General features: G+C 36.0%; 2 protein-coding genes and 2 pseudogenes across 3 annotated transcripts; 1 reads left to right on the plus strand and 3 right to left on the minus strand.

Annotated features, from left to right (window-relative positions):
• Positions 1-2716: 2716 nt before the first annotated feature.
• On the minus strand, positions 2717-216636 carry LOC129242882 (cysteine-rich motor neuron 1 protein). Of its 2 annotated transcripts, none has more exons than XM_054879781.1 (6): positions 215958-216636; positions 145444-145882; positions 140596-140726; positions 98950-99170; positions 87407-87534; positions 2717-4111 (listed from the first exon to the last, which is right to left on the minus strand). In XM_054879781.1, exons 2-6 carry the CDS (start codon positions 145638-145640, stop codon positions 4093-4095), a joined length of 696 nt encoding a protein of 231 aa, XP_054735756.1. In that variant the 5' UTR covers positions 145641-145882; positions 215958-216636; the 3' UTR covers positions 2717-4092. The 2 variants fall into 2 exon arrangements, with proteins under 2 accessions (XP_054735756.1, XP_054735757.1); XM_054879782.1 differs by lacking the exon at positions 215958-216636 and adding an exon at positions 205133-205189.
• On the minus strand, positions 67454-67592 carry LOC129243265 (U2 spliceosomal RNA; annotated as a pseudogene).
• LOC129243182 (U2 spliceosomal RNA) lies at positions 68305-68490 on the minus strand (annotated as a pseudogene).
• Positions 172030-177437, plus strand: LOC129242162 (peritrophin-1-like). Its single transcript, XM_054878726.1, has 2 exons — positions 172030-172339; positions 177387-177437. Exons 1-2 carry the CDS (start codon positions 172106-172108, stop codon positions 177435-177437), a joined length of 285 nt encoding a protein of 94 aa, XP_054734701.1. The 5' UTR covers positions 172030-172105.
• Positions 216637-288358: the final 71722 nt, after the last annotated feature.

Raw genomic sequence — 288358 nt, forward strand, 5'->3', positions numbered from 1 at the left:
CTAATAAAACTAAATCTTATTTGCATAAATTGCTCTGTCTGTAACCTTCTATGAAGAGGAAATCATTTCGCTAGAATTTAGATTGTACGCGAAGTTCCCATACAGGTTATTTTTGCTGGTCAAATATGGGAAGTGGTTGCGGAAAGTGAAAACCTGACGGAGCCGACTTTTGTTTGCGGGGAAGATTTTAATTTTTAACTTTAATAAAGCTGGGATCACCTCGTTAAATTTTAGTTTGTGGGTAAGGTTACCTTTGGGAAAAAATAGAAGTTTTTTACTATATTAGTAAAATATGAAGAATAAAATAACTAGGGAAAACTTCAAATTTTAATAAAGCGAAAAAGTTTTGTTTGTAAATAGAGTTGCCATACATTGTTTTTTCAAATTCAAGCATCGGAATTGTAAGAAGTTTGGGGGAAAGCCAAATGAACTGAATTTTAAAGAAAGCACTAATCGGTTAGGTAAATTTCGATTTGTAAACACAGTTTTTTAAATACGAAATATGCAATATTTTTGTGGAATCTTCAAATATCAATAAAATGGAAGAGTTTGGTTTGCAAGCAGGGTTGCCATAGTTTTTTTGCCAGTCATTTATGGGAAACGCTAGAATTTTGTAGAAAAGTCAACAGAACCGAATTTAGTTTGCGAATAAATCTTTAATTTTCATCCTTCAAAAACGCTGCGATGAGCTCGTTAAGCTTTGGTTTGTGGGCAGGGTTATCCGTGGGGAAAAAAAATCAAAAGTTTTACTAATAAAATACAGAGAATAAAACCATTTTGGAAAAACTAAAAATTTCAGTAGAACGAGAAAGTAGTTTATAAGCAGGGTTGCCATACTTTTTTTTGGCCCGTAAAATATGAGAAATATTAGAAATTTGGGTCAAAGTCAATAGAACCAAATTTATCTAAATAAATTCACAACATTTGCAGAGAATACAAATATACAAAATTTACATAAAACGGAGAAAGGTCGACTGATGTAGGTAAACGCCGGAAACAAACCGTCGCAACAACAAAACGACATAAAATTGAGACCCAAAAACGCCCCAAACAATAGGCACCCAGGAAATATAATGCAAAAAAGTAGGCACCAAAAATATATTTCATACAAGTTTGCACCAACAAACAAGTGCCAAAAAGTAGGCAGTGTTATTTCTCACTAGAAATTAGCAACCACAAGGAAAAACTCACATAAACCACAAACTTAGATATATATAAGGTATAGCTCTCTCTCTCCTTTTCCTCTACGTTATATCTTTTTTCTCTCTCGCGGAACGAAAATTCCCAAAACGTTGCATGACCTTGAAATTTAACTCTCTATTCTCAATCGTCCATCGACGCCTAAGAAGTTTCATTTCAAAAAATAATTTTGTTAAAAAAAACTAAAGCGGAAGAGTTTGGGTTTGTGAGTAGAGTTGCCAGAGTTTTTTTTTAAGTAAACTAGAGAAAATGTAAGAATCTTTGGGAAAAGCCAACAGAACTGAATTGAAGTACAATAGCATAAAAGACGTATGTGTTAAAACTTTAAAAAAGGCTCGAATCCACTAGGTAAACTTTTATTTATAGCAGAGTTGGCAAAGAAGGATTAAAACACATTTTCCTCACAGTAAATGCCATATATGTATGTAATAAAACAATCTTTGGAAGATATGAGAAAAATGAACTTTTTTCACATAAAAAGCATCAAGGCTTTCGAATACATCCTTCTGTAAGCAAGGTTGCCATTTTTTTTTTGGAAAATATAATAACATTAATAAAAATTTAATATAGACGCGTTCAGTTTGCTTAAGAAGCTATCATTTTCAACTTTCTACAAAGCTGTTATCATTTTAGTTAACTTTGGTTTGCTGGCAGGGTTGCCCTTTACAAAATAGCCCATATTTGTTTCGCTAAAGTATGAAAAATACAACAATTCAGGGAAAAATTCGACAGAACTGGACTTTATTTGCCTTCAATAAAAATATGTAGGCAGGGTTGCCATTGAAAAAAAACATTTTTATATCAGTAAAACATGAAAAGTAAATAAATTTTCAGAAAAGTTTAACGCACCCGAACTTTTTCCGCATAAAAAGCTTCTGCTTTCTGTTTGAAGAAAGTTCAGCCCACTTCGGGATACCTTAGTTTCTAAGCAGGGTTGCCATACAAAGTATGAAAAATACAACAATTTAGGGAAAAATTCGACAGAACTGGATTTTATTTGCCTTCAATAAAAATATGTAGGCAGAGTTGCCATTGAAAAAAAAACATATTTATATCAGTAAAACATGAAAAGTAAATCAATTTTCAGAAAAATTCAACGCACACGAACTTTTTCCGCATAAGAAGCTTCTGCTTTCTATTTTGAACCAAGTACAGCCCACTTCGGTATACCTTAGTTTGTAAGCAGGGTTGCCATAAACAATTTTTTTTTGGGAATATAGCAATATTGATGAAAATCTAGCAGCACAGAGTTTAATTTGCATAAAGGGCTATCTTCCTCAACTTTCCGCAAAGCTGGGATCAATTCGGTTGACTCTGGTTTGAAAGCAGGGTTGCTATTTAGAAAAAAATATTATTACCGCTAAACGGGGAAGTATTTGTATTTTTATTTGTAAACAACTAATAAAATATTAATTTTATTTATCTCCATAAAGATTTATAAAAAGAGTTTTCATTGAAACAAAATATGTATTTTTACTAGATAAGTGAGGAGAATTTTCATATATGGAAAAAATTCTAACAATCCTGAATTTTATTTGCATAAAAAGCCTATACTTTTAAACCAACAGAACAGTGGGACTAATTTCGGTGGACATGGACTTGGATTTGGGTTTGTAGACAGGGTTCCTATCTAAGAAAAAAAATTTTTTAGTCAAATATTTACTATCTATTCTAATAGAATTGAATTTTATTTGCATGAAAAGCTTAAACTTTCAAAACACTGAATCACTTTGGCAGAATTGGGTCCAGAGGCAGGGTTACAATTGAAAAATTGCTCTTTTTCAGTCAATTATTTACCATTTATATTCCATATATCCACACAATTTTTAGAAAGATTTAACAACGAATAATTTTTCTTGCATAAATATCTTCTTTCAATATAACAAAAAAATAAAAAAGTGCGGCAACCTTCGGGAACTCGTTTTAAAAACGAAAAAATATATATCTACCACCCACCTGTGAAAAATATGCACATCCATCTGGGCGAAAATCTACAGGCTTACTGAAATCTAGGTTTTATTTCTTTAAAAATTAAACGTTTTTCTCGAGTCTTCACTAGGAATTGAGTTCAAAGATTTGGGCTTTTAACTGAAAAAAACTCATATACAGTTGGAGTCTGAGGTACTTATACACATTTTTTTTTATAAGCTAAGCCGAGAAGTAATTAGTTACCTCGATCACCAATCTTACATCAAAACTGAAAATTTTATTATTATTTAAATTACAATCGACACAAAAAAGATGTGATGTCGAACGAGCCTTAAACTATGCATAGAAAAAAGTATTAAATATATCCGCATGCAATGAGGCTCGTCATGTTCACCAAAAAGACGGTTCTCAAACGCAAGTTGTGGATCAGTTTGTGATCAATTATGTAACAAGTATACATCCCAATGTCAGGTCTATTCAACAATTCGGTCTACAAACGAGCCCTCTGAGAAGATGGCATGAAAATAATCTACCTAAATACAAAGAACTAAAAGAAAGTTTAAAGCAAAATTTTTTAATTATTTAAAAACAAATTTAATTAAACAAAATCTTATTGCATTTAAAAGAGTTTTATTTAAAATTCTTTCTTCAGCTAGCGATACACCTTCTTTTTCTTTTGCTTACTCTTACATTAACTTCTTTTTACAAACACTTGACTGTTAATATTTATTATAGCTTCGCTTTTCTGTATGTATATGCTGTCTATACCTATGCAATTATATATATGTATGTATATTTATTTCTTATGGCTAAATTGTTATCTTAACTATTCAATATATTTTACTTTATTTCGTTCATTAACTTCTCGTTATTAGTAGTATGCTCTTAGCAGGACTTCTCTAGGGTTTGTTGGTGGTTGTGTGTATGTGGATTTACAGGAACGGTGCTAACTTCGCTGTATCCTTAATGTGTAATGGTCATTCTGAAAAGGAAGAATTTTGGAAAAAAATTAAAGCTTTTTATATTAGAAAGGTACATTTTTTTCTTACATATTAAATAAGTAAAAAAATTAGTTTCTTGAAGTTATTAAACCCAATTTTTATAAAATAATAAGTGTAACTAAAAAAAGGCCATAAGATATATTTCTTCTGAAACTTCAGTATAGCTAAAAAAAAAGCCCATAAGATTCTTCTGAAACTTCAGTGCTTTTTTAAGGGGAAAGATATCTGTAAACAGCCCTTTTTTATTTGATCTTCATTAGAATTATTTAAAATGAAGAAGTCAATATATTTTTTTCAAAATTGGCATACAGTTTATTTATACATTAAAACAATATAATTTTTTTTATTTTAATCATTTAAAAAGGCGGATGTACTGCCAATTCTTCCAGGAAGGTCGCAGCGGGGCTTCTCAATCGGCGGGCATTGCAGCATCGGCGTCAGTGACCTGAATACAAAAAATCAAAAGTTGTTTTGTTTATTAATGTCATAATTTCTATATGCATTAACAATAAATGGAAAAAAATCGCGGAATAAAATGCTTAAAAAAATGAATTTTTGGGCGATTTTTTCTACTATTTTTGCTTCGAAAAAATAATTTTTTCGAAAAAATTTCGAAAACTTGAAAATTCAGCGCTCGAACGCAAAGAATAGAGTCATCACGGTTGACGATCTATAATATAAGAAATACTTACGTTCTAAAATTTTTTTGACATATTTTTAAAGGATTACAGTCTGTTACAGAAGAGCGTGGTCACTGTTAAATAATAACAACAATTGATTTTTCGAAAATTCGCAAATTTATTCATAATTATTGACGACACTCAATGCAAATACCTCAGTAGCAAGTCCAATCTTCTGCATTGTCAATTATGGCCTGGCACCGTCGGGGCATACTTTCCACTAGTTTTTCTGAATATTCTACCGGAAAAGGCCTTCAAATGTTCCGAATTTGGCGAGAAAGTTGACTAAATTACATGGCTTGCGTCTGCGAAGCTGCATTTTCATGAAAGCCAATCTGAAGTGACAACTCTGTTTTGCGCCTTCCACTCGCTACACGCTCGACTCCGATGTTTCGGTTCGTTGTCCTCTTGAAGGATCCAGCTTTCATTTTTCTTGATATACCATTGCTTAGCAGATGGTAACAAAGTATTTTGATATATTTTATTCATTTTTTCGGTATCTAAATTCTCGGTAAATAAGAACAAAGTACCGAAACCTTTGTTTGAGAAGCACCCCCAAACATGGAACTTGACGGGGTGTTTAACAGTCCGTTGAAACATCCTACTGGTGAAGGTTGTCCAGGCGTGTTTGATACTCAGAAATGCCCAGAAGGAGGATTCATCAGAAAAAATTTCATTGCTCCAATCGCGGTTTAAGTTTTCCTTCGCACATTCCACTCGTTTTCCAACGTTTTTTGCACTCAGCATTGGTTTTCGCAAAGTACTGCGATATTTCAGTTTATTGGCAAGCAAGTTCCTGCGAAACGTTCCGTAAGATATGTCAACATCTTTTGCTTTCCATTTCACAGCAGCTCCACGTAAAGTCATAGTTGGATCTTTCGAGAACCGTGCGATAATCTTTTTTTCGTCTTCGAGACTTCGGAAGTGCAACCGCGATCAGGAAAATCATAACGTTACATACCATTTTATAGCAATTTATCCATTTGCTAATGAACTGCTTCGACTTTCTCATATATTTCGCAGCAGCAGTTTGCGTTAATTTGGGCAAACATAGAAAAATTGCCTCAAAGCGAGAGGCGTAAACAGCACTCATTTCGAAAAACTACTCAATTGAAGACTAAATTTGACAGACAGCTGACTTTTTACAAAACGCAAGAAGGACTGAGGTGCCCTCTATGTCATAGAAAAAGAAACAGGACGCTCTGATTTTTTATCTACGTGTAGCAGTGAGCACACTCTTATGTAACAGACTGTATACATATTAACATTTTATGAAAAAAACTAAAATTTTTTTTTTGAAATTTTGCAGGTATCTGTCCGCTTAAGCATTTCGAACAATTGTGAATATCAATTTTTTGTAGAGAAGTTTGGTTTAGGCGACCCCGCTTACTTTCATTCCCAAGACAAGGGATAAAGTTTTCATTACCAAAGAAAGAGAAACCACACATAACAGACCCATTAGTCTGTCGTTCCTCTTGTTAAGCCCCAAGAATGTTTACTGGATGCGCATATCAGAGGAAGAATCTCCCAGAGTGCAATCCGTAAAGGCAAATCTGTGTAGACAGCACTTCACTCGCTGGTTGTCACGATTGTGAAATCACTTCTCTATAAGAAATATCCTCTCACACATTTTTTAGACGTCCAGGGTGCATTCAATAATATATCAGTTGAAGCAATTACAACGTCGGGTACGAAAGTGGAACATAAGGAGAAGTCTCTCACTTGGCATGACAATGCGCTATGGCTCTAAGGGTCTAAGTGTCTGCCATAGTGGGCAACCGCTTCAACCGTATCTAACCTACCCCAGGCGGAACGTTTGATGACGAATTTTCGCTCAGAGCTACACCCCTGGGTGGCGTAATCTGAGCACTGCTATGAAATCTCGGCAGTAACAGCCTACTCGAATAACTTCAGGATATTGGAGGAAAAGTGATATTGTAAAGATCTTCCCACAGATGGGCTCTTTGGGTTTTCGAAAATGGTTAAATACCAGCTACAATCACTCAAATAACTTCAAGATATTGGAGGAAAGGTTATATTGTAACAAGAGTCTCGGGGAAACACCTTTCAGCGCTGTGTATTTTTCTAAAGATCTTCCCACATATTGGCTCTTGAGGTTTTCGAAAGGGGTTAAATACCAGCTACAACCACGGTAGGATTCTGACGTGTATTTCGGAGCTTTTTGGACTATGTACTCCCGCCTAAAGCCACCACCACTTACGCTTACGGCTCTTATGTTCTCAAGAATGGTGACTAAGAGGTCGCAACAAAGCGCGATTCCATCCATGAATACGCAGATGGTCCAAGGCTTGAGGTTATGGGAGTAGAAAATTTATATTCCGAAAAACTGGGCATACTTTTAAATTTAGAACAGTGTTTTTCAAGATGATAATTGTCCGAAGAGGTCCTGCCACAGAAAGATGATATTTACATTTTCACTAACAGCCAGGCGACCATTACATGTCGCTCATCTTTCACCGAGATTACCGAGTCTATTCGTCAAAAAGTGAGACAAGAGTTCCTAGCCATAGCGATATCGATGGGAATGATAAGGTCGATGAATTGGCAAGACACTGCTTCAAACTTCTTATCCTTCAACCTTTGCAAACGTACAAATTTGTACGAATATTGAATGAACTCCGCCAACTCTTAATACTAAACACTCGAAATTCCTTTTTCTTCTAATTGTTCATGGTTGTCGGGATAACTTTTTAAGCAACTTTAACCAGGTTTAACAAAGTGCACCAGTCCTTTCTTTCTCGTGCTAACCGCCGCCTTCTGTCCTTCAGCTGATCTCTCCAAGGCAAGAGATTCCTTCCTTTTAATCTGTTACCTCAACATCGATGCTAAGCTTAAATAAACATAGCCTTAGCACTGAAACACCTTTGGCAGGAATTGACAAACCTCCGGGTGTGTTTGTGCCCTGTAGAAACTCTTCATATAAAGAAAACCATCTGCCGTTCAGAGGCGACGCAAAAACTCTAAATACCTTTATTTGTAAAAAACTCTCAATTCATATGCCATTAATAGAAGGAGAAGTTCGGCCAAACACCCAACAAAAAGTGTAAGCGCCAATTATTATGTTTTATTATTATTAAAAGCCATCTGTATAGGCTCGGGTCAACCGATTCCTGCTGTTTTTGTGATCAGTTCCCGGAAACTTATGTCCACCTTTTCCGCGAGTGCTTAGTAATAGCAATCTCGGCCTGGTGTGGCCAGAAGGAAGGCAAGCCTAGTTTATTTAGGCAACTGGGTTTGGATAAGGTATTGTGAATAGTAGAACGCATAAAAGGCTTTTAGGTCAAAGTGCAAACCTCCAATTATTCCATTTTATTTTGTTTGGATTCAAACAATTTATTTCATGATTAGAACCATATAATTTAAAAGGTGTTCCGTTACAAATCGAAGGTGAGTTTTCGAAAATTCAAAGTGGCGAATCGAATATGGCGTCTAAGAACTTAAAAATGATTTGCTATTTGAAGTTTCTTAGGTTCGCTCATTACAAATTGGAAATTAAAAAAAAAATAAATAATTGGCGCGTACACTTCTGTTAGGTGTTTGAGTGAGATATTTTTATGAGGAGCTTTTTCAAATTGGAAATTAGTTTTTGAAACTTTCATGTCGCAACTTTTAGTAGTCTAAAATCAGTCATCTTATATGCAGCTCCTATATGGGCAAGAGCTATGTCATCGATTGTTAGATCCGTAACTCAAGTGCACTGACGAAATGGACTAAAAGTCGCGTGCGCATACAAGACCGTATCAGACGACGCAGTTTGTGTCATCGCTGTAAAGTTCCCAATAGATATACTTGTGCAGGAAATGGGACAACTTTATGACAGACAAGGAGTAAAGCCGACAACTGAGGCGAAAGCTGCAGAACGTCTGGATTCGTTAGAAAAGTGGCAAAGCAGATGGACTTATATACTTATCCCCAAAATTAGTGAATGAGTGAACAGAAGACACGTTAACGTAGACCACTACTTAACCCAAATATTGAGCGGTCATGGATATTTCTTGGAGTACCTCCATCATTTTCACATGAAGGACGCTCCGTTCTGTCCAAGCTGCAACAATGCAATAGAAAGTGCGGAACACGATTTCTTCTTCTGTGATCGTTTCAACGAAGAAAACCGAACGCTTGAGTTAATCTTGGGTGAACAGCTGATCCCAAGACAGCTTAATCAATAACATGTGTGCATCAATTGACTTTTGGAACGCAGTTAAAAGCTTTGTAAAGACGATAATGCTGCAACTGCAACGCGCGAAGTGGCAGCTTAAAACGCAGAGAAAAACAAATCAGCCCTCCATAGGAGGTTGTCTGTCTACAAATAAGGTGGAGGTGGTCTGAGGACACGCACACGCTCGTGTCATGTGCTCACGACGGCATAATATTATCGCAACATCTTTCGATGTTTCTGTTTTGCTGCATATGCAAAAGAAACCTCGATAGCTTATAACATGCGAGAGGAACCTGGGAGCTAGCCTCACATACCACTGGTATGACGGCACAGAGACATTAGAAGACGAGCCTATAGCATGAAACTGCCTACAAATATGGTGGACCCAGACGCGGGTGAATAGTATTCGTCCATTTAATGGACACCGTTCTAGGCCTTCCCGAAGTAAGGCAAAGTAGTTCTGGGAAGGAAATCTACCCAGAAGAGGAGGAGGGACTGTTTTAGTGGCTACACCATTTGACATAGTTGACGGTGGTCGATGTAAAGTGCGAAGGCACTTGAACCCTACCTCACCCACCAAAAAAAAAAAAGTCCTAAAAACCTTATAAAATCTAATTCATTCAAGAAATTAAACCAAACTCCGTACATTTCAATCAAGCAACTATCGCTAAAACCCACATTCGGCCTTGCGAAAGCGCTTTGTGTTCTTACTGAGAATCCATATAATCAGTCTCCCATCTTAAATTTGCTACTTCTACAAATTAATTGAATTCAACACTCTATCAACTAGACGAGATTCCTCACAAGAATTAATAAACTATTCTTAATGAAATATTCACTTCACCCAATACTCAATAATTGCACCTGGTTTCCTGCTTTTATGTGGGAAGCCTTGATTAGCTACAACATTTTGGACCCCAATATCCATAAGGTAATATGAAGCCAAACTTTCGAATATAGATGTGTATGTGTGTATTTATGTGCATAAGTGAGTCAAACATGCTAATTGGCCATAAATTCTTTGATAGTAAATATGTCATAGAAGCAAAGGCAAATTCACAACAACTAAATTACGCTGGAATGAAAATGAAATATCAAATTACAGTTAGTAAAAGGATGGGTTAAAAGGATACTCAGTTAAGCAAAAATTGAAAGGATGTAATAGGAAAACGACTATCAGCGACAAGTGAGGAGAAAGGAGTGGGTTAAATTTCGAATGTATACTTTGAAGAAGTACGCCAATGAGAGACCGCACACTAGTAAGAACCCTGTAAAATAAGCACAAGAAATGTGAATAGATAAAATTGGCTCGAGCAGAGCATAATTTTTGGGAGTGTTTTCTGTATGAAGGTCAAAATGCTAATAAAGTAGAGAAAAAAAAATTTTTACGACGGTCAGTTAGGCTGCTTTGTGACAAATCAGTGCTGAATGGGAAATAGAAAAAAATACAAAATATTGATGTCATCATTTCTGGCGCAACAAGGATGTGAGATTATGAAAGTTGGCTATGAAAATTTGATATTGAGAAAAAAAGCTTGGAATCAATCTTAGCAGCAAAACCAAATACGAATAGTCGTAATATCGAGGCTGTGATATGCACATTTGTCATGCAAACAAGCCGATTAGACACAGTTTTGGAAAATGGGAATGGAAAATGTGAGTTGCGTCGGTTAACACACACACACTCACATATGCGCATTTACTGCTAAACCCAGTTTTGTTTATGTTTTTCTGTATAACAGCTTGCGTATGCCATTTAACGAAGCTATAAAATGTCAATATCGATTGAGAATTTGAAAAGTTACGGCCCACTTTGAATTTGAACTACTGACCTTGGCTTACTTGGCAAAGGGCGTGGGGCTACACAGACATGCACACGCAAAATAAATAAGCCAACTAATGGCTAAATAAAAGTGCCTGCTTGCTGCATAATGGCCTGCCTTTTTCATTAAATAAACGGTAAATCTATAGAATTTATATAAAAAAAAATGTAAATTTGTATAACTCAGTTGGCAATTTGTGGCTATTTAATGAGCTTTTCAAGTCCCATTAAAAGGATTAAATGGCTGAAAGGAATGAAGCCAAATTTGGTAATAACAAGCGCCATTGCTAAACGCCCAAAAGCATTCGCAACCCCATTCATAGTTACAAATATTTATGACCGCATCTTTTCTTTACCATTCCCTACGTGGTTGGTTAGGTCACTATGATTTCAAGTTTATTGCATTTTGACCGTTTGAGCTCGCCGGCTGCAATTTTGTGGTAGACATTTTCATTTTTTAACCACACCCAAAATCCATTAAATCTCGCTTTGTTGGGCAAAAAGAGAAAAATGTTTTTATTTGCATACTCATGCTAGTTAAGCGTGGCTACATTTCTTTGCTTCTTCTTCCTCTTCTTCTTTTCGCTATTCGCCACTGCACCCTAAAGTGACACATTTGCAGCGGACACACAGCAGCACTGGTTAATATTTAAGTTGTAGATTTGGCATTTAGATTATGGTTAGACGTGCTACTGGTTGATCGTTCTTTTATTGTACGTACTCGCCCCTAAAAATATGCACTGGGTCACACCTCGTTGGCCTTAACATCATTTCTGATTTTCAAATATATGCAAATTGATTTTTAAAGGCGCTGCTATAAATTGTATGATAATATGACAAGCGAGCAGAGTAATTTTGCTAATGGATAAACAAGACAATATAATTGGATGAATACATACACATGCCCCACAAAGTCTACGTTCACCCCACAATAACTTATTAGTGAATGAAACACACAACCTGATTTTATAATTTTTATAAATTTGTATATATTTATATGTTTATTATATGTTTAAGTTTCAAAAACAAAAATAAATTTCAAGATTTTTCACATAAGTTTTTAGATAACGGTGAATAATGGCTGTAACAAGTAAATAAAGCGACCATAAAGTCTGCGTTCAGTCTTAAAGTCTAATACAAAAACATGATATGCTATATGCAAAAATTAAATCTAATATTTAGTTGGATATCCATGTTGCTTCAGGACTTCACTCAACCTATTTGGCAGTGAACTTACTAGTTTCTCTGTTTCCTCTGCTGTTATTTTCCTCCATTCAGCCTGCATGACACTCCGCAAAACCTCTTTACTAGTAATCACTTACTGACGAGTTCTTTTTTACAATAGATTCCACAGATGCTCGATGGGGTTAAGATCTGGGGACTCTGGCGGTGTTTTAAGCTGTTTTGCGGCGTTGTACAAGAGCCAAAGCTTAACGATCTCGGCTGTATGCTTCGGGTCGTTATCTTGTTGAAACCAAAACGTTCTTGATAAGCCGAGATTTTCTGCACTTTGCTTTAAATTCCGTTTTAGTATGTTCAAGTATCCCCATTTATCCATCGTCGAATCAATAAATTCTAACTGACCCACCCCATTTGCCGCCATGCAGCCCCAAACTATAACCCCGCCACCTCCGTGCTTAACCGTGCCAACAAGATTTTGCTTTTCAAGAACAGTTCCAGGTTTTCGCCAAACAATTTGACGGCCTTTTATTCTGAATATACAAAATTTACTTTACTTACTTTACTTTTACTTTACGACTCTACCATGGTATCCAGCTTGACGTAGAACTTTTCTGGCAGTTTCAGCGCAAATACTTTTTTTAAATGATTGATTTATGTTTTCGGGGTCGATAATTTTTTCGGATGCCCTAACCTGGACTTAGATGTAAAAATTCCAGTTTGCCGAAAATTTGTTACAACTCGCTGAATAGAGGAATACGTTCTCCCAATAGATTTTCCAATATTTCGGAAACTTTTTCCGTCTTTCCACATTTTATAATTATTTTCCTCTCAGAAACGCTTATTTCTTTTCCCTTTCCTTCCATGTTCTTCAATTATCTCCAGTTATAAATAAAATGTTCAACAAAGCTTTGTTAACATTCAGTCGAAGTAATGAACAATCAAAAATGAATATAAACAAGGAAAAATATCTTAAAATTAACGGTATCATTAAAATAAACAGGCTGAACGCAGACTTTTTGGTGCCACATTTACATGCTGCTGAAATTATTTTCCCGTTATCGAAAAAGTGAAGTGAGGAATCTTGTTCTTTTTTGCCCTTAAAAGCTGGGAATGTAGTGAATAAACAAATTGTAAAGATTTCAATTTAATCATAATATTCTATTTTGTTTTTAATAAATTTAGGAAGACTATTCGGGTGAACGCAGCCTTTGTGGGGCATGTGTACATATGTACAGGCATTTAGAATATGTATATGAACGCGTATTAACTAGAAATGTGCATTTTTTAGATTTTTATAATTTCGAAATTTTCGTGATCCCGTTATTACAATTCCGGAATATCAGGGTTAGTTCGGCGAATTCAATATTTATTGATTTGCAACAACTTAACAGAAAAAATTTGATCAGTAACGTAATAAATAATAAATAAATAGATTTTAAAAAAAGGATGACAAATTTAGATATATCGGATTGAAATTGAAATAAAACAACGAAAACTTAAATTGATGGGACAATGTTTATTATTTTTGTGTAGAACCATCCATGAAATTTTTTTTTTTAAAGATAATTTCTTTCAAATGTGGGCTACAAATAGGCCGTAATTCAGCCATCCGTAAACACCGATTTCGCATGACTCGCTGCAGGACATCGGTCGGTGAATAACTTTAGTAATGTTGTCTTCCAACATATCAATCGAATTTGGTCTATCCACAAAGCATTTAGATTTTACATACCTGCACAAATAAGAGTCCACAGGTGTGATATGGACAAAAAACGTACAAGGTCTCAGGTGGTGTACCACAAGGATCAGTGCTAGGACCAACTTTGTGGAGCATCATGTACGATGCAGTCCTGAAGGTGAAGCTCCCGCCAAGCGCCGAAATTGTGGGATACGTCGATGATATTGCCCTGGTGGTAGTTTATAGGAAACTTGACCACTTTAAGGAAAAGTGCAGCGAGAGTGAAACGATGGCTTAACGAGGCTAAGTTAGATTTAGCCGGTAACAAAACCGAGGCAGTTCTAATTAGTGCTGGAGGGCGAAAGTCCTTGGAGCTGAACATAGGTACACACCGTATAGTCTCGAAAAAGGCGATCAAATATCTTGGGGTATGGGTCGACACAAGACTTTGTTTCAGGCAGCATTTAATAAATGTAAGTTCCAAGGCGGATTCTATCAATGGTGCCCTAATGCGACTTCTACCTAATATAGGAGGGCCCCAGGGAAATCGCAGACGACTACTGTCATTGGTTGCTAACTCTATAATTCTGTATGCAGCACCTACACGGGGACCAAAAAGTCTAATCTACGGGAAGTCACCGAGACATACAGGCAAGGCGCGCTGCGTGTAGCTTGCGCGTATAGAATGGTGTCTGATGATGCAATCTGCGTAATAGCGAGAAAGATACCCCTAAACCTCTTGGCAGATGAAATGTTTCGGCTCTATAACAGACAGGGAACGCAGCCCACACCTGGAGAAAAAACAGTGGAGCGACTGCTGACAATAGGCCGGTGGCAGCAGCGGTGGGATGAGTCACAAAGCGGACGTTGGACCTACAAACTAATACCACGTTCTGATGAGTGGTTAATGAGAAAACATGGAGACACCGACTATCACCTTTCACAGTTGCTCAGAATGCACCATTTTAAGCTGGCAGACAGCCCTTTCTGTCCAAACTGCCCGAACACAGACGAAAACGCCGAACACGCCATGTTTTATTGCGACCGCTTTAGAGAGGAACGAGCTATGCTGGAGCAAGCCCTGGGTCATCAAATACGAGATTTGTGCGCAACCAGCGGTAAGTGGAGGCAGCGCAAACGTTCGCAAGTAAGATTGTGATGCGACTTCGCCATATTAATTGGGAACGCAAAGCGTTTCAGCAACAGCGAAGGCGGACAGTCTCTAACGAACCGACAACAAGCACAGACGTTTGAGTGAAACACTCAATACAGTATCGTACAGAAGACAAGATGGTAATGAATTAAGATAGCACTACAGCAAGCTTTCCGATGCCTCCTTTACTTTGGACCACCTATAAACACAGTGGGAGTAATTGAGACTATCGACGGTGTATAGCCTTCATACGCCTACAGGAGAGGAACCTGGACGCGGGTACCTGTTGTGTCTTCGGACATAAACGCGGCTCTACCCAGAAGTTATACTTTTGTGGTCCCAGGGTAGAACTAGCCGAGGTGGAGGATTCTTATAGTATTAGTGGGAGGGTGCCCCACATACCATTGGTGTGACGGCACCTTTGAGATGTTTCTGACATTTTGATTTCAACCTCTTTAAAATCAAAAAAAATAAAAAAAACAGGTGTGATATCACACGATCGTGGAGGCCAGTCCACTGGTGCGAGACGAGAGATAAATTGTTCACCGAAACACCGTCGCAGTAAATCCATTGTTTCACGGGCTGTAAGAAAAGTAGCACCATTTTGTTAGAACGGAGAAATGTTGTGGCGATTACGGGCTTAAATTTTCGGCATCGGGCATAAAAAAGTTGTTTATCATGACGCGATAGTTCGCCATTCACTGTTACATTAGCGCCAGCCTCGTTTTTGCAGAAATATGGGTCGATGATTCCTCTAGTCCATAGGTCACTCCAAACGGTTGTTTTCAATGGACGTAATGGCTACTATTGAATAGTTTCGAGTTGCTCTTTAGCCCAGATATGACAGTTTTGCTATTGATTTAGTTAATCCAAAAATAGGGCCTTACCGTTGAACAAAATTCGGGTGCCAAAATGCGGATTTCCGGCGAGTTTTTCAATAGCCCAGCGACTGAAAGTACGGCGCTTCGGAAGATTGGTTGGTTTCAAATCTTGGTCTAGCTGTATTTTATGCGCTTTCAAAACAAAATATTTGCATAAAATTGCCCAAGTAGTGGCATAAGGTAGCCAAGTTTTTCAGATCGGAATTCTCACTTCCAGCCGCAATATTCACTTCACTGTACGTAGTCTAGTCGATAGAGTATCATCCAATAATGTAAAATTATTCTCAATTTTGTCTATGGTTTTCCGAATAGTGCATTCGGTAGGACGGTTAGGTATACCATAAGTTGGCCTGAGCGCGCGATGAATTCTTTTCACAGAGTGTCCAGTGGTGCTACCGCAGCGTGAAATTTGCCACAGATTTCGCGATCATCCGACACCAATAGGACAAACAACGCGGTATTGAACCGCTCGCATTGTGCGAGAACAATACGAGAAGCTACCAGGACTGGCCGGCCTCAGAGCAGTCATTCTGCCGAGAATTTCGCTGCTGTGACTGAAGCTGTTGCAGAAAACTCCGCAGCATCGACTAAGCGACGTGCCACGCAATTGCGCATTATAGATAGTTTTGGCAAAATCTCGGAAGATGCTGCTTAAAAAAAATCAGACATATCGGGTGTTTGCGACAAATCTACGCTCAAGTTATTCTGAATCTCGACTTCGAGTAAGACAACTTTTCATAGAAAATCAGTATGAGCGATGAGGCATATTTCCATCCCTGTCAATAGGTGAATAGGCATAATTATTGTTTCTGTCAATGACACACGAACAATCATTACTTGTGCTCAAAGTTATTGCTCTGGCTTCTAAAAAAATCGCCTGATTTAACCCTTCCAGAAGACCTCTTGAATCCCTCAAAGAGAGTATCCGTCATGAATGCCAGAACCTATCGCTGGCAGCTCTGCCAAGAGTTTTGGAAAATGTCATAAATCGGGCCAGTTTCACTATCAATTCCGGCGGTGACCACTTGACGGATATACATTTTTCCTCTTAACGAAAAAAAATTAAGACTAAAAAAAACTTCGCTACCGGTTGCAAAAAAATACGCATGTCTACAGAAGCTTACAGCTAAAGAACATCGGGTGACAACTTTCGCGCCACCATGAACATCTTCTTCTTAATTTTGTCTGAGTTTAACAAAGCACGTCAGTCGTTTCTTTCTCGTTCTAACCGGCGCCAATTGGACACACCAAGTGAAGCCGAGTTCTTCCCCACCTGATCTTCCCTCTTCCTCTACTACCACCAGCTGGTACCGTATCGAATACTTTCAGGGCGGGAGCATTTGTATCCATTCGGACGACATGACCCAGCCAGCGAAGCCGCCGGATCTTTATTCGCTGCGCTATGTTTCTGTTGCAGTAAAGCTCATACAATTCATTGCTCCATCGCCTAAGATAGTCATCATCCTCAACGTGCAAAGGTCCACAATTTTTCCGCTGAATATTTCTCTTACTGCAGGAGGTACTTCGTTTGGTTTTCGTGCACCACCAGACCCATTCGCTTTGCTTCTTCACCCATTTTGGAAAAGGTATAACTATCATCGTGGTTGCTAAGACTGGTGGGGCCAATATCATCTGTATACGCCAACAATTGTAGGCTCTTATTGAAACTTTGTGTCTAAGCGATTAAGTTTCGAAGCTCGCCCGATATTTTCCAGCATCAGGTTGAAGAAGTCACATGGCAGCGAGTCACATTGTCTTAAAACTCGTTTGGTGTCAAACGGCTCGGAGTGGTACTTCTCAATTCTGACGGCACCGCTGGTATTCAGCAACGTCATTTTGCATAGCCGTATTAGATTCGAGGGAATACCGAATTCAGGAATCGCGGCATATAGGCAACACCTTTTCGTGCTGTTGAATGCAGCTTTAAAATCGGCAAAAAGTTGGTGTGTGTCGCTTCTGCTAAGTCAGTTCTGCTAAGTAAGTAGAAGTACACACAAGTGGGGAAAGTCCCTGGACGATTCTTCTGCATACGGTCTAAGCAGCTCACAATTTCTGGGCTTCAGAACCAGCTCACAGCTTCCAAGTACCTTCTGAGGAGCTTTCAAACATCAGTTCCGTATGAGAAGGTGAAGCAACCCAGGTTATCTGGTTGTGCGGTGAGTTTGGGACCCACCCTTCTTTCAATAAAAGCGAAAACACCTTGAACGTACTCGTATGTTACTGAATTAACCATAATTTTCCTCTTTTGTTCATCTACCGGCCGTTTGAGTTTAGCAAAGTTGTCTATATCTCTTTCGATTACTTTATAATGTTGCATACGACTGTTATGGGAACGAAATTATAATATCTTTGGCATGAGTACACGCGGGTATAAAAGGTCAGCCGTGCTAGTTTATGACTTTGTTCAGCAAAAGCTGTGCTTTCAAGATTATATCAGCGCCTGTTTGTTCTACAAATGTTCCCAGATGGACTATGAGATAAAAACAAATAAAAAAAAAAAAACAAATACAAAAAAAATATAATTAAAAAATAAGTAAAAAAAAAATTTTATAAATAAAATGTTGATTTTGAATAAACCAGAATTTTTTTAAAAAATTATTGTCATTTTTCTTTATTATGATAATACTGGTATAGCTCAATTACGTATGGAACAAAATATCGAACCTCCAAAGCCCTCCAAATGCAAATAGTTCCTTATATTATATATACTTTTGAACAGGTATAGGTTCAAAGTAAGAAAAAACTTCGCGAAACTAAAAAAATCATTCGCAGATTGCTTCGCTCGTCAAAATCTCATAGTTTTGAAAACAAAATTAAAATCTAATTGCGATTACTTAATACGGCTGGTACTTCCACCCAATTAGCCCCATTTCAAAAATAATAGTCAACGCAGTAGCAGTTTGGCTATTAATACAAAATACATATTTTTTGATGGCTGCAATTGTAAGTAAGAATACTTTTTTATGCATCCAAAAAAGTGCTTGTTCTTTAATATTTTCAGCGCCACCCAGATCCTTTGCTGACGAGCGCATAATAACAGTTTTGAAGGTAATTGGCTGTTTGCGATTGACCTGCTAAATGGCCAAAAAATCATTTTCTAAATACACAAGCCAGTAATTTGGCTCACATTTGGAAGAAAATAAACTTAAAAAAAAACTACGCACTAGCCGCATACAATTCCAGAGCATTTTGGCCGCCGGCACTTGCGGTCATTGATTTTTATGTGCAAGCCAAATGTGCCCCAAGGACAATAGAAAAATAGAAATATAACCATTTAGTGGCAGAGTTAGAATAGCTATTTGAATGAGAAGTGAATGCGATTTTGGTGAGGAAACAAAAACAATAAAAAAGCAAATCGGTATCGAATAAAAAGGTACAAATACCAAATGGCTTAAAAAAATAGTATAAAGTAAAATAAAAAAAATACAAAATGCCAACAAACTACCAAAGCATGAAGAAGACAAATGCCAGCAGTAATAGCAAATAGCCGAAGCGTAATAACAATATTGGTTAAAAAGAAAACAGAAAAAAAGAAAAATTGGCTGAAAGCAATAAAAGCACTGCAGTCGAAATTGGTCATGGCAGCGAGTGAAAATCGTTTGCCAGCTACCCTTGGAGTAACGGATAAGCGCATTGCTTGTGTTCAGTTACTTTGCACTTTCTACGCCATTAAGTGTGGCTTAGCGTCTAGCGTGACTGTTTTTGTGTTGTTGCTCTCGTTGCTCGTTTCCCGCTCGCATACGCCATTAGTGCAATGAAGCAAATGCGTCTATCTGACCTCAGTAAGTCGATCGTACGGTGGAATCGACGAAAAGTGGAAAAAAATACTACATAGAACCTCAGCAAGAAAAAAAAAATTGTTATTGGAGAAAGCCAAATAGTTGACTATAAAAAAGCAGGCTGATAGCCATTTCACATGGCAAAAGGGTGATATTTGTGTACAAGTACAAGGTGGCGCAAAATTAATCATTCAATTTTGTTTTTGAATAACATTTCTACTGAATAAAAACAAAAACTTTTTGAGTGATGGAAATCTTTATTTATCCTTCCTCCTAAGTGTCTGTTTGTATACTGCAGCTGGTTAGTGCGCCAGTGTCAATTATGATTGGCGTTATTTGCAAAAATGTATAAATCTTAATTTTGTGTCACCTTGTACCTGCCTGAGTTGGTGTAAACTGACTCTGATGTGTCTTCGTATACAGCCAACAAACAACGGTGTCGACATGTAAATTAATACTGCGAGTATTAGGTGCTGCTCCATCCCTTTCGAGTACCCGTTTTAAGCCTTTTGCTTTTACTTCCCTGATGCTGCTGCTGCTGCTGCACGAGCTTAATTCTTTGTGTTTCTATTCGCTTGACTTTCATCCCGACAGCAAGTTCAAAGTGAAAGCAAATTATCCATCGCAGCACAGGAAATAGCAGCGAAGGCTTGGTGTAGTATTGTTTGTATGTATGTGTGGATATTGGCACTTAATAGCAACGGTGTACATGGCTGGAGTTTTTAGGTATGAATGTACGAACTACAAATGCATTAGGGAGATCGGTGATTCGATATTCTGTATCAATAAATTTTGGAATTTTTACAAAAAATTGTTTGGATAAAAGTCTCTAGCAAATATTTCAGTTTAAAAAAAAAATTTATCGAGTGTTATAGTAGCGATTGTAAATATTTGTGTAACATTTGCATGTACAAATAATTTCTTATGCAGAATAAATTGCCTAACATAGTTAGGGGGAAAAATTATGAAAAATTAAAGACATTTTTCAGCAACATAAAACTTGATAATCTCTAAAACTGTGTATTTTTTTTAAATCTCATTAAAAAATAAGCTATCTGGACATTATTTGCTATTAAGGGGTTAGGGACAGTCAGAGTCCCGAAAAAATGATGATTTTCAATATTTTTTTTTTGCTAGTCAGATGCTTTATTTTACAAAAATAAAAACATAGCATTAGTACATCATATTTCGAATTGACTTTAGCAAAATTTCAAACAAAAAAAATTAATAATTGTGAAAGTTATCGCTGTTTGTGTGGAGCCCGTTTCACCAGAAGTCCTTTGCGGTGATCATCACAAGTCCTTGGAAATTCATCTAAAATCAATCGGACAAGATAAATTAGTTTTATTTATAGATAATTTTAAGCCTAATGGCAGCTTTTTTTTAAATTATTAATATGGAGGCAACAGGAAATATTTTTCAGATTTTCCAACAAAGAACCGACAATTAATTGTTTAAAAAATCGAAATTAAAAAAAACAAGTCCTTCGATCAGGAGCGAATTTTTTATGTTTTTCAAAAGCAGTATACATTTTAGTGAAATCTACCAGGTTTTTAAGTTACAGTGATCACCAGTTCAAAAAAACATAGTTTTGAGAAAAACGCATTTAAAGTTTTGCTATCGATTTATGTAGAGTTATACGAATTATGTAATTACTTACACTGCGTCATCTATTCCTGGGCCATATAATAGTTCTTCAGCAGTCATAGAAGCTTTCAAAGCATCGATTTGCTGTTGTCTATGTAGCGAGTGTGTATTATCGTTAGCGCACTTATCTGCCACTTTCATACGTACAGCATCCAGCTACTTGATCTCGAATGCTCCGGAGCGCCCTTTGTTAATTGTTCAATAACTCGAAAAGTATTTGGCGGATTCACTTCAAATTTTCAAACAATATTTTTAAGATATTATACTTAAAAAAATGTAAAACCAAATCCAATGTTTTGAAAATTCTGACTACTAACCTCTTTATCAAAGTCCATCATGCAATCTCGTCAATAAATCCATTTTTGTCTCTGGCATCAAAAATCAGATTCTCAAGAGCGTAAATGTCATCAGGAGTGGTTGGTCTTACTTTACGTTTGTTTTTAAATAATTCCACCTTAAGCGCTCCCTCCTCCGTATATTTCCATAAAGCCTTTGATACTGTGAATCATAATTTTTACTACTGAAACTATAGCAATATTTTGACTTCGACTAGACCTCAATCAAACAATTGAAAATTTATGTTTTGAATATCTCGAGGTCCAATTTTCGGTCCTATACTATTTTTTCCAGTCGTTTTGGCCAGTCGTTTCATACTCGTGCTAGCCGGCGCCAGTTGGACACGTCAAGTGAAGCCAAGTCCTCTTCCACCTGATCTTTCCAGTGCAAAACAGGCCTTCCTCTTCCTCTGCTACCACCAACTGGTACCGCATCGAATACTTTGAGAGCCGTAGGGTTTGTATCCATTCGACCGATATAACGGAGACAACGAAGCTGCTGAATCTTTATTATTTGCTCTACATGTATGTCTATGTTGTCATAAAGCTTATACAGCTCATTGCTCCATACCTATACCGCATGTGCAAGGTAAGCGAGTCCAAGTGCATATACTGCGTAGCTCCGAGCGATGACGGTCAACACACGTTTTTTAGTTGTGACAGAATAGATAGCGGAGAGAGATGCTCTCAGGAAGCAAATTGACAACGTCGCACCGAGCAACATAAACAGCAAAATGCTTGAATGGGAAGACAGCTGGGACGCGGTTAAGAAATATATCGAGAAAGTACTACGAAAAAAATATAGACCTCGACATAGTGCAACAAAGCGCAGCCGCACAGAGAGAGACACAAGAAGACGAGCCTGTAGCGTGAAAGCTGGCTACAAATGAGCTGGAACCTGACGTGGGTGAATAGAATTGGTCCTATATGGATGCCGTTCTGGGCCCTACCGAAGTAATACAGAAAATAGCCCCGGTAAGGGTGTCCAACCAGAAGGAGAGAAGGAATTGTTTTAGTTGCCACACCACTCGACGCCGTAGACGACGGGCGCTGTAAGTGCGAAGGCATTTTGAACCCTACGTGAGTTAAAATCACTAAAAAAAACACTAGGTTAGTTTAAAAGGGTTAGCTTTAATTATCCTTTAGGGGCACTCAACTCACAGCATATGAAATTTTAACACTTTCAGGTTACAATACACACAATCAAAAGACGTTTTCCTGTGTAAAATTTTTGCGGTCTAAGTATCGCTTCTTCTCCTGTGGGCTTCCACTCTTTTGGTTTACATGTTGGATTAACCTCGTTCCAGGCCTTGATCATTTCTCCTGCTTTCCGATTCGTCTGACGAGCAATTATATCGACTATTTCAGGTGACATTATGTCACGAAAAATAGACACTGGATTTGGCTGAAATCGATGAGCAGGTCCCACTGGTCTGGTGCTGGTACTGGTAAATCGGTTCCAATGGCGTGCTCTAGGTGCTGGCGGTTCCTTTTTCCAAAACATATTGTCAATCTTGCACTCGTAACATTGCTCTTTTTCACCTAGTAATCGATTCACTCCACTGGCAAGATTTGAGACACTAGGCTCTGGCTCGATTACTTCATCCCATTCAATTTCATAAATTTCTTCGTTTTCAGGCAATTCTTCTTCAACCTCAAGCTCATTCTCAATATCAGACGCCTCTCCGTCATCAAAAGGAACATAATCCTCATCATTATCGTCGTCGGTGACAAACGGATCATCTTCCTCATCCGCCGCTGCAATAAATATGCTCAACACTTCCTCGTGATGGCGCATTTGCTCACTTGATAGACGATTACTTCTTCTACCGATAGCTAATAGAGCCCTATCTACTTCGCTTGAAAGTGACATTTCTGTTCCGGCACAAAACACTTTATGAATAACTAGCAAACCCGGCCCCCTTCGCTGGGCACACCAAAATAGAATAGATATGGTTTAGAACAGAAAATATATGGTTTTCATACAACAATATTTTTTGTTTTTCTATTTGTTTTTGAGTAAATATAAAATATAAATTGAAAATCAGGAAAAAAGAAGATTGTTTTTAAATTTCAAATCAACGCATATGAATAAACAATCGTCTTTTTTCCTGATCATCCATGAATTTTTCGTTTCAATTTATATGTTTTATTAAGCATTGGAGCTTTTTTAACCATTATCCATTTATATTTTTCAAAAAAAAAAAAACGAATAAAATTGTTTTTTCCACGAACATATAATTTCATTCGGATTTCACATTAAATTCTCAAATTTCGTAAGAAATTATTCACTGTTCCAAAATCCACTCCAAAAAAATTCACAAACAATTTTTACATGTTGCACTTACGTTTTTTCCTTATGGCATCCAAATCAGAAAGAAATATTGACACATTGTAACTCACACTGTCAATTTGACAGTTCAGTTCCGCCCCAAGCGTTAAAAAAGTAAGCGACATTATGGCTGGCTCAAAAGAACGCTGTACCCATTGCCACTGCTCCGAATTACAACCAAACTTTACGAAACCCATTTTCAATACTTACTTAACAATGTGCATAAGTTTGGTTTAATTCGGTGCAAAGACACGGCGGGTCCACGTTTTGGCATATATTTCGAGACCCTAGTCACCAATAGGTATGAAAATTACCCCGTATTAAAGCACTTATCAACAGCTTACATGTGATATCCATATTGTACATACACAACCAAAGGTTACCCGGGTCCACGTTTTGACCTATATCTCGAGACCCTATCTACCAATAGGTATTCAAACTATACGGAAATCATCTTCAATACTTACTTAACAATGTGCATAAGTTTGGTTTAATTCGGTGCAAAGACACGGCGGGTCCACGTTTTGGCATATATTTCGAGACCCTAGTCATCAATAGGTATGAAAACTACCCCGTATTAAAGCACTTATCAACAGCTTTCATGTGATATCCATATTGTACATACACAACCAAAGGTTACCCGGGTCCACGTTTTGACCTATATCTCGAGACCCCAGTCACGGAGTGGCATGAAAAATACTCTGTACTAAAGCATTCACCAACAGCTTCAATTTGATACCCATATTGTACATACACATCCGAAGGTTACCCGGGTCCACGTTTTGACCTATATCTCAAGCCCGATCCACCAATAGGTATCCAAACTATACGGAAACCATCTTCAATACCTTCTTAACAATGTGTGTAAGTTTGGTTTAATTCGGTGCAGACACGGCCGGTTAGCGAACACACACAAAAAGTTGACTTTATTTTATATTACAATATAAGATTTTTTTCAGTTTGTGTCCGAAAAATCCAAATATCTTACGGAACCCTATTTTTTTCCAAAATAAAATGTAATCCATGTTACTCGTGGATAATGTAGTTTTCGAATGGTGAAAGAATTTTTAAAATCGGTCTAGTAGTTTTTGAGCCTATTCGTTACAAACAAACAAACAAAGTTTTCGTCTTTATAATATTAGTATAGATACAGATCACTATTTCAATTGTTAATAAATACTTACTTTTCTCCACTCAAACAAAAATGATTGCAAAAAGCAAAATCAATCATACACAATAAAATGTGCACCTGTAATAAATAGAACCAAATTCAATTCTAACGGCATATATCTATAAAACTAGTAAAACTGTCGAAAATGCGGTAAGAGCGAGAGAGCGACTAAAGTTTCAACTTCTGAGTGAGACAGAACCGTATATACTCTAATTAGTCAGAAGACCAAGTACGGTGCATGACTATACTAAAATTGCAGTGGTGGCCTGTGCAGGCCATTTAGCCTAACATATGAAGTTTTTGTGTAAAATGTATCTTTTTTTCATAATCACTTCGCTGGAAATGGTTATATTATAAAATTTTCAGAAGATTCATCTAACAGACCTGTATGGTATATTTTCGCCGTTTTTTGAAAACTTAACGAAACAAAAAGATATACCCCTCTAAAATTCGGAATGGCTTGCGTAGGCCACATCACACAACGGACGGTTAAAGAAGTTTTCAAAAACTAAGCTAAGTACCTCAGTTTATGTATGTACATATGTATTAGTGTATAGCTAGAAATTGCAATAAAATCTGCACTTTTGTCAGGGTGCAGTAAAAATTCGTTTAAAAATGTCCAAAACGAGCAAAGGCCAAATGACTTTACAATATTTTCATTTCTATACTTACATATATGTATATGAATATATATAAAGTATATTCATAGCCGCATTCTTGCGCGTACATATTTTTTCTCTTACTTTCCTTTCATCTCCTTCCTTTCCTTTATTTTTTACATACTTGCATATCTTCGATGTATCGTACACTTTTTGCATATTTTTTATGCGCTGCATTTTTCTTCAATTTATTCTGTATCGCACTCATGCTATCTGTTTTTTTCCCCCTATAGTAACAAGCCACTAATGGACATAACATCACTCTTGGCTTGTAGCCAATACGGCTTTTGGCCAGCTTTCAGGTCGTTGGAGACCTTAGCTCTATTGACAGCGAATGAGTGGAGGAAGCAGTGTTTATAAGAGAGGTATTGCTAGTTGGAATTTGAGACGATGACAAATTGATAGCCAAATAGAAAAGCGAATGTTGAAGAAATTATAGTAAATTGGCCTAAAGTATGCTGAGTTAGGTTTCAGTCAAGTTGTATTTTAGGTCAAGAAAATCAAGTCAAAAAGAAATGTATTCAAATATATTATTGACATTCAACAAATTCCACCAAATATATTACTATGTCTCACTATTCTGAAGAATAAAATGTGTTATATTAAATATTTATGAGGCACATCATGACGCTCATCACAAGTTGAAGGAGAATTCTTACAAAGAAGGACTTTCGCGCTAATTTCTTTTTTTATTTATTAAATTAGTTAATATCTATGAACATATTTCTTAAAGACTAAAAAATTATAATCGTTAAAAGTTTTAAATAAAACAATAGAAAATTTGTTCAAATAGGTGTACAAATGATGCAAAAAGCAAAGTTAGAGGAAGATTAGTCAAGAGCCAACGAGGGGTGGGTTGGTTGCTTGAAGTGATTTATGATCGCTACCAACAAATTTGATGGGTTAATCCTTCACGACGTTATCCAGTCTGTGCGATTGAGAAGCCTTATAAGGTTGTTTACGGCTATACCAGCCAGCTCTTCGTGGTCTTCAAAAAGCAGTTTGCAAGGGATAGCATTCTCGCCTTCCATAGGAAGGCAATCACAGAAGAAGTGGAAGATAGTCTCATTTTTCTTCGGTTGATTAGAACTATGACAGTATATATTGTAAGGGTTACCCATTTTGGCTGCTTGCTCTTCTACGGTTAGTAAGTAATAATAAAAATCACGAGTAGCTCACGTAAATTTTTTTGCAAGTTACGCAAATAACGTAAGGCTGTAAGGAAAAGATCAAATCTCTTGGGTGTGTAGATAATATTTTCCTGATCTAGGTTCCAGGACATATGAGTGTAGAGGGAAATGAAATTACTGATAAGCTTGCCAGAGAGTGGACTGAACTGGTCTCGGGGACCTACTACCTGGTCATCGGCATCTCCTAGACTATTGTTAAAGGGTAATTGAACAACTTATTGCGACATTACTTTGAAAATCATGGTAATGTTGCAGAATGTGTACGAAAATTACGTACGGCAATGGGAAGAAGAAAAACACCGAATGAAGCGTATGTGCGTTACTTTGCGAAAAGTATCGGAGCTGCGATTTGACGCCGTTGGATTATTATCTTTGGGGTGCCGGCAAAGAGCAGTGTTATGCCAACAAACCAGCAACAATTGATGCACTGAAGACCAACATACGCGATGTCATAGCTGAAATACAGCCGCATACAGTCGAAAATGTGTTGAAAAATTGGACCGATCGTATGGGATGGGGCATGGCTAGCCGAGGCAGCCATATGAATGAAGTTGTGTTCCATCATTAACCGGAAGGTTTTTACTTCAAAATAAAAAAAACAGTTTGCGCTTCCAAATCCAACAATCGTCTCCAGGTGCTCGATGCCGTTCCTTGTCTACGGCTACACTTAATAGCGGCTCTTGTTAAGTCATCACGTTGACTACGAAGGACGTGGCCAATCCAACCCCATTTTCTTCTGCAAACCTCATGGAGTATTGGAGTTTGCTGAGTTATTCTCTACAGAACAGCATTCGAGATTATGTTTGGCCAGAAGAAAATTATTGAAACTTATTATCAAAATGGTTGCTATTTAAGAAAAAAAAAAAACGAATTCGCGAAAGTTTTGATATTTTTGGTGAAAATAATCGTCAGAATGAATAGGCAGTTCAAAGATTGGTGAAAAAAATTTGAAGAAACTGATTCTGTTGAGGATAAAACAGGACTAGGTAGGTAGGTAGGTGGGGTGGCTGTCATAATGACACATTTATACCTCTCATAGGTCCATTGTGATACCACTGGAACTTATTCTTACCCTATGGGTTCCTCTTTAAACCATGCGGTAGCTTTAATAAACGCGCAAAGCATCGTTTGTTTTAGATGCGCTATGTCCGCTAAATCAGTTAAAAAAGCCATATCAAAAGTGTGGAGCCTGCTTGTAGCTAAGCTTTAACACTCACATAAAAGTTGTCTGACTGTTTCCTCTTCTACCGTATTAACACAGTTTCTACAGAAATCGAAGTATGGCACGTCTAAACTTCTAGCGTGGCTGCCTATAAGACAATGACCAGTGAATACCCCTATCAGTTTTCTTATAGCTTCTCTGTTAAATCTTAACAAGCTTTTCGATCGACCGCTGTTCCATTTCGGCCATGTCTGTTTGCTTAGTTCGCATGCTGTGAGGTTTTGGCAACGTGTATTTACCTTATTGGTGGTTTCTCTGTCTATAAGTAGTTTACTAGTGGCTATAGGCATAGGTATCATCGTCTTATCTACTTAGAGGTCGAGCGTTGTGCCGGCCCGAGCAAGTTCATCTGCCTTGCAGTTCCCTGCTATATTCCTGTGGTCTGGTACCCAAATAAGGTGTACTTTGTTGTATTTTGATACGTCCTTTAGAAGTTTGAAAGATTCTATTACTGTTTTTGATGAATGTGTTTTAGATTCTAGCGCTTTTATTGCTGCTTGACTGTCCGAGTATATGAGGACTTCATTTGTGGATAATACTCTCGCTTTTATAACCGTTAGTCCCCCTTTTATGGCAGTGACTTCCGTCTGAAATACACTGCAATGATTAGGTAGGAGAAATGTAGAGATGTTTATATAATATTCTCTAACAATAATCCCGTTATCCCATTCCTCTTTGGAAGAAAGTACTGTGACGAAGGATTTATCTAAGTTGATACCCTTGGCATTGCAGAAATCCGCTGTAACAGGAATGCAGCGGAATTTTTCTAAAATTGAACAGGCGCGTCTCTGCTTCGTTCTAAGTAGACCGATTTCTCCTAATCTGAGAGCTGCCTTGGCAGGACTAAGAGGAAAAAACTGGGCATTCTGGCTGTTCGCAGCAATTAGGCACTCGTGAATCGACTGTTTGGCGGATTTTAGCTGAAGCTGTGCTCATGGTGGGCATTTAAATGATTTGATTTTTCACGTATAATTCCTAAGAACCGTATTTTGAATAAAAATAGTGTAACATAAAAGAGTCTAAATTTTTATATGATTTATTTCAAAACCAGCTCTAGTCTCGTCTTTTTAATGAACTTCAAGAGGCTAAGCCAACTTTAGTTCACCAAATAGAAATAAATAATTGTGAAAATATTTTTTATGGCAGAAAATCAATTCGAGGTCATTCTTACGACAGACAATCAGCATTTGCAATTATTATGTCTTTTTTGATTATTTATGTGAGCATTGAAATCAAAACCTTCCAATAAACAATCCTACATACATCCATACGCACATTCGCCTATGGCGGCAGATAGCAGTACACATCAAATACAGCCAAAAGTATAATAACTACCACGCGCCCTGCACCACTGAGTGAACAACCTGCTGAGACGTTGAAAGCGTTTATTTCGCATTTATTTGTCTGCCGAGTTTTCCACTTGAACAGGATGAACAAAAAACAAAAAAAAAAAGAAGCAAAATGCAAAATGAAAATCAGCAATAAGGAACAAAAATATGAAAAGCTGTGTTTGCGCCTGTGTCTGTGTCTGGGGCATAAGTTTTATTTGTCTGTGCTCATTTTGATTGAGCATCTCAACATACCAGCTTGCTTTAGCTGGTGAATTGTGCGAATTTGTTGAAGAAAATAGATAAGCAAATATTTGTGTGAGTAAATATAGACAGCATTACATGGAAATCGATGGAGGCATGAAGTTTTAGCGAAGCAAATTTATAAATAAAAAATGCGCACCAGCTGCGCTTCTTTTATATTAGAACTAAGATAATATTGACTCTTCCAGCGAATATCTGGAGGGATGTAAATTCTTCTTAAATGGATTTATAAAAATTCACGCTTTAAGTTTTCAAAAGTGGCTTAATTTTAATACGTGGCCGCAAAAAAAAAAAAAATGTATTCAAGCCAACTTTGTGTTTAATTTTTACTTTGCGTAACTTTACGACAGCAAACATTCGCTTTTGTGGTTGGCTTATTTTAGTTTCATATATCTACATATGCACATACATATTTCTTATTTCCTTATGCACTTTTTTACGCCTGCTGATTCGTTTATTGTGTGCACCCTAAGTAGCTGCTGAAAGTTGAAGCTAAAAACTTTTCCCCACATATTTCGGCGGTTCACTTAATACTTTCTCATGGGCAATTAACTGAGCTGAGTTTTCGTGGAAATGTGTCACTGACAAGAAATTTCAAACAATGTCTTAATTTACTCGCAATTTCATGGAAAAGTGGTGAACACAGAAGTGCATTAGAGACTCACACACACACACACGCACCCATTCGTATTAAGGTGACTTACGAGAAAGAAGTGGCTGTTTTTTCAAGCGAATCACAAAATTTGGTATAGTAAGTGACTTTTACCTAAAAGCTTGTGCTCAACTAAAAATTGTATGTGTAATTTAGACCTGGTGCAAGCGCTGAGAAAAATTAGTGCTGAAAATTAAAAAAAAAAACAAAAAAAAAATCATTGGGAGAAGCATTTTGAATATTATAGAGTCATAAATAAATAATATTAAGAGGTAACACCACTGTAGAAATTTCAAAAAATTGATTTTTTTTTATAAGCTTAAAAAATTCTTTGAACCCTTTAAAATACAGAACAAAAAGTTTTATACGTTACCGAAGTCTATTTCATAAATATTTTAAGCTTTTAACCAAGCGTTAGTGACTGCTACCTAACGACTTCTCCAAATTTCCAAACTTTAAACGCGTTTTTCTCAAAACACGTTTTCTGAAATTGGCACGCAGCATAACTCAAACAATTTTAAATATTTTTAATCAGGTTTTTCACTACGTCTGTATAATAACCTTCTTAAGAGAAGAGCGTAGGGGATTTTCGATAGATTAATTTAAACGATTGTTATAATTATTTAAGTGCCGTTTTTTAGTGCAAAATAGAGTTTTTTCTTTCAAATGCTTGTTAATTCCACAAAAATAAATATTTTTTAAATCCCCTACGTGTTTCTCTAGCTATTCTTATCTAGATTAAGAAAAAAATGTTTCTTTGTTCCAGATTAAAATTTGCACCCTCTGTGCTGCGTGCCGCGGAGCTCCTTCAAGAGAAACCACATTACAAAAATGTCTCCAATGCCGTCATTTTGTAAAATATTTCGATCAAACTTTGTAGTTTTGTATTTTAGTATATAAGTAATAACTTATCAAATCAGAGTGATTCCGTTTCCTTTCCTTCTGTTCAAAAAAATTCTTTAAAAATCGTGTTTATTTTACGCGTGTACAGTTACCCCTTAAGCAAAACCGCTGTGGTGTGCCACATAACTGCCATGAAATGCGAAAAGTGCAACATTTGATTTGCACCAAAAAAGTGCTCCTTACGTACAGAGAAAATTAAAATTTTTTATCCCTATGAATGAATTTCACTTCTTGTGCAAGTTTGCAAGTTGCGCGTAGAACTGACCCGTGTTGAAAACGATATTTAAGACGATTATTGAAAAAAGTGATGCACAACAAAGTTATCGTCAATCGTTGCAGATGTTATCTCATCGACTCTTCTCTACAGAATTTGCGCCGTCCGAAAATTATTTCCCTCGAACGATGGCACATAGTCTGGCTAATTAATTTTTAATTTTTACAAAGAAGACAAAACTGTAGTCGATTCATTCATCGCCTTAAAAAACAAGTATTTCTTCTTGATTAAAATTCGTGCTCTACCTTACCAAGATGGAAAAAAGTAGCACGGCAAAGACGGCGACCAGGTGACTGACATCCAGAGCATACTTAAAGTATGGAGAAAACCCTTCTCGAACCTGTTAAACAGTGACAGCTGCGCATGTCACAGAGAATGTGAAGATCCCGATACCCCAATCGTTGACGACGGAATTGTCGTTCCGCTACTCGATCATGACGAGGTGAGAATAGCGATAACGCGGCTAAAGAACAACAAAGCCGCGGGCGCCAACGAACTGCCGGCTGAGCTATTCGAACATGGCGGCGAGTAGCTGGTAAGGTGCATGCACCAGCTCCTATGCAAAATATGGTCAGATAAAAGCATGCCTACCGATTGGAATTTAAATGTGCTCTGCCCAATCCATAAGAAGGGCGATCCTGCAATTTGTGCCAATTACGGCGGGATTAGTCTTCTAAATATCGCCTATAAGGTTGTAGCGAGCGTATTGTGTGAAAGGCTGAAGCCCACCGTCAACCAACTAATTGGACCTTATCAGTGTGGTTTTAGACCTGGAAAGTCTACCATTGACCAACTATTCACAATACGCTAAATCTTTGAAAATACCCATCGGCCCACACCATCTTTTCGTCGACTTCAAAGCTGCATTCGACAGTACGGAAAGGAGTTACCTGTATGCCCCGATGTCTGAATTTGGTATCCCCACAAAACTAATGCGGCTATGTAAGATGACGTTGCTCAATACCAGCAGCGCGGTCAGAATTGTGAAGGACCTCTCCGAGCCGTTTGATACCAAACCAGGTTTTAGGCAAGGTGACTCGCTGTCGTGTGACTTCTTTCACCTGATGTTGGAGAGGATCGTACGAGCCGCAGAACTTAATCGCTCAGGCACAATATTTTATAAGAGCGTACAATTGCTGGCGTATGCCGATGATATCGACATCATCGACCTTAACAACCGCGCTGTTAGTTCTGCCTTTTTCAAACTGGATAAAGAAGCAAAGCGAATGGGTCTGATGGTGACCAAGGACTAGACGAAGTACCTCCTGCTATTAAACAAACAGTCGCCGTATTCACTTATCGGCAACCACGTCACTGCTGACAGTTATGATGGCGAGGTTATAAGAAACTTCGTTTTTCTGGGAACCAGCAATAACACCGATAACAATGTCACCTTTGAAATCCAACGTAGAATCTCTCTTGCCAACAAGTGCTACTTTGAACTAAGTAGGAAACTGAGCAGTAAAGTCCTCTCTCGACGAACAAAACTAACACTCTTCAAGGCGCTCATCATGCCCGTCCTAACTTATGGCGCAGAAGCTTGGACGATGACAACATCCGATGAAGCGACGCTTGGAGTGTTCGAGAGAAAGATTCTGCGTAAGATTTTTGGACCTTTGCACGTTGGCAACGGCGAATATCGCAGACGATGGAACGATGAGCTGTATGAGCTTTACGACGACATAGTCATAGCGCAGCGAATAAAGATCCAGCGGCTTCGTTGGCTGGGTCATGTCGTCCGAATGGATACAAACGCTCCGGCTATGAAAGTATTCGATGCGTTACCAGCTGGTGGTAGTAGAGGAAGTGGAAGGCGTCCTCTGCGTTGGAAAGATCAGGTGGAGAAGGACTTGGCTTCACTTGGTGTGTTCAACTGGCGCCGGTTAGCACGAGAAAGAAACGACTGGCGCGCTTTGTTAAACTCGGCCAAAATTGCGTAAGCGGTTATCGCGCCTATTAAGAAGAAGAGAAGTATACGACGGACAGTATTTGAGACAAAAAAATGCAACCACTTTTTGAAGTGGCATCATAAGTTGATTGAGAACTTTCAAAGTTTTGATATTAAATAATTATTTCTTCTGAGATGATGCACTCGGTATTTAAATGGCTAAGGAATTTGTATCAATCGCGCCAGCTAATAAAAGTCTATTCTATATAAAAAGCGGTTAGTCAGATGAATATAGCAAAATATTGTCTAACCCTGAACAATGAGGGATCAATTACAAGCCACTTTGCCTGTAATAAAGGTTTTTAATACAATAGGACTCTCTAGTTTTTTGGACTACCTAGTAGTAGGACTTGGTCTCGCCGGTTCTGCTGTGATGAAGAGGAGTCTATGGAACACTTAATCACTATTTGTGAAGCATAAGGACACTGGAGATACAGAATTCTGAGCTCGTACCTACTAGAAGATGAGTACCTACAAATGCTTCCTCCAAAGGAGCTGGTTCGATTCGTCGTAATATTAAATGAACAAAATTCAGCAGTTAGGAGCGCACAATAGAGCAATCTGGTCACAGTGCATAAAGGACTGAGCCTAACTCGTACAACAACTCGTCAATTTCTGACACATCGCCGATTCTAGCTATCAAAGAAAAAAAAAATCGATTATTCGAATTGGAAATGCTAGAGGCACAGATACCCCCTCAGAATATAGCAAATTATAGATTATATTTCTATATTTTATTGATATATATTTTTTCTTTTTTCGCTTAATTTATTTGCCGAAAATACCGCAAGGCAGACAAAAATACGAAATAAAGAAAACTAATAGCAAAAAAAAGCTGCGTATTAAATTTTCATAAACGAGCATTAAACAAAATTGCAATTTCAATACAAATTTTCGCCTTCGATCACTCTTCCCAGTGAAATATTAGATATGTATTTTTGCTCCGCAGACAACCAGCAGAATTATGGCTAATATTTGGTGCACACAAGTTTCGTAAAATACCTACAATTTGGCGAAATAACAATAAACAGTTAAAGAAAATTACCCCAATTGTGGTTGAAGCACCTGTTTGGTGGCTATAATTTACGTCAAACGCTTGAAGAGACCCACAAACCCACATATTTAGTATATCAGAGCACTAACATCGCACAAATCTGGGGTACTTTCTAACCAAGAAATAGCTGTCTGCCAGCTTGTTGGCTTATATTTCTAAGAAAATTCAATTTTTCACAAATTTGCAACAACAAAATTGAAGATATATATGCATATATTATATGTGGGTCGTAAGTACTTAGGAGTGCACTGTATAATTTACTTGTATACGTTCATATTTTCTGCTGTCCACCTTTGTTACATTAGGCGAGAATAATGCTGGCACAGGGTCTCCCAAGTACTAGTATATTTCTAGAATTAAAATTAAACACATATTTGAAGTGTGAGTGTATGAGTTGTTTATGGAAATGGGTATATGAAGTTGAGGGTCTACAATTTGCGAATAAACACATCTCGAGAAAAATTGCAAAAAATTTATCTGGTAGAGCAATCATCAGCCGACAATATCAGAATTGTTTGAGAAGCTACTTTTTGACCGCTTAGAACCCAACATAGCAAGAATGAAGCTGTTTCCTCAATGTCAGTTTGGATTTAGACGAAAACATTCAACAATACAACAGGTGCACAAAGTCTTTCACAAAATTAGTAATGCCCTCAAGGGTTAGGGGTAGCAGAACTTTCAAAAAAAAAAGGATTGTTTTGCTTTTTGCATTTTCTTAAAGTTTAATATCTTAAAACTATTGTGTGAAAATTTGAAGTAAATCCGACAAACACTTTTCGAGTTATTCAAGAAGTAACAAAGGGCGCTCGGGCGCTCCGAAGCCAATAGCAAAACTTTAAATGTATTTTTCTCAAAACTGTGTTTGCTATACCACTTGGTAGATTTCAATAAAATTTACACTGCTTTTGATAGACATAAAAAACTCGTGCTTGATCGAAGGATTTTTTTTTTTCAAAATTTCGATTTTTTTAAACAACAAAAAAACCGACAATAAATCTGAAGAGTATTTCCTGAAGCCGCCATATTCTCTATTTTTAAAAAAAAGCTTCGATCAGGCAGAAAATTATCTATTAACTAAATTCTCTTGTCCGATTGATTTTAGATGAATCTCTAAGGATTTGTGATGATCACCGCAAGGGACTTATGGAGAAACGGGCTCCACACAAACAGCAATAACTTCTACAATTATTATTTTTTTTTTTCAAATATTGCTAAAGTCAAGTCGAAACATGATGTACTAATGCTATGTTTTAGTTTTTTAAAATAAAGGAAATGACTAGAAAAAAAAATTATTGGAAATCATCATTTTTTCCTTTGTCTACCCGTAGCCCCTTCCGCAACAATCAAATATATGTGGCTGTATATCTCGACGTATCTAAAGCAATTGACAGAGTATGGCACAACAAAATTTACAATTCAAACTATAGACAAAAGACTGGATTGGTGCAAAAAGTAGAATATAGCAATTATTGGCGACGAAACAATTCAAGTCAATTACATGGACAGAAATGTAACCACAGACTCATTTAAGATTGGAAACTTTGATACGAGTATTGATACAGGAGCTAAATAAATTGAAGGAATCATATAATAAAAAAAACGAAAAAATGACAAACGCACCAATTTTGAGGTAAGGTATAGAAAGTTTTAGCTTCTCAATCCAATTTCAAGATACTGAAACGTGGCCAGTCAAATGAACCTAGAAGAAAATCCACAATGTATAGGATATACCAAACGCTTACATTCACGGCGATTTAAACATCGACTCAGTAGACAAAGCAATACAAACTGCGAGCAGAAGGCACATAAGCAGACATCTGCCCCATATAACTCCGATGATGCGAGAGCTTCCTGCTGAAGAAAAATTCAATAAGAAGAAACCCAAATGAAAAACACTAACTGGCCTTTTGTAATGTAATAATAAGAAACATATTTATAAAACTATAACACTATACACTCAGTTTTCCACTTTCTCCTATCTTCTCATGCATTTAATTTTTTGAAGGACTTTAAAGCTTAAAAAGGCAAAATTTTCATTACTTTAAATATTTATTGTATATTATATTCATTCTACGATATTGATAAGGATAACAGACGAAAGAGGGATTATCCAGCTATTAAACAGTTTTTGTTTTTATAATTTTCGCCAGGACAAATACGGTACAATACTCTCCTTGGAAAGATGTATGCTTAAATATATTTGAAATTTTCTAATGAATTATTTTGAAAGTACAAAAAAAAAAAAATTACAAGTACATAATACTTGTATATATAGTATTACATACCTCAATTTCGTTCTTGCTTTTTTATAAAAACGTAAAAATAGTAGCCGTAGCCGAATGAGTTGGTGCGTGAATACCATTCGGAATTCACAGAGAGAACGTTGGTTCGAATGTCGGTGAAACACCAAAATTAAGAAAAACATTTTTCTAATAGCGGTCGCCCCTCGGAAGACAATGGTAAGCCTCCCAGTGTATTTCTGCCATGAAAAAGCTCCTCATAAAATATCTGCCGTTCGGAGTCGGCTTGAAACTGTAGGTCCCTCCATTTGAGGAACAACATCTAGACGCATACCACAAATAGGAGGACGAGCTCGGCCAAACACCCGAAAAGGGTGTACGTGCCAATTATATATATACATGTGTAAATAATAGTTGAACTTTTCTTCTATGAAAATAAGTATACGCAAAGGATTTCATGAAAAATTTATATTTTTTCCTGGCGAGAAGTAAGCGAAGATTCGAGCCACGTACATTCTCTTCCGTTTGACATAAATGGAATATCTTAGAGTGAGTACAGGTATTTAAAATAGTTTTTTGAAAATTTAGTCCTTTGATATTTTAAAGTTCAATTTAAAGTTTATTTTAAAGTTCATTTTAAAGTCCATTAGAATTGTTGAGAATGGAATGGGATATGAATTGGAAATGCAGCATTACTTTATAGAATACATGGTTTCATCTGCATTGCAATTTTTCCAATATAATAAAAATTAAATTGATTTTTTTGGTACGCTTTTTGTTATATTTTATAAATTTACCGAATGCTAATAATATTTTTCAAAGATTCAATTGTTTCTAATTTATTTACACTCCCTTTAGCTTTGATAAGGTATGCATTACACAAAATAGTCCAAAGGCGTTAAATCCAGTGATGTTGTCGTCAAAATTGAAACAAAATATCGTTAAGTTACACTAGTCTATAAAATTCATTTTGCTTTTGCAGTTGAACTTGTGCACGTCCTCTGTCGTCATTTCAGTTCGGTAAGGTTTGGCAAGTCATCATGAATCGTTTAACGCCAAAACAATGTTGATAAATTGTGGAAATTTACTTGGAAAGAAAGAGTTAGGAATTAAGAATTCATCCATTTTACGTGAGGTTTACCCGCTGGTAGCTTCATCGGTCCTAATTTTTGTTTTTTGGAAATGAGTAAGAAGATGCTGCTACGGTAAATGACTAGTCCTATTGAGCCATGCTGACTGAATTTTTTGAAACAAAAATTGTCGCTGCATATCGTCAGTATCCATACCATCCATAAGAAACAAAAAAAAAAGTAACACAAAAAGCCGTTGAGAAGAAAGCATTTACAGCTGCATTTTCGAAGAACAAATACTCAGTGACAAAGCATTCACTTGACCATAACTTACATAACCAGACATACAAGAGCAATATGAAGCCTGTTCAACAATTTCGGTGGGGTTTCCTATGCCCAATTATGATCATTTAGGGCCCATTTAAATGAAAGTGACCTTCGTCGTCTGGGAAGCAGATTTGTTCAATAAATCCACCAAAAATGGATTTTACTCAAACAAAATCGAACTTATTTGAGCAACAAGCAAATTCTTAGCTTATTATTTGTCGAAAGAAATGCCAAAAAGCTGCTAAAAACGAAACTTGTACTTGAGAAACCCTGTTTATACCTTCTAGCTGCTTCTGGCGTTCGGTTATTTATGTTTGCGCGCTAAATTATACGAATTTTCATGTTAATGCATTTTTAATTCAAAATATATATGTAATTTACATCAAAAAGGGCGACGGCGAAGTAGTGAAGTAAAGAAACTCAGGAATGCCCAACACAAAAGTGCCTGGAGATTAAAATACATTTCGGAACACACACTTACACATACATATCTACCATGGCTGAGCTCCGGTCCGTCCGTGTTTTCCGGGACCGGTAAAGCGAAGAACAGGCCTCAGGGAACTGGGGTAGGGGCACTGTCCCCAAGGGTATACCCGTTCCTGTTTATTTCGGCCCGCCCCCCTACACACGATGCGCTGGTAAACAAAAAAAAGAATGGAAAACAAAATGAGAAATATAATTACAACCAACAACAGCAGTAACATATATGGAGCCATTATGGGCAGTGAAAAGGAAAGCCTGGAAGAGGCTAACAGAAAGGTACCAGGAGCAAGTGGATCGAGTGATCTACTAGTGGACCTAACCGAGGAGTACAAGACCCCCAAAGGCCGTATAATCACGGGGGCTGATCCGTTTAAGCGCGCACCAAAGCTGAGACGGAGTCCTATCAAGACGCTCAGTGTAGAAAGGCCTGAGAGAGCAAAATCGTCGCCACCTGCGTTGCAAGAAAGCAATGAAAAAGCAGCACAACCGGGTAATGATACCTTAACGCTTCTTGGTGAGATGATTGGGAAGCTGACTGAAGCAATGCGTCTACCGCAACGCTCAATTAACAACAACATAAGGGAACTCCTTGAAACGATCACCAAGCTGCACTCGAAAGCTCAGGAAGAAGCAAAAAGCAGGGAAGCCAAGCGAAACGTTCTTGGAAGTGTAATGGCGGAAGGAACACCAAAAAGACCACGCGACGATAAACAGCCGGGCAGAAAAACGCCACCTAAGAAAAGTAAAACCACACGCGAAGAAGAACACAAAGTGTCAGCAAGTGCAGAGAAGAAAGGCAAAGGAGAGGGAAATGCTAAGAGGACAAACGGGGTTGTGGAAAATGGCTGGATTAGTGTCAAGCGCAAACCAGCCAAGAAAAAAGTGACAAATAAACCACCCCCGAGGCCGGATGCGATTGTCATTGCGCGTGCCGGAACAATGACGTACAGTGACATTCTCAGGGTGGTTAAAAAAGATGATGCCCTGCAAGAACTCGGCGAAAACGTTACGCGCATCAGAAAGACGGCCAAAGGCAAAATCCTGCTTCAACTGAAAAAAGAGCAGATGCCCAATACAGGAGTATATCAGAAGAAGATTGGCAAGGTGCTAGGTGACCAGGCGCAAATCAAGGTCCTAACCCACGAGATGTTGGTTGAGATCCGTGACCTAGATGAAATCACAACCAAAGAGGACATAGGTGAGGCTATACGAACGCAAGTAAATGAGCTTAACCTATTTAGTGAAAACGCAATAAAAAGCGTTAGAACGGCGTATGCAGGCACGCAAACAGCAGTGATAAGCCTACCAGCACTGGACGCAAGGCGACTGCTTGAGAAGCAAAAATTGAAAATCGGCTGGGCAGTATGCCGAATAAGAGAAAAGCCTGACTTGAGGAGATGCTACAGATGCCTCGAGTATGGACACCTAGCGAGGGCATGCAAAAACGAAGACGACAGAAGCCAGAACTGTCTCAAATGTGGAGAAAAGGGACACCAAGCGAAAGTATGCGAGAAAAAGCCCTTCTGCGGAGCTTGTAAAAGAAATGGACGAGAAGACACAAGCCATCAGATTGGAAGCAGAAAATGCCCCCTGTATCAAGCGGCGTATATTAAAACCAAAAAATGAGGATTGAGCAGATCAATCTAAACCATTGCGAGGCTGCACAAGAGCTCTTAAAGCAAAGGGTATATGAAAATAAGGTGGATGTTGTGCTAGTCAGCGACCAGCATAAAAATCTAAACGCCGGAACGTGGGTCTCGGACAGGAAAAGTAAAGCTGCTATTTGGGCCTGTGGAGGAAATACCCTGCAGGACAAACCGCACACCCACAGTGATTACTATACCCGAGCAAAAATACGTGGCATATATTTCTACAGTTGCTACGCGCCACCGAAACTGACGCAAGCAGAGTTCGAAAACTTACTGGATGAACTTGTCCAAAACGCTCGTGGTACCACACCAAACGTGATCGCGGGTGATTTCAATGCGTGGGCCCTGGAATGGGGTAGCAGATATACCAATAAAAGGGGAGATGCCTTGATTAAGGCATTCTCACTGCTTGATGCGGTTCTGCTAAACACTGGGGGAAAAAACACCTTCGAAGTGAATGGTCGTGCATCAATAATCGACATCACCTACGCCAGCAGGGCTCTAATACGATCAGCAAGCTGGAAAGTGAATGATTTTTACACAGGCAGTGACCACCTTGCCATTACGGTGGACTTTTCGCATGGAAAAGAAACTGTACAGAAAAAACAGAATAAGGGCTGGAGGGTGGAGACACTTGATGAAGAAATGTTCCAAATCATGCTAGAAAAGAACCCAACTAGCACCAACGATGTGGAACTACAGGCGGAACTGCTAGTAAAATATGTTAGCAGAGCTTGCGATGCCGCTATGAGCAGGAAAATACAGAGCGCTCCCAGAAAGCCTGTATACTGGTGGAACGAGGAGATCAGCACCCTAAGAAGCGAATGCAAAAAAGCAAGGCGCCTTTCCCAAAGGAGCTATGGGTTGGCAGAACACTACAGGCTCCGCGAGAACTATAAAAAGAAGCGGAAGCAATTAAAGAAAGCCATTAAAAGCAGCAAGGCAGCTAGCTTTAAAGAACTGTGCCAGAATGTGGACGAAAACCCGTGGGGTGATGGCTACAAACTCGTTATGGCCAAGGTCAAAGGAGGTAGAGGACAGGCGCCAACTTGCCCCATTCTTTTGGAAAAGATTGTACAGACACTCTTTCCAAAACAAGACATGCAACCAAGCCGGTCCCAGTGCCACGCAGCAGAAAACAGTGTCACAATCAGTGAAGCAGAGGTGATTTTGGCAACGGAAAGTTTCGGCAATGCTAAGGCTCCAGGACCTGACGGAATTCCGAACAAGGCGCTGAAGATCGCTATCAGGCGCAACACAAAGCCATTTGCAGAACACTTCACCAAGTGTATAAATGAAGGCACGTTTCCGAAAGTATGGAAGAAACAACAACTGGTCCTACTACAGAAACCAAATAAGCCAGCGGGTGACCCAAGTTCTTATCGGCCACTCTGCATGATAGATACCATGGGTAAAATCTTGGAGAAACTAATCTGCACACGCCTGGAACAGCACCTGGAGAAAGCGCCGGCTGAACTATCCGAACATCAGTTTGGTTTCCGAAAAGGTCGTTCAACCATCGACGCCGTCAGGAGGGTGACAAACATTGCAAGTAAGGCTATTGAGGGTGACAGGTGGATGCATGGCGATAAAGAATACTGTGCAGTTGTCACTCTGGATGTCAAGAACGCCTTCAACTCGGCATACTGGCCACATATTATAAAGGCCCTTGAAGGAAAAAAAACCCCAGCATACTTAGTACGGGTTATAAACAGCTACCTGTCGGAAAGAGTACTTCTGTACAATACAGATGAAGGCCCTAAGAGATATGCAGTGACGGGCGGAGTACCGCAGGGATCTGTGCTGGGCCCGATCCTATGGAATGTACTATATGATGGGGTACTGCAACTCCCAATGCCGAGGGAAGTGCAAATAATAGGATACGCAGACGACATTGCGTTAACCATAGTTGCCAAAACAATCCCTCAGATTCAGAGTATCTGCAGCGAGGCCACAACGAAGGTCAAACAATGGCTAACGGCGGTTAAACTACAGCTAGCAGGGCAAAAAACAGAAGAAGTTCTCATTACGAGTAGAAAAAAGTTAGAAACGACCACACTAAACATTGATGGGTTTAACGTCACAACACAAGCGGCACTACGATATTTGGGTGTAATGATCGATGCTCGACTAAGCTTCAAGGAGCACATTAAAAAAGCATGCGGAAAGGCAGCCATGGTGACGGCGGCACTGTCAAGAATCATGGCCAACATCGGTGGTCCCACTCAGAGTAGAAGAGCGCTCCTGGCTAAAGTCACCCAGTCTACACTCATGTATGCAGCACCCATATGGGGTAAAGCCCTGATACAGAAAACATACGCGAAGAAGGCGGAAATAGTTTTTAGACTTATTTCCCTTAGAGTTGCCTGTGCTTTCAGGACAGTGTCGTTTGAAGCAGTATGTGTCATATCGGGTATCATGCCACCAGATATAATGGCCTCTGAACTGGGTAGAGTGTACGACAAAGCCAAAAGCCTAAACAGGAGGTTAACGGCGGAAGAGCGTAAAGAAGAAAGACTGGGGAGCATAACTGAGTGGCAAAATCGCTGGGACCTAGCGACAAAAGGAAGATGGACGCATAAGCTTATCAGAAGCGTACAGGCTTGGGTTGAGAGAGGACATGGTGACACAGATTACTACCTCACACAGTTCCTGACGGGGCATGGATGCTATAGAGAGTATCTCCAAAGACTCGGCCACGAGGACGCAGCTGACTGCTCGCTCTGCGGCAACGGTAGTGAGAACGTGGAACATGTGTTCTTCTCCTGCCCGAGATACGCATCTGAAAGAATGTGCATTGAAGAAATTATAAAAGAAAAAATAACCCCAGGCAACATTGTAGATCACATGCTGCGGTCGAAGTTGGTGTGGGCCAAGATGAAAGAATGGTCCGCAAATGCGTTACAGGAACTGCGAAAAAAGGAATGGGAACGCAGTAAAGAAAGAAGACAAAGAAGTAATGAGAGAGAGATATAAGTGAAGAGCCATAATGGCTAGCTTGGCCCTGCGATGCAATGCTTAAACGGCGGTACCCCAGGGCAAACTAAAGCTACAGAAGTCGGAGTTAGGGTTTAGTACGTAGGTGTACTGTTTTCGCAAGTCCAGTTTAGTAGTAATACTGACTGTGCGTGGTCCCGAATGAGGTGCACCCTTAGCGATCAGTATGAATCGTGCATGCCATCTATATTGACGGTATCTATGTAAGATTCCCCCTTCGGATAAAAAAAAAAAAAAAAAAAAAAAAAAAAAAAAAAAAAAAAAAAAATATCTACCATGGCTCTTACACCAATATGATTGTGTGTAGGTACACACATTTACAAATTATACCCACAGGTATATATACATAAATATATATCGCAATTCACGCCGGTGAACTTTTGTGTCGGCGTTTTTTGGTTCGCTGCAAATGTTACTCATACGCCCACGCGTTCGTACGTTCAACCAATAAACCTGGTTGAGTGCGGACATACGTTATTCTTGCTTTTGCATAACAATACTGCATATTTTCGATATATTTTGTATTTTTGTTTCTCCAGTTCACACAGTTATATTTGTGCATGTATGTTTGTTTGATATTTTGTGCATTTTTTTTTTACTTTTTTGGCAGATTGAATGTTGAAAACACATTTTGGTGTTTTATATTTTTTTCTTCGATTTCTACTGACAGAATACATTTTTCAGTATTATTATTTTCAGTTCGCGTACTTGTCAACAATTTATTGCTTCTCATTTGATATGCAAATGTATGAGCTATCGTTATAATGGCGTTCACTCACTTCTTGTAGATGTCGCTTTTGTGTGCTATTGGAGGAAATTTGTTTTTGTAATGGACATTTTACAAAAATATTCTTTCGATTACTGAGCCTCTAAAGCGGTTTTCTTTTGATCATTGCAAGTATTAAAAAAAAATAAGTATTAAAAAAATTTCTATTTTCATTGATATCCATGCCTTTTGCCGTCAAGGCCGTATGCATTTCCAAAAAGATGATTTTTTATATGGATAGATGTTACGTGAATTTGAAAATTAGGCATGGAGATGGATTTGAAAAACAAAAAAAAAAAATAAATGTATTTGCCTACCACTTGGCACAACCTCAAAGTTTCCAAGTATACATACCCTGTGATCAAAAAGTACCGAGAATGTTTAATTGAATGTTTTCTTCTATTGCCAAGGCGTAATAAACCAATTAGTACCTTCCATCGGATCAGACAGTCATTAAGGAGTATTATTTATCCATTTTGAAGCATTTGAGAGATGATGTATGACAATCGCCCGGGAATATGGGAAAACAATTCTTGGATTTTGTATGATGATAACGCGACATCGCACCGAACCCAAATTGTGCTGCATTATTTGACCAAACACCAGGTAAATACCATCGTGCAAGCACCGTATTCACCTGATATGGCCCCGTGCGACTTCTTTTTGTTTTCCAAGTTGAAGTTACCACTTCGTGGAAGGGGATTTCAGTCGATAGAGGAGATCAAAGAGAATGCGACCGAGGAGTTGAAGGCTATCTCTTCGTCGGCCTACCAGAGGTGCTTGGAGGACTGGGTTAAATGTTGGCACATGTGTGTTGCTTTAGACGGATCATATTTTGAAGAAGATAAAATAAACTTGCCTGAAATTTAACTCTGTTTTGTTTTATTTAAACATTTCCGACATTTTCCGATTATGGGTATAGGTATAACTAGAAAATACCAGATATTCTGCGGTTAAGGTAACAATTCAATCGAATTTTTTTTTTTAATTTGCTGCTGCGACATAGAACGGATCAGGTGATCACTGAACTGAACACGAATTTTCGTTATTTAATCTACAAAGTTTTGGTGATGATGCCCTTGGGATTTCTTTATTGTTATATAGAAAGCTAGGCGGAGAAGAATCTATAAACGTTCCTAGGACAGTCGGTTCTACATTATCGGAATCATCAGGATTTATATTTAGCCAAGGACTGTTACTCTAGCAGAATTTTCTAAATATTTAAAGGGAATGTTGATATAAATCCAACAACTACAACAACTTGAAAATATAAGCAATAATATCCAGACGATGATGGGGTTAATTTTTTTTTGGAAAATTTTTGGAACTAAGATATCTTTTCCTTGCCATTTACTATTGATAATTGTTTCTTCGATAATGCTGCCGAGCAGTTCTTCATAGCAGGTCTAGTTCCATAACTTAATCAAGGTGGATTAATGTTGTGTATAAGAATTATAAGCGCGCCAGATTTGAGTGAAAGCTTAGGGAGTAGTGCTCCCGGTAAGTGGTTGGAATGAAAAATTTCGATAGCACTGTTAATGAGTTCATCCACGCTCATCAATTATGGTTGAGTTGTATGAGGGTTGTCTTCTGACAGGGTTGCCCTTTAATGCTATGTGAGATGTGTTATAATTCGATATTTTTGTGGAAAATTTGGTAATTGTTAGCATAAACTTACATACAACGTTTTCACTTATAAGCTTTCTTTTTGCTCTTTTCTCAGTGAGTTGAAATTAAATTTTTGTGCGAATTTGTTAAGATTGTTGACGTAGATTATCGAAACGGACTGCACAGATCAATTCATCCGTCCGTTGTTGCGGAATGTCTTTCATGAATGCATCCAAAAGTAATACCTAATTGTTATCTTTGTACTAACTCATCTGCTACCATTAGATTTACATATAAAAACAATCAGCGCCTGCAGCGCGGTGAGACCCAGAGACATAGGAAGCTGGGCAACAAGGTCGTACGGTCACAGCAAAAACAAATCAGGCTACATAGTCCTCGACCTTAACTTCAAGAAAGCCTTTACGGTATGTTTTCCACCGAGAGCCGAATGGAACAAGAGGAAGGTGATTGGAAGGTACGACATTAAAATATACACTGCCGGTTCTAAGATGAACTGGGGTGTGGGAGCTGGTTTCCATTCGGAGCTACTCAATCTATCTCAGTCAATTAGACTTCCTGACTATGTCAGCGTGTTCCAGGCAGAACTTTTAGCGATCAGAGAAGCATGCAAATAACTAAAACTCTACAAGGAAGTGGGTGCAAGAGTAGCTATCTTTTCAGACGGTCAAGCAGCTATAAAAGCATTGGACTCCAACTCCATTTCATCCAAACTAGTTTTACAGTGTAGAGAGGAACTAGAATTACTTAATCATCAGCTGGAGATTACTCTGCTATGGATTCCCGGTCACATGAATATACACGGAATGAGATAGCAGATGAGCTAGCAAGAAAAGGTTCGACACTAGAAATAGCAAAGGCAATGGCAGTCTCCACCCCACTCAACACATTAAAAGCATCCATTGCTTCACACTAGCATGATTTAGCCGAAAGAAGATGGAAGCAATTAACTACATGTATAACAACAAAAAACACATGGCCATCGTACAAAATCCAAACGACGAATGATCTGACTCAGGCATCACTGCCACCCTTACAGGCCATTGGAAAGTAGGGGATCATGCAGCTAGACTCAACCTACCCTTCAATCCTATCTGCAGAAGCTGTCAAGCGCAAGGGGTGAAGGAATTAATGAGATCTCAGACATCGAGATAAAGAATTTGCTGCTATACTTGGACCTCACTAAAAGGATCTGAGTTAGAACAAAAAACATTATTACACGAGGACAGTGGTAGTAATACGGTGCTGGTCATTAATTAGGAGTATTTCAGTGGAAATATTCAACCACTTCAACAACAACAACAATCGTTTTGCCAGAAACAGTTGATACTTGCGTCAATTTAAAACACAAGATCATCATGTGACATGCGCGTATCGCGAGATATTTTTTTTTCATTAAGCTTTCAGTGCGACTAATTACGAAATATTTGAAAATAACGAGAAATCTTTACTGAGTTAGTATACAACAACTAGTATTGCGATACTCTGCTTATATATTATAGAAATAAATAAAATAAATGAATTGCTTTTTATAATTAACCAGGTTTTGTGGCATATCGCATGATTTGACAATTACCAAAAAAAAGACTCGTATTAATAGGCGTAAAGAAATGTTGAAGAAATTCATCCGGGGCTACTCAAAGTAGAAACCAATCGCCAAAGACGAATCATCCTTGACTAAGCCAACGCGACCTTTCACATGTCGGCTCAGACAAGAGAGTTTTTGAAAACTCAAAAGATCTAATTAATGGGCTCTGATTTGGCACGAAATTATTTTTTTTTGCGAATATCAAAATAAAAAAAATGCTAGTCAATATTTTTCAATGCCTGAGGAAGCAATTGCAGTCTTTAAGCAGCGTGTTTTTAGAGTATCCACTTCTGAGTGACGAAAGTGCATTGAAAATTGGTTCAAGCGAGTATCATATTTTGAAAAAAAATTAAGTAATTTTCAAACATTTTTTACTGTGTATTCATTATTGGGTGCAAAAAAAAATCCCCCCTCAAACGAATGTTATTACAGTACGCTTTGCAAATACGAAAGGGATATAAAAACATTTTCTCCTGCGCCTTTTGTTTATTGTTGAATAACTCGAAAAGTATTTGTCGGATTCATTTCACACTTTCACACATTATTTTTAAGATATTGTACTTTAGGAAAATGCAAAACAAAAATCAAATGTTTTGATAACTACTACCCCCAACTGACTACCCCCAACCTTTTAACGAACTATTTATCGAGAAATTTCCGACTTCACTTTTAAGGTGCATATCTCAATCGCGGTGCGGTTGGCTGAAGTTAGAAACGTAAATATGTATTTATTTTAATATAATATTTGGACTCCAATGCCACTTCGTGGGCTAATTGTCGGCAAAAACATTTTTTCCGAGGCATTCAACTCAAATCCCGGATGAAATCAGACCATAAATATGAGTTACGACTTATATGAATATTTAGACTCGAGCACTACCTTGGGGATCTATTCGTTGTGGAAATATTTGCTTTCATAGAAATTTTATGCGTTTTGAAAGTGAGTCTCATCGGTCCCTAAATATAATTTTTCTAAATATTTCGACTTCAGCGCCATCTCGCTGGTTAAAATAAACTTGTGAAGTAGCCCTGTAAAGTAATCAGTTCAGTAGTTTTGGAGTCGTAGGAATCACACAAACACGCAAATCCACAAACATATGCCTTCAACAAGGTGGCGCAAAATTAATCATCCAATTTTGTTTTAAGTAACTTTTTTACTAAATAAAAAAAATGATTTTGAGTGACGAAAACCTTTATTTTCAGCTTTACATTGAATGCTTTTCCGCATGTATGCAGCAGGTGATAGGGTGATTAATTTTGTGCCAAATTGTATAAAACTGCATACCAAAATTTTTTCTAGAAGTTCGTTAAAATCCGTAGAATTAAAGTGAAAAGTTTGTGTAGCGTTTCTATTTTTTTCCTTTTATTTCAAAATAAAATTTGTATAGATTTCTGGATTTTGTTTTGCAATGCACTTTATTTTTATAAGGGATGGTTAAATTTCAAGGGCCGATATTGAATGGGAACCACACCTAAACTTCAAGTTTTTTTCTGCATTTTATTTAACATGTTTCAATCTCAAACTAATTAAATTTGAACCATGGAAAGATATGCAATCGTGCAATGGGTTAAAGTTATTTAGGCTTATTATGAAAACGGGCGTTCAAATCAAAATGCAAATGCGGCACTTCGTCATATTTTTGGTCAATTTAATGTGCGTACAATCGGAAAAATTGTGCAAAAGTTTGAGCAAACCGGGTCTGTAGGAAATGCGAAAACACCGGTGCATGCTCGTACTGCAGAAAATATTGCTGCTGTTCGCGATAGTGGGGTTAAAAAGCTGTTCACCTCAACTCGTCGTCGTGTCCAACAATTGCACCTCTCTCGCTCGTTGTTGATGAAAATTATGCATAAAGACTTGCATTTACACGCTTACAAGGTGCAATTGACTCAAGAAGTAAAGCCTCTTGACCATTTCAAGCGTCGTCAGTGGTCAGAATGGTGGCAGGATATGGCAACAGTGAATGACCAATTTTGAAGAAAATCATCTTCAGTGATGAGGCACATTTTCACCTCAGTGGATTCGTCAATAAGCAGAATTGCCTCATTTGGGTGAATGATAATCCAAGAGTGATTGCCGAAAAACCAATGCACCCACAAAGAGTGACTGTTTGGTGCGGTTTATGGGCCGGCGGCATCATTGGGCCGTATTTTTTCCAGGCAGTTACTGTAATAGTGTTCGCTTACGTGAGATGATAACGAACTTTTTATGACCCGAATTGGAAGGTATTGATGTGAACGATATGTGGTTTCAACAAGACGGTGCTACTTGTCACACATCTAACGAAACAATTGCTCTTTTGCGCGAAAAAAATGATGGCAGAAAAATTCTATTGGCCGCCAAGATCATGTGATTTGACACCGTTTGGGGTTATTTGAAAGAAAAGGTGTATAGTACGTCAATAAGCCAGTAACAATTCAAGAGCTAAAGGATGAGATAATTCGGCACATTTACGGTATAGAACCTCAATTATGCCTCAGCGTCATTGAAAACTTGGACCATTGGATGGAGGTGTTTGTTCCAATACTTTATTCCGTACATAATTGAGCTATACCAGTATTATTTTAATAAAGAGAAATGACAATAATTTCCTAAAAGGTTGTATTTTATTCTAAATGAACACCGGCCTTGAAACTTAACCACCAAAAAAATAAAAAAATATAAACAAAAATTGTTAAAACTGTTAGAAATTTTAATGCGTTACCATTTGTTATGAGCTATACCATGCTGAGATATCCCACCATGCTCTTTTTGGAACACCTGCCGATGATCGGCCATGGAAGCTGTAAAATAAATTTTTTGTTAAGAAGTAATAAAACCTTTCCAGAAAGGCGATTTTTCTTGGTCTCCGGATGGCGCATAGCACTTTAGCGGATGTTTCACCACAAAATAAAGTTCTCAGTTAGTGTTTACCAAGGCCACTAAGTAAATTATTGCACAATAAAATGTACAATGACAAAAATTAAAATTAATTTGTGACTTACATTCCTAAAGTCTAGTAAAAATCATAAAATTTTACGCACGTAAAACCCACAAAATATTTTGGGATGTAAATCTGGCGTAATAACTAAAAACCCACCTACTGGGAAATTAATCTTATAAATCACACTATAATTAAAATTTAATCGCACAACAACTATGTGCGCACATAGTCGCACAACAATCAAAGAATCAACATCCCACAAATTATGATATACATAAAAAAAAACTATAGTCGAAATCACTCACTAACTTAAGGGCAACGTCAAATGGTAGTCAAGAAATTTTCCTGTTCGACGATTAAGTCCACAGCGAATGCCCCTAAACAATAACAAATGCCTCAATAAACACGCCAATGCATGCCGATTAATGCAAATGTCACATTTATTCACAAGCGAGATCAAAGCAGCCCGCAAATGGGCGACGGACGGAAAGGCAAACAGGCGAAATAAAAGCCGGACATCCGTATGAACAGCCTTGAATTCTATTGTAATTCGTATTTGTATTTGTGTGTATGTATAAGTAAGTATTTACAATTTGAAGAGTCCAGGTGCCCATTGCAAACATTGGAAATGCGTCGCACAATTCAATTTCACGCAGCTCAGCGGTGGCTTATAACCATTTACAATTGCACACGCACACACACCCGCACCCGCACATGCATACACTCCCACTGCCACAATTAGGGCCTTAATAATATGGCTAAACAAAGCTATGCACATTAATTGCGGCCGGATGGGTGAAAGTAACGCGAAACGCAAATTATTATCATATTTTAGTCGTTATACTTTTTCACTTATTTATGAAGCTATAATTGGGGCTGTGCAGGAATTGTCGAAAAAATATGAAGTGCGTAATTATTTTATGAACGGTAATAATGCTTTGGGGCGTTCTAGCACCTTAATTGTGGGTATGTGTGTAATAATATGAGGCAGCAAACGTTATCGTAAATTAATATTTCACATGAATAGGTTTTCGTTAATATTTTATAATGCATAAATACTAGTAAATTAAAAAAGAATGATTAGATTAGACTCCAGTAAAGCCAGAAACAGTGGCGCAAAAGTGGAGGCGCATTTTGATACCACAGTTTGCGTTAGAAGGCGGTACTCGCTGAATGCGTTGCTCTTAAATTTGATCATACATTTCAAGCCGGGAAAGCAAGGATTATTTTTTATATAGTATGTAAGGGCTATTGATATGTCGGCCGCCGTAGTCGAATGGGTTGATGCGGGATACCATTACCCTCGGCAGGCAATGGCAAACCTCCGAGTGTATTTCTGGCATGAAAAAGCTCCTCATAAAAATATCTGCCGTTCGGAGTCGGTTTGAAACTGTAGGTCCCTCTATTTGTGGAACAACATTGGTTTTGTGAAAATGTCTGATTTTGTGCCGAATAATCGTAATTTGCTGATTTTCTTCGAGTTTATGGACATGCTGCTTTAGGTGAAACAACGTGCCGAGATTGGTTCCGTCGCTTCAAAGACGCTGGTTCTAATATGTTCGACCGTTCGCGTTAAGGAAGGCCAAAAACTTTCGAAGACACTGAATTGGAGGCATTGCTCAATGAGAATCCATGTCAAACGCAAGAAGAGCTTGCTTCAGTACTACGAGTTACCCGCCAATCCATTTCCAAGCGATTGCATGCTTAAGGAATGATTCAGAAACAGGGGACTCGGGTTCTTTATGAGTTAAAACCAAGGTATGTTGAACGTTGTTGCCTGTGAACAACTGCTCCAGCGGCAAAAAAGGAAGGGTTTTCTTCATCGCACCGTGACGGGTGATGAAAAATGTATTCATTACGGCAATCCAATGAAAAGGAAGTCACGGTTGAATATTCACGCTGCGAAGGTTATGGTATGTATTTGGTGGGACCAAGTTGCTGTTATTTATTATGAAATGTTAGAACCAAGCGAAACCATCACTGGGGATCCTAATCGACTTCAATTGATGCGATTGAGCCGAGCACTGCGGGAGAAGCGATCGCAATACGCGGAGAGGCATAAAAAGTTATTCCACAACATGACAACACTCGGCCTCACGTTGCCAAACACGTTAAAACGTACCAGGAAACACTGAAGTGGGAAATCCTACCCCATCCGCCATATTCTCCAGATATTGCGTCGTCCGATTATCAACTGTTCCGATCGATGGCACATGGTATAGCTGACCAACAGTTCCATTCATATGAAGACATACAAAATGGCTTGATCCGTGGATAGCCTCAAAAGATGAACAGTTTTACCACGACGGTAAACGAGATCTACCAGAAAGATGGGAAAAAGTAGTAGCCAACGATGGGTAGTACTTCCAATGATTCACTTGTAATCATTGTTTTTTTCAGAATAAAGTTGTGTTTTCATCAAAAAAACAGCGAGAACTTAGTTGTGCATCTAATCATTTTTGCACAAAATGTCAGGCATTAATTCCGAAGAATTTCGTTTGGCAATGCGCTTTACTTGTATATAAAAATAATAACCATTTAAAAGAATAAAAAAAGTTAAATTAACATTTGTCAAAATTAATGCTTTTAATTTATTTACAGAACAAAAAACGTTTTTAAGGCCCTCGTCTCGTTTGAAATGGTGTTTTTTGGGTGTTCCTTTAAAAAGTTCTAAAATAGAACCGAAAACAAATTTTTTAGTTTAAATATTTTATTTTTTGATCCGTTGTTAAAAAATAAACATTTTTTTTGGCCATACGAACTTCTTCAAAAAGTTATCAGCCTTCAAAAAGAGCTTCATATGGACAATGGAAACCAATATAGCCAGTTCTACTAAACCGATTTTGATGAAATAAAATTTAAATGTCGCAGAATTGATGTCGTTATCGCGTGAAATACGGTCATTAGAAAAATAAAAATGTAGTACTTTTATGGACTTTTAAAGTAAAAAAAGAAGGTCAGAAAACAGTTTTTCATCTTTGAACGTCCACCATTTTATCAAAATTTTTTTCTAAGATCATTGATCATACGATCATAAACATTCATACTGAACCAGAACCTTTTTGTCTTTTCTATTTCAGTCACCTGTGAGTGTAAATAAAATATTGCCTACCGAGGCCACTAGAGCTATATTATTTTTCATTGTTGTCAGTCGATATGATAGCTCAGAGGTTAAATTCATCGCATGGAACAATTCAAAGGCTCCTGGTTCAGCTGGGAAAGGTTTCAAAGCTGGGAAAATGGATTCCACATAGACTTTCGGTCGCCTACCTTCAGCAGAGATTGAATTTGTGTTCTCAGCTGCTGCAACGGCTGGAAAATGAAAGTTTTTTGAACCGTATCGTTACTGGTGATAAAAAATAGGTCCTTAACAATAATCCTGTTCGCAAACGCCAATGGTGAGATAAAGATGAAACACCAGAACCGACCCCTAAAGTTGGCCTTCCCCCCAAGAAGATTCTTCTGTCTATTTGGTGGGATATGGCCGGTATTGTTTATTATGAACTTCTGAAACCAAACCAGACGATAACTTCTGATTATTAATCCCATCAGCTATCAGGCCTGAATGAGTCACTTAAAAAAAATCAACCGTCTTTAGTGAATAGCCGCTAAGTTTTGTTTCACCTCACAACGCAAACATTAGGCCAGCTGAACGAGCTCGGCTGGGAGCTAATGCCGCATCCACCATACTCTCCGGATATTGCACCTTGTGCTTATCACCTTTTCCGTGGACTTCAATCCCATATGAGTAACAAGAACTACTCCTCAAAAGAAGCTATAAAAAGGGATATCGAAGCGTATTTTGGCTTCAAGGACAAAAAACTTATTGAGCAGGGAATTAAAAATTTGCCTAAACGTTGGGAAGACATTGTAAATAATGAAGGAAAATATATTATTGATTAATAAATACTTTAAACATCTTTTTTATTAATTTTAAAACCACCTTTAAAAAACGAAAACTTATGGACTGACCTGATAAAAGACGAAATACATTTTTTTTGAATAATTTAGATTCTTTTGAGATTAATTCCATAATGAAAGTTACGATACAGATATGCTTGAAGCGAAGGCTTTTTTTAATGTTTAAATTTTGTTATTGTACTTTTTCAGAGAAAATATGGGATTTTAATGAAATTATTTCATCAAACAATTTGTTTCTTAAAAAAGTCTTAAACTGTAAAACAGCAGCGGAGAACTAAAAAAAAAATTAAAAGCTCTGAGAATTTTTCTTAAACTGTAAAACAGCAGCCAATAATTAAAAACCTAAAAATTGAAGTTCTAAAAGTTTTCTTAAATTGTACATCAGCAGCCAAGAATTAAAAAAAATATTTATGAACTTTTGATCCGGGCGAACTTCACGCAAACGAAATCTAAATATTTATCCAGCGAAAATAAAATAAAAACAAAAAAACGCAGAGTCAGCCGGTAGGTAAATAAATGATTATCTTTGAAAAAGAGCGAAAGGGGAGAGGGGTTACTTGAATAAGTAATTTCAAGCATACTTCCAACAGCTAGCTAACTTCAATTGTATCAGAATGCCTTCCCAACCATGGGCCATGAAAAAATACCTACCAACGCCATACCTGCCAGTGCACGTAGTAGCAAATTTATCTACTCACACACAAACAGCGGATGCTGAAATTCACATGATAAATGATTCACCGTGACACCTTCAAATGTCTGCATATTTTTCAAATGACCAACAGCTAAGTGAAGAAACCGGCGAACACCATGCCAGTGAGAGCGCGAAACAGGCATTAAGTCAAAGGAAAGCAATAACAAGGACAATAACAAAAATGGCTCTGCAGACAAAGGAAAGAAAAAATAGTCACTTGCCAAAGTCAGGAGGGTATGAGTAGCAAGAGTTTAAGACATGCGCTAAGATGCTTGGTTGGGTTTACACAATTCCAAAAAAAAAAATTATATAAAATAAAAACGACCGACTGACAGAGACCGAAGTTTTCGAAATTATAAAAATGAGAAAAAATAAAATAAAAAATGATGTATGTAAGTAGCAAGGCCGAAGTTCAGCAGTGCATAAAGTTGGTTCGCACGCTATTTGCTTCGGCGATTGGGCGGCATTTAGTTAGCTTTAGAAGCGACGTGTCATTCACGCGGTCAAATGCTTGCTCCGTCACTCAGTCACCCAGTCAGTTGGTTTTGCGCTCAGTCGCGCTTACTCAGCCGTCGTGAACACTTAATTCGTCGGCCGTGACAATTGTTTTCAATTATTTTCCTTAACTTTATTATTCTTGCTCTTCTTCTTGCTGGCGACATTGTTCCTACAAATTCTTACAAAATTCTACAAATTCTTATTACCGTTGTTGATATTGTCATGCCTAGTATTATAGTCATTTTTATGTTTGTTCTTTGAATTGTTATGCTCAAATGTTATTATTGTCGTCGTCTTTATTTTTGTTATCACCTTTTATTGTTATTTTTTGCCCAGTGTTGCATGATTATTAATGCTGTGCTTTTTGTGTTCTATTCAGTTGTGTTGAATGGTGTTATCGCACCCACCCCATGCCAAAATGTCACTGTTAATTCAACAAAACAAATTTTAGGGCATAAATGCTTTTACTGTCTGTGTGCGCCTGTGTCTATGCTACGTTGGAACATTATTTCATTAATTTGGCCAATGTTTTTTTTTTGTTCTTTTTTTGCTAACTTTTTCCCTTGCTGTTTTGCAGACTTGCTTTGTACGCCGGTCATTTGTTTTGGCTTTCCGCAGCCGCTTAGTATTCTCTGTTGTGGCCTCCCTCATTGCTAGCCGGAAATGTAGTCGATCTGCTTAGTTGCAAGTAACACACACACACATATAAAAAAATAAATGTGTAGCTATGGTGCAGCATAATAAATATGTATTTTCTATGTAATAGTGGCTGTTGGTGTGAAATTATTCACCCCGCTTTTTGGCTAATCTCATTTGAACGTTTATTCTATTGCGACGCGTCAACTGGTCAGTTAAGATTCAAATGGGGTAAAATGCTTCTTTAAAATTTAATATTCGAGTGCCTTTTTGGTGGATAATGAAGCTCTTTGTAGCTGCCGCACTCTTGTCTTCTTTGAAATCTTGGCAATTAGCCAATATTTTCAGGCCAAATTTGTGGTTGTTGCTGTTTTTACAACTACGTGAAAAATTATTTTTAAATTTTTGTGAAATTTATCTAAAGTCGCAGTCCTTGCCTCTGTTGAAGCCACGACCAACCAAGTAAATACACTTATAAATCGGGGCTGTTAAGATAGACCCATAAATCAAGGGAACTTGTAGATCTGATTAAAAAAAAATTGTCAACCACTTTTTTGGACTACGCGACGCACAGATACAAGGAAAATGTGCATTATAATTTTTTTTCAAGCAATTCTATGCCTAGTTATACAAGTATTTTGGACATTATCGACAATTCGTCTAAAATTGGTTTATCTGTAGGCTTCAGTTTAACGAAAAGAAGTAATCTGAAAGGTTACGCAAAAATTTTATAATTTTGAGATTTATGTATCCAACGTTGAAGATTTTGGTATATACGCTGAACGATATGAAGTATTACCTGTTCAAAACACCATCACTTTTTTGTGTGAAATTAGTTTTTTATTGATTTCAAAGCCAAACTGTTCAAACATGACTACAATTTTAACATAGGTATATTCACTTTAGCTCGGTATGACCACCTTTTGCCTTGACTATAGCCTTCAAACGGTCAAAAAATGAGTTGCATGCTGCCCGAATGTGACCTTGAGGTATTTTGGCCCATTCTCGTATAATCGCTTTTTTCAGCGCATCCATACTGGCATATTTTTTAGTCCTCGCCTTGCTCGCCAAAATGGACCCGATGGAATAGTTCATCGGGTTTGCGTCTGGCGAATTCGAAAGCCATTGTGTGGACAAAATGAAGTGTGGAACATGATTTTTTAACCATTCTTGGTTCACTCGAACTTTATGAGACGGTGCCGAGTTCTGTTGTAACGTCTCTTGACTACGTCCGAAATGTTTGCGTGTCCACGGCTCTAAAGCAGCTTCTAAAATATTTTCCCGATAATAAGTCGCATTCACTTTGACACTAGGATCGATAAAAATGATTGGAGAGCATCCATCAGCGGTCACTGCGGCCCAAACCATTACTTGCGATGGGAAATTGCTTTGAGTGGCCATTCGTAGGCTCAAATTCTCGTATGAGCGTTCGGTCAAGTAAACACGTTTTGAGTGTTTATGAACTGTTCAATTGGGAAATTCTTTTCATCAGAAAACACAATGTTAGGAAACTCGCCACGTTCATGCAAGCGCAACAACTCCTTTGCTCTTTCGCACCGAAATTTATTTTTCTGTGGTGAAAGATCGTGTACTTTTTGTAACTTGTAAGCCTTGACCTTGAGCTCATTTTTCAATATGCGTCGAATGCTGTTTTGCGATATTTTCAGTTCTTTGGCCATTTTTCTTCCACTTCGACGTGGATTTCGTTCAAGTCGAGCTTTCACTTTCCGAACCATTTTTGGCGTTTTTGCGGTTTGTTTTGGTCCACCTCCATAGCGTTTTGCAATACTACCAGTATCTTTGTAACGTTTTATAGTGCGATACACAAACATTTTATTCACTTTGAGGTGACTGAGCTCACGAACAATGGCTGGTTGTGATTTTCCAGCCAAATATAACGCAATCAAACTATTATGTTTGAATTCCATCACAGAAAAAACAATATATTGAACTGTCATTAATACTAGCAACTGTAGTACTTTAAAGAGAAAAAAACTTAACAAAGTATTTATAATAAAATATGCAATTAATAAAAAATGTTTTTAGGCAAAACATAAAGGATATTTTTGAGTAAAAATTTTTGGGGAAGCACTTGATTTTGGCCTCTTCTGAAAATTTTAAAAATTAAGTAAAAAAAAATTGTAAAAAAAATGCATTTAAAAAAAAAAAATTTTTAGGAAAAAAATTATATAAATTTATTAGTTTAAAATGTCCGGGGAAAAATTATCTTTTTGCCCGTTTTGAAATATCAAAAATTTTTAACAATTGAAAAAATTGTTTTGCAATGAAATATGCATTTTTTTAATAAAAAATACATTTAAAAAAATGTTTTTAAGAAAAATATTTTGTATATTTTTGAGTACAAAATTGTCTGTGAACATTTGATTTTTGCCTCGTTTGCAAATTTTAAAAATTAAATCAAGCCAATCCCGACAATTTGTAATGAAGGTTGAACGGAAGTCAAAGCTCCAAACACATAGAGACCGGTGAAAATCGCTATGAGTTTGGAAATTGACTAGCAGAAGATTCCCAGCATTTTAAGCGTCCTACTTCTGTCGTACTGAGGCCAAAGTTTTATTGAGATAGCACACGATAAAATAGAAATGCATTTATCTTATGCTTTCTAAGAAAAAAATTGTGCAGTTTCCCTTTAAAAGCGATCTAGAAGACACAAATGTCTGAGATGACACAACTGAAGCCCCTTTCTGGCAACTTAATCGGCAATTTCATTTCCCTCTATGTGCCTATGCGTTGAAACCCAGATAAGGGAAATGTTTTCTTCACACTCGAGACGTTTGATCTCCTCCTTACAGAAGGAGAGAGAGAGAAGAGATCTAACACAGCAGCGACAGGGCCTGGGTCGCAGCTTGACTATCGGAAAGCGATCCCTAAGTAAAGGGTTTTCCAATAACAGGTGTTAGGTGTTAAAAAGGAGAGATGATTAACCATTTTTTATGGCCGGAACTGGATGGTATAGATATGGACAAAGTTTATTTTCAACAAGAGGGTGCTACGTGCCACACAAACAACGAAACCATTGATATTTTATAGGAAAAGTTTCCGGACCCTGTTATCTCTCGAAGAGGTGATCACAATTGGCCACCGAGATCTTGTGATTTAACACCTTGTGACTTTTTTCTTTGGGGTCACGTGAAAGAGAAGGTCTACGCCAATAGCTTAGGGTCGATTCAAGACCTCAAAGATGGAGTTCGTGAGGCTATCGAGGATATAGGGCAGCGACTTTGCAATTCGGTTATGGAAAATTTCATGTAAACGATATTGTCCTGTAAGCGTGATCGTGGTGGTCATTTGCCTGATGTTATTTTCCACTATTAATGGCATACCTTCTTCTTTATAATAAAATAAGTATCCGATCATTTATATTAAAAAATAGCTTTTTTCTTTGAATATCAAAATAACACATTTTTTGCATGCCTAACGGATTGCGAAGACCTTTGCTTAAAAGCGCTACTTTTCGGCAGTTTAAAGGAGATTGAAATATTGGCAGATGAAGAAGTAATTTGCAAATTTTCTAAACGATTCGTCCAATAAGTGTGTCTAGTGGTTATGGCATACGTGAAGTTTAAAAATATGACGCTTAGTATTCATAACTTCTTCAATTTTCAAACAAACCAAATAAAATCTGGGAACCTCTCTCTTAAAAACAAAAATAAAAAAAGACTGGATTGAAGCTATATAATATTTACATTATACTATTTACACTATTCATTATTTATTTTATTTTCATATTTTAAAATTTTATTTAAAGCCTCAATAAATTACACAATAAACTCCCAGGCTTTGATCTAAAAAAAGAAAAATAAATAAGTCATTACAAAAAATATATATTTATATGTACATAAAAAAGACTATTATATAATAAAAGTCAAACTAAAAACCACAAAATCCATTCAAAGCAAATGTTTTCGTTGTTGTTGAAAAATGAGTTTAATCTCAGATTTTCGGATATTCCTGCTGTAAAATTTTTCTCCACAAATTCGCTCGAATTTACAAAAGCCAGATTAAGTTGGCGAATTAGTTGTTGGTTTTTTTCCCACTCAAATCACTTCAGGAAATTGCATCGAGTTATAAAGAAAAACAAGCAAAATAGAAAAATAAATTAAAATTAAATCTGGAAATAAGAAAAAGAGCTTAGGCCGTTAAAAATGTGGAGTGTTGCTTTGTAGAACTCTTTGTTTGCAAGTAATTGGAACGGCTTCCTGAATGCATTGTAGGTTAGTGTGCGCGTGACTACTTTTATACACATATAATATTTTGCATTATATGTATGTATGTGTGTGGGTATGTATATATATATATATATATGTGTGTATATGTGTGTATATATGTATGGATAAATGTATATGTGTATGTATGTATGTATGTTTATATATATATATGCACGTACTTATGAATTCGTTTGGCCACGACTTGGCATGTCGCAGCCGCTTATGCAAATACCATAAATATGTAAATAATGAATGCAAAGCAGCAAAGACCAAAGTACTATAAATACAAAATAAAACGAAAACACACAAAAAAGGATCAAAAGATGTCGGAAGCAAAAGGTCAAAAAAGAAGGTGAAAAAGAAGACTACACAGGAATAGCGCAACAAGGCGTTTCAAAGGACTTCAACACTCTGACAAAGACAAACGAAAGTAGAAAAAGGTGGTTCAAAAGCTACGTTGCAGACAATTTGGGTGAATGAATTATGGAGCGGAGGGTGGTGTGAACGCTCAAGCATTCTTGCAGGTGTCAAGAGGAAAACGTAATAAATTTTATAGCAAACTTTGTTTAAGCTAAACAAAGGCAAATCCGTATGAAATTGCAGGAAAAGCTGCAAAATATGTTGGGCTTTAAATTATAAAAAATAGAAGATTTAAAAAACAAAAAAACGAGAAAAAAACTAAAAGCAAGTCAGATTATAGAAAGTTGTAGGTGAACAAAGTGAAGTTTAAAAAAAAAAGGGAAACAAAAGGACTTTGCTTTGAATTTATATTACCTCGTCAGCTTGCGAAAGGCTAGAAAAATCACAATCACTCTCAACTGAACTTTTAAGGAAATTTCCCATGTATGACCTGGCTGACCTTTGTCAGGTTTCCCAAAATTACTCTTTTTATATACAGAAATTTGATGAAAGGCGGGTACTGACGAGCTTAGGTGAGATAACTAACTGGGATACATTGGAGAGTATTGACGAGGGTCATGAGATATGTAAAATTACAACTGGAAATCAGCGAATTTATTGATTTATTTAAATATTCAAAATAGTCAATGGCTGATATTTGTTTATGTTAATTTTTTCGCCTTTGTAATGCCAGAAGGAGCTTAATAGAAGTACCTTATTTTAGATTAAAAAAACGTATTTCACACTCTGCCTTCAAGCATTCATTATTTTATGGATTAATACAGATTGCATATCCCTCTAAACGGGGTCGGAATAGCAAACAAAAATATTGTTTTTATTAAACTACTGAAGGTAAAAAATTTCTGAGGCATGCCTGGTTCTCAAATTCTTTACTTAGTTTCATTTAAAATTATTATTTTTTACTCAAGAGCCAGGCATACATGCAGTCAAAAAATATTGGGAATTGTTCATTTTAAAAGCGCGTGTTAAAATTATGTCTATACATTTTTTGCTGGAATGTTGGTACAACTGTCCTCTATAGTTTCGCAGAGTTTGAATGTGATCTGTCAATTAGGTTGTTTTTGGTATTTAATCATATCAATCAACCGCAGGTGTGCTTTGCGATTTTTACTATGGATAAAAATATCGAAAAAAGAACTTTTCTTAAATTTTGTGGTTTTAACGGGATTTCGTGTGCCGAATCGTTGAAAATGTTGCGGGAGCCTATGGCGAGTGTGCTTTACCAAAAACACGGATTGATATAAGGCTTTTGGAGAGGGCCGCGATGTCGTGGAAGATTTGCCTCGATCTGGTCACCCACAAAGTCACGAAAATGGTGCTGGAAAACCATCATTTAAGTTTGAGTGAGGTAGCTTGTGACCTAAGCGTATCTCACAAATCAATACGCAACATTTTACACCATCAATTGGGCATGAGACGCGTAACTGGTCGACTCGTTACAAGAGAGTTGGATTTTTTTTCAAATTTATTGGAAAAAGGTGGCTGAAGAGATGACTGAACAAGTCAATTCGGACCCAACCACAACCCAATTACAGCGCATCATAAGAGGTGATGAGACGTGGGTATATGAGTTTGACATGCAAACCAGTCAACAGGCAGCTCAATGGCGCTATCCACATGAACCGAAATCCAAAAGGCCACGTCAAAGTCGGTCAAAAGTGAAAGTCAGGCTACTCGATTTCTTTTATTATTATGAAGTTGTGAACTCGGAATTTGTCCCAAATGGTTCTACGGTAAATAAAGAATATTACTAAATATTATTTGGAAGTTATGCGACGTTTGAGTGAGAATGTGAGGAGGAAACGGCCCATTTTGAGAAAAGAAAAGTCATGGATCTGGCACCAGGAGAGCGCACCGTCTCATAAGGCTCATATTGTGAACACTTTTTTGACCAAAAACTCGACAAATAAAGTCGAACAACCACCATATTCACCGGATTTAGCCCCTGTGACTTTTTCCTTTTCCCAGAACTTAAATTGCCATTCCGCGGACGCCGCTTTGGAGGAGCTTATATTTGTAGCGAACCTTCGAATGGATGAAGGATGTTTTTGAATAACTTTTCCATAGCTGAAACACATTTGGAGGTTTGCCATTGTCTGTCAAAAGATGAACGCCTTTCTTGCATCTTTTGGTACTTATTGACTAGTTTCGAAGGCGTGATCAACCAAACGGTAGTGACGCACAAGCAGCATTGATTAGGGGAGTGGCGGTTCCGACTTTAGTGACCTGCTTAAATTGAGTTGTACTCGTAGAGGGTGAGAGAAACATTCGCACTTGGCACGGATTGCTTCAGGAAACGACTTATGTGGCATTTATTGTTTCAATTTTTCATAAAAACTTAATACTGAGTTGGTTTCAGTATATAAATATGCTTTTGTATTCTATTCCAAAGTCCTTTTTTCCACTAGGTTGGTAGATAGACACCTACTGAAATAAAAAAAAGATTGAAACATATTTCCAAAACACTGAGCGCCTCTCAGCAGGCAGTAGTAAATATACGAGAACATTATTATTATAAAATGGCTACTTAGATAGCCCTTTTTCATAACAAAATCACAACCAAAAGCTGTTGAAAAGTTCAGGAGGTCACAATATTAATAATAATAGCAATTCGTATAAAGCTTTTCAAAATTTTTCGAAACTCCAACAAAACTTTCAGCGGTTTGACCAGAATTTTCAGAATTTTTCTGAGTACACAATTTTCAATAAAATAAAAAATTTAGTGAGATATAAAATTGGATAATCGAAATGTTTCTGAAAATTCTTTTTAAAACTGCGTGGACTGTAACGAAATTTTTAAAAAATTTTGATTCAAAAAATTTTAGTTCTGATGAAAATAGTTTACTTTTTTTTCGATTTGCACGCAGTTTGACACCTCAATTTATGTGATTTTGTTGTAGAATTATTTTTATTTTCATAAGAAAAAAAGTTAAATAATAAGTAAGAAACAAATAAAATGCGAAAACTTAGCGAGATGGAAATGGAAATGTAAAGGGTTTTCCAATAACAGATGTTATTTTGAATAGCCCGCTATTTCGGTAGATGTCACTTTTGAAGCTGTCATTTTATAATATTTGACAAGTAGAAACTACGCCATTAATAAAAATGGAACGATACATGCTTAAAAGACGCATTGAAATTATTAAAATTCACTATAAAAATGGTGAAAATTTGAACTCGAACATTTTTGGGTTCTCGTGAAGCACCTTGTCGGGCCGCAATACAGAAATTAGTAAAAAAAATTCGAGCTGGTGGGACAAGTTAGTGATGTGACGTCGCTCAAGAACAGCCGAAAATATTGCTGTTGTAGCCGAAAGTGTTGAAGAAAACTCAGGTTTGTCCATTCCTCGTCGTTCTTTGGAATTAGGCATTCCACAAATGTCATTACACCGTATTTCGCATAAAGACTTGAGTCTTATGGCTTATAAAGTCCTGTTAACTCAAGAACAATGTCGTGTCTTTGCTGATTGGGTCGTTGAAGTGCATGAAGATGATCCGGAATTCCATCGAAAAATCAACTTGAATGATGAGGGCCATTTCCAGGGTGGCTTCGTCAACAAGCAAAACTGTTGGATTTGGGGCCCAGAAAATCCAAGATTTATTGTTCAAAAGCCTTCCTATCCTCAACGTGTGACTGTTTGGTGCAGTTTATGGTCCGGCGGAGTCATTGGACCTTTCTTTTTCGAAAATGAAGCCAGAGCAACAGTTAAGGTGAATGGATTGCGCTATCGAGAGTTGATAAACGATTTTTTATGGCCGGAATTGGATGGTATTGATCTGGACAACGTTTATTTTCAACAAGACGATGCTACGTGCCACAGAAGCAACGAAACCATACTTTGAATATCAAAATAACACCACTTATAGGAAAACCCTTTTTATAAAAGTAAGACTGATCCAAAGACAACTACCAGAGTCCTGCTTTCCATTTTTTATTTAACATTATTAGTGTATAAGTAAAGTAAAGTGACTATGGATTCTTAAAAATGCAAAATAGTTTTTTGTAACAAAAATCCTGCGGTACCCATAAAATTAACGAAGCAAGAAAAGGAATTTAAATTTTAAAATTAAGTATTAAAAAATAAAAAAGAAACAATTGAAATTAAAGCATATTATGTTTCTCATTTTTGTTATCTGTTCCCTTTTTGCTATGCCTTTTGTCTACTTTTTCACTGCTCTGAAACAACGCAACTGAAAGCTGCTGGCGACTTTGTTTACTCAGCTTTTGCTTTGTTGCTTCATTATTGTATCTTGGGCCATATGGGTTGCTTCTGAATAAATTGTGCGCACTTCACTTCAAGTTTAATTTCTTATTTATCATTTTTTTGCTTGCTTTTCTTTCCTTTTCACTTTTGCAAGCAGTTTTAAATTTTAACTTTCCACATAAGAAAGGCTCTGACTTTAAATGGCTGGGAATGATTTTCATTCTTTCGAGTATTTAAAAGGTTTTGCTGCTGGCATATAATTGAACTCAAGTCAAGCTTGTGAAAAAGATCTGGCTAAGTTATTAACCAATATGGAAGAGAACTTTTTCAGTGTGTGGAATTTAACCCAAAAATGCAGGTCTCACAATGAGTCTTAGGGCTAGATAAGTAACCTGGCTAACCTACCTTGGCCTCACTAAACTACGACGGCCCTTTTTACAACATGGACGAGGAAGTTGGAACTCCGATGCTAAACCGATTCCCATATTAGTGGGTGTTACTTTGCGCGGTATGCCCCGCTTCTCGTCAACAAGGCCTTCAAGTCGCTAGCTGATTGCTTTTGAGTCAAGGACAAATAATCGCACCAAGTAGCTGCTTTCCAGGTACTTCAGCAGACATCTCTTCTAAATCACCAACGGGATTCAAAAACATATAAAATGGTCACTGGATTAGATAGAATATATCGCATGTTTAGTTTGATTGTGAAAGGCATGAAAAACTGAAGTGTTTTGTGTGTTCGACGATTTTCTGCTATCGAAAAAAATGGATCAAAGAAGTTGCGTCAAATTTTGTGTTAAAAATGGATTTAGATGTTCAAAACACTCGAAATATTGACAGTGGTATACAGTGAAATACTCTGAGTCAAAATGTGTACAAGTGGTACAAGCTTATCACAAAAGGCCGAGAAGCTGTGAATGACGACGCCCCATCTGTGATACTCTCTGGACGTCCTAACACAGCAATAACCGATGAAAATATTTAGAAAGTGAGGAAAATTACAATTAGAGAAGTTGACTCATGCCATGCAATCTTTTCGGAAATTTTGGGCATGAAGCGTGTGGCAGCGAAGTTCGTTCCAAATTTGCTGTATTTTGACCAAAAACAACGTCGCGTGAGCATAGCTCAGAAATTGTTGAATGACGTCAACGATGATCCAGATTTGCTTTAAAAGGGACATACCTGGTGACGTATCATAGGTATATGGTTATGACATCGAAACCAAAGCCCAATCGTCCCAATGGATGAGTCTAGGAGAGCCAAGACCAAACAAATGCTGCCATGTTCGACCAAATGTCAAGGATTTGCTCACTGTTTTCTTCGATTACGTAGTGCACCAGGAGTTCTTACCACAACGTAGTACCGTAAATAAGTATTACCTTGAAGTTAAGTGCCGTTTGCGTGAAGCAATACGAAAAAAGCGCTCGGAATTGTGGAAAAAATGACTGGTTTTTGCATCATGATCATGCACCTGCTCACTCATCTTTGCTTGTGAGATATTATTTGGCTAAAGCCAGCACCGTTATCATGCCTCAGCCGCCGTATTCAGCAGATTTGGCCCCCAGCGACTTTTTCGTGTTAATAAGATTGAAGAGACCCATAAAAGGACGGCGTTTTGCGACGATGGAGGGGATAAAAACCGAATCGCTGGGAGAGCTCAAGGACATACCAAAAAGTGCATATCAGAACTGCTTCGAGGATTAGAAAGAAAGCGGGCGGTGTATTATAATATATCTGAGAGGGACAACTTTGAAGGGGATAAAATAGAAATCGATGAATAAATAATACTTTTTGAGAAAGATAACCATTCACCTTATTTTTTGAGCACACGTCGTACATAGAAGGTGAAGAACTTTAGCTGCCTCGTGAGACAAGCATTAATTTGGTTTAATTAATTTCTGATAAAGTGGTAGGATTTCTCAGAATTGACTCTGATATAATCAAGCATATGTTCGCCATGCGAAGGTATCGCGCGTGTGCAGTAATCAGCTCTTCAAACACCCAACTAAATGAGAGTCATCGAATCCTCGCCTTCCTTTGACTACAGGGCTCGCACGACCGATGGCTTCACCGCTCTTAGCTGGAATTACTAAACTGTTACACCAACAAAACTTCTTCAATCTCGGAACTATGCCATTGCCTTTAAATGTACAAAAGTTATTAAACAAAACAAATCGTTTTAATTTTCATTTTATCTACTTGTAAATCGAATAATCCCAACTACATTTCTTTAATCGACAAAATAAAGCAAAGAAATGCTAAGGCATTTTTAGTTCAACTAATACTTATATGCATTCAGTTGCCAAGCAATCTTATCACTGGAAAGCTTTCTAAGAAAAAAAAATACGTGTCTAACGGTTAGACGCGATAGAAGTGAAACCTTCCGTAAAACAAACTGAGAGAGAATGAGACGAAAGCAGCATTAGGAGCGGGATAATTATAGGTTCATTATAATATTGCTATAAAGTTCATATTTTATTTTCTTCATTTTATTATTATTCATCCTCAATGTTTTCAATTTCAACAAATGATACGAGTGGCTTATGATAGATAAAATATGATACAAATGCTTTGGTTTCGATATTGTCAAAAAAAAATACCCAAACGGACCGAAGAAACAGACTTACAAATTTCTTCCATTTTCGTCTACTTGTATTCATATAAAAATTTATGTCTCTTCCCACCAAAGCTAAATGTATTTGTATATTTCTTCTTGTATTTATTCAAGGCCGAAATCCCGGCGGTACTGCAATACCGGGCCAACCCGTGGCAGAGGTAGATAAAGCCCCTAAAACACTCCGCCCATTTCCAAAAATTAGTTTAACACTTCGATCTTAGCCATAAGGCCGAGAAGCGATAACCATACACAACCAACAAACTACCTTGTCATTACATTTTCTAATAAACCTTTTGAGAATTACACGCTCACAAAAATTAATGTACGAAATATTTATACCGATTCACTTAAACACGGCGAGCTGTTTGATTTCATGTTCGTGCCTGTGTATGTGCATTTGTGCGTTCATATCGCCACAGGCACAGTAAGAAAATGTATTCGAGCGTATATATGTATGTATGTACGTTAGTGTGTTTGTACGATTGTGCTCTGCGCTCAGCTTTGTGTCGATTTTACTGTGCGCTGCGCAGGTTGGGGTATTCTTGCAGAATTTAAAGATGATTCACACACTGTCGACCGACTGGGTACAGTTGTCACAAGTGATGATATGTATAATTTTTATATGAAAAATCAAGGCGAATCTTTTGAAGGTGGTAGCAATAACACAGCTGATTTGTTATTTTTTTCTTCCGCCGTGTACATTTGGTTGTCAACACAAAATTGAATTACGAAACGTTTTACTTAGCTTAGTGTATGAATTCACCTTGGAAAAAATTCAATTTTCTTCTATAATCAATTTTAATAAAAAGAACTGTTTTCAATAAATAATCAGAAATGTCCTACAATGCAAATTTCACTTCAAAAAAAAATTCCATTTTCGTCTACATGTATTCATATAAAAATTTATGGCTCTCCCACCAAAGCTAAATGTATTAGTATATTTCTTCTTGTATTTATTCAAGGCCGAAATCCCGGCGGTACTGTAATACCGGGCCAACCCGTGGCAGAGGTGGAGCAAACCCTTAAAACACTCCGCCCATTTCCAAAAATCAGTTTAACATTTGTTGTCCTCCGACGGAGGATCTATCAGAAGTTAAGCTGATACGAACAGATACCACACTACCTACTTCAATAGATTTTCTAATAAACCTTTTGAGAATTACACGCTCACAAAAATTATTTATATCAACATATAATATAACGCTTCGTAACTAAATAACTTTTAGGCCAGCGATGACAGCATGGCGCGGTAGCCGAGCGACTAGCAATGTGAGCTTCCGATCCAAAATTCTTGGTTCGAATCACAAGAAAAAATAAAAGTTATTTTTATTTAGTTCGTCGCTACGTTTATATCAACATATAATATAACGCTTCGTAGCCAAGAGGGTCGCTTTTTCGTTTCACTTTTGCTCAAATCACTCCCAACGATTCTAAAGAAGTTTTCACTTCAAAAATCATTAAAAATTCCTTATAAGAACCGGCAAAATTTCTACTTATACCCATACAAGTAGGAGTACAAACAGAAACATTTGTTTAAATTGAGCAGCAGCTTACAGTTTTCAAAGAAAAAGTACTCTTATAAACACTTGAGGATTTTGCTAATGTGTGTGTGTGTCAACGAAATACGAGTATGTGTAGTTCCACGTGTAGAGCAAAATATTTTTCTTTCATTTCTTCCTGCACTGGAATTCCAAGTAATTTCATCATATTTGTATGCTTCCTCTAGTTTCCTGCATTTTGTTCCTTACACTGCTTCTCATCATAGTTCCCTTTTTCCCCTTTTAATAGAATTTATTTTCTACCTCGATTTCATATGCATTATTGTTGTATGAACTACTGCATACCTGCACGATTTATGATTGCCGCATTAAAATAAAATAATGCCGCCACGTATGTAAACGCCAGTGGAGGGGTGTTGGTGGTGGTGTAGCGTTTGGAACTGTTTTTTGCCTGTGCTTAGCTGCTGTGTTCATTCTAAAATATTACCATTTGCAACTACTCGACTGCGCGTTTTCCACGTTGTGTTATAGCCAAGTGCTTGGTTGGCTTAAACTATTTTTAGGGAAAAATTATAACATAAAATAAACGACTTCAAAACGGATTGAGAAGTTTTTATGCGCAAAAAAGCTAAAAATTATTTTACTTCTGGTTGACGTAACAAAAAAAAAACAAAAAAGTAATGAAAAAACGTGTTGAACGTTGATATACCTGAAGAAGTGCTGATGTATGCAGATGTGTATATGCATGTACAGGGTGGGCCATATAGTGTTTGCATTTTGAACCACCTATTTTTTTGAGAATGGTAACACAAATGACTTGTCAAATGTGTTCATAAAATAATTAAAGGTTTGACATTTACGAAACGGGACGCTATATGCTTGAACAAAATTGGGGAATATTGAAAACCTATTTCCAAAGTCGTGAGTCTTCTTCTTCTTTTCTGATTTTCACATCGGTGGCTACAACAATAAGCAAAATTGTCAGATTTGAAGGTAAAAAAATCCACACATTACTGTAGAGAAGCAAATGCATCCACAACAAGTCACTGTTTCGTGCGGTTTTTGGTCTGGCGGCATTATCGGTCCATTTTTTTTCGAAAATGAGCGAGTATCCGCGGTTACAGTAAATGGAGAACGTTATCGTGACATGCTCAACGAGTTGTTTCCAAAAATTGAAGAGGATGACATGAATGACATTTGGTTTCAACAGGACGGTGCAACTTGTCACACTGCCAAAGCTACACTCGAACTTTTGGCTACCGCTTTTGAAAACCGAATAATCAGCCGAAATTCCGATATCAATTGATCGCCTCGGAGCTGTGATTAAAGCCCTTTGGACTACTTTTTGTGGGAAGCCGTTAAGGACAAATGCTATGCAAACCATCCGGAGACGATTGATGCTTTAAAACACGAAATCGAAGTTGCCATTCATAAAATTGGAGCCAAAAAAATCGAAAGTGTGCTTAAAATTGGGTTGATCGATTGGCCTACTGTAAAGCCAATCGCGGCAGTCATTTGAACGATATTATTTTTCATTCATAAAAGACAATATTTAATCTTCAAAATAAAATAAAAATTTTGAAAAAATATCGATTAGTTTTTTTTTATAGCCGATTCAAAAAGCAAATTTTACATGGTTTACCCTATATTTATTTCTGCAGTGACTCAAAAGCTCACTTTCAATAGTACTTTGATAGCCGAACTAAGAAATAAACAAATAAAAAAGATTCAGTTGGGCCAACAATATTCAGATTTTGATGAAGCAAAGTAGCGTTGGATTAAGCATCCAATTTTATTTTTGAATAAATTTTTGCCTACTAAATAAACAAAATAATAATAAAGGGAATTAAAGTAGTGGCGTACGCGGACGACACAGTTTTTATGGTTTCAGGAATGTTTCCAAGCATAATCAGAGAGATGGAGAGAAAAGCTCTGGTATTACTCAGCAATTGGGCCACGGACTGTGGTTTAAGTGTGAACCCGAGAAGAACTGAACTGCTGCTATTCACTAAGAAAACCAAGGTAACAAACTTTAATCTCCCAAAACTAATCGGTGTCAGTCTCACGCTAACCCAACAGGCAAAATACCTAGATGTTATCCTAGACCTCAAACTCAGCTGGAAGTCCAACGTAGAGTACAGGGTAAAGAAAGCAAATATAGCTCTTTACACGGGTAAGAGAATGTTGGGTAAAAAATGGGGTCTCCAACCAAAACTATCCAACTGGTCCTACACAGCCATAGTAAGGCCAATACTAACATATGCGGCACTAGTTTGGTGGCCTGCAACAGAAAAGAACTACAACAAAACTAAGCTGAACAGGATACTACAGGAGCGCTTAGCACCAGTCCTACTGAAGCGCTCAATGTACTAACTCATCTGCTACCACTAGATTTACACACTAAAACAATCGCTCTTTTCAGCGCGGAGAGACTAAGATACATAGGAAGCTGGACAACAAGGTCGTACGGTCACAGTAAGACCCTCCTATAGGGACCCTCGGCGCTCAAAAACGGATCAAACTACACAGTCCACCCCACTTTCTTGAAGTTAAAATGACTTTACGGTACCGAGAGTCGAATGGAGCAAAGGGGAGGTGATTGGAAGATACGATATCGAAATCTATACCGAGGGTTCTAAGATGAACTGTGGTGTGGGAGCTGGTTGGCTGGCCGCTCAACCTATCTCAGCCAATTGGTCTTCCTGACTATGCCAGCGTGTTCCAGGCAGAACTGTTGGCGATCAGAGAAGCATGAAAATCACTAAAACTCTACAAGGAAGTTGGTGCAAGAGTAGCTATCTTCTCAGACAGTCTAGCAGCTATCAAGGCCTTAGACTCCAACTCCATTTCATCCAAGCTAGTGTAGAGAGGAACTAGAATTACTTAATCATCGGTTGTTGTTGTAGTAGCATACACATTCCCCATATAAATCCGGGTCGTTTTGGTAACTGTTGTGGAAACGACTGCTACTACTTAACCATCAGCTTGAGATTACTCTGCTATGGATTCCCGGTCACATGAACATACGGGGAATGAGATAGCAGATGAGCTAGCAAGAAAAGGCTCGACACTAAAAATAGTAGAGGCGGTGGCAGTTTCCACCCCACTCAATGCATTAAAAGTATCCATTACTTGACACTATCATGCTTTAGCCGAAAGAAGATGGAAGCAATTAACTACATGTATAACAACAAAAAAACACATGACCGTCGAACAAAATCCAAAGGGCAAATGATCTGTCTCACTCATCACTACAACCCTTACAGGCCATTTGAAAGTAGGGGATCATGCAGCTAGACTCAAGCTGTCTGTCAAGCGGAGGGGGTGAAGGAATTAATGAGATCTCAGACATCGAGATAAAGAATTTGCTGCTATACTTGGACCTCACTAAAAGGATCTGACTTAGAACAAAAAACATCATTACACCAGGACACTGGTAGTAAAACGGTGCTGGTCACTAATTAGGATTATTTTAGTGAAAATATTCAACCACTTCAACAACAACAACAACAAACAAATAATAAAAAAATAAATGATATTGAGTAATGGAAATATGTATTTATTTCGGCTGATGACCTTGCAAAACTAGGAGCAAATATGCAATTTACTGGTCCTAAGCCTTTCTGTGGACTCACAAAAGGCCACATTAATGAATTCCTTAGGAAATGGGAAGAAAGAAAACTTGCCGCACTCTGGCTAAACTGTGCCGGTCAGCGTCAAGCCAAACTATTCCTAAGTCCCAACAAAGGAATATCTGACAAACTTCTCTCACTAAACAGAGTAGATCTGCGTCTTTTAACAAGATATCTTACAGATCACTGCAGCCAGAGGTATCATCTAAATAATATTGGTCTATCTGAGACCAATGTCTGCGAAATGGACATAGAAAGCTCAGAACACGTGCTTTGTGAATGTCCTGCGTTGGGCAGACAGAGACTTCATCACCTTGGTGGTATCGTAGTATCTCCATGCAATCTTTGGAACAACAAACCCAAAATTGTGCTAAAATTTTTAAAAAGCCTAAAATTCTAGTGTTACAAAATAGGCCTTTCACAATAGATCAGCTCTGGTCGCAGTGCGTAGTGGCCTTCTAATAATAATAATAATAATGCGCAAAATTTTAAGACTAAATTTGCGAGTAATGCACCTACTTGTCGTGCACTCAGAGTCGATAATTCATTATACAATACCAGTCTGCTTTATAATTCCGGTTGAAAAATCGCACCTTTCTTTGGTGACCCACCTTAATGGTTGGGCTAAGGCCTTGCACTGCAACCAGATAGATTTATTTTGCGCCCCTTATTACTTAATTATAGTTATTTAGTGTACCGAGGAATCGAACCAGCTCTTTACGACGGAGCAATTGTAGGCCTTTCTAGTAGGTATGAGCCCAGGATTCTGTCTCCTGTGGCCTAAAGCCTCTCAGTTAGTGATTAAATGTTCCATAGACTTCTCTTCATCACAGCAGAACCTTCATGATCTTGTACTAGACAATCCTATTGTGTTATTACAGACAAAGTGACCTGTAAGTGCCCCACATAGTAGTCCTTTTTATCTATAGTTAGAGCAGATTTCGCTCTGTTGGCATTGAAGTTCAAAAACTTTTTGGAGTGATAAGGCCGCTTGTGCCATTCCAGTGCTCCCTGAGTTTTGTTTGGATCCATTTTTTAGATTCCTATTTTATATTATTTTTGTTAAAGCCGAAAAATGCGATTGGTCCAATAAATAGCCCTTCTGCCTTTTCTTTTTTGGCATAAAATCCTGCCTTCTCGTTTCTTTCGTGTCCCTCATGTAATGGTACCCAACTCAGTGAGACGTGAGAGGCCAGTTTATTGAGTGCATTGTTACACTCTATTAGGACTTTTGACTTGAATGTGAAGCTATTTAAGGCTTTGGAAAACCGGTTGACTGTCCGAAAGTATTTTAATTTTTACTCTCTCGAACCTCCTTTTGAACATGATTTCCACTGTTTCCATTATGACGAAGAGCTCCGCATGCAAAATTGTGGGATCTGTACTTAGTGTTAGGGATTTGTGTGCTCTAAGCTCCACTATTTCTGCTTCTACTCCTTGGAGCGTTTGAGAATCTCTGCTCGATTTTTGTGAGTCCTCATTTAGCCATGTTGGGTTAGCGTTGCCTAGACGGGAAGATAACCTTGCATCTTTTTACAAATTTTGAGTACAGGTTCCGTGTGGTCATTGGGCGTGCGGTCAAAAGGTAAGAGAGCAAAATAATTCTCATGAAATTCTTCTATAGAATACTGACAATAACAATTCTGCTAGAAACCTACTTCTAGCCCTTTTTACACATTTATATTTCATAATCATAAGGCACTTTTGGTATACACTTTTTGCACTACCAGCTCGCTTTTTTTCGGAGTAGCTTTTATTTGGTGTCATTTTAGCAGTTATAGACTTAATTGCTTCTGGTGCGAAAGTTCACTCTATTTTGTAGAGTCGTTATCTTTTTCCACTTTTGCTAGTCTTTTCGGCGTTTCATAATGATAAGACACTAGTCGGAAATAAACTTCTGTAGAGATAGAAGGTGCTGATTCTAATTTTGGATGACTTTAATTATAATTTTATTCAATTTAACCAAAAATGACGAGGTGCCCAATTTCATACAATTTTTTAAAAAGGTTATATTTTTGGATGAAAAAAAAAATGGAACCTTGATGGAGCCGATGGTTTTTTAAATTATTGGAGAGATTTGCGCATGAGCCCCCTTTTATTTTCCAAGCGCAACTTCGGTGGAGGTTATGTTATAGTTTGGAGTGCATTTACATTGAAAGCAACTCTTGATATACAGTTTACATCATCGCGAATGAATAGTGGGGACTTCGTTTTTTAGCAAGACAACGCCCGAATCCACGTAAGCAGGGAAACAAGTCAGTATATGACCGATTGTTTCATAGAAACTATGGACTGGCCGGCGTGTTCTGCGGATCTAAACCCAATCGAAAACATTTGGGTCAGAAGAGTTTACGTCAACAATCGCCGATTTGACAACACCAACGAGCTTAAAGCGGCAATTAAGGCAGAATGGGCTTTTTTAGATGCAAATTTCCTTAAAATGTTAGCAGAATCGATGAAAAAAAGGTTATTTTGTGTATCTAAAGCAAATGGTGCTTCCATAGAATACTAATAAAATATTCGAGACGACAGAAAAAAAAATTCGAAAAAAGTATACTTTTTTTAACCGGTCACTTTAATTAAACAGTGTCTTAACATTTGAAACGCCTGGAAATACGATTTTGCTAAACATTTTCTTTATTTATTAAAAAAAGTTCTAAATTCTGTAATGAAACAGATAACTTTTGTTACTTTAATCGATGAGTACAATTTTTATTTTCCTCTGAAATCTACAAATTAAAATACTTTGAAAAATTAGGGGTGTCTTATGATTATGAAACGCACTTTATTAAATACCCATAATTTTTTTTTCTATTTTTAAATGAAAGCTGAAGTTTTAAGAAAGTCGTAGTGGTGTAGAGAAAATTCTGAAATCGATCCAAAAAGTAAAAAAAGAATTATTATAGAAAAAACAAATGTATGAAAATGTTGAAATATTTTTAGCAAGTGCTTATAATAATATTTTAAAATTTTATTCAAATCTGTTGTTTAAAAAATGATTAGTAAGTGGTCCAATATGGTGGCACACACAATTTATTTTTTAAATTTAATTCTATGGTTTCAAAATTTTTTTCAGCCAACTCTATAATTTTAACAGGCTACAGAAATTTCTAGTTTAAAATATTTTTACTGTTACTCATTAATAAGCTTGAGATAAAGAATTGGAAAAGAGTCGCAAGCGATCGAGATGTATGCCAAAGCTCACAGAGAGTTGTAGTGCCAAAAGAGGATGATGATGAAATATTCTTACCCATTGGGCATCTTCCAAGCGCAAACTTATACTATGTTTAATGATTATGTGCAGAGATCAATTTGGGCAGACACCTCCTCCATGAGCAAATTGCTATTTTGGGCGACAGTCAGACAGCACTCAAAGTTCTCTCATTCATTGAAGTTAAGTGCTCATTGGCCTTTTAGTGTATCAAGAAATTAAACTTAGTAGGAATGCACCTTCGATTTTGGCTCATATCGATCCCAGGACACAGGGCTGTAACTAGGAGCAAAGTAGCAGATGCATTGGCTAGAGAAGCTGTGGCCTCATATTAATAAAACTCTAGGAAAGGCCTTGCTATGGAACAACGCACCAATAAGAAGAGGCTTACAGTTGAATAGCTGAAACTAAGAGACATGAGCGGGCATCAAGTAATAGGGCGAAATCAAACGAAATCCTTACTGGAGGGGTATAATCAAAGGAGGGTCAGGCAACTCAAAACCTTCCTTAAGGATAAATCGAGAATGTCTACAGGCATCTGCGCAGCCTGGTGGGAAGGTCGGCTGACTCCTGTCATTTCTCCGATTAGTCCTCAAAGACACCATCACACCTTCGGAATGGCACCATCTGAGGCTCAGTGAAAAAGCGAAGAAGTGCAAGAGGTACTTATTTGGTTTGGTTATTTACAATTTATTATAACTATTTTTTGAATACAATATCAATCAAGTGTCCACCTTTATTAGCAATCACAAACTGTGATCTTTTTTCTGCTATTGCAATCACCTTGTCCAGAATTTCGAGTTTTATAGCGTCATTTTCTGCACGAATGTTTGCATAAAGCTGTTCTGCGGCTTGTTGGCGTAAACTTTACTTTTTAGAAAACCCCACAAAAAGAAGTGCGGGCGCGTTAAGTCAGGTGCTCTCTCAGGGGGCCAGTCGATGCAACTTCTTTTTGACACTAGACGTCCCGGGAATTTTCGTTGCAGAAATTTAATTGTTGCATTCGCAGTGTGGCATGGCGCACCGTCTTGTTGAAACCAGTAACCGTCTAAATCTTTCTCACGTATTTGAGGGCAGACATAATGATCCAACGTCCAGCGATATCGGTTTCCATCGACCGTTTCGTTTTCTCGGTAAAAAATATGGCACAATTATGGATTCTCAGTTCCCCATTGTTTATTCACTCTGCCAGAGAGGTTAAAATGTGCCTCGTCAGTCATTAAAATTCGCTTCCAAAAATTCGGTTCAGTGTGAACCATTTGAGTGTCTGTTTGGCCGTATTCCAAGCGATGTGAATGGTCTGTCGGCAATATGCTTTGTGTCAATTGCACTTTATACGGAAACAAATTTAAATCATCCTTTAAAATGCATCGCATTGTGGTTTTACTCTGTATTGGAATATTTTTGGCCTACCAGTGAAAGTGCAGTGAATTATACTCACCATTAAGCCTCCATAAAAGCGAAAGTGGCCTCGGTAGTCTAGTGCAAGTGCACTAGCCTGCCATCCCAGAAGTTGCAGGTTCGAGTCCCACGTAAAGCAGATCCTCGAACTTAAACCTTATCCATTTCAGCCTTACTAGTCAGCGCATTATTTGCATTGTGGCTGCTAGGACAAGCAAAAACAAAAAAAAAACAGTTACACATTGCATCATTGGCGCCAGCATGAGGAAGCGGGCAACTGCGGTAACAGCGCAGACACACCAAATTTAGCGAAGTCCTTAACCATCTGTGCGATCTTTCTGCCAGAAAAATATGAAACACAGATGGCGCTTTAAGCAGTAAAAAAGGTGTTGTTTCTAAGCAACGACTGGTGGGCATTCCTACTACTTAGGACTGGTAGTGGCAGGGCCTAAGCGAAATAATGATATTAAATTGAGAGTGTGCTGGGTATTGCAACAAACATATTTAACTTTTCTTATCTACCTGAGCTTATAAAAGTAACATTTTATTCAATACGTAAAAAATTTCTTTTTCCTTTAAATTTTTAATTCTTTTGCGGCTTCTTAGACTTATCCATAAATTTGCGCTTCAATAAAATGAAAAATAATAATTTGCTATTTTTACACACGCAACCGCCTTTTTTGCTTTTATCATCTTTGCTTAGTACTTTTATGGATTTTGTTGGCTTCTTATGCATATCCCTCTCGTAACACTTGCATCTCTCTCGCATTTTTCTCTCACTTTCAACAAGACTTTTGAGATAGCGTAATTTTCCTCACCCTTTCAGAGTTTATTGCCCAACACCTTTCACTAATTTTTCATGCTTTCTGTTCTCAGTGGCTGATGTGTTGTTTTCCCAGTTTTCAATAGTCAACTGGATTTTTCGCTCACTTACTCATATTGGAGAAACCTTTCAGATGATTTTCTATCTTTTTTTTTTTTGTGTTCCAGCTACTCTAGTTGTTTTAACATTATTCTTTCTTTACCCATTTGTCTTTCTTTATTCATTTTATTTATCTTTTCCATTTCCATCCTTGCATATTTTTATTTTCACTATCTGTTTTGTATTATTTCAGTTTACTGAAGGCGTTCTCTTAATCTTTTTTGTTTGCGATTCCATTTTCATATTTCAAATTTATGCATTCAAATGTCTCTCTTTGAGTGGTGCCATACAATTTTTTTCTTCGCTCCCTACAAATTTGTATATCTGATAAAAAAGAAAAGAATTGAAATAAAAACAAAGCATACCGAGAAAAATGTTTTTAGTAGCATATTTTATGGCGCACGTAGATTGTATTGTGAAGTGCTTGCAGTTTTTTACTTATAATGTTATGACGACATGTATCAGTTTTGCGTGTATGCGTGTTTGTATGTAAATATGTATGTATGTAAATTCTTTCCCCTCCGTGTTTTCGTTTTTTGTTAAATTTCGTGGCGAAATGTGTTGCGTTATAAAAACTGGCAATTTTTTTGCTTAAATTTTTATTCATTTTTCCTGCTTTTATTCGTTATAAATCGTTTAAGTGCATGTACATAATTTTGTAGTTGCAGATTACATATTTATTATTATTTTTGCAAATTTTCTTTTCCAATAAAATGTTTAAATTTTTGTTGAAAACATTGAGAGATATGCGAAATGATATTTTTATAGTGAATTTTTATGCGTGTTTCGGAAATTTTTCCACCACATAAAGAACACAGAAGGTTATGATAACATAAAATGTTATGTACCAAACAAAAACAAAACCAAAAAATTACAGAACAAAAAAAAATATATACGAAACAAAATATGATCGCTTCATTTCATCAGTGTTTCCTTTATTGCGCTCGTCGCTTTATTCGCTGGACATATAGCACAGGGGGTATCAAATTTAAATAGAACAGTATTGAAGTACTCACATTTTTTTTATGTTTATGATTTCCCAATGGCGCTGAGCTGCCTTGTAAAGACTTCGGACGCTCTATCCACATAGCTGCTGGTAGAAATTGTTGTGTTGGTTGGTATGATGCGGATAATTGAAATAAGCGATTGCGTATAAAAAATTCCTTTCAATTAATTCCGGCCGTAACCGGGCACCACTCGGTAGGTTTCGTGTACGAAGACCATTCTGGGTACGAATCGCCAAATAATGGTAATAAAAAGGTTTTTATATGAGCGTTCGGCACTCGACATGCAATGACAAACTTCTGAGCGTATTTTCTGTTATGAAGAAGGTTCCACTCTGAAGCAACTTAAGCATTGCAACATATGTAATAAATTCAGGCCCTTAATTTTTAAAATTTATTTTAATTAGTTTTTATTAATAAAGCAGTTAACGCTTTAGCAAAATACAAGTGAAACAAAATTCTAAACGAAAATTCATGAGAATTTTTTTTTATTTATTTTTTATTTATATACTAATATCCAACATAACAACTTTTGGCTATACGATTTCTCAGCATTGAACATAAGGAAGATAGTAAATATTTTGCGAATTTAGAAAACATTTTCGTACGCAGTCTTATAGCGCATTCAATTTTAGTACAGTAAAGTGAAATTTCGAAGTGTCGAGAAATGGGCGTTGATTTTGGAGAATTTTTTCCAAATTTTCTCAAAATTCTATTTCAATAAAGTGAACGATTTTGAAATTTTTATGATAATTTTAAGAATTTTTTTCCATTTTGTATAAAGTTCGGAAATATAATTCATGCGGATTTTGTTAAAGAATTATTTTAGTAATGAATTTGTTATTTTTATAGAACATTAGTTAAAAAGGAAACGAAGTACTTCCTGCCATTAAACAAACAGTCGGAGTATTTGCGCATCAGCACCCAAGTCACTGCTGACAGTTATGATGGCGAGGTTATAAGAAACTTCGTTTATCTAGGAACCAATGTTAACACCGATAACAATGTCAGCCTGGAAATCCAACGTAGAATCTCTCCTGCCAATAAGTACCCTTTTGGACTAACAAAGTTGACACTTTATAAGGCTCTTTCTTACCGTAACAACGACTTGTTCATTATGCTCTGAAAGTAGTTAAATTCTAGAAAGACCTTCTGGCTATTAAAATAGGCACACACCTATTCAAAAGTCAAGAATAGCTCACTATTGTTTTAGCTGCTCCATCACTGGTCACCTAATTTGGGACCACTTTCAGTCGGGGACTGCAATGCTATATTAGTATTGTAGGACGCAACTTAAGCAAATGTTCACACAAAGCCTTAAACAATAAGAACGACATGAAGTCTATTACCATAGAAGTAACCCAAAATGGATAAAGAAGATTGTTCTCATGCATGTTGTCGTTTCAGGTAGCGGCTAGAGCAGTGATGTGATATTTTTACTCCCAAAATGCGTGTAAATGGAGTCTTGAGTTTTATTTTTTAGTTTCAATATTTCAGACTATCTCAATTATTTTTTAGTTTTTCCGATATATACGTTAAGAGAAAGCTGATATTTTTCTGCGTGTACAGATTAAAAATATGTATTAACCACGACTATATTGTATTAACCACCCTCTGTTTCTCCTCGAGGGTTGTCATCTGGTCGTGATAAGGAGACTCAGCAAGTGCAATGATTTCGAGAGCGATGCCGGTGGTAGCGTAGTTAATGGTAGGGCCTCCCAATTCGGTAAGGTCGATGGTTGAGTACCGAAGCTAAGAACGAGCAACATAACCAATTCTGCTATAGCGGCCGTCTATCTTGTATCAAGCGGCTGTCTATTTAATTGAGCAGCAATGGCTTGTCCATAGACCAAGCAGTAGCTATAAGCAATCAAAGGTAGCAACCCTACTATTGGACTAGAAAACCTGGCTAATTCCTCATCCTTGCGGAAAGTTTTTTCTTTTACCAGCTTGATAAGTGGTAGCCTTTGAACTGAGTATTGGTGAGTACAAGTTGTCGCTAAATTCATAATCCAATTTTGGTTTAAAATAACTTTTTTACTAAACAAAAGCAGAAAAATATTTTGAGTGATGGAAGTCTTTATTTTGACATTACCGCGCTCTTTTGCTTATTTGTTTGTATACTGCAGCTGTTTAGCTTGATAGTATCAAATATGATTGACAGTTGCAAAAATTACAAGTTTTCCGATAGGGTGACTAATTTTGCGCTACCCTGTAAAATATTACTCCAAGTGATTGACAAAAGTTACACCAAAGTAGAAATTCTAAGAAAAAATAGTTTAGCGACAGATAATAATTTGTACAAATTATCAAAACCTAGTAGCAATTCGACTTATCACTTCTCTCAACTGTGTATTAATTTCACCATTGATTTGATAATATTTATTCAGTTAAAATTAAAAACTACTTAACGCGTGATTCGATATTATATTGACAGAAAAAAAACATTGATTCGAAGCATAAAATTTATTGAAGAGGAAAATGCAAGTATTTGCTTTCCCTTGAGAAATGCTCATAATTTCAGTTTAGAAGATATACAGTCTGTGTTAGAAAAAGGGTAACGCGATTACTCATGAAGTATAAAAGATATATATTTAAAAAAATTTTACATGAAAGAATGTACAAAACTACGAGACGCAATTACTCAATAAGCCGTGTAGTCTGCATCGCTGTCGAGTATAGCCTGGCATCTTCTTGGCACGCTTTGAACCAGCTTCTTTCCGTAGCTCGTAGCACCCTTTTTAACAAAAACTGATCGTGGTTAGCGCAGTCACAGAGAAAGGTTCCGCCGATCACTTTATCTTGCTTTTTTGTCGTCACTTGTTTCAAGCTGCGCTCGGAAAAGTCATCAACGTTTGTGTACACTTTATACCGCCGATTCCACATCACAACAAACTTTTTTTGATTTTTAATTTCGAATGCGTGGAAAAAAATACCGCCTCAAAACGCTTCGCGAGCTTCTCACACATTTTTGTTTGGTTGCGTTTTCGCTTGTAGTTTCGACCGATACTAACCTGAGTTAGCACTGGCGTCGTAGCCCTTGAGTGGGAGTATTACGCAGCAAAAAGCAGAACGAAATATATCTTGAGGTTACGAGAAAATAACCACTTCTTTTCTTCTGAGTAAAAGTATAATTGGCGCTTACTCCCTTTATTTGGTGTTGACCGAGCTCCTCCTCCTATTTGTTGTGTGCATCTTGATGCTGTTCCACAAATGGAGGGATCTACAGTTTTAAACCGACTCGCAACGGCAGATGGTTTTTTATGTGGAGCTTTTTTATGGTAGAAATACACTCGGAAGCTTGCGATTGTCTGCCCAAGGGCGACCGCTCTTAGAAAAAGCCATTCCCTCTGCGAGGTTCGAATCCGGGCACTACTGGAGCGAAAAGTTCTCTATTTGCAAAATAAAATAAATTGTTGATGCGGTGCTAATCAAATTCATTTATCTAAAATGTTTGTCAACTACACATTTTTTGAGAAGTTCATAAGTTTTTTCGAAAAAAGGCTTATCCCGAAATTGTAAAGTGATTTTTGGTTGCTATAACTCGGCCCAGCTATTGCAGTCAACATCAGCAACCGAAAGTATGGCAAAAAGTATGTTTGGAATAAACATCACACCGCACACCAGAAGGTGAGAAGCAGAAGAATATGGAGCTTAGCCAGAACACCCAACAAAGTGTACTTAAATAATATGTATGAATGTATACGAGAAGTGAGTGAAAAATACAGCTCCCCTACAAACCGATTCATATTACCATGCGTCACATTATTAGCACACATTTAAGTACTTGTTTTGTGATTGAATGTTATTACTGGCGTTTATGTATTTTAATTCAATAAATAAATTCAACATAATAAATCGAAGCTGCATAAAATATTTCCATGACGATTCCATAGTAACTGCTTTGATTGGAAAGAAGATGAACGATTATTATTTTTTTCACTTTTCATCGATTCTCTCTCATCTTGAGTACATTTACAAGATATGCGGCGAGTAACTTATGACTTTAAGCTACGAAGACATGCACAGTAGTACACTTATTTGTAGATATGTGTGTGTGTGTAAGCTTACCTATATTTATTCTTAATTAGGTAAAGTAAATATGTCTCACGAGAGGCGTCAAGTTCATCAAAGTGCTGAATTCAAATTAGTTATGCATATACACAAGCACTTAAATTAATGCCTTAAATAGAGATAATTCTCACAGGATGTCAATTTATAGTACGATTGTATATTAAGTCTTAGTTATACAATTATGAGTAATCACTGCAAAATAGCTGGCTGTTAAAAGGAATTAGTAAATATTTTGTTTGCAGTAATGCTCCTAATGCTCCAGTCTATTACTGAGACAAACCCAGTATACTTCGGAGAGGACTGATTATATCATCCCGTCAGTAACGTTCGATAAAAACTTTGCCACTCTCATTCCGTCTCGGGTCGAATGGAGTAAGGGATTCTCACTTAATAACTTCGACCCCAAAGTCTATAAAAATGGCTCCAAAAGGGATTGTGGTGTTGGAGCTGGTATATATTCTCATATACTTAAAATTTAAAAGTCTGTACGTCTTCATAATGCCTGCAGTATCTTTAAGGCGAAAATACTGGCCATTGAGGAGGCTTGTAGGTTACTAATCGCAGATTTCTATTTTAAGGGCAATATGGCTTTTCTTTCTGATAGTCAAACTGCAGTCCAGGCACTGAATTCAGCTATAACAACCTCAAAACTGGCGGGACAGAGTAGGAGTAGCCTTACCACCTTGAGAGAAAACCTTGAAGTTACCTTAATCTGGTTCCCAGGACATCGAGGCATTGAAGGTGACGAAAACGCAAATGAACTGGGAAGAGCGGGATCTGCCATGAATAACGATCTGGCAGAATCGCTATTCACACCATTAGAAATATTCAAGATCTCAATTTCATTAAAATACCTCCGAATCACGTATTGTACATAGATAGAGAGACCAGACTAACAAGGCTACTATCACATTACACAATTTTCAAGTACAACAACAAATTAGGCCATTTTTTACGGTTTCAAATGAAGAGAAATACACTCCAGATAGGCTTTTCTACATATACTTTATTAAGTGGTGGATAGGAAGTTAAGGTCTGCGTAATATTTTGTAGTTGATTTTAGTTCCTTCGGTCATTTCTTGGCTGGTAAAAGTTTAGACTAAACTGCTGTTATATCATTCACTTAAATCATATCAACGTGGAAGAGTGGAAGAGCAGTTCTCAAATGTGAAGAATTATATTGGATTGCACTGTATGACAAAATCAGACTTTTTCCTAAATAACAAAGACACGCAAAGATTCTTGTTCAAATCACTTTTGATGAAGAGAGGTGGCCAGTCGGTGGAAAGAAAGAACTGCGATAATAAAACAATTCTCAATGTCAATCATTCAATAGGATTTACCGAAAAATTGGGAGCCTGGGTGTCTGAGTGTCTCACGAGCTCAATAAAACAACCAAAGATAGTCGCCTTCAAATTGCCTCTTAGCATCTCGTCCGCCATCGAGCAGCATGCACTCATAAACAACGCTTTTTGTACCGAATCGTCACAGGAGATGAGAAATGGTGCCTATAAAACAATGTGAAGTAAACAAAGGCGGGGCGGATCTAGGAGATACGCCAAAGCCGAGAATCAAGCCGGATCTTCACCCAAAGAAGGGCCGGAGGACTGGGAGGGCATGATGCACTGGAAATGCTCGAAAAGAATGCCACGGTCAAGAAGGAGCTCTGCATTCCCAAGCGGTGTGATTGAGGCTATTCGACTGAAAAGACTTGGTCGGCATGGTCAACCCATACTCTTTCACGACAACGCCCGGCCTCATGTAGCAAAAGTCGTCAAAGCCGAACTCCAAGAGCTCGAATGTTAATTGATTAACTCCCTGATATAATTAATGGTTTTTGTTTAAATAAAATTCTTCCGTAAAAACACTACGAACTTATTTCCCGACCCAATATTTAAGAGCTGTTCAAAGTTTTCACTATTTCGCACATTTTGAAAGTAAACCAACAAAGAAAACTATGCGATATTTCCATTTCAGGTCTATAATATTATATGTATAGCAGTTCTATGTAAAAAATGACGGTTAATATTTTTGTAGAGCATTTGAACCCTGTAATTTCTCAACAGATGGGTCTTTTTTGTCCTTTTTGTGGGAATGGCAAAAAATACGTATTGGGAGGTTGAATTAGTTTTAAAGGTGATACACAGATGGCGCTATTTATCACTTTATCGCGTTGGCAATACTGAATATATATTCATGACAAAGCCTCATCCCTAGGCTTTGTTTATCAGTATCTGTCATTTCGCTGAAGTATAAACAACGCAGTGTTTTCGTGCTCCGAGTATGTCAACTTTCGTGCCGTCGAAACGCAATTTGCGGGAAGCTTTGCTTTTCTGCTTCAATTTGAAAAAAAAATACAGCCCAAGCCCGTGAATTGCTGCAGGAGGCCTACCCAGACCATACTCCGTCGATTTCAACATGTGAGTACTGGTTTCGACGATTCAAAAGTGGTGATTTTCACACCGAAGACAAGGAGCGTCTTGGCCAGCCCAAAAAGTTCGAGGACGCGGAATTGGGGGAATTGGTAAACGAGGACTCGTGCCAAACCCAAGAAGAGCTTGCTGAATCATTGGGCGTTGATAAATCAACCTTTGCAAGCGTCTAAAAGCGATGGGAATGATCCAAAAGCAAGGACATTGGGTCCCGTACGAGTTGAAGCTGCGCGACGTCGAACGGCGATTTTTTACGTGCGAATTGCTGATCGAGCGACAAAATCGGAAGGGTTTTTTGCATCGGGTGGTGACTGGCGACGAAAAATGGATCCACTACGATAACCCAAAACGCAAAAAATCATGGGGTTTGCCCGGCCACGCATCAACGTCGACGGCCAAGCAGAATATTCACGGCAAGAAAATCATGCTCTGCATTTGGTGGGATCAGGTCGGCGTCGTATATTTTGAGCTGATCCAACCGGGCGAAACAATCACGGGGGATCGTTACCGATTGCAATTGATGTGTTTAAGCCGGCCATTGAAAGAAAAACGGCCGGAAACGGTAAAAAGGCACGACAAGGTTATTTTGCAACATGACAACGCTCGGCCGCATGTTGCTCAACCTGTCAAAAAATACCTTGGAACGCTTGGCTGGGAAGTGTTACCCCACCCGCCGTATAGTCCAGACATAGCTCCCTCCGATTATCATTTGTTCCGGCATATGAGTCTCGATTTGGCGGACCAGCGGTTCTCCTCGTACGAGGCTACCAAAATATGGGTTGAGTCATGGATAGCCAAGCAGCGGCCAGAATTTAGGAGAAACGGCATCCGGAAATTGCCCGAAAGATGGGCGAAAGTTGTAGCTAGCGATGGCCAATACTTCGAATAAAATATTTTGTACCGTTTTTTCACAATAAAGCCCCAAATCTTCAAAAAAAACCTTTAAAACTAATTCAACCTCCCAATATAATAACGGGATATAACGGGTTAAAATGAACTACAAAAATATTCAACATACAATTCTACCAGAAGCCTCTGAACACAGCAAAAGAAGTAGTTAAGCGCCAGAAATAAGTAGAAACAAAAAATGTTTACGGTTCTAGTACGGTCTGTAATAGTAATTCTGACACTTCCGTGGCAACAAATGACCGAGTAAAAGCGGCAAATAAAGCATTCTTGCACACATAAAATTATTCAAGTCTCAATTGCTATCAAAAGCTCAAGAGATGGCAATGTATAAATGGACACACCATACGCTTTATAAAAAGTGAACGAATCAGATGATTGGGGCACATTACAGAATGCCCAAATGGAGAGTTGCCAGTATACTGTTCCATAGGCAAGTGGTTGGATGGGTAGGCCGAGGAAGACCAAACAACGCTGAATTGATGAAGTCACAGCCGACTTGCGGAAAATGGGGATCGCAAACTGGAAAGGTGTAGCAGAGTATCGGTCGGACTGGAGAACCGTAGTTGTGGAAGCAAATGCCTGTAGTACTATTGATTGATGATGATGATGATAAGATACAGCCCACGATAAGTGATGGAACATTTTTACCAGTTTTAACCCAGGGACCCATTTTCTTTATTCACCTTAAATTAAAAATCGCAGGTTCAGTTGGTATGACCCTTCAACAAAAAAAAAAACTAGGGTGAGAAATTTGTATCATAATCAAGTCAAACTTTTCTTGTAACAGATGAAAAGTGCAATTTTGTTGATCCGTGCAACTGATTTAGCCCTTCCGGTGCCACTCTTTGTTATTTCACAGCATGCGCTAGGAACGTTATTCGCTTTTGTAGGACCAAAATTGATTTAAATTTAATAAAAAAAAATGTATTCGAGCTGAAAAGGTTTTGAAAAAAAAAAAAATTCACACTCACCTACGTTTCGTTAACGCTCTGCGCTTCCTTCGCAATTTTTTATACGTAAATGTGCTCGGTGAAATTGTGTAATCTTCGTCGAATTCCATTTCGATTTTGATTAAATTTTGTAAATTTAATTGGCAGTCCTGCAATTGGATATAGAAAATAATAAGTTTAATTATTTGTAATAGCTAATAAAACAAATTGGTTTATACAGTCCGCACTAATTTCGATTATCGGGCATTGAATTTAAACTAAGCAAAAATATTTCCAGTAATAAAATAATCCTATACAAGATTAAAAACTCATTATGTTGCCAAGTCGTCCATTTGACAGCTGTCCAACCAGACCAATAAATGTTGTCAAAATTATAAAGCGTTTTTTGACAGTTGAAATTTTTTGCCAAATAATTTTTTCGTTTTGTCATTGGCAAACATTAAGTCTCCTTCGCTGAAAATCAATGAAATTTGTAGCTGACATGGGATAACGTTTCCTGCTCACAGCGCTGCACACACTTAATAATCTTTCAATTGAAAACGGGATTTTATTGTATAAAACTGCGGTGGATTTACTAAGGATGTTCTTATTTGTGTTTTTGAAATTTCTGTTTATATACTCTTTCGTGAAATTTCAGCGGCGGCCAGTGTGGAATACGTCGGCCACGTATTGAGAGACAAAAGAGGAAAGTTTAGAAAAGAAATTAAAATTCTTAAAAAAGTTTTGGAGAATAAATTTTAAGCATTTTAAAAAAATATAAAATATTTAATAAAAGCATGTTTTTAAATAAATAAATAAATTTTAATAGTGGAACAAATTTGGAAAATAAAATGGCAATTTTTAATAAAATTATTAAATATAAAAGTTAACAAAATCTTAAATAAATTTTTAGTAAAAAAAAATTGGGAAAAAATTTAAATAAAAAACAAAATTTGAAAATATTAAATATTTCACATCTTGAGAAAAGATAAATTTTAAAGATAAACAAAATTTAGATTAATTTTAATTGGAAAGGAAAATAAATTTTAATGTAAAAAAAGTAGAAAATATATTTCACACTAAATTAATAAATTAAAAAGTTAAGAGAATTATCAAATAAATTTTGATTGAAAAGAAAGATGCAAATTAAATTTGAATTAAAAAAAAACAAAGATCGACAGGAAAAAATAAAATTGAAATATTGAAAAAATACATCCAAAATTAAAAAAAAAATGTTAAATAAATTTAAATTAAAAAGAAAATTGGAAAATAAATTTAAATTAAAAAGAAAATTGGAAAATAAATTTAAATTAAAAGCAAAGTGGAAAATAAAATTGACACGTTGAGAAAAAGAAATAAATTGAAAAGTTTAATTTAGTTAAAACGAACGTGGGAAAATCAATTGGAATTACAAAAAAAAAACAAAATTAGAGGAAAATAAAATGAGACTGATGTATTGAAAAAATGAATGCCAAAGTTAAAAAAAACTTCTAAATAAATATAAATTTAAAAAAAAATTGATTCTTTTTAGAAATAAAAATTAATGGTAAGGCAAAAAAAAAATAAACACTAATTTTTATTAAAAAGGAAACTGGAAAATGAATTTTAATTTAAAAAATGCGGAAAATATATTTGACACTAAATTAATAAATTAATGAATTAAAAAGCTAAAAGTATTAATTAATAAATTTTGATTAAAAAGAAAGTTGGAAAGTAAATTTGAATTAAAAGAAAGATTGAAAAAACAGATAAAATGAAATTGAAATATTGAAAAACTACATGCAAAAGTTAAAAAAATATTCTAAACAAATATAAATTAAAAAAAAATTGATATATTGAAAAAAAGTTTAAAGCTAAAAAATGATATAAATTAATTTTAATTAAAAAGGAATTTGGAAAATAAATTTTAATTTAAAAAAAGTGGCAAATATATTTCACACTAAATTAATAAATTAAAAAGTTAAAAAAAAAATGATTAAATAAATTTTGATTAAAAGGAAAGTTGGAAAGTAAATTTGAATTAAAAAAATAAGATTGGAAAAAAATAAAATCAAATTGAAAAATTGAAAAAATACATTCAAAAGTTAAAAAAATACAAAATAATTTTAAATTTAAAACAAAGTGAAAAATATATTTGACATTTTGAAAGAAAAAATAAATAAATACATTTAAAGGTTAAAAAAAAATGTTTAAATTAAATTTGATTAAAATGTAATTTTTAAAATAAATTTGAATTAAAAACAAAAGATTGGGAAAAAACAAAAAGAAATTGAAATTTTAAAAAAATACGTGCACAAGCTAAAAAAAAAAATAAATATAAATTAAAAAAATTTTATTTGATATTTTGAGGTAAAAAAAAGAATTTTAAAATTTGAAAATAAAATTTTAACTAACATCAATTGTTCTCTTCAATAGGAAACAACAATCTCCTCCACTGCAGACAATAACTTTAAAAGCGGAATCATTACTTCTATCTGATTCAGCTAAATATCTAGGAGTTATTCTTGATAGGAAGTTGAGTTGGAAATTGAACATCGAAAACAGATGTAAAAAAGCTTTCATAGCTCTCTATACTTGTAAGAAAGCTATAGGCAAAACCTGGGGTTTTTCACCTCGGATCATTTATTGGATATATACCTCGATCATCAAACCTATACTCTTCTACGGTGTGGTTGTATGGTGGACAGCACTCGAAAAACGGTGTAGAGTAGCCAAAATTGATCGAGTCCAAAGAACAGCCTGCCTCCTGATAACAGGATGCTTGAGTAAAACACCTACTAAATACGTTGCTTCACTTGTTCCCTATCGATCTAGCTGGCAAAGCGATTGCAGCGAAAGCAGCGACACGCATGAATGCTATATCGAAATGGAATAAGTATCTTGGCCATTCGGCCATACTGAACAGGAACACTGTTATCTCTTCCGACATAGACTATCATGTAAGTCTTCCATCACCACCCTTGCTATTCTCCTGTTTAGTCCCAACTAGAAAAGAATGGAAGACAAATCTTACCGAAATCGATGGCCCTCTGATTATATATACAGATGGTTCAAAACAAGACGGTAAAGTGGGATTTGGAATCTTTTTCAATTCCCCTCACATCAATCTATCATTTAGATTACCCGACTACTGTAGCGTATTCCAAGCGGAAGTATTCGCTATCTGGTATGCTGCGAAAACTCTTTTAGAAAATAGAATATCACTAGAGGATATCCGCTTTTTCACCGACAGTCAAGCGGCCGTTCGAGCACTCAGCTCCTCTTATACCCACTCAGATGTGGTTCGATCCTGTCTCTTATCTCTTAACGAGATAAGTGTTCAGAATTCCGTCCAAGTTATCTGGATACCGGGTCACAGTGGATTCGAAGGTAACTGCAAAGCTGATGAGCTCGCAAGAGCTGGAGCTGCGCAATCAAATGTTAGTAACTTACCCACAATTCACATTCCGCTCTCAACATGTAAATTGCTCATTGATCGAGAATTTCACAGCATTGCTGATCGGAGGTGGCGAGTGAAAACTTTTTGCGTTACGACCAGACAAATCTGGCCATCCTACAATCTGAAACAGACAAAAACCCTTATAAGTCTTTCGAAACACGAACTAAGGCATATAATATCTCTTATCACCGGCCACTGCCTTTTGGGCACTCACGCACGTCGGCTCGGGGTTCCTCAAAACGACCTGTGCAGATACTGCGAGGACGAAGATGAGGAAGTATCGAGCAGACATTTGCTGTGCAGTTGTCCCGGTCTAGCCAGAAGTCGACTCGCTCTTCTAGGCTCTCCAACAATTGACAATCTTTCAGTACTCTCGGACCTGAAAGTCGAATCTCTCATCAAATTTTCGAAACGAATTAATATCTTTGACCAAAATCTACAATAAAAATCTCGGTTAGGTGGGGAAATCATTTAAAATAATGAGCTCTAGGGCAACACAACGGACCCAACTTGCGGTCTATGTGGCACTCCGATGCGGGGTCACCCTTAAACCAACCAAATAAAAAAAAATAGACATATTGAAAAAAAAAGTTTAAAGCTAAAAAAAAATATAAAATAATTTAATTAAAAAGGAATTTGCAAAATAAATTTTAATTTAAAAAAGTGGAAAATATATTTCACACTAAATTAATAAATTAAAAAGTTAAAAAAAAAATGATTAAATAAATTTTGATTGAAAAGAAAGTTGGAAAGTAAATTTGAAATAAATTTAAATTAAAAACAAAGTGGAAAATAAAATTGACACGTTGAGAAAAATAAATAAATTGAAAAGTTTAATTTAATTAAAATGAACGTGGGAAAATAAATTGGAATTAAAAATAAAACAAGATTAGAGGAAAATAAAATGAAATTGAAATATTGAAAAAATACATTCAAAAGTTAAAAAAATACAAAATAATTTTAAATTTAAAACAAAGTGAAAAATATATTAGACATTTTGAAAAAAAAAAAATAAGTACATTTAAAGGTTAAAAGAAATGTTTAAATTAAATTTGATTAAAAAGTAAGTTTTAAAATAAATTTGAATTAAAAACAAAAGATTGGAAAAAAAAGAAATTGAAATATTGAAAAATACATGCACAAGCTGAAAAAAAAATAAATAGGTATAAATTAAAAAAAAAATTATTTGATATTTTGAGGTAACAAAAAGAATTTTAAAATTTGAAAAAAAAATTTTAATTAAGATCAATTAAAAACATAGTTAGGAAACAGGTTTGAAATTTTGAGAAAAAAGTTGGTAAATAAATTTATATTAAAATATACAATTAAATGCGTATTAAAAAAATTGAAATTTGGAAAAGAAATTTCAGTTTGAAAAAAAAAACTCCAAAGTTTAAAAAAATTTGGGATAACAAAGTCAAGTTAAAAAAAGAGGTTGTCTGTAAAGTCGGTAGAAGATAGTTGAACGTGACAACGTCATAAGAAAATACTAATGGAATGATTGCATTTTTCAAAAGAAATTTTTTTTTTATTTGTTTGATAGATATTTTGTATGGATATAGAGAAGGAGGTAAATGGAATCGCAATGGAATTGATCAGGTTACTTTTATTTGTACACATAATCTATTATGTAATTTTTTTTTTACAATGTACATAGGGTTCTGCAAAATGAATCGTAGTTCGAAACAATTTAGAAAAATTTTTCATAAAATTTTTCGTTCAGAAAATCATTTTAAATGTACCAAATACTTTAATAAAATTTATTGTTTCAATTTCTACTCAACTGTTAGAATTTAATTTTTGATTTTATTATTTTATAATAGAACGTTTTGTATTGACATTATGTCTTTCAGTACAATAAATAAACTGAATAAAAGTTGCTGTTCAAATTAGTTGCTTAATTATTTTTGCAAATTTAATTATAATGTGTTGTAAAAAGAGTTGCGTACATGAAATTCAGTTATTCTCTCTGTTTCTTTTAATAAAACTTTGCGCGCTTCTTAACCTGTTGCCGATTCTCGTTCAACTACTGAACACTACATATACAATTTGAAATGTGCCAGTCAATGAGTGGAATGACGTTGGTTCGAATCTCGGTGAAAACCCAAAATGCAGGAAAAATTTTTTCTAATAGCGGTCGCCCCTCGGTAAGCAATGGCAAACCTCCGAGTGTATTTCTGCTATGAAAAAGCTCCTCATAAACATATCTGCCGTTCGAAGTCGGCTTGAAACTGTAGGTCCCTCCATTTGTGGAACAACATCAAGACGCACACCACAAATAGGAGGAGGAGCTCGGCCAAGCACCCAAAAAGGGTGTATGCGCTAATTATATATATATATATATATATATATATTCTCTCTATCTACCAAATTGATGCGAAAATGAATGAAGGCTCAAAAATTAATGCATCAGAATACTATTTCAAAATTGATCAGTTCACTGTCGGAGTAAGGAATTAAGGCAGTGGTAAAGCTAATAAAGCAATTATTGTGCGAATACTCCACTCATCGAAGAATGCCTTTGAAAATTTGGGAGAGTGCGTGAGGAATACGCTTCCTTCTTCGAAGACCCAGATAGTTCAGACGCCATCTCACTGGAAGGTAAGATTGAATGAAAAAATATCTGTACGGAATATGGGAATCGGTCTAAGAAATTATCTACTGTACATTAAAATGTGAGTGGACTTGTTTCAAGTGCAGTGTGCCTCATCCGACTTAATCTAATTTTATATAATGAAAAAAAAAAATGTCTCTAAATTTGTTTTCTTTAATCTTGGGTGGCATTTTTTCAACGAGTGGGCGGCATATGAATATAAAAAACAATTATTTTTGAAAAAAAGTGTATACAAAAAATTTTGAACAACCCTTATACGAGTCTATGCATGTGTGTTGGAAAATGAAATGTGTATAATGCAATCGATTTTATGTCAGCATGAAAGTGCTAAAATAACGAACTGAACAAATGTCACAACAAAAACTACAACATACAAACCGGAGACCACGCAAAACCTGCTTTGATGATGCTGCTGTTGATTTTGCTGATTTATAAGCATAGATATGTGTACTATATACACATACATGCATATATGCACACTTATTCGCGGGCACAAGCACACATACATAAACCGATTGCCTTCCAATTCAAGTGTGTGCACACTAGGCTGGGTCGATTTGTGGGGAGGCAAAAAAATCGCCCATTGCTCTGTGAAAATCATATTCTAGGGATCAAAATAAGAAACTTTGCCGAAGGAACCATACCTCTAAAACGAATTCTGATGTCCCCCAATTTGGGTCGACCTTTTTAGTTAATTTCTATAACTCACTTAAATTAATTTTTTCATTTACATATGTTCTGACTAAATAAATTTCTTAAGAGAAAAAATAGATATTATTATAAATAAGTAATAAATATTATTATAAATAAATAAAAATAAAAAAAACATAGCCATTTAGCTGATTTTTTCATGTAAAGGACAAAAATGGTGATATTTTTAAATTGGAGGGCATCAGAAATCGTTTGGTCGGTATGGTTCCTTCGGCAAAGTTGCTTATTTTGATCCCTGGAATACGATTTTCACAGAGCAATGAGCGATTTTTAAATCGACCCGCCCTAGTGCACACCTACCAGTCAACCAAACCATCAAACCTACCAGCTCTGAACCACTTTGCCACGAGTTTGCTTTGTATCTAAAAAAATACGTTTGTTATCTTGTACAATCTATTCATTAGTGGGATACCATCAGCATCATACGAATTATTGAACTAGTTATTATTAGACCCAATAAATTTGTGGGAAAATCATTAGGTTTGACCGAGTTGAAAAGTTAACTAAATTAAAATGAACAAAAACAAAAAAAAAAAAGGTTGAAATACTACATTGAAATGGACGATTCATAAATATCTATACTAATATTATAAAGAGGAAAACTTTGTTTGTTTGGTTGTAATGAATAGGCTCAAAAACTACTGGACCGATTTTAAAAATTCTTTGACCATTCGAACACTACATTATCCAAGAGTAACATGGATTACATTTTATTTTGGAAAAAAATAGGGTTCCGTAAGATATTTGGATTTTTCGGACACAAACTGAAAAAAGTCTTATATATAAAATAAAGTCAACTTTTTGTGTGTGTTCGCTAAACGGCCGTGTCTGCACCGAATTAAACCAAACTTACACACATTGCTAAGAAGGTATTGAAGATGGTTTCCATATAGTTTGGATACCTATTGGTGGATAGGGCTCGAGATATAGGTCAAAACGTGAACCCGGGTAACCTTCGGATGTGTATGTACAATATGGATATCAAATTGAAGCTGTTGGTGAATGCTTTAGTACAGAGTATTTTTCATGCCGCTCCGTGACTGGGGTCTCGAGATATAGGTCAAAACGTGGACCCGGGTAACCTTTGGTTGTGTATGTACAATATGGGTATCAAATGAAAGCTGTTGATAAGTGCTTTAATACGGGTTAATTTTCATACCTATTGATGACTAGGGTCTGGAAATATATGCCAAAACGTGGACCCGCTGTGTCTTTGCACCGAATTAAACCAAACTTACACACATTGTTAAGGAGGTATTGAAGATGGTTTCCGTATAGTTTTGATACCTATTGGTAGATAGGGTCTCGAGATATAGGTCAAAACGTGGACCCTGGTAACCTTCGGATGTGTATGTACAATATGGGTATCAAATGGAAGCTGTTGGTGAATGCTTTAGTTCAGAGTATTTCCATCCGCTCCGTGACTAGGGTGAGATAGAGACCAAAACGTGGACCCTAGAATGTGTTTGTACAATATGGATATCAAGTGAAAGCTGTTGATAAGGGCTTTAATACGGGGTAATTTTCATACCTATTGATGACTGGGTTTCATGAAGTTTGATTGTAATTCGGAGCACTGGCAACGGGTACAGCGTTCTTTTGAACCAGCCATAATGTCGCTTACTTTTTTAACTGTCAAATTGACAGTGTGAGTTCCAATGTGTCAATATTTCTTTCTGATTTGGATGCCATAAGGAAAAAACGTAAGTGCAACATGTAAAAATTGTTTGTGAATTTTTTTGGAGTGGATTTTGGAACAGTGAATAATTTCTTACGAAATTTGAGAATTTAATGTGAAATCCGAATGAAATTATGTGTTCGTGGAAAAAAAATTTTTTTCTTTTTTTTTTTTTTTTGAAAAATATAAATGGATAATGGTTAAAAAAGCTCCAATGCTTAATAAAACATATAAATTGAAACGAAAAATTCATGGATAATCAGGAAAAAAGACGATTGTTTATTCATATGCGTTGATTTGAAATTTAAAAACAATCTTCTTTTTTCCTGATTTTCAATTTATATTTTATATTTACTCAAAAACAAATAGAAAAACAAAAAATATTGTTTATGCCAAAGCGCTTGAATAAAGAATAAAGAAATAAATAATATGAAAACCATATATTTTCTGTTCTAAACCATATCTATTCTATTTTAGTGTGCCCAGCGAAGGGGGCCGGGTTTGCTAGTTATCTATAAATTAAAATTTTAGATAGCATTTTTTCTTTAAATTTGTAGTCCGGCTTAATATAAATAAAAATCAATTAATTGGTAAATTTTTAAATATATTATAAAAATGAATAAAAATTTCCAAATATTCCAAGTAAAACATCAATAAAAAACAATAAACGTAGCTGAAAAATATTTCTTTTGCATACACCTGTAACTGGTCGTTTTGTAACTAGTGCAGAACCAGTCCCTCTCGAACTAGTGCGATAGGTGTTTTTGGTTACAAATGTCCATTAACATTTATATGCACTCGTAACTGATAATTTTGTAACTAGTGCAATACTAGTTACTCTCGAACCAGTATGACAGGTGCTTGAGTCCATTAACATTTGTATCCGTCTAATTCTCATTACTTGGATTTGTAACATTCGAAGCATTCTTGGAAAAGAATAAAATAACATATGTTTTACATACTCTTCTAAGCAGCCAGTTTGCACTTAGTACAATACTAGTCACACTCGAACTATTTTGACTTGTTTAAAATTTATGTTCGTCTACTTTGCCTTACAAACATCTTTAACATTTGAAGTGTTCTAAGAAAAACATAGAAAAATATTTGCATTACATCCTGCTATAATTAGTCATTTTGCAACGAATATGCTTCTAGTTACTCCTGAACTAGTATAGATTCTTCCACAAATACCAGATAATGAACCAGAGTGCTTGCTGAGCAGTTTCGTTTTTCACTGCCTGGATGACCACGTATGTTAGTTAGTTGTTGTTGTTGCGTTTATTCACCGACCTGTATATTATTGCGTTTCTAATTTTACTTCACACGTGTACGGCGCAGCCTTTGAAATCAGATTTTTGAAAATTTAGAAACGAAAATGTAATTTCAGCGAACTGAGAGTGTTTGTGGGAGCAGCTTCATCAAAAACTTGTGCCAGAAACAGTCATTGAATAGAGCACATGAGTGTGTGGTGTAGCGTTAACGCGATGAGTTTTTGATCCCATTTGATTCCTCATTTTAATTTACTAATAAATACTGAAAGTACTTTTACGAGAGTAAATATTGTGGGGCTTAAATGGCTTTCGACTGATGTATGTAGCATAAAATTTGATGCAGGTTTGCTCTAACAGGTGAGATACTCGTTTATCAATAGCCGGAGTTGAATAATATCTGAAGGGATGAATTTTGAAGTTATGAAATTAAGCATTTACTTTCGAATTTGTTGTTTGTGATTTTTGATGTTGCCCTATAAATGGAAGGATCTACAATTATATGCTACCACCAAAGGACGAATTTTTTTTATGGTAGAAATACACTTTGAGATTTTATGTAGCCTGCTAAATGGCGACCGTTATTCTAAAAAAACTTCCTCTATGATTTCATAATTCATGCCCGCAGAAGACTAAGAGTCGAGCCGATAAAGATTTGTCGAATTTTTTGAATCTTGAGTACCAGCTAAACTTTCGAACTCACTTAACTAAAAATTGTTATAAAATTAGTTTTATTGCGTAAAGCCTCTTTTTAATAGTGACAAGTAAACCCGTGCATCTTTCGTAGGACCTCAATCAGATGTGTGATAAGATATTTTATTTATTTACTTCCAATGAATTTTGAAGAACATTTTCCCTTCGTGAGACAAATATATGTTTCGAACGTGAGTTCAGTCGGACCATAAATACGATTTTTAGAGCTATGTGGACCCCAGCGCCACCTAGCGAGTAAATCTTTAAGAAAATGAAATGAATGAATGAAAAAAGTTTGCCTTCATGTAACAAATATGTGCCTCGAATTTGAGATTAATCGGACCATAAATGAGATTTTTAGAGCTATGATGACACCAGTGCCACCTAGCGAGTCAATTTTGAAGAAAATTTTCCCTTCGTGTAACAAATATATGTTTCGAACGTGAGTTTAATCGCACCATGAATACATTTTTTAGAGCTATGTTGACCCCAGCGCCACCTAACGTTAAATTTTGAATGAAACTTTCCCTTCATGTAACAAATATATGTTTCGGATGTAAGTTTAATCGGACTATAACTTCAATTTTTAGAGCTATGTTGACCCCAGCGCCACCTAGCCAGTAAATTTTTAAGAAAGATTTCTCTTCATGTAACAAATATATGTTTCGAACGTGAGTTTAATTAATATAATTCGATTCGATTTTTTGAGATATCTCGATCACTGCGCTACCCACGGGGAAATTCTTTCTATCTAAATGGCCCAATGACAATATTATCTTGTTAGTTTGAGCTCAGTACCATATACGTTAAAGAAAAAGCAATAATTTGATTTTTTTTCAAAATTACGCTGGAAAAACTTTCACGAACAAATTTGCACACCACTTTTTGTGATTAAAATTCAAGCACTAAGATTAATGCATATTTTTCCTATAAAAAAATATATGTATATTAGACAAAAAGACCAGAGAAGGTATGTCCAAGCAATGTCTATGCTACTCTGAAATCCCTTTGTATTAAAAAATATTTTATTTTTTCAACACTTGTCACCTGGTTGAGATTGACTGCGTAGTTTTAACACAAATCAGCTTTAGCATTGCCCGTGCATCGATTTTTTCAAGTTCATTATACTAGTTGAAATTTGCAACACTGGGTAACATTCTAAAATTCTTTCCATTTACTCACCTCTAATGTTTTGAAGTGCCATCGTATATCTGTCGTCGCCGGTGCGTCCGTATCGTCGATGGCGTTTGAGCGACACAGTCGTAATGTTGGCCAGCATTGGCAACGTTTATTGGTGATTTCGCAACCAGGCTCTATCACTATTGTCTCATCGTTTGTACAATTTTTATTGTATTTACTGCTGTGATATGTGGAATGCAGGGAGGACGATGTAGAGGGTAAGTCTGCAAGAAGATAGAAAAGGTGAAAATTGTTTATAAAATTATAAATAAGAAATTCAGTATTTTTTGAAGAAATTCAGCATCTTGCAAGCATGAGAGACATAAAGGCATGACACAATAGCGAATCACTGTGTATCAAACAGTTCAAGCAATCAGTATTGATATTAATACTAACTAATTTCTAATGGAGTTGATGGTAGTACGCAACATTAATTTTCATATTGGCTTTAATTTTCTAAGTTTTGTCATCGCGTTAAGTACTCGTATGCGAGTTTCATGTGGTCGAAAGCGGCTGTGAAGTCCAGAAAAGAGTTGGTGTGTGACGATTTCTTCTTCTCATATATTTGTTCAAATTTCCTGCACTAACTTTTACTACATAGTTTCATATAATTCCACTTTTTTTTCTTAGAATTTGTGTGAGCCAGTGCATTCATAGTTTACAGTCAAATGCTTCCTCATGAAATGTGAATCTCTCATTCGAAATATAAACAATATTCCTTTGAGACCATCCTTTAGTATCACTGAGATTATTTCCATTGCAAGTGCTATTAATTCTATTTCAAGAATTTTAGAAAGCTTCTTTATGACGCCTTCAAGTGCCTATCATTGAACAAAAACAAAAGTTTGTTGCAGCAAACCACAAATCTGCTACTAACCAGCAGCATAGCAACAGCTAACAAAGTTGTAAAAAATATAAAGTGCTTAGCAAGTGAGTGAGTAAAAAGTAAGATTGGTGAAAAAAGTTTGAAGGTAGTAAAAAAAACAAAGTGCGTTAAGAGAGGGAAGATAGAGAAGTTGTAAAAAGTGATGTAAAACAATAACTGCCTAAGTGTTTAAGAGAACTTTACAAAAGTCTATTAATATGAAGTCTTTGAGTGCTGGCAGGAGAAGTAATATGAAAAACCGCAAAATTGAAAAAAGTTCGCAAATAAAAATCTTAAAATTATAAATAAAAATGGGAATGAACAAAAGGTAAAAAGATGAAGTTTAAGTAAATACTTTTCTACATTTGCTAAAAAAATGCAAATATCCGCTTATTGGACGATTGTTTGGTATGCCCGAATAATCTAGAAGAATTTAATTAACTCTGGGTAGCATTGCTTTGTAGCACCTTGCGACAAAAATAAACTTTTTTAATTTATTTTTGTTTTACTTTAATCTGATTATCTAAGATATATGGCAGTAATTTAAAACTTTTAGTCTTTTATAATACATCCGAAAGAAAGTTACAATTGTAAAAACTTAATTCGAGTATTATAAAGGGTGGGTAAATTTTAAAGGCCGATGTTGAATGTGAACCACACCTAAACGTCAAGCTTTTTTCTGTATTTTGACATTTTTCAATCTCAGACTAACTCAATTTGAACCATGGAAAGAAATGCAATCGAGCAACAAGTTAAAGTTATTCAGAAAATGGCAACAGTGAATGACCAATTTTCGAAGAAAATCATCTTCAGTGATGAGGCACATTTTCACCTCAGAGGATTCGTCAATAAGCAGAATTTCCGCATTTGGGCGAATGATAATCCAAGAGTGATTACCGAAAAACCAATGCACCCACAAAGAGTGACTGTTTAGTGTGGTTTATGGGCCAGCGGCATCATTGGGCCGTATTTTTTCCAAAATGAGGTCGGTCAGGCAGTTACTGTAAATAGTGTTCGCTATTGTGAGATGATAACGAACTTTTTTTGGCCTAAATTGGAAGATATGGATGTGAGCGATATGTGGTTTCAACAGGACGGTGCCACTTGTCACACAGCTAACGAAGCAAGGGCTCTTTGGCGCGAAAAATTTGATGGCCGAATAATCTCACGTCGCGGCGATGTCAATTGGCCGCCAAGATCATGTGATTTGACAACGTTGGACTTCTTTCTTTGGGGCCATTTGAAAGAAAAGGTATACGTCGATAAGTCAGCAACTCACAATTATAAATTTTCTTTAAAATTTGTTTGTTTCAAAATCATAGTTTACTTTTTTTCATACTCAAGCTTACAAGTAAACCAATTTTTGAAGGAATTGATGACAATGTTCAAAATACTTTGATCATTTGGCATGAAATCACTCGACGGACATGTTGGAAGAATTTTAGGTGTTTTTGCACAAAGAGACCAAACTGAATTGCGCCAAATTAAAAAAAAAACTAGGTCTGAATATGCCTTGCATTAACTAAAAAAGATTCTATATTTGATAGGACTTTGATTATTAAAATTTGTATAAATGTTCGTTGCAGATTCTCTCTTTATGCATATCAATTTCCAATAAGGCAGAGCAAGCAAGTCATTAGGACAAGTTTCTCTCGCTTAAAGTAGCCATTGATTCTAATGCGGAGTAAAAATTATAGTTTCCGTCGCAAATGCATACGAAATTGCAATGAAGAAACCAAACTTCCTCACTCATAAATGCAGTTAAAGTGCACCACTTGCTTTATCTTCAAATTTTTTATTTATTCGTATGCTTTTCAGCTTCCAACTCAGCAACTTTTTCTACAGCTTTTGTTATTAATTGCCCGGCTCTCATAACAACAATAAATGAACTGCTTTTTATGTATGCTGTTCATTAGCTATTTTTGTGCTCATTCAATTCTAGAGAGCAAAAAATACTTAGAAATAAACCCGCTTATTTTTTCTAGTAATATCCTTTAGCAATGCCGGCAATAAAAAAGCTTTTACAACTTTGGCAAAACAAAGGTACGAGAACAAATAATATGAAATGCTTGAAATATTTAAACAATAAAGTTTTACTGCAAATGCATTAAAAAACCAGAACAAAAGGCAGCCTAAGCAAATGTTAACTTTGTACTGGTCAATTGTGGTGTTAATGCGGTAGGCCCGCTGGGCGTATAAGTGATTTTTAATTACCTTAATTTGCTTTGCTTGTGGATATGCAAGCGGAAGTGGAGAATTGAGTGAAAAGAAAACTTTGATTTATGTTTACAGAAAAACATAATTAGATTAAGAGGGAAATATTTGCTTGAAACGTAATTAGGATGGAATTCAAAGGAGTGATTTTTTTTTTCATGGTGCAGAGGCATTTTAGTGCAAAATTTTCCAGACTTAGCGAATTCTTATTTAGGAATGGGACTGAAAGTCTTCTTAAAAACAGTCATGAAAATTACTATTAGGACTACTTGAGGACACTGATAACAAATCTGATAACAGTTTTTCTAAATTTATGTTAGCGATTCAAAATGGCCAGGGAAAGTAGGTATTAGTTTACAGCTATCATCCAGAGAAGGGGATTCTATCTTTATATCTTTACATCTCAAATCTCTTTTATATCTCAAATTCCCACGGTACAAATAATTTTAGAAAAATTAGGTGAAAGTTGAAATCAAATTATTTATAATAATTCATGCGAATTTGTTCTATTCGGATTTCGTTTTAATTTTTGTTTTTTTTAATAATAAAATAATATAAATACAAAATTTTTGCTGTGTGCATGCTTAAAAAACGTATAAGCCTTTGTAATAGGAGTATAATAAATTGTAACCGAAAATTAATGAGAAAATAAAATTTAAACATGACAAAAAATTAACACTACTGCGTTTATTTGGTTGTCGCATTTCAAAATATAAAATAAAATAAAAAGCTGCCAAAAAGAAAATGGTTTTCTCTGTCAAAATATATTTTACTATTTCTGGCTTCTGAAGCTTAGAAGGCCACCTCTCGTGGGTACAGCGATACAGTGCATAAAATCACCAAACAACTGATCAACAGTAACCTTGCCGTTGAATATCCTTGCGCGGACGTATGCGTGTGGTCGTCTGTTGGCTCCAGAGGAAGATCGACTTGCTAGATGAAAGGGATACTTTACATCGGTATTAAATCATATCTTGGCCGACGACGCCACCCGACATTTGCTGACGGTTCACGTCCGCTTAACAACACCACTCAAATAAGAGCCGATGCTCCCAGTGTCAACAGAGTAAAAGCCGGTTTCAAATCATTACCAAACTACAAAGCTGATGGCATTCCTGCTGAGTTCTTAACGGCACATCCCCCCGATTTTGCTGCAGAATAGCTGCACCCTCTCATCAGCAAAGCCTGGGATAACGAAAGCGTACCGATTGAATGCACTGATGGTATTATTACCAAAATACCAAAAAAGGGACTTGAGAGACTGGGTAATTAGCCAGATATTTGCGCGCTGCCCGCAGTTTCCAACATTGTGGCAAAATCATCCTGATCGGCTAAGAGATCACTTCTATTTCATAATCGACGGCGCCCAAGCTGCTTTTCGAACAATGCACAGACTTCAGAGTTCAGTTGATGCCCTTCGATTTTGGAAAAGTTTTTGACAGCATGCACAGAACCTGTCTGTGGGTTGCTCAGCGTCGTCGTGGTTTTCCCAATAAAATGCTGCCCAAGGGTAAGCTATCGGACCCATTCGAAGTCTGATTAGGAACTGAGTTTCGCGCTTCATAGGAAAGCTAGATCTGCCGCCCTTAAAATCAATTTTGACAAGACGAAGGTGATGAGTCGGGCAAATATTGTCAGATGGGTGGGTGTGTGGAGTTGGGGCGCACCGCTATCGAAGCAGTGAAGAAATTTACTTAATTAAAAATCAGAGGGGCATTCGGGATGCTGTACTCTGTATGTTGAAATAATAACCCGAGTTCCAGTTTAAAGGTTCGGCCATTCAAGTCGAATGTGCTGTCGGTACTGCTGTACGGTTGCTCTATCTGGAAAATCACCACTGCTATAACCAGTTCCTTAAAAATGTTTGTTCACCGCTGTCTAAAGATTATGTTCCGAATTTCCTGACCAAAAATAATGCCGAACAAGGAATGCTCGAAAAAGGTATCATGAAGCCGCTAGAAATTTGGATTAAAAGGCACACACAGAATGGGCACACTTTATGAATCACTAGACGGCTCAAGCCGGGTTAAGCTGGAGGCAGGTAAAGACGTTATCCAGCAATCGAACGAGAAGGCGCGTAGGTGTTCCCATGTCCGCTAGGTATTCAAGGAAACATTGATGATGATTTCTGTGAAGACCTGAAGGATATTATGCCAAATAGCAGTAATAAATTAAAAAAAAAATGTTTGTCAGTTTTTAGATATTTACGCTAAAAGTCAGCTATAAATGTTTTTTTACACTTCTTTTTTCGTATTTGTTTGTTTTTTGTCACTCAGCTTGAGTTAATCTTAACAATATAGCAGTCAATTTCAAAGGAAACGCGCACTTGACAACTATCCTAAAATTTTTATTAAAAGCAGAAAAATATAAAAATTAAATTTCAACAATCCAAAGTGACATTTTTATTTAATTTCGTGCATGAAAGCGTGCGCACATAAAATAAAATACCTAAAAACATGAAAAGACTCATTAGAGCCACTCATGCTTAACTGCATTGCTTTGGGTACTACTAAAGAAGAATTTAGCTACAAAAACAAAAAACAACATTAGCTTCTCTTTTTAAATATAATAAGCCAAGTGGCGCACAAAGTAAACAAGCACGACAAAATTTATGCATGCATGTACGTGTGTGTGTGCGTGTATGTGAATTCGCTTAAGTTACCTGCGATGCTTGCTAACGCATTTGCCAAAATACATACATTTCAACTTATATGTATGTGTGCATGAGTGTGTGAATGGCTTCATGCAGTGTATAACGTGTGGCATGCAACGTGCTGCTTACACAACCTTGACACACTTTTCGCCGTCCCCAAAGTATGCGCGAGTAGCAAATCTAGGATTAACTATGCATAATCGTCGCTGTTGTTTTTGGTTACTCTAACAGTGGTTGCATGCTACTGTTGTTGTTGTTGTTGTTGTTCTTGTTCTTGTTCTTGTTCTTCTTCTATTTTGCTGCTAATTCCCTTCATGATCGTTTTGCATGGATGCTGTTGAGAATGCTTAGGGGGACGTGCGTAAGTATCTATGTGTGTATGTATGCGTGCTTGTGTGTGTAGCTGGACAATTTAGTTTATTCAAAATGTAATTTTACTGTCCTTTTATTTTCCTCTTTCTGCTTTGAGATAAAAGAGAAGGTTTGGGCCCGAGTTGACTTGATTGCTGTTTAGAAAATTCAGCTCATAATTATCATTAAATATTTTTATAAAAATTTATAGTGGCACATAAGGAATTTCTGTGAGAAAATTTTAAAACTTAACTAGATAAGAAAAGGTGAGATGATACATTAAAAGGGTGGATCCATTGCTAACTTCTTGTTGCCACTGCATCTTTTGAATACTTCGCCTCCAAAAGTTATATTCAAACAAAAATATATTTGAGCTATGAAAAAATTAAAAAAAAAAAAAAAACTATTTCCAAAATTAGCAAATATCTGGTGAATAGAGAAAAATGTGTTTAACTAAATAATTAAAAAAAGCATGAAAATATAATAAATTAAAACAGTTGGTTTAAACAGCTGACGCAAGTTTCGTGTTTTGTTTCACTGTACAACCTCTTCAGCGCTTGCAAATCATTGAATTTTATTATAAAAATGCGCGTTCTGTTAAGAAAGTTTAAAGTCGAAAAATTGTGTTCAGCGACGAAGCTCACTTTTCTGATCAATGGGTACGTAAATAAGCAGAATTGTCGATTTCGGAGTGAAGATCAGCCAGAAGAATTGCAAGAGCTACCAATGTATCCAGAAAAGGTCACAGTTTGGTGCGGTTTATGGGCTGGAGGTATCATTGGACCGTAGTTCTTCAAATATCCTGCGAATCGTAACGTAACTGTGAATGGTGAGCGCTACCGTGAAAGGATATCTAACTTTTTTTTGTCCAAAATGCAAGAGCTTGACTTGCATGACATGTGCCTTCCGCAAGACGGTGCCATATGCCACACAGCACGAGTAACAATTGACTTGTTGAGAGGCGAGTTCGGTGAACATTTTATTTCACTTTCGGGACCTGTCAATTGGCCACCCAGATCGTGCGATATAACGCCTTTAGATTATTTTTCGGGGCTATGTTAAATCTCATGTCCATTCAGACAAGCCTGCTTCAATTAACGCATTGGAAAACAACATTAAAGCATTTATATGTGAGATACCCGCCGAATCATTGGAAGGAGTATGCCAAAATTGGACTAAGCAGATGGACCATTTGAAGCGCAGTCGCGGTCAACATTTGCATGAAATAATCATCAAGCATTAAACTATATGGACTGTACTATCGAATTAAATCAAAATTTCATGCATTTTCCTGAACTTTACGTGTGATTTTTGAAAACCTTTCCTATAGAATAAAAAATATAATCTAGCCAAGGCAAATAATATAGATTATGCAAAAATGTTGTTTTTTATCAATTATTAAAAAAGCTATAAAAAATTTCTAAAACTCATTAAATTTTTTGGTTGAAAAAAACAATTGTGCTGGTGTAGGGAACGAAAAATGTTAAATAAAGCACGAAAGATATACAAAATCGTATCTATTAGCTAACAAAATAATTAATATATATTTGTCTATCAAAAGTTGAAAAGTACCCTAAAAAAAATTTTTATATTAAGTTGGAATTTATCAAATTAAAAAAAAAGAGATACCTAGTAGAAAACGGGGAAATGTGTTTTTTTCATCATTTAGTTACAAAGTGTATTATTTCTAAAAAAAAATATTCAGAAAAAAAAATTATCTACTTATAAAGTTAGATCGGATATGGTGGGAAATTAGGGTAATATGGTCAACGTCAACGTTAATGCGGTAAAAAACTCTTTTTAAATTATTTAAAGAAAAGTTTGTAATACTTTTTTCATGTAAGTGGTACAGAGGCTAATGTGGGCTAGTCAGCTTCGGGTATTGTGAACTAGTAGCCCAAATTGCTCCCTTAGTAATAGGACTATGAATAAGTTCGTGCGGTTTTACAACAGATGGCGTAACTTGATTATTATTCCATCGATCCACATTTCCAAACATTCATTGGAGAGCTACTGTCGTAAGGCACAAACGTCAGTATAAGTTTTTTATTTGAAGCGTAAACAAAAATATTTTTACCACACTTGAAAATGTCGAATTTCGTGCCAAATAATGTGTTTTTGCGGGGAATTCTTCTTCATTATTTTAATATGAAGAAAAAAGCAGCCGAAAGTCATCGTATCTTGGTAGAAGTTTATGGTGAGCATGCTCTAGCTGAGCGAACGTGCCAGAAGTGGTTTGCACGCTTTAAAAGTGGTGATTTTGGCTTGGAAGACGAAGAACGCGAGGGTGCGCCGCCAAAGTTCATGGATACCGAATTGGAGGAATTGCTCGATCAAGATCCGGCTCAAACGCAAGAAGAGGTTGCAAAAACTTTGGGAGTTGATCAATCAACCATTTCCAAACGTTTAAAAGCCATGGGAATGATCCGAAAGGTAGGCCATTGGGTGCCGTATGAATTGAAGCCAAGAGACGTTGAACGCCGTTTTATGGCATGCGAACAACTGCCGATAGACACGACAAAGTTATTTTGCAACATGACAATGCTCGGCCACATGTTGCACAAGTGGTCAAAACATACTTAGAAACGCTCAAATGGGATGTCCTACCCCACCCGCCGTATAGTCCAGACCTTGCGCCATCCGATTACTATCTCTTCCGATCGATGCAACATGGCCTGGCTGACCAGCACTTCCGTAATTACGATGAAGTCAAAAAATGGATCGATTCGTGGATTGCGGCAAAACCGACCGAATTTTTCACAAAGGGAATCCGTGAATTGCCAGAAAGATGGGAAAAAGTAGTAGTAAGCGATGGACAATACTTTGAATATTAAATTTGTAACCATTTTACGTCAATAAAGTTTCAAATTTCGAAAAAAAACCGCACGAACTTATTCATAATCCTATTATTTTCCTAATTCTTGTTAATTTTCCTGTTTTGTATTTCCCAATTATTCATATTTTGAGATACCAAAAATGGAGAAATAAGGAAATGGGCCTCGGTAAGATGAAAAAAGCCATTGTAGCTGTTAGGAATGAGAAGATGGGCACACTTTTTGCATCAAAGGCATTTGATGTGACGCGTTTTATATTGCAAGGAATGGCAAGAAGTAATGCATCCCCTAGCCTGCTTTTAAAAACCCCACTTGGACGTAAGCCAATACTGGACGAAGCCACAGAAACATACCTTGTAAAATATACATTAGACACCTCACATTACATTTGCGGCCTCACAAGACCCGATATTCGTTCCCTGGCATTTCAATTCACGGAATTGCCAAAGTGTCAAAAAAATTTTCGGTCCTTAAGCAATGTGCAGGGAAAGTTTGGCTGCATGGATTCCTGCGCAGGCACGAACAATGAGCTTAGTTTTCGCCCTCCAACGGGAACATCTTTTAATAGAGCAATATGTTTCACAAAAGAAAATGCAAAGATGTTTTTCGATTTACTTGAGCAAGAGTATGAGAAACATAAATTTCCACCATCTGCTATACGGAATATATAAATATTTATAAGTTTAATAATTTTTTTTTTTCAAATAGTCAACCAAGAAGATCATTAATTAAAATTGAAAAAATATATAAATAAATTCATTGACTTATTATTGACTCTTACAATAGTTTTTGGTGATTTAATTTAGTGGCCCACTTTCCCGAATACCCTGGGCCGCATTCCCACCAATTTTCTTTTCATCAACTTTTAAGATGGTTTTAGTTTTTCTACATATATTATCAGACGAAAACGGTTATATTAGGGTAAAGATAATTCAATATCTGTTAGAAAAAAAAAAAATATCGCTTTTTCATTACGATTATTTTGGCAGAAATTAATATCAATGTAAAATGGTTCCCACAATACCCAAAAAATAAAAATAAAAATAAAAAAATAACTAATATTCAAAAATTAACAACAACAAAAACACATATCTAGTGGATAACGAAAAAATGTTCGTTTTAACAATTACCAAGAAAGCTATCAAAAAAAAAAATAAATAAAAAAAATCATTAAATTAAAAAAACAATATTAATGGTGTAGGGAATGAAAAGTTGATAGTTGATAACAAATTTGTATTTTTAATCAAATAGTTAAAAAGCGCGTAAGCCCTAAAAAATTAAAAAAAAGTATATTGAATTTTTATACCACAGCTTTTGCAGCTGGCCATAGCTATTTTCACATTAATCGACATATCCCACAATATTACCTACTTTAAACAGAAACTTTATACTTTGTCACAGTTTCAGTTTACTAACTTAAATTGCCCTCAAGGACGCATTTGAATACATCCAAACACAATCTCCATAAAATGAAACCAACATCCGCAAGTTATACAAGCAAAACGTTGCATACTTTCTAGCGCTGAAATATCACAAATGACACGGAACAGCTGAGATAGCAAAAAGTGGTGACCCAAAAACGAAAAAAAATAAAATTAAATACATACATATATGTAGATACAAAAATGGAAAAATTGTGAAGCTCACTGCTGAGGAGTGAATATACACGCACTTAAGTAAAAATGCGTAGAATAAAAGGATATTCAGAGGAAATTCGCGAATACGTATTATGAGGAAGTACTAGGGAAAGAAACGCTCGTATGCTGCCTTCACAAGATACTTTAATTTTGAATGAAATTTTATAGCTTCGCTTGCAAAATAAAGGCCTTTAAGGAGAACTAAATTAAGGATAACACAAGTAAATAAAAGTTGCCAATGAAGCAGTGTCGAGTGCATACCACCCGTACAACCAAACATAGATTTGCAGATAGAACCATTTTTAAATTATCTGCATTTACGGATATGGAAAACTAAATAATAACAATGGGACATCAACGCATGACCGCTTAAAATGAGAGGGACAAAGCAATTTAGTTGAAAGACTGGTTACGTTGTGGGGCGTTATGACTTCTAACTGTAAAAATGGGTAGGAAGGATTAGATATAGAGAAATGTTGGGCAAATATGTATGAGACACGCAAGCTAAGCGGAGGCAGCAAAGATAGCTTGGGGATGAATAGCGATGAACGCCGCTTGGCTAGCAGTGAGAAAAGGTATACGAATGTTGCTGCCATTCCAAAAATATTGCATACTTCAAGGCGTTTTAGGCAGTTAAAGAGATCCCAAACAATTTAGATTTTAAATGTTGTATTGGGCGTATCTCATTTTGTGATTATTGCGAGTATGTGTATGCTTGAGGGCACATATGTTGCCCAGAAATGAATGAGAAAACATATTTTTCAGAGGCAAACTCATTGTGAAGTGCACGTGGATGGGTGTGCATGTATGGATATGAGGATACTGGAATGAAAGTAAAAGTAGAAAAAAAAAAATTGAAATGGAATTCAAAAGCCCAATGATTGAGCAGGATTTAGAGATATACACTTTCCTAAATGTTAAATGAGGGCTTACAAGCTCAAGCTCAAAGCGAAGCATTCTTTTGAAGAAAAAGGTTAATTCAAGTTAAAACTGTAGCTGTCTATAAACGCATACATTTACGCAATGTAGTGAAAAACTTTTTTGAAAAAAAATTCCTTGGAAAATTCAATTTATATGATGAAAACGGCATGGTGCTTGAAGACAATAAGCATTAGAGTGACTTGGTTTTGCATACACTTTTGTTCACAATAATGGCAGCGCGATACATTGCAAACTTTTGCTTATTAAATTAAAAAATGAAATGAGGTCATACGGTAATAGAGACTATGTAACTTCAAACTTGAAATATTGTATAAACTTTGAAAAAATTTCCATAAAATTTAAAAAAGTTGTGATTAGAAACTTTAGAAAAAATCCGCGTATGCGGACTTGTAGTCCATTGTATTCTGGCATAAAAAAGTGCCAGTTTAAGGTGGCCCTAAATTTGCGTTAATTTTTGATTTTATTTTTTTTTTTTGTTGAAGGTGTTATAGATTTTCATCCATATGACGATGGTCGACATTTTTTTTACAAAATTTTTTAACATAACGCTATTTTTGAGCCCCTTTAAATTTGCAATTTATAGATATATATTTAGCAAAACGAAATGAGTGGTAAACCTGCATACTTGAAATTTTTCTAGAAACTAAATTTATCTGATATTATCTGGCAAAGTAAATCTGATTAAAAAGACTTGAAATGTTCATAAAAATTTTTTAAATTTTGTTGTATGATTTGGGTTGAGAAATTGCATACCCGAAAATTTTCTAGGAATTATATTTAGCTGATATTACCTGATTAAATCTGATTAAACGCACTTGAAATGTTAATGAAATTAAAAATTTTTTTTTTTGTAATTTTATACAAAGTTTGAAATTTCAAGTTAAATGATTTTTACTGTATGCTAAATTATGCTTTTATAAAAGAATAAAATAAATTAAATAGAAGGTAAATAAATTGTCAAAACTTTTCAATTTGTCAAGCTACTCTTATGGTGAACACAGGTGTACTTATATTTGGTTTGTATCTTCTATGTTTCATTCCCACAAATTGTTGCTCAAAATTATTACATTTATCGGTCTGTTGAGTGTGAATGAAATTTAGCCAAGCGAATATGGAGCTTTGTGCTTTTAAGGCAAAGCAACACACAATTTTGCACAAAAGTAGAGTAGAGGGGATTTAATATTGCATTATGCAGGAAATTGGATTTCTGAAGAAATGTAATTTAGATTTGCTAGTACTAAAGAGATGATTGAAAAAATTTAGTATTTTTTATATAGAATTATTAAAAAGGATATAAATAAAAAATAAAAATAAATTAAACAGTTAGTGGGGAATCGAGTAGTAAATTAAATAGTTAAGGGTGTGAGCTACAACAGATTAAAAAACATTGAGTTAAAGTTTATTAAAAACGCACAAAAGAGCCAAATAAAAGAAATTCGTTGTAGCACACTGTTTCACACTCGAACTCTGGGAATTTGTGATGATGACGATGATGAAAGTTCATAAAAAAGAAAATTAAATATCTCGTAGAGAACAAAAAATATTTTTTTTTAATACTAATAAAACTTATAACAAATTAAAAAAAAAATAATAACCTTCTTTAAATTAAGATATAAGCATTTGAGAAAAAAGCGCGAAAGCTTTAAAAAAATCAGAAAATGAAGTAAAAAACATTACCTCATAGATAAGAAAAAATTATTATTATTTTTTAAATCAAGTAGTTATGAAGCGCCATAAAGGAAGAAAAACCTTATCAAATTTATCAAAGCAAAAAAAAAAAATGTAGTAGAGAGCGAGAAAATGTTTTTTTTTTTCAGTTACTAGTAAATTTCTGTACAAGGGAACGAAAAATGTTTGTTAAAAAAAAACGTTGAATTCTATTAAAAACTGAAATCAATGGTTGGTCGGTTAAAGTGGTTATTCTTCCAGAATCCAACTAGCGCTTCCGCATCATTTTGTTGCCACATCCTCGTTACCAAATAGTTTAACAGTTATTTACAGCAAGACTATATCCAGTCTGTGCGGTTTAGGAACCTTATTAGGTTGTTGACGTCTAAGCCATACAGTTGCTCGAGACTCTCGAACAGCGGTTTGCCCAGGGTTAACATTCTGTCCTGCCATAGGGCAGGGCATTCACAGAGGAAATGGAAGATCCTTTCTCTTTTAACTGGTTGTTTACTACTCTGACAGTGTGTGTTGTGAGGGATGCTCAGTTTGGCGGCTTGTTCTCCGATAGACCAGAAGCCAGTTATGACTGCCGTTAGTCTACAGGCGTCCCGCCGTTTCATGTTTATCAATGTCGACGATTGCTTGAGGTTGTAGGAGGGCCATAACGTCCTGCTGATGTTGCATTTCCACTGGTCTCTCCATCTACAATCTGCGGTTCGAAGATATTTTAGGGAAAATGCATTCTTGACCGCACCTAATGGTGTAAATACTGGTACTGCAAGAACGGCCGTCTTGCCAGTTCATCAGCGTTTTCGTTACCTTCAATGTTCCGATGTCCCGAGATCCAGATGAAGGTAACTTTATGGTTTTCACTCAAGATGGTGAGGATACTCCTGCTTTGTCCCACTACTTTAGAGGTTGTTGTAGCCGAACCCAGTGCCTGGATTGCAGCTTGGCTATCCAAAAGAATAGCGATATTGCCCTTAAAAGAGAAATCTCTGATTAGTAGCCTACAGGCTTCCCCGATTGCCAGTACTTCCGCCTGGAACACACTCCTGGTATTAGGGAGACGCACAGATTTCTCAATTGTAAATCTGTGAGAATATATACCACCAACGCCGCAGCCTATTTTACTGCCATCCGTATAGGCTGTAGTGTTGAAATCGTTTAGAGAGAATCCCTTATTCCATTCTTCCTTACATAGAAAGAGAGTGGCAAAATTCCTATTGAATGTTACCGGCGGACGATGTGGTCAGTTCTCACCGAGATTAACTGAGTTTGTCGGAATAGTAGACTAGGATGACCATAAGTTTTTCCTCTCCAGCGACCCGCTTCATTTAACCTAAGTGCACTCATGGTTGCTGTCTTCTTAATATGTAGGTCTATTGGAATAACGTGTGTCACTGCATTGTGAGCCTCTCTAGGACATGATCTGATTGCACCGACCGTTATTGCATAGGCTGATCTTTGTATTCTGCCGAGTAATTTTTTATTGTACTCTCTCCCTAGAGTTTCCACCAAACTACCGAGCCATACGTTAAAATTGGTCGTATAACCATAATGTATGCTTAGGTTGAAGACCCCATCTTCTTCCAAGCATACGTTTGCAGGCATATAAAGCAATTTCTGCTTTCCTTACCCGTTCTTCGACGTTTAACTTCCAGCTAAGTTTGGAGTCCAAAATTACTCCTAAGTACTTTGCACTGGTTGATAGTGACAGAGTTTGTCCGTTGATATTTGGTAGGGTAAAAATTGGTACCTTGTATCTGGTGGTAAAAAGCATAAGTTCTGTTTTACGCGGGTTTAAACTTAGCCCACATCCTGTGGACCAAGAGCTAAGCTCGCCTAAAGCCCTTTGGATGATCACACTGAGCGTATTTGGACACAGTCCTTACACCATTAACACCACATCATCAGCGTACGCCACCACTTTTACCCCACCTCCGTCAAGTTTTATTAAGATTTTGCTGATTACACATAGCCAAAAAAGTGGAGATAATACTCCCCCCTGTGGAGTGCCCCTGTGAACCTTCTTGGTTATGCTGATATTACCCATATTAGCTTTGATGATCCTGGTTTCTAGCATAGAGATGACCCAATTACTGATGCAATTGTCCACCTCTAAGTCCATCAACGCCCGTTGGATCGCATCTGTACTAACATTGTTAAAGGCGCCTTCTATATCCAAGAATGCCCCCATGGTATAATGTTTGTTCTCTAGAGAGCCCTCTATTGTTCGGTTACCTCAAGAAGCGCTGTCTCCGTAGATTTGCCTTTAAGGTACGCATGTTGTGCAGTTGATATACCAGAGCTCTCCAAAGAGCTTCTGAGATGCGTATCCAAAAGTCTTTCAAAAGTTTTTAACAGGAAAAACGAAAGACTGATTGGCCTGAGGTCCTTCGCTGATTCATGTCCTCTTCTACTTACTTTTGGTATGAAGACGACCTTGACTAGTTTCCAGCTATCTGGAATATGGCCTAAGTTTAAAAACGCTTTAAAAATTTCCTCTAGCCATGGTAGGATACAGTCCAGGGTTTCCTGTAACGTCTTTGGATTGATCCCATCTGGCCCCGGAGATTTAAAAGGTGAGAAAGATTTAATTGTCCATGCATCTTTCTCCTTTGTAATTATTTATTTTGCAAGAAGCTGTGGATTATATTGGTTCTGCCTGATATTTCCCCTTCCACTTTCGTGGACGCTGCACCCCGGGAAATGCGTGTTTAGCCGAAGCTCTAGCGATTCTTCTGTCGTATGTAGTATTTCAATGAAGTAAGAAATAAATTATTTTCATTTCATAAATATCATGCCAGTAAAATCAATTACGATAAAAAGAATGCAGCGACTTTTGAGTGAAGATTCGAACTTAAAATACTAAAATTGACTGGCTAATCTGAAGTTTACATTAATTCACATAACAGTCAGACGCGAATTCGGTTCTAGAATGATGAATAGCAATCCATAATTTTTAGTGATTAAAAATTTATTTTCGATGGGCCTGATGATTATCAAAATTATTGGTGAGATATTCTCGAGCCAGGACAAACGCGTCACTCTTAAATTTCTACGTTGACACTCTTATGACTTGGGGTGCTTTTAGCTGCCGACCCCAAATTCGTTTAATTTCGCATAAGATGAGCCCAGAAAATTACGTAGAGGTCTTGGATAATGATTTATTGAGATTTGGCAAAAAATTTCATGGTTAGACTTAAACATATCAACAGGAAAATGCTCCAATCTACAGCGCTAGCCGTACAAAGGAGTTTGTCGCGTCGAAAAATATTCCTATGCTTAAGTGACGGGCAGTTAGTCTAGAACTACATCTAATCGATCACCTCTAGAGCATTTTCAGCAAGGAAGTTTACAAAGGCGAACGCCAGTTTAAAAGTCGATTGTACTTTAAAAAAGCTATTATGTCCTCCAGTAACTCGTAAATTTGCTGCCAAGAAGAGTAGTATCGGTAACAATAAATAACGGAGGGGATGCAAGCTATTAAATATATATTACTATATATTGTTTCCATGTAAATATTTATATAGTAGAATGGCATGAGAAGTGTTTTTGTATACAATTTTTAGGTAATATTTTGACCCATTCACTTCCTCAAAGGAGGTGTGTTTTGCCCATTTTTTTGATAAATTTGAAAAGTAATGTACTTGTAAGGTCACTAGGGGGTGAAATGGAGATTTAATTTAATATTAGCTTTGCTCAATATATCTTCCTCCTTTTACGCCCTTGAAAATTATTCAATTTTAAAAAAAGCGGCCAAAATAAATCTTTCGACATGTTTATTTCTTACGCTTGTTTTCTTGCTTCAGGGCGAAGGGTAAACAAATTTAACCTCCGATTGTCTTATTCAAAAACAAAAAAACAAAAAAACTTTTGTTTAGTGCCGCATATATGTATGGTAGTTATTTAATTAGTTTACATATCTCTTTCAGTGTCTCCCTAACTGATTGCGTAAGTGTCATTGATAAGCGGCATTTGTATCGTAGTGCATTGCCCGCAATTTATGAGCCAATTATTTGAAATGAAATCCATTAACCAGAAAAGCTTTTAAATTAATTTACACACATACAAATATACACATGAACACAGCTATTCAAATATGTGTGGGTCAGCAATTCAAGTGAAACGTATGAGTAAAGTGTAAAGTACAGTGAAGTGTAAACATGTATTGGACTGCAGAAAATGCAAAACACACACTCACCTTTAACACACAATAAAACATCACTTCTTTTTCTTTGTAAATTCCAATAAGCTCAAGCACTTTGCCGTACTTGCATTATATTTTTGAGCTCTCTCGAATGGATTCACTGCCAAATTCGCAATTTAGGCTACTTAAGGCGGACACTTAATTTTGATTTCTCTTTTATTTTGAATTTTTTATATTGAATTTGCAAGTCTTGATTGAATTTAATGGTCTATTGAGCAATGGCTCTGCTCTTGCTACTATAAAAATATGAGAAATATACGAAATGTGCAACAAATTTCTTCAAGTCATCATTGGCTTATGTCAGCATTTTTCTTTCAGCCTCAAAAGGCTTTTCAAAGATTTAAAGTGCCATTACGTGAAGGCGTGAAAGTAATTTAGTGAAATGAAATGGAAATTGTGTTTTAGATGGGCCGTCTGCCGTTCGCTGGAAATTAAAACCATATGTGATTTATGTGTTTCGTTTTGTAGCCATGAAACTTGAAATTATTCTAAATTGGTTTATGTGAAGTGGTGAATTTGCCTGATATTTTAACGATATAGCGTATTTTTAAAGAGTTTACGTAAATAAAATGGATGTAGAATAAATCCGTAAATGAAATAAACCGGATTTCGTCTGAGGAAAAATTATTTAAGAAAAATCTTTTAACTCATTTATTAAGCTTTTTATCAGAAACTGTTATTTATTGGCTTAAATAACTTCATAACTCGACTTATTGGCAAGTTATGCAAATTTACTTCTTCATATTAAAAATGTATTTATTTTATTTTATTAATTTTGTTATGAAAATATAGTTCGTTCTCCTACAAAAGCGAAATAAATTCTAGTTTCAAATTGTGCGCACAAAAAAAAGAATTTCATAAATTTTCATTAAAATTGCCATCACCTATCTGACAAAATTTTAAGACAGTTTCTAAGGCATGCAGCGTGATAGCTCATTAAAGTTTAGTTTAAGGGAGCAAGTTTGAAGTCGCTCAAAAATCTCGTTGCGTTGAGCCTATGTGTTTTGCTGAGTTTGGTTTTACGGTGTTTTCTTCTACATAAAAAATGTTGTGCATTCGTTAAATGAAGAAAATGCAAAAGATTTCCAGAAAAAACAAAAACTGTCAAAAATCAAACCAATTTTTTAACCCCTTTAAACTTGCACTTTACTGTACCAAAATTAAAAAGGCTATAAACTACATACTAACAATTTTTTTTTAATTCTGATTCATCATGATATTTGCATTACAGTCCGTCGTTGCCTTGGTCAGAGCTGGAGCTTTTGTGCCTTTGATATCAGTGGCGGCTTCATAAGTTTGATATGGGTAAGGTATGTTCTGTTAGCTGCCTGAATAAGGTCTTGTATTAATAAGAGCGGATCCTTATTTAACCTGAGTGCTACGCTTAAGTATTTAAATTCTAATAATTTGTTGTGCCTTTTCTAATATCTACATTGTGCAGCGTAGAATAAAATGACCTACGCTTCGAGTGGAAATAACGGCGCAAAAATACAGGTCTTCAAACATTTATTAGGAAGTGATTTTTCGATGCCTCCACTCCTAAACTCGAAGACTTTGCATGCAATAATGCTCGAATTATAGCCGATTTTGTTAGAAAAGTTACTTATGAAATATGGAAAAAGACGAGTTTCGCTTTTGAAATAGCTATTTTTAACTTACAGCAAACAACTTTAACAAGTCAAAAGGTGGTTGATTAAGCGACATCTTATGTATAGGAATTCCTCCTGGAAACAAATTGAAGTCAAATATTTTGCATTGATAGCAAAGTAGTTAAAGCTCTACCTGAGAAAGCTATTGAATTCCTTACAATAATCTACAATGCCATCCTCAATGTAAATCACTACCCAACACAATGGAAATGTGCTGTTGTTGTTATGGTGCCAAAACCAAATAAACCCGAAAACTTTCTTAAGTCTTACCACCCCATTAGTTTGCTTGTAACGGTCTCGAAAATATTCGAACGAATATTTTTGAAGAAAATGTTACCAGTAGTAGGGAACCACAACATCATTCCCGAACATCAGCTTGGGTTCAGGGTAAGATATGGCGCAACAGAACAATGCCTCAGGGTTGTAAATGTAATTAGGGATGCGCTAGAAAGGAAGCAATACTGTTCTGCAGCTTTTTTAGATGTTCAACAGGCATTCGACAGAGTATGGCATGTGGGACGTCTATACAAAATTAAAAAACTCCTGCCAGCACATTTCTATTTGATCCTTAAATCTTATCTGAGTGAAAGGCACTTGTATGTTAGACACCGAGATGTGTCTTCAGAAATATACAACATAATCGCTGGTGTGCCCCAGGGTAATGTGTTGGGCCCCGCCCTATACACAATATTTACTTCCGACATGCCAATAACAGAAGAAATGGAAGTGGCTACTTACGCTGACGATACAGCCTTCATAGCTTCTAGCGATTCACCTGCAAAAGCATCCTCTTTGCTGCAAAACCAACTAAATATTTTAGAAATTTGGCTTAATAAATGGAGGATCAAAGTTAACTCCGACAAGTCTACCCATGTCACCTTTACGTTAAGAAAATATAACTGCCCTAGAATATTTTTAAATAATGCTGTAATACCAACGAATACCAAGATGACATATTTAGAAATGCATTTAGATCGATGCCTTACTTGGAAATCCCATATTAAGGCCAAACAAGAGCAGCGTAAAAATAAAACCAAGCGAATGCACTGGCTGCTTGGTCGCAAATCTCAGCTTAGTTTAGAAAACAAAATAAGACTATATAAAGCTATTTTAAAGCCTGTATGGACCTACAGTATACAGCTTTGGGGAATTGCTAGCAAATCGAATATAGAAATCCTGCAACGCTACCAATCAAAAACTTTGCGTGCTCTTGTTAACGCCCATTGGTTTGTCACAAATGAAGCAATACACAAGGACTTAAATATCCCATTTGTAAAGAGTGAAATTCCAAACTTTTCTAACAGATATCTTGCACGGCTGTCAAATCATGTAAATACGAATGCTATATGCTTATTAGACTCAAATAATGAAACAATACGACTGAAGTGTAATCATATCTTAGACTTGCCATTTCTCTAATTTTGCTGAATTAAATTATTTATTCAACACTAAATAAAAAACAAAATACATAAGTTCCTTTATGAAGATAAGCAACTCATTAGTACAAATGAAATTTAATACATTTAGGATATAAGATTTGAACAAATATTGTAATTTTATATGTAGTTTTTCATTTGTGCAAATACTACCGCTGCTATTAGATTATAAGACCTAATTTGCTGAATATCATTGCATTAAGCTAGATTGCAAATAAAATATTTACAAAACAAAAAAAAATATTTTCAGAAACTTACTCGTAGATTTACTTTAAAACTAAAAACAGGTCAATCCATTTTGATGTTCGGAACGCCTGAGCGCCGCATATTCCCTTCAAGTGAGATTTTTATCAAAATAACTCTTCCGTATTTTTGAATATTCTAACACAGAAAGTTTTCAATTATCCTTCCTGAAATTGTTGGATAAATTTATACCCATCTGGGGGCTTTATAAACCCAAATTCGTAAAAATAGAACTATTTGTTATAAAATTAAAAAATGGAAAACTTAAAAAAATTACCAAGAATTATGCACTTTTCAAAAACTTCTAAAAAATTAAACTTATCTTTTTGGTTCATCAAAGATTATGTTAATATAGAAGGAAGCTGTGAACTTAGTGAGATAGTGACTTTAGTTTTATTTTGTGACCTCCAAATTTTCATAAACTCCAAACGATCATTTCTGATAGGCAGCAGCTTATATTTTCCCAATATTTCCAGCACACACGGCTTCTAAAAATATGTGTCAAGTGTATAATTATCCTTACCAAAAAAAAAAAAAAATTCATTAAACTTTTTTTCTAAGCTTTAAAAATTATTAAGGTCAAAAATTTTTGATTAACTTTAAGAAAAAAGAACTAGAGCACTTTTCGAAAACGATACTTCGGAGACAAATTAATACTTTTTTATACGCAAAAACACATCAAAAAAGTGAAGCGTTATCTTCTCAAATATCTTTCATGTAACATAACTTCAGATATAACCCATATTTCAACCTCCTTACCAAATAACAAAAAAGGGCGTGTAGTGAACTACACATAACAGAAGTGAAACTTTCAAGGCAGGCAAAGAAAAAGGGAGAAACCCGAGAGGGACAGAGATAGAGAAAGAATATACATATATCTAACTAAATTCACGACATTTGGAGAGAATACAAATAGAAAAATTTACAAAAAAACGAAGAATGGTCGAGCGGTGTAGGTAAACGCCGGATACAAACCGTAGCAGCAACGTGCACTACTCCGAACGTTTATCACTCGCACAAACGCAGCCATTCCAGAACCGCAGCAACGGCACAAATTACCCCAAGGAAATACCAATAAATTCGACGCCGGAATAGATAGCACTTTATAGTATTCACAAGCACTAGCCAGGAAACGGAAATAAGCGCCAAAAAGTATGCACCAAAAAAAACGCCAAAAAAATTGGGATCCAAAAACGCACCAAAAAGTAGGCACCAAAGAAATATAACGCCAAACATTAGGCACCAAAAATATATTTCCTACAAGTTTGCACCAAAAAAACAAGAGCCAAAAAGTAGGCAGTGTTATTTCTCACTAGAAATTAACAACCCCAAAGAAAAACTCAGGAAAAATAGCCTAAAGTGTATCTAAGATATATATAAGGTATAGCTCTCTCTCTCTCCTTTTCCTCTACGTTATATCTTTTTTCTCTCTCACGGAACGAAAATGCCCAAAACGTTGCATGGCCTTGAAATTTTACTCTCCATTCTCGCTCGTCCATCGACGCCTCAGAAGTTTCACTTCAAAAAAAAGATATAACCCAAGAGGTAATTTTCCCGCTTTTCAGACAAACTTCAAAATTTGTTTCATCTATTTGCTTGCATTCTGCATGAGTGCTTTATGACTAATTTAAGTTTACCAAACATCAAAGTCTTAGGGTCTTATGAGCCAACCAGGCCAGTCATTTACGTTAGCAGTGGTTTAGATTTAGTTACCCAAGGCGTATGAGTAACATGAACTCACTATGCGGATGAGCAGCACAACCAATAGGAAAACATGAAGACATTCAATTAGTTTGGGATCAGTAATTCTAATTTAATGAAAATTAAAGTTCAATTTTTTGTAATTAAATGAACTTGTGAAGAGTAAACAAAAACTCAACACACATACATACATATACAAGTATATTCGTGCATATAAGTGTTCTTTATACATACCGAACGGCAGAATGAAATATTTTGATACAATAATACATTGGCTTTAATAACTGTGATTTATACTAGTTTACAAAGTTTACAGCTTTCTTCTGTATGAACATGACCTTTCATGAACAAAAACGATAAGTTTAATTTTTTGGAATTTTTTTAAAATTGCATAATTTTTTTCAGTTTTTCTTATTTTATTTCATTTCAAACGGCATATCAGTAAGAACTTGTGTTCATAAAGGCCCTGGATAAGTATAAATTACACCAAACATTTTTGGAATGATAATCGACTCACTGTGACTTATTGACAAGTTTGAATCATTCATTTGTTTTTTTTTTTTTTTGGTTTTAGTAGTTTTTTTTTTTGAAAACGTAATTCATTCTCATTCAAAAACCATATAAATCCGGTTTGAGTGTGAACCCTCAGAAAACATAATTAGTGCGGTTTTCGGGGAAATACAAAATTACACAATTTGTGAAGCCCACATGAAGTGGTGTAAGACTAGAAGTAGTAGATAACGCCAATTACTTAGATGTAATTCTCGACAAGAAACTAAATTGTATGTAGATAACAGAGGAAGGAAAGCTACTGCAGCTCTATTTTCATGAAAAAAGGCCTTGGGACGCAGGTACTTCTCCGAAGCCACTGACAGTACAGGATCGTTATCAGACATATCTTCGTTCACGCGATTATAATCCGACGGACGGCTCTCGATCAGACCTCCTCTAGATTAGTTGGTAAAAAGAATTCAGGAAACACTTCTGCTCGGCTTGACGGAACTAATCAATGGCGCGATGTAGGTGTTGGACACTCTGCTTGACTCTTGTTTGAATTAACTATGCTTTAATAGATTATTTGGTCTTAGAATAGCAAAACTATGTAGCTGGCAGCAAAAACTGCCTACGGTTCTTTACTGGTGGCCCAAAGTTTGACGGTTAATTTGGCTTTGGAGTCTAGTGCAGAAGCCAAAAGTAAGCATTTCGGCTCATCTTCCTAATAACTGTAGTCTATTTCGGGCTGACATTCTAGCCATTAATGCGACAGCTGTCCGGTTAGGCAAAAATGTGACTACCTTAAGAGAAGTATATATCCTCCGATATTCCTTTGGTTGTGTTGTCAATAATACCATCATTGCCGGGCATCACTTAACGAGATGGAGGATAATTTCACAGCCATTTTTATATGGATGACAGGGTATAGTGTCATACCAGAGAATAGTAAGGCAGACAAATTAGCAAGGCAGGTCATGTCTGACATGTAACGCTGCAAAAAGAATTTGGCCAAAATGGAACGTCAGGCGCTACTTAATCGGTCAACGAAAATACTTTTTATGCTAGTTGCTTTGCTCACAGGCCACTTTCTCCTATGTCCATATGCTCAAAGATTGAACGCACCGCATTTGGACTATTGTAAAAGTCGCAGAATTGAGGAAGGGTCTGCCAGACATCTTCCCTGTCACAGTTCTGCGTGGCATGCCATTAGGTTCATATACTTTGGCTCATCGTTCTTGAATCATTGAGGTCATCAGTTTCAATGCGTTTGCACCTAAAACAAATTAACTTAAGATAATCTTAAAAGGAAAAGTGTTTGCTTGCACTCAACAGATCAACTACCATCGTCCACAAACGTGTTATAACGGGTCAATGCACTATTGGCATTCTAGCCAGTAGAATAGGTGCACCTCACAATGACTTCTGCAGGAGCTGTGGAGATGAAGAAGAAATTAAGTCGGCACAATACCTCCTCTGTGAATGTCTTGTACTTTAAATAAGCCATGCCAAATATCTTGGCGATTATTTCTTTAAGCACCTGAGAAATTTGCAAAATGTCTCACTGGAGCGACAAGTTACTTTCTTCAAACAAATCTAAGTGGTTTAAGCAACTTAGTTAGGGGAAGGAAAATAAACGCAGGTATCATAATGAGCCTTAGGGCCTCGGAGTGTCTTGTGTTAAACAAGCAATCTAACTTAACCTAACAGATAAGCTGCTACTGTTGTATCACAATGAACGGGCAAAAGTCTAAGTGAGTTGTTTCAAAGACCGACCAAACTTCTACCAAACCTACCATAAACATTCAAGATTCAATTTCGTGCAAATTAAAGAAAACATGGTTTAAGTTTCTAAATTTTTAATCAGAATTTTTAGAAAGATTTTGATTATGCAAGTTATAGTCGATTGAATTTTTGTACAAGAAATTGGGTTGATTTTTAAATTTTTATTTTTTGCTGGTAGGTTTGAATGTTTTCTTCTATATAAAAAAGGCGGAGATATAAAAAATAAAATAATAAAAATAAAAATTATTAAAAATCAACCCGTTTACTAAGCTGCTTGAAAGTTAGATTTTATTGTAACAAAATTTAATGGACTGTAATATAACTCTACGTACTTGAATTTGTTTTTAAAAATTTATAAAATTTGAAGTTTAAAATTTTTCGCTTAAATTCAAAAAAAAAAATCTTAAAGTTTTCATCAAAATATCAAATTTTTTTATTAAAATTTTTAAAAATTATTCCACTGGACAGGGTGGTAGTCCACTAAACTTTCTTATAATAAAATTCAAATTTCAAGTAGCTCAGTGAAAGGGTTGATTTTTAATATTTAATTTTGCTCCACATATTTTTTATATGCTCGACTTTTTTTAAGATGGAAGAAAGTTTAAGTTAAAAAATACGGGAGTTTTGGAGAATAATAAAAAAAAAAAAAAAATTGTCACAACTCGCCAATAAGTGCTTGTCTTATATATCTGTATATTTTAATTAACGTACAGAACTACGTACATACAAACTTATTTTAAAGCAAATATTTCATGCATTGGTATGTAGTTAAACCTATTCCTGGAACTTTACCTAAAATTTTTTTTCCCATTTATATTTTCACCGACACTGGATGGAATAACACACCGCAGAGGCCAGTTCGAAAAATAACGATGGATTAATATGTGAAAGACAGATTGTAATGCATAATTCCACGAAGACCTTGAACAGCAAATACCCAACGAACTGTGAACTGAATGACCACTTCACACTGAATCAGTCGAAAAAGTAGCGAAGTAAAAATAGTTATTCACCACTCATTGAAAACTTGAGCGCTGAACTTAAATCAATATTTGTACAATAATCAGACTAAATACACACATACGCGCAGATATATGTGTGTGTGTGTTTGGCAGCTAGTTACTATTTAAAGGCAAATATTTATGTGGATGTGTGTGCGAGCACACCTACAAATGCGCATACAAGTTTCCACCTCAAGGCGATTGCACACCATAAAACTTCATTTCTTTTCACCGATGCTGTCAATCAATTCACACGCGCTTGACAATAACAACATGAACAAATATGTAGCAAAACATATTTACAATAAGAAAGTTGTTAACGACGGCCGGTAATGGCAAACGTGGCAGAGTTACTGTCAACGAGTATGATTTCCTATTACAACAACAGCGGCTACGATGGACTATGCTTCAATGAGCTAAGCAAACTCACGAGCGAGTTAGAGCGTTATAAATGTAAACAAGAATATACACATATACCGTTATATGTGCAGCACTTAATGGAACTGCAACAAACACCCACAGAAATGTATGTATGTGCATGCCCGTAAGCATGTAAGTATGAACCGCACTTGAGTGGCACAAGTGGCAGTTTGCTGATGTGCGAAGGTTGTGTGCAAGGCAGCGAGCAACCAGAGTAGAAAACCACTTAGCAAACGGCAGACAGTGAGCGAAGATAGTTGAACGTATCTATGTTCCTATGTGTGTGTGTCTATGTGTAAGTGTGTGTGCGTTTATGTACATATATGAGCTCTTAGTTAGTTAGCACATGAACGCAGCGTGAAGGACATGGGTAAGATTAATAAAAGCAAAATATTTCAAGCGCACACACACATGCACAGTTAGTGGGCTCTCGTTACTTCGATACCTATTTTGAAATGAGTATTAAGGTGCCTTATCGTATGAGAAAAAAACACGGTACTGGTTTTACAAGGAAAGCATAAAATTTCATATAAAGTGAGTGACCAAATGTTCAGGTTACTGATAAGCTTTGGCTACATAAATATGTAAAAATTATTTTGATTTTTTTTCAACTCAAATTTATTGCTCTTTACTAGCAATAACTCCACTCTAAAACAAAAACCGCATAAATTGCAGTTTCCAACTTTTTGCAAAATTTTTAAACATTCATCCAATTTGTTGTGCATTCGTTATGGATGAGCTAAACTAAAAACTTCTAAATATACACTTAGTGTCATTATTTGGTATTTAGTAACTTCTAAACAATCATACTAAAGAGCCCATTGTCTTTCAAGCTCTGGAAAGTAAAAGGGTAAGTAGTCAAGGGGATAGGAGAGAAGTAACAGAAAAAAAAGATAGGATAGAATAGAGACAGAGACAAAGATAGTTAGTCCTGCACAATTCTTTGATAAATCTGATAATATCCTCCAGTTTCAGAGAACGAATTTCACCCCTTCTCATGACATCGGAACCTGAAACTCGCAGCCTTGCGAGGCGCGACGCTCACAGATAAATTGCTCAGAGCTATTCGACTTCTCTGAGCAAGATAGGGTGCTTGCTAACCCTCATATACTGACCCCATGGGTTGTATCCTGTAATAATACCGACCATCAACCGAACGTCTTTTCTTCCAAGTTTTAGAAGAATCCAATTCATGATTCTTGTAGAAGCTGATCCTGATTATTGGCTCTGAGCGCTTTGGGGTAACCGCTGATCGACAGTTGGCCAACTCAGTGCCAATTTTATTCTGCCTTGAAACAGAGTTAAACTTCGTCTCACATTTTTCAAAAATATTTGATGTTTGCTTCACGTTCTCCAGGGTTTTTAGTACAGTCTGTCTGTCACTAAAGGCTCCAATCTGTTTTCCGCTCAATATCCTCTCAATTATCTATTCTGCTACGTTCAGAATGGCAAACATTTCCATTTGGAAAACAGTTGCCATTCGTTCCATAGCGTAATGATACCTTAATTACTATGGTTGGAGTACCATCCGCCTTTTTCATTCTTGAACCCATCGGTAAAGGAAACATCCGTCAAACCTCTTTGAATGTACTCTCGAATGGAAATTTGACATCAAGTTTTCTACCAAATGAAAGTATGGATGTAAAGTCAAACTTAGGAGCCAAAAACAGTGGATACTGCCCAGATAGTTTCTTCACGATTTATCTGTGTCTCGAAGTTCTGTCTTCGTGTCAGAAACCATATTTATGGAGCCTCCACATTGCTTATATTGACTCAATTATTTTTTTCTTGTTGAATGTAGTATTTATTTGATAACTCCAACATCTTAGCACTTTGCTTTAAATTTTATTTTATATTATTCAAATGTGAAAACCTGTCCATTCATGAGAGAATAAACTGCAAATTTTCCACGCTGGCAGCTGCGTTCGTTACAAATTTTCTTTATTCAGAGCTTTACCAAATTTCCTCGACTCTTGCTGTTATTCGAAAACTTAATATTTTTCTCAAATTCTGGAGGCTTTTGATCATTTGCGAAAGTAATAAGCTTTTACCAGTTTGTTAGCGAGCTTAACACTGAAATACTACTCTCAGCAACTCTTCCATGATGGCCATCTTTTTTAAGTTCCTTCTGACAGTTACAGCATTCACATATTTTTGGAACTTATTCCTTATTTCATTTTTCAATTTCGAAGCAGTTATCTTCTCAACATTCCTCACAGGCCCTACAATACTGCGCTCTTTCTTTCCTGTTAATTTCTTAGACCCGAAGTTGTTGTCGATGGTTTTGACTTTGGTATTTTTTCCACAATTTGAATATTACATTGAAAACCGATAAACCGAATAAATTGCGAAATAAAAATAATAATTTCCTTACCAAAAATCGTTTCAAGAAAAAGCGAATCCGGAAATGATAAGTGTACACTTGTGGCACTCGGCTTATGAATTACCGAAAATAGGTACCGTTAAAATCAGTGGCGTTGATAATTTCTTTTTTTAAATTAATTTAAGACCAAGGATCAGGAATGCTTGGCAGCTCTAAATGATATTAGCACCGTCTTCAAAGTCAGTTTTTTATATGGTTTCGGGAAGGGAACTGCAAAGCCGATGAGATGGCCAAAAAGGGTCCTAATCTTCTATTGCTTGAAAACAGAGGCAGTATTGGAATTCCTATGGCAACTTCCAAATTAACGAATGATGTGATGAACAAAAAATTTTGGAATTTGGAAGTTATAAAATATACCCAATTATACGATTCAATTGGTTGATCTAAGATATTTTAGTGTAAATTATAGACTTGTAAAATACCAAAATATTCGCTTCAGTAGGAACAACAGCAACCTTCGTTTGATGAGTCACCTTAATGTGTGCATCTGTAGATCTGTGTACACATAAATATATAAATAGGTATTTGAAACTTGTGAGAGCTTCTAGTGGTATCTAATACGCTCATACACATGCCACAAACTATTACTTATGCTATGCCACTGATGCTGGCAGGTAGCAAGTACGACAAGCCATTACATGTGACCAAGGGTGATACACAGGCGGGTAAACAACTTTGATGATGATTTGAGGAAAATAAGAATAACAGAATATTCATACCTTATATATTAGATGGAGTAAAATACATAGAACAGATTTTTACATGTCTCCACTTACACACATAAAAAAATATAGAAAATTTCTTCAAGAGAGTATCACTCAAAACTGTTTCCCCGATTATAACACTTTTACACCGTTGAAAAGCCAACGGGTAGTAGAAGGTTGGCATGTAATACTCATTTTAGTCGAGTGCTGATAACTGTTTGTATTGAAAAAAAGTAATTAATTGAAAAATATACAGAAGTATTGCATACTTCATTTTGTCTCCATATTATACGTGCCATGCTGCAAGAATTGAGTGCATCCAGAAAGTTTTCTTGCATTTTGCGCTGCATAATTACGTTTTTCGAATTCTTTATGTCTATGAAGCGCGCTACTTATTGGTTAGCTTAAAATCATTGCAAAATAGAGGAATAATCTTATTGTTGCCTTTCATTTTTTATTTAAATCGTGGTGCTGTTGGCTGTACTGTGCTCCTTGAGAAGATAATATACCGGATAGACATATTCGTGGTTCGGAGCTTTTCTATTGTATGTTGGTATTATATTCTAGAGTTTTAATTTTATTTTAATAAAATCTTATTCTAGTATAAAAAAATCTGTAAATTCCTTGAGATAAATGTTTCATATTCAAAAAATCAACTATTGAATTCTTTGAATATTTATTAAAAATAGTTTATTTGTACTTAAGTTTTTTTTATGCCTATTGGCCTTGAAGTATTCCAACCAAGTTTATAAGAATTTAATATATTCCTTGGATTAATAAATAAATAAATAAGTAAAAAATTAAGAAATAAATAACACAATAAATATATAAATAAATAAAAATAAAATAAAATAAAAATAAATAAATAAATTAATTAATAAATAAAAAATAAATAAATAAATATATAAATAAATAAAAAAACAAATCAAAGCAAACATTATTAAGAAATTCTAAAAAAGTGTTTTTTCATAGTATTGTCACCTGATTTTTATTGAAAAAAAGAATTCATGAAATATTTCAGTTGAATATAAATATATACAAATCAAATAAAAGGTGTATAAAAGGGATCATATGAAAGAAAATGTTAACTAGTGCTACTAAATATTTTTGTTTATTTTTGGGAATTAGAAAATTTATTATAAAAATATATTAATTACGTCAGAAATTTATTTTAAGAGCGTCAAAGTTTTCAACCTTTTGCAAAAATATTTTTTATAAAATTTTACTACAAGTCTCTTAATATAATGCGTCGAATATGAAAATTTAAATTAACCGCCAAAAATAAGTCAAACCGGAAAATTTCGACAAATCAAGTGAGGTTGAGTCCTTCTGATCTTTCTAACATTTCTCCGCTACCACAAGCAGGTACCCTATCGGTACTTTCTGAGCTAAAGCATTTATAGCCATCAATGGCAGCGGAGCCGCGGAATCTTTATTCGCTGTACTGCGTTTAAGTCGCCGTAGAGCTCAACAATCTCATGGTTCCATGGTCTGCGATATAAGCCGTCGACCAAATCGCCGTTCAAGGGTTTAAAAATCGTGCGCGGAATCTGGTTCCTATGATATCTCAAAAATGCTTCAAGGAATATAATAACGGTTCGGAAAATATATAGGGTTTTTCAATAGGTGCGCTTCAACTTTATTCCGATAGGGAGGGCGAACGACGCAATATTTTTTATTTTTCGCTTGTCATTTGTAAACTTCATAGTATACATTTCATCATGGAACGCTACACACTTGAGCAACGATTGCAAATCGTGCAAATTTTTTATGAAAATAATCGTTCTGTTGCTGCTACTTTAAGAGCATTACGGCCATTTTACGGTCCATTTAACAAGCCGTCCCGTTTTGGGGTTATGTGAAGTCATTGGTCTACAGTAACAAGCCGGCGACGATTTGTGAGCTCAGAGCCAATATTGAACGCGAAATTGCTGGAATTTCGGCCGATTTATGCAAAAGAGTGGTCGAAAATTGGGTTCAACGATTGGACTTCGTAAAACGTGCACGCGGTGGTCATGCAAAAGAAATCGAATTTCATACGTAAATGTATATGTTCAAACTCGATAATAAAAAAAAAATTAGTTAAAAAAGTCAAACCGTTTGTGTTTTATTCAAAAAAAAAGTTGAAGCGCTCTTACTGAAAAACCCTATATAATCATATGTAATCCATTTTTAACAATATAATCGAAAAAAAAAATATTTTTCTAAAATATGCCATTTAAACCCGAAAATCGTTTTTTTACAAATCGTTGAAATTCAGTCGATAACTCTAATTTTACATATTAAAATTCCAATTTATAATATAATATATATAGAGACCCGTCGAGGAACTTGTTTTTGACATTTGCGCCTTTAATATATATATATATATATAATTGGCGCGTACACCCTTTTTGGGTGTTTGGCCGAGCTCCTCCTCCTATTTGTGGTGTGCATCTTGATGTTGTTCCACAAATGGAGGGACCTACAATTTGAAGCCGACTCCGAAGCGGCATATATTCTTTATGAGGAGCTTTTTCATGGCAGAAATACACTCGGAGGTTTGCCATTGCCTGCCAAGGGGCGACCGCTATTAGAAAAATCTTTTTCTTAATTTTGGTGTTTCACCGAGATTCGAACCGACGTTCTCTCTGTGAATTCCGAATGATAGTCACGCACCAACCCATTCGGCTACGGTGGCCACTGTGTTTGCGCCTTTAAAGTAATGCAAAAAATATGGCGATGAAGATTTTAGTCTAAAAGTATTTTGACTTAATATACTATTGAAAAGCCAATAAAGATATACTATTTTATTTATGATTATATATAAAATTTGTTTTTTCATTGTTCGCCAAAATAAAAAAAAAATTTCACAAAGGCAAAACCAAGAAGCGGCCATCATATGCGCTGACCCCCTTAATGATGAACTTCTCACAGAAGACTCCTTGACTTGAAGACTTCGCCAACCATTTTATGCAACTTCTTTTTGACTTAACACTTCATTTAATCCTCTGTTGACTGGATGTAGTAAAAAGCGATTAACTTGGCTTCCGCGTAGGTGTACACTGGCCAATCAAAATGGGAGTGAGTTTGAAGTTTTTTATTTATTTTTTTTGGTTTATTTTTTTATTTATTTTCAATTAATAATATTATGTACTACAAGTACTTGAAGTTTTTTAGATGAGCTAAGAGTTCTGAAGAAAAAATTTCTGCTGTCATACACAATACAGTATTGAGTGTAAGAGGAATACAATATTTTCTACTACCTCGTTCCGGTTAAGAACGTTGAAGGGGAGTTCCATTTATGTAGGCAAACCATGTGAGCATTTATGACATTGTTCAGGAACTAAAAATTACCATAACCGTATGGGATCATTTACTAGCTCGATGTATGAGGGCTACGCCCTTTGATGTAACAGAAACTTTTGCCCTCATAAGAGGTTTGCTGTGTGATTGGTGCGATTGAACTGACCAAAAACAGCCAGAACTGGCATGTGTCAGCAAATAAAAAAGGTGTTCAGTTTCGTGCATGGCCCTTCTCCAAAGCCCACCAAAAATACTCAAACCCCCATCCTTCTTGTAGCTGGGAATTGAGGGTGGAAATAAGCATTTGAAGAATTTTTTAATGACACTAAGCCAGCCCCAATTTGTTTATCTTTAGTGACGGGGACTTCTATTCTCAAGGGATTATAAAACTGCACACAAAATGGATAAAAGTCGAAAATCGAAAAAGTACATATTTGGTATAATTCAGATAATTCTCTAAAAATCATAACTTACTTGACCAATAAAACATATCACTTCAATTAGAACTGATCATACGAATGTGTAGGAACGCTTTAAGCCAGTGAGAGTCGGTTGTAATACCTGTTGATGGTATCAGCGTTGGGAAAGAGCCTGTTTCCGCTTGAGATACTATTTTTCATTGCACTCAAAGCTTTTCTAAGTAGGATTCAAACTATTTTACAGACAAAGCTATGAGTACAGACACTTACGAGCATAACCCGATGCATGAATATTTTTTTTCAATGTTTGGAAGCAATGTTTTTTGTGTTAAAATTTTAAAAATAGTTATTTTTGTCATTACTTGGCCAAAACTATTATATATAAATCAAACATTAAAACTTCCGTCTAATTTCCATCTAAATTTTAAAATTGTTAAACTGAATTAAAAAAAAACTGAAATTTTAGTGAAATTAGTGCAAGTTTTAAGCGTCTATAAGATAGTGTTGATTTTTAATTTTTTTTTTTTTTTGCTGAAAATTTGAAATCTCCAGAGCTCAAAATCACCAAAAAGAGAAAAGAAAAAAATTTTAACTAGAATGAATTTTTTTATATTCAGAAGGAAAATCACCTTATGCCCAGCTATGTTCGCCAGTGTTTGTTTCAATATTCAATTTTTTTTCTAACCAAAGCAATCTATTTCCATGGCTGCTAAAAACACAGCAGCCAGCTCATCCAGTGTCAAAAATATGACAAAATAATGGCTGCGTTAACTTTGAAGACTTCTTGATTTGCTGTCACGTTTGCCGCAAATGATTATCCTGGGAAAACTTTGAGACAAATTTCCTTATGCGTGTGTCAACAACAGTTTGGCGGCAAAGAACAAAGTTCAAAAGCATGTCACCACATATGTAACATGCGAAGAACAATAAAGAGAAATGTAAATTATCTTACAAGCGGAAATGCTTGAGGGTAGAAGGTAGCAGAATTTGAGGCTGAAAAGCGGAAATAAGCAGAAAAGTGGCTTAAATATTTTCAAGGAGACGCAGAGTTGAAAGTTGTACATCATTAAGTACATAGGGTGCATGTATTCATTGTGTATGTATGTGTGTGCATAAATAAATTATCAGCATACCGGCGCGCTTGTTTCAACAAAAGTTGACTTTGCTCCGCGAAAGAAGAAATGAACAACCTGACTGTGAAGGCAACCGCGCGTTTGCCCGACATTTTTACGAAAACAAAAAGTGACTGCGAACAGCTTACGGATGTGACAACCAGCAACATTGCTAACTTTACTCCGTTCGAATTTGAATTTATTTTATTTCATACCACACTCAGCGAAATATTTGCTTTATGCCTAAGCATTTATAAACAGGGTCTTTCAAGTACGAGTTACTACTTTAGTAGTGATTTCTTTTGACAGCTATCACGATTTGAAGGCTAGTTTGATCATTAACGGCGGTAAAATGAAAATGTTCCTATTTTAAATAAGACCACGCAATGCATTATGGAGGATGAAGGGTGAAGGGAGCCATAGGAAAATGAATATGGAGAAGATGGTTAAGAAAAAAGAAGGATTAGAGAAAAATTTCAGCTGTTTAAAAATTATCTTTGCAAAAAGAAATATTATAATAGATTTTATGAACTTATATATGCGATAAATTTTCAAAACTTAATAGATATTACTAAAATATTTTCCCAGAGCGAACTTAAAAACCTAAAAAATTATAACCTCTAAAAATAAATCAGTAGATATCACTAAAATCTATCCGAGTCAAAAATAGGAACCTAAAACAACAATCATGACTTCAAAACTATCACAATCACGAATCATCGTCATAAATTCCTAGAGTTCTAGTATGGAACATGGGGCCGAATAGATGTGGAACGAACGATATCGCGAGAAAATTAGAAGCATAAAAAGGAATTGTAAATTGAAAAAATAAAATACGATAGATATTATTTAAACATATTACCAAAAAAAAAAATTAAAATTAAAAACCAAATTTATTATCGCACAATAAAAAGTTTAAATGATACTTTGATTAAATACTTTGTGTAACGATGTCAAATAGTCGCTCAACTATTATAGCCTTGCATCAGCCAAGAGCACCCAACTGTGAGATAGCACGGAAGCCTGGAATTGCACGTTCATTGGTTTCTCGTGCAATCAAATGATTTAAGGAGCTTAATAAAGGTGACCGTGCTGGAAGAGGAAGAAAACGAACTATTTGTTAACAACGAAAAATCATCAAAAAAGAGTTCAACGAAATTCTATGGTCTCGATGAGGAAAATTGCTCATGAGACAGGCATCAATCGTGAATCGTTCGCTTTATAGCAAAAAAAGAACTTGGATTTAAGCCTTATATATATAAAATTTGCGCGTACACCCTTTTTGGGTGTTTGGCCGAGCTCCTCCTCGTATTTGTGGTGTGCGCCTTGATGTTGTTCCACAAATGGAGGGACCTACAGTTTCAAGCCGACTCCGAACGGCAAATGGTGTTTATGAGGAGCTTTTTCATGGCAGAAATACACTCGGAGGTTTGCCATTGCCTGCCTGGAGGCGACAGCTATTAGAAAAATGTGTCTTAATTTTGGTGTTTTCACCGAGATTCGAACCGACGTTCTCTCTATGAATTCCGAATGGTAGTCGCGCACCAACCCATTCGGCTACGGCGGACTTAAGCCTTATAAACTACAAAAATGCCAGCTGCTCACGGATGAAAACAAGAAAGTAAGACTCGGATGATGTCGTTCGCTCTAACGCCGGGCCGCTGGGAAAAAATCGTCTTTACGGATGAGAAGCTGTTTACCGTTGAACAAGCTCACAATCATCAAAACGATAGAAATTGGTCTACAGAAGCCCCTGGACCTTCGTTCATTGTTGAACATCGTCCAAAACCACGATATGTCATGGTCTGGGGTGGAATTTGCGCCAGTGGCAAGACTCCTCTAATTTTCATAGACCAAGGAGTCAAAATCCATAAAAAAGTTTACCGTCAATACATATTAGAGCATTTGTTCTTCCCTGGTCCCAGCAGCACTTTGGTCACGGTGAGTGGACGTTTCCATAGGACTCGGCACCAGCCCACAGAGCACAAACAACCCACAGAGCACAATCAACCCAAGAGTTGTGCAAAGCCAATTTCCCCTCTTTCATTATTTCCCAAGAATCCCCACCCTACTCACCGGATCTGAATCCGCTAGATTACAGCGTTTGGCCGATTTTGGATACAAGGGCCTGTGCAAAACGCCACAAAACTTTGGAGTCCCTGAAGCAAGTGTTGCGTCGAGAGTGGGATCGCATAACGGTAGGCGAACTACGGCCTACAGCCCAAAATTTTTTGAAACGTTTGAGTTTGTGTATTCGTGCTAAAGGTAGTCACTTCGAAACTGGCTGAATATAATGTTACTCAAACATTGTCTATTAAAATTTCACAATTTGTTTTGCGCTGCTATCAATGATACATTTTTTTCATTAAAAAATGTTGTATACACTTATTTTTTTCACCCTGTAAAACTGAAGAAAGAATTATAATCTCGAAAAATGCAAGAGTAGATACTACTAAAATATAGTCGAAGAAATATTTTAAAAGTAAGAAAATATATAAGGTTAAGAAAAATATAACCTCAAAAAAAATGTGATAATGTTAACTCATAAATCCAAGCTTAAACAATATTATGAAATTTTCACAAAACTATGTTTGCAAAAAGATTTAAAAATTTGAAAAAACTGTATATTAAAAGTTTTATTGCGTCCTTATTTACTCCACTCGGGAGCATAGGGCCTCGACAAGACTCAGTCTTGCCTTGGTTTCGGTAATCTATTTTGCTTTCTGGCAGAGTAGGTAATTGGCCTGCCGCTACCAGTCCTAAATAATGGGCCCACTTGTTGCTGCATAGGAACAACGCCTTCTAAATGTTTATAGCGCCATCTGTGTTTGACATTTTTTTGGCAGAAGGATCATACAGATGGCTGAGGACTTCGCTAAATTTTGGTGTGTCTCCGCTATTACCGCGTTTACCCACTTCCTCTTGCTGGCACCACTGATGCAATGTATAAATATGTCTTTTTCTTTTTTTTAGCAGCCAAAATGCATGTAATACGCTGACTTTTGTTCGGGAGTAAGGATTGGAAGGATAAGGTTTTTGGGGGTTGAGGAATGAAATCTTTCACTTTTTTTGTTTTTATTTGATTTTTAGAAACTAGAAACTAGGAAAATAGGTAAGTTTGGTAAAGTGCGAGGACCATGCTTTACATGGTAGTCGAACCCACAACCTCTGGGATGGCAGGCTAGTGCACTTACGCTAGACTACCGGGGCCGCAATAAGTAGTATTATAGAATATTTAAAAAATTGAGAATCAAAACCAAAAAGGTATTAATTATGTTATATTATTATTAATAATTATTAATATATTTTCCGCAATTAATTTTGATAACAGATATCATTAAAATATATTCGCGAAAAAATTATAAAACATAAAAACAATGTATAACCTCAAAATGTATTCAAACTACATATATTAGAAGATTAAAATAATTTATAAACTCCATTTCCTCCATTTCTTAACCAAAGTTACGAATTATTTAAAGGACTAAAGAATTCATGATATTATGTGAAGTATTTGCCCTTGGAAGCTTAAACTGTACTCCACCTTTCAGACAGTAAACAGATTTCTCTGACGAAAAATTCGAGTTATTTAGACTTGATCATTTAGACTTAACATTGAGCCAGTTAGCGATGTTCTCGTAAGAAGTGAATCGTTCTCCAATAAGCGCGAACTGCATTGATCGAAACAGATGGTAATCCGAAGGTGCAATGTCTGAGGAATACGGTGGGTGGGGCAAAATTCAGCCCCTCTAAATATTTCTGGACCGATGCACAATATAACCTTTGAAGAATGAATCTTTTTTTTCACTGTCGATGGACCTGGTTCACCTGGCAGGCTCCAACACTTTCGACGCTTAAATCCATTTTTTTCGGCAGTGACAATGCGATGCAGAAAACGTTTTTTTTTCTGCCGTTCAAGAAGCATCTCACACGTCACCAAACGTCTCTCGATATCCCTCTCCTTCAATTGATGTGGCACCCAGTTACCTGATATCTGTACCGTTCCCATCGAGTGCAACCGTTTACGATGGGTGATATGTCAAAATCCAATGTCAATATGTGTAAAGAATATCAAGGGTTCGAAATGCGTCTTCATCCAATAACTGTTGTAGTTGAATTTTCTCGGTGCTCCTTCGCGATCTTTATCACTCACGTCAAAATTAGCACTTTGGAGGCGCCGGAACCACTCTTTACAAGTTGTATTTGATGGAGCGTGATTACCGTAAATATTTACCAATATAGGACTCGTTTCAGCTGCACTTTTCTTTGATATGAAATAATGAAGCATGACTTCCCGCAAATGCTGTTTTTTCGGGATGAGCGTAGACATTTTGACGTCAGGTAAAAAAGAACCTTTACGCTTCAAACGAATGCCAACTACTGCGATCGAGATCTCACATATACACCTTCAGATCACCTGTATATTATTAGAGCGAACACTAAAATAGTATCAGCTGCGACACCTCTTTTACGAGAGCGGAAACTTATTCCCATGCCCAATATAATAGACATCAGTAAAATATTTATATTTATAAGTACACTCGCGAAAATTGTTAGAAATAAAATAAATAGTAAAGCTGGAAAAATCTCAAAATACTCGGGATGTAACTAAAATATATTATATTAGAGAGAAACTTTAAATTTTTAATAAAATATATTTGCAAAAAAATTAAAAAAAAATTTTATGATATTAAGTTCAGAAATTGTTTGGTTTTTTTTATTAAATATCATACCATCATGATAGAGTCACTAAAACGTTTGCATATCATTTAATAACATGCTACATATAATTATTAAAAAAAATATTTCTAGGTGTTTCAGGGTCAAATAAGAAATCAAGCGTTTGAAAATGTTTTTTTTTTATTATCATTAATTTTCGTAATGTTGAGATGATTTTTCCGTTTGCTTTTTTCATTTCTCGATTGCTTTTTGCTTACCTCGAAAGTTAAATTTTTTTCATCGCTTTATCGTGAAAGAAAGATAAAACATGGGATGCAACTTGAACTCTCTGCGAATAGCAATCATTTTAATTTTTACTCTGCTTTAGTAATGACATAGATTTTAAGAGTAACTGGATACATTTAATATGTTATATGAGACCTCAGTCAAGTAAATGACATTCATAGCTATTGAGACTATCTGAAATTCTTCTTCCTAATTGGCGCGATAACCGCTTACGCGATTTCGACCGAGTTTAAGAAAGCGTGCCAGTCGTTTCTTTCTCGTGCTAACCGGTGCCAGTTGGACATACCAAGTGAAGCCAAGTCCTTCTCCACCTGATCTTTCTCACGCAGAGGAGGCCTTCGTCTTCCTCTGCTACCACCAGCTGGTACCGCATCGAATACTTTCAAAGCGCTTGTATCTATTCCTACGACATGACCTAGCCAGCGCAGCCGCTATTTTTCTTTCGCTGCGCTATGTCTATATCGTCGTAAAGCTCATACAGCTCATCGTTCCATCGTCTGCGATATTCGCCGTTGCCAATAAAATAATTATTTTTAAGTAAAAAGGATTCTTTAGAAAAAGCTGTACACTACATGCTGCAGAAATTTGGTCGCAAAGGTAAAGCGATTTAAATCATTTGAACCGTTTTTATGAAACCTTCTTTAAGCCAGAGCTTTTGTAAATAGGTCAAAGATGATAATCGGTCAAAAAGTGCCTAATGTTAGCGAACTCACACCAAAATCAGAAACACCTGTTCGCTTGCACGCTGGAAATATTTGCAAATATCATTTACCATTCATAAATTGCTACATATTGCAATAAATAAATAATGAATTTAAAGAAGAAACTCAATTTTGAAGGGCCCTATTATTTCAAGGACATATCGCTTATTCTCTTTTTGTAGACTAATAATGCTGATACGTATTTGGCATATTACGAGCGTATTAAACACATTCAAGCGCAACACCTGCATAGTTGTGTGTGTTTGTACTCCAGAAACTGGTATTAGGTTATGAGTTCGACCTTCACAGCAGATTTGAAGCATCAAAATATTCTGCTTAGTAGCAGTCGCCTCTCGGCTAGCTTTAGGTTATTCTATCGATTTATCATCAAACGAGAAGCTCGGCCTAAATTCGTTTGAATTATCCATATGTCTGTCGGTCTATTACACCTACTCAGTAAAAATATATGGCTTATGCAACAAAATTCTAATAAATTATGTAATTTTTCAGGCTTATACCATTTTAATAATTCAGCTCACTGCTACAAAGCGCTTCTGTATGTATACAATAGCACTTATATTTATATACGAGTATGTATATATACATGCGCAAATACGCAAGTACATAAGTGAATGTGATTTTCCATGTCACTAAATTATTTTTCACAAGTGACCAGACCTCAGCCTTTCTCAGGTTTCAAATTAAAGCGCAATTTTATTATGTTAATAAAACTTGCTTAGCAACTAAACAGCCAGAGGTGATAAATAAAGCGGCAACATCAACAGCATTAAGGGAAATAAATAGAATTATTAGTTGGAAATTTGAAAGTAGGTCAAGTTTTCGATTACATTATTTCTATTTCTATGCTCCTAATTTATTAAGCAAACATACAGAAGTGTTAATGGACGTTAATGTCCAATAAATAAAATGAAAATATTTAAATTCTATAAATCAAATTAGAACTAGAATTTTTGAAACAAGCTGAATTAACTACAACACTAAATAGTTTTTTGTTGGTAAGCTGTTTTTGGTTTTTTTTTAATAAACAAATTATATAAATATACCCTTACCATCCTACTTCTATCAGTTTTCTATGGTTTTTCTATTTTTTCCTCGATTTACAACTACATTTTTCCCAGCTTTAGAAAATATACAAAATTACTGGCCTTGCTGTTCTTTGCGTCAACTTTGAATTGCACACTTAGAATATTTTGGTAAATTTCTCTTATTTTTTTTAATTTGTTCCACTGAATTTTTCTAATAACTTTTGTTATTAATACTAAAGCCAATATTACAATACGGCGCTCTGGTGTGGTGGACTGCGCTAAGAAAACCGACATATAAAAAGCCTATAGAAAGTATTCAACGTCTTGGTGCACTTTGCACAACAGGTGCATTGAGAGCTACTCCAACGGCAGCGCTTGAAAGAATACTCAACTTGTCACCGATTGATATTGCGGCCGAATGCCTAGCAGCTAAATCCACCGTAAGACTCAAAGCGACAGGCGAATTTACCTGTAAAACATTCGGACATAGCTCAATAGGTATTAGTTATAGGGTCCAAACAGACTATATGACTCCAAAATGCAATTGGGTGAAGAAATTCCGACCAACAATAGAAGAAGAGGGGTGGAAATAGGAATGAAACCTAACCCAAATACTCTAAATATATTTACCGACGGCTCAAAAATGATAGACGGGCAGGGGTCTGTTGCGTAGAGCTAGGCATCAGGCAGCCATTTAAGCTTCCTGAAATATAGTGGGAATGTAAAATGCACGTACATTTTTTTTAACTCTGTCCTCGAACCTAACTTATTGGAACTTATTTTAGGAATTAAATGTGCATGTGGATATCAGTGAAAGACCATCATGTTGCAGTTGATATCTAGAACATTTGCAAAATACCTGTACATTCATTTTATTTTCATTTGCTTATTTCAAATATATATATGTAGATACTAATATGTACAACTTACCCATGCAGACACCTAGCCCGCTGGTTATGGGTAATTTTGTGACACACTGTAGCGGTGGCTCACATTGACCCGAGAAGCCGCCAGGACCACCGCAAGCTTCACCAAGTGTTTTAGCACAAATGCGACAACATCTGGAAAGGAAAAAAGTACAATGAAATAGAACGAGACTTCATATAAAGAAGTGAGATGTAGTGAAACACAACGGAAGAAAATTAAGTCAAATTATGTGAAATGAAATGGAAGTGAAACGCATACAAAGTAATTAGAGAAGGGATAAATTGGGAAGAAATGCGACAAGGAGTGGAAATTAGAAAATAAAATAAAACAGAATAAGAAAATCATTAAAATAAAATGAACTAACAATAAATTAAATTAAACTGCATAAGATAAACGAAAATAAAAATGAGCATAAAATGATACAAAGAAGATAACATAAAAAACTCAGAATGATATAAAATAAAATAAAAATGAAATAAAAAAATTAACTTAATAAAAATAAAATAAATTAAATTGACGGGGAAAAGTAAGTAAAAATAAATTCAATTAGATTTTTAAGAAAAGGGATAAAGATAAAAAAATTAAATTAAACTAAAATAAATTAAATTAAACTACGCAAAAACTAAGAACAAACTAACAAACTAAACTAATAGAAAATAATATGTAAGACAGTATATATATAATAAGTAAAATAAAAATCATAAGCAACACAAATAAAGCTAAGCTAAATAAAAATAAAAAAAGGAAATTCATTAATGAAATTAACCTAAAAAATTAAATTAAAGTTAAAAATACACAAAAAAATTAAATTATTGTATATAAAACAAAATAAAAAGATAAGCAAAATTTAATTATGTTAAACAAAATTAAAATAAACTAAAAAATTAAAAAACAAAATAAAAAGAATGAAAGAAAAAAAATTACTTAAATTAAAAATAAATAAGATAAATGAAACAAAATTAAAATTAAATTAAACAAACCAAAACAAACGTTAAATGAAACTAAAATAACTGAAATAAATTTGGATAACAAAAAATAAAATAAACTGACGTAAAACAAAAAAATAAATTAGAAACAAATAAAAAGTAAAATAAAAAAAAATTATAAAAAATGAGTTAAGTGAAATGGAAGTAAACTAATTAATGTGAAATGCAATAAAGAACGAAATTAATTAAATTAAACAAAAAAAAGAACAAAAAGTCATTTAAAAAATTAAAATACATAAACAAAGAAGAAAATAGTTAAATGAAACTAAAATAAACTAAGACAAATCAAAGCCAAATAAACTGATAGAAAATAAAATAAAAAATACTGTTAACAATCAATTGAAAAAATAAGAAAATAAAAAAAAAAATTTTATTAAACACAATGAAACTCAAATAAAATAAAAATCAAATCAATTAAACAAAATAAAATTGAAATATAACAAAATAAGCTACAGCCTTATTAGATAAAAAATAAAACAAGGTTTGGTATAAAATAAAATAAAGTAAAAAAATATATTACACAAAGTGAAAAAATTTTATATCAAATAAAAATCAATCAAAAAATCAATAAGTTAAGGTAAATGTTACTAAAAAAAATTAAGTCAACTGATCAAAAACAAAAAAAAAGAACAATAATCAAAAGAGAAAAAAGTTAATAAAATATAAATTAAGAAATAATAAGCATAAGTGAAAAAAACCCAAAAATTATATGCAGGGTTGCTAATATTCGACGAACCCATCTGGCAACCCAGTATCTTTTGACAGAGATCTCAGATCGCTTAATGACATACCGCGTTGGAAGCGTCAGTTCAAGCAGATTTTTACCATAGAACAGTACACGCCAAGCGAGCGCTCCCAAATTGTTGAAATTTACATTCAACAAAAGAAGTCAATTGTGAAAACTCAACGTGCGTATAAAAAATTAAATAATGTCAAGAGCTCCTTCTAAGAACACCATTAAACGTTTCTACGAAAGATTTTCGACTGGTGATGCGACCAAGGCGATCGGGTGAAAATATTTCTCTTGTGCGGGCCAGTATTGATACGTCGCCAAGGACATCCCAAAATCGCCGTTCTCAGCAGTTGGGCATTGCTCGGACCACTTTAAAACGAATTATCCTCATTGATTTGCATTTATTCCCGTATATGATTCAATCGACGCAAAGATTGTTGCCTGCGGACAAGCCTCGTCGATTGGAATGGGCCCAAAAAACACATGGGTCCGTCGAATATGGGCAATCCGATATTTGTGGTCAAATTAAATGAAAATGAAAAAAAAAAAATTAAAAACAAAGTAAACTAAATAGAATTAAATTGAAATAATCTGAATTAAATTAAAAAAAAATAAAGAAAGAAATTGAAAAAATGTAAAAATACTTAAATAAAAAATTTAATTAAGTTAAATTGAGTTAAACAAGTTAAATTAATTTAAAACCAAAAAAATGAAATAAATAAAAATAAAAAAGCTGATTTCAAATGCGTAAAACTTACAAGTTTATTTATATGTAAGATAAATAACAATAAAAAAATGAGCAGAAAAATTAAAAAAAAAACTAAAAACAGAATAAAATAAAAAATGTATAAAATTAAATGCAGCTAAAATAACTAAAGTGAAGTGAAATAAGATAAAAAATATTTAAGGTAGTAACATAGTCTGGTCAAATACTCATTTTTTATAGTTATTTTTTAGGATTTTTTTTTTTGTTATTTATATTTATATAAAATAAAGAAATAAGATCATTTTGATTTTATAGTATGTTATTATTGACATCAAATAGTATACAAAAACAATTTTTTTGACAAATTTTTTTGTAGTAGTGTGGCACCAAAGTAGTATGACACAATGGAACATTTTTTTTTGAAAAATAATAAAATGGAGGACTCTAGAAAAGTCCCATTGTAGAACCTGCCTGAATGACAAGGCTGCAGAGTGGTAATCAGTTTATCTTTTTCGTTCCAGATGTCCTGAAGAGCCAAAATCCTGTTGACAAGCAAACTATCTTTGTTTTGTGCCACACCACAACAAAAAAATATGTCAAAAAAAAATTATTTTTGTGTACTATTTGATGTCAATAATAACTTACTATAAAATTAAAATGATTGCATTTTATTTCCTTTAAAAAAATTCCTAAAAAATATATATCATATAATAATATAATATCTATAGAAAATTAGTATTTCACCAGATTACAACCTAATTAAAAATAACCACAAAACAAAAAAATAGAATAGGATAAAACGAGCAAATTACAAGTAAATATTGTACGGTAAATGAACCAAAACAAATTAAATTAAAATAATTAGAATAAAATAGAACGAAGTTATATAAAAAAAAGCAGGATAAAGTAACTAAAGTGCTAAATTAAATAATAAATTTATAATAATGAAATGCGACGAAAGATATAAAATATTTCGAACCGAAATGAATGAAATTATATAAAATAGATATGGAGAGGAATACATAGAGATGGAATTTGAAAGACGGAAATGAAAGGGAATACAATGAAATGGAATTTAGTGAAGATGAAAATGAAATTAATTTAAGTGGAATGAAACGAAAAGGGAATGAGAGGAAATTAAATTTTGAAATAATTAAAATTACATGAAAAATAGAAAAGGTAATGCAAAGAGAAGGAGTTTGATAGAAGGAAACGACGAGGAATAAAATGAAATGGAATCAAATCAAGAAGAAAACGAAACTAATTGAAGTGCAATGGAACGAAAAAGGAATGAAATGAAATTAAATTTAAAAAATAAATAAATAGCAGAAGATTGAATGGAGTAAAAGTAATTGGGATTCAAATAAAAAGAGTGAATTTAACAATATGGAATGAAATGAAATAAAATGAGGGTAAATGCAGTGGAATAAAATCTAAAAAATAAAATCTAATATAATTGAAGGGGACTAGAGGGATGGAATTAGTTCAAAACGTAGTGAATAGCATATAAAAGTAACCAAGTGAAATGAAAGTGAACAAATTGAATTGAGGAAATTAAACCAAATAATAATTGCAAAAGGAATTCAATGAAAGTGATTGCATACAATTAAATAAAATAAAATATGAGTCTAATCAATGAATAGCGAAATAAAATTAAATCAATGAACTAAATCAAATATTTAAAAAGGAAACAAAATTAAATTCAGTTCACTAAATTTACAAAAGGTGAGATGAAGTGAAATGAAATGGGATTAAATTTAATTGGAAAATTAACAAAATGACAAATAACCTCATATCAAACCAAATAGCGGAAACTAGAGGAGAGTGGAAATAATTGGAATGAGTAATTTAAATAAATCAAATGGAATGAAATTAAAAAAAAACGTGAAAAACATGACCCGCTTCTCTCATTTTTTTTCATGTTTTTAAATTACAAAATTTATTGAAAAGAAATTAATGCAATTATGGAATTAATAGATGAAAATAAAACTTATTGAAATAAAAAAGGAATAAAGTGAAATTAAATGCAATAAAATTAATTAATTATAATGAAAAGAACTTAAAAGAGAAGCAAGAGCACTGCAAAGCGTGAATGGATCCTGACACGCAACTCGACATACCAGATTCCAAGTGAAAATTGAATCAATTGGTTACACTAAGTAAGAGCAGTTTCGATTTTGAGCTGCCAATAGTTTTTTTATGCAGTTCTGTCTAGAAACCACGAAAAAATGTTCCAAAAATTGAAAGAAAGTAAAAAAAAAAAGTATGATACACGTACATGCCAAAATTAAAAACGATAAGTAATGGTAATTGAAAGTAACGGAAATACTAAAATTATTTTTCTTGTAATGCAGTGCTGTGAAATTTGAATACTAAAATTATTTTTCTTTGAAATGCAGTGCAGTGAAATTTGAATTTTTGCTCACTTGCAAGGATCCCACAGCATCATGCCCTTCCCTGGACAATCCAGCGAACGTATGACATCACACTCCTTTGGATTACAATAACACTTTAGACCGTTGACTACTCGGCTACCTGCCGCCACCATTATCAGCAGATAGCAGCATAAGTAGATCAAATATGTGCGCAGATTGAGTAAACAAAATTGGGTTGTGGAGCACATTTTGGCTCACTTCCTCTTTTCTTTAATATTATCAAATTCTTTTTTTTTATTTTTTGTTTGTTTTGAAAATGCAAATCAATTGTTAGATTTACACATTTGTATACAAATATTCGTTGCACGAAATTTTATCTATAAAAATCTAATTTACTCTCAAAATGCAATATCAGTCGCTGCAGCAGTCGTTTATTTTGATGAAGCTGTTGAGTAGCCATGATTTCTATTTGTTGTGTTGTAAATGTGTGCTGGAAATAGAAAGGGGAAATATAGGCCATTTATTAGATTTTAGTTAACTGAATATTTTTGTAAACTAATTTTCTCAATATTTTTTTCCCCAAATATAGTGGTTTCTTTCAAAAAATTTAATAAAATCACAAAAATATTTTTTTTTATATTATTGGTTTATTGCACCACGCTCTATATATTTTGAGAATCGAAGTAATTTATTGCAAAAAAATAAATCTGAATAAAAATATTATTATAACCGTTGTTGACTTATTCAAAAAGTTCGTGAGATGGACAAGTTTTTGTTGTTTTTTTTTTTGGTTATTTGTGGGAACGGAGGATAAAAATGTCAGAAACATTCACTTGATGCCGTCGCGCCAATGATATGTGGGGCACGCTCCCACTAAAACAGACCTCCCCTCTTCGACTGACTTCCACCACGGGACCGCATTTGTACTACATCGAGGTTGGAGCCGTGATTGTGGATAACAGTCGCAAAAGAAACCTGCGTCCAGGCTCTCTACCTATGATGTATGGAGGTTATACGTCGGTGATAGTCTCCATTATTCCATTAGGAAGTAAATGGAACTTCAAAAGTGTGCGGCAATGTCGTGTGCGTTACCATCTTGTCTGCGTATAATATGGTCTTGAGTTATTAACTCAAGCGTCCGTAATTGTTCTCGGTATGTCTGAGTCGACCTCCCCTGGAACACTGTTTCATGTTAGCTTTAGCACTTGTCGGGAAGTTCGGTGTGATCAGTCGCGGCACCGGGCGTTAGTATTATTTTGCTCTAGGTGCCGGTACTGAAGCAGCTCTATTGTTCGCCTTTCTTCGTCTTGCTTGTGAAGCGTACGCAATACTTGCTTGGAAAACTTGCATGCAGCATCCCACCAATGTTTTGAAATGCACATAGTGCCAGTTAAATTAGTCTCACTTGGCTGTCTTCCAAGGATAGTGGCTAAATCCTCACGTTCTCTTTCGAATCTTGAACAGTAGAGGAGTACGCGTCGTGCGTCTTCAACATTCTCTGGGCAGGCAGGGCAGAGTGGTGAAGCGGAGAGACCAAACCTATGCAGATAATACTAAACACAGTCATGTCCGCTCAGCATCTGGGAGAGGAAGTAATCCACTTCTCCGTGTCTTCACCGTAACCACGTGTTAAGGTTAGGGATAAGTTCGCCCGTTCAGCGGCCTTAAGGAGAATGATCCCATCTTCGCTGCCATTCGTCAAGTGACGCCATTCGCTGTGTCAACTTTTGGTCCCTTGTAGGTTTTGCACCTTGTCTTGGATAGAGACGGTTTAGTTCACGTGCTCGGATATCCAGTGGAATTTTTCCCGAAATCACGCAAATTGTGTCATCAGATAGTGTCCGGGAAATGGACTAGTAAATATGGCCAACACTCATGGTCTCCACTGCCTTTAAGTCCCTAAGTCTAGATTAACCCAGCTATAACAGCAAGCGTGAAAATAAATATAAGAAATGGGACTCGCTACATATTTCAATGGCTCATCATATCACATAACCGCTTGATAAGCATTTCATCCACAAAATTTTCATTTTTTCAGAACAAAATTAGAACAACCACTGCTTAAGTGCAAAATTGTTTATAGTTCATAATCACCTTAATTGAGGTATTACCTCCTTTCGTTTACATATTTCGGTTTGTTTTTCGATTATCTTTCGTCGATAAATTTCTCGCATTTTAATTATGATATAGAAAAAGCGTTTTACACTGGTTTTTTGACTATTCGCTGCAAAGCATCCTTTTCTTCCTAAGCATTTTCATTAATCGACAATTTAGCAATTGAAAGTAAGCAACAATACCTTTCATTATAGCTTCTTATTTTGGGCATAGGTACAACTCAAATTATTTGAGGAATGGAAGTCAATAAAATAACTAAGTTGTTTAATCGAAACTCTGCAAGTGATTATTCAGAAGCGATTTAGTGCAGTGGCGTTAGTGAACCAAATCTTTCAATAATTCTATTCGTCCTGGATTGTTATGTGCTTCTGGATATTAGCTTATAAGGTTTTACAACCTTCAAAAGGCTGATTGTTTTTATGTGAATATTTCTTTAAGGCTGAAATATATTAAAAAATGTGTACTAATTGCCGGATCATTGGCCCCTTTTAGAAAAAAATTTCAAAGTCATTTTGATGTTCTTTATCCACCATGGAAACCAAACTTGGACTAAGTGATTGGGATTTCCACACAAACACACTTGGCTGCTTCGGCTGCATAAGCCTAAGCGATTTCAGGCATGCGCTTACATTGTGTTATCAGAAAGCTCAAAAATGCATTTATTTTTCGCAGTAGATCAGGAAATAGGGCGTCGAATGTGGCCTTCCAATTGTCATATATTCCCAGGTTCATTGGCGTAAGCGCCTTTACATACCCCTAGAAAAACTTTATAATTTTCTTTTTTTTTCGCTTATGTATTTCTAATTTATTTTGTGTTCTGCCTGTACTTATAATTCATAGAAGGCCTTTTCAAAATATGGCAATTCATTTATAAATTTGCATTTGATTTAAGTGTTTTTCCTGTATAATATCCTTTCTTGTAAACAAATTCAACATTTAATATTTTGCTCTTAGATGAGCTGGACCGGTGTTTTCTTGAACACCATTTAAAAGACATGTGATTGTGAGGTGAGAGTGGAGGCCAGTTCATTTGGATGTGATTGAATACAAACTCTGCATTTGCTTGTTACATTTTGTATTAAAAGAAATTTGTAGTCCCCATGAATTTGGGCATTCAACAAGTACCACGAAGCGTTGACTAGGGTGCCTAAAGAACATCATTCAAAATATTAATCCTATAGCTCTATTTTTGGCAAAGATATCCAAAGATCCAAAGATAACCAAATGAATGCCTAGATATAGGCAGTATCACCATGCGGGACTGAGCTAAGGCTTAAGTTGATTTGTGGGCAGATGGTTCTCCTAGTGATAAAGGCTACATGTAACGATTTATTCTCATTCACCTTCAAGCGCCAGCTTTGGATTCATTTGGGGACTTAATTTATGCCAATTTGGAGCTTACAAGGGGCTTCTGTGAGGTCTGCTGCTGTCATCATAATAACAGTGCCCTCAGCAAACGTAGCGGTTAGAGCTCCATTCCTGGTTGGCAGATCAGTTGTATAAATTAGGTACAGAATTGGCCTTAAAATATGCTGTCTTGTGGCGTGCCAGGTTTAATTTGTTTTCGTATTTAACATAGAACAGATTTATTTATTAGATACGATTTCAGGATAAAAGAGGCACTTAGCGGCAATTCTTTGTTTATTTAAATGATAGATCTTAGTGCCACACTCGATCGAAAGCGTTTGATATGTACAGGAAAATTGCTGAGGATTTTTGTTTTTTCGATGAGTCGACAGACCTACCTAATTATCGAATGCTCTTTCCGAATTGATAATTTGGAATTATTTATTTGTTCGCTTTCAATGACAATCATTAAATGCTTAAGGCAAGTAGTGAAAGTAATGAATGGAAATTTCTTGAACAAAGTAGCCAGTGACTCCAGCAGTTTATAAGACGTACAAATAGTTGGGTCACGACTGGCACAATTAAGTTACTAGATACTGTAGCAGGTTAAACTCCTACCATCCAGAATCGACCCCAACATACTAAACATATGTCCGGCATGTGAAGGCACCCCGCACGACACTGACCATCTTTTCACATGCCACATCAAACCCACTCATCTAATACCGCTCGTCCCCTGGACCCAACCTGTCGAAACAGCTAGTTTCATGGGCCTACCGTTAGATGAGCTAGACTAAGACGACCGGTGATTATACTACACTGACAGGGCAAAGTTACAATAACAACGAAAAAAAAGTTATTTTTTCTGGATGTAATGGATATTTTTTCTGCAACTTAACTCTATTCATGAGGAATACCCAAGCTCAACTTAACCTCAAAGAAGAAGAGAATTGTGAAATCGGCTGTCACAGGAAATTATGGGGCCAATAGAAAGGCAGCAAGCCTCGAAAAAAAGAAAAACAATTTATCAATTATATTTTATTTGTGTGAATTAAAATGCGTTCCTTTGAGGCAAACTTCATATGCAAATATTTTCAGCTTCACAAATATTAAATTTTTTCTGAAATAATGACACAAGGGGCTATGTAAAGCAATTCTTTCATATTTTCATAGCATGCGAAGTTTGATTGTTATGTGTGCATATTGTCATATGGTTCAACATAGCGTATAAGTAACATTTGTATGACTACCATTAGCGCTTCCTACTAACCCGTCTCAGAGCGACTATTTTAGTTTTTAACTTTTTTATATTTCAATTATTCTATTATTATTTTTCTATTTTAACTTTCACACAAATTTGATTGATCGAAATTTCAATTAGTCATTAGTTTCGAGTGGAAGCATTTAATTGTCCAAAATCCAAATGAAGCTCGACTAGATTTGCCAAGCTTACGTAAGCACTTCTAATTTTATTTTTTCAAACACTTTCAACATTTTAGAATACTTCTCTTATTTTGGCTTTCATTCGTACTCAACCCAGTTGGAAGAACAATAAGTGGCAAATAAACTCGCAGTTTTTATAATCTCCTCTTTTCCCATTTGCAATTCTTACTGCTTAGTGCTAATATACACTAAACTAACCAAAGCAATCAGTGCATGTTTTTTAGCAAATCGAGAACTTTGTGAGAATGAAAGCATTTGCGAAAATATAGCAAAACAGAGGTTGAGAAAAACTTTACAAAAAAAAGGAAGGCAACGGAGATTATTCTTCGTTAAATCAAATAAAATGACAACTCAAATTCAAAGCAAAAGTGGCAGCTCAGTAGAAAGTAGTGGAAGGAAGAATAGGGCAATAAAAGCTATGCTGTACTCTTTAGGAATGAGCTGAAAATACAAAGTTGGTCAAGCCAGAATGACATTGTTGCCACTACGAATATTGCAAGAACTTCAAAGTGTTGGCTGGTGTAAGTAGTTAAGTGGATTTCTTAGCAAACGAGAATTGGTGATGGTGACAAGCAAATGACTGAAAAGCTGACTAAAAAAAAAGGAATTTAAGAGAAAACTCATCAATATCAATTGAGACAAGTGACCATTCAGTTTTGGAGCGAATAACCGTTGAATGTCTTTAGAAAGCAAATCAAATGATTGGTTTATTCTTATAAGTACAAAATACTTGGCGCAGTGATTGCTGTTAGAATACTTCTTTGAATTGTAGTAAAAATACTCGACTTGGTCACGAAAAAAGTGGAGCGTTGCAGGAGGTAATAGAGTCTGCAGTGTAGAGGAAGTTGTTAATGTAGATTTGGAAAATTGGATATGCCATGGAGAAGCTAAAGGAGCTGCTGACAGTAACATTTTGAAATAAATCGCATTTTATTTGGTAATTTGATAAACTATCTTTCAAATAAGTATTTTAACAGTTTGCTAAAATGACAAAGAAAAAAGATTAAAAATAAAATTGTGCGAAAAACGCAGATTATTCGCTTAAGATATACTTTTTTTGTGAAGAAATTCTGGTATTTTATTTATTGATGTTTAACATTTTACTTGTATTATTACTATGAAATGAGACTTTTTTTCAATTTCAAACGTTCATTAACAAAAAATGGTTACAAATTTAATCCTCAAAATAATAGTCATCGCTAGCGACACATTTTCCCATCTCTCAAGCAATTTGTGGATGCCGCGTCAAAAAATTGGCCGTCTTTGGCCGCAAACCAATCATCGAGCCACTTTTTGGCTTTTTCGCTGCTCGGAAAGTGCGTGGCCCATCGATGCAAACAAATGATAATCGGAAGGCGCCAAGTCTGCACCAGCGGCTCCCAATCGTATGTCTCCACCAATTCCCGGGTTACTCTTGTTCGATGTGGCGGTGCATTGTCATCAAGAAAAATTACTTTGTGACGCCGATCGCAAAATTCTGGGCGTTTTCGGTGTATAACACTGTTCAAATCAGCCAATTGTCGTGGGTAGCGTGCACCGTCAACTGTTTCATCAAGTTTTAATAGCTCGTACGAAGTCACTCCACGCTGATCCCAGAAAACACACAGCATTGCCTTGCGGTCGAAGCGATTTGGTTTGGCCGTTGTTTTTGGCTTGTGACCGGGTCGACCATACGATCGTTTACGCTTGGAATTGGAGAAATACACCCGTTTTTCATCACCCGAAACGATTCGATGCAAAAAGAACTTCCTCTTGAACCGGGAGAGCAGCATTTCACAAGTGGTTTTTCGATGTCCGCAAATCGTAGTTTGAAGGCACGAAATTCGATATTTTTAAGAGCGACAAAAATGCATTGTTGTATGAAACGTAACAAACAATGAACTGAATGAAAAACTGATGACAGACGAAAAAAAACTTATGTGGATATATTCAGGCAAATTCATAAATTTTAGAATTTCAAAATCAGTGAGCTTAGGAGGATTTTTTTAAATGATGTATTTTTTTGTTTTTTGTTGTTTTTCTCTCTCAGATTTTCACAGAAATCTTATTATTCCTAGGAAGGAAGAACTCGGTTTGACAGAAGTAATTTTTTTGAGAGCAGTGTTGATGATTGCATTGAAAAATGCCAAAAAAAAAATTCTAATACTGCTTTAGATGAATTAATATATAATTTATATAAGGGATGCTAATAACGGGATTGCAGTGTTGTAGAATTATTTTGGGACTTACCCTTAGATTTTCAGTAGTTAAGGGACCCTGTGGTCTAGAAGTTTCAAAAAATCGATTTTTTGTTTTTTCAATATTTCGAAATACTGTGAAATTTTCATGCGGAAATTCCCAATATTATAGCTTCTACAGCCCACTAACTAGATAGAGAGCGGTACGCGCGTTCCTGTACTTCAAACTTTGAACTCATTCATCTCTAAACGACTTTTTCGACCTGGTGTTGTCAAAAAAAAAAAAAAACCTATTCAACCGAATCGCCTAAAATTTTAATATGTTGTTCACAACATCAATGGCTATAGCCCGTACTAGAATCATATTATTATTTGAATTGTTTCGTTTTTTTTTATTAAAAAACTGAAAAAAAATCAGATTTTTAGAGCGTCAAATTCAAAACCGTGCCATTTTGTTACATTTTTTTATTTTTATTCTAGTACGGGACATAGCTACAGTCATATCAATTAATAATTTTTTTGGGTTTTGTGTTCCATATAAATAGAAGCGCCAAAATGGACAACACCGTCAAGTCCAATTTTACGGGACCGCCAACTTCAGCACCACTTTTAAAATTATAAAAAAAAAATGTTTTCATTTTGGTATGTAAAATAAGTTAAATAAAAATCATGAAAAAATTAAATACCGTTTTTCGATTTTTTATTGTAAAAAAAAATTTTTAAATACCCTAACTTTTCGAGCTCTACACTACCGGGACCCCTCAAAAAGTAACGTTTTTATGCTATTCTGTAATTTTGCGAATTCTGGATACCGAGTTCAACAATTCCGAAATACTTTGATTAAATTTTTTTGAGGTAATCTCGTTTTCAAAATTTCCACTGATCAGTAATATAAAAAAGTTATAGTTTTTAACGTATACAAATTATTGTAGTAAAGGGTGGTTAAGTTTTAAGAGCCGGTGTTGATTTTGAATAAAATACAATTTTTTTAGGAAGTTATTGTCATTACTCTTTATGATAATACTGGTATGGTTCAATTACGTATGGAACAAAATATCGGCGAAATGACCACCGCGGCCTCGGCGGCACACCTCCATCCGATGGTCCAAATTTTCGATGACGCTGAGGCATAATTGGGGTTCTATGCCGTTAATGTGCCGAATTATCTCATCCTTTAGCTTTTGAATTGTTGCTGGCTGATCGATGTACACCTTTTCTTTCAAATAGCCCCAAAGAAAGAAGTCCGACGGTGTCATTGACGTTTAGGTGTGGTTTACATTCAACATCGGCCCTTGAAATTTAACCACCCTTTATAAAACAATGCATGAGTTTCTATCGAATTTGGGAAAGTTATGTGCCGGGATTCCGAAACTGCATTAAAAGTATCCCAAAGTTTCAAGATCGACACCAGTAAATGGCTTATTGATTTTCTACTGAATTTAGGGATTTCATTCCTAATCCGCGACTACATTAAAAGTGTCCCGAAATTCCGCATTCCAAAATTCCCGCTTATATTGGCATCCCTACTACTTATACAAGTATTCTCTATTGCAATACTCAACTATTTGAATTTAGTGGAAAGGCAGGCAGAGTCATCACGTGTCTTAGAAAAAAAATTGAAAAACAAACAATGGAAACAAAAGCGGGAAATTAAATAGCAAATTGCGCGCCAAAACAAAGCCAGCAAATTACGAGAAAAACAAACAAATGGAAAATGAGAAAATCACAATAACAAAGTAATGATTCAGAGAAACAAAAAGCATTTCAACAAACCTTAGCCTTGGTTTACATAATGAAAAGATAAAACAAAGTCTTAAGATAATCAATTGCCGGCAGCAATGAGCAAAACAAGCACAGCCATACTAAGAAAACACTGAGGCGAAGTACGATAAAAAATGTAATGAAGAAAAGATGAAGGAAGAACAAAAGAGCAAAAAAATTAAAAATCCAATGTAAACAAGGTGAAAGCGATGCAAGTAGGTATATGTACACAAATACAGGCATGTGCATGCACACATACATACGTATATGCCAGCAGATTCGGTAAAAACATCTTCTGCGAATGCTCTGCCCTTAGAGGCGGAAAAAGCTGCCTTGGCTAGACATTGACCTGTCACAAAGCCCACGAGCTTCATTAGAAAATATAAAGACTTTTTTTTTACTGTTCAAAATAGCATTACTGAAGACATTTTTTTGCTTGGCTTTTTTGTGCTTTTTTCTATGAATTCTCTGAATTAGCTGCAAGCAGCGCCTTTGTCTACAATCCAGTTTCACATAATTAGCTCCAACAGCAAAATAAGGGGATGGAAGAAAACAAGTTTTGTAAATTTTTTTCAATATTCAGAAACGTTAGGAATATTTGGGAAAAAATAAATTACAAAAAGACGAAACTGGCTTTTGCGCAATGAAAATTGTATTGATATCAAAAATTTATAAATTTTTCCAATGATTTCCCGACTACCTGTAGCAAATATATGTATTTCTGATGATTTGGCAGGCGAGACAGTAAAAGTAAAAATCATTGGAATTTAAAATGTAACAAAATTAAGAATAAGTCATGGGGAATTATGTAAGCAGGAACAGACAAACGACATAATAGGCAAAACTAAAAATGAATGGAGATTTTTTATATTTTACTTGGGGCTACTAGTCAGCCAGGTACTATTGATTTCAATAGTAGAGTACAACAGCTGGGTACTTCATGACATATAAAAACTAACCAATATTTATTTAAAAAAAAGAGGAAGCCGCTAAAAGTATTACAGGGAGCAGCATCAGTAGCGCTTGAAATTACTATAAGTTGAACCAGATTTAAAATATGGTATTTGAGTTGTCTAAACTAAATGATGTGTTACCAGCGAATTCAAAAGCACTGTTAAAGCAGAAAATTGTGAAGTGAAAAAAATTTAGTATCTGATCATTTTTTACCATAATTTTTGCAATTATTGTTGGACGCTTGGACAGCTGTGGACAATTCACTTTGTGCCTGAGCTGGTTTTGATTTGCTCGAAATTTCTTTTCCGACTGTAGAACAAAACATATCAAAAACGCGGTAGACATTTCATGTTGAACTGCCATTCAGTAGTGCCCCGGCTTAAAATTCTGGGTATTAAACATCAAATGATAGAAAAGGTTTTTTCTAACACCGGTTCCCCCTCGAAAGGCAATAACAAATTTCCGCGTGTATTTTCGCTTGCATTTATAAAAAAACATCTCTTGAAAAATCCGTCGACTTTTTGGAGGCGCATAAATCCTCAAAATGATACTATATAGTGGAGGATGAGCTCGGTCAAACCCAACAGAATGGGTGTAAGCGCCAATTATATATTTATATGTACGAGCGCGGTTCAATAAGTACCCGTATTTGGCGAAAGAGGGCCCTCCTGAGGGAATTTGGTATTCGCATCGCGTGCTGACATCTATCAAACGACGGCAAAACCAAATTCACACTGATTGATGTTCGTTTGGATTTGGCAGCTATTTTAGTAAGACGTGTTTTGTGATTTTCGCTAAGATGGAAAAAGAGCAGTATCGTTCGCTAATTCGCTTTTTGTTTTGGGATGGGAAAAAAAGCGAGGAGATAAAAGCAAAGTTGGATATTGTCAACGGGGACGCTTCGCCATTTATGACCACAGTCAGATATTGGTTCAACGAATTTGAGCGTGGGCGAACCTCCGTTTTTAATGAGGAGCAACCAGGAAACTGCGGTTACCGAGGAAATCATTCAAAAAGTCCACGATATGATTCTCGCTGATCGACGAACAAAGGTGCGCAAAGTGCGCAAAGTAACAGAAGCCATAGGTGTGTCGACTGGATCGGCAATTAATATTTCAGATAAAAAGTTCGCGATGAAAAAATTCTCGGCCCTATGGGTGTCGCGATTGCTCAGAAGCAACAAGAAGTGCATGCGGCTGTGTTTGGAATAATATAAGCGAGATTGGAAGACATTTTTGCGTTCAGTGGTCACCGTTGATGAAACCTGGATTTATCATTACACACCAGAAACTAAGCAACAATCAAAACAATGGATTTCTCCCGGAGAATTTGCTTCAGAGAATGAGAAACAGTCGTGTCGGCTGAAAAGATCATGCCGATAATTTTTTGGAGTGCGTACAGCATCATTCTCATGGATTTTTTAGAAAAACGAAGAACGATCACTGGATAGTACTACTGTGAGTTATTGGATCGCTTTCACAAAAAATTTAAAGGCCCTGTTCCACCATGATAACGCATCAGCACAATCGTCCGGAGTTGTCGCCGCCAAACTGCATGAATTGCGTTATGAATTGCTGCCACACTCCCGTATTCACCAGATCTGGTTGTTTGCGACTTTTTCTTGTTCCCCAAACTTGAAGTAATGGCCCGCGAGAAAAAAATTTAGTTCAAACGAGGAAGTCATCGCAGAGAGAGGCGTATTTTGGAGAGTTCGACAAATCCTATTCTTTGGGAGGGTAAAAGAATGGTCGTAGCGTTGGGAGAAGTGCATCTTTCTAAAAGGTGACATTGTTGAAAAATAAAAATAAAGAATTTTAAATGGTGCCTCCATTTATAACACGGGTACTTATTGACCCCAACTAGTATAAAAAATATTGGGCTCGTAAACATAATTCACAAGTTTTCCAAAAGAAGACACCCTAAGTTTTTTTATTACCTGGCGGAGCAGAGTTTGCCTTCTTCTTCTGGACTAAAAATTTAAAGGCTCTCGAAAAAAGTGTTGTTATAATCAAATTATGGTACAGATGCAGAGGAAGTTAAGAGCAATGGTGAAATTTGATATTTTTTTTAAAAGCACCCGATCAGCTCTTGTTTGGGAAAGGCTTAAAATGTTAGAAAAAATTCCGACGGGACGCGGATTTATAAGTTTATGGGCCTCCAGCGCTTTCCCTCTTGTGACTTTGGAAAGTGTAACGCAACTTTTTGAACCAGCAGTAGAATTGATTACATTTTTGAACAGCTAATATTTAAGTAAGCCAATTTTCAAATGTTGTGTTGTTAGTTGTAGTGTACAACAAGAAATTTATAAGATTCACTCCTTAGCTATGTGCAACCTTCCAAAGGGAAAATTTTTATTCATATCCTTTGACAGGTATGCGCATATTGGGGTATGTACATATTAGGCCGGGTCGACCTCCATACAAAACAGGTTGAAACAACCACTCCTCATTTAGAAACTTATGTGAACAGTAGTTTGAAGCACAAGAGAAAGTTTTTGAAAAACCATAAAAACCGTTGAAATAAATTTGTCGCACAAGAGAAAGTTTTTGAATTTCCACAAAAATCGTTGAAATAAATTTGTCGTCATAAATCTTGCTTTTGATGATACATTTTTGTAAAAAATATACTGTTGTAAAGAACATGATCATTCCTACACTCTGTTCTAAATATTTGTGTCTCGGAAAAATCTCGTTTTTGAAAATTTATGTTTCAGCTATCTTAAAAAAAAGTTTTCTCTCACCCTTTATTTTTTGTCATAACTTTGGCATTTGTTGCCCGATGCTTTGTAGCAAAGAACTTGATGATTTTGTTCGTAAGTGTTTTATATTCTGAAAATATAATTTTTTGGAAAAGTTATATGGAAATTGTCTAAAACCACAAAAAAAAAAAAAAAATGTTCGGACCACCCTAAACATTCTAAGATGAGTCGATTTTCTAAAATCTGAAATCTGAAAGTCAGTTCCTAATTGGAAACTTAAGTGAAATATCTCGGAAAAAAAATGTACCAAATACAAAATTTTTCGGACCACCCTAAATATTTTCTAGGATGAGTCGATTTTTTTAAATCTGAAAATCTGAAAGTCTGTTCCTAATTGAAAATTCACGTGAAATATCTCGAAAAAAAAGTTTTTACCCAAAAAAAAAAATTTCGCACCACCCTACAAAATTCTAGATGAGTCGTTTGCCTAAAATCTGAAAATCTGAATGCCAGTTCCTATTGAAAATTCACGTGAAATATCTCGAAAAAAAAATTTTAACAAACAAAAAATTCGGATCACCTTAAAAACTTTTTAGAACGGGTCGATTATATAAAATCTGAAATCTGAAAGTCAGTTCGAAATTGAAAATTCACGTGAAATATCTCGAAAAAAAAGTTTAACAAAAAAAAAAATTCGGATCACCCTAAAAACATTTTAGAATGGTTCAATTTTATAAAATCTGAAATCTGAAAATCTTAAGGTCAGTTCCCAATTGAAAACTTACGTGTTGCCAAAAAAAAAAAAAAATGTTGCCAAAAAAAAAATTTCGGACGACCCTAAACAATTTCGAGGATGGGTCGATTTTCTAAAATTTGAAATCTGAAATTCAGTTCCTAATTGAAAACTTGCGTGAAATATCTCGAAAAAAAATGTTCCAAAAAAAAATATTTCGGACGACCCTAAACATTTCCTATGATTGGTTTATTCTTTAAAATCTGAAATCTAAAAATCTGAAAGTCAGTTCCTAATTGAAAACTTTGAAATATCTCGAGAGAAAAAATTTCTTACCAAAAAAACAAAAAAATCGGTCCACCATAAAATATTTCTTGGATGGGTCGATTTTCTAAAATCTAAGAATCCCTTTCTTTTAATTAGAGTGCTCAAAAATTATTAAACTCTTGCCAGGAAGAAATAGGGAAATGATCAATACCAAGTAAAGGTTACTTAAATTTGTGATGTCATTCTATGTGTAATATGTAATATTTTTCATAAAAATTGGGCATTAAAATTATGTCTCCAAAAAATTTTGCGTTTTTTAGAGTGATCGAAAAAATATTTTTTTCCCCCTTTTTCGAAATTAATTTCAAATAATCTTGTAACGATGGGCCGGCATTTTTCCGCATTTATTTTTCTAGTCGCTCTAACGCACACAAAAAAATAAATTTCGGTGGTTCTTAGGGTAGATGGGTAGGTTCCGTTTCGAAATCCTCTTCAAGCCAACAGATTTTTTTACTTTTTTTCGATCCGCTCTACTGCACGCAGGTTTGTATATTTAAAACAGTTGTTTGTAATTTGATTGAGCAAAGCAACTGAAATGCTCAGTTAGTACTAAGCAAAATCGCTGAACTAGAAAATATGCAAACGGCAAGAAAAAGATGGTGAAAGAGGTAAAATAGGAGGCTGAGGTAAGAGAGAATGAAATTCCTAAATCACGTTTGGGACGCTAAAATACTAGCTAAAAACGTGAGCATAGATAATCAGCATGAAATGCAAGAAATAAAATAAAATCACACAAAAGCACGTAATTTTAAGCAAAGAGGGAATAAACGAGCGAAGGGCTCGGGGAATTTACTAATATTACAGTTATGCTTGAATAAAATTTAACATTTGCACAGTCACATACCAAAAGCAAAATTACCAAGTTTCTAAGAGGCGACGACTACGCCGAATAGATGTAAATACACGCTTGTACATAGTATTTGCCTGCGGGTGTGTGTGCATTCAACTTACACTCAATACCCACGCACTCAGCAATGATTAGAGTAGAGTGAACGCTGACTTGAACATGAAGCGCCAAGCGTAAAATTGTTATTATACACGAGCAGATAAAATTACACGTAATAATGGAACAATCTTTGCTGTGCTGATGAGAAGGAGTTGACTGCCATTCTGTGGTCATGGCGAATGAGTAGTCACGAAACTAGACAAGCAGCGTCTGACAGTGTTAAAGAAGCAAGTAAAACAAAAATAAAATAAATACACGCAAGACAAATGCTTTACTGGTGGTATGTGTGACAAACAAGAAGAAGAAGAGAAGCAAATGAGCAAAGTTGTTTTTAGAAGCTACATAAACACGAAAATGATTGAAGCCAAAGGAAGCTGAAAGCGGTTGTGCGTGTGTGTGAAAGTGATGTGTGGGTAAGTAACATTGGCAGGTCAGCACGTCAGTACATCAGCAGCCCTTAGCAGACCATAGCAGGCAGCATAAATGTTAGTGTTATTATGTAGCTCAAACTAACTATAGTTCAGTGTATGAATTCAATGGAGTTTAGCGCATGAAAAGTGGCTGTGTCTGCCACACAGCCATACACACACACACGCAGATAATTTACATGCCCAGCAGCAAGTCGAACTGGTTTCGAGCTAGCGTATAACTAACTTCTTTCCAAAGCCGTCTGTACACGCTTGACCGCTTGAAGAAAAGCAAATGCAGAGACCATCGGCAGAAAAATTATAAAATTTCAAATGAAATTTTCAGCAGTTTCGAATTATGTGAGCTATAGAATTACACTCAAGAAAGAAATTCTAAAAAAGTGCGAAATTCTGTTGAAAATTTCATGATTTTTTTTTTAATTTTCAACAAATTTGAAACTCCCTCTTATACGGATTTTATTATACCATTAACTATATTTTCATAAAAAAATATTCACATTGTGAATATTGTAAAAAAATCTGTGTGCTAAAACTTTTATTGGCCTTGTTTTGCTTTTTTAACATTTCTTATTCCGAAGTAATGAAAATATTTATTTCACATTCCAGAAAGTAAAAATGTCCAAAAAATAAAGAAAATTATATGATATTTTTTACGAGATCGCTTTTTACGAATTCCGCAAGGAAAGTGAAAAAATGAAGAACAAAATATTTAAAACAATCAAAGCATACCACAACGGAAGGCTGTAAAATTTTGAAATTTCTGAGTGATTTGAGAGCTTTGCGTGTGTCGTGAATAACTTTTTTTAATGTCAAGTGATCTAAGCATCTTGAAAAAAATCTCATCATAAGGTAAACGATTGTGAGATAAAGTACGTTGGGTCAACAACCAACCAAGCGCATTGAACAATAATTTGCGATTGACAATTACAAGTTAGGCGTATTTAGAAACTTTGTCAAAGTCAGCAAAAGATTCAGCGAAGAATAACTCTTGTCAAGAGGTGGTACTTTTTGAGCAATTGAAAAGCAGATTCCTCTCTTTACGCACGAAAAAACGCTCTATCAATCACTCACTCTCCCAGCTTTACTATATGGCGCCATTCACGATTACGAGCTTTCGATAAAAAAAAAGATCTATGATTCAATTTTCGTAATGCATACCGAATAAGATACTGCCACGAGCTGTACGCTGAAATAAACGTAGTGAAGCGCATTATAATTCAGCAGCTGCGCTAGGAAGGTTATGTTGAGCGAATGGACAGCAACGCTCAAGCAAAGAAGATGTTGTCTTCGAAATGTACTGGTAGAATTTGCAACAAAAGACGTCCTTATCTACTTTGGAAAGACCAAGTCGACGACGACGTGACCGTCTTTGGTTGTTGTTGTTGTTGTAACAACATAAACAATCCCCATACATATACTGGGAATGCTGCTGAAGTGACAGTCCTTGGCCGGATATAAATCCGGGTCGGACCGCCTTGGGTCGTACTAACTGGCGTCAACGCGCGCAATGCAGTGGGATTGGCGCAACATTTTGGTAGCGACCAAGATCGACCATCGGTTGTAGTTGTCAGCTAAATAAGTAAGTAAGATTCAAGTATTTTGGACATAATCTTAAATTGGACATAATTTAATTTATTTATGAGTTGATTTGATTATGATAAGAAGAAAAAAAAAATAAAAAAAAGAATCAAATACTTCTGAGACTTATTTAATGTCGATTGGCATATAAATTTTTAAAGTCAAATATCTTCGGTTCTTTTTAAAATAAAATACACATTTTAAGAAATTTTTTTTTGATATGTAGTATACTTTTTTAAAATCGGTTTACACCATATGTAGGGTTAATTATAATAAAATGTATAATGAAACAAAAAAAAATTAAGAAAAAAAATTTGGAAATAGTTTCGCTTTAAATATATTTAGTAATAATTTATTCATTGTCGATAAATTTGGAGTTTAAAAGACACTTAATAAAAACAAACATTTTTTTGGAAATATGGTTTTCTTTCTTTTGAATTGTTTGTCAGTTTTGAACAGATTTTTAGGGATTTGTTTTTTTCAATTTGTTCGTTATTTTTAAACACATTTTTTTTAATTTTTTTGTCATTTCTAATTTTTTATTTTTAATTTTTTTTTACTATTGACTGAGACTATATTCAGTAATACCCATTACCCAATTATTAGAGGTAGGGGCACTAAACCAACAACAACCCTTTGTGCATTAGAAATGAAAGTAAAGAAAAAAGATAAGCACGAACAACCGATAGGAAGTTGGAGCTAGAAGCATAAGACGATGGTGCAAATGGACGGTTTTTCATCCTTTAATTTTATGCTGACCTCCGAATATAGTCGGTGAAAGAAAAAAAAAAGATAAACCAGCTGTTCTACCGCTACCACCTTTAATAGATTCCAGAAAGTGAAACTCCCATAACTTTTTGAGTTTTATTTAAATACGTGTAACGAACGAGTGACCCAGTGGAGGTCTTAAATCAATCGAGAATTCCTAGCTAATGCATATTTCAGTTAAAGGTGTAATTTATCTGTAAAGAATGGAGGAAGATTTACGCTATCTACGTTTGTTCGTTGATGAAATCTTTTCCAAGAAGGTCAGAGGAAGTGAGAAGCAATAGTGGAGGGCACACCACTTTTGTAACACCTTCAAATCAAATGCATCCTTGAACTTATTTCCCAACTCATTTCCATTTATTTTATTTATTTTATTCACTTACAAAAAATTAAACCAAAAATATTTCTAAATATTTTTAAAATAATATATAAAGATTTAAGGCTGTCTTTTGAATTATTTTGTAGTGCATTTATGTAAGTAAAGGTATTCGATTATGTTCCGAAGTACTGTATATTTACTCAAATTTTGTAGGTCGATAATCTTGATACACGACCATGTTGGTTCATCTGTCAACGGTCTGCCTCTGGAATAGCCCACGCCTTGGGGACAGCTTATTTCTACCGCTTCGGATTCGTTATAAGATGCCCCCTGTCTTGCCAGTTCATCAGCTTTCTCATTGAAAGTGATGTCTGTCATAGGCGCTAAAGCATTAAATTCTGGTTATATACTCGTAAATAGGTGACTTTACAGTTAAGACAGATGCTTGACGATCTGAAAAAAATACATATTTCCGATAGGTGTTATTTGATGGTTTCGAATTAACCTGCAAGCTTCCCTTATACCGAGTACTTCTTCTGCAACAATACTCTTCCAATTCCTTTGGCAAAAAGGCTTGGAAGGTTCGAGGTCTGTTAAATATACACCGGCGTCGACGCTGCAACCCATCGTGGATGCGTCGGTGTAAATTGCATTTGTATTTCGTTTGTTGTATTTTCCCTGTGGACAAGCACTTCTGTTTATTGAAAATATAAATTTTCGAGCAACTTCACATGAAATATGCAGAATTAATATACAATTTATTTAGTAAATTTCATGCAAATTTACCAGAGTTTTGCGCCTCTATTGAATATTTATCAATCAATTCCAAAATAAAAAAATAATTGTATAATATTTTATTTTCCAATAGAGAATAATTAAGTATGCTGTCGTAACAAATATTGAGTGGTACGACTTTTTGTAAACTACCCTAGTATAATAATGAATTTTTAGTATTTAATATAATATATTTTGTAAAATTGTTAAAATCTTAGACTCAAAAAATAACTAAAACTGAATTAAGTTACTATATGGGTTCTCAATCTAGCCGCACGCTATGCTTTTAATTTTCCTTTGTTTAGCGATTCAAGTCCTTTGTAGCAATTGTAACTCTGTGGTCGAAAAATTACTGCTGACACATAAATTTTAATAGTTTTGAATTAGTTTAAAAATTTCTAGTGATGAATTAGTGAAAAAAGCTAAGGAGAACTGATTTAAATAGTGCCTACATTTTCTAACAATTGCATTGAAATTCAGTCAGAAATGAGTGACAGAATCTGACTGAATACTGCAGTAACTTGGAAAGTTGTTTAAATCGGTAAAGTAAATCTTCAAACTTATACTAAAAATTAAAACAAAAAGGAACCCCTATGTCATATAAGTTTATACGAAAGTTCTGGAATAATATATAATAAAATATAATACATAAAAAAATAATACAGAAACTCTAGAATAATAATTCTCATTGCCATTCCTTGCTGCAGTACTCAAACTGCCATTAACAGTCATAAAATCTTTATCTGCATAAGTAGTTTGTGGATCTGACCTCTACTTCTACTTTTACTACTGGGCATATATAAAAAACTATCTACACACACATACATACATATGCACATAGAAAATCGCGTAGTCATGCTTACTGGTAGAATGGCATCTACTAAATTCCAACTTTGCGCTTGGTTTGCTGTGGACAGCCGATGCTGGTTGAGCGTAATGATTTCACGCGCTGCAAATTAATAGAAAAGAGCAGCATAGAGAACGTACCCCCGCTGTGAGTTTAAGTGTGAAGACAATATTTTTTGATGGAAATGGGTAACAGGAATGACGGAAGTGAAAAATATTAAAAACAAATTGGGATGGGGAATGGAAGAGAGCAGGAAAATTTAATTTAGAATAAAGAAATATTTATGTAATAATGGCAATGCTGGGTGTAATACCCGCTGCGTATACGCAATGTTGGCCTGAGGGAAGGATGTGCTGTTATTCAGCAAAATTTGTTAAAATGAATGTAACGAATGTAAATACGCTCAACGCTAATTCTTACAATAATTTAAGTGATTTGATCGCGTTTGTTATGTTTTTTATAAAACAAAAACTTTGTAGTTTCTAGTAAATATTTGATAGGCGGTATAAATGATGAGCAGCTGAAAATTATAATAAATATTATTAAATTCCAATCTTGCCTTCTTATTCAATATCTAAGCGAATAGACGACAAATGCAGAAATTTCAAAAAATTTATTTTTTTTATTTTGCTGAAAGTACACCCACCCTACAAATTATTATCATATGAAGGCACCACATATTGACAAGTTATGATGATTTATTTATTTATGTTTTGATGATTTATTTATTTATGTTTACATTTTTTGATTTTTTTTTTGTTTTATAAGGAATACAGATATAATCCAAATTTTTTTTTTTTGTGTACCAAATTGTTAAAAATTAGACAAATTTTCATTAGAATTTGAAAACTTATAATCAATTTATTGTAAAGGTACCCCATATTGAAAAGTTTTGATGACTGTCTTATTGATTCATTAATTTAAATTATTTTTTCATTACAAAAATTCGACAAATTTTCATCAAAATTGTAAAATTTTTCATCCGAATTTTTCAAAAATATAGCCCACAGCTTTAGAACTCATTAAATTTTAGTATGGCAAACTGCAAATTTGAAGTCCCTATACACTTTTTTTGATTTTTGGTAATTTTTTGATGATTTTTCGCTGATGATCTTTCCTATTTTCTCCACATGCGGTGCATTCGCATGGAGAGAATTTAGTAAATAATTATAACAAATTTTTTATAATAATAACAACAAAAATATGAATAAGTAATTGAAAAAGCTTTCGGCATGAAAATTGAGGTTGAAATTTTGAAGAGGTCGAGTCAAGGCGCACCAAGAGATTTGGTGGCTCCTAAAATGCTCAGTCTAAAAAACCCATTGTATTTAGAGCTCCGGAAAGAGGGTAGATAGTCGAGGAGGAGAGGCGAAAATTATCAGGGAAAGTGATAGGAAAGAATAGAGACAGAGACATAGGTAGATAGTCCTGTGGGAATTTTCCAGATTCTTTGGCAAATCTGTAAATATCCTCCAGTTTAAGAGAATAAATATTACTCATTCTCATGACATCGGATCCCAAAACTCGTAGCCGTACTCTAGCAAAGGCAGGACACTCACAAAGAAAGTGCTCAGTGCTATCCGCCTCCTCCAAGCACGACAGGCACATCGAGTCCTTAATGATTCCAATGGTGGTTATAAGCTGACCCCACGCATCGTGTCCTGTAAAAATACCAACCATCAACCGAACGTCTTTTCTTCCAAGTTTTAGTACTCAGTTTGCAAGTTTTCTGTTCGGGCTTGTCACAAAACACTTTGCCGCTTTCGGCATACGTTGAATTAAATATTCATTTCTGTCTCCAGCTAATTTTATAGCACCATTGCACAAATTTCCTCACAATGACCTTAAATTTTATGTAAACACTTCCAAAATATTTATGATATATTATATTAATATAAAAATTTCATATATTAATATTATAATACGTGAAAAAAAGTTTTAATTAAAGCAAAAAAAAAAATCCGAGTCAAAATTCTGCTCCCAGTTGTTATAAAATGTTACGCCTTTCTTACACGTGGCCACCGCTTCAGCACTTAGACTTAATAGTTTGGCGCTATGGAAGACCCGGTGGCTCGGCCACGCCTCTATACTACTAAGAGTAGTTATAATCAGCCTACACTTTGGCTTAACTCATCTTCGACTGGCACTTGAAGACCACCCGTCAAGAAGAGAGTGGCAAACTCAGAGGTCAGGGAGAAGAGGGGAAATAAATTTTTACACCGATGGCAGAAGTCTTAGCCGTAACAAAAACTACGATAAATATCTTCTCGTATAGCCAGACGGCCATCAAATCAATGAATAGGTACATCTATACTAAGATCAAAGATTGCTCATGAATACCTGTTAGCTCTAAATGATATTAGCACCGTACTCAAAGTCAGTCTTAAATTGGTTTCGTGACATAGAGTTATTGAAGGAAAATACAAGGCCGATCAGATGTCCAGAAAGGGAATTAATCTTCTACTGCTTGAAAACAGAGGAAATTTTGAAACTCGTATATTAACTTGTATATTAAGAATAAGAAAAATATTATTCAGAAAGCCCATAGGCTATGGAGAGAAGAAAATAATTGTGCTACAACTAGGCTAATTTAACCGTAAACAGATAAGAAAAGGTCAGGAAAATTCCTAATCCTTTCAAGAGAGAACATTTCGAAGGTTGTGGCTTTTGTCACCGACAACTGGCTGCTAAGTAGTCACTCTTCTAGGCTACGAGTATTTTCTTATTCATACTGCAGAAGTTATAGAGACGCAGAGGAGGAAGAAAAAGTAGAACACTTCCTCCGCAATTATCCAGTCTTTGCTAGGAGTAGAGCAAGGTTTTTAGAAAAATGCTCTTTTGACTCGCTTACGGAACTATCCGGTATTGATATAAAAGTCTATTCTGTGCTTCATTAGAGTGTCTAGACGGTTCCATGATGATTTAACACTGAAGTTCCGCACATCTTCTAAGTGAGTTGGCTATACTAAACCGACTGCTACAAAAACCTTACTTAACCTACGCCTTTATTTTAAACAGTGAAATCAATTGAAACTAAAAAAGCTTCACTTAGTACCTTAAATAAAAAAAATATGGTTATTCAAACTTCACTGCCCTAGTTATGGCTGATGATGAATAAATCTATAGCTAATTAGTTTATAAGGCAAGCCTGAGCTTTCCCAGACGGGGCCGAATAGTTCGATTCAGTTACTCCCTTGGATATACAACCTGTTGAATAACCAAAAGTCCTTCAATTGGGCCCCACAGCAAATTGAACGGAAGGTGTACTCTGTTTGGTCTCGTTACAAAAAATTAAGAAAAAAAAATGTAAAGAAATCCAGTAGATACACCACGAAATTGAATAATATTAAGCAGCATGCATTTGCATAATATCCCAGTTTGCAGAAAAATAATAAAAAAACTGAATAAACAAACTCATTTCTCTAACAGAGCACTTTGTTTATATAAAGCGATGAATTTAATTTAATTCCTCTCAGGCGCTTCAAAGGGCACAGCACATGCAGCACACCATTGTGGTACGCAGTATGAAAACCACTTTTCCCGCTCTCTCACGCAAATAGCCTGCAGTGGTAAGCACATGAGAAATGATTTTAAATTAATACGAGAAGAAGATTTTGCTCATTAAAACAAAACCCCCCCAAAAAAACAACAACCTCTACATACTCACACCAATCAAATTTGCTCGTTTTTAATTTGTATTTATTTTGCTTTAATTCTAAATATTTGAGTTTATTTCAACATATTTTTTCAAGCTTAATTTTCATACTATTTTGTTGTATTTATTTAGTTCTTTTATCCCTATTAAAGAAACGACTGAGCGCTATTTACTATGAGTATTCAGACTTAGTAAAAATTTTTATTTAGTCGCAATTATGGCAAGAAATCAAACATGCCGTATATTTCTCCACTAAACATCCTCTCATCCCGATAGTCATTAGGTCGCCTTTGGCCCGAGTTTTCTTTTACAGTTTCTACTAACTTGCCTCTTGCCGTTGTCCACATACTTCGCTGCTGCTTTTCTCACTCCTGGCTGTCTGAGTAAATGCCTATCGCTGGGGAATTAAGAATTTCCTCTGGCGATTACTTGTTAAACACAAAAACTAATTACTATACCTCCAACAGCAAGATGGAATAATACTTAATGTTTATAGACACCAACAAAAAGAACAAAAAATATAAAAATAAAAAAATTATAAAAATAAAATGTATGTACATTTACGAGGTTCGGCTAATAATTATTACAATAATACTTATAAGTGATTGAGAAGTGAAATGCGGAACATTTTATTTGAAAAAAAAACATTTTACTTTTGAATAAAATATCTTTTAAGGTCGATACCTGGATCAGATGTATCTCCCATTTTGTAATTCCTTCTAAATATTATTATAATCTGATCTCTCGTTTCCCTCAACATAGGCAGCTTTTTCATCAACGACTTCTTCATTAAATCCAAATTTTTTACTGAAGAGCTACTTTTGCGTATTTTGATACAGAAAAAAGTCGCAAGGGACGAACCCTGAAGTATATGCTAGATATAGCAACAATTCGAAATTTATTTCAGGCTAATGTTTAGCGGCCTCGTTAGTCTAGTGTAAGTGCACTAGCCTGCCATTCCAGATCCCACTTTTCCAAATTTACCTACTTTCCCTCTTTCCAAAAACAAAAAAAAAAAAACAACAAACAAACAAAAATCTCATTCCTCAACCCCAAAAACGTATCCTTCCCATCCTTACTTCCGCACAAAGGTCAGCGAATTATTTACAATGTGGCTGGTAAAACAAGCAAAAACAAAGAAAAACCCACAGTTACACAATGCATTAGTGGCGCTAGCAAGAGGAAGCGCGCAATCGCGATAATAGCCCAGACACACCAAATTTAGTGAAGTCCTCAACCATCTGCGCGATCCTTCTGCCAGAAAAATGTGAAATACAGATGGCGCTCCAAGCAGTAAGAAGAGTTTATTCCTAAGCAACGGCAGGTAGGTGTTCCCACTACTTAGGACATCAGACAGCGGCAGACTGTCGCCAGCAGTGTGTGCTAGTCGATTCTAACATAACCCAAACGTCATAAACCAAGCTTGGATATATGGTAAATACACTGTTTCGGCACATTAGTGATTTTGTTTTGGTATCATCTACACTTTTGGTTTTGTGAAAATGTTTGATTTTGTGTCGAATAATCGTAATTTGCGGGAAGTGTTGATTTTCTTCGTTCATTCGAAAAAAAAACGGTGTCTGAAGCGCATCGAGAGCTACAAAAAGTTTATGGAGATGTTGCTTTAAGTGAAACAACGTGCCGAGATTGGCGGTGATTTTAATGTTGACGAGCGTCCGCGTGAGGGAAGGCCAAAAACCTTCGAAGACACTGAATTGGAGGTATTGCTCAATGAGGATCCGTTTGAAACGCAAGAAGAGCTTGCTTCATTTGCTTGCCATTTCCAAGCGATTACATGCTTTGGGAATGATTCAGAAACAAAGGACTTGGGTTCCTTATGAGTTAAAACCAAGGTATGTTGAACGTCGTTTTATCGCCTGTGAACAACTGCTCCAGCGGCAAAAAGGGAAGGGTTTTATTTATCGCATCATGACGCGTGATGAACAATGGATTCAGTACAGAAATGCAAAGAAAATAAAGTTATTGTTTCTACGTCGTCGCCGCGGCCGAATATTCACGCTGCGAAGGTTATGCTATGTATTTGGTGGGACAAAATTGGTGTTATTTATTATGAACTGTTAAAACCAAGCGAAACCATTACTGGGGACTTCAATTGATGCGATTGAGCCGAGCACTGCGCGAGAAGCGGCTGCAATACGCGGAGAGGCATGAAAAAGTGATTCTACAGCATGACAACGCTCGGCCTCACGTTCCCAAACCCGTCAAACCTGGAAACACTGAAATGTGAAATTCTACCCCACTCGCCATATTTTCCAGACATTGCGCCGTCCGATTATCAACTGTTCCGATCGATGGCACATGGTCTAGCTGACCAGCAGTTCATATGAAGACGTTAAAAAATGGCTTGATCAGTGGATAGCCTCTAAAGATGAACAATTTTACCGCGACGGTATACGAGATCTACCAGGTAGATAGGAAAAAGGAAAAAGTAGTAGCCAGCGATAGGCAAAACTTTCTGTTGATTCACTTGTAACCAGTTTTTCAGAATAAAGTTGCATTTTCATTAAAGAAAGCGAGAACTTAGTTGCACACCTAATAAAATTTCTTGAATTTCTCTAAGGTGAGTTGTGGAGGAACCAAAACAAATAGTTGTCTAATTATGCAAGTTCATAACTTGATAATTAGGTACAATGCTCTTCCATTTCATTAATTCTCACTGCTAACATTCAATTACTGAATTAAAGTACCCCCAATGGATCTTAGATCTTAGTCACTACGATTTGGCCAGGCGATTGTAGCTAATAGATCACGGTGTTTTTCACTTCCAATAAAGCAAAATATACGTCACTTTGATACTATCTGAGAAGCTACAGCATGTTTTTCTATACTGGCTTTTCTGTACTCTTTCGTTTCATTCAACAGCTGCTTGCCATTACAGCAAAATTCAATGACCTATAAAACTACGTTCTTGAAAATTTGCTCAAATAAAAAAAATACTAAATCATAAAAAGTTTTGAATTTTTTTTTAAATTGGCAGTGGTTGTTTGTTAAAAATGAATGTAAAAGTAATATTATTGATTACCACAGCATTGCCATGCGGAGCTGTGGCTTATTTTGGATTTATTGTTTTGTATCAGGACAGAAACATTTTTTTTACTTTTGCCGTACGTTTTTGAACGACGTAATAAGTCGGGTAGTATTGCGGCACTCAATGCGTAAAAATCGAAAATTAGAAAAATTGCAAATCAATGAAATTGCAAAATCGTGTTAAATTTTTTTGCAAACAAGCATATTTTTAGACCGCAAAAATAAATAAGAACAGAAAAGATAAGAGAAAACAAATTTTAGCCAAAAACATTTTAAAAAGTGCAACATCGAAATATCACACAAAAACAGCTGAGAAAACCAAGACAATTTTTTTATCAGAACATTTGTGAAGCTGTTGTAAAACACAGACAAGCTCAACAACAAATAAAACAAAAAATATTAAAACAAAAATTAGAACTAGAAATGCAAACTAAAGCAACAAGAAGGTAAGATAAGTAATTTAATAGAAATAAATGAAACACTAAAAAAGATAATATCAAATACAAAGCCAAAAACAAAAATGTGAGGCGCTGATAAGAAATGAGTAACTGCATTTTCGTGTATACAATTGCACATTCACTAACTCATGCAGACAATTTGAAATGCTTAAATTCTTCCTCTATTCTGCTCACAAGCAGCTCCCCGTTGCTATAAAGGCAACTCCGTTTGGGTACACACCGAGCATTCCAAAATAAATATTTTACCAAGAACAGCACAGACTGTTCGTGTGCAACTCATTGTTGTTTTTGTCTAATAAAATATAACTGAGTTGAAAACGGAACCGTCGTTAACAAAATGAAATTCCACGTATTTTTCTTTGTATTTGCTGCACTTGTCGCTGTCACCAGCATTAACGCGGCCAAAATTGCTGTTGAAGAGGGCATCGAGTGTCCCAGGAATCAATCGGATACTGCGTTTGTGGTGCAAATACCATCGCCTAGCAACTGTGGCATCTTCTATAAGTGCGATCGTGGGCGTCCAAAAGTGAATAAGTGCCCAGAGGGCTTGCATTATAGCACACGCTTGATGGTGAGTGAGATGGCGGGCGGGCGTTTGGTTTGCCATGTAGTTTTTAGCTTTGGAACTGCCCCGTCGAGTGTCGAGTAGGTTCGAATGCTGTTGGTTTTTAAGTTACTAGCTTTTGGATGTGAAGTACAGAAATAATTGGAAAAGATTGTGCTGATAACAGCTACTTTTTGGCAGGCAAAGGCAGATAACTGAGGGAAAAAGTTAGCATAAAAAGTGTTTGATATTCTGAGTTTATAAAACTAAGTAGAAATAGTGCTAAAAATCATATTATTGGGAAGATCGAAGTATGTGCGAGAAGCGATATTAGTACTTGGTTAGAAAATGTTCGGGAGTATTGGGAAAGATTTTTCTATGGAATATTGTGAGTTGTGCTGGGAGTGATAAAAATTCTCGTAGGGTCCGGTAAGTCTGGCTTGAAATAGTTCGATAAGCGCAGAGAGCATGCACTTCGATCATTAGGTCTATTGTGCTTTGCTTACATAACCAAGATATTTTTATGCGGCTAAAGCGCATATAATCTGAGTGCATATAATGATCATGTGTCCTAGTTTTTGCGTACTGAAATAATGTTAGAGAAAATGTTCGAAACCCTATAGGTTTGATCTGATATTGACCTTGTAAAAGCGACCGACCAATTGAGAGTTAGGACGTTTGTCATGCACTAATAATACTTAGGTGGGCATTATTTATTTATCTATTTTCATAATCTATAGTATGTAAAGGATGGCTAACTTTCAAGGGCCGGTACTGATTTTGAATAAAATATATTTTTTTAGGAAATTAATATATTATCATTTCTCTTTATTATGATATTACTAGTATAGCTCAATTAGGTATAAAATAAAATATTGGCCAAATGACCGCCGCAGCCTTGGCGGCATACTTCCATCCGATGGTCCAAATTTTCGATGACGCTGAGGCATAATTGAGGTTCTATGCCGTTAATGTGCCGAATTATCTCATCCTTTAGCTCTTGAATTGTTGCTGGCTCATCGAAGCATACTTTTCTTTCAAATAACCCCAAAGAAAGAAGTCCAATGGTGTCGTTGACGTTTAGGTGTGCTTCACATTCAACATCGGCCCTTGAAATTGAACCACCTTTTACAAATTACCTTATAGACTAGACACAAATGTAAAGAAAAGCAAGCTAATTTTGACAAATATAAAATTAGCAATCAATAAAAATATAAATATTAAGGGGTTAGGAGTAGTCAGAGGCCCGAAAAAATGGTGATTTTTAGTTCCTAGTCAGTTGCCTTATTTAGCAAAAATAAAAACATAGCATTAATACATCATGTTTCGACTTGACTTTAGCAAAACTAAATAAAAAAATAATAATTATAAAAATTTATAATTGTAAAAGTTATCGGTTTTTGTGTGGTGCCCGTTTCTCCAGAAGTCCTTGCCGTGATCATTACAAGTTCGTGGGGAGATGCATATAATATCAATCGGACAAGAGAAATTAGTTTTATTAAGAGAGAATCTTGTGTCTGATCGAAGCTTTTTTTTAAATTAACAAAAAGGAGGCCTCAGGATAATATATATTTTTCAGATTTTAGAGAAAAAAACCGACAGTTAATAATTAAAAAAAATCCAAATTTTTGAAAAAAAAACTTTATGATCAGGCATGAGATTTTTATGTTTTTCAAAAGCGGTATAAAGTTACATTGATCACCAGTTCAAAAACATAGTTTTGAGAAAAAACGCATTTAAAGTTTTGATATCGACCTTGGGAGCGCCCAAGCGCCCTTTGTCAATTGCTAAATAACCCAGAAAGTATTTGTCGGATTCCCTTCAAATTTTCACACAATACTTTTGAGATATTATTGTGAATATGTGAATGATAAGAAAATGCAAAAAAAATCAAATTTTTTGAAAATTCTGACTACGCCTAACCCCTTAAATAACTAAGCTTTAATTGTTTACAAAATTCGATTTGGATAAAAAAAAAATCAAGCAGAATAGTATTAGATAAGGAATTATAGTCTCGACTAGGTGCATTATTCGCACCTTCGAGTTTTCCCCATACAAAGAGTAAAAATTGCAAATACTTCTTTGGACGTTAAAGCTTATTCGCTCAAGTAGATTTGGACAGTCGACGATGCCATTAACAAAATTGAAAATAAACGAAAGTGAAAGAGCTGTTCTTCTCTTTTGGGGTAGAAATGTGCTAAAAGTGTACTGATGTCTCGAAAATGTTAAATGAAAATATTTTTTTAATATTTAAAGGCAGACTCGACCATTTGCACCAGCGTTGAAGATCGTTCAAGTCGAGTTGAATAGCTTCTGAGCATCCACTGAGTCCGAAATACCGAGTTACATACGTCCAGCAGCGCTAAAAATGCGCTAAGAGGAAAACTGGTTTTAGAAGGAATAACAAAAGAAATAAATATAAACATTTTTATACATTGTGTATTAGTACTTAAACTTCATAAAAAATTTATTTTAATTTTTCTTTACAAAAATTACTATTGTACATAAAAAATCACGTGACCCAAAGTACAATGAAAAAAAGTTGCTCCACGGTCTACATCATTTCTCTTTGAAATGTTGATGAGTCTGTAAAAAGTTAAAAAATTTTTTTAAAATCAAGTTGTAGTTATAGTCTGTCGAGTCGGATTTTTGAATTTCGAAAAATTTTGCAGTTTACGGCATTTTAATAAAAAGTATACGTTTTACGTCACAAATGTCACACTTTAATAATGTTTATAAAATGTTTGTATAAAAATATCAAAAATCAAATCTATCGAGAAAACAAAAAAAACTGCAAGTTATCATGCAGACCGTGCTGGAAAAAGTAGTTCCGAGAAAAACGAATTTAAACCTTGAAGTGCCTTTTCGCAGCCTCAAACGAAGGACAGCTACCTGTGCGCATCAAATTCTCGTCGTGCAGTTACATTTTCTACCATAATTTTTACAATCGAGTTCCACAGAAATACACCTAAAACTATAAAGAATAATCTGTAAAATCGTGCAAAACTCGAGTTTATGAAAATTCTGGACTTAGGAACCCCTTAAGCCATTGCAGAAGGGTGAAGTAAAACCCCAGACGCTATTAAATAATTCAATAACAGAATAAAATATTTGACCAGCCATGAAGGAATTTGTGAGAGTATATTTGCTTGCTCCGCCAAAAGCGACTTAACAGCACAATTATGTTCGCTCCATTCACACGTATCTTCATATTCTTCCAATCAGTTGTTGTTCAGACAGCAACGAAGTTACATGAGCAGTGGCTGTCTTGATTTTTTCTTATATAACGAGCCAATTTCTGCCTCTGAGAACCTCTACTGTAAATAAACCGCTGCCATATTCCATGTTATGTTAGCAAATTAGCAGATTCCTTCAAATCCGTTGAGAGCCGAATACCGGTTTAATGTTGGCTACACCTTTGCATTCTGTACATCATAGAAGTTAGCTAACTTCGATGAGAACTTCCAAGTATATACAGGACTCCCATTTCAGAGCATCGGTAGGAGAATAGAGGAGAGGTAAAGTTAACTATTTTTGTTTGTTTTCAGTTGCTGTCTAGTTCGTAAGTGTCAAATGTAATAGGCGTACGGTACTAATTGCAAAAATTATAAACCTTTCGATGGATTGATTAATTTTGCGCCACCTACTATATAAAGCGCATTGTGTAAATTCATATTTCAAAAATTAAAAAAAAAGATTCTACAAACCTCTAAAAAAAGATTCTACAAACCTCTAAGTTTCATGGCTTTCATTTCAAATTTCTGGAAAGATTCCAGATACGCAGCTTCGTAGGTTATTAAATTTTTGTTCAACAAAGTGCAAGTTTTAAGTAGCTCAAAGCTCTGTTTGATTTTTAAAATTTTCTGTCAGTGTAGCGCGTTTTCTGTATATAAAAGATATCCTGGGCTTTCGTTAATTTTTTATATATTTTAAATAAAAAACCCAGGGATTCGGAATGAAATGTTTTTTGTGGAATTTTTCTAAATTTTGTGTAATATTTGAGGACTGGATTTATTTGGGGCTTCTTAGCCGATGAGCTATAATTTTATTAAAAAAAATAAAGAACATTCAAAAAATAAAGGAAATATAGTAAAAACTGGTATACTGAAAGTATTGATATGATATCGTTTCTCGATAGAGAAAATGTATGCTGGTGCAATAGACAAGAGTGAGATATGTTGGACAGATTTTTTGGAGCTTTTATGTATGTAGTCCTGCCTTTGCAATGCAATATCATATATATATATATATATATATATATATATATATATATATATATATATATATATATATAATATATATATATATTTGTTTTTTAACAATCCAACATATTAGTTTGGGGACAAAGAAATCCATTATTTTTTCGTTAATGGTTTTAAATATATTTATGGTCGATGGTAAAACCTAGGTCTATTAAGATCTTAGTCAACGTTGTTAATTACTGTGATTTTATCTACATTTCCCTTAACACCAAAAATGCCTGTTCGGAATCGACAAAACCAAAATGGAACGTAATGGTCTGTTACGGTATCAGCACCATAAATGCCATTCACAAATTCAGCGGTCTAGCTTGAGTTTTCCCCTTTATCAAAAATTTAAATTTTCTCTTTGTTGGCTTCCTTTGTTAACACACGGAAACCCACACCCGAATGGAGCAAACCATAAACACCAAACAAATTTTTTTATTGCAAAATGTCACCTTGATGACGAGCATAATCTTTAAATTGTTTGATTAATACCTGACGAGATATCGACCACTACAATCATATACCGAGAAAATAATGGATTTATTTTTCTTTAAGGAGGCAGATACCTATAAACGGCCATATTTTCCCTGATTTTAAATAAATGTATTTAAAATGAAGAAGTTAATATATTTTTTTTTCTAAATTGGCATACAGTTTCTTTATACATTAACATAATATACAATACATTTTTTTTGATCATTTAAAATGGCGGATGTACACTCAATTCTTCCAGGAAGGTCATTTTTTTCGGGCAAAACTAATATTTTCTGATCCTTACATTTGCTTAATCCCGATACTTCATATTAATTTCTTGTTTTTGTTTTCAGGCTTGTGACTACCCATCGCGTGCCAAGTGTTCTCCAATATTTGCAAAATAAGCCGAAATGTCAGACTGACAAAATAAAAATCAAATTTAAACAATCTGACCTTCGAGTTTTATATCTTCTTTGTATATTTTTTTAGCACTTTATTTATTTTCGTATATACATATATATATATAATATAGATGTAAAGGGTGGTTAAATTTTAAGGGCCGATGTACATTCAACATTCAACCACACCTACAGATCAAGTTTCTTTCTACACTTCATTTGACACTTTTCAATCTCAGACTAACTCAGTTTGAACCATGGAAAGATACACAATCGAGCAATGCGTTAAAGTTATTCAGGCTTATTATGAAAGTTGGCTTTCAAATCAAAATGCATATCGCGCACTTCATCTTCAGTGATGAGGCACATTTTCACCTGAGTGGATTCGTCAATAAGCAGAATTGCTGCATTTGGGCGAATGATAATCCAAGAGTGATTGCCGAAAAACCAATGCACCCACACGGTATCAGTGGGCCGTATTTTTTCCAAAATGAGGCCGGTCAGGTAGTTACTGTGAATAGTGTTCGCTATCGTGAGATGATGACGAACTTTTTATGGCCCGAATTGGAAGATATGGATGTGGACGATATATGGTTTCAACAGGACGGTGCCACTTGAAAAATTGAAAATTTGATGGCCGAATAATCTCAAGTCGCGGCGATGTCAATTGGCCGCCAAGATCATGTGATTTGACACCGTTGGACTTCTTTCTTTGGGGTTATTTGAAAGAAAAGGTGTACGTCGATAAGCCAGCAACAATTCAAGAGCTAAAGGATGAGATAATTCGGCACATTAATGGCATAGAACCTCAATTATGCCTCAGCATCATCCAAATTTGGACCATCGGATGGAAGTGTGCCGCCGAGGCCGCGGCAACCATTTGGCCCATATTTTGTTCCGTGCGTAATTGAGTCATATCAGTATTATCATAATGAAGAGAAATGGCAAAAATTTCTTAAAAAAAATTGTATTTTATTCAAAATCACCACCGGCCCTTGAAACTTAACCACCCTTTATATATAATTGGCGCTTATACCCTTTTTAGGTGTTTGGCCGAGCTTCTTCTCCTATTTGTGGCGTTCATCTGGATATTGTTCCACAAGTAGAGAGACCGACAGTTTCAAGCCGACTCTCAACGGCAAGTGATTTTTATGAGAAGCTTTTCCATGGCAGAAATACACTCGGAGGTTTGCTGCAGAGGGGTGCCTGCTATTAGAAAAAACGTGTTCTTTATCTTGGTTTTTCACTGAGATTCGAACCTATGTTCTCTTTGAATTCCGAATGATAGTCACGCACCAACCCATTCGGCTATGGCGGCCGATGTTATATTTATTGAAAAACAATAAAAGTATTCGCTGCAACGCTAACGTACATATATAGGGTGCTGTTTTTTTAAGCCGAATGAGAACTTTCGATATCGATACCTATGGTTTGACTGCTAAGAATGGCAAAATATGTCGTCATTTCAGTTCGGTAAGGTTTGGCAAGTCATCATCAATCGTTTAACGCCAAAACGATGCTGACAAATTGTGGAAATTTATTTTGAAAAAAGAATTAAGAATTACGAATTCATACATTTTACGTGCGGTTTACCCGCTGGTAGCTTCATCGGTCCTAAGTTTTTTTTTTGGAAATGAGTAAGGAGGTGCTGCTACAGTAAATGGCTAGTGCTATCGAGCCATACTGACTGAATTTTTTCTAACAAAAACTCACAAGTTAAACATCGACGGCATTTGGTTGAAACAAAACGGCGCGCTTAACAATCGATTTATTGCAATATTAAAACAATCACTGATGCCATACGCTCAGATTGAGTGGAAAACGTAGTCAAAAACTCGCAGATGCGGCGGCCATATGCTGGATATCCTATTCAAAAAATTAATGCCATGAAATTATCTACTAGGTTATATTAAAAAAAAAACAAATCATTCCAACAATTTTTCTGTTTTGTATTATCCTTTTAAGTTTTCGAGCTCTTAAAAAAACAGCCGATATTTCTGTATTTATTATTCCGGATGAATGCTTAACAACAATTTATCGTTAGCTACTTATAGCTCAGCCTAATGCTTTTTTGCTTTTATCACTCAAATCCATCAATTAAATAACTTTTTTTCAATTAAATTTTTTTTTCATTATATGAAACTACACTAATCAGTTGTTGCATAAAATCTCCGTTTACCTTGGCTTTTAACAACTTTTCAATTAGATTAATTAAATTTTCTATCACCTTTTCCGCACCTCGCTCAATGGATGGCAGTTTTCTCACCTCTTGTAACTCTTGTAAGTTCACATACACATACACACTCGCATTTTGCCACTCATTTGAACTTTCGTAGACTTTCCAGTTGGTAAGCGCAACGCAAAAAGTTTCAAACTCTTTTGTCATTTGACAAATGAACAACTTCGCACGCTTTCGACAAATCCAGCAGTCGTTATTGTAGTTTATTAGTTTGCAATTTCCCAATAATTTCCTCCATGAACCACCACCACTTCAATTTTTATTTTAAATTAATTAATTCAACCTGAGCCTTGCTACCTGATTTACTTATTCCCGTAAATTTCCTTTTTCATTTCACATAAACTTTGTTTGCGCTGCTTAGAACTGCATTTAATTTATGTCAGGATATTTTTCGCATCTCTATAAGGGACGGGTTTTCATAAGCTCCATATTCCACCCTGGCATTTTCTCGTTAATTTTCTTTGGTTACTTTTCTTTTCACTTTGTTTCGAGTTTTCTAGTCGGTCTTCTACTTTGGCGTAATTAAAACGTTTTACTTTTGTCCAAGTCTTTGAAAGAAACCATTGGAAGCTGCCTATTTGAAAAGTTTCGGCTACTAAATTGTTGGAAATTGCGCTTAAAATTCAAACTCTTTACACATAATAGCTGATTTTAAGTCCACTATCGCAATGGCATACAAAAAGTAGTACTTCGTGCATAAGTAGGTTTGTATACTCGTATATGCACGTGGGGATGGGTTGTACACACGTGTTCACGAGCCAAACTAGGCAATCGATAAATTGAGTGGAGGCAATGTAGTCATGCAAGTGAGTTGTCTTGAAGTTTTAAAATGTACCAAGGAAAAAAATTAGTGTTTTTTACAGGGTTATTCTCGATAACGTCCTAGATATTTAAGAAAATTAGTATTTAGTTCATATCTGAGTAGTTTGGTTACATTAAATCAGGTCCGTAACTTAGCCATTATCGCGATATTCGATTTAACGTTTATTGTTAAATATTTATTCATTTATATTAAATATTAAAATATATAATTGCATTACAGGAGGAAAGAAACTAGCAACTGAGGTTATCAGCCTCTAGTTTTAACAACTTTTTTTTTGTTTTTGTGCACTCATTGAATTTTTAGAAGTGTTAGTTCTAAGGTCCGATTTCTATTATTATTTCTATTTTGAATCAAAGCGTATGCCAATGAACAAAATTTATCAATAAAATTTGAACAAAAGCCCGACTGTTAAAACTGGCTCCATGATAAAAATCTCAATTTACTATTTTGCACTAAGGCTGACTGACTCTCACTACATGTCGTTGAAGAAAAGAAAAAATATAAGTACATTTTGTATGAAAACTATTTCAATTTTTTTTTTAAATAGATATACTAATCTGTTTAGCTATCCCAAAAGGTATAATATTAGTTTGAGGAAAAAAAAATACATTATTTTCTCGGTACATGGTTGTAGTGCTCGATATTCCGCTAAGTATCAATCAAATAATTTAAAGTTGCCAATGACACATTTCACACTAAAAAAAATATTTTGTTGTTTTTGGTTTGTTCTAATCAGTTATCAATTACCAACTGTTAACAATGGAAGTCAATAGAAAGAAAATTCTGCACATTTTAAAATTTTTTTGATAAAAGTGAAAATGCAAGCCAGACCGCTGAAATTGTGAATGGGGTTTAAGGGAGGGGTCTAGGGTTTGAGCATTTTTTTTAATAAATTTTTGAGACTTTGCTTTAGAGATATGAATAGTGAAAATGTATTTAAACTTTTTGTACATTATAAAGCATCATTTCAACAATATTGTACTAAATTTTTTTAAGAAAATATCGGGAAATAAGCCGGTGAGGTAACTTTTCCGAAAACGCCTTTTCCAAAAGGCGATTTGCGGTGACTATCGTATCTAGTTGTAGAATCACCTGAAATAAAAAAAACAGAATTATTTGGTTAAATTATCACCAAAACCTCCCCCCCACGGGCTCCGATTTTTTTTTTTTTTTCATTTTTACGTTGCCAGCGCGTTTTTGAAGCAAAAAGTGGGATTTTCACTGATTTTTTCGCTGTATAAGTGGAAACCGCCCTTAATGTAAAACAAAAAAGTGAAAAATCTCTCCGTGGGGGGGAGGTATTTTATATATAGAAGCTGTATACCAAATTTGAAAAGGATCGGTTAAATATTGTTGAAGTTCTAATAGTCACGGACTTTGAAAAAGTGGTTTCGAGAAAAACGCGTTTGAAAAACACGCTCCGCTCGCAGCTGTCGCAGAGGAGTGGGGACAAAAACGTCTATAACTCCAAAAGGTTTACTCCGATTGAGCTGAAATTTTGGGACAATATTTTTGAGATGATTTACTATAAGAAAAAGCTATTTCCAAAAAATCGATTTTTTGAAAGTCAAACCCTAGACCCCTCCCTTAAGGTGTCGATACTGCAACTAGTAATTACGTGCAATTTTTGTTTCGTCGATTCCAATCAGGCACATTTGATTTCAAAGATACACCTCGCACAGGCAGGGGCGATAAAATTACGGAAATAATCGCAGTTGGGCTGCATGTTAGCAGCCCTAGCAACGCTCAGGAACTAAAAGTCGGTCATAAAACAGTTTAAGAATAGGATTGGCAAAAGTAACGAGTTTTTTTCGCAAAATTAATATATCAAGAATAATATAATTGCATAGACTCAGCAAGCAGTCTAACATAGTGTAAAATCGCTTACAATCACTGCCTGTTAAGTAACTGCCATGATTTAGACAATCAAAAAATCTGGCCGCCATAGCTAAATGTGTTAGTGTGTGACTATCATACGGAAGCGCCCATGTTCGAGTCCCCGCACCTGAAACACCAATCTGTAGAAAAAGTTGTTTGCACTAGCAGTCTCCCTGGGCACTCAATAACAAATCTCTGAGCGTATTTCTATCATGAAAAAGCTTTTCGTACAAATCAACCTGCCATTCGGAACTGTAGGTTCCTCCATTTGTGGAACAGCATCAATACGCAAGGATGTCAGCGCCAATTATATGTATACAAAAGATCGGGTGAATTTTTTTTTTGGTCGGGGGATCCTCTACTTGTGCATGACGCACTGGTTTTTAATAGTTTATTCTTCCTTCTCTGCGTTTATCCAATTTGTCCTTCCTGTAGCACAGAATGTAACCTTAATCTTAAACTTGGCATTTATATATGGACAGAAAGCAGCAGAACGTGCACCGCAGACCAAGTATTGAAAGTTAGTAAATTTATATTGTTTAAGGATATTTTCACAGGAAAATACCACATTGAATATGAAAGTTCGGTTAGGTTGAGTGACTGCAAGAATTAAAAAAAAAGATTCTTTAAATTTCATTAAAATTTATTTAAAGTTTATAAATATTTATTTAAATTATACGAAAATTTTTTTATTATCCAAAATTAATTAATTTTTTTATATTTCTGTAATTTTTTTTATTATTTAAACTTAATTAAACTTTATTAAACTTTACTTAAATTTTATAAAAAAAAAATTACAATATTATATGCATTTGATAAGAACTTTAAAATTTTAATAAATTGTAATGAAATTTAAATATTCTTTTTTTAATTAATTTTTTATTAACGTGTATTAAAATTTTAAAATTATTTTATAAAACTTTGGTATTAAAATTTTTTTAACACTTTCTTTTTGTTTTTTTTTGGTTGGTTGGTTGGTTTAAAGGTGACGCCGCATCGGAGTGCCACATAAACCGCAAGTTGGGTCCGTTGTGTTGCCCTAGAGCTCATTATGTTATATGCTTTCCCCACCTAACCGAGATTTTTATTGTGGATTTTGGTCAAAGATATTAATTCGTTTCGAGAATTTGATGAGAGATTCGATTTTCAGGTTCGAGAGTACTGAAAGATTGTCAATTGTTGGACAGCCAAGAAGAGCGAGTCGACTTCTGGCTAGACCGGGACAACAGCAAATGTCTGCTCGATACTTCCTCATCTTCGTCCTCGCAGTATCTGCACAGGTCGTTTTGAGGAACCGCGAGCCGACGTGCGTGAGTGCCCAACAGGCAGTGGCCGGTGATAAGAGATATTATATGCCTTAGTTCGTGTTTCGAAAGACTTATAAGGGTTTTTGTCTGTTTCAGATTGTAGGATGGCCATATTTGTCTGGTCGTAACGCAAGTAGTTTCCACTCGCCACCTCCGATCAGCAATGCTGTGAAATTCTCGATCAATGAGCAATTTACATGTTGAGAGCGGAATGTGGATTGTGGGTAAGTTACTAACATTTGATTGCGCAGCTCCAGCTCTTGCGAGCTCATCAGCTTTGCAGTTACCTTCGAATCCACTGTAACCCGGTATCCAGATAACTTGGACAGAATTCTGAACACTTATCTCGTTAAGAGATAAGAGACAGGATCGAACCACATCTGAGTGCGTATAAGAGGAGCTGAGTGCTCGAACGGCCGCTTGACTGTCGGTGAAATAGCGGATATCCTCTAGTGATATTCTATTTTCTAAGAGAGTTTTCGCAGCATACCAGATAGCGCATACTTCCGCTTGGAATACGCTGCAGTAGTCGGGTAATCTAAATGATAGATTGATGTGAGGGGAATTGGAAAAGATTCCAAATCCCACTTTGCCGTCTTGTTTTGAACCATCTGTATATATAGTCAGAGGGCCATTGATTTCGGTTAGATTTGTCTTCCATTCTTCCCTAGTTGGGAGTGAACAGGAGAATAGCAAGGGTGGTGATGGAAGACTTACATGATAGTCTATGTCGGAAGATAACAGTGTTCCTGTTCAGTATGGCCGAATGGCCAAGATACTTATTCCATTTCGATATAGCATTCATGCGTGTCGCTGCTTTCGCTGCAATCGCTTTGCCAGCCAGATCGATAGGGAACAAGTGAAGCAACGTATTTAGAGCCTTAGTAGGTGTTGTACTTAAGCATCCTGTTATCAGGAGGCAGGCTGTTCTTTGAACTCGATCAATTGTGGGTACTCTACACCGTTTTTCGAGTGCTGTCCACCATACAACCACACCGTAGAAGAGTATCGGTTTGATGATCGAGGTATATATCCAATAAATGATCCGAGGTGAAAAACCCCAGGTTTTGCCTATAGCTTTCTTACAAGTATAAAGAGCTATGAAAGCTTTTTTACATCTGTTTTCGATGTTCAATTTCCAACTCAACTTCCTATCTAGAATAACTCCTAGATATTGAGCTGAATCAGATAGGAGTAATGATTCCCCTTTTAAGGTTATTGTTTGCAGTGGAGGAGATTGTTGATTCCTATTGAAGAGAACAAGATCTGTCTTTGCTGGATTCGCATTTAGTCCGCATTCGGTGCACCATTTTGACAGAATATTGATTGAGCGTTGCATGAGCTCAGTGAGGGTATTCAGGTGTTTGCCTGACACGCAGAGAGCAATATCATTTGTTTTTTAAATATTTAATTTTTACAGACACTTAACCTAACCTAACTTTTATATTCAATAAGATGTTATTTCTATGAAAATAAGTTTGCATAGTCATTTCGAAATATTTGTGACACGATTTTTTTTTAAATTTATGTTTATTATATTTAATACTATTCATTTTCATAGTTTTGTTAATTTGTTTTTTACTCCGTATGAATCGCCTAGTTTTTACTAATTAAAACGAAAAATTTCCCAAAATCAACGTTAGCGCCAATTATAAGACTAACTAAGAATTATAAGCTAAGAGGACAGGATGCAAGCTTTAAATAAGTCTTACTTGGCGCACACAAAGTTGATGAAATCGAGATTGCTATCTAGAAATTGATTGCTTTCTCAGAAAATACGAATATGCAAAACTGTCAGAAGATCTATATTCACATACGGGTGCGAAGTCTGGGTGTTGAAATCTATTGATATCGATCAGTTAAGTTGTTTTGAGAGAAAGATTATAAGAAAAATATATGGACCAAGTCATACAGGTACCAAGATGGTACTTGGCAACGATGAGCAACGAAAGAGCTATAAAAAATATCATCAAAACAAATCTACGAGGCGACATAAGAAAAGTCCGGCCGAGAAATCGTTGTAGAGATGACATTGGAGGCGACTTTGGAGCTATGGGCATAACTGATATCAAACGTAAAGCTGATGACCGAGTGACGTGGAGGCGAATTATAATAGAAGCAATGGTTCACCTCGAACAATGATGATGATGAAGTTAACCCTCTGCAACTGACGTGGTATATAACAGACACCAAATACTACAAAACAATATTTTGCTCTGTTCTTTTATAAGCAGATACTCTCGAATTTTTAGTAGCTTCTTATTACGTTGTCATGAGTACGTTAGTGTATAAAAGGCAGTTCAAGTGAGCACACGCGTCGGTGTGAGTGAAAAAGTGTCTACAAGTCAACCACATCAATATTGACGTAGGTGTCTGAGAAACAATCACCTCAGTATTTTTGTTATACTTTCGTAGTGTCTCCTGAACAACGTATCAGTGAAATTGTTTCATTACCTTATATTGTTTTCAGTTTTGATTTGATGGAGCAGTTAAATACAAATCAGAGGATACACTTTCCCAAGAGAACATCATATGGAACTTTTAAGAGCCGTGACGAGCAGATACCACAGTGGTTGGAGGAAGAAACTGAGCATGAGTTCAGCGATTTTGATGACGGAGGCACTGACTCCAATTTTCAGCCAGAAACTGAACTTTTAGGAAACCATGAAGTTTCAAATGATGAAGCAGATGAAGAACTTATTGTTTCAAGTCAAGTCTGGTCCATTGCTGAACAAGAACGTACTTATAATCAAGAAATGGATTCTGACACAAAAAAACCAGTTATGATAGCAGATTACAACCATACCAAAAGGGGAGTCAACGAAGTTGACAAAAAATGTTCGATATATTCAAGCAGCCGTAAAACTCGTTCTTGGCCTATGACAGTTTACCAAAGACTAATAGATATGATTGGTATTAATAGCTTTGTTTTGAATCAAATGTGTTCAGACAGTGATGATAAAATGAGAAGAAAAACTTTCTTACTCAATCTGGCAAGAGAATTGGCGTTAGATCACATGAAATTTCGGGTGTATAATGAAAGATTGCCAAGAGAACTAAGAGTGATGATAAACAGGGTTCTCGGTAAAGATCTTCTCCCTCCCTCACCAACCATTCGATCTAACTCATCGAGTGGAAGAAACCTTTGCACTATTTATCCGCCAAGAATAAAAAGAATAACTAGATATTGTTGCTGTAATTGCTTAAAGCCAATTTGCCTCCAATGCTCTAAGCCAATTTGTGAGACCTGCCAACAAAATTTGTAACTTTTTTATTAGACGATTCATATGATCTCTTTTTACTAGCCTGATAAGTTTAAGCTTAATATAGAATGCAAAATTTTTTTTTAATGAATGAATGAATTAATGGAATATATATTTTGTTTTTTAATGCATAACTTTTGGAGGACGAATTTTTAAGTAATGTTCAACATGCAATAATTTCTAACTTAACCACTGAATTTATCTTTTTTCTTAAGGTATCATTGAGTTTAAGTTTAAACAAAAGTAAATGTAAAACATTTGTTGAAAAAAAAAAATAATATATTGAATATTTTTAGTTGTTTTTGTATAGACATAAGTTTTAAGGTTTAATTTGTGAAATCAGAACAAAACCTGCTTAACATAAGCTGCCGTTTTAAATTCAATAAATATGTCAATAAATAAAAATATAAGTCTTTAAGAAAAAAATTAAAGTAGTTTCACCACCTTTATCAGCCGGAACTTGGTAATGTCAGTGGAATTGTGAAAATTAAGTCACGTCAGTCGCAGAGGGTTAAGTCTATTTATTATAAAAAACAATAATAAAAAAATACTTTTGGATGATAGTTCGATGGTCACTTGATTACATGATTATCTTAGGCCAGCACAATCAGGTACGCATCCTATAAGTTTCAAGTCTCATAGCGCAAGGTGGCGCGAAATTAATAATCTAAATTTGTTTTTCAATAACTTTTTTACTAAATACAATAAAATAAAATTAGTTTGAGTGGTAGACATTTTTATATGACCCTTACGTGCTCTATTGTTTATTTGTAGCTCTTAGTGTGCTCATTCTAAAGGCATAAAAGCTATTGGATTAAATTAAGATTAGACAGTTAATTGTTTGGCATTTTGGCATTACTTCACAAGTAATTCAATAAATATGAAAAAAAAACGTTTCTATTTTACTGATATTGTCTAACCAATTTCCGACAAAAGCCATTCAATTCATTCAAACCTTGCTGAAAAATAGTCAGCCCCAAACCCATACGGCTACGGTAGCCGTTACATATCGGGTGTTTCCCTTTTTTTTGCTGCATGAGAACTATCGATATCGATAACTAAGAGGTTGGCAACTGATAATGACAAACTGTGTTGACTCGATGAATGCCAGAACAACGATTCCAAATCAGTTCAATAAGTTCATGGAGAGAGTGTGAAGAAGACGCCTAACATTTAACACCCCCTCCCCCTGGACCCAACCTGTCGAAACAGCAAGTTTCCTAGCCCTACCGTTAGATGAGCTAGACGAAGATGACCGGTGATTTACACCACACTGACAGGGCAAAATTAACTGCTACAACGACAATAACGCCGAATTGTCGATTCGTCGTCATTCTCAGCTATTTGACCTTTGTCCCTCGACTATATCGAAAATTGTACGTAAGAATCCTGGTTTACGTGCCTATAAAATACAGCTCGTGAAAGAATTGAAGCCAAATAGACGTCGTTTGTATCGCATTTTTGCTGGTTCGGCTCATCAAGGTTTATTTTTCAGATTTATAGAGAAAAGTTGTTAAAAAGTGAACTGATGGAATGGACCATGTAACTCATAGCCGCAGCAGACATATGTCGGATATCATATTCAACAAATAAATACCATGAAATTATCTATCAGATTATATTATATTTCAGTTTGGTTTTATCATTTTATATTCTCCAGCTCTTAAAAAATACCCTACATATTACTAAAATATGCTCAAACAAACTAACTAACAAACTAACTAACAACTAACTAATTTCTTCTAACTACTCTTCATTTAAAAAAAATTCGAATATTCCCACCACCCTGTATATAAATTCTACTGCACATAGCTGCGAAATAGTCAATTGAATACACGTTTAAATTGCTTTTTTTTTGCCATTCCGATATTGTCAATCGCATGCTGACAACACATTATTGTTTTTACTCCGCCTTCTTCCATTACTACGCCCCATTTGTTCGAATGACAGCAAAACTGTCAGCAATAAATTCGTTGCTATTGCATTTACATTTATTATTACTTTGTTATTACTTTTTGATGTATGTAAAAACGCATTATAAGTACAAAAGTGACACATAAATAAGTTTAGTACAAATACGTGTACGCTAAAAATATTTTTCTCACTCTATTTAAGTGCTATGCAGTTAAGTACTTTCTATGCTCGCACACAAATCTATGCGTATACATACGGATATACGGTATGTACTTATGTGTGAGAACATAGCATGTGGCTAATTAACAGTTATGTGTAACAAAAACAAATATATGTCAAAACGTCAATTGACGGTTTTGTTAATCGGAAAATATACCACAACCACTGGCCAAAGAGTAGCTATGAGTTAAGTTTTTAAGGGTAATGACAGGACGTATGAATTATCTGTACACGAGCGGGCCTTTTATGTAATTGTTTTCCTTAATTGTATGTTGAATAAATTTGAATTGGTTCACGTTAATGTTATACCTATAATTACATTTTTTTATAAAGTATTACACGCGTGGGTATTTTTAAGTTTCTTATAAAGCTAGGGCGTATGAGTGATGGATGAATGGAAGGGTGATTAAGCACTTGTTATATACTTTGGGTAGGGCTTGAAATTTCTCCCATGCCGCCTCAAGTAATTGTTATGGAAAGTAGCTTCTAGAACAAGAAGTTATAATTAACTGAATTACCTGAAAGTAGAAACAACTTTTTTACCAAATTATTATAAATATTTATGTATGTTGTGAAACAACTCACGGGCCCCGCCCGCCAGCAAGAACTTGAAAAAGACCAACTGGCATATATATAAACGGGAACTTAAGGAAAGACTACCAAATTCCCAAAATATTACTATTGAAGACAGAGAATCATTGAACGAACACGTACAAATCCTTACGGAGGTCTGTAGAACTGCGCTAAACAAGGCTTGCTCTTTAATTAAGTATAAGGGGAAGAAAAAGCCCTGGTGGTCAGAAGACCTGTCTACATTAAGAAACGACAGCAGAAGACAGTTTAATAGAGCGAAAGCGACACGAGAGAATAAAGACTGGGACTGCTACTACAGTAAGCTAAAAATTTACAAAAAAGAAGTTAAGAAAGGGAAAAGGTCTGGTTGGAGAACGTTCTGTGGAGAAATCGAAGGAACCACAAAGGCTTCCAGACTGCGTAAAATCCTTTAAAAAAAAAACACTATCCCACCGGATACCTCCAAAAACCGGACAGGAGTTGGACTACTTCGAGTGACGAAACTCTGAAGTTGCTAATGGACACACACTTTGCCAGCAACGAATCATCTAACGTATTAATCAACAATGGTACAGAAAGACCAAACTCTGACATTGAAGAAATAATCACTGAAACTAGGATAACCTGAGCAGTGAACACGTTCAAACCATTTAAATCACCGGGCCCAGATAGATTATTCCCGGCCCAAATACAACATTCACTCAACTACATCATGGAGTGGTCGACGGCCATATTTAAGGCTGCTCTGAAACTGAAAAGTGTCCCATCAGTATGGAAAGAGGTAAAAGTGGTCTTTATACCTAAAGCGGGAAAAAATTCACATACAACACCTAAGGATTTCAGGCCAATTAGCCTATCCTCCTTTCTGCTAAAAACATTAGAAAGAATTTTAGAAGAGCATATTAAGGCTAACATCAGCCCTAATAAGCTCAGCATCTCACAATATGCGTACTGCAAAGGCAAATCAACTGAAACAGCACTTAACTCACTTGTTACAGAAATCGAGAAGTCAATGTATAATAAAGAATTCACACTGGTAGCCTTCCTAGATATCGAGGGCGCATTCAACAACATCCTACCGGATACCATAATAAAGGCACTGGCGGATTTCGGGATCTCTGCCGCTCTGGTTGAGTTCATCAAAAACATGCTCTTGAGCAGATTTGTGATCGCAACCCTAGGGGCCTCAGAGATCAAGAAAAAAGTTAGCAGAGGAACACCTCAAGGCGGTGTGCTGTCCCCCCTCCTATGGGTGCTGGCACTAAACTCATTGTTAAAGAGCCTAAAGGGAGAGGACAACACGTCGTAGCATATGCGGACGATGTTGCAATGGTAGTGAGAGGGAAATTTCCCAATACACTTAGAGAAGTCATGCAAGATTTACTAAACATGGTTAAAAACTGGTCAAAAGCAAATGGGCTAAGCGTCAACCCCAATAAAACTGAACTCATCCTATTTACCAGGAAACATAAAATTCCAAATATAGCTCCTCCGACTCTAGGTGGAACGGCACTGTCATTTAGTGATGAGGCCCGGGCGACAATAGCACTATACTCTTGTAAACAGCTGATAGGACTAAGTTGGGGTCTCTCCCCATCTATCGTATGCTGGCTTTATACGGCAATTGTCAGACCAATCTTAACATACGGCCGAACTGGAACAGCGGTCGATCGAAGATCTTGCTAAGATTCAATAGAGAATCTATAAGAAAAATGATAGGTGTTTAACTGGTCATTGTTTAATAGGCAGCCACGCTAGAAGGTTAGGACTCCCTTACTTCGATTTCTGTAGAAGCTGTCTTAATACAGAAGAAGAGGAAACAGTCAGACACCTTTTATGTGAGTGTGAAAGCCTAGGTATGAGAAGGCTGCGCACTCTCGATACAGCATTTCTAACCCATGTAGCGGATATAGCCCATCTAAAACTAATGAAGCTCTGCTCGTTTATTAAAGCAACCGGATAGTTTGAAAAGGAACACGTAGAGTAAGGATAAGCTCCAGTGGTATCACAATGGACCTGCCGAAGGTCTAAGTGTGTCTTACGACAACCACCCTACCTACCTACCTAAAGGGTGTTTTTTTAGAGGTTAGGTTTTCAAGTTGGCACTACTTTTTTCGTAGATGGTCTTTTTGACAGCTGTCACTTGATTTATGCTCAGTTTGGTTTGCCATTTCATAATGAATAGACTTACACCTGAACAACGTTGCAAATCGTGCAAATTTATTACGAAAATAATGGTTCGGTTCGCGCGACGCATCCCGATTTTCACAAGAAAATTTTGTTCAGCGATGAAGCTCACTTTTGGTTGAATGGGTATGTCAATAAGCAAAATTGTCGCATTTGGAGTGAACATAATCCACAAGCCATTGCTGAGACGCCGTTACATCCTCAAAAAGTCACTGTTTGGTGTGCTCTATGGGCAGAGGGAATCATTGGTCCATATTTCTTTAAAAATGAAGCCGGCCATAAAGTTACAGTCAATGGAGAGCGCTATAGAGCCATGATTAATGACTTTTTCGTGCCTGAATTGGACGATGTTGATGTGGACGACCTTTGGTTCCAACAAGACGGCGCTACATGCCATACAGCTAACGCAACAATCGATTTATTGAAGGAAACTTTTGGTGAGCGCATTATCTCGCGCCATGGACCTGTGGCTCCAAGATCGTGCGATATAACACCGCTGGACTATTTCTTGTGGGGCTATGTGAAGTCGCTTGTCTACGCAGATAAGCCCGAGACGATTGACGTCTTGGAAGAGAATATTCGGCGCGTTATTGCTGACATACGGCCCCAATTGCTGCAAAAAGTGGTCGAAAATTGGGCCTCTCGGCTGGAATTTATTCGAGCCAGCCGCGGCGGCCACTTGCCCGAAATCATTTTTAAAACATAATGGCAAACCCTTATCTTTATAATAAAGTTAAATTCTTGGCCATAACATTAAATTATATACGTTTTATTTCGTCTTGAAAACCCCACCTCTAAAAAAAACACCCTTTACCTATGTATGTTGTGCGAATGAGAGGGAGATCAAAAGAGATCACATATGAGCGACTCTATAATACTACGCAGAAATTGCAAAGCATAACAATTAAATCCCTTTGGCTTATATGTAAAGTTGTTTGGCCTAACACTATCCGAAATGTGGACTTGTGCCAGATCACCGTGCAAGAACCAATCCAAAAGGTGATAAGAGCTCGTAAATGGCGATAGATCGGGCACACTCTCAGAAAGGACAGGGAAAGGACATAAGCAGAACAGCGTTCGAATGGAATCCTCAAAGACAAAGACGTCCCGGTCGTCCACGAAATACCTGGAGACGTGATTTAAGAGTTGGGTGCCGCAAAGAGAACAGCAGTTAATAGAATAAGATATAAATGTTCTGTTGAAGTTTCCAAGTGGAATAATAAAGGAACAGAAAATTAATATTAAACTAAGTACGCAAATTTATTTTATTTTATTTCTGACAAAATATATTTCAAATTTTTATGAATCCTTTTGATTCTTCATAAATTTTGCATTAAGTTTTTAACTTGAACTAATATGAGCTTTGTCCCAGAATGTACCATATTTTTATATAAATATAATTGCAATTAAAAAATAAAAAAAGAGGTAGTGAAAAATTTCCAATATGTGGTGCTTTTATAAAGGGTGTTTACATTTCAAGAGCCGTTGTTGATTTTGAATAAAATACAATTTTTTTAGGAATTTATTGTTATTTCTTTTTGTTATGATAATATTGGTATGGTTCAATTACGTGTGGAACAAATGTCGGTCAAATGGCCGCCGCAGCCTCGACGGCAAACTCCATCCGATGGTCCAAATTTTCGATGACGCTGATGCATAATTGAGGTTCTATGCCGTTAATGTGCCGAACTATCTCATCCTTTAGCTCTTGAATTGTTGCTGGCTTATCGACCTACATCTTTTTTTTTCAAATAACCCCAAAGAAAGAAGTCCAACGGTGTCGTTGACCTTTAGGTGTGGTTCACATTCAACATCGGCCCTTGAAATTTAACCACACTTTTGACTCTATTTTATTTTCATACTCTCAAACTAATGCTCAAAGAGTATTTTCGCAGATCTCAGCGAATGTTTGCTGAAAATTGACCACATTTTTGATTTAAGGTTACGGTTTTTCCATTCAGATTAAATGTTTGATAGCACGAAACTATTTACTTCTCTTCTCTATAAGCTGCTGTGCTAAGACGAGTCATGCCTCCAGCACTCACTACAACCCCAGCACAGAGAGTTATGACCTACGTTAGTATTAGTTGGATCAATTCGTTAGAATGCTCGAAATCCCTCTCACACTAAAACGCACTTCGCTGGCAGAGACAAACGAAAATGGCGACCACCGCCGCATTGGAAAGACTGAGTGGGATGGGCATACATCTGACAATGCATGAAAGAAGAGCGGCACTTCGACTTAGTCCGATTAATTGGAGAAAATGGAGAAAAGTGATACTCTGATACTGATAAACTCAACTTCTCTCCCCTCAATTTCTCTCTCCTCAATTTCCTATTGGCGCTTGCGATACACGTACTTGCATATGCTTCTCAAGTCATTAATGCGTGCGTATAATTGCCAAATCGGCTGCAGCCAATTGAAAAACTTTTTAACATTTGCTCAAATTATTTATTTTCATATTAGTATGCATGTGTATATATATGTATAAGTACATGCATGTATTAAGATTCAATTTCTCAATGCATTTAGTACGCTTGGCAATCAGACTTGATATTTTTTGCTGACGTCATCATGCTAAGTTTGCTTTATCTCCACCGCATCATAACGTTTACAACTACTGCACAATTCGTTGCCCTTATTAGCCTTCATTCATTCCTTCGACGTTTGCAATTACCTTTTGGCAATAAATTTCAAAACTGCTTTCACTTTGTACCCACATTGTTCCCTCATCCTTCGAATACTATTTTGCACATTCAGATTCATAATTATCCTTTGGCATGCGTGCAAGTTTGGACTTTGGTATTTTTGTGGTGAAGTTGGGTATAAATTTCGGGTATGTGGTGTGTAACAACACCGCAGTTAAGCCTACTAATTAATGAACTAGTTCATAGTACGCTAAATAAAGTATTGTTCACTAATTTTTAACCTAACGGGTGATTTTTTAGCTATTATCTTTTTAAACAGTTGGCTTAAACAGCTGACGCACGTTTCGTGTTTTGTTTCACTGTCAAACATCTTCAGTTTGGCCAATAATTTAACCATGAATCGTCTTACAAACGAACAACGCTTGCAAATCATTGAATTTTATTAAATTGAGAACGAAATTTACATTATTGGACATCAAACCATCGCCACCAACACGCTTACGTAGAGTGCGAACTGAAGCTGTATCGGCCAGTCTTAATGATGACCATCAATTATCGATTCGTCGCCGTTCGCAGCAATTGAGCCTCTGTTACTCAACAATGTGGAAAATTTTGCGAAATCATTTAGGTGTGAAGCCCTGTATTTGGTGCAAGAATTGAAGTCGAACGACCTACCGCAACGATAAATTTTTGTTGAATGGGCTCTTGGAAAGTTGGCCGAAGATCCACTTTTTTATCGAAAAATTGTGTTCAGCGACGAAGCTCATTTTTGGATCAATGGGTACGTAAATAAGCAAAATTGTCGATTTCGGAGTAAAGATCAGCCAGAAGAATTGCAAGAGCTACCAATGTATCCAGAAAAGGTCACAGTTTGGTGCGGTTTATGGGCTGGAGGTATCATTCGACCGTACTTCTTCAAAGATGTTGCGAATCGTAATGTAACTGTGAATGGTGAGCGCTACCGTGAAATAATATCCAACTTTTTTTTGCGCAAAATGCAAGAGCTTGACTTGCATGACATGTGGTTTCAGCAAGACGATACCACAGGCCACACAGCACGAGTAATAATGGACTTGTTGAGAGGCGAGTTCGGTGAACATTTTATTTCACGTTCGGGACCCGTCAATTGGCCATCCAGATCGTGCGATATAGCACCTTTAGATTATTTTTCGGGGCTATGTTAAAGCTCATGTCCATTCAGACAAGCCTGCTTCAATTAACGCATTGGAAGATAACATTAAAGCATTTATATGTGAGATACCGGCCGAAACATTGGAAAGAGTAAGTCAAAATTGGACTAAGCGGATGGACCATTTGAAGCGTAATCGCGGTCAACATTTGCATGAAATATTATCTTCAAATATTAAATTATATGGCCTTTACTATCGATTTAAATAAAAAATGCATGCATTTTTCTAAATTTTACTTGTGTTTTTTTGAAAAACTTTCCTGTAGCTCTTAAAAAATCACCCTTTATTTATGTAGTCAATATTTTGACAGTGACAGCTATTCTATGTTAAAGCACGCCAAAAAGTTAAGTAAATTTGATATATCACAGTGAATATTAGTAAACACACAAATTTTTTTTATTGCAGTCAAAATGTCAAATTACGTTCCAACAAAACAGCATTTGCGGGGAGGTTTGCTTTTGTTCTGCAATTTATAGAAAGTGCAACAGAAGCACATCGTTTACTCTCCGTAGCTTATCCTGAATATGATCCAGAGGCTAGAGTATGTCAGCAGTGGTTTGCACGATTTGAAAGTAGTGATTTTGTTACTGAAGACAAAGAGCGATCAGGTCCATCAAAAAAGTTTGAAGGCGAAGAATTGGAGGCATTAGTCGATCAAGATCCATGTCAAACTCAAGAAGAACTTGGAGAAACATTGGAAGTCACTCAACAGGTCATTTCTAAACGTTTAAAAGCAGCCGGATACATTCACAAACAAGGAAATTGGGTGCCACACGAATTAAAGCCGTGAGACGTAGAGAGGCGATTTTGCATGTCTGAAATGCTGCTTAATCGCCACAAAAAGTAATCGGTTTTGCATCGCATTGTCACTGGCGATGAAAAGTGGATTCATTACGACAACCCAAAGCGTAAAAGATCATATGTGAAGCCAGGCCAACCAGTCAAATCGACATCAAAGCCGAATATTCATGGTTTGAAGGTAATGCTCCGCATTTGGTGGGATCAGAAGGGTGTGCTGTACTTTGAGCTGTTAAAATTGGCCCAGACGATCACGGGAAAGCTATACAGGCAACAATTGATATGTTTGAAGCAAACAATAGCCGAAAAAACGGCCAGAATGAGCGTCCAGCCGCAAAAAATTGATTTTCCATCATGACAATGATCGGCCACATGTTGCAGTACCGGTCAAAAATTATTTGGAAAATGCCGGATGGGAAATCCGCACCCGCCTTATAGTCCAGACATAGCTTCTTCTGATTACCACTTGTTTCGGTCGATGCAGAATCACCTTTCAATTCGGTTTTTTGGGATGGAATCCATAAATTGCCTGAAAGATGGGAAAAGTTGCCGCTTCCGATGGACAATATTTTGAATAAAATATTTTTTCACTTTTGTACTTTAATAAATGTTCTTTTTTAACAAAAAATACGAAATTAATTAGTTGTACAGCTAGTAGTACATTATTTTTTACAATTTTTGCATTTGGAGCTGCCATCAGGCTCCATTGCCAATATAAAACAAACGAACCAAACAAACAAAAAGAGGAGGAAGTACATGTTCGTGAAAATTCAGTGAATGGTTTTGCAATATTGCGATTTGTTAGATTTTAAGTAAGTAAGGTAATGAAAACGAAGTGTCGCGTGTTAAATTGTGAAACTTGTAGTTGTTTTGCGGAAGACGCCGTAGCAAGAAATTGTGTGTTTGTGCATATAATTGCTAATGTTTGGTAGTTTTTATTGTTTTCGCCTACTTTTTCTATTCACAAATAAGTAATTCTCCTTCCTTTTGTTCGTTTATTCATTGGCTCTAACAACACAGCGAACTGGGAAGGCGCAGCCATGTATTGTAACCTCCCTGGCGTTTGCTTAGTTTTTTGACTTCGATGACTGACCAGTGCTTTAAGCTTTAAAAGTTGTCCAAAAAGGCCCAATAGCATGCTAATTTTAGCAGACCTACTTTTCAGCAGCCACCTAAATTCATCCTAAACCTGGGTATCTTAGCCACTACTAACAATTTTTCTAATGTAATTAATATAATTCTTCTTATTAAGAACCTTTAAAAATGAAAAAGGAATTTTATAATTTTTAACCAAAAATGTTCCCTATCGATATGTGTCACTCTTAGTATTCAAATTTACATGTCTTGTACCAATAACTTACCTAAAAATTTTTCTAAGTGTATGCCTCACCTTTTCTTTTCTTCTAGCAGCTGGTATACTTGTAAATAAATTACCTTTTATTTCTCTCTTCCTTTCGCTGAAAAAACAAAACTTTTTCTTTGCCCTCAACGACAACTGGCTATCAAAATCAAATTTATGGCAACGATCGACCAGACCTGAATGCATTATTTAAAAAAACAAAAAAAAAAATAATTGCAGCATTTTCTCTACCTGAGCATGAGTAACGACTTGGCCATTTTTTTGCGTCTAAAGTGGAAAAAGATTTTCATTATATCTTCCAAACACGCATCTTGAGCCAATTTATGTGTTCAACACTACCAAAAGGACAACAGCATGGAAAGAAAAGAAAATAAATGCATAAAGAAATAGTTTAGATTGAATGAGAAAAAGAGTAAAAGAAAAATGGCTATACAGGCTTCTTCAAAACCCACTTTGCCGCTTATCTGCTTTTAATAGAATTGTGCCCCAAGTGTCAAATGTGGAGGCTGAAAATCATTTTTCAATTGCGAAAGATGGCATAAAAGGGAAAGGCAGAGTAAAAGGGTCGTCGAATTGAATTGTGTATCAGTAGGATAGTCTATTTTTTTTTCATATTTATTTTTCTTTTTGCAACTTACGCAATGTTATTTCACACAAAACAAAGCCAATTATATTTCGAACGCCGCTGGCCTGCATCATTTTTTAACGCCTCACAGGCCGACTGATGAAATGCCATTTTGAAGAGAACAAGACAGATGAGGCAGAATAGACAAAGCAATGTGCGGGTTTTTGACAATGAAAGAATATGACAATAGAGTTGACAGTAGTGCGAGTATTAGTGTGGGAGTGCGTGAGTATGTGGGTGAAAAAAAGGTATAGGGCAAGGTAAGTTGAAGGTCATGAAAATGGGAAAAGGAGAAAATAATAGCTTGCGAATGAGTGTATCGTATGTGTAATCGAATAAAAGCTGTAATGTGTGCTTACCCATGTGCGTCATTTATCAATCCCTAAACAGTTTTCAAAAGACTACGGTCAAGCGTAATATGGGGATAAGTGGGGCTATGTGGAACGTTGTTCGTTGCTGGTGCATGCAGAGACGATTATGAGAGCGGCATACTGTTATTTGTTTATTTTGGCAGTAGCTTTTTTTTATTTTATATACGATATTAGAGGCTTTTATAGACGATATGAGAAGCACACTGGAAGGGTTTACGAAAATCGGGAGAAACTTTTATTCTCTCACTATAAGTTTGTACTGCATATAAAAGGGACTTAACAATTCAATGAATTATTTTTACTCCTCTGAGAGTAATGCTTATATTATTTAGTTTTGGGGTATCTTTGAGCAGCCGCCGTAGCCGAATGGGTTGGTGCGTGACTACTATTCGGAATTCACAGAGAGAACGTGGTTTCGAATCTCGGTGAAAACTCCAAAATTAAGAAAAAACATTTTTCTAATAGCGGTCGCCTCTCGGCAGGCAATGGCAAACTTCCGAGTGTATTTCTGCCACGAAAAAGCTCGTCATAAAAATATACGCGGTTCGGTGTCGGCTTGAAACTGTAGGTCCCTTCATTTGTGTGGAACAACATCAAGACGCACACCACAAATAGGAGTATGACCTCGGCCAAACACCCGAAAAGGGTGTACGCCCCAATTATACGAGTATACATTGTTGGAAAAAATAATAGAAACGATGTGAATTTTTCTTTCTTTTGGGTATATTTCTTGCAAAATAATTTTTGCTGTTGAAGTTCATATCTTTTTATAAAGAAACAGTTTTATATATAAAAATAGAGGTACTCAACTCTTGCTGCATTTTTGTAAAAAAGAAATCATGAAGTTCATTTTATTGTCCTTGGAAAAAATAATAGAAACGACGTCCTTAAAGCTAATAAACATAAGTATTTTTCTTTAAGATAATTAAACAAAACTTCTAAAATTGTAAACAAATTAATATTTGGTTGTTGCACCCTCGGCTTGAATGACTGCGGTGCAACGCCGGCTCATTGAGTCCACTAACTTGGCACAAACTGATGGGTTTATACTAAACCATTCTGCCTGGACTTTTTCCCACAAATCTGCTTTATTTTTTGCCTTATAGCCGGCAATTCTCTTCTTCAGAATGCCCCAAAGGTGCTCTATTGGATTCAAGTCCGGGGATTGTGAAGGCCATTCTACTAACTTTACATTGTTATCCTGGAACCATTTCTTCGCCAGTTTAGAGGAGTATTTTGGGTCGTTATCTTGTTGAAACTCCCAAATCAATGGCATTTTTAGGATATTACCACCTCCCTGCTTCACGGTCTTCAACGTGTGCTTTGGATCGTATGCAGAGTTTTTAGGCCGTCTAACATGTACCTTGCCATCAGACCCAAACAAATTAATCTTTGTTTCATCTGACCATAATACGTTTTTCCAATTTGCACGCAGTAGATGTTTCTTTGCAAACGATAATCTGCAGGTTATGTTTTTTCTGCTAAGGTATGGTACTTTTCTTGCACTATAGGCCTTCTCAGGATAATAATGGTTTTTTTCGATTCTCGTATAATCAGTTGGTCAAACTTCTTTGATGTTGCGCGTTTTCGTCCTCGTTTTTCCTCTGTAATTTTAAAATTAATCGTAGAAAACACCTTTTTTGAGCATTTCATGAAATCGGCAATCCGTGACATAGAAAGGCCATCACTTTTTAGTTTTTTTATAATTTCTCTTTCATTAACACTACAGTGTTTACCAAGTCCCATTCTGAATGCAATATTCATAAGATAAGAAATACAGGGTGGCTGATGAATTTTGCTACATTAAGAAACTCAAATAACTTTTTTTTAGTGTATGGAATTCATTTATTTTTTTTTTCAAGTTGAAGGTCATTAAATTTTATTAAATGTAGCTTAACTAGTTTTAAAAATAATTGAATTTAAATGCCCCCCATGCTCGTTGACACAAGTGCGGCATCTTAGTAAAAAGTTGTTCATTGCTGCTTTGAGAGTTGCGACAGGAATAGCCGCAATTGTTGCCCGAATGGATTGTTTTAGTTCATCCAAATTTGTTGGCTTTGTTTTATAAACTTCTTGTTTACATAAACCCCACAAGAAAAAGTCAGGTGCAGTAAGGTCAGGCGACCTGGGGGGCCAACGAAATTCAGAGTTTCTTGAAATCAGTTTATTGGGAAATTTTCGTCGTAACTCTGTCATAACAGTCTGGGCTATGTGAGACGTTGCCCCATCTTGTTGAAACCACACAGAGTTGAAAGGAATTCTCTTTCGGCGTAGTTCTGGATAGAAAAATTCTTTCAGCATTTTCAAATAACGCTCTCCAGTAACCGTAACGGTGTGACCATTTTCTTCAAAAAAATAAGGCCCGACAATACAGCGTGAAGAAACCGCACACCACACTGTCACGCGAAGAGGATGCAATTCCGTCTCGTGGAGTATCTGAAGGTTAGAAGTACTCCATATTCGACAATTTTGTTTGTTCACATTGCCGTTTAAATCGAAATGGGCCTCATCAGACATGAAAAGGCAGTTTAACATGTTTTGGTCTTCATCCACCATTTGTAGGATCTTCTGGCAAAATTCCAAGCGAATCGGCAAGTCTGCTGCATTCAGTTTGTTAACCATTTGAATTTTGTAGGGAAATAAGTCTAAATCTTTGTGCATTATTGTTTGCAAAGACTGTCGGCTGACACCAAGTTGAACAGATAAGCTTCTTGTTGAAACCCTTGGATTGCTTTGTATAGCTGCAGCTACAGCAGCGATCGTTTCCTCCGTCCGAACTGGTGGGTTTCGATGATAAGGCCTTCTTGCGACTGTTCCTTGCTCAGCAAAATTATTCACCAGTCTCATTATGGTCCATCTGCTCGGGGGATCGCCGCCAAACATCCGCCTGTACTCTCTCTGTACCAAAACTACGGACTCCAGTGCGTGATAGCGGCGGACTATCCAAATTCTTGTTTGCGTGTCCCAGTTATCCATTTTAATAAATTCTAAAGATCAATCTGCAAATTAAAACAAAAATGGAACAGATAACTTAAAAAGAAAAAAAGTTATTCAATTTTTTTTGGTAGCGGCTTTCATCAGCCACCCTGTATTTTATGAACAAGACAATAATAAATATAATTTTTTACATACTTTTCCAACAAAATATCACACAGTTTAAAAATAACAGTATATTATTAATTTTAACTGTAGCTATTCAAATTTTTCCGAAACGTTTCTATTTTTTTTTCCAACTAAAACACGCGGTTCTGCACCAAAAAGAATACTGAGCCTAAATATTTGCGATTATGCACATAAAAACAAGACAAAATAAAGTACCGTTATCAAACAGTATTATACAGTGTGTATCTGCATAAATAGGTAATACTTACAAACTAAAAATTGTGTATGAAATATGGAGTGATTGTCGTTGCTATTATTTTTTTCAACACTGTATATATAGTTATACTTATATATGTGACACCATGAAAGAAATTGTTTAGTGCATACGAGTTCATGATAATTCAAATCATTTTCAGTCCTCTAATAATCTAATATTGTAAGTGATTTCAGCTTTAAAGCTATTTGGTTCAAATTACTTATATTTTTGTTTGTGTATACCAAAACTCGCCTATGCATATTTTTTAACTCCAATTCCACCTCGTGAACTGTCACAACGAATACATCACGTCCTACGCGCTCGCTCGAAATCCCCTTGAGATTCTGGCAACCTTCAACATAAATTATATCCACAATGTGTGTATATATTTGTGTATATGTACGTATTTATACATAAACATTTTTTCTCTTAAAACTCAAATCTTTATGATTTAGCTACTCAGCTTTAATTACATCAAAGTACCGGGGCGCTTTCCAAAAATCGATAAGCACAGTGGGAGGGCGTATAAATGTGCTGTAGTAGCAGCAGCAGCCATTTTAAAGGATAGATTTTGTTACAAAGTAAAATTAACAGCAGAGTACTTGAAAAAAAAAGCTTAAATATTTGTGGGTGTATTTTGTGGCTTACGAAAAAAATTAAGTGAAATGGATTATTAATTTTTTTATGTGTTCGTAAAATGTGTACTTAAAATTAATATATATATTTATGTATAAAAATTCTGCTTACAACTTGCCCACTCATGCAACGCCATCTGCCTACCCCACGCCAAAGTTGATACCACTCAGCGTCATATACATTACTCATACGCCCCAGCGGCATTCGCTCCACTTGTAGACGTATTTTGTGTTTGATGAAGGTATGTGCACGTACATGCTTGCTGGCGGAAATCATTAAAAGCGCATTGAAGCGTAACCATAAAGCCACATATGAGAATTCAGGAAGATGTGTCAACATTTGCACAATGCATACACACACACACATACACAACTAAAATATCAAAGGCATTGGCGTGCGAAAGATTGGTGGTGGGAAAAACTCCTAAGCGTTTGGTGGCAAAGGCAAAATGTAGAAATAAAAAATGTCTTGTATTTACAATTTTATATAAAATTATGTGCCGTTTTGTTGGTTGTGCGCGGAAATACTGTATTTGACAGCAGATGGTGATGGGTGAGGTGAGAGCTTAGACATGGTAAAGCAAAGAACTTTTTGATAGAAGAAGTTAAGTACTGCCAAGCGCCTTTAAAATTTGTTGAGGTAAGAGTGGATTGGAATTCCTAAATACTTATTTTTGTATCTTTATTAAAGTGAAAATAATGTCAAAGTGAAAGCGGTCGAAAATCGATAAAATGTTCAATTAGAAGACAAAAACACCTTGCGGCAAATATAAGCTTTTTCTGTTAAGCTCTCGTATGCGTGTCAAATTATGGATTTTACTATACAGGATTGCTAACTGCATGCCAAGTTTGACATTTTTGCTGCAACTTATTTTCTTAAAGATCTTTAAAAGACCAGATTTTTAAAAAATTTTTGCGCTGCACACGATGCGAAAAAAGTATGGATAAAATAAAGGAAAAAAGACAAAAAGAAGAGAAACAGCAGAAGGCCAATAATGATGTTGATCTAGAGCAGAGCCCATTCGTAAGGAAACCACGATTGCTTCGCTCGCCACCACAAAAGGCGAACACGCCTCTTATCAGCGGCTCAATGTCAACCATAGAGAAATCAAAGACGGTAAATGAAAGAGTTGAAATGACGCCTCAAGAATTAGATGTAAGAGAAACGTCAAAAGAGGCTGAAAATATTGCAATTGCGCCCAATGCGTCAACACAAACCCCTGTAACTGCAAGTGATGCAAACACAGAAAGGGAAAAACTGAATCCTCGCGACAAGAGTTTATGCTCAAAATGCGAGCTGAAGAAGAGGAAGCCGTAGAGAAATGTTTGAGAGTGCTTAGGAAAATGAAAACAGTTCTATTGAAGAGAAGGAATACATCCACAGAAATAAACACCGGAGCCTTAGAGCTAGATGAACTATTCGACGTCATGAAAAACTGCTGAAGAGGTTAAATTTGCGCTGAAAAAACCGGCGACGTATCTTGCCGAACACATTAACGAAAGAAGTCGGAGGTGATACACCCACAACAGCTCGAAAAACAGGTGTGGTCCAGGAGAGCACTTCGTCGGCCGCAAAAAGAAATGCACCAAGTCCTGTCGCACCCGACTCTTCGAAGAAACTAAGAGTTCGAGAGCCTGAGAGCAAGTGGTAAGCCGGCAAAAATCTAGGAAGGAAAAAGGAAACGATTGAGCACAGAACGATGGAGTTAGGAAGGCTAAGGAGAATCAAAAGAAGAATGAGCGAATACCAAAAAACCAAAATCGGAGGCTGCGTTGGTAAAGCTGGTAGAGGACCACAGTTATGCTGAAATCCTCAAAAACATCCGAGAAAAGACAGTTAATTTTTTATGATTTTTGCACAATTTTTTATTTTGGTTTTTGCACAGAAATACACTCGGAAATTTGCCATTGCTTGCCAAGCGGTGACCGCATTTGATAATTTCGGAAATTCCGCACTTTCGTGAAGCTGGTTTTCGAAAACGCCTATATTGAGTTTCTAACATCTATAACTCCATTCTTTCGTTTTTATTTATAAGTAAAATTAATAAGAGCAACTCAGTTATTATGCTGTGTTACTACTTTTCGATTAACTGCTGAGCCAGCTGAGCTTCTAATTGCGTCTAATTTATGAGGTGCTGTGCTATTAAAGCCCCTGTTTAATAAGGCATTATTTATAACTTATTTAATTTGTTTCTTCTTTTTATTTATTGAACTACAAAAATGCTCTGTCCTATTTCTAAAAATACCTTTGAAATAAATAAACAAATATCCACACTTTTCAGAATTTGCTCTGCTTTCAAATTCAAACTCACCTTCATGAAAAATCTGTAGCTTCTTCTTGCATTATTATTTTTGTGTCAAGCCTTATCAGCCAATATATAACTTTAGAACATTATGGCTGGCATGTCAACAAAAAGATGTCTGCACCTGATAGCCTTTGAGTTGAATAGAAAAAAGCAGTACACAGATTTTACATATACACGCACACAAATACACTGATGCTAGTTGCACGAAACATAGATTTACAGATGCTAATGTCTATTTGTGGTAAGTGACGCTTCTTTTCACTGGTTTCTTTCACATTTTTAAGCGCTTAGGTATTTAATACATTTTGGGCATTCGGGCATTGCACATATTTTAAATTTAGTTTCACTTTTTTCGACTTTACACAAAATTTATGTCGTGGTGTTCATTTCCTGTTGGATTTGAAATCAAAAAATATTTTATTAATATTTAGTAATTTTTATTTTTGATTTAATGTTTATTTATAATTTTCAAGTTTCAGTTACATATAAAAGTATATACTTATGTACAACTTATTTTTTACTTCTATCCAATTTTTTTAACGGGACATTTTGAACGAACTTCACAAAAGGCCTCTTTATTATAGCAGTAAAAGTATAAAAATATATTACACACATGTTTCAGTTGTCGCCCACGCATTTTACTGGGTATTTGCCTGAGCTTCTCTTTCAATTTTTGGTTTGCACTTGTGTTTTCCCCAAATTAAGGGACCCACAGTTTAAAACCGACTCCTAACGGCAAATGGTTGTTTATTATGTGCTTTTTCATGGCATAAAATTTAGTTAAAAAAAAAACAAAAAAAATGATTGAAAAACAAGTCTGTCTGGACCGAACTTTATACACACACATTTTAGTACCAGTTAGTACGAGCACTAGCAGATAATTTTTGTGATCTAATAAACGCATAGAAAACTAAGGTAGTAGTATGTACAAATTTTAGACCGAAATTCGAAATATTGACGAAATTATAGCACATACATGAGAGCGGCTCGTACTTGCGTGCGCTAAGCCGCTAAAACTTTAAACGCGTTTTTCTCAAAACAACGTTTTTCCGGATGGCCGTCGTGAAAACAAATTTTCTATCTAACGGATTGAGCTGACGAAATCACGCCGGCCAGCCACTGTACCTCTTTTTTTGCCGCTTGCTGCAGTGTACAAAAATAGTATCAAAACATTAAAAAAAAACAAAATTTTTTTTTGTACACCTTCTTAAACCTTTAATAACATATCAGAAAATCAAACCCATTAAATTTTATTTTCCCTTCCAAAAAATGTCCCAAACATAGCCTCAAGAAACGTATAAGTTATCAGACTACTACCTTAAAGCTATAGTCTGCAGCTTTAGATGGACGCATGGAAATTTGATCTGAGCAGACAAATTTCTTTGGGCTCATCATTTGCGCTAAATTTGTGTAATTTTCAGAGATTCGCATTTTTTTAATTAGTGTTTTTTATTGCAATTAAATAGTTTTTTAATAACTTTTTTTTAATACAATTTTTTAATCTTGTATTGTTGAAATTACTATTATATGGTTGGTGGTTATTTATCAACTTTTCCCCTTTTTTATTCCAAACTATCTTGGCAAAAGTAATACGCGTAACCAGTTTCATAAAATACCTAGTCCTGCCATAAGTTCTGTTACAAGTTGAGTCCGTTATAAAGTGTTTTCAAGTAACAGGTGCTATGAATGAATGGATTGCGGTATCGAGAGATGGCTAACAATTTTCATGGCCGAAATTGGATGGTATTGATCTGAACAACGTTTATTTTCAACAAGACGGCGCTACGTGCAACGAAACCATTGATCTTTTATGGGAAAAGTTTCCGCACCGTGTTATCTCTCGAAGAGATGATCACAATTGGCCACCGAGATTTTGTGATTTAACACCTTGTGACTTTTTTCTTTGGGGCCACGTGAAAGAGAAGGTCTATGACAACAGCCCAGTGTCGATTCAAGACCTCAAAGATGGAATTCGTGAGGCTATCGAGTACTTTGCAATTCGACTACGGAAAATTTCATGAGAAGGATATTGTCCTGTAAGCGTGGCCACTACGTTCACTTGCCTGTTGTTATTTTCCACTATTAACGGCATACCTTCTTCTTTATAATGAAATAAACATCCGATCGTTTATATTAAAAAATAGCATTTTTCTGTGAATATCAAATTAACTCCTCTTATTCGAAAACCCTACAGATACAAAGTTATAATAATATACATTTCGGTAAGAAGTTAATTCCATTTAATCATTTAAATATTAAAAAAAAATTTTACAATTTCATTCGACATGGTCCCCATTTGCTTTTACACAAGCCTTCAAACGATTAGGCAACTCAACTCTTGCAGCAAGCACGCTTTCCATGGATATTGCCGTCACTGCTCACGCCAAAGATTGTTTGAGACTCTCTAAATTTTTGTGAGGTCTTCGACAGGCCATGCTCTCTAATTCTGATCACAAACTGTAGTCCAATGTATTCAGATCTGGACTTCCACACGATCAATCTTCGGCGGCTATGAACCCGGGAATATTGTTTTTTAGCCACTGCTGGGTGGTTTTTGCTTTATGGGCTAGATCGGAATCTTACTGGAAGATCCAACACTCTCCATTGGCAAGAGTACTGCTCAACTGCCACACCGAGCCTTCTAAAACATCCTACTAGTACACTTTTGCCCCGGTATCAACTCCTTTTTCGCAGAAATGAAGAGATATAACGCCTTTACAAGACACTCTCCACCAAACCATTACGGAGGCTGGATTCGCTGAACCCTTGGAACAACATGTTTTATGTCTTTAGAAGTTTTAGTAAAGATTTTATCGTTTTGCTTATTAAAAACTTGTTCAACATTCAAAATTTTCTCATCTGTGCAAAGAAATATTTTCATGGCCTTTGACCGCAAACCACCGAAGAATCCGCTTGCATTTGTCGAGTCTAAAGTCTTCAAAAGATGACCAGTTGAGCGATGGAAGGCTTTCATATAGAGTTCATTTCTAATTGGTCTCGATACGCATCTGATCATTACATTAATTTCCCTGGACATGATTTTCCGCTTTCTAAGGAGATTTCTGGGAATTCTCCCTCGAATGGCATTTATGGCTGCATTGGTTCGAACCACGCGAGGACCACCACTTCTTTTTCATTCAGTCAGTCTCCACTTCAGACGTTTGAGAAAGATGATTGATCGTGCGGTAGACAAACTGTGTCGAAATATTCAGTTTCTTCAGCAATTCGTAAATCTCACTTGCACTTCTACCACATTTTCTGCAATGCAATCACTGCAATGAGGTTTCACATAGCTCCCCACTCCACTGTTAAGACGTAAAATTTGCCAACGAAACTGAGAATAATTTATGAGTTTATTGTGCTCGCCGCATGCATTGTAAAATTTGTCACAGAATTTATGGCAAGACTAAGTATTTAAATTTTTCTTCGAGTTAACGAGCACACGTCTAGGCAGACGGGCAGAATTATATGGCTAAATCGAAACTTCTCATCACTCTGAGCATCTTAACTAAAATAGTGGGCTCTGATAGGTATCGCATTTAGTAAACAGTTCACTAGCGGCTACCTCTGCTTGGAAAACATAGCAGTACGTTAGTTTGAGCTTGGTGGGGAGCTCTTGGCAAAATACTCCTACTCTAACCTTTCCGCCCAACTTGGAGCCATCCAAGAAATGGGTTGCTTATTGTGCGCAATAATTTATTACATAAGGATCATCAAGTCTAGAGTTCCAAGTTGGAACCTAGGGCAACATAACACACAGGGCAGAGCTCATGAAATAAATACCTAAAGATAGCAATATATGTAATAAGAGTTGAAAAAGTATCATTGAAAGTCATGTACGGCAATGCCTTGCAAACCACAAGGCTTAAATTTTACTACGGAATATTTATATAAAAAAAATTATATTCTGAAAAATAAAGGCCATCAGCTTTAAAAAAAAAATCCTTTAATTTAGCGAGAAACTCATTTTGAAAAATCCAAGACTCGAGCTCTGTTGGACCTAGTAACCATGGTCGTTCCATATTTTATTTTGAGCCAAAAAGAAGTAAACTAAGAAGATTAAGGCGTGTCGTAAAAGCTCTTTTAATTTTTGTATTATTTTTCCCTAGCTGGCACTACTACTTTCTGGGCGACTGTGTTCCACCCACAACGCTTCCTGCTACAAATACACTGAGGCACTGCCCTAGTAGCCTCCCTGTGCTTTGTTTATTTTCTCCCACCCTCAAATAGGTATTTAAGTTTTGTCGTCTCAGCATACCCACCTCCTGAATGCAAGGCGCTTATGTCATTGGAGAATTCTGTAAAGTGTTTGCATGTAAGCGTTGTTTATGTAGATGGGTGTTGTTCTTTCATTTTTTTTTTTGCCTTTTTGCACTAAATATTTATTGGCCTTTGCATATTTTATGTGCGTCAAAAGTACACACATATTTCTTCTTTTTCTTCTTCTTCGACGTATGTTTATCTATGCTAATAAGCGCATTTGGGTGGAATTGCGAATATAAGAATGCGTGATTTTAGTTACTTAAAACAGGGTGTTGCAAGCTCCGGTTTGATTTAGAAAAGTTTTGTTTGAATACCAGATGGAATTTGTAGGCATCTCCTTTAACAGATTTTAAGTAAAAAATTTACAATTTCGCTAGGAAACTGCATAAAAATGATTAAAATTCATTTTTTTTTTTTTTGAATTTCATGAAAAAAATATTTTCCATTGCACTTCTTTCATGATGATGTATGGTCGAGTTGTAGCATTATTTTTTTCTTTTTTCACGTACAGACTACGCCTTTATGCAATTTTAAGTAAATAAATGAATCGCAGACATAGGTAAGAGCAATAATATGTAATGTAGCACAGATATTAACTTAGCCTTTAAACTTTCTCTACTTTCGGAGAGTAGGTCTAACTGATCACCTATTTCATTGGCGTACTTAGAACTACGGCTGATTGGATCATTTAAAGAGCAGTTAGTTCTGCAACGAGGAATACGAAGGCATACATGTGGAGCATTTGAAAAGAATTGAAGAAAGAATTAACTTTAATAAAAAATGGCAGTTACTATGATGAGTGACGTCTCTACAAATATAAGGGAACAAAATTTCCACTGCTTTTCAAATATTAGTTGTCCGAGTAGTCCCGGGCCTAACACATCGATGGCTACTAGTTTTATGGTATTCACGTCTTTGTCAGTTAGTACTAATCTTAAACAGCAGATAAAATTTCATGATTTTCCATGCATTAGTTCGTGAGTTGTACTAACAATGACGTCACTTTTGTTATTACCAAAAAAAAGGGATCAATAAGAATCTCGTGTTTTAATTTTATACAGTTTTTTGATGAGAAAAAATATCGTTCAAGCGAATGGAATGGCTTGGCATGTATTATGGGGACTCCGTTTCATCAGAAATAACAATAAAACAGGAAGCGATGATTTGCTGACTTTAAACGTCAAAAAAAAAAAAACACATAAAAAAATCCACAAAATCGTTTTTAATGAGCGAAAAGTGAAGTTGCATAAGTTAACTTGCATCGTAAAGATATCAAAATAATGATTTGGTTCTGTATTGCATGAGCATTTGACTATGAGAATGCTCTGTTTAAAGTGGATGTCGCGTCTGCTCCCTGTTTTGTTTCATCAAGACAATGCACAGTGTCACAAGTGAATCAAATCCATGGCAAAACTACATGAATTGAAATTCGACTTGCTCCCACATCCACCGTATTCGCCAGATTTCGCTCCCAATGACTACTGGCTACTACCTAAAAATGCTCACCGGTAAGAAAATTTGCTCGATAGAAGTGGTTATCGCTGAAACTGAGGCCTATTTTGAGGCAAAAGATAAGTCGTTCTGCAAAAGTGGCATTCAAATGTTGGAGCGGTGCTGGAATGATTGCGTTGCTCTTGATGGAAATTACGTTGATGAATAAAGCTTATTTTGGAAAAAAAGTGTCTTCTTTAATAGGCTCGGTACTTTTCAGCCCATGTGTTATGATGAATGGTAAGCATAGCAAGGCGCCATTGTTTACTATATTACATGGATAAATCAATCCGTGTCAACTTTTCATTAGAAGTTTTAATAACTTTGTGATATTTGGTTTGGTTAATACTCGGTGCATTTACAATTTATGTGCATAAAAAAAGTGTCAGTAAATACTTTTTGAAAATTCAAAAAAATAAAGGGAACCTCAAGTTTTTTCAGAATTAAAAATTTTATTTGTCTATTACTCGTTAAAGCATGGGGGAAATCTTACATCAAAGCTTATAAGTAAATCAACACCAAACATCGAAAAGTTCAAAGAAAAATCTCTATCGTAAACCACTGATTGAAAAACATACAAATCATTTTAAGTCAGCAAAGGCCATTGCAGCTGAAATCAACTACGTGGTATCAAGGACAACTGTACGTCTTCGATTATATGACACAACCTACCAGACAGAATAGCCTGTAAAGTTCCTCTGTTGAAACAAGCAAACTTAAGGAAGAGAAAAGTTTTTGCTCCAGAGTCCAAGTCATGGTGTGGAGCATAGGGTATGGAAAAATTGGCTTAACATACTTTGCATCGATAGAACAAAAATACAATAAATTTATTTGGAAATGATGCTGAGCGAAATGTTAAACGTCCTAAAGGACACAAATTTTCACCGCGGTTCAGAAAAAAAAACAATCAAACACGGTGGCGGCAACATACTGATTTGGGAATGCATCCCTTCCATCTGCAGAAGGACCTATTCACCTCATAGTCTATAAAATGGACAAATTTATTTACAATAATATACTTCCATAAACATGCCCAGCAAATTGTAGATCAGAATATGTTACTTCGGTAGCTTTTCATGCAAAATAATGATCCAAAACACGCCTTAATGTTAGTAAGTGAATGGTTTTTACAAAAATTTATGAAGTAATGTTTAAGCTATGGATCGGCCACGACATTCATTCACTTCATCTAAATTACATTGACAACCATTACGAAGATTTAAAGAAGCGAATCGGGAAGTGAAAGCTCAAAAACAAGAACCATTTATGGCAGAAAATCAAAGAAATATGGTATTCCACTCCCACAGAAACCTGCCGGAGTATAATCAATTCTATACCACATCAAACACAAAAATGAAATTATTGACAATCATGGAGGGTACAGTGGTTATTGATTAAACTTCCATAATTTACACAATATTTTTAATAAAATCAGTAAGTTGTTTTTGTTTGTGCTTATTTTAATATCCTTTTTGTTCCTATTGTCACTAGTTAAAGTTTCAAAAGGTTCTTGAATTATTATTTATATTTTTTGTATTAATCTATGAAATAAAATCTGGTATTATATTATTATTTTAAAAACTTGCATTTCTAATATGAACGTGGGGGTACCTATTTTAATGACCGTATGTGCATATATGAAACTGTATATGTGCGAAACGTTGATTGCGTTTTCTTTAAATCTTAAATTGGGCCCACGATGAAAGTTTTAAGACATGCAAGAGACGTTTAGAGCTATATTTAGGGCTATATTAGGGCAAAAAAAAATGCAAAAAAATTAAAAAAAATTTAAGTCGGAATATTTTGAAAAATTTTTGTTCCAAGTTTGTCACAAATAAATACATTTTTTTTTACATATAAAATGCTTCTTTATTTAAAGAGTGCTGCTTTGCGATTAATTTCTGATATTAAGAAGCTAAATCGGAGAATGAGAAAAAGGTTTTAAAGGTTTTAAGGAAAATAGTACCACAATTTCGAAGTCTTACTAATGGGACAGTGAAATTACACCGAATATTATCTCATTCCAATAATTCATTGAAACTTCTATGATTAGTCGACTTATATTCCATAGTTTCTGCTAACTGAATGAAGAATATATAATATACTTGGGCGAAATTGGAACACTTTGTTTATTTTTGGGCAAATCGTTTTGGAGACGGAAAGTTCTGAACAAAAAAATTAATAAAAATATATTAAGCAAGTATAAAAAAATCAAAACAAAAACAATTAAAAGATATATAAATATAAAAAAGAAATAATTAAAAAAATGTATATATGAAAAAATGTTAACAAAAACGAAAGAAAAAAATAAGTGAAAAAAGTAAATAAATAAATAAGAAACATAAGCAAAAACAAAAAATAAAAAAAATTAATAAATAAAAAAAAATGGTACTGCAGTGCTCATTATATTTCAATTTTGCTTAGATATCAATCATTACAGGTAACAACTTTTCTATGGCCCATGAAGCATGAGAAGTCATAACTTATGAGGACAAATTTCTACTCATTTCATATTTAACATTCTGATGGAAAAAACTGGCATTGTACCCCATTTTTCCAATTTCTTTTCAGGGATTAGTGAATTTTTTATAATTTTGGAATAAGTCCAGATATATGCGTTTTCCAACCTAAATTTTTTGGATACGGAAAGTTCTGAACAAAAACAATTATAAAAAACAAATAAAAACTATTAAAAAAACAAAAAATAATAATAAAGTAAATAAATGGAAAAAATAATAAATAAATAAAAAAAATAAAATTTAATTAAAACTAAAAAAACGCAGTACTGCGGTGCTCATCATATTTATGAGGACAAATAAACAAAATAAATGAAAAATAAAAAAAAAATATTATAAGAAATATAAACTAAATATAAAACAAAAAAAAAATACTAAACCATAATTTATGAGGAGAAATATGATGAGTAGACCAATTTTTAATAATTTCATGTTCAACATTCTGATGAAAAAACCGGATTTGTACCCCGTTCTTTCGCTTTGTTTTCAATGATGGTAATTTTAGACTACCTCCAGCTTACATTTAGCAATATGAGTGGTTAAAAAATATTTCCACCGAATTTATTCTGTAGACGGAAACTTCTGAACCAAAAAATAGTATACAAAATTTATAAAAACATGTAAAAAAATAGTAATACAAAATAAATAATAATAATTAAATAATTATTAAAATTAAATTAAATAAATTAAAAATTAAAAAATAGATTATAAATGAAAATAAAAAAAGCAGCACAGCAGTGCTCATTATATTTCAATTTTGCTTAGATATCAATCATGGGTACAATTTTTCTATGGCCCATAAAGCATAATAAGCCGTAACTTATGAGTAGGCAAATTTTTCATAGTTTCATATTCAACATTCCGCTGAAAAAAACTGATATTGTACCACATTTTTTAACTTTCTTTCCGTTGGTTTGCTAATGTAAGGCCACCTCCAGTTTATATATGAGTGCCTAAAAGCTATTTAGGACTAACTTTTCTACCTAAATGTACGGACTACATTTATAATATTTTTTCTACATTTATTTTGATTATCCTTTCGCTTGTGTATAATTTATTTTTCTACTTAGTAGAGAATTTTCACGATGCGGATATTTTAATATGCCTCACAGCACAACTGATTGCTTTGAATCATATGAATTTTATAAAGATTTATGTACATCTAAACACTTTGCCTTTTCTCTTTGATGAAGTATAATTTTAGGCGTACCAGCAGCCATATTCTTTATGCAGACAACGTGCCGTAGCCATACTGATTGAGGTTGCGTGCAAATAATGATGCTACAAGGCTTCAAGCCCTGAGATACGTGTGTGTGTTGGTGGGTGTTTGTAATGTACACAAATTTCACACATATGCAGACATATTTATACACTATATATGTATATATATATATATATATATATATATGTATATCCTGTATGTCATGCCAAGAAGCGCACATTTACATTGCGCCGCAAGCAAAATAACAACCAGAAAAAATTGACAAAGTGCACAATCTCATCAAATGCGGCGACATCAACCTCTACATGTTGCAAACATATTGACGAACACATTCATACACCATCGTTAGCTGCTACAGCAGGCAGTACGAGACTTTACAAAGGCATCAAAATTTTTCAACCGCACAGTTCTGCTCAATTGCTGCTGTTTCTACTTTAGCTGACTGACAACATATCAACGAATATAATAACTTGTAAAATTGTGTGCTTGCTTTTGACTTTCAGCTTCACTGACTCAATGGAGATGTCTGTCTTACATTCACCTCTACAACTTAACTGCGGGCTCATGTGACTGGTGTGGCTTTAAATTGATATGTCTTACATATTCGTCTGTGTATTTTTAATGAAACAACTGAAGTCGACTTAGCACTTTTTTCCTGTAAGCCACTACATTGCTTGCTTTTCGCTAAATATTTAATCAATTAATCACTCATAGCCTGAGTAAATACCTGAATTTTTAATAGTTGCATGAAATAAAGAATACACATTTTTTTTCTATGATAGATGAGAATTTATTAACCTTAAAGAAAAACGTGCTAAAACCTGACACGTTTTGTTTTTTGTTTTTGAAAGTCCACATATATATATAATGCCTCCTAATAAGCCTGCTTCGCAACAGCAGTGTGGCCATTAACATCTTAAGTGATGTGTACTTATATATGAAACATTACAACATTACAGCACTCACTGCAACAACAACAATCACCAACATTTTTCTTGCATAGCTGGTACAACTTTTAAGCAACGACTTTTGTCTTGACAATACCTCTAAAGTTGCATAAATACCCTCCATTTTGTTACTAAGCGCGCATTGCATGCATCCAAATAGAACTCACACACTCCCACTATTACTATATGCATAACGGCATATTTTCAAGTTTCAGCAAATATTTGAGTACAAATATTTTATTTTTCTACTACCAATAATTTAATAAGTGCCCCACCCTAAGTGACCTTCCGTACACATTCGTGGTACGCAAACTATTTCCAATAACTAAGCATACTTTTCAGCGCAGTCAGCTGTTGTGAAAATGTTGCTGTCCTTTAAACTGTTTACTTACATATACGCATATACTCGTACAGGTACACAGCGGTCAGTTTATGCGCAAGTTTGGCTGCCGAGCGAAATCAATCACCAATGTGCACATATTTTGTTGTTATTATCACTTGTACTTGTGCTTAGTTGCCTACTTTTCGGTGCTGCATCGATTTTTATTTGCAGCTTAGCAACAATTTTTGACAAAAAATCGCATTCATATGAGTTTCAAGGTTGTTGTATTGAATGTTTACATGAAATATTAATGAGTTTGAAAAAATCAAAATAAAAATACAGAAGCGCACCAGCACCTAAATGTAGGCCATGTAAATATTTTTATATGGCGCTGATTTTGTGTTTTGCTTACATTTTGTTTATAAAATATCAGCACTGTGCCAATTCTAGCATTATTTTTTAGAAATATTAGCAACAAATTACTTGCTTATCCTTACTATCGCACTGCAATATCCCCTTTCACACACGCACACACCATCACTTCACTGGTCTGATAATTTGTTACACTTCTCTTGCCTTAGTTGCCTAGATAACGCATTCGTTTTTTTTTTTGTTTTTTTTTTGTTTTTTTTTTTTTTAATTTTCGTATTCGCATTCACATTCGCGTGCGTAACTACTTCACCGCCGTACTTCCGCTGGTTTTGCTTCGTCGCATGCGACACAATCACGCGCGCCTTCACTTGCCACACAAACCGTACGCGTCAATTTTATATGAACGACTGAATCGGTCGTCATTCGCAGCCTGTTGGTTTTATGTGGCGTATGAGTGTCCTGCTGCTGCACATTGCTTTTGCAGCCTTTGACGAGTTGACTGCAGAAATATCCCTACTTTTTCTTCCATTCCTCCAAGCACATGCGCACAGCGGCTGTTTGTCGTGCAATGTTCGCTAATTTTTGTAGACTGGATGTATTTTGAAGACTTTTAGTCTCACAAGTCTTGCAGCCTGTATTCTTGTCGGCCTTTTGCCGGCTAGCCATCCTGGAAGGACCTCTATTTTATAAATTTCCCTAAATATATTTTTCAGTCGTGTTGCTGCCATAGAGTCGAAAACATGTTAGCGGCTAAAGTGTGACAATGCAGTCTTGTGGAATTCCATTTGATTGCTTTTGGGCTTTGCGCTGTGACTGTAGCGTCATTAGGTTGTACTTGCCGATATTTTCTGCTCTTCTTCTTGTAATACTTTTTTGCCTGCACGCACTAGTTTTTGTAGCGGCGGCAGCACCAGCAAAGAAATTACGTAAACAATGTCACTTGAATTATTCATATGCATTCGACTGGACCGCATTGTACAGACAAAAATTGTTGAATGCTTCATTATGAGACTGTTTTTAGTTTCTGGGGCACGTTTTTTGATTTTAGTTTTGTAATTAGCTTAGTTACGGTATTTTTTTTTAATTTTCAATATTGTAGTTTTAAGAAATCTTTATGCCACGTGAAAAAACTCTAATAATACGATTTCTGATGGAAATATCATTACATATTTTCTGTAGCAGAATTTCACGCTATTAATTTTTGCGTATTATTTCGACCCCTAAACTTTCTTTTTAAGAACCACTTCAACCTTTCTTTTGGGCAAGCTTCAAAAAGTCCTCTTAAATAGGACATTTCAGCACTAAATGTTCTACGAAAATATTTATCAGAAAATTTCACTAGGGGTTGCCAAGACGCAGGTGAAGGAGCAGAGTGGTTTAGCGGCCGTGAAAATTATAAAATACATAGACCTTTCGACGCTCACATGGCAAAAGGAAGCAGTAAAAACGCTTCAAGGCCTGTGGGAGGGAGCATCGCTTGACATTGTCGCCCGCAGTGCATTCCTTCAGTACCAAAACCAAAGGTGCTTATCCCGCGCGTAGTAAAACCGCAGGATGCGTTGCGGCTCTTAAAATGGCAAAATCCAGACGTGCTGACTAGTGGTTGGAAGGTGTTGAATGTGGCAAAACCAGCAACTGCAGATGGGGGCCGGAATTGGGAGGTTGAGGTGCGGAGTTGGTAGCGTGTACCTTCGCCTCAAAAAGCGCAACCCAACAGATGGCAATGGCAACTCGCTCGAGACAGGAAAGGTGGAAAAGAATATCGGCATAGAAGAGAGCTTGGAAGCCTCCTTTAAGGGAGTGGTAGGGTTTAGCGCCAAAAAATAACACTTTTAAACATCCGCAAAAGTAAAAATGCTTGGCCGAGCTCCTCATCAATATAGAGGAAGTCTGCTATGATGTGACTCTAGTCCAGAAACCATGTATAGTATCGGGTAACATAGACCTAGAGTCAAAGAACTACAACACCTATATCCCGATTGTAACGAATAGGGTAAGAACAGCGCCACTGATTAAAAAAGGATACATTTTTATATTGATTACATATGACTCCGCGCTTTAATTGGTAGAGGAAGTTTCATACTGCAATTGAAGAGGACGGATCGCACAAAGGCAGAAGCCTGGTCATAGGACTTTTCACATTTACTCTATTTACTGTTCAAAACTAGGGATTAGGCAGCTTATAAAACTACCGGAACAGTATTTTCCAAGCGTAAGTTCTTGCTGTTGGGAAAGCCTCTGCGGCAAGCCTACAGAAAAACTGAAAATAACTAAATAATTCATATTTACATGGACAGTCAGGCAGCAATAAAAACAATAAGCTCATATTGTACTAAGTCCAAAAATGTCTAACGGAGCAGGGAAGCCATAGATAGGCTAGCCGCAAACAGAAGGGTGTCCCATCTATTGGTATCGGGTCACTAGGGTAGAAAATGAAAAAAGCTAAAAAAATGAGAAAGCCAAAAGTACTGTTACTCTACCTCCTAAATATAATTTACAACGAAATGGCCGACTGCATGAAAAAGCAAGCGGATGTTGGATGGACTAATCGGACCACATGCAAAACAGCAAAAGCCATGTGTAGAAGTAACGACAAAAAACTGACTCAATTCGTACTTACGCTCTCGCGAAAGAGCGCAGCACTATCATAGGTATGCTGACGAGTCATAATCTATTGGCTGCACATGCGTAGGTACAACATAGGGATTACAAGCAGAGACAACTGGAGGAAGTGCAGCGAGGATATTAAGGAAACTTTAGAGTACCTTCTGTGGTTTTGTCCGGCATTATCAAAAACACACTGAAAATACCTAGAAGTCCCACAGTTTGAGGGTCTGTAGGATATCTCAGAAATAAATCCTCCTGCGCTCCTTAGGTTTCTTAAAAGTGTTGATACGAGTATCGTTTGTTATGTCTACTTTTAATCTAGTCTTTAAATCTACTTGCGCAGTAATCCATAAGATAGACCGTTAGCTCTTTCAGCCCATATAAGGCCCCGGGGGCTGATGGAATCCGCCCGGTAGTACTACAGCAGGGCGAGAAGCTAATTTCACTACAGGGCCCTGTACTCGAAAATACAATTAAGAAGGCCATACATTTAGTTTGGAAAATTATTTTTGTTCAATTCAAAGTAATAAATGTGTGAAAATAATGCAAAATTAACAATTAATTTACTTTCACCCGATATGATCACATTTTGCCTTGACTATAGCCTTGAGACATTCCACAAACGAATCGCTGCCCGAATGTGACTTGCAGGTATGAACAATGGCTTTTCTCAGCGCCTCGAGACTAGTGAATCTTTTAGTTCGGACCTTGCTCTCCAAAATGACGCAAAGAGAATAATCCATCGAATTCGCAACTGGTGAATTTGAGAGCCCTTGAGTGAACGTTATGAAGTTCGTTCTTGGTTCACTCGAGCTTTGTGAGACGGTACCGAGTCTATTGAAACGTCCATGGGCTGCTCACGGTTTCGAAGCAATTTCCGAATACTTTCCCGATAATATTTCGCCAAGTTCGATGGATAGCGCCCATCTGCGGTTACAGCGACCCAACCATTACCTCTGGCGGGTCCTGCCTCCTGGTGGCCAATCATTTACTCAAATTCTCGTATGAACGGTCGGTCAAATAAACCTTATCGTTTTGGGAGTTTACGAATTGCTCAATTTGCGAAATTTTCTCGTCAGAAAACACAGTGTTCGGAAAGTGACTGCTATCGGCCAAGCGAAGCAACTCCTTCGCTCTCTCAAGTCTGACTTGTTGCTGCTTTGGTGTGAGATCATGCGCCTCAACAATTTTTCAGTATGCGGCGGATGCTATGGTCAGATATTTTCAGTTCTTTCGCCATTTGATTCACACTTCGTCGGAGACTCCGCTCAAGTCGCTTCTTTACTCTTTGCACCATTTCACATGACGTTGCATTCTTTTGATGACCACCTCGTTCACGTTTCGCAATACTACCAGTAGATATCATTGTAATGAGTAATGGTGCGATGAACAAAAACTTTATTTACTTTAGGGAGCTTGAGCTCACGAACAATCGTAAGTGAAATGTAATGCAACCATACTATTCTTTTTTCGCGTTTACTCTCGGCAAAATGCTTTCACGCGCTTGTAACCAATACTCTTTACTGTCATTTAGCCAACTAACAGATAGCTGATGTTCTTTCATCAGCTGCGCGAGCGGTCTGAAGTTGGTTACACTTCGAGTGCCGGACCCTGTACACCTAGTTGGGATAATGCGAGGCTGTGTTGTACTGGCATACAAACCAATAGTGTGGAGAATAGCACAAGTGTTTTCATACCAAAAGTAGGAAAATAAGACTATTCACGAAGGCTTAGTCCTTTGGACTAAACAGACCAAAGCAAAAGAGAAGGTTATCGATAATGAAACCAGATCAAACACTTTGCGTATAACACCTCTCCATCAAAACTAACATGCGTACAAAGCAGGAAGGAAGACAAAGATAGCCACGAAGTCAACAGCGGACAGTACTATCCAGCTGCAAATAAGTACGAGGTGTCCACAGAGAGAAGTCTTATCATACCTCAGGCATATGTGTAATCAACAACTAACAGATATATACCTTGTCATGCAAGTTTCAGTAAATTGTAATTCGGACTATTGAAGTTGCTAATACGAGGGGTGCCTTTTATATGTCGGGATTAGAGAACAAAAACAAATTTTGACCATCGGAAATCACTTTATTCTTTTTCAAAATATTCTCCATGAAGATCTATACACTTTTGCATGCGTTTGAACCAATTGTCGAAGCACTTTTGCCACTCTGAATGAGGTACCTCCAAAGCATGCATTCTGAATGCCGCAACTGCTTCTTCAGGTGTCGAAAAACGTTGACCTCTCAGTTTGTTTTTTACGTACGGGGACAAAAAGAAGTCATTCGGTGCCAAGTCAGGACTATACGGCGGATGACCTAATAATTCGATGTTTTGGGTGCTCAAAAATGCAGTTGTTTGAGCCGATGTATGAGAGCTCGGATTGTCCTCGTGAAGAATGATCCTTCTTTGGCGATTGGTTTTCCTAATTTCTTGGAAGACAACTGGCAAACAAATGGTTGTGTACCACTCAGAATTTACTGTTCTGTGTTGTTCTAGTGGTACGGTTGCGACATGTCCAGTTTTTCCGAAAGAACAGGTGACCATTTGCTTGGAAGTGCTTCGTGCGCGAACAACTTTTGTTGGATTTGGCTCATCTTGAAACACCCATACAGTCGACTGCTGTTTACTTTCGGGTTCATACGATTCATCACCTGTCGCGATGTCATAGACGTGTTTCGAAGCCCCGCGATCGTATTTTTTGGGCATTTCCTTCGACCAATCAACACGAACCTTTTTTTGAGCGGTTGACAAATTCTGTGGGATCCAACGCGAATAAATTTTTTTGACAGTCAAATGTTTATGCAATATTGAATGTATGCTGGTCGCACTAATGCCTAAGATTGTCTCAATCTCACGATAGGTCACATGACGATCTTGCAATATCAGTTCGCGCACAGCATCAATGGTTTTCGGAACAACAACTGATGTTGGACGACCTTCACGAAATTCGTCTTGAATTCACCATACCATCGATAAAAACTGGTCCTTGATGGAGCTTCATCGCCAAAAAATTAATTAAGTTCATCCATACAATGTTGCTGAGTTAATCCACGTCGAAAGTTGTAAAAAATAATCGCACGAAAGTGTTCACGATTTAATTCCATTTTTGGACCGAGATGAATCTTTTAAGTTACTGTAAACAACACAAATAGCGCTGGTATTTCAAAACGTTCTGAGTACGTAAAAGCCAGAAAATGTCAAACTTTGCGATACAGCTGTCAGTTGCCAGATTGCACCACCAGGGTTGCCAAATTCCGACATATAAAAGGCAGCCCTCGTAGTTATTTTTAAAATTTTAATTTTAATTTTTCAAAATATGCATTAAAGGGGAAAAATCGGCAAAAAATACCGTATATCTACTTACTAATGTATACCAGTAGTATATGAATGGATTTTTCATGGTATTGAGTATCCAGTGCCCCCAAATTCTATATTTTCAATCCAATTATAATAAGATATTTTATACTATTCTTGGAGTTTGATAAGTAAAAGTTAAAAAATCGTTTTACCATACAGTTCTAAGAAAAAATTTAAAGTAAGCTCAATCAATAAAGTGGTTAAAGACAACGTAGAAATTGAGACTATTTAACAAAGTGTGCAACAAAATATTACTGATTTATTTTCTGTGAAATATATTTCCTTCCAAGTAAACACAAACTATCAACTAACTAACAATTCGAAAAAAAACAATCTGCATGACTTGACTTAAACTACTTACGAAAGCTTATTCAGAATTATTTTTCATTTTGCTCCTCTCAAGCTTACTTTGCACACATTCCTTTCAAAATGCGGCGTGGGAGTAAATTTAGCCTCAGAAAATATGCCTGCATGAGCAAATAAATGCACCTGTAAATAAAAGCAAATATGCCTCGAGTTTGGGCAGCTGATGTTCCTTCATAAATTCCAACAAGATCTGATAAACAATAGATACTATTGTAACGGTACAAACTATTATACTCGTATGATGGCCAAGTACATAATACGAAGGGCATTGGTGGCATGCGGCTGAAAGCTAAATCCGTATGCAAATATGCGTAAAAATACTGCCCTGTAAAGGAGCTTGCAAGCACTCCATCCTATTTGCTCACATTGCTGGCTGATCGTACAATAAAATGCAGCCTTGATTTCAATTAAACTCACTCGAATTCTTTTGCTTTAAATTTTTCGGCCCTTTTCCAGCTGCCAGTTTTTCATTCACATATTTTCGTTGAGTGCTTTTGCTTAACTCTTCTTTTTTTTCAAACAGTGTTTTTGTTATCTGTTGACCATCCACCTATTCGATAATTTCAATTTTTGTTTACCTTTAGCCCAGCGCATGTATTTCAATCCAACAAATACTCACGCAAATACGCAAACATACAAGAAAAACAAAAAAAAAAAAAAACGTATTCATAGAAATACCTGCAAACAAACAAAAGCAAATGCAACCTTCCATCGAAGAGTTCAATATTATAGCCTACGAGCTTGCATGTACGAGTATGTACGTATGTATGTGTGTATGTATGGGTATGTGGGTACGGTATGTGCGCCATTTTTTCCCCATTCATTCATTTTGGCAACATTCATTGTCTAGTGAGCAAACAATTGATGAAATTCTAGTGCTGCAATTGCGCTGTTCGATGAGTGAGTTTGGTTTTTTTACTGTTAAGGAATTCCCAAATTTTTTTTGGAGGTTTTGTTAACTAGGCGCTGTATGCTCGCAAAAGTAAATTTGTTCGACCATCATTCGCAAATACATTTTTTCCAGCTCGCCATGAGAGTAAAAACAAAAATATTTTTATTTGGTTGCTTTTTTGAGCTACTTTGTGAAGGGGGGGAAATTAAGTTTTGTGTGGTGTGTTTGCTGTTTGTAGATGTACAAAATATTCGATGGCTATCCATGTAAACAAATGTTTTTGGCATTCTCTTCATGATACTAGCACAGATTACAAACCAAAAAACAAAATTAAAGCCGAAAGGCGTTTATAAATTGTGAAAATTTATTTCAACCACTCACTTTTTGTGCGCCACACTTCAGCCACATTTTGATGCAGATATTAACTGACAGGGATGGGTTATAATTTTATTGTTGTTTGGTTTTATCAGGTCAGTCCATAAGTTCGTGCATTTTTGAAAGGTGATTTTAAAATTAATAAAAAAAGATGTTTAAAGTATTTATTAATCAATAATATATTTTCCTTCATTATTTACAATGTCTTCCCAACGTTTAGGCAAATTTTTAATTGCCTGCTCAAAAAATTGTTTGTCCATGGATCCAAATTACGCTTCGATTCCCTTTTTATAGCTTCTTTTGAGGAGTAGGTCTTGTTACTCATATGGGGTTGAAGTCCACGGAAAAGGTGATAATCACAAGGTGCAATATCCGGAGAGTATGGTGGATGCGGTATTAGCTCCCATCCGAGCTCGTTAAGCTTGCTTGGAGGAGGCGGATAGCACTGAGCACTTTCTCTGTGAGTGTCCTGCCTTTGCTAGAGCACAGCTATGAGTATTGGGTTCCGATGTCATGAGAATGAGTAATATTGTTCTCTAAAACTGGAGGATATTTACAGATTTGCCAAAGAATCTGGAAAATTCTCACAGGACTAACTATCTCTGTCTCTACTCTCTCTTTCTCTGATACTTTTCTCCTTCCCTCCTTGACTATCAACCCCCTTTCCAGAGCTTGAAATACAATGGGCTTTTTAGCCTGAATGTTTTAGGAGCCGCCAAATGTCCTGGTGCTCCTTGGCTCGACCTTTTCAAATTTCAATTATCGTCTGATTTGGTTCTAGAAGTTCATAATAAACAATACTATTTCATCACCAGTAATGATACGGTTCAAAAAATTTTCATTTTCAACCCCTTGCAGCAGCTGAGAACACACATTCACTCTCTGCTGAAGGTTGGTGACGCAAAGTCTATGCAGAACCCATTTTGCCAGCTTTGAAACCTTTCCCAACTGAACCAGGTGCCTGTGAACTATTCCATGCGATGAATTTAACCTCTGAGCTATCATATCGACTGTCAAATTTGGCTCAGCTTCCACGAGTTCGAGCAAGGCGTCGGAGTTAAAGACTTCAGGATGACCAGCGCGCGCGGCATCCTCCACGTCGCAGTTACCACTTCGGAATGTTGAAAACCACTTTTGCGCAGTCCTTACACTCGCGTTATCCTCTCCGTGTACAGTGTTTATTTCTGCAGCAGCAGTTGTTGCATTTTTACCACTTTTATAAAAGAAATACAAAATATGCCTCTTATACGCGTTCGAAGATTCCATTTTATTTTTTAACAAGACGTACTTCTATCCGCGATTAAAATCACTTGCTGAATGCACAATATATCAAAGAAAATATAAATAGTTCCGTTATATTCCGCGAATAATTTTTTGTATGCAAAAATCATACAAAAGTGAAATTATGGGTAAAATCCGCGCGACTGGACTGACCTGATATTTTACCGAAAACAGAGTCGGGCCCTTGAACTAACATTAAAATTAACGACTAAGTAAGGGAGAAAAAAATTTATAACAGCATAAAACACTAATTTTCTTATGAACAGAAATTAAAAATATTGCCAACCAAAAACACGGCTTAATGTACTTGTACCCAGTAATGACACCTTACAAGGTTTGACCATCCGAAGCACATTTGTCTATACATACACACTCGCCCTATTAGTGGTTCTTCATACCGCAACGAATTAGCATAACCGAAGACTGTGTTGAATCTGGTTGGTCTTCAGTTGTTGAATAAAGCCTTCGCTTTTCATCGTTTCGTGTTGTTTTTTTTTCGTATTTCACCAAAACAATCTCGCCGTCATATTGCAGAATAGTTTCCATTCGAAAAATAAATCAAATTTAATGTTGTGAAGTACTGATGACGAAATATTGAAAAATCATTTTTTTTTTTGTCCTTGTTCCCTCCTCTAGGGAGCAAAGGGCCACTCCAAGACTTTTCCATCGTACACGGTTCTGTGCTGTTGTTCTTGCGCCGAGCCCTACGATATCGGCATCTGCTAGCTCCCGCGACATCGACCTTCTACAAGTAATCGTTGGCCGACCGCGACCTCTGCTCCCTTGAGGATTCCACACCAGTGCGATTCTCGTGATGCTATCTGGTGGTTTTCTAAGCGTGTGCGTCAATTGGCACTTTCGGCGTTAGATCTGGCATAGGATGGGCTCCTCATCTAATATCCATCTACGTGATCTCCACAGTGCGTTGTTATTGATGGTGTTTGGCCAGAATATTTTGCAGATGTTGCAGGGGCATTTGTTGATGAAGGATTGTAGCCTCTGTGCGGTGGTGTTATAGCCTTGGTCTTGGCGATGTTGATCTCCAATCCGACAATGCATGCCAGCGCGACTAGTTTGTCCGCCTTCGCTTGCATGTCAGAGAGTTTGTGAGAGAGCAGGCAGATGTCGTCTGCGGAATCCAGGTCCTCAAGATGTCTGGGGAAACTTCATACGTTGCTTTTTTTGTGCAGGGTCGTTTGGCTCATGACGTCATCAAGAATGATGGCGAAGAAAAGGGGCGATAGAGAACACTAGAACTAAAATTATTTGACTTAGAGCGTCACCTGGCGGTTGTTCCGTGAACTTTTTGATTGCTAAAGTTTTAAACTAATAAAGACTTGAAATTGATTCCAAGAAGGAATATTATACGGCGCTCACCAGTGCAAATCGATTGAATTCGTCCTTTCCAATGTTTTACGATAAAATTACATAAATCTGATATTAATAAAAAATTTCGCTCGAAAGGAAATTCAGTGTCAGCTGGCTAGTAAAATAAAGGCAACTTGCACCACAGCTAATAAAATTGTTTTCCTGCATATTTTACGTAAAAATAGTGTCTGTTTTTGCTTACAAATATTAAACCGAAGCACCGAAAACTATACTCTCGAGCAACAGCAAAAGCATAACGGAATAAGAAGTGTGCAAAATTTAATGGGACTTTGAAAAGTTTCAGAATCGACAAGTTTTGTGAAGTAAAACCGGAAAATGGCTGGCATCAGCTGTCGATAAGTAGTATTTGTTTGCGCCTTGAGATAGGCAATGTTTGCCTATTGGCCTATGACAGAAAAAGTAAAACGAAACATAGAAAAACCCGCCTGCAGTGCAAAAGAAAGCTCAAAGAGATCAGCCAGTAAAGCCTAAAAGTCAAAAAACAAATAGGTAAATGATAGCAGTGCCAACAAATCGGATTTGCAAGTAAGTAATCCAACGTCAATCTTTGCCACGTGACGTCTACCACGCAGGCAAAATATGAAAAATGGAAAAAATATTGCAGATAAATGGCAAAAATGGCAAACAAAAAAATTCCGAAAGTCAACAAAAGTATCTCAGGCTGCAAGTCACAGACAATGAGACTTGGACAACACAAACACGATTGCCAGTTTCTCTTTTTGCCGCACACTCTTTAGCACACTTCTGCTGTGCCGCCTGAAAATATGCTTTACACAGAAATTTAGTTTCTTTTTTGCTGTCTAAAAATATTTGTGACTCGATGTTTTTTTTTTTTTTTGCTTTTCCTTTCATGTGCAAGCGATAGAGAAAGTGTTTGGAGTGTTGTCGTTATCACAAAAATCATTATAAGAAAATTATTACTAAACAAAAGCCATAACAAGCTGATGTTGCACGCCTTTTTTCTGTAATCATAATTTTCAAAGCACCGCACAAGCAGCAAAGTTTGCATTTTATTATAGATTATTTGCCTTTGTTTCGAGAAGGTTGCTTAAAAGGCTGTTAAACTTTTCCAATTAGCGCCACAAAGTAGGCAACTTAGGGGTTGATAAAAAAAAATTGCAAAATTATGACAGCAGAAAGCACAAAATGTGCGAAAAAAGTTGAATGACTTTCAAGAATAGAATGTTGCGGAAACGCCACATGCATTCAGAGGCGCGGGGGGATATAAAGGCACTCGTAGGTCTTTCAAGGCTTCCTCTTGAAAATAGTTAAATAATTTTTGGTGTTGAAGGAATTTATTTGGGATGAAATTTAGGGAAGTATACCCTTCCCTTAGAAATATCTTTTAAAAATGTCCGCAAAAAATTTGAAAAATTGCTTTAACTTAATTGTAGATGCACAACTCAAATGGCATACTGCTTTCATTGACTCACTTTCTACTACTTTCAGGAACAACTTAAGATAACCAGAATTAAGATCGCTGAAGGGCATTCCTATGAAATAAAACTTTTAACGCATACGCAACAATTACCATAATTGGTCCACACTATACACTGACGGCTCGAAAAATGAAGATGTACACGCCTTCAGCATTGTTAACGAAAATGCAACACTATCTTCCGCCTTATTACCATATTATGCATCCGTTTTCACAGCCGAAAAAATAGCAGAAAAAAACGGAGGAAAATGCCTTATCTGCAGTGACTCACTATCAACTTTGACTTCAATAAAAAATATAAACAACAACGATATATTGATATCTCAAATCAGAGATACGCTAATATCAAACCCTGAAAAAATAAAGTTGTTTTGGATACCTAGCCATATTGGAATACGTGGAAACACCTTAGCAGACGCAGCAGCAAAACTTGTCACTAAGTCGCTCTTACACACAATATACAGTTTTAACAAGGTCGACCTAAAAAACGCAACTAACAAAGCAAATCGACAACAAATGTTACAACGATGGCAAGACATAAACCATTATTATAAATGCATTAATACAAGCTTCAACCCTCCAATCTTCCCAGCAACAACCACAAGGCGAAACACGATTATTTGTACCCGTTTTCGGCTTGGACATACACGCCTGACCCACAGCAACCTCTTTCAAAACAACAACCCACAAAACCACGTTTGTCAATTCTGCAACGAAGAGACACTTTCTATCTAATACATCGTTACAAATTGTGAAGCATTACATTCAATAAGACAATCAACATCAAGCCACACAATGGAAGAACTTCTGACCGAAGTAAACGCAGAAAACATTAAAAGTTTTATACACTTTATTTACAAAATTAATTTGTATTTTGAAATCTAAATTATACACGAATATTATTATATAAATACTTATGTTACGTAAAGCTGATGGCCTAGCCGCTAATGCTTTTTAATTCATTGTGATTGTAATTCATTACTTTTCCAATTTTTAAATAAAAAAAAAGGCTTTCAGTTATTAGTTCATAGATGTCGCTAGGAGTATTTTTAAACCTTCCCAAATGTCTTGTTTTTTTCATCTGTCATCTGTCAACAATATTCAGTTCATTTTTTGTTCGTTTCAAAACAATAATGCATTTTTGTCGCTCTTGAAAATGTTGAATTTCATGCCTTCAAACTACGATTTGCGGACATCGAAAAACCACTTTTGAAATGCTGCTCTCCCGGTTCAAAAGGAAGTTTTTTTTTTGGATTGAATCGTTACGGGTGATGAAAAATGGGTGTATTTCTCCAATCCCAAGCGTAAACGATCGTATGGTCCGCCCGGTCACAAGCCAAAACCAACGGCCAAACCAAATCGCTAGGCCGCAAGGCAATGCTGTGTGTTTTCAGGGATCAGCGTGATTTCGTACGAGCTATTAAATCCAGGTGAAACAGTTGACGGTGCACGCTACCAACGCCCATTGGTCGATTTGAACAGCGCTACACAGCGAAAACGCGCAGAATATGCCGATCGGCGTCACAAAGTAATTTTTCTTGATGACAATGCACCGCCACATCGAACAAGAGCGACACGGCAATTGGTGGAGACGTACGATTGGGAACCGCTGGTGCATGTGGCTTACTCACCAGACTTGGCGCCTTCCGATTATCATTTGTTTGGATCGATGGGCCAAGCACTTTCCGAGCAGCGCTTCAGAAGCCAAAAAATGGCTCGATGATGTGTTTGCGGCCAAAGACAGCCAATTTTTTTGGCGCGGCATCCACAAATTGCCTGAGAGATAGGAAAAATGTGTCGCTAGCGATGACTATTATTTTGAGGATTAAATTTGTAACCATTTTTTTGTTAATAAACATAGCAAGAAAGTTTCATTCTCCTTACTCCACTTGCCACTCTATTGGTAGCTCTCGTCCCTTTACTTTGGATAAGGTCTCGATCTAGGTGTTATTTTTGAGTAAAAATTGTTATTCATAAGTCACCAATTGAAGTATTGCCAAATCCTACGCTATGCTGGCTTTCATTTGCCGTATTAGCTCTGATTTTAGTGATTTGTATACCGTGAAGCCCTTGCAAACGTGCCCAGTTCGATCCAATTTGAATATTTAAAGGTAAATTATTTTGATTGCCAAATTAAGAAACCGTGAGCGTATGCAAAAGGTATTTGTTCACCCAGATCTCTGCGTTTTGTGGAGTGTGAATTGCATTAATTCCCTCGCTTCATTTGAAATGGTGTTTTTTGGGTGTTGCTTTAGAAGCGTGTAAAAGGGAAACGAAAAAAGATTTTTTATTTTTGTTTAAAGTATTTTATTTTTTGATTTATTGTTGAGAAGTCAAAATTTTTTGAGTCAACATGAGGTTCATTTAAAAAGTTGTCTGCCTTTAGTCTTCTTCTTGAAAAAAGTTAGAAGTAGTTATGTTATAAATGCTCCAATTTATAGAGCCTTAAGGAAACTGACTTCCTTCTCTAATTCCTGAACCTGTTATTTATTTTCGTTTAGGTCTAATTTTATAACATTCTTAACCAAATTTTACAATTAATTTTAATCAGTTTTATTCATTTTGTAAAATTACGTCTACCTTTAAATTATGGAAGAATAATTTCAGTGTTACATTAAATCTCGTAAGGTAAATACAACAAAAAAAGGCCAAAAGTATTTGAAAAACTATTAATCAGCCTAAGCAGCTACTTGAGTACCAGTAATGAGCTGATGTAAGGCTAGAGTGAGTTTTTTACTATTTGCAGAAGCATATGCTTATCATATGATTCGAATTGAACGTATACAAAAATTTTTCATTGGCTTTGCTCCACATTAACATCTTTTTAAAGACCCCTTTTAAAATAGAAAAGGATCACCACAATCTTCCTCAATTCGACTCTATCAGAAGCTATCTTCTTCAACTCATTCCAGCTTTCGTTGATTCACTTTATCTCCGTTTCTTAACTCCTACTCCAGTCCACCGAGGGTCTACCTCTTCATCGGTCTCCTTGTGGATTCCAATCAATTGCAGTGCGTGTACATCACTTGATTCTCTTCTAAGAACGTGTCTAAGAACTTCCTTTGTATTGGAGTTTGGTTGGTGCTGCTCCACAAGTTGCTGTTTGGTATGGTGTTTGGCACGAAAATACGAAGCATTGCCCGCAGGTAGCGATTAGCAAAGACTGTGAAAAGTTTGAAGTTTCCTAAAAGCAGTAGAACTGACTTAAGGGGACCTGGTGGTCAAGAGCACGAAAATTTCACTTGTTTTCATGATTTTTTGTTTGCCATTAAAAATTCGACAAAATCAATATTTCAACTTTTCGTGTTTATTACTACAGCTATTGAGCATACAAAACATTTTTTTATTTATATTACTACAAAAATGCCGCTGAAGATGGCCCTCTCGAAAAATCGGACCCGGAAGGCGAAGGTTATTTCGAGACTTCTACTCATCTGAAACGCAAATTTCAAGAAGATTCTTAATCAGAAAAAAAGGAGTTATGGTTGAAACTAGAACAAATCGAAAAAATTAAAAATTGACAAAACGACGCGCTTTTGAAAAAGAAGTTCGTAAAATTAGGTATTTTTTCACTAGTTTTTTAGTGTAAAAAATAGGAAATTATTTAAAAAAAGTATGATTCTAGTACCGACGATAGCCACACATTATTAAGGTGATTCGGTTGAGTATTTTTTTTCATCCCCGCCCTGTCCTTTCGAGATAAATGAGTTTAAAGTTTGAGGTACAGGAGCACGCGAGCTGTTATGGGATGCATAAGTTGTAATATTGGGTATTTCGGCATGAAAATTTCACAGTTTATTCCTAAGATACTTTTGAATATTGAAAAACAAAATCGATTTCTTGAAATTTTTAGACCATCTTGACCTGTTGATGTTCAAATTGAAAATTCGTCCCTTGGTTCTTCGTGTGATTATAGACGATATGTTTCTAAGGGAGCTGACCTCATGACCTCTCATGACCACTTATTCTACTCTAGATGCCTACCTACCAATTTGAAGGCTCTGCAGTCTTGGTCATCTATTTTGTGTTTAACTTTCTTTTTTGATGTTATTCAAAGTGTTGTGGATTGTCCCTTCCTTCTTGAGCCCCATCTAGAGCGCTTCGTAGTTCAGTTCTTTTCCAATCTACCTTTACATATAAGAACTCAGTATGCAAGGAATAGAAACGTGAGAAAGATAAATGAATAATAGCTCGGATATAATTCAATACTGTCTACAAATCTTTTGATATTGACTGTGCTTCCTCTAAACACTCTTCAATTGAACCTCTTATCTATGTTTATAAATACTTTGGTTTATAATGTTTTGTTTTACTTTCTTCTTACGGATTAAGATTTTTATTAAAATTTTTGTTAACAATTTCGTATTAGTCTCTAAGATATTTTGTTTTTGCTGACTAATTTTTACTGCAATAAATAGCTAAGTAAATAGCTATAAAACCCAAAATTAAGTAACCAGTTGCTTGATTATAATAAGGTTTAATGATGATAGTAAAAACTATCAAGATAGTGTTGCGACTGCTTTTTTTTTTGAAGAAGATGAAGCGAAGGATTTAAAAAAAACCGAACAATTTTGTTTATTTCAGACCATTCCTGAAATTTGTAGTATTCCTTTCAAAAGCAAGTAAATATTCATCTAATGAAGCCTCTCTAGAAAACAGAAACTGCGCTCATCCATTCATTGGAAAAATAAGGCTACTATTTCAAAAGATATAGGGTGACTATTAACGAATGCTGAGAAAATATGACTAAAATAAACTGATTACTGCGAGTGTTTAAACAGAAGATTGCTGCATTGCAAAGCCATACTATGATACTTAGCAGGCATTCCTTGGGGATCTCCTTCATTTTTCGGCTCCCCGACTACTGTAGTGTTTTTCAGGCTGAACTGATGGCAATAATAAAAGCCGCGATTCTGATACAGTGTGATGTGATATCCGGAAATGATATCTACATTTTCACTGAGAGCCAAGCGGCGATAAAATCTCTCACAAAACAGTCGACAAACTCCAAGGTAGCCATGAAATGTCGCACATCCTTTAACGAGACGGCTGAGTCATTTCATCTAAAACTAACTTGGGTTCCTGGCCATCGCGACATTGAGGGTAACTGTAGAGGAAAGCTTGTAAGGAATGCAAACGAAAGATGGCGTTATGAAGCCACCTGCAAAATCGCCCGTCAACTGTGGCCGACTCTAAATGTTAAACGCACAGAATCGCTGCTAAGCCAAAATAAGCACAGTCTTAGCACATTGATCTCAGTCATAACAACAAAGGTTGGGTGTGCAAACACATGACTTCTGTAGAAGTTGTCTAGATGAGCACGAAAAGAGACAAATACTGTGCCACTATCCTGTTCTATCCAGGCGCAGGTTTACTTAATGAGTTGAAAGTTAGTTCTACAGAAATCAGAGATATTCTAAAATTTTTGAAAAGCACGCACTGGTCTTAGCAGAGATAGGGACAAGCTCCCCACGCGGCATCACAGTGAGCTATGAGCCTGAGTGTGTCCCACAGGACAACCTCTTCAACTTAACCTAACCTAACCTAGCACGCATTCTGGTTCATGACACGATATTTGGTGGAAGAAATATTACTAGTCAGAGAGTGGCAAGAATTATATAAATATGCAAAATAATCAGCTAGAGCTGTTTGTAGAACAATAACTGCTTCTTTCTATTATAATTCTCTTATAAGATTGCTTCATATGCTAAGGATGTACGCAATTAAAAGTAGACGAATGTAAATAGTGCACAAGTCAATCACCTGTCACAGCGTGGACCCTAATAACTGTCCTATCTGGTCCTTCGAAATGAAGAAAAACCTTTAAGAAATTCAGATTAAGAACCTTATTTATTTGCTTTTATCTAAGATTATCTGTCATTGCGTTGAAATCTCTAACTCTCTTCTTCGCTTTCTAGCTTCGAACGCTTTAGAAAGGCACAGTAGGTGACAGAAGTGAATTTGTCTGATTTTTTGGTTTAAAATTTTCTTCATGCGAGGCATAGACCAAATTTTATATTTTTAATGTTTCCTAATTTGTCCAGTATATATCCGCATGTAGAGAATGGCGATAGGTGTAGATTTCAAGAGGATATAGGTCATATGTCCACTAAAGTAAAACATGGAATATTTTCTTTGCTTCCGAACAATTTTTGCCGTATTATTTGACAAAAATTGGCGAAACTAAACAAGAGATTGAGTAGTTTTGTCCAAATAATACTGCGCGTTGATCTTAACTCCTTTGCCGCTAAAAAGCGACGTTTACATTCAGTGGATATGGCTCGTTAACCGATGATCGTTCTGCAAGAAGCAATGAGCGATGAGACACATTTTCATCTAAGTGGCTGCATTGACAAGGAAAATGCCACATTTGCGGTACTGAAAGTCCAAATGTCATCAAGAAAAACTATGCTCCTCCAAAAAGTCATTCCCTGATGTGGCCTTTGGGTTAGCAGCCGACTTGGTCTCTTCACTCTATTCTATTTTGTTAACGCATCACTTACCGGTAACTTTGCTGTTGCTAGATTTATTCCCATTATTGTTTAAGTTCCTCTTTTCTCATTTAATTTTCTCGTCTCTTAATCTTTTGTTCATTTTTTGTCTTTTACTACGTACACCCGTCAGAAACAAGCGCTTCGTTTAGGTAAAAAAAAAACACTTCCATGGAAAAATCCATTCTTTTTATTATTTAATAAATTAAAACTTTACGCAAATAACACGGAAAAACAAGAGCATAGTTGTTAAGAAAAAGTAATAAAAAACAACATACAACAACAACAACAAGGAAGCAAGAAGGTCAAGAATGAAGAAGAACTTTGTGCAATATTTAAAAGTGGCAGAGTTGAAGGCGGAAAGAATTATGTGGCAGCAATAAAGCAAAGGTAGTCAAAGTGTTTTCAAGCGCAGCGTCAACAAAAACAACCAAACAGCAAGCAGCGGAGCAACAATGAGAGTCTTGCATAGAGCTGTATTTTTAATATTAAATATTGTTTTCGCATAAGTATTTGTTTTTAAACTTTGGCCGTTTACAGCTGTGCAGGGCCGCCAAGGGCAAGCTTTCATAAAAAAAAACAACACAAAGAAGATGTTTCGAAGTTAGACGTGCACCGTTTTGTATTTTGTACTGCATAAGAGAGCGAAAGTGACCACGTGAAGAGCGTGAAGCTTAAAAGAAAAGAGCAAAAATGTCAAAAACTTAAATTTATACGAGAATATGCAAGTAAGTGGCAGAAAAAATGTAGATAGTATTCAATTTCACTTGCGGTTCTATTAGTCAGGGTGCGGTGCGCACCTGGAATGTGGCTTTAAAAGTTGTATAGAAATTAAAAAACTACCTCGTAGAAGCAGAAGCAAAGTTTACATGAACAAACAGTTGTTGAGGGCATAGGAATTTTTAACGGTGTTTGCTTTTATTTTCTAGTTTTTTAATAATCTATGCAGGTGTTTTTTAAATTCCCTCAGCTGCCACATAGCCGTGGAAAATTGCAGCATAAATGCCACAAGCAGCTATTGAAATTGATCGAAACCATTTTATGGGAATAATAATGTAATTAGAAGTTGTTTGGCTCTTTGAACTTTTCTTGATTGATCAAACTTTTAGCATAAAAAAAAATAATATCGATAGACTAACTTTGAATATTTGTAATATATCTATGAATTTTTGTTAACCTGTTTCGCTTGTTTTATGAAAATTTTATAAATTAATAAAAAACTTAAAAAATATCTTCCAATATGATAATCAATTTGCAAGTAATTAAAAAACTTGAAGCAGGAAGTAAGAAAGCTTACTCATAAAACATAGGAAAAAAATGGCCGCTCCCGAAAATTGTCAGTCGTAAAGTATATGGTAATAATAAATGATTGGATTTCTGCGAGCAACGTGGCCTTCAAGTATTAGCAACTCGAAGTCAGGGTTACCTTTTTTGCCCAAATTTTTCTTGAAAATAAACGTCATTTGCTGTAACTGCATTTCATTAATTTACATTTTTTTTGTTATACTTACACAATTGCCTACTTAAACTAAGCACTGCAAAAAAATACACGCGATGCTACTCCATATAAGGGAAAACTATTATTTTACATTCAGTACTCGTCCAAATGTTGAGTCTGCACAGAAAACCCACTTGTAGGCACTGAATTTTACAGTTCTTCACTTGCTCTGCTCATCTCTGTATAAATTCCAGTTTCAAATATTGTGTAAATAAAAAAAAAAATAAAAATAACAATTATTCACCAAAACTTCACACCTTGAATCAAAATAAAAGCAGTCCTGGGATACAGTTTTATAGTGAATTAAATTTCAATTAATAAAAGGTAAGCCTGAAGTTGCTCAAAATGACGTTGATGTTTGACAATTTTTTTATCGTTGGCGGTTGTACCGTGGTGCATGTACTTACATATACATATATACATACAGGGTTGCCAATATTCAACGGTCCCATTTGGCATCCCTGTATCTTTTGACAGAGACGTCAGATCGCTTAATGACATACCGCGTTGGAAGCGTCAGTCCAAGCAGATTTTTACCATGAAGAGCCACGCGAGCGCTCCCAAATTGTTGAAATTTACATTCAACAAAAGAAGTCAATAGTGAAAACTCAACATGCGTATACAAAATTAAATAATGTGAAAAGTGCGCCTTCTAAGAACACCATTAAACGTTTGTACGAAAGGTTTTCGACTGGTGATGCGCTTTCTAATCCAAAGAGGCCAAATCAAAATCGCCCAAGGCGTCGCCAAGGACATCCCAAAATCGCCGTTCTCAGCAGTTGGGCATTGCTCGGACCACTTTACAGCGAATTATCCGCATTGATTTGCATTTATTCCCGAATAAGATTCAATTGACGCAAAGATTGTTGCCTGCGGACAAGCCTCGTCGATTGGAATGGGCCCTAAGAGTCGTCGAAATCCGTCGGGTACGTCGAATATGGGCAACCCTTTATATCAGTGGTCGCCAACCTTTTCAATGTGTTGAGCTACTTTCAAGATGTTGAAATAAACAGCGAGCTACTTGCACAAGCCAACATAAATTAAATAATACACAGTTATATTCGACATACAATACATGTATTTATTTTACTAATATACGTTCTATATATAATAAACTTATGACTTATAGTGCTTATACTTATGCATAACTACATCCATGTTCACACCTATCAATCATAACCAAAATTTTTTGCAGTCATAATGGCAAATCACAAGCTACTTAAAAAAAAAACAACAAAACAGTAATAGTACATTATTATATAAATAAAATATGGGCAGATAAAAAGAGCATATTTAATGAGAAGGTTGACATTCTGACTCATCGATAATTTTTTTAATATTTGCAGTATAATTTGATACAGTCATTCGAATACAGTTATCCAAATGTATATCTGTAAGCCGATTGCGGTATTTATTTTTAATAAATTTCATATTGGAAAAAGAAGATTCACACAAATAAGTTGAACTGAATAACGCTTTCACTTTCAACGCAACACGACATAAAACTGAATACTTATCTTTACTTACTAAAGTCCATATACATTTTGTATTTGAACCTAAAGATTTTAAAGTCAAATCACTTTGAAAAGCAATCAGTTCCATTTCTGTCACAGCAATGTCTTCGCTAAAGTTGTTCATAACACAAGTTGCAAACTGTTGTATATCAATGTCCATGAAGGGTGAAACAACAAATTGCGTCACTAAAGCAATTTTGCTGAAATCCTTGAAACGATTTTTGAAGTTTTCCTTCAAGTTAGAAACTATTTCCATATGATATTTACTGTCATAGGGCTCTAATAGATTTTTGGATATCTTTTCGGAAAGAATAGGAAAATGCTTAGTATCGCGGTTTTTTAGGTTTTGTTCCCAAAATTCAAGTTTTGTAATAAATGTATTTATAACAGAAATCATTTTCGCTAATTTTTTATCCCTGCCTTGAAGCTGCAAGTTAAGCTCATTTAATTTCTCTGTAATATCCACAAGAAAACCAAAATCTCTGAGCCAAGTCGAATTTTCCAGTTCAGGAATCGGTTCATCGCGTTTTTTGAAAAATTGGAGTATAGCAGGCTGGACATCATTGAAACGTTTGAGCACTCGTCCTCTGCTTAACCATCGCACTTCAGAGTGAAGAAGTAGCTCTCCGTATTGACAGTCAATTTCATCAGCCAAGGTTTTAAATAATCTTCCTTGTAACGCTTGAGCTCTAATCTTGTTCACAATTTTCACCACCAGTTTCATAACGTTGTTCAATTTTAGAAAATTTCCACATAATGCTTGCTGATGTATAATACAGTGGTAACTAAGAAATTGTGGAAAACTTTCATCCTTATGACATAGCGCCACGAGCCCCTTATCACAACCCACCATAGCTGGAGCACCATCAGTTGTCAGGCCTACCATTTTTGATATTGGAATTTTCTCAGAAGAGATGAGATTTTTTAAATGAGAAAACAGCTCTAGCCCAGTAGTATGTCCTTTGAGTGGAATAAACTTCAAAAGATCTTTTTTAAGGGGGGGGGGGGGGGGGGGGGGGGGGGGGTAGGGTTTAGCGCTAAAAAAAAAACACTTTTTTTTTTGAATTTTTTAAAGAAATATGGCTTAAGATACTTTAATAAAATCAGTTGCATGTTATTGTACATCTTTTCAATAAGTTTTTAAAAAATATTAATTATAAAATATTGACAAATAAGCCCATGACAGAGTTTTTTTGGAGATATGTTTTTCGAGAGGTGCTCTGCGGTGCCAATCGGCATTCGTCGTAGAATCATCTGAAACTAAAAAAGTCGAATTTTTCAGTTAAAGTATGACGTAATGCTCCCCCCTACATTAATAAAATTTTTTTTTTTAATTTTTGTAGTTTTGGTGGCAAAAAAAAACGTAAAACGAGCATTTTTGGCGAAAAATTTCGCCATATTTGTAAGTGAAAAACAACCTTAAAAAAAAAAATAAAAAAAACAGTGTAGGGGGGAGGTATTTTTGATTTAGAAAACGTGTGCCAAATTTGAAAAGAATCGGTTGAATAGTTTCGGAGTTGTGATTGGCACCGAATTTTAAGAAGTCGTTTCGAGAAAAACGCGTTTGAAAAAATGACTCTGAGAAATTATCGATGCTCCGCATTCGAGGTAGAGTGCCTACAAAGGCTATAACTTTGAGAGTTCTGCTCCGATCCACTTAAAATTTTGACACAACATTCTTGAAATGATTTACTATAAGATGAGTGAAGAAAAAAAATTTCGATTTTGTGACCCTACCCCCCCCTTAATTGTAAAATCACTAAAAGCCATCCTGACAAATATGGCCATCTGTGAGGTGTCAACTACATCTGTTGATTCATCCAGTTGCAGTGAAAAATAAATACAGTTATCTAAGTCACTTCTTAACTGTAAAAAAATATCATTGCTCATTACTTCTACTCGCCTCATCACTGTATTAGCAGAAAGTTGCATAGATTTTATAGCAGACACTATTTCGTCTTTATATCTAAAGTTGGCGAATAAAGAATCTGCAGCTTCCAAAAATGCTTGTTTTATGATTTCCCCGTCTTCATAAGGTTTTTTCTTTTGTGCAATTATCTGGGAAACACGATAAGATGCTTCAGTTGCAGCCTTATTTTTGTCGATTGTTTTCAAAAATATTGACTGTTGTCCAATTAACTGGATTTTTAAATGTTTCAGTTTTTCTTTTCTGGTGGCAGAATTTAACGGAAATGCCTTCTCAAAATTCGAATGTACAGTTTTATGATGCCTCTCAATATTTTCTTTTTTAGGAACTGACACAGATGTATTACATAACAAACAAACACTTTTGCCTTTAACTTCTGTGAAGAAGTATTGTTCTTCCCATTCCGAATGGAAATGGTATGTCTTCGCCTTCTTACTACTGCTTGCCATAATGTTTCGAACTCTAACCCAACCGCTGCACGTTGATAATGCCGTTCAGTATTAAAGTGAGCGCAATGTCGACGTGAATTGCGTATATATAAAGCCAAAAAATTCTCGAACACGCTAATCGGTTCCAGCCGATCCTAGAACGGAGACGCGACTTCGTGTCGTGTTTGTCGGCGCGAAATCGCTTACCGCAGTGTTGCCGCTGTTTATCTATTTATTATGAAAATTTCTGAAATTTGCTAATACTGGTATGATTTTCAGACTTTTGGATTTTTTGCAACACGAGCAGCGCGAGCTACCAGAATTGCCTTTGCGAGCTATCGGTAGCTCGCGATCGACGGGTTGGCGACTACTGCTTTATATGTACCATATATATTGTATATTTTTTTTAATTCACCTGTTTAGCACTTTTTCTTCCTTTTTATTTTCAACATATTCGTGACTAGACGTGCATACACCAAAATGTTGAACTTGCAGGTATAAACACCAGATTTTAGGTTGAGTATCAAACATTCTGAATCATCATTTTGACTTCATTCAAGATTGTTGAGGTCAGCTGCCCATAAATAGTGACCGTTACTATCACTATCACGGACACGTGGCTCATGCACCCATACAACAAATTTTCACTTTCAACCAAAAAAAAAAAAACAAAACCAAAAAGACAACAAAAATTACAATTACTATTCTCACTTCTACTTTACCACAATCAAGATATACTTAGTCCTCCCATAAGATCTGTTAAAAGTTCAGTCCGTTACAGATATGATATTATACATTTTTTTTTTATGAAGTTAGTTTTATTTAATCATGTAAATATTAAAAAAATTTTATTTAAAATTTTCATTCGATATGGTCACCATTTGCTTTCAGACAAGCCTTCAAATGCTTAGGCAATTCAATTCTTGCAGCTAGCACTGCTTCCATGGATATTCATGTCGCTGCTCGAATCAAAGATTGTTTGAGATTCTCTGAATTTTTGTGAGGTCTTCGATAGGCCATGTTCTCCAATTCTAATTAGAAGCTGAGGTCCAATGGATTCAGACTGGGATTCCCAGACGGCCAATCTTGTGCGTCTATAAGCCCGGAATATTGTTTTATAGCCATTGCTGGGTGGTTTTTGCCTTATGGGCTAGAGACGAATCTTACTGGAAGATCCAACATTCTCCATTGAAAGGAGTACTGCTCAACTGCTTCCCCACGCCTTCTAAGACATTCTTCTAGTACACTTTTGCCCCAATCTTAACCCCTTTTACGCAAAAATTAAGAGTTGTAATGCCTTTACAAGACACTGTCCACCATTACGGAGACTGGATGGTGGCCACACTGAATCGTTGGAACAACGTTTGTTTGCGTGATTAGAAGTTTAGTATAGATTTTGTCGTTTTGACTATTAAAAACTTCTTCAGAAGTGAAAATTTTCTCATCTGTGGAAATAATATTTTCATGGCCTTTGACCGCGTGCCACCGAAAAGCCGCTTGCATCTGTCGAGTCTAATTTTCTTCAAGCGCGTTGTCAAAAGATGACCAGTTGAGCGACGGAAGGCTTTCATGTAGGGATCATCTCTAATTAGTCTCGACATGGGTCTGGTCGATACATTCATTTCCCTGGATATGATTTTTGCTTTCTAAGGGAATTTCTGCGAATTCTTCATCGAACGGCTTTTATGGCTGCACTGGTTCGATCCACGAGAGGGCTACCACTTCTTTTTCTATTTGCCACTTCAGAAATTTGGGAAAGCGATTGATCGTGCGGTAAGCAAACATTCTCGAAATATTAGGTTTTTCCAGCAATTCGTAAATCTCACTTGCACTTCTACCACACTTCTGTAATGCAATCACTGCAATGCGATTTTCCTTAGCTCTCCACGCTATTTTTAACAAGCGAAATATGCTATATACAGGGTTGGCCATATTAAACTGACCCATGTGATTATTAAAAAAATATGGAAAAAGAAACATTTTTTTGTGTTTCATTGTGAAAAACATTTAATTTAGTTCAAGGAGATTCGTTTACATCACTTTTTGAATATGATATCGCGCAAGTGGTCGCCCTTAGCACGTATTTGGATATGTACAGGGTTGGCCATCTTAAACTGACCCATGTGATTATTAAAAAAATATGGAAAAAGAAACATTTTTTGTGTTTCATTGTGAAAAACATTTAATTTAGTTCAAGGAGATTCGTTTACATCACTTTTTGAATATGATATCGCGCAAGTGGTCGCCCTTAGCTCGTATAGCGTAATGTGCCCGTTTTTCGGCGTTTTCCATAGTTTTGGCCAGCGTCTCGGCCGATATGGCGGCTATTTCCCGTCGGATATTGGCCTTAAGTGCGCCTAGTGTCTTTGGCTTGTTGACGTAAACCTTAGATTTCAAATTACAGTAAAAAGTTATAGGGTTACTCAATGGGTCAGTTTAATATGGCCAACCCTGTATATACGAAACTGAGTATAATTTATGAGTAGTCAGTACATGCGAACAAAAGCAAAAATTACTCTTATAGCTTCACAAAAAAACAGAAACAAGAAATATTAAATTAATGAATGGCTCTTCGTTTTTTTATTCCTCTATATCTTTATAATTATTCTCTCGTACAATTATCAATTTTTTTGAAATTATTAAATTAAACCATTGTTGTCATTAACTTTTTCGAATTAAAAAAAAAACAATTTTTAGCAAGAATCCTAATGTGATTTTAACATTAAAAAAGGAAGAACATAACACAATTTGCAGGACGATATTTCAGCAGCAACTACATAGCGAAGATGCCTTCTACGCGTCGTTGGATTGCTTTATCGACAAGGTGCGTATTATAAATAACTACTTAGGTATGTATTATAGAAAATGTTGAGGGAAGGCAATTTTTGTTAATGCACACCCAGATGATAGTGGTAGTATACCATTACTTTTAATTATCTTTTTGTTTTGTCTAATGTCGATATTGACCGGTTTTATTCATTCTTCGCTTAACATCAACTGATGTAAGGTTAGCAAGACTTGTAGTACTATATACCACATGACTATTATTTTAAGTCTATTTTGCATTCCAGACAAGGTCAAAGGAGTAAAGTGCTCAAGCGGCTCACATAGATTCGAAAGAGTATTTCTTTTCTTGACCAGCACTAGCACTTTTGCTCACTATCCCGAAAACGATGAGTTAACTGAAATATTCTCAATCAAAATGCAAAAAGAAAAAAAATACTATTTTGTATTATTTACATTGCACGCATTAACCCTAGGACTTATACCCAAGTACAGGTGTGGCCAGTAGCTACTTTGGAGTGATGTAGTTCCTAAATAAAATAAATAATAGGAGCACGAAGTAAATATACGTCGATTGGTGTCTTATTTGTCATGCTAGGTCCATGCATTGATGAGATATAAGCTTTCAAAGTTGACACCTACGACTTCTTATACCCGGGTACAGGTGTGGCCAGTAGCTTTTTTTCTCGTTTTTTCTCCTTTTTTGAAGGAAAAACATTTTTATTTATTATTTTCTTTATAAAATATTATTTTATTGATTATTTCTTATAACTAAATATGCAAACAAATTTAAATTATTCAATTGTCTTCATTATTTTCACAATTATTACATGTAAATGTATTTGAAGAATGCTGTATGCATATTGGGCGCTGACATATTCTGCACATGTTACGCGTTCGTCTTCTGTGTTGGTCATGGATGTAGCAGAGAAAACAGCTTCCAACCTGCTGTTTCTTTGGTTTTGCACCAGCAGCTGCAGACGTTGATGGCCTATTGTCAGCACTTCCTTGCAAGGCCGTACTTATGAAACTCGAGACTGCAATTTTTGTGTTGAAGTACCGCATCACTTGCTGATTCACCGACCGCTCTTCAATTATGGGCATAGACAGTTCCTTGGCGAGCTGGCGAAGAAATCTCTTACGCTTCGCTTTGGTGCATCTGATGTTGGGATTATTCTCATAATATATGATGTACGCTGCCAATGCCGTCAAATCAATCAATTTGAAGAATAGGGACAACGGCCAACGCTGTGTCATCCTTTGGCAAGTATATTCTCCAAGCAATTGGAGTGGACATGAACTCCTCCTTTTGTCTTGTTATAAAACTCGATCATTTCTGGTTTGCCGCTTTCGCCTATGTGATCATCGTCATGCATTGATGATAGCAATATAACTACCTTGTTTTTTTTCGGCACATAGGAGCATATGGATATGTTGGGCCTAAAACCGAATGTACTTGACCTCTCTGCACGATCTTTGTGTGCCAACATCTCCTTTGGTATGTAGGGCTTATTTTTCCGCAGAGTTCCAACAGCCGTCAAATTCATTCCAGTAGATTTAGGGATGTAAAAAAATTGTCCATCGTTATATTTCGGCCGGTTCCATGAAAGCGGCTTACTAAACCCTTCACCACACGTTCACCCTGGTTAGTTTCCCGTCCCGTAGGTGCTTAGCCAGTATATATTTGTCCATACAGTGGATATGCGTTTTTGGCATCACATACCCACCACACTTTGATGCCATATTTTGCCGGTTTCGATGGGATGTATTGCGTGAAACGGGTGCGGCCACGATTTGGAAAGAGCTGCTCGTCTACCATTAGATATTCACTTGGCTTATATAACTGCTCAAAGTTGTAGTTCATCATGGGCCACAGCTCGGATATTGATGCAGCTTTGTCAGTTACCAAACGTTGTGCCCGTGTGTTGCCATCGTCAAACCTTATAAATCGCAGTTTGGCCTGAAAGCGGTTAATGCCCATTAACGCACGATATAATGGACAATTTTACACCGACCACAAGTCCGGCGCACATTCGGCATTGCTGCGGTTAGCGCCAGTCATAATAAGCGCTCCAATGAACGCATACATTTCGCTCAACCTTCTTCCATGTTTTTGGTTCCGCCTCTGGATGTTTTGCGTTTAATGCCGCATACGTAGCTTCTGCTTTTTTGTTGGTGCAGCGTACTATAATATCCACCATTTCCGGAGTCATAAAACATTTATATGTATTGACTATTGACATCATAGTAGTTGATCTTGCGGGCCCACTTCGCTGTCGCAAAATATTTTGTTGCCTAGTTTGGCGTGCAAGTCGTGGCTGTGAGCTCCATATGGTACCATCACGTGCTACGAATTCAGCTGCACGCAAATTAATCTCCTCAGAATCATCTGCAGCATCGGATTCATTGTCAGATTCTTCGTAATCAGCCTCATCTACCTGGGCATTGTCAATTGTGTAATCAGGGTCTTCTACATCCGATTCAACCACGCCATCTGCTACTGCTACTTGTTCGCTTTCATCGCCTTCAGGGTCGGAAAATTCAAATAATTCATCATCTGAGATTTCGTCAAACAGGTTTTGTATGTACTGCTCTTTTTCAGCGTCAGATAATCTATTAAAAATAATAAATTTTTATTCCATTTATGAAATTATATTTGAGTTATTTGTATTTACCTCATATATTGCTTCGAAGACGAATATTCCATGTTCCTTATGCTATCCATGTTGTAATATTTTAAATTTTTTCTGACTTGTTATTTTCACAAATATAAATCAACTTCACACTTCAAAGGAACGCTTTACAATGAATATAATAATATAATAATATCGCAAAACTGCCGTTTGTATAGCTGCAACCCTTAAGTTTCTGGAAGCATTTCTTACCTGCCAGGTAGTTGGATTATATCAAATGTTGTTTGTCAGCAAATTCTAGCAAGGGTACAATATAATGTCTTCTTCTAAATAATTAAGAGTGCGCGAAAAAGTTGTATTCTAAAAATTCTAACAACAATAGAAATTATTGACTTCTTAGAAATAACTTAGAATGCGCGCAATTCTTAGAAGCAGGCTACAAATATATGTTTATAACTACTTAAAATGTTCGTAAGACAGTCAGCTACAACATTTCATTAAAAAAAAATAACTTGTTTCTCACAAAAAATGAGAAAAAACGGCCACACTTGTACCCGGGTATAAGTAGTCGTAGTAAAAGTTGGGTATAAGTCCTAGAGTTAAGCTCTCGGCTACTATCAATCTAGCCACGTCCACACGCATAAAAAGTACGGTAGTTTCCTTCCGTGCGCTAATAACATTGACAGCATCAGCTGGAACATCGCAAGGCTACACAAAATACCAGCTCATTTGTTTTTTTATTTTTTCAAAATAGTTATACTAAGAAGCTTCCCTTCCTCTATTGTTTAGTGCACCATGTACAACTGATTCTAGGCCATGTCCATCACAGCTGTTCAAAAAAAGTTAGAGAAATGAACTAAGTTAATTTAACAAAAACAACAAGACTAGTCCGTTCGAATACGCAGATATTCATTACTGGCCTTTTCTTGGGGCATAGCTCCGCATTTTATAATTCGCATATCTTTCAACTGCTACCTTTTTCACTTTCATAAATTTCGGATTGGTCTACTTTTTCTGTGGAAATAAATATATCATAGAATTATTTTGCACTATTGGGCAAAAATTATAACATAAAGTTATTTAAGTAATTTAAATAGTTACCTAATATATGAAACACAGAAGTTTTGCATAATAAAAGTGCGATCAACGATTTATTGAAATTTATCTTTTGTAATTTATTTTCTCATCATTGGTTTTTTTCATTTCTCGAAACTCGGTGTTATGAGAAATTGCCTGAACAGAAAATAGTTTCGATACTCGCAAGCAAAAAAAAGGACCAGTTGGATGAAATATAGCCGTAATGCGCCATAAAGTATGTAGTACTTTCTGAATATTCGCAAAAACAAGCATGAAAACGCGTCTCAAGCGCATATTTTTAGCGCAGACAAAGCGTAGCGACAGACAAATGGGATGCAGTTAATAATTTCATTTCGCAACATAACTCAAGGAGCGCTAGCAAGCATCCATATGAATAAATGCAAAATTGCGGATAAATAGAAATTGTTGCGAATAAGGAAGCGTTCTGGAAATGCGATGCAAGATTTTGAATAAAATAAAGATGCAAAAGTGCTGCATAAGCATTATTGAAAGTGGTCAAGTGAAAAAGTGGTGAGCGCCAGGAAGTGGGCAATTTCGCAGATAAGTTGGACAAAGAAAATGGACTTGGAGAAAAAATAAAACAAAAAAAATTAAATTTAAGACATCAGAAATCAGCAGAAAAAAGAGAAAATAAAGTTCGTAATGCGCATAAAACTCAAATCAAAAATTCGCCTAACTTCTGCGAAGCAATTCAAGGTGGCTTGCGCCGTTTAAGCACTATCGAAGAATGTGCAAAGCAGGAGTATGTATGAGTGCCACAAGTGTAAGTGACTCATCATTGCACCAAAATGATACTACACAGGCACGAGAGTGCTACTGCTGTTCTTTTCTCTTCTACATATACAAATCTATATAGATATATGTATATGTATATGAACCTATCTATGTTAGCGTTTGTCATTGTGTCTTTTAGTATCTTCACTTGGTTTTGCGCCAGTTGCATGCCGCATTGTGAAAGAGTGCCACTTACTACATGACATAAGCGAGAAAATTGAGTATGAATCGTGGTACAAGTGGCGGTTGAAGTGGTTGCAGACGATGCCAAAACGTGCTCCACGTTATGTGGCAAACAATGTGCGCAAATATAAATGCATATGAATATACATACAGACATACGTATGAGTATCTGGAAATTAAACAGTGGCACTGCAAGTCTGTAAAAATTATGCCTGCAGCTGTAATAAACTGCATAGTTGGCAATGACACGATTTGAATGGTGGCAACATTGAATTTAAATGGTGAGTTGAATTCTTAAAGTGTAATGAAAATTTATGCATTGCACTTTGGGAGGAGGAGAGGCTGCAAGACAGTGAAATGTGCAGACAGGAACATAAAAAGGAAATTACAGTTTTCTGCGGGCTGGCAAGCGCATGAAAACGAAGTTGAGAAGAAGATTGAGAAAAGATTATTGCTAGGCTAAGACAGCCTTTTTTATGTTTGAATAGTTTGTGTTTATGCAGCTCTGGTTGCTTTATAGATTCTGCTCATTTTGATACAAAAACTAGTTGTAGTACCGCAGAAATTAAATTTGTTCATGCAGAGTCCAGCACTAGCAGTGTAATTAATTAATAAGGCCATAAATTTAGTTTGGAAAATTACTTTTATTCAATTCAAAGTAAAAAATGTGTGAAAATAATACCGAATTAAGAATCAATTTACTTTTGCTCGATGTGACCACCTTTTGCCTCGAATATGGCTTTGAGATGGTCCAGAAACGAATCGTAAGCTGCCTGAAAGGGACTTGCAGGTATTTTGGCTCACTCGTGGATAATGTCTTTTTTCAGCACCCCGAGGTTGCTGAATCTTTTAGTTCGGATCTTGCCCTCCAAAATGGCCCAAAGGGAATAATCCATCGGATTCGTTTCTGGTGAATTTAATTACCATTGTGTGGACTCTATGAAGTTCGGTACGTTGTTTTTTAGCCATTCTTGGTTCACTAGAGCTTTTTGAGACGGTGCCGAATCCTGTTGAAACGTCCACGGTCTGCCACGAAATGTTTGTCTGCCCACAGCTTGAAACCAACATCCATTTTTCTCGATAATATTTCGCATATACCTTCACGCCAGGTTCGACAAAAACGATTGTAGAGCGCCCATCTGCGGTTATAGTAGCCCAAACCATTACCTCTGGCAGGTGCTACCTCCTAGTGGCCAATTGATGACTCAAATTTTCGTATGAACGGTTGGTCAAATAATCACGATCGTTTTGGGAGTTTACGAATTGCTCAATTTGCGAAATTTTCTCGTCAGATAGCACAGTGTTCGGAAAGTGATCGCTTTCGGTCAACCGAAGCAACTCCTTCGCTCTCTCAAGTCTGACTTGTTGCAGCTTTGCTGTGAGATCATGCGCCTTTTGGATCTTGTAAGGCTTGACTTTGAGATCATTTTCCAGTATGCGGCGCATGCTATGGTCAGATATTTTCAGTTCTTTCGCCATTTGATTCACGCTTCGTCGGAGACTCCGCTCAAGTCGCTTCTTCACTCTTTGAACCATTTCACGTGACGTTGCAGTCTTTTGATGACCACCTCCATGACGTTTCGCAATGCTACCAGTAACAAAAACTTTATTTACTTTAAGGAGCTCGATCTCACGACCAATCGCGGGTTGTGATTTTCCAGCCAAATATAATGCGATCACACTGTTTCGTTTGAAATCCATTTCTGATTTTCTTTTTTCGCGTTTACTCTCGGCAAAATGCTTCCACGCGCTTGTAAACAATACTCTGGACTGTCATTTAGCCAACTAACAGACAGCTGATGCACGGGCATTAGCTGGGCGAGCGGTCTGAAGTTGGTTACATTTCGAGTGCCGAACCCTGTACATGAAGACAAAAAGGAGTCCACGTTTCTATTTGAAAAACATGTTAGAAGCTTTATTTCAAATACGAATAAGCGCACTGTTTTTGATAATTGTTTTTTCCTTCAATTAAAAATGTAGTCCCGAAATAAGTCCCGAAAGTAGTCCCAAAGGCAGCCCCGAAATATATCCTGAAATTAATTCCGAAATAGGTTCCGAAGTCAGTCCCGAAACAAATTCTGAAATTAGTGCTCCAATCCATTCAGAAATTGGTCCCGAAATTTCGGGATTTCTCGAATTGATGCTAAATATTACCAGAAGTTTATTGGGCATGTTCATCTGATACTCTAAAACCATTTCTAGAATTCGTTTCTTTTTAAAATTTTTAGTTTCCAGCACAATTTTCGCACTCTTCCCTTTAAAAATGCCTGAGAAGATCACCTTAATTGGTTGACTTGAGCGTTGATGGCCCTCAATTGGCTTGAAAGGCCCACGGCCTTTATTAACCATTTTCTTTAAGCAAATTTAATTGAGTTTAAATTATGATGTAATCATTTTTTTAATGTTATTAACAAAAAGTTATTTTTTTTTTTGTTTTTGTGGGTGAGGAAGGGTTCAAAATGTCGTCGCACTTACAGAGCGCCCGACGTCTACTGCGATGAGTGACCACTAAAACAGTCCCTCCACTCTTTCTGGGGAAACACCCCTTCAGGGAATACTTTCTGTATTACTTCGTGAGGCCCAGTGGGACATTCGTAAAGGACCAATTCTATTCACCGACTTATAAACAGCTTTCATGCTATAGGCTCGTCTCCTTGTGTCTATCTGTGCGGTTGCACTTTGTTGCACTGTGTCGAGGTCCATCTTATGTTTTTCGTAGTACCATCTCCATGTATTTCTTTATCGCGTTCCAGCTTTCCTCCCATTCGTGAATGGAAGCTGGTTATGTTGCTCAGTGCGATGTCGCCAATCTGCTTCCTCAGAGCATCTCTTTCCGCTATCCATTCTGTCACAACTAAAAAACGTGTGTTCGCTCAGCGCTTCGCAGTACATGCACTTGGAATCGCTTACCTTGTCTGTGCGTTATAGGTATCACCGGAAATGTCTGTGGACCAAGAGGAACTGAGTTAAGAAGTAGTTCGTTTCTCCGAAGTTCCTTTACACCCATTTGCCAATTGATGGAATAAGTTTCGCCGTTCATCTGCCACTCGGTTCAGCGTCCCATCGGCGCTGCCACCACAGCATAGTTTGGCATATCCGTTCTGCGATTCTAGTAATGACGTGTTTCTTCTTAGAGTTCCACGCATCCATTCGTTGCCGGGCTATGAGGTCAACGGGTATCTCGCCGCTGATCACAAAGAGCAATTGGGTTGAAGAGCAATGCAAAGCTTTTCAAGAACAGTCATTACATCCATTGAAACTAACCGTTTGGCGCGGACTATGGGCTGAAGATATCATCGGCTCACATTCCATAAAAGACGAGACTGGCGCCAATGTAACAGTGAATGGGGAAAGATATCGCGCCACGATAAACGACTTTTGAGGACGAGTTCTTTCCACTTTTCCGTCAGCCCTTTCTTAAAAGTGAATTTGCCCATTTGACTGAAACTTAGTATTTTTAGTTGTATTTAGTCGCAAAGTATCCCGCATATGTTTGATCTCTTCTCACTCATGCCACACTAACCACTTTCATATTCTTACCATTTTAATGTCTAGCGGTGCAAAAGAAAAATTGCGCATACCTTCTTTTTATGTATTGCATACACACACTTGCGAATTTTCTCTTCAAAATTCCTTTTCTTTTCATTCTACAAACATTTTTTTCTCATTCCATTAACTATAAAAGAACGTTAAAAATATTTTTTGTTGACTGACGAACAATTGCACTTATGCCAAATAGTCAGGAATTCACATAAGTATGCAAGTTTGCGATGATTAAGCGGCAATCAGCACGTACTGCTTAGATGTGAGCATAGGAAAAGGGAACAAAAGAGGCGAGTTGAAATGAAGGCATAGGTAGAGGGAGAATATAAAAAGGAAACGATTAGCAGAAAGTAATTCCCGATAAGCCAAAGCTTGCGAGCTGCATACGAGTACTATAATTTACCAATCTCAATGCAAACGAACAAAAAACAAATAGTTTACCACTTTTGCTATGCGCCAATTCACCCTTTCGCCATAAACTCGGTTTTAATCTTGACTGGCAAATGTTAAATTTTCAAGTACTTAGCCATCAGTCAGCCGACAAGTATGTTTTTAGTAATAAAATTTGCTTTCTATGCGCTTATTTGTTGCTTTTTATGACTACTTCAGTGCTTTGTCATAATTTCCGTTCACGACTTGACTTAAAATAGTTGAGAATGTCGGAAATGTATGCGCATTACAAAAGAAAAGTACCTACTCGTAAAATAGCGGCATATGCAAATTTATAACATAGACGGCCTTATTATAACCCACAAAGACTTTCGTTTAGCGCGCGCACACACACACGCACAAGCACAGGCAAAGCCTTAGCTAATATCTACTTCGAAGTGCACTTAATGTATGAAACTTTGTTGCTCATACGCACCGTCACACGATACGATTACATGCAGATTACACCACATATAAGCAGCATAGTTGTATACATTTACTTATAAGTAGGCTAGTTCGCGCATGTGTGCTACAGTCATGTAGTCAACTCATTTTATGCAAGCATGTCAGTAGTAAAAAGCAGCGTTGGTAAGCGAAATTAATAAAAATTATGTCTGCTAAATGCACATTAAAATAGGGAAAGTGTACATTCAAGTCGACATTCTCGTGCACATACACAGGCCTTTGGATACGCAATAATTATACAAGTAAGTTTACTTTATTCTATGGAAATGTGTAACAGCATGTGATGCGCTCAATTAAAATGTTGCTAAAACATGTTTGTATGTGTGTTTGTGTGGTGTGTGCCTTGTGTTGAGTGCTGTCACTTAATGGCTGAGTGATTGAGGATTTGTGACATTTTAGGCGGATTAAACATGCGCACTTACTCACAAGCACACACAGAAAATTTTAAAACTTAATTTATTTCTTCTTTTTTGTTGATATTTAATGCTTACTATGCAATGGGGATTTAGTAAGCTTCAAAGGCCTTCAGTTTTTACTTGAATTTTGGCTTTTGATGAGTTGTATTTGATGCGTCATTATTTTCTTAGTTAAATGATGTGGCCCATAAATGTATGCCTTCTCCACTTACGAATTTTAAGATGATACGATTTGAATAGGATACTCGCAATTAGAAACTGTTCATATCAGCTTTCAGTCCATCGATATTATCGATATTACGTCCCAGCACGCAACGAAGCGGCGTTTGGTCTCGTAAACATTAAGGCCCTGGCCTCATTTGAAATGATGTTTTTCGGATGTTCTTTTAAAAGCGTATAAATGGAAACGAACAAATGTTTTCAATATTTTATTTTTTGATCCATTATTGAAAAATAAAAATGTTTTTTTGGTTGGTTCAAAAAGTTGTCAGCCTTCGAGAATGGTCTTCACATTGACAATGGAGACAGAAATAGCTGGTTCCACTGAACCGATTTTGAGGCAATAAAATTTGAATGACGTAGAATTGAAGTCGTTAGCGTGTGAACTACGATCGTTCGGAAAAAAGATTTTTAGTGTTTTTTCGGACATTTAAAGGAAAAAAAAGGATAAAAAACGATAAAGAACACAAATTATTGGGAGGTTGAATTAGTTTTAAAGGTGACACACAGATGGCGCTATTTATCACTTTATCGCGTTGGCAATACTGAATATATATTCATGACAAAGCCTCATCCCTAGGCTTTGTTTATCAGTATCTGTCATTTCGCTGAAGTATAAACAACGCAGTGTTTTCGTGCTCCGAGTATGTCAACTTTCGTGCCGTCGAAACGCAATTTGCGGGAAGCTTTGCTTTTCTGCTTCAATTTGAAAAAAAATACAGCCCAAGCCCGTGAATTTCTGCAGGAGGCCTACCCAGACCATACTCCGTCGATTTCAACATGTGAGTACTGGTTTCGACGATTCAAAAGTGGTGTTTTTCACACCGAAGACAAGGAGCGTCTTGGCCCGCCCAAAAAGTTCGAGGACGCGGAATTGGGGGAATTGGTAAACGAGGACTCGTGCCAAACCCAAGAAGAGCTTGCTGAATCATTGGCCGTTGATAAATCAACCGTTTGCAAGCGTCTAAAAGCGATGGGAATGATCCAAAAGCAAGGACATTGGGTCCCGTACGAGTTGAAGCTGCGCGACGTCGAACGGCGATTTTTTACGTGCGAATTGCTGATCGAGCGACAAAATCGGAAGGGTTTTTTGCATCGGGTGGTGACTGGCGACGAAAAATGGATCCACTACGATAACCCAAAACGCAAAAAATCATGGGGTTTGCCCGGCCACACATCAACGTCGACGGCCAAGCAGAATATTCACGGCAAGAAAATCATGCTCTGCATTTGGTGGGATCAGGTCGGCGTGGTATATTTTGAGCTACTCCAACCGGGCGAAACAATCACGGGGGATCGTTACCGACTGCAATTGATGCGTTTAAGCCGGGCATTGAAAGAAAAACGGCCGGAAACGGTAAAAAGGCACGACAAGGTTATTTTGCAACATGACAACGCTCGGCCGCATGTTGCTCAACCTGTCAAAAAATACCTTGGAACGCTTGGCTGGGAAGTGTTACCCCACCCGCCGTATAGTCCAGACATAGCTCCCTCCGATTATCATTTGTTTCGGCATATGAATCTCGATTTGGTGGACCAGCGGTTCTCCTCGTACGAGGCTACCAAAATATGGGTTGAGTCATGGATAGCCAAGCAGCGGCCAGAATTTTGGAGAAACGGCATCCGGAAATTGCCCGAAAGATGGGCGAAAGTTGTAGCTAGCGATGGCCAATACTTCGAATAAAATATTTTGTACCGTTTTTTCACAATAAAGCCCCAAATCTTCGAAAAAAACCTTTAAAACTAATTCAACCTCCCAATACCTGTTAAGATGCTCTTGCTTAAGCATCTTCCGTGTTACGGTTCAATGAAATTTCTGGTGACTTATGTCGTGCTTTATTATTTTCAAAGCGTATCCCGCATTTTTATACACACATACTATTTTCTAACGAATTCGAACAGCCACGTGTATCGTTGTGCATAGTGTAGTGTAGTGTTTAATCATTATGTCCCCCGGGGGACACCCTCTTGGTGATAACAGGTTTTTCCTGTTGTCGGCAAGACCAAAAATTAAAAGAAAAAAGACTCAAAACGTAATTAGTAAAAACTTCCCCACATTACCACCCATTAAAAAAGATAACCCCAAATACTTGGTTGCAAGCGCCATAAATTCCAACCGGCCACTTAATAAATATTCATGCTTCGCGGTTTACAAAGCCCTAAAAAACATAAGTACAGAAATTGTAAGTATTTCGGTACTTAGGGACGGTAATTTGTTGTTGCTAGTAAAAAACAAAAACATTGCAAAAAAAATTAGCTCCACTACACATCTTATAGGAGTCTGCAATGTAAAAATAGAGCTTCACAACAATCTGAATTGCACTAAAGGCACTATTTACGCACCTTGCCTCAACGAAGTATCAGAGAGCGAAATTATTGAAAATTTAAGCGAGCAGGGTGTTGTCTCTGTATTTAAGTTTCCGAAATTTGTTGACGGCAAACCAACTCCGAGTGGTGTAGTTTTAATAACATTTGACACGTATCATTTACCAGAAAAAGTTGATATCTCTTGGTATACCACCAAAGTTAGGCCATATTACCCAAATCTTATGAGATGCAAGAATTGTCAGATTCTTGGGCATACAGCAAAACTGTGTAATAAACTCCCTGTATGTGACTCATGCGGTCTTCCTCCTCACTTACCTCAACCGTGCACTCGATCGTGCTGTGTCTACTGCTCCGGGCTTCACCTCGCCTCGAATCGTTCATGTCCTAAGTTCAAACAAATGAAACAAGTCATAATAATAAAGACCGACAAAAAATGCTCTATGCGCGAAGCTATCAAGTTACACCACATGCAAAATCCTCCTACCTTCAACTCACACTTTTTCCAATGTTACAAAAAATACAGCTAATATAATATTATCAATTCGCAACAACAAAGCCCTCCAAATGAATTAACTATTCTAAATGAAACAAATCATTCACAAAACAACATATACGAAAATCACAAAACTACTCCCACCTTCAATAAAACCAGTATAGCCAACATAAATGATAACAATTTACAACAACAAACCTCAATTATTAATATACAACAACACAATAGCCACACAAGCACAACACAAGAAAACCCTAGCACTGTACAAACACACCGTGCATATAATAACAGTTTAAACTCAGAAACAAAAGGAAATAGAGAATACGATATGAATTCAATTACAACAATGTTATCAGTCGATGACCCAACAACAAGTGTAATGGTATCAGCATTGCTTTCACATCTTACCACCCGAAAAACTCCCACTGCACTTCCTAGCTCCTTGCCCTCACAAGACGAAATGTTACAATAAATGCTTCGTATCATACAGTGGAACTTAAGCGGTCTGTTTAATAATTATTCAGGCCTCAATATATTGATTAACGAATTTCCGACGATTATCCCGATATCATTGCCTTACAAGAAACCCATCTTCCTCACAATAATACAGCCCACCCGCCTAATAATTACATAAGCTACTACCACAATAATAACCACATCGTAACGCCCAAACAAGGTATTGCTATGTTTATAAAAAATCCTTGATATATAAACAAATCCCCATAGTGTCTTGTATTTCCTGTTTGGCGATCGAAGTTGATATTGGTTACAAACTAACAATAATCAATTGTTACATTCCACCACACCAAAATTTCACAACCAGGGAACTTATAAATATTCTTAATATTTTCAATACTCCGATTTTTCTGCTTTGAGACTTTAACGCCACGAGCCCCCTTTGGGGTGCCCCTTCTACAAACAGTAGAGGACAGATTATAGAAGACATAGTCCTTTCTCATAACCTTTTAGTCCTTAACGATGGTTCACCCTTTCCCTTTTCTACCCACAAGACCTTTTCCCATCCAGACATCATCATATCATCCCCCTCTGTCGTCCCCAAGCTTTCATCTCGTACTCTAGATTAGGGACGGGCAGCAGAGTGGCACGCTCGCAGCAGAGCGTGCTAGATGAGGGGGCGACAAACTTACATCAGAACGGTAAGCAATAGGCGTGTACGTATATTAATCAGTTCTGAGCAACGCATATGTGTTTGTAAAAAAGAGAGTGAAGCTTTGCCAATAGCAAAGTTACCAGATAAGGGGACTTCATTCCATGTTAGGGGATTTTGAAGTGTTGGGACTTGCTAGATCGTTCATATTAAATAATAAAAAACAGTAATCTCAACCAGCCATGTTTTATTTAAGCAATGCATGTTATAAATTTTATGTTGTTAAAAAGGACAATTTAGTTACCTGACATTGGTGGGAAAATATGTTTCCATAAAAAAATAGGGGATTTTTTCAAAAAACATTGAGGAAATTATCTTGGTAGAGTGGGTATTCTTGGTGAGTACTTACTTGCTCTCATATTCAAATCAGACGCATATGGCAATGCGCATAGTATGACAAAGTACATACACATTTTTTAATTTCAAATAAATAGTTATTATTTCGAAATATTTTTTTCAACATAACTGATTTTATTGTACGCAACTCAGCAAATCGTTCCTGAAACTTTTTTAGAGGTTTTCAAGTTCTGCCACATACTTTGTTATGTCTACATCTTGGCTTTCAGTAAGTGTTTGTAAGCACGGGAAAAAATCGAAGCATTTTTCCTTTAACTGTCGTTTTTTTTTAAACGCTTCAATTTCGTCATTCATATTAAAAATGAGTTTTTGTCTTCCCATTAGAGAAAAACTTAAAGCAATCAAATGTTGTGTTACATCCGTGATAAAGGCTAAGTCGCATATCCATTCTGCGTCAACAAGCTCAGGAAAACATTTTCCTTTCTCTTCCTATGAAATCCAGTAGTATGTCCAAAAATAGGGCATGTTTATAAAAACACACTCATGGACAATAAAATAGGTAACATGATTTGTTGCTAGATTGGGAAATTTTTATTTTGTATGTTTAATGTTTGTTAAGTTTTTTTTTGAAAGCTTAGCTTGGTTTATAGCCAACACTTTTCAAAAATCAACGGTATTTCTGACAACCTTCACACTTCACACACTCGTCTGCTTATAGTTCTACGCGATAAGCACATACCGTCATATTTAGGTAATTCTGAAGGAGACAAAATTCCTACTGCTTTTAATATACAAGACTTCACCAATTTTCACTTACACATTAGAAATAAATTTATGTTTTTGTCGGCAGTTGAACACTGTGCACTTTGCTTTGACGCTCACCGTTTCAAATTTTTAAATAGAACTTTCAGCACTTTCACTGCATCCACACCATACAAATACACTTAATATTAGTGGTTTTTTATGCGACAATAGTATGTAACTTACGGTCTCAAAAAATATCGTCGAAAAATGAAGAAATCACGAAAAAACTGATTTTATTTATGAAATGGCAAAACTTATGAGTAAGAGTTGCCGCAGTTGTTAAATGTGGGAATCAATTTTGGGCATTGTTGATTTTATTATTCATAATTTATATACATAAGTTTATACTCTTGGTTGTTTATTTTTATTTCCAGTTGTGCATATCAGAGTGTATTGGATTTAGATGGGCGAAATTAGTTGTCAATCACGTCCATTTTTTATGACAAATAAAAGAAAAAATGGTATCATTCAGTAGCTAAAAATTCTAAAACATTTAACAAACTTCGGTAGCTAAAGAGAGTTTGTAGTTCTATAAAGTAATTGCTAAAAAACTTGAAAATCTGGATTTCTTAGCTCAATTTAAAAAACATCAATTTAAAAAAATATATCCGAACTCAAAAGCCATTTAAGTAATCGTAAGATAAGTGTGCATAATTTACAGATTCGTCAGTATATGCAGTGATCAATATTATTGAAGATTTAACTGTCATTGCTTTCCAATATGTAATTTAGTCTCAAATGAAATATTTTCAGAGGCCTTAATGTTCTTTACATCTAGCAATTAAAAAACAGTATTACGCGAACTTTTGAAATGTTTTATTGCATGTCTATTGTTGTTTACTATCTTAATTCATTATTATAATATAAAGTGTAATATGTATTTAATTTAGTTGTTGAAGAAAAATCTACCAAAAAACCGAATTTTTTAGAAATTTTTTGATATGAAGTTAAAAAAAATTCATGAATAATTGCTCTCTCATTCAGAATACAAACACAGACACAACTCGCTCAATTTTTCTGTTTCTTCCCTGTGCTTTGTTATCCCCCTTCACCTAGCACTTTTAGCACGCAGAAGCACACGCTGCTGCACAGTGCAAATGTACTGAGTTTGCCCATCACTACTCTAGATGAACTCCACAACAGCGACCATTTTCCCCTTATCACCTCACTATCCTGCCCCAGTTGGTCTCAAATCAAACCAAAATCAAAATTCCTTACTCACAAGGCGGATTGGCCCGAATTTCGTTCGATTGCCACATCCCTATCAAACAATAACGCTAGCTTAAAAAATACTAACGCTGAAGCCGCGGCGATAAAAAATATCATTCGTACAGCTGGTCATATAGGCATACCTCAAAACATTACAAAAAATTTCGAGCAAAACTTCCGTATTGGTCTAACCTCCTTACCGTGCTTAGAAACAATAAGAAACTTTTGTGGGCTAAATACAAAAATGATAGGACTGACATAAACCTTGTCAACTATAAAAAAGCAAACGCGGCATTTAGAAAAGAACTGAAGATCGCCAAATATAAATCACTGGAAAGGATTACCGCAAATATTAATCCTCGCTCAAGCCCTAAGCAGACCTGGTCAGACATAAAAATCCTTACTGCCTCTGCATCATCCTCCTTCATCCCTTTTATTCACTCACCTCAAGGCCCGAAATACCCACCTAAGGAAATAGCGGAAGAATTTGCTTCTTCTTGGCCAACATACTCCCACCCCTCCAATTTCCACATACACTTCAATGTCCTTAAAGAAATATATAAATTATTTTAAATAATTTCAGATTAATTTTCATACAATTTTTCATGCACGGAGATTCGAACCTACGTTCTCTCCGAATTCCAAATAGTAGTCACGCACCAACCCATTCGACTACGACGCCCGCTAATTGGACCCTTTTACTAACATTGAAAATATTTGGATAAGCAAACAAAAGAGCAAAATTTAATTCTAAGATTAAGGCTGATAGCCTCAGCTGCTAGTTGCCTTACTCCTTTAATCTTGTTGTTGTTGTTGTCGCTGAAGTAGCTGAGTGTTTCTGTAAAAATAATCATAATTAGTGACTAGATCCAGTTTACTACAACTCATATCGTGTGATGTCTGGTGTTTTTCTTTGTTTTTTTTTTGTTTGAGTCAGATCGATTTCGACAGATCTCCGACTATAGCAGTATCTCTATGACTGAGATTTCGTTGATATGCTGTAAGAAAGACTACCGAAAAAGGGAAATTTTGCTCCAGATAGACCTGGACATTTGCATATATAACGGAAAAAACTTTGTTTCATCCCTTCCGCCTGACAGCTTCTGCAGATGGAATTGAGAAGAAAATATTAAGTCTGGATATACGTGAGATACTTTGGCAAAAGCATCTTAACAGGTACTTCGTCCTCTGGATGTTGGACGACGCTTCAAAGATGAAAAACCGTTTTTTGAAGGATTGGAGCCTCTGTGTGATGGTGTAAAAGACCAACCATGTTTCGCTTCCGTACAACAATACTGACTTTATGAGCCAAATGTTCGTAGTTCAGTGCGCTTGGAGATTTTGTTTGAAAAGTTACTAAGATATATAAATTCGACATAATTTAATGGCTTTGAAAACTTTTTTTAGACTTTCCTCGGACTTGATATTACAAATTAAATTATTATTATTATTTTATTTTTGCCAAATATTTAGTTTCATCTCAACTTCCTCAAACTCCTCTTCTAAGTCACCAGGGCAAAAATATGAATTTTGAGCGCCAAATACCCTCTTCGTTGCACGTTTGCCTACATTAGGGCTGGTGGTAGGTAGTTGCAACTGTAGTTCATTAAAAATTGTACTCCTTCCGAGCTGCAATTATGTACATATTTATATAGAAATTCTTCTATTTTAACTAGAGAAACCAGAGTCCATTCGCCCACGTCTACCATAAGCATTAGCAACTATGTATTTAGCCTTAGCAACTCACAGTGTAGCTACAAATTATTGTATTTAATTTATTTCGGCGAATATTGAAACATACAAACACACATACATTCTAATGATTCTATATCTGAATTTTCTATTTATAGGCGTATGTACAAATATAGTTGTGCAAATGCATGTAATCTTGTGTGATGGAAAGATTAATTAAACTGGTTTTGATTTATGGGCAAACGAGCAGTACTGCAGTCCTAAAGGAATTTGCTACGTTTGTGCATTTGACCAACCAGTCCACTAGGGCCAAGCAACATGCGTTTAATTATGTACGTAGGTATATTTATATATGCTTTCAAATATTTATATACATGCATATATTATACCAATACATACATAAACAAACACAAATTTACATATATTTTGGAGCATATAACAGCCGTAGGGAATGGATATCTCTTATACCTAGACTAAAGGGAGCCGGCTGGCGTAGGTGAGTGCATACATATGTACGGATGACGGAAGTGTGTCGCTTATTAGTGACAGACTAATAATAAAACATATTAGCGATATAATATGAATGAGAGTGGCTAGTGACCAAGCAAACCGAGCATGAATGTACGTACTTGGAGAGTTTGGGTTAAGCAGAACTGCTACTATTATTTGTTAACGCCAAAAACGATTGCGCTCATTTGGCTGCTCAGGTGTGAGAGTGTGGGAGATTGGATGAGTGGGAAAGCCCGAGGCAGTTGCTAAATATAACAGTATTCATACAAGTAAAAGAGCTGTGCTGTGATGCGTGGAAGTGGGTTTTGTGCTAATATATTCAAGGGGGCATATATCAGGGCTAATTACAATTTCCATGAATCTGCATATATGTGTACTCACATTTCTCATGAGTATTTAAATATACGAGATAACCTTTCGATCCATAGATAAACGAATTTTGTATGGTGTTGGCAGTCACTTGATATGCGTGTCTAATTTCTATATGTGTAAATTCTATTATATATGTGTATCTATATGTAATTTTTCATGCGGCTTTTACATTTTATTATTATAACACCGTCCGACAGAATTAACTTTTTTGTAGGGATGGAAAATTTTCATATTCACGTGAATCTATATATTTTTTACTAAGCTATATGGGACACTGAACAAACAACTTTTTTTGGTAGTAAAAGAATTGGAGATTAAATCCTTTTACCTTTGGTGAAGAAAACAAACGTAAGAATAAAATATGTTAAAGGATTTATTTCAGCTTTTATTGTCTGAATTTGGTATCCCCGCTACCAAAAGCGCCGTCAGAATTGGAAGTAACCTCTCCGAGCCGTTCGATACCAAGCGAGACGCTATTCTCTATATTGTGCCTTTTTCAAACTCTTCCTGGAAAAAATCTTTCATAAGACTACCATGCTACTAGCATATGCCGACGACATCGACATTATCGGTGAAACCAACCGCGCTGTATGCTCGGCATACTCCAGTTTAAAGAGAGAGGCGAGCTATGTGGGTCTTGGGGTGAGTGAGGGGAAGAGAAAGTACTTGCTGTCAACACACAGTGAGTCTTCGCGTCATGGACAATATGTCAACAACAATTCGATGATGTGAAGGACTTTGTCTACCTTGGGACCTCTATTATTAACAGAAACGAGGTTAGCCTACAGATCAAACGGAGAATAACTCTTGCCGAAATGTTTTACTTTGGGCTTAGTAGACAACTGAGAAGTAGAGCTCTCTATCGAAGAACTAAATTGGCACTCTACAAAGCGCTCATCATTCCCGTTCTAATCTATAACGCAGAAGCATGGACGATGTCAACATCGGATGAAACGGTTTTAGGAGACTTCGTGAGAAAAATTCTCCATAAGATCGTTGGCTCTCTCCTCGTTAGTAAAGAGTACCGCGTACGGTGGAACAGCGAGTTGTATGAGCTATATAGGGACATGGACATAGTTAAGCGTGTAAAAATACAGCGGCTATGCTGGATTGGCCATGTCACCCGTATGAAAGAAAACGATCCAGCAAGGCGAATTCACAACACGGCACCCCAAAAAGGAATGCGTGGAAGAGGAAGACCACATCCAGACCGTTGGAAGGACCAAGTGCTGCAGGACCTGCCTTCAGTTTTGATTTCTAACTGGCACCAACGAGCGCAGGACGGTTGTAGCGCCACATAAGTAAGTAAGTGAACGTTCGGTAATAAGAACTTAAAAGTCTCTGAAGTTTCTATATAAGTTACTGCAGACATTTTCTCTTTTGATATTTCAGTCTACTCCATCAGAATTAATTGGCGGTGATTTATTTTGTAAGAAATTTTATTTTGTCGCACAGTGTACTAAACAAACCACTCTGCTGCTTCAATCATTTATTCGATGCAGGTTACTGATACTGTCATTTGCTTAGCTACTTAATTCTTATTATGACACATTTAATTGACACGAAAATGTGGTTGCCTTAGCACACATCCTCACTCAAACAGTTATTTACAAACTATCACTCAGTTGCTTAGTTGCTCATTTACTCAGTTACTTAATTGCTATTGTCACTTATTTGATATTCAGTTTACGTATAATAAATTTGAATTTAATAGCATTATAATTAAATGCGCAAGGTAACAGAGACCTGGGTTTGGTGATTTAATTTGTGAATTATTTGAATCTGTGTAACACTCAGACGACATGTAAAAGTTTTGCAGACGGCTGATGCAGCAGATTAGTCAAATTTATTCATAATAAAAAAATATTTATGCATTTATGTTAATTACGGACCTGGAGCCGTTCACCTAAGCAGGTTTGTGCCTGACTGCAATTCAGATGGCCACGGATCTAAAGTCCACTCGGCATATGAAACATAAAAGAATAGAAAACTTATTTCTTATAGCTGACACGCCTTGGTAGGTAATGAAAAGCCTCTGAGTATAAAAAGCCATTTGCTTTTAGAAAATAAGATGAATTGTATTAATTGGGCGAACAAGAAATCCGTTATTTTCCCGGTAGATGGCGGTAGTGATCGATATCTCGTAAAGTATCGATCAAACAATTTAAAGTTTATGCTCGTTGGCAAGTTGACATTTCACATCGAATTTCACCTTTAGCTACAGTTTGACCTCTTTCGTCCGGTGGTAAAGAGCGTCACCATGGATTTAGTGAGGGAAAGCTTGAGATTACTCACAATTCATCAATGACATTGCAACACAAGGCGCAAAGGCAAAGAAATTGTGCTGGCAACATTTAAAGCATTTGACCGTTCGATAGTAAGCTACGCTACGCCCGTATGGTCGCCAGTCACTATTGATTCGCAGTGAACAGCACTTCAAACTTGCCACAATACTGCTATTATGTTAGGACAGCCACGGGATTCTTTCTAATGCCTCCCTTGCAAAATTTTCCCAACGAGACTTCCATGCTCCTAGTCAAGGAGCGGAGCAAAATGCTTAGCAAGCAATTTTCGCTAGGGAGATACCGCAGGAATCTTCACTGCAGACATTTGCCAGAGCCTGAGACACTTTCCAGGCGAGTCAAAAGACATTTTCTTCGATCCAGCCGAAAGCCTCCGATGCTAGCGCTGAACTACTTTTAGTTTGTATAATAATTTTATTGTTATGTAAACCTTTATAAAATAAAATAAAAAAAAAAAATTTTCGCCCGTATGGTCGCCAGTCACTATTGATTCGCAGTGAACAGCACTTCAAACTTGCCACAATACTGCTATTATGTTAGGACAGCCACGGGATTCTTTCTAATGCCTCCCTTGCAAAATTTTCCCAACGAGACTTCCATGCTCCTAGTCAAGGAGCGGAGCAAAATGCTTAGCAAGCAATTTTCGCTAGGGAGATACCGCAGGAATCTTCACTGCAGACATTTGCCAGAGCCTGAGACACTTTCCAGGCGAGTCAAAAGACATTTTCTTCGATCCAGCCGAAAGCCTCCGATGCTAGCGCTGAACTACTTTTAGTTTGTATAATAATTTTATTGTTATGTAAACCTTTATAAAATAAAATAAAAAAAAAAAATTTTCTTCGACTACACCGACGAGATCCAGAACCAAACACAACTGAACTACTAGACTGGACAGTATATAGACAGACTTTAGACGAAATCCCATAATAAGTGGGACACTCTCGTCACCTTTTTAAGCTCCTGACGTCCGAATCCTATAAGCGTAGTCCAATGACCACTCATTGCAGACGAATAGTTTCAGTTGTCTCGTGAGACTCGCGTAACCTTGACTCTATTACGGTCGTGTTATTGTGGTAGGTTAAACTCCTATTTATCTAGAATAGATCCCGACATACTCAATATCTGCCTTCACATACCGAAGGTACACGGCACGATATTAACCACCTTTCCACATGCCCTCTTAAAACCACTCACCTAACACGCCTTTCCTACTGAACACAACCTGTCGAAAATGTTCGTTTTCTGGATCTACCGCTAAATGAGTTAGACCATGTCGATCAGTGACAACGCCGCAGGGCCAATTAACTGCTACAGCAACAATAATCCGAGAAGGTAATTTGAATGATGTGCCACTCTATGCACTTTTTCCTTTATCAGATCTGCGCTTAGATCTGTAATGTATGAGGCTCTACAGAATATTTATATTTATTTATATTAATCAAATTTCATTAAGAAAGATTCTCGCCTAATGGATATAAATACTAATAGTTTAAATATGGCAGTGGAGCCATGCCATTTGGTACATTTAAGGTAGAAATTGCAAAGTCAACTTAATCGGTTTCATCATAAGGTGCCTGATATGTTCATTAGTCGTATATGCAACACCAAAATGTTATGCTCCTAAAGATAAAAACCCATATATTAGTAATAGCTTCACATTAAAGTTCAACCAACTCTTCAAAACAAGCAAAGCGAATTAAGTCAAAGTAAAGTCATGCATCTGTGAAAATAGGTCTAAGTACACCGACACTACTTAAATTCCACAGTTGTTCACGAGCAATTTAAGAAAAGTGAACTAAACACGCAAATAGACAAGCTCTAATTTTCATCTCACTTCCGTACTTAAACTTTCAGACTTAGCTACTTAACTACACTTGAGCGGATATCCTTTTCTGTCTTAATTGTCGAGCACAAGCAGAAGGTAAAAAAGCAGTGGAAGTGAACTCTTCGAAGGAGTTCATCATTATACATCACTGGTGTGCAAAAATTACTGAAAAAAAAAACAAAACAAAGCAACAATAAGTACAGCGGGTGAATAAAACTCATGAATAACTGCAAAAATTTCAAAGATCAAAACAAAAATCGAGAAGAATATGAAAAATAGTGAAAGCTTTTTAGCTTCTACATAGTTGCAGAAGTTGCATGGATTATAGACAATTCAAAAATGCGAACAAAACTTTAAAATGCATGAAAAATAAATACAAGCGGACGTTGCACAAAGAGGGTTGCAAAGAAATGCGCATACAAAATATAGAGCTATTTTATTGAGCAAAGGAAGATACGTGGGATAACCAAGAAAAGTTTTCAAATTAGCGGAATCCCTATTTGGAGCCACTACTTGTAGCTATAATACAAAAAAATTATGTCTATGAGCTTTCCAATAAAATTTTTAAGATATTTTAAAAAGCTTTTGAGCATATATAATATAATTCTGAAGTTACGCAAACAAAAAAAAAAAACGATGAGACATGTAAACTAACTTTGGGTTGTAGATTACGAATCTGTACTCCATTTCTTTAGATCAGATCATTTCATACAAATATTCTGATTTTATATTCAATTGATTTTTTAAGTGATTTATACAACATTTTTAATGAAAAAATTTGTAGTGAAGAATTGCCTCAATCCGCGCGAATTTTTGCTGATCGATTCTCTTTTTCTTCTTGATTGGCGCTATAAACGCTTACGCGATTTTGGCTGAGTTTAACAAAGCGCGCCAGTCGCTTCTTTCTCGTGCTAACCGGCGCCAATTGGACACACCAAGTGAAGTCAAGTCCTTCTCCACCTGATCTTTCCAACGCAAAGGAAGCCTTCCTCTTCCTCTGCTACCACCAGCTGGTACCGTATCGAATACTTTCAGAGCCGGAGCGTTTGTATCCATTCGGACGACATGACCCAGCCAACGAAGCCGCTGGATCTTTATTCGCTGCGCTATCTCTGTGTCATCGTAAAGCTCATACAGCTCATCGTTCCATCGCCTGCGATATTCGCCGCTGCCAACGTGCAAAGGTTAAAAAAATCTTGCGCAGAATCTTTCTCTCAAACACTCCAAGCGTCGCTTCATCGGATATTGTCATCGTCCAAGCTTCTGCGCCATACGTTAGGACGGGCATGACGAGAGTCTTGTAGAGTGTTAGTTTTGTTCGTCGAGAGAGGACTTTACTGCTCAGTTGCCTACTTAGTCCAAAATAGCACTTGTTGGCAAGAGAGACTCTACTTTGGATTTCCAGGCTGACATTGTTATCGGTGTTAATGCTGGTTCCTAAATAGACGAAGCCTTTCACAACCTCAAAATTATAACTGTCAACAGTGACGTCACAAACGCAGGGAGCTACAGTTTCAAGCCGACTCCGAACGGCAGATATTTTTATGAGGAGTTTTTTCATGGCAGAAATGAAATCAGTAGCTTCTTATTGCTCTGTGAGAGGCGACCGCTATTAGAAAATTAAACCTTCGAATGTTTTTTTTTTTTTTTTTGATTTTTTTGTCGGGACAGACTAGCAAGTACAGCACTCAAACACAATTAAGTCCATTGTACTGCACTCGAATTCCCGACCTTCGAAGAAATCTGAGTACATCTTGTAGTGTCAAGGAGCCAAGGTGGTCACTTCTTAACACATCAGTGCCATATACCTCAAGCCTGATTCGAGCGAAGGCTGGGCAGACGCACAGAAAGTGGTCCTCCGTCTCATCCTCCTCTCCGCATGCAGGGCAGTGCACTGAGATGGCCACCTTTTCCATGTGCTTTGCCCATAGAAAGTGGATCAGCATCAGTCCAACCAGCCTCCTACAGTCCGAATGGTAGTCACGCTTCGACCCATTCGGTTACGGCGACCGCCAACCAGTGTTGCCCGAACCAATCGCAGCAGCGTACTAAAGCGATGATCAAAAAAGTAATAGATAGTAATAGAAAAATAATCCGCAATTATTTCACTTGAGAAAATGTTCAGAAACACTCACCTTTCCATACTGATGTATCAACAGGATTTAATTGACTAAAACGAAAACAAAACACTCACTATCACACTGGCATGCTCATCACAGTGACAATTCTCGAACTGAATAAACTTCTAACAAAGCAGGAAAGCTCATTCAGAAAGGCAGAGTCAAATAAACGTCATAACACAGTCAGTAACACAGGATATCACTAATTAACATATATTCTTCCAACATTAGCGGGTTTAATATTTTACGGCCAATGCGCAACGTGTTGTATCGTGTTGTTATACATATTCAAAATTGACGATGTGCAGTAGCGGAGAAATTATTGTCAAAAGGGCGAATGAAACAAAAATATCTCCATACATATGTCCTTTTAGTATACATCATGTTTACTTTTATGGCTGCTGCTCGCCCTCTCTCGTTAACAATGGGACTTACATAAGCAGCGATGGATAAAGAAGGTTTCCCAATACGTCTTTTATAAAACATTTATTTCAAAATTTGGCTGAAATTGTAATTTAAAACATGAACAATTTTTTTCCTGTTTCCTCTTAGAATTGGAAATTGTAATAGATTTCATATGAAGTGTAATAGCGTAATAAACTGAGAACAAATGTAATAGATCTATTACAATTGTAATAGACTGGCAACACTGCCGCCAACAGTCTTCAGATAGGGTGATTAATTTTGAGCCACTTTGTACCATTTTGAAGATACTGAAAATTACTATGATATTGTAAATGATTCAATTTGGTTTTCCGCGTAGCCAACAAAAAAATATTATATATATGCAGAAAATTTTTATCTAAATACAAAAAATTGTAATACGAAAAATTTGGTAGCAATAGGACGAAAATTGTATAAAATAGGAAAACATTATAATCGTATTCTATTAAAAATGGATAGACGCCAATATTAGTATTCAAGTTTCAACAAGTCATAATTTCCAAAAAATACTACGTTTTTTTCATCCATGCTCCAAAAGTAAACTGTAATCCACTCGTGACCAGTTCAAGCTACCCAGACTAAAATCACCTAAAATACAAAAATTGCAGTTTTTTTATTTAGCTACTGTCTTATTACCTATATTATAAATGATAGAGAAAGATTCTTCCAGCAGTGGAAGCCCTTCTTCAGACAATGACAACCCTGCGAATGTATTTTTGTAATAAAAAATTCATAAAATCCAAAAACCCATCTGCCATTCAGAGGCGGTATTTGCACCAAAATGTGAAATCCTACATGCATGTAAAACTGTTTTAGCTTGGCAACTGAATCTAGGCACCTTAAATTGTATACACCGAACTCACGGTGAAATATGCTACGTATTCGACACAAACAAACTTAAATCTCATATCATGACATTGAAAAATTGGCATATTTTATCACAAAAAAAAATTTAAAAAAATCATTTTGAGCTCAGAAATCCCTAACAAACTCTCTCATATACAGAGTTTCTTGTTATTTGTCAAGATAGTCATAACGATATTTGTATAGTTCAATTGAAATTGGATAAAACCCACTACTTACCATAAATTAAGAATTTTATTAGTCAAATCTTACGGGCGTTACTACGTAGTTAAATAAAATAAGTCATGATCTTCCAATCAGAGATGTAAGCTATTTGTCTATGTACAAAGATAAACTTAGATAAAAATTTCCCGAATGAACGAATTTCCATTCTGAACAACACTCAGGTGGCACTCAAGGCTCTGTCATCCTGTAAGATTAAGTCCTAACTGTTCGCTAAGTATATCGAATCTCCTAGGAACGTACAATCGCATCCAGTTAATTTGGGTCCCAGAGCACAGAGTTACAGCTGGAAACGAAGTAGCGGACACATTGGCGAGAGAGGCTGTAGCCTCGCCATTAATAAAACCAGAGCGCTTGGTTGCTATGTAATAACACATTATCGAGGAGAAGCTTAACAGTGCAGAGCTAGGGCTAAGGGAGGTTTGCTGACACTAAACTATCGGACTAGGCCAGGTGAAGTCCTTATTGGGAGAGTATAACCAAAAGAGGTTTAAAAGACCCATACCCAAGGATAAACTGAGAATACTTACGGGCATTCTCATAGGCCTGTGCACTCCGTGCGCTGACCTGGGGATATGGTTCACTGATTCTTGTCGTTTCTGCGGCCAATCCCCGGCCACTCCAATGCACCTTCTTTTTGTAGCGCTATAGCGTGGAGAAGGTTGGGACATCTCGGCCAACTGCAGCCAGAAGAAAGGCCCATTTGCTTATTATTGCAGTATGAATGAGATCTGGTGTACTTTTGCCGGTCATTAAAAGGCAATTCCTATTCTATGATCCACCACCATTATAACATTGTAGAAGCAAACTGTAGTACTACTTTGTTTCGTCTCTAATTTCCAACACAAACTCCGAGCAATTCTTCTTGTGGAATTTCCCATAGAATTCCCCACGTGCGACTATTGACTTCCATGAGCAGCACTTTTTGCTATTTGTGCACCTCGCTTCATTTGTTAACAGTCTAGCCATTTCTATGTACATACGAGCATAAGTACAAACAAATACAACATGAATAGCCGTGTTGCTCACTGGCCGGCCAGTTGAATGACTTCAGAGTACTCGCATGTAGGACTCGACCAATTTTTGATTCATTCCTGTTGTATTATTCAGCATTAAATGGCGCAAACGTTGCTGGTATTGCAAGAAATTTAAAGGCAGTGTAGCTGTTATGCATGCAGAAAATTTAATGTTGAAAAAGTTGCAATTTGATTTATTTAGAACTCAGTTGTAGCAGCATTTAAGTCGCTCAAGTTAGTTTACGTTGAAAATATTTATAAAATATGGTACAGTAGCGTGGCAGTTATTTGACCTGTTTTTTTATATACAATATTTTTTCGCGGGCTACCCTCCAGTTTGGTTCCATTCTATATAAAAATGACCTCTGTGAAATTTGGTGCCAATCGGATAGGGGAAAGGTGTGCCCCCGAGCCTTTCAATATGCAAAATTTACCCCAAAATGACAAAAAATTTTAATTTCATTAAAAGTGTGTTTTTTATTTTACATGAGTATATTTACAGCGTAAATAAGTATTAAAAGAATTTAATTGGTAAAGTATATTAAATTATACATATATAAATTGAAGAAGGAAATTATTATCCATACAGTATTTAGCATATATAGCTCCATATGACGCTTACTTCATTGCAATTTAGTTTAATAACAACATATAAAAAAAACTAATAACTCATTGAAGAAAATAAAATAAAAGTGAATTAAAAATCTTTATTTTTAGATATAGTTTGTTTATTGCAGTCTGGGAACTTCTGTCGATAGTCACTTACAACTTGGAGCACGTACTGCATTTGTCGCTCGTTTTTTGTATATAACTTATTAAAATCCTCTACGAGTACTAGTTTAAAACCTCTCTCCGCCGTATCATTTGTTACTTTAAGTTTATTAACTACTTTTAAAGCTTGGACGAAATCTTTATGTTTGTGCCACCGGGCAGGATCTGTGCATAGGAATTCGTCATTTATGTTAAATCTTGCAAAGAATCGTTTTGTTTTGTTGAAGACAAATTGTTCAAGTCCTTGGTTTAATAATTCAGGAACTTAGCTTGTTTTCACGGTTATCCTTTTAATACTTTTTTCACATTCAGCATCAGTTTCATGATTCAACGCCTTTACCATTTTAATTTTTGATCCTGCCGTCTCATTTGGGTCAAAGAAGGCCAAGGCGATGGATTCAGGTGATAAATACCACAAATGATTTTTGATTTTTAGTAAAGCCACACGAGAGATGTCTTTGTCAACTGTCCGGTATTTATAAATTTTGGAAAGAACACTGAAATCCAAAAATGGTGCTTTGGCTGCAGAAGGTGCACAAAACCACGCTTCGATATATATACTGATAAGGAAAATTCAAATATTTAATATTAATATTTAAATTCATCGCGAAGCATGAATATCCTAAAGCAATAAATAGCCTTAGCCATCCACCTTGCGCGATGGATAGCTCTTGGAGCACGGAAGGATACTCCACGAGATGGTATTTCGCCAAGAAAAATAGCAGCCAATTGTAAAAATTCTCGATAATCCTCTCTCGGTTGTTGTTCTTGCAACGTGCTTCGTATAAAATCAAGATCTCGGGAAACATCGACCGGATCCAAATGTTTTCTGATCTTCTTATTCACGATTCCGGTTTTAAAATTATTAACATTTATTTTAGGCCAAGCAGTTTGGAACTTTTTTAAGATTGGTACGGTTGGGTCGGTAGTTTTACCCATCTTCTCCTCGAAAACGGCTTTTAAAATGATTTCGTATATGTGATGGCGGCAAGGCAAATATAAGAGATCTTTTTCTAGAAAGCTTTCAATCAAAACACACGCACCATTAAAAGCACCCGTATTAGAGGCAGTAGAGTCAAAAACTAATGCTTTTACGTAGTCCTGAAGGCCCCATTCCGCAAGGGTTTCGCAAACAGCTGTTGCCTGTTCTTTTCCACTCCCTGATTGCAATGCAGGTACACCAAGAAGTTGATCAGCACTGCAATTTGAAAGAATAACAGGAAGTCGGTCTACTGTTTCTTTACCTGTTAGTGATGGCAGTAATTTACTATCCCAATGTATGGTAGCGGCAGGCAATTCCTTATCCTTAAAGATATTTTTGATTTCGGTAGCTTTCTTTTCGCGGAGTTTCTCACGAGAATTGTTAAGAGACCACCTGTTGATCGCAAAAGTCTCCACATCTTGACCAAGGGCTTCAAATGTAGCTATAAGAACTTGTAACGTTTGTTTTACAGATAGAAGTTTGTTTCCAAAAATTTCATTTGAATAATACCCGAGCAGATAAACTTTTCTCGTAATAGAGGTCGCGACATTGTACTACCGAATGCCTTCACGTCAAATGTTGTACGCAACTAATGATTTTTTTAAAAAACTTTAATACAAAACTTTTTTAGCCATAAAAATTTGAATTACCGTTGTTATTTCAGAAACGAAATGCTCGCCTACTTTATTTGATACTAGTACTAGTTTTTGATATTGATATTATCCAAGACACGATGTGTACGTTAGTCAAAACGCGAACCCAATTTTTTATGCACGGAAATCTGTTTGAAGAAATCTATTTTCATTTCGAATTTCAAAATGTGATCAGTTGATAAGTTATTTCACATATTTTAACTTCCGTTTTTTTTTTGTAATTCAGAAATTGAAGAAAAATGGAAACTTTTTGACAGAGTTGTCAAAAAGCAAGGGTCGAACGATTTGGTAGATTCTGCATTGAATATATTTTTTTTAAGCGTAATAATTTGAATTATCATTGTAATGTGATAAACTAAGTGCTCGGCTACTTTACTTACTACTAGTACTTATACTACGAATTTTCGGGTTTTTTGAAACTTTGAAGGCCCGGGGGCACACTTTCCACTTACCAGATTTACTTCAAACTTTTTTTCCACTATTTTTATACACAAAGGAACCAATCTGGGGGGTAGCACCAATAAAAAGATAATCTTGCAAAATAACTGCCACCCTAATGGTACAGTATTTGCTTCAGAGGTTTAATACGTTCATAGAGTTCCCATGAATGAATAACAACCCCTATATATTTGGCTCAATAAAATATTTTCTATGTAAGCTGAGAAAATAGTTCAATGAAGTTTCTTTAAATTAGAAAGCGCCAAATGAGTATACAAATACTTTTTGTTAGAAATAGGTGTGCAAGTGCTTAGAAAAGTCGAGTAAGTCGAATAAGAATCTCAATGCTCTGATGCATTTTCCCTATTACAGGTATATATTCTTCTTCCTAGATTCACAATCCGTGGTAGACTATAGGTTCATCAACAATTTTTTTTTTTTGTTTCCATTTTATTCTCTCCATGGCTTCATCCCTCCAGTTGTGTACGTTAATTTCCTTAAGATCTGATTCGACGTCATCTAGCCATCTCTTTCGAGGACGCCCTCTTTTTCTTCACCCAATGGGTGTTAAAATAAAAGCTTTCGTATCATTTCGCTCTTTTGGCATACGCAGTATGTGCCCAATCCATCTAATCAGTTGGGCTTTGATAAAACGTATTACAGTTTGTCTTCCACGAATTTCTGCGATTTCATTGTTGTAGCGAAGGTGAAGATAAGAGGTGTTATTTTCATATTTGATAATATTTTGATAATAAAATATGATATTTTTTAATAAAAATTATCGGAAGTCTATTTCATTATAAAGAGGAAGGTATGCTGTTATGAGTGGAAAATAACATCAGGCAAATGACCACCACGACCACGCTTACAGAACAATATCCTTTTCGATAGCCTCACGAATTCCATCGTTGAGGTCTTGAATCGATACTGGGCTGTTGGCGTAGACCTTCTCTTTCACGTGGCCTCAAAGAAAAAAGTCTCAAGGTGTTAAATCACAAGATCTCTGTGGCCAATTGTGATCACCTCTACAAGGGATAACACGGTCCGAAACCTTTTCCCTTTTCATTGCTTGTGTGGCACGTAGCGCCGTCTTGTTGAAAATAAACGTTATCCAGATCAATACCATCCAATTCCGACCATAAAAAATCGTTAACCATCTCTCCTGTTTAACACCTAACACCTGTTATTGGAAAACCCTATATTGTTTTAACCGGAGCATATATTTTCCTTATGACACGCCTTTCGAAACACGCCTTTCAACTGATGAATACTCATATCAATTGTTTTCCACGTCCATATTTCTGCGCCATATGTAAGGACGGGTTGTATTAGCGTTCCCACGACAGTCGATTCTACGTAACCGGAACGACCCGGATTTATATACGCCCAAGGACTGTCACTTCAGCAGCATTCCTCGTATATGCACGAGAATTTTTATGCTGCTACAACAACAACAACAACGGGTTGTATCAGTGTTTTGTAAATTCTTATTTTCTTTGCTCTGGATAAATCTTGGATTCCGTCGTGAATAGCTACCGCCGAGTCTTTATCTACTGATAGTTTGAAACCCAAGTATTTAAATTCAGTGGTATTTTTGAAAACTGTTGAAACGCTTCCTTATAAAAGCACCCCTTACTATTATGTTTGACACCCATCCTCTGGGTATTTCATTTGCCTGCCATATTTGTCTTGCTAAGGTGAATATTCGTTTCTGTATGTAGTTAGTTCACCATATGTCAGAAGCCTATTGTGCTTATTATACAGTCGGCGAAAAAGTTATTATGCCCCCATTTTTTGAATAGTTTTGACTACTTTAATTTTTCTTTTGTTTTTAGTTCCACTAATATCATATTTTATGAAAGCATACCTAATTCTACAACAAATATCACATAAACAAAATTTGTAATTTCTCCAAAAAAGTTATAAAAATTTGACTAATTTCCTAAAATATTTCCAAGCTCTTTTTCAGAATTTTTCAAAAAAAAATGGTTGCACATTTTTATAGCCCGTTAAATTGTGGTATAAGAAAGCGCAAGTTTGAAGTGGATTGAACTTTTGCTGCTTTTTGATTGGATCGGATTGCGAAGTATCCCTTTGTTTAATCTCTTCATTATTATATGCAGAGCCACTTCAGCCACGGCGGCCGCCGTAGCCGAATGGGTTGGTGCGTGATTACCATTCGGAATTCACAGAGAGAACGTTAGTTCGAATCTCGGTGAAATACCAAAATTAAGAAAAACATTTTTCTAATAGCGGTCGCCCCTCGGCAGGCAATGGTAAACCTTCGAGTGTATTTCTGCCATGAAAAAGCTCCTCATAAAAATATCTGCCGTTCGGAGTCGGCTTGAAACTGTAGGTCCCTCCATTTGTGGAACAACATCAAGACGCGCACTACAAACAGGAAAGGGAGCACGGTCAAATAATCAAAAAGGGTCTGTATGCCAATTATATATATATATATAACGGTTTTCTAGTTCTACTTGATCGATGACCGAAGCTTGATTAAAAACTTTTACGCTGCATTGTGCGGTATACTTAATAGACACAAGTTTGCATAATATCAACCAATTTTAAGTTGATTCAAAATATTACGTTAATGAGATCCATTATTGTCCAGAATTAATTCAACGATTTTAGAATATCAGAATACATTACACCTGCAAGCTAAATAAAGTAGTATAGCTGTTACTAACAGCAGCCGCCAACCTGGGCACTTGCAAAGTTGCTGGTTTTATATGTATATGAAAAAAGGGATGCGTACTGAGGCTTTCGAAAATGCATACACATATCGACATATGAAATCTAACTCTACACTGGACTATTGATTATAAAATATGACGTCAAGAATCTCAACCTCCCATAAAATTTATGTAGGAGCCGTGCAGCTAAGGAAGAGATAAGAGTCTAAGCATCATTTTTTGAGCATATGCTCTGCATCTCGTCGAATATATTTCAGAATTATTTGCAGCCACTTGGCTTAGGCTTAAGAGTTTAAGTAATAAGCACTTAGAACAGTCGTCAGTTCATGCTACTGGTCTCTATGCATGAGGAATCATCCTATGAGGTAAAATTCTCACTGGCAATGAAGTGTACAGAGAATGTAAGAATCCCTATTGCGTTTGCAGCGATGAAAATGCTATAGAAGAAGTTCACATGTTTGTGCTTCCGTTCTGCAAACGAAAAACTCCATAGAGTCTTTAGATAACCTCCTTCGTCGGAAACAATCGTGCAATGTATCTATGTTGCGCTCGAAAGAAAAGTGGAATGCGGCACGCGACGGAGTGGCCGCGACTATGAAAGAGATGGGGTGTCTAGAAAGACTAAGACACAGCAGCGGCGGTTAATCGTCTTCCCTCTTCACGATGTTATACTAGTCCCGCGGAGAGAGGTGATGGAAATAAACAGGCTCAGCCTGGTTTCAAAAGGCCACTTGATGGGAGCGCGCTACCACAGCACCTATGAACATATGGAAAATACCGTTTAATTGAAGTGCATGCCTCCTTTTCATATTCATGAATGCTAGATTTCTGCATAAATGAGTGAATGAATCTCAATATTTTAATATGAATAGAAGTAAGCGTCTTTCACTCGACTCTTCAAATCTTATTTTTATCTAAACTCACATAAGGATCGACTTTTTTACTATTTTATTTAAGTAGCCACTCTTTCTATCGACAGCCACCATTGAGCCACAAACACAGCAAGTAGTTATTTATTCATTCATTCGAAAGACACTATTGAGATTCAGCTCCTGGCCCCTTAGCTCAGCCGCAACTGCCAAGCCATTCCCGCGCTTTAATCGTGCCATAAAACAAACTCTCGCAGCGGATGTGAAACATGAAAAGTTTCCGGTGCATGTTAAATGCTCAATTTCTATGTGTTTGAATTATGTTTGCGTGTATATATGTATGTGTTGCTTGTTTTCTCTTTGTCTGTGCGCCTGTTTGCCAGTAAGGCTCAATGGCGACTTTTTAGTTTTACTTTCTGAGCCATGGCTTAGTGTGCTTTTATCAGTTCGAAATATTGCCGCCCACTGCCTCGAAGCATATTTGGGTACACTTATATATGTATACTTGTACATATAACTGTATATGTTAATTTGTGTGTAGCTACTCTCGGCTTTTCTACATTTTGTATTCACATTTTTGTTGCTCACTTTCTCTGTTACAGCGCACGCTTGTGTTGTATTCTCTATAACTTTGCGATAACTATTTGTCATGCATTGCCGATGTGCTGGCTGGAGTTTTGGTATGAATAACAAATTTTTGGTGAAAATTTATGCTGCACAATTTTGAACAAAATTGCCCAAAATTTTAAAATATTATTCTTGAATATGAATTAAGCGAAAGCAATGGAGGTTTAGCAATATACCAAATTTTTTTTATAAAGGTGGCGTTATTTCCTCCTACTAGAGTTTGGTGACTAGTGCACCAACCAGTTACTGATGAAAGAGTAAATTTTTATAGCGATCGAACCCACAGTGAGCAGCTAAAATTTATATATAAATTTCTTTGAATTTATATGCCAAATTTGCTATCAATTTATGTCATGCGTAAAATTAATTTATTGTATATGGAAATTAGCATTAAATGTTGTTTGAAAAAATTCATTAACTTTTGTCAAAATGTAATGGCTTATGCATGCACGAGGACATTAGTGCGGGTCGAAAAAAATGTGAGAAAAGCCACCACTTATATGAAAGGTTATATAGAAAGATGGGTCGCAAAAGTAAATGCGAAGACTAGAAAAAGAAAATAAAACCTTTTTTTGGATACCTTAAAAACAGTGAAAATATATCTTTTGTGATGACTTCTTCATTTGAGAACCAATTATTATAAACGATATGCTGTTGTAAATAGCTTACAGCCGCTATGCTTGCCCCAAAGATGTGATGCATCTCCGCTATCATAGCTCACAAGTCAAATCTGGAATTTTATGCAGCTCTGAATTATAAAACTCTGCAACAGACAAAGAGAATACAGGAATGTGGCAAAGCAACTATGTAAGAGAAATAACCGTAGAATATTGAAGCACCTGCCGTTTGTCTCAAAACGTTTCATCTTTTTTCCATAGTGTCTGACACCAATTCGGAGGTGCACAGATTCGAGTCTCCGAGCATGAAACGCCAAATAATAGCAAACGTTTTTTCATAATAAAAAAAAAAAACCATCTGGCGCTCGGAACCCGCTTTAAACTGAAGGTCCCTCCATTTCTTAAAAATACTATAATTTTTACACCATAAATAAGGGCAAGAGCTCTGTCAAACACTCAATAAAGGGTTTAAGTTGAATAGTTCCTACTGATATCACAAGTTCATCTAAATTATTTGAAACATCTAGTATACAGCAGCATTTGCTATTAATGTTGTTCAAGGGTAAGTATTCATTCGATAGAACTCTTTCTGATCTGCAATTTCTGATCTCGATCTGTATTTTTGAGTTATTCATTAGCATTAAGGCTTAGCAGTGGAATAACCAGTGGACAAAAATCAACATTTTCGACAACTGCTCTTCTTTGCTTTCACAGAGGTTTGCAAAATTCCAAAAATGGGGACTTTGACGTCGATTACACGTCGTGAATTGAGATTTACCAAACAATTGGGAGCCTGGGTGCCTCAGGATCTCAACGAAAGAACCAAAGAGAGACCGTTTCATATTGCTTCTCAGCATCTCGCCCGCCATTGAGAAGCACGGGGTCATAAACAACGATTTTTGTACCGATTCGTCACGGGATATGATAAATGGTGCCTATACAACAATATGAAGCAAGGAAAGGAGTGGTGTGGCTCTCGGAGATACGCCAAAGACGAGAGTCAAGCCGGATCTTCATCCAAAGAATATCATAATGAGTGCTTGCTGGGACTGGGAGGGCATGGTATACTGAGAAATGCTCCAAAGGAATGTTAAAGGTCAACAAAGATCTCTACACAGACTAGCTACACCGCGTGAATGAGGATATTCGACTGAAAAGACCTAATCGGCATATTCAAACCATACTTCTGCATGACAACGCGAGGCCTTATGTTGCACAATTTGTCAAAGCCGCGCCACTCTGCATCCACCGCCGACCCCTCAGCATCCACCGTATTCTCCGTACTTTGCTCCGACCCATTACCATCTTTTCGGCTCCCTGTCAAATCATATGAAGGGCGTTACCTTCGATAACAAGAGGCCCTTAAAAACTGGCTCAGCAACTTCATTGACACCAGACTAGGCGATTTTTAGCGGAACGACATTAACAAATTCATGGAGAGGTAGGAAGAGGTTGTAAAAAGTAACGGATAATATATAACTGATAAACTTATTGATATAATGATTGCTTTTTGTTTAACCTAACCTAACCTAATATTTTAAGCCTGCATACGGGAGTTCATTGAGGACTTTGCCGGTTAGAAGGATGTATTGCCTTTACCACCACAATTATTGTTTCATTCCTGATATTGTGGTAGTTATATTGTAAACAATAACAAATTAAAAATAACTCAATCAAATGAAGTGCCGTTTCTTTGCAATAAAACCTCGAGTTTTGTATTACCACTTCGGCACTTGAAGTATAATCAATTAAAAAGGTCATCAATTTAATTTGGAAAATTACTTCTGATGCTTTCCATTTCAATTCAACCGGGCTATTCGGGTCATGTTCTTCGATTTCGATGAAACTTAAATATGTTGCTCTCTGGTCAAAATAATGAGACACGAATTTTTTTGTTCGCCCGAAAAAAATTTATTTCAAGAGTTATCGGCAAATAGAACTATTAAATTCAAAGTTAGAAATGTGTAAAAATAATACCGAATTAAGAATCAATTTGCTTTTGCTCGATATGATGACCTCTTGTCTTGACTATGCCCTGTAGACGGTCCAGAAACGAATCGCAAGCTGCCGCAAGTCATGCAAGTGTTTTGACCCATTCGTATGGCTTTTTTCAGCGCGTCCGAAATCTTTTTGTTCGGACCTTGCTCTCCAAAGTGGCTCAAAGAGAATAATCCATCGGATTTACGTTTGGTGAATTTGAAAGCCAAGGTATGGACATTATAAGTTCGGAACGTTATTTTTTACCCATTCTTGGTTCCCTCGAGCTTTGTGAGACGGTGCCGAGTCCTGTTGAAACGTCCATGGTATGCCACCGAAATTTTTGTCTGCCCATGGCTGCAAAGTAACCTCCAGCATATTTTTCCGACAATGTTTCGTATGTACCATGACGCCAGGATCGATGAAAATAATTAGGGTGCCCAACTGCGGTTACAGCGGCCCAAATCATTATACTTTGCCTTTGTAGAAGAATAATAGAAGAATAACGCATGCAGGGTTGTTTTTAGTGTTATACAAAATATTTTTTTGTTTCTGGATACTCTTCTCATAAGCTTTTAAATAACAAGAGTTTTCATATGACTCGTGTATTTGCTTTGGTTTATTTTTCTATGTAAAATCTGTTTTTTGCATATAGCAACTGACCGACCCGGCCTAATATACGTAGATATTCCTTTAGCAGCAAATTGTACGGCTACTAACACATACCCACTCATACACACAACTATAATTGCTTATGCCAGCTTAACATATTTAATGGAATGGCGTAACAGTTAAAATATTCAATTCAGTAGAACATAAATTTGTTATTGACTGCGCGGTATTGCCTCTGGAATTGATTGTTGTCATGCAATGCGTTATTATTGCATTTAATTTAAATGTCAGAGGTTTCTAATCACTTCTCTAATTTATAATTAGCATTTTCATTTCAAAGTAGCGTGCAAGCATTTGAGGCTTCTCACAAAATATTCTACTAATTTTATATACATATAAACATATCTACCTTCCTGATTCCTACTGCATGAAAAAAAATTAAATTTTAGATATAGAATCACATGCTTTGAGTCCCTTTGATTACTGAGGCAGGCAAAATTTAATTGATTTTTAGAACAAAATCTATTACTTGTTGTTGGGATTTGACGATTTGAATTTAAATCTGATTTCATAATAGACCCTCTTTTTGGAAAAGGGAATTTTGGCTATATTTGGGGTTATGTAAGCTCGTGAAATATGATTTAGAAAGGCACAACAATACTTTAAACTCTTTCCATTCTAAATCCATCCTCAGGTAGGTAGAAGTGGATTTTGGTCTCTAAATTAACTCACTTATACCGTTTTTTTTCTTTTTTGTGTCATTCATTTTATATGAGGTCATTTTATAGGACGAATGTTTGGATTTTTTTTTCATTATTTTGTATTTTGACTTTTGTATTTGTTGATGGTATCCATAATTTTTCATGGCTTTTCAAACACTCAAATAAAACAAGGTATTCTGTAGGTAAAAAAAATCTCATTCTAAGAAGCAAAAGGACTCAAAAGTCAAATTTAAAAAATTATTCTAAGTATATTTTAGAAAATTAAAAAAAGCATTAATTTTTCTTAGCTGGCGCGCCAACCAGTCATTTCTTTCTCATGTTAACGGGCGCCAGTTGGACACACCAAGTGAAGCCAAGTCCTTCTCCACCTGATCTTTCCAACGTAGAGGAGGCCTTCTCTTCCTCTGCTACCAGCAGCTGGTACAACATTGCCCAAAGTAGCAATTGCTGGCAAGAGAGATTCTATGTCCGATGAGTCGAGCAAAACAAATGAAGAGAACAGAATTGACCAAGAGCGACTTGAGCGACCAGACCTCAAATATCTTTGATGACCAGCAGAGGCACTGTGCACTGCCTTATACTGTGCATGGGGTGTGCAAATGTCAAATATATTCGGTTGTTTTCAATGTTTTAAAACTTTTCGTTTATTTTTATTTGTTTAGAAAAAAATATGTAAATAATATGTATATAAGCTATTTAAAAAAACTGGTAACAAAAATTAAAAAAAAACATTTTTAGAAAAACATTTTTGAAACTTTTTTTGTTCTGAATTTTGTGGAAAACTGTTTTTGTTCACAAATTTTTCCAAACCAAATTTTTTTTTTTTAATTTTCCAAAAATATTTTCCAATTTTTGCAAATTTTTAGAAAATAATTACTTTCAGTTTTTTGGAAAAACAGTTTTGGAAAAGTTTTTAGTTTTCCAATAATCCCAATCTTTTCCAATTTTTAGAAAACAATTTTTGGAAACTTTTTCTTTGTTGTCAGTTTTGTGGAAAAAAAATTATTATTGGAAAAATCTTCAATTCTTTTATTCACACATTTTCCGAAACCAAATTTTTTTTATTTTTCCAAAAAATTTTCCATTCTTGCCAGTTTTGAAAAAATAATTTCCGGAATACTTTTACTTTTTGGTTCACAATTTTTTCAAAAACATTTTTGAAAAAATTTTAAAATTTTTTGTTCCCACTTTTTTTTAAACAAATCTTTAATATTTATATCACAATTCTTTGGAAAAGTTCATATTTATTTTTGTTCACAATTTTTTCACCAGTTTGTTTTTAATTTTCCAAAAATATTTTCCAATTTTTAGAAAATACATCGGAGATTTTGTTTTTGTTTTCAATATTTGGAAAAACAATTTTCGGAAAAATGTTTAATTTGTTTGTTCACACATTTTTCGAAAAAAAATTTTTGTTTTAATTTTCCATTTATTGCCAATTTTTAGAAAATAATTTTTAAAATTTTTTTTTGTTCTCGGTTTTTGGAGAAACAGTTATTGGAAAAATTTTTCATATTTTTGTTCACAAATTTTTCTAAACAAAATTTTTTCTTTTCCAGTTTTTAGAAAAGAATTTTAGGAAATGTTTTGTAGAAAAGCAATGATTGGAAAATATTTTGATTTGTTTGCTCACCCATTTGGCCAAACCAAATTCTCATTTTAATTTTCCAAAAATATTTTCCAATTTTTACCAATTTTTAAAAAATAATTTTTAGAATATTTTTATTTTTTCAAAAAATTTTTGAGAAAATTTTAAACTTTTTTCCTAAATAAATTTTTAATTTTTTTGTTCACAATTTTTTGGAAAAGTTCAAGTTCACATTTTTCCAAAGCAATTTTTTTTTGGTTAATTTTCCAAAAATACATATTTTCCAATTCTTACGAGTTTTTAGAAAATAATTTTTGGAAAATTTTTATTTCTTTTGTTCAAAATTTTTGGGAAAATTTTAAACTTTTTTATTCGCACTTTTTTCTAAACGAAGTTTTAATTTTTTTGTTCACAATTTTTTGGAAAATTTCATAATTTTTTTCTAAAACAAAAGATTTTTTCTTATTTTTTCAGTAATAGCTGAGACTATGCCCTACATCGTTCCCACGGCAGTCGGTTCTACGTAACCGGAACAACCTGGATTTATATCCGGGCAAGGGCTGTCACTTCAGGAGCATTCCGTGTGCATCGGGAATGTTTATGCTGCTACAACAACAACAACTATTCCCAGTAATCCCTGAAGGTTTCATGGTGCGATTGCTACTTTTTAATATTTCGAATTATTTTCAAATACGTCAAGCAAACCGAAGGAAATGGGATTTTAATGAACTCAAAGTTTGGCTGGATCGCAAAATCCTATCTGCATTCTTAATATTTCGCCTATTAATTTATACTGTGGGCAAAAAGTAAGGTGAATTTATTTGTCAAACTTCACGGGATTAAAATTTCGCTCTAGCTATTTTTTCACGAGTTGGCAGCACTGTTAATAACATCTGGGCCAACTTTCATGTGAATGTCATTACCAGTTATATATTTACGCTTGTGTTTACCAAACGACCAAGAGTGCATTTTCCGATTTTTACAATGTCTGATTTGATTGAGCAGAGAAGTTCCATCAAATTTTGTTTGCGGAATGAAATTTCGGCTGCGGAAACGTTTATCATGTTGCAGAAGGCATTTGATGATTCAACGATGTCCCAGAAAAATGTTTATAAGTGGTACAAAGACTTCAAAGAGGGTCGAGAATGTGTTGATGATTTGGAGCGCTCCGGACGACCATCGACGTCAACAGATGACCAACACGTCAATAAAGTGAAGGAGTTAGTGCTCAAAAATCGGCGGTTGACTGTTAAACACCTTTCTGATATGATCGGAATATCAGAAGGATCTGTGAAAATCATTTTGAAAGACCATTTGGGCCTACGAAAAGTCAAATCTCGTTTGGTACCGAAAACTCTCAATTTCTCGGAAAAAAGTCGTCGCGTTGATGTGCGTGAAACAAAGCTTTCAGACTATCAGGACAAGTTCAAATGCATCACTATGGGAGATGAGACTTGGATTTATGCTTACGGCCCTGAAACAACCGACCAATCAAGCGAATATCGTGCTAAAGGCGAGGCCAGACCGAAAAGATTACGTCAAAGTCGTTCAAAAATAAAGGTCATGATGACAGTTTTTTTTCGATTTTCGTGATGTGGTGCACTATGAATTCCTTCCACCTGGCCAAACTGGAATATTATTTGAGCGTTATGCGTCGTTTACGTGAAGCAATTCGTCTAAAAGGACCAGAATTATGGGCCAATAACTCTTGGTTTTTGCATCACGATAATGCACCTCCTCACACTGCACTCGTTCTTCGTAACCATTTCGCCAAAAATTCCACGCATATCCACGAACGCGTTTCGAGTCGATTGAGGAGATAAAAGCTGAATCGAAGAAGATGCTGATGGCTATACCGGAAATGGACTATTTGGCATGTTTCGGGGATTGGAAAAATCGTTGGCATAAGTGTATTTCATCGAGAGGGGATTATTTTGAAGGGGATGAAATTGATTTACAAGAAAAAATAAAGATTTTTTATTTGACAACCAAATTCACCTTACTTTTTGCCCAAAGGTATATTTTATCTGATATATTCGAACTATGTTAGTCAAATATCACTGGTTAAGTCAATCAATCATCAATCAGTATAATCGGGTGTAGGCCATTAGACTAAAAAACGACAGTATTTTCAATGTGCTCACATTTATTAGAGGACTTGTTAGGTCACCCACAATTTTCGTGCTGGTAACTAAAACGGCTATACATTTTAAACATTGGGGAAAAACTTAGTTTATTATACCCATTTTTAATAGAATTTATCGCCTCTTATTAATAAAGTGTGTGAAGCCGGATCCTTTAGAAATAATACGTTAATACCGTTATATGCATGCAAATTTTCTTCACATTCATTTTCATGCTACTTCTCCAACTTGCCACCCTCTCACAAAGTCCACTAACACTAATCACATCAATTTCAAAATTGCGGCCTTGTACTCGTCTGTCATGTTTTAAGCTGACTGACTTAGTTAATCCTTTCAAAATTTATGTGACCTATCAACTGAAGACAAAGCGAATGAAGAGTAACGAGATTGCCCGTAGCATAGCAGCGGAGTGATCACAAATTGTGCAAAAGCAAGAAAAAGGCGGCGCGAAATAAAACAAAGCAAAAGGAAAGAAAAAAAATCAAAAAGTGCTAAGTAAGAAAAGCGTGGTGAAAAGTTATGAGAATTGAGTAAGCCTCGAAGCCGCTGTGTGCAAATATCTTAGTTAGTGGAATGGAAGGCAAAAACAAAGACAATGTGAAAGCTGCTGTAAAAGTTTTTAATAAGCGTAAGTTGACAACGCCGCTGCTGGCTGCTGGCTCTTCGCTGTCGATGACTATCAGCTAAAACGCAACACTGATGATGATCCTTTATTTATTCCACTTTCAAGGACTGTGAGTTGCTTGTGGAGCGACTATTAAATTGACAGCAGTCTTCACGTGGATGAGTAGATGTTGCGTACTCTTGATGAAAGCTGTGGCGACTTTATAAATTGGCACTTAATAACGCAGCAAATCCGCTGAAGAAAGGAAGCAAAGTGAAAAGCACTACATCCCTTTGTCAAGTTAAAAACTCCTTAGGAAAAAATTTATGTTTCGCACAAAGGCGAGAAAAGAAATGAAGCGTTAATAATGTTTTTGGTGCATATAAGTCGATTTTATGTAGAGGAAGAAGGAACAAATGCGACTTGTAGGAGAATGGCGGTCTAATACCTACAAGGATTAAGAATTGAAAAAAAAAAACGGATCACCCAACTTAAGACTTATAGACAACTGCTAGAAGTCAAACAGCGCTGGCTGTAAATATTTTATATACATTCCAGGTACGTAATATAACAAATTCCGATTTTTTGATTGGAACAGGAAAGCGACTATATAGTTTTGAGAGCACTTCGTAAGTGTATCGTTTTCGCAAAAGAGATTTATAATCCAGGAGGTTTTAGTTCTTTATTTATAGCGTGAATAAAATTTTCCAAATTTTGGTCATACCATAGCAACTTTCATTGTTATGTGTTTCAATTGGATTTGTGATACAAATAAAGGGCTTAAATGCTCTTTTTTTAATATTCTTGTAATACGTAACTAATTGTAAATGATTTTCCAATAACAGGTGTTACAGGTGAATGGATTGTGCTACCGATGACTAACGATTTTTTATGGCCGGAATTGGATGGTATTGATCTGGCCAACGTTCGTTTTCAACAAGACGTCACTACGTGTCACAGAAGCAATGAAACCATTGATCTTTTACGGAAAAAATTTCCGGACCGTGTTGTCTCTCGAAGAGTTGATCACAATTGGCCACCGAGATCTTTTGATTTAACACCTTGTGACTTGAGGCCACGTGAAAGAGAAGGTCTACACGAACAGCCCAGGGTCGATTCAAGACCTCAAAGATGGAATTCGTGAGGCTATCGAGGACATAGGGCAATTCGGTTATGGAAAATTTCATGAAAACGATATTGTCCTTTAAACGTAGTCATGCTGGTAATTTGCCTGATGTTATTTTCCACTATTAATGGCATATCTTCCTCTTTATAATGAAATAAACATCCGATCATTAAATAAAAAATTGCATTTTTCTATGAATATCAAAATAACACTTGTTATTATAAAGCCTTATATTAATCTGTAAGACATCTCTCTGTAGAGTGAAATAGATAACTAAATAAATAAAATGAAACATGCATTAATTACGATCCTTTTGGATTTTACTATTCTTATTCAATGTACGGTTCTTCACAATTATATCTGAAAATCTTTGCATATATAATAAAATTATTTAATTGTCCACCAGAAGCAGGTCTACGGGTAAAATCCGCTTAGCAGTGGATTCATGAATTGCTGAGAACGTGGAGATATCGATGTTGAATATTTTACAGCAACACTTTGCAGTAGGAATTTTCTCAACATAGCGTCGAGTTTCTGATTTACCAGACCTTTTTATATTCCCGACAGAAACAGTTCTTTGAAATTTTTTCGTTATCCTTTAAATTGGCGACTCACTCGAACGATTATTTCTAACAAAAGAATTTTGAGATATGTTGCTCTTAAAGACTGACTATTTTCAGAACATATTTCAATAATTTCAACGCGTTCCATATTGCAAAATCCTACATTTATTTACTAGACAAATGTCGAGGATGACATAAAAAAAGGCAATCCAGAAATTAATCACTACTGACATCTACTGGCGTCACTTTTGAATTATTAATTTTTTATTATCAATTTTCTATTATCAATTTTCGATAGTAGAATTTTGCCAGCATTACTTTTGTGGAATATTTTAACCCTCTGTGTAGCTTCTCGTTTTAGGGAAAAAATTTGACTAATTTAAAGTTCAATAAGTCCAATAAGTCTTTTTAAAAAGGAGATTTGAACACTACTGAACTATAAAGATGTTTTTCGTAAAATTTCATTCGAGATTACCAAAGAGACAAACGCCATAGGAATAAGCTTATACTCAGCGCTAAGGGAAATATTCACCTACCCATAAATAGATATACATATTCTTAATTGGCGCGATAACCGCTTACGCGATTTTGGCCGAGTTTAACAAAGCGCGCCAGTCGTTTCTCTCTCGTGCTAACCGGCGCCAATTGGACACACCAAGTGAAGCCAAGTCCTTCTCCACCTGATCTTTCCAACGCAGAGGAGGCCTTCCTCTTCCTCTACTACCACCAGCTGGTACCGCATCGAATACTTTCAAAGCCGGAGCGTTTGTATCCATTCGGACGACATGACCCAGCCAACGAAGCCGCTGGATCTTTATTCGCTGCGCTATGTCTATGTCGTCGTAAAGCTCATACAGCTCATCGTTCCATCGTCTGCGATATTCGCCGTTGCCAACGTGCAAAGGTCCAAAAATCTTACGCAGAATCTTTCTCTCGAACACTCCAAGCGTCGCTTCATCGGATGTTGACATCGTCCAAGCTTCTGCGCCATACGTCAGGACGGGCATGATGAGAGTCTTGTAGAGTGTTAGTTTTGTTCGTCGAGAGAGGACTTTACTGCTCAATTGCCTACTTAGTCCAAAGTAGCACTTGTTGGCAAGAGAGATTCTACGTTGGATTTCAAGGCTGACATTGTTATCGGTGTTAATGCTGGTTCCTAAATAAACGAAGTCCTTTACAACCTCGAACTTATAACTGTCTACAGTGACGTGGGTGCCGATACGCGAGTGCGCCGACTGTTTGTTTGAAGACAGGAGGTACTTCGTTTTGTCCTCGTTCACCACCAAACCCATTCGCTTTGCCTCTTTATCCAGTTTGGAGA

The sequence above is a fragment of the Anastrepha obliqua genome, chromosome 3, assembly GCF_027943255.1.
Source record: "Anastrepha obliqua isolate idAnaObli1 chromosome 3, idAnaObli1_1.0, whole genome shotgun sequence".
Classification (NCBI taxonomy): Eukaryota; Metazoa; Arthropoda; class Insecta; order Diptera; family Tephritidae; genus Anastrepha; species Anastrepha obliqua.

Bases quoted from the DNA above. Each gene is read 5' to 3' on its own strand.
- LOC129242882 (XM_054879781.1), bottom strand. From the start codon at position 145,640: ATGTGCTCCACAACCCAATTTTGTTTACTCAATCTGCGCACATATTTG. The intron at 99,171-140,595 runs GTAAGTTGTACA...ATCTTCTTGCAG, and splicing joins CGGGCTAGGTGTCTGCATGG to ACTTACCCTCTACATCGTCC. The intron at 87,535-98,949 runs GTGAGTAAATGG...ATCCAATTGCAG, and splicing joins GGCACTTCAAAACATTAGAG to GACTGCCAATTAAATTTACA.
- LOC129242162 (XM_054878726.1), top strand. From the start codon at position 172,106: ATGAAATTCCACGTATTTTTCTTTGTATTTGCTGCACTTGTCGCTGTC. The intron at 172,340-177,386 runs GTGAGTGAGATG...TTTTGTTTTCAG, and splicing joins ATTATAGCACACGCTTGATG to GCTTGTGACTACCCATCGCG.